Source organism: Pelophylax lessonae (assembly GCF_965119305.1).
Source record: "Pelophylax lessonae genome assembly, chromosome: 5".
In the NCBI taxonomy this organism is placed as follows: domain Eukaryota; kingdom Metazoa; phylum Chordata; class Amphibia; order Anura; family Ranidae; genus Pelophylax; species Pelophylax lessonae.
The window spans coordinates 20559050-20847407 of NC_138772.1; the positions used below are offsets into that span (position 1 = coordinate 20559050).

Consider the following 288358-nt stretch of genomic DNA (forward strand, 5'->3'; position numbering starts at 1 on the left):
GTTCTCATCCTCAGGGGGGTCTGGAACTTAGCCGCAAGGGAAGCCCTCTCTCTCCATTGGCCTCTAGCACCAGGTACGTGATAGTAATACGTTTTAATTATCTGATTTCTATCAATTTATACATGTTTCATATCCTCATATAAGCTTTAAGGTGAGGTTGATATGATTCAGTATCCATCCATCCATCCATATATGACAATCCTTGTGTTCCCTCTGTGGCCAGGTTGGAGAACATAGAGGGTGACTTGTGGTTTGGAGCCCTTTGGGAGATGCTGCACAACTCCGTGTGCCCATCTCGTTCTTCAGCTTGTTCTGGTCTTCAGCGTCACTTCCGGTTGGGGGTGACACGACGTCCGGAAGTGACGCAAACTCCGGATGTGCGGCTCCTGGAATGCAGCAAGCCATCCGGAGGGGACACACATGACAGCGTGCGTTCCATTAATCCAGAGGGCGCCTCCCCCGCCCTCCCCCCCTCTTTTCCCTTTGGATCATCCACAATTTGGCCCTTTTCCTATTGCCTACATGAGCCAGGTCACGGATGACCGTGGATGCAACCATCCCAGCACCCTCTCTTGTCAATATCAGATAAGTGCCATGGAAAAAAAATTTTTTTTACAGTGCATTGAGACATTTTTTTTTTTCATCATATATGCATGTAATTCTGGTCTTGTCGAGCACTTATATAACACACTTATATATACTGTATATATATATATATAACACACTATCTTTTGGATATGTATACGTGTATATATTTCATATATATATATATATATATATATATATATATATATATATCAATTTGTGTCTTTGCATTCTTGTATTGGGATTAATCAATTAACTTATTAGTCGAACAATCATGTGATGTTTATGAATTGATCCGCTCAAATAGGGTGGACCTTATCCCATAGACCTTGTGACCTACCATTATCATTATGTGTATATAAAAGCTAGTCAATTCTACCTTAAATTAGCTCTGAGGAAGGGGTTACGCCCCTGAAACGCGTATGCTGCATTTATAGGTTTTACATCTCAACACGGTCTGTATCAGCGCACTACGTCCCGTGAACCTTCTCAGTGGACTTATTATCATATTTTGTGCCTATTTTCCATCTATTTTTGTGAGTATGATGTACATATGTTTTTAAACAATAAACAGTTTTTAAGGTAATGCGCTAGGTTGGTGCGCCCTCTGTAGTTTTTCTTTTCAACGACCATTTTGAGCCAGCAGCCATTTTGGAGTGGTAATTATGCAATGTTGATAACTGTGATTCTTTTATGCTATAAATCGTATGCTCAGGATATATAGAGTACCTTCCCAAGTGTAACAACCATTGTAGATTTTTTTCTAAACATTATTTTGTTTTTTTTTATAGATTTTTCCATATTTGGTTTAGCGCTATATTAGCGAATTAGTCTCTCGTTTTACAGCCTATTCTAACTCCAACTGCAGCAGAGTGACTGTTAACTACGCAATTCACAGACAATTTTTGACTGATATATAGAACTCTTGATATATGGTTTTTACTCCTTCTGGGAAAAAGTAATCCTGTCTTTTGACTTATATTGCTGAGCCAAACAGATTCAATTAGCATTTATCATTAAGTTTGTATTTTATGTGAAATTATATTTTTGTGTCACCCATATCTAACTATATATTGTGAATACATGTCTTGTGAATAAATATATATACCGTATTTTTCGCTCCATAAGACTCACCTGACCATAAGATGCACCTAGGTTTTAGAGGAGGAAAACAAGAAAAAAAATATTCTGAACCAAATGGTGTACTAAAATATTTATTAAAATATAACAGAATAATATTTCGACCATGTAAAATGAACAGCAGTCAACAAGAACCATCATCACTGTAATTTAACAAACATTAACAAATGAGGAGAGACTTTAAAGTTCAAGTACTCTTCTAGTTTTCTGGGAACCCCAAGAACTCATCATCGCTAGTGTCAGAATTTACGAAGCTCAGTTCCTCATAATCACTGACATCACTTTCTTCTCTATCTTCATACACTATGCTATCTTCAGTTCCATCTAAAGCATTGCTAATGCCACATTTTTTGAATAACTGTATAACAATTTTCTCCTTCACTGAGTGGCATGATTTTTTTACCCATTCACAAACTTGAGTGATAGTGGGCCTCTTTATTCGTCCAGTAGGTGTTTTAGATCATGATTACCAGCAGCCATCCATTTGTTCCACTCTTCTTGCATAAGGACTTTAAATGGTTTGTTGATGGAAACGTCGAGAGGTTGCAACTGGCTGGTAAGACCCCCAGGAATTACAGCTAGATGAGGCTTCACTTCTTTAAAGCACTTTTTTGTAGTTTCGATAATATCTAAACTGGTCAAGCACTAATAAGGCAGGTTTTTTCAGAAGCCCTCCAGGACGTTTGGACCACACTTTTTCAACCCATACTCTCATTCCATTTTCGTCCATCCATCCTTTCTCATGTTCAACAACTCCTTGTGGAATCACTTTTTTTGGAAATGTTTTCCTTTTAAAAATGAACATGGGCGGCAATTTGGTGCCGTCTGCACAGCAGTACAACACAATGTAATGGGTTTTCTCATGTCCTGAGGTTTTCACTGTTATGGTTTTGGCACCTTTCAGATCAACAGTCCTATTAGATGGTACATCAAAGGTTAGCGGGACTTCATCCATATTCCCAATCTGGCCAATTTCAAATCCATTTTTCTTCCTGGCAACAATTCCAAATTTATGAAATTACAGAATCTTAGATTCATATTCTTTTGGCATTTTTTTGTGCAATTCTAGTTGTGGTGCGCATAACAAGGCCACATTGCTTCATAAATCTGTAGCACCACGACGGTGATCCAGTAAAATCCTAAATGCCTTTCGCTACAGCAATGCGTTTGGCTTCATATATTATCATTTTTGTAGAGACTGAGAAGCCATTATTCCGGTGACCTACGATCCATTCTTTCATGTCCACGTCTAACTGTGGCCACTTTGCAGCATGCCCACGAAAAATGTGCTTACTTTTATCTGCTTTTTTGCAGCTGATCCTCCGGTTTCCTCCACTCTCTTATAATTTTTTTCAGTTGGAGGTGGACCAAAATGTCTTTCCGCTGCTCTGTTTCCATGATTTTTAGCATATTTTACTACCTCCAGTCTAAAAGGAATGTAGAATGAGGTGGTGGTATTTTAATGCTGGCGGGTACTGCTGGCAGATACTGGTGGCAGGTATTGCTGGCTGGTACTGCTGGCAGTTATTGCTGGCTGGTACTGCTGGCAGGTATTGCTGGTAGGTAATGCTGGCTAGTACTGCTGGCAGGTAATGCTGGCAGGTACTGCTGGTGTGTACTGCTGGCAGGTAATGCTGGCTGGTATTGCTGGCGGGTACTGCTGGCTGGTACTGCTGGTGGGTATTGCTGGCAGGTAATTTTGGCTGGTACTGCTGGCGGGTATTGCTGGCTGGTACTGCTGGCGGATATTGCTGGCTGCTACTGCCGGTGGGTACTGCTGGCTTGTACTGCTGGCTGGTTGTAACAATCCTACAGGCTCACCTGAGTCAGAGGCCTGCTGGCCGGAGGTAGGAGTGGAGCCCAGTGGCAAGGACCGCAGGCAGGTAGTAGGTGCAGGAAGTCTGTCAGAGGCGTGGTCAGACAATTGGGGTTGGCTACGGTGGTAGCAGTGCTGGATACCGTTTTGACACCAGGTAGTACTCTGATGGGGACATGGGTTCACCTGAGGTGCGGAAACTAAGTGCTAGCTGGTTTTCACTAGAGCCCCTGATGGTGGGGATAGACTGCGCTGCAAGCTAACACCAGGTCGCAGTCCTCAGGATCACCCAGCCAGGCAGACTGCAGGTTCGGTCCAGAGGCAGAGGAGCAGACAAGGGATAACCAGAGAGAAGTCAGACGAGCCAAAGGTCGGGGCGGGCAGCAGTAAGCGTGGTCAGACAATCCGGATCGGCAACAGAGGTAGCAGTTCAGTAGGTAGGGACAAGGCAGAAGAGTAGTCGGTAGTCAATTCCTGGTCAGCAGTGGATTTGTGGTAGTAGACAAGAGCAGCAGGTGAGTGAAGCTTAATCAAGGCTCAAGAGCTCAATAATCAGCAAGCTTGAGTGCAAGGGGCTGGACTTATATAGGGAAGTACCAGGTGTGGGGAATCAAGGGTGATGAGCAAGGCTTTGCAAGACTAAGGTTGAAATAATAGACTTCAGGGAGGAATGTCCAGAGAGGACGGTAGCCTAGTAAGCAGGGCTACCGCCTGGGATGTAGCTGGTCACAGGTTCGAATCCCCCCTTCCAAGGTGACCTCCGGGCACCGCAGGGGCAGGCTTACCAGGGTGCCGTTGGTGGAACTCTTTTACCAGTCTGGGGGCGTGGACATTTTCTTCTGGTTCCCAGTAGTTATCCTCGGGAGGGTAGCCTTCCCACCCAATTAGGTATTGTAGTCTTCCCTGGTGGATCCTGGAGTCAAGGATCTTTGCGACAGAGTATCCTTCTTCACCCTGTACCCTCACGGGTGGTGGAGGGGGCGAGTGGCGGCCTGTGAAGGTGTTCTCCACGTATGGCTTGAGGAGGGAGCAATGGAAGACAGGGTACACCCTAATGGAGTCCGGAAGATCGAGCCGGAACGTGACCTCGTTAATTTGAGCGGAGATCCGGAACGGACCCATGTATTTTTGGGCCAACTTTTTGGAGGGGACCTTCAATCTGAGGTTCCTGGTGGACAGCCACACCTTGTCTCCTACATGGAAGCCCGGGGTGGGTTTGCGGCGTCTGTCTGCTCCCTGTTTAAAGCGCCTCTGGGCGAGCTGGAGGTTGTTTATAATGTTCTTTTGTGCCTCCTGAAGGGTTGTTAGGCGTTCGGCCACTGCTGGGAGAGTGGAGGCGATGGGTAGGTGGGGAATGAACACCGGGTGCGAGCCTGTGTTAGCAAAGAAGGGGCTGTGCTTGGTTGAGTTGTGCTCCACATTGTTGTAGGCGATGGTCAAGCCAGTCATTCTGCCGGTGGGAGCTGAAACAGCGTAGGTGTAATGTTCTGGTACCTTTGGTACCCTAATTCCACTTTCCTTAGTGTATGCGCCCCACCATTCTCTTTTGGTAAGGTGCGCATACACCTTTAAGACCAATGCTGTCATCATTGAGCGCCGCAGGAGCGGCTATTTCAACCGCCGCGGTCTCACTAACATTGTTCGTTCAACGCCGCATAACCTGCCTTGAAGCTCACATGCTTGCAAGCATACCTCGCTGTCGGAACCTCGCTGCTGATCCCTGTATCCCGCTACCGGATCACCCGCTCATACCGAACCTCTCTACTACTGCTTGCTACTAGTGATAAGTACCCCGCAGGGGAATCCTCCATAAACCTTCATACTAAAGCTTACACTATCTAGCTCTGCATACTAAGGACTGTTACTATCATCTGCACTATCTAGATTGCTAGCTCTTGAGCCTACTAACATCTATCCTTGCACTGGGTTAGTCTCTCCTGTATGTCATCTGCTATCCTATCATCTACTACCATACATGATTGCTAACCTATCTGCATCCTTCCTGTTACCATCTCATTCTCAAGAACATTCCTCTCAAGTGTCTGTCAACTATTGTCTCTACTTAAACCTGTTTCTTCAGCCTATCACCACTATACTACTATATACATAGATCACTCCAGGAACATCTTATTGAGTGTGTATATTTGTATGCTGAATCAGAGACTATCCACAGTGATGAGTCTTGGGAGTTGGGATTGGTATCTCAGCGTTTCTCTACATGACTACTGAGTGGAGTATTTCTGCAGCTGCAAATCCACATTGTTCAGAAAACGCAGGAGCGTTACAGATTGAACAAACCTTAAAATGGATTCAGCAGAATTAACCACTCAGGTGACACAATTAAAACAACAAGTAACTGCGTTAATACACGCACTTACTGAATTAAAAGAAGACAATCAGGCTCTGACGCAGCAGGTAACCAGGCTGTCACAACTTGCCGCTGCTCAGCACCCTGAACCCAAAATAAATCCTCCTTTAGTATTTACAGGCGATCGCAAAAAATGTAGTGAATTCAAAAACGCATGTGAGTTACTTTTCTTGCTAAAACCTCGTACCTACCTTACTGATCATATCAAGGTTTGCACTATTATTTCTTACATAACAGGCGATCCACGGGCCTGGGCAGACTCTCTCTTTGAGAAAAACGATCAGCTTCTCAACTCCTACGCTTTATTTCTAGCGGAACTTGCTAGTCTATATGATGACCCCAATAGGCAGAGTACTGCCGATCTTCAATTGAGGTCCTTAAAACAAGGTAGGAGACCTGTGGAAGACTTTGTGGCGGAGTTCAAGAGATGGACCCTTGATTCAGGGTGGAATGATGCATCTCTGAGAACTCAATTTAGACTTGGCCTATCAGAGGCCGTTAAAGACGAGCTCGCCCGAGCGGATTTGCCGAAAACCCTGGATGCTTTGATACAACTCAGTATCACCATAGATAGAAGGCTACGAGAAAGAAAGGCTGAAAAAATGGGAATGCCATTATCCAGTTCTTCTCGGATTTCGGCCATTGGCCCTACTCCTATGGAGGTAGGAACCATACGCCCACCTCTATCAACTACTGAAAGAGCCAGGAGACGATCTAGTAATCTCTGCTTGTACTGTGCATCCCCGGATCACATGATAAACGTCTGTCCCCTTGTCTACAAAAAAAAGGGTGAGTGTTCATATGTCCTCCTAGGGGGATTGACAACTTCAATTACTAACCCTTACCTTTTTGTTCGCTTGACATTGCAGTGGGACCAGACCAGGATTACTACTAAGGCCATGATCGACACAGGATCTTGTGGAAATTATATCGACATACGTTTTGCTTTTTTAAATAAAGTCCCTATTATTTCTAAACCTAAACCTGTCTCAGTGAGTCTTATTAACGGTATTCCTTTATCTTCTGGCCCGATCACTGATCAGACACAGGCACTCCTAGTCACCACTAACGAGTCTCATATGGAGACCACCACCTTCGACCTAATACCTTCACCCCACTTTCCCATTGTTTTGGGACTTCCCTGGTTACACACACATCAACCAACCATAGATTGGAAGAAACGGACCCTGGCCTTCCTCTCTTGCTATTGCGAGGGTACGTGTAACCTCCCGTCTTATGGAAAGATCCTGTCTGTGGTGTCAGATGAAATTGCACCACTATGCTATCAGGATCTGTCCGAGGTTTTTCTTGAGAAAAATGCTCAAGTACTGCCTCCCCATAGGGATTATGATTGTACTATTGATCTATTCCCAAATAGCAAATTGCCGTTTGGTCATGTTTATCCTCTTTCGCAGGATGAACTTTCCCATCTCAAGGAATACTTGGATGAGAATTTGACAAAAGGTTTTATTAGACCTTCCACTTCTTCCACAGCAGCAGGACTCTTTTTTGTCCGCAATAAGGACTCAAGTCTCAGGCCTATTATCGACTATAGGCAATTGAACGCCATTACAATAAAAGATCGCTATCCTCTACCGCTTATCCCTGAGCTCATTGAGCAAGTGCGTGGAGCTACCTATTTTTCAAAATTGGACCTGAAAGGGGCATACAATCTAATCCGAATCCGTGATGGAGATGAGTGGAAGACAGCATTCAGAACCAGATACGGATTGTTCGAATATCTTGTAATGCCATTCGGGCTATGTAACGCTCCCGCAGCCTTCCAACGATTTATAAACGATATCTTTAGAGACTTACTTGATGTCTGTGTTGTGGTATATCTGGACGATATACTTATTTATTCACGATCCTTGTCTGAACATATAAAACATGTAAGGCTTGTGTTATCCAGATTGCTTGCACACAACCTATACGTGAAACTAAAAAAATGCTTATTTCATAAAGAAGAAGTACTATTCCTAGGATACATCATATCCAAAACAGGAATCAAGATGGATATGAGTAAGATATCCTGTATTCAGGATTGGCCTATACCAACCACCCGCAAAGCACTACAGCGATTCCTTGGATTTTCAAACTTCTATAGGAAGTTCATCAAGAACTTCTCTGCCATTGTGAGACCCCTCACACAACTCACGAGTATTAAGAGACCATTCAAATGGTCAGATGAGGCAAATGAAGCTTTTCACTTGTTAAAGGCAAGTTTTACCTCTGCTCCCATACTACGCCATCCAGACCCATCCCTCCAATACATTCTGGAAGTAGATGCGTCAAACATGGCAGTAGGAGCAATACTCTCCCAACGACCAACTAATACGTCACCACTCCATCCAGTCGCCTTCTTCTCTAAATCTTTAAGCAGTCCAGAGGTAAATTACCCAGTGGGTGAAAAGGAACTGCTTGCTATAAAACTGGCTCTGGAGAAATGGCGACATCTACTTGAAGGCACCCGATTACCAATACTCATATATACAGATCATAAAAATCTTCAATATCTTCAGACTAACAAAACCCTCTCCCACCGGCAGGTACGATGGTCACTATTCTTCCTAAGGTTTAACTTTCTAGTGACCTATACACCTGCAGACAAGAATAAAAAAGCGGATGCGCTATCACGACTAACTGAAGATAATTACTTCGAAATCCCTTCTGTTCCTATAATACCCTACAATCGTATTATTGGGGTTGTCCGTTCCTTGAAGGAAGAGGTTCTGCACAGTATAAGTTTGGATTCACCCCCACCACAACTAAGTACTGATGCAGAAGGCTTCCTCTACTACAACGACAAACTTTACATACCCCCTACCATGCGCACCAAGATCTTGGAATTGTCGCATGATGTGCCTATGGCAGGACATATGTGTATGACAAAGACTCTTAATTTGCTTACCAGGCAGTTCTGGTGGCCTGACATGAAGACATCTATACAGAAATTCGTCTCTTCATGCAACGTCTGTGCCAGGTCCAAAATAGACACTACAAAACCATCCGGTCTACTATGCAGTCTACCAATACCCCAGACTCCATGGGAAGTTGTGTCCTTGGACTTTATAGTAGAACTACCTCCTTCCAAAGTATTTAATACCATCTTGGTGTCAGTGGACCATCTGACAAAAATGGCACATTTCGTTGCTATTCGCAGACTACCTTCGTCCAAACAAACAGCGGAACTACTGATGAAACATGTCTTTAAGTTACATGGTATTCCGAAAACTCTTTTGTCTGACCGTGGATCGCAATTCATCTCCAAGTTCTGGCAAGAACTATGTCACATACTACGAATTGAGCGGAAGCTCACTTCTCCTTACCATCCGCAGACCAACGGACAGACTGAAAGAGTCAACCAGTGCATCGAGCAATATTTACGTTGTTACACATCATACCAACAGGATGATTGGGTGGATCTCCTCCCTCTGGCAGAATTTGCCTACAACAACGCAACCCACAGTACGACCAAACAGAGTCCGTTCTACTTGAACTATGGGTTTCATCCCACTATTCTTCCACCACGCATCCTTCCTTCAAATAACCCAGTAGCCTCAGACTATCTTACCCAAATAAAGGACTCTCTGGGTTTACTTAATACTACCATCTCACACGCTCATAGTCAACAAAAGAAGTACTATGATCTTCGTAGAAGACCTTCTCCTCAGTATGCTATTGGGGACCTCGTTTGGCTCTCAACAAAAAACTTAAGATTAAAGATCCCTAGCAAAAAACTTGGGCCGCTGTTCTTGGGACCTTTCCCAATCAGGAAACTTATTGGAAAAGCTTCAGTACAGCTCACATTACCAACAGACCTCAAAATACATCCCATCTTCCATGTGTCGCTACTGAAGCCCCATGTTCCTGACCAAGGAATAAGGCCTACTATCCCACCTCCACCTCCTGTACAAGTTGAAGGTGGAGAAGAATATGAGATAAAAGAGATTCTGGATTCTCGTATCCACAGAAAAAGACTCCAATATCTAGTCCGATGGAAGAACTATGGGCCCCAAGACGACACCTCGCTAAATACCTCTGACATACATGCCCCTAGACTAATTCGCAATTTTCACGCAAAATACCCGGAAAAACCAGCTCCAGAGGCCTTCAGGAGCCGGCCTTAAGGGGGGGGTACTGTAATGTTCTGGTACCTTTGGTACCCTAATTCCACTTTCCTTAGTGTATGCGCCCCACCATTCTCTTTTGGTAAGGTGCGCATACACCTTTAAGACCGATGCTGTCATCATTGAGCGCCGCAGGAGCGGCTATTTCAACCGCCGGCGGTCTCACTAACATTGTTCGTTCAACGCCGCATAACCTGCCTTGAAGCTCACATGCTTGCAAGCATACCTCGCTGTCGGAACCTCGCTGCTGATCCCTGTATCCCGCTACCGGATCACCCGCTCATACCGAACCTCTCTACTACTGCTTGCTACTAGTGATAAGTACCCCGCAGGGGAATCCTCCATAAACCTTCATACTAAAGCTTACACTATCTAGCTCTGCATACTAAGGACTGTTACTATCATCTGCACTATCTAGATTGCTAGCTCTTGAGCCTACTAACATCTATCCTTGCACTGGGTTAGTCTTTCCTGTATGTCATCTGCTATCCTATCATCTACTACCATACATGATTGCTAACCTATCTGCATCCTTCCTGTTACCATCTCATTCTCAAGAACATTCCTCTCAAGTGTCTGTCAACTATTGTCTCTACTTAAACCTGTCTCTTCAGCCTATCACCACTATACTACTATATACATAGATCACTCCAGGAACATCTTATTGAGTGTGTATATTTGTATGCTGAATCAGAGACTATCCACAGTGATGAGTCTTGGGAGTTGGGATTGGTATCTCAGCGTTTCTCTACATGACTACTGAGTGGAGTATTTCTGCAGCTGCAAATCCACATTGTTCAGAAAACGCAGGAGCGTTACAGTAGGTACTGCTCTAGGGTCTGATTAGTTCTCTCTGTCTGCCCGTTTGACTGAGGGTGGAAGGCGGAGGACAGGTTCACTTTAACCCCGAGCGCCAGGCAAAAGTTCTTCCAGAACTTAGAGGCAAATTGTACGCCTTGGTCGGAGTCCACGTCGTCTGGGATCCCATGTAGCCTGAAGACCTCTCTGAGAATAAGATCGGCCGTCTGTTTGGCGGTGGGTAGGCCTTTGTAGGGATGAAATGGGCCATCTTGGTGAGGCGGTCGACTACGACCGGATGCTGTTCACCCCTTTTGAAGGAGAAAGGTCTACCACAAAGTCCATGGAGATCGAGCCCCAGGGGCGGGAGGGAATCGGGAGAGGTTGTAACAGACCCACGGGAGAGGAACGAGGAGTCTTATTGCGGGCACAGACCGTGCACGAGGAGATGTACCTCTTGATGTCCTCCTTGTATGTTGGCCACCACAAGGAGCGGGAGAGAAGCTCCTGGGTCTTTCTTGTGCCTAGATGGCCAGTCAGCTTGAAGTCATGGTTGAGTCTGAGTACTTCGAGCCGTGCGATTTCTGGTACATATAACTGTAGGTCCTGATGAAACCAATGACCATTCTTAAACGTAAGGCTGACATTCCTTGTGGGGTGGGCGAGGAAGGGGTCATTTTCGTATCCTTCTTTGATTGTGCCCAGGAGTTCTTTAGAGTAGGTGGCCCCTACGACCCTTCTCTCGGGTAGTATGTTGTTTTGGCCCTTGTTACTCTGCGAGGGCTCAGAAAACATTCTGGAGAGGGCGTCAGCCTTACCGTTCTTTGATCCGGGGCGATAGGTGATGAGGAAGTTGAAGCGGGAAAAGAATAGGCTCCATCTGGCCTGTCTGGCTGAGAGTCTCTTAGCGCTGCGGATGAACTCGAGGTTCTTGTGGTCAGTTAGTACGATTATGGGGTTGGTGGCTCCCTCCAGCAGGTGTCTCCACTCAGGGAAGGCATCCTTGATCATTAGTAGTTCCTTGTTCCCGATGTCATAATTCTTCTCAGAGGGGGACATCTGACGGGAGAAATATACGCACGGGTGTAGTAGCATCTTCTCCCCTGACCGTTGTGAAAGAACAGCCCCCCACCGCGGAGTCAGATGCATCCACTTCGACTGTAAATGGCAGCTTGGGGTTCGGGTGGATTAGAATTGGAGCAGAAGTGAAGAGGAGTTTCAACTTGGTGAAGGCCTCGGGTGTCCAGGAGAAGGGGACTGCTTTCTTGGTGAGTTGGGTGATTGGTGCTATGACCTTGGAGAAGTTCCGGATAAACTTCCGATAGAAGTTGGCAAAGCCAATGAATCTTTTTATCTCCTTCTCGTTTCTCGGAATGGGCCAGTTCATCACGGCTTGGACCTTCCCCGGGTCCATACTTAGGCCCTCTGGGGAGATGATGTATCCGAGGAACTGAGTGGTGGTTCGCTCAAACTCACATTTCTCTAGCTTGATATAGAGAGAGTTCTGTCGGAGTCTCTGCAGTACCCTGCGTACGTGTTTGCGGTGCTGCTCGAGGTCTTCAGAGAAGATCAAGATGCCGTCCAGATAAACAACTACAAACAGATCAAGCATGTCCCTGAGGACGTCATTAATAAAGTGCTGGAAGGTGGCGGGAGCATTGCAGAGTCCGAAAGGCATGACTAGGTACTCGAAGTGACCATAACGTGTCCGAAAGGCGGTCTTTCATTCATCCCCAGGGCGGATTCGGACAAGGTTGTAGGCCCCTCGAAGGTCGAGTTTAGTGAAAATCTTCGCTGCCCGGAGTCTCTCAAGGAGTTCTGAAATCAGTGGCAGTGGGTACCAGTTCTTTACGGTTTTGTCGTTAAGCTTCCTGTAGTCAATGCAGGGACACAGGGAGGAGTCTTTTTTCTCTACGAAGAAAAAGGGGGCTCCTGCGGGGGAGGTAGAGGGCCGGATGAACCCCTTTCTTAGGTCCTCGTCCAGGTACTCTTTCAAGGCCTTGAGTTCAGGCTCCGAGAGGGGGTAGATACTGCCAAAGGGTATTTCGGCCCCTGGCAACAGTTCTATAGGGCAGTCGGTGTGGTGGCAGCTTGTCTGCGTTTTTCTTGTCACAGACATCCTGAAACTCGCAGTATTGAGGGGGTAGCAGATCCTTGAAGGATACTTTAGAGATGGTGGTGTCTTTGGGTGGAAGGACGGGTTTGTGGGAGCAATTTAGCGAGCAGAACTCGGACGGGAATCATATGCAGCAGGTTTCCCAGTCCACCGAGGGGTTGTTGGTGGCCAACCATGGGATGCCCAAGATCACCGGGAACTTTGGGGAGGCGATCAGCAAGAAGTGGATATTCTCATGGTGATCGGGTTCTATAAGGAGTTGAGGAGAGTGGGGATCTGTCGACGGTTTCCAGGTCAACGGGGGCTGCCTTGATGGTCAGTGGAATGTTCTTTTCGCGAGCGAAGGTTAGGTCCATGAAGATGCCTCCCACCCCGAGTCTAACATCGCAGAACAGGGGAGTTGTCGCCCCTCGGTGTCGATGAGGATGGGGAGGATGAAGTGGGATCCATCAGCCGCCGTGTTGTTATCTTCAGGGGCTGCTGGCGGGGTTGGAGTCTGTGATTGCTCCTTTAGCTCCGTGACGGCAATAGTTCTTCGAATCTTATTGGGACATTTGATGGCAAAATGACCCGGCTCTCCACAGTAGAGGCAGAGGTTTTCGGCCAGCTGTCTCTCCTTCTCAGCTGTGGATAGAGACCTATGTAGTGCATCGACCTGCATAGGTTCAGTTGCTGACTGGGGGTCGCGCTGGGCGGTAGAGGAGGAGTAAGTGGGTCTGTGGTCTGAGGACCAGAGTCCTTCCTTCTTCCTTTCGGGGAGTCTTTGATCTATCCGGATGCATAACTGAATGAAATCATCCAGATCATCCGGGGCCTCAACTTTGGCAAGTTCGTCTTTTATTGATTCGGACAGGCCTCGCCGGAATTGGCTCCTCCGTGCTGCTGGGTTCCAGATGGTGTCCGTGACCCAACGGCGAAATTCGGCGGTATATTCGGCGACGGAGCGTCTCCCTTGCTGCAGACTATGTAGTCGCGCCTCGGCTGTCGAACAGCGGTTGGGGTCATTGAAGACTTGGCTCATGGCGGTGATGAAGTTGTCTAGGTTGTCCAGGAGCTGATTGTTAGACTCCACGTATGGCGACGCCCATGCTAATGCTTCATCCGTCAAGAGATTGATCATGAATAGCACCTTCTTTTTCTCGGTGGTGAAGGGGGCCGGGTTCATCTGAAAATAGATCCGGCATTGGTTCAGAAACCCCCGATACTGGCGTCTGTCGCCGCCAAATTTTGATGGGAGTGGCATGCGAGTGTCTGAGGCCACGCCACGAACGTCTAGGAGTTGCCTTTGTAGTTCAATAATCTCCCTCTGTTGGCTTTGGACTACGTCTTGGAGCTGGGCAAATTTCTCCTGATATGCAGTACCAAATTCTTGAAGTTCAGTGACTTGTTTACACAGAGTGGCCATTGCGGACTCCATAGTTATGGCTGATTATTCTGTAACAATCCTACAGGCTCACCTGAGTCAGAGGACTGCTGGACGGAGGTAGGAGTGGAGCTCAGTGGCAAGGACCGCAGGCAGGTAGTAGGTGCAGGAAGTCTGTCAGAGGCGTGGTCAGACAATTCGGGTTGGCTACGGTGGTAGCAGTGCTGGATACCGGATGAACACCAGGTAGTACTCTGATGAGGACATGGGTTCACTTGAGGTGCGGAAACTAAGTGCTTGAAGCTTAATCAAGGCTCAAGAGCTCAATAATCAGCAAGCTTGATTGCAAGGGGCTGGACTTATATAGGGAAGTACCAGGTGTGGGGAATCAAGGGTGATGAGCAAGGCTTGGCAAGACTAAGGTTGAAATAATAGGCTTCAGGGAGGAATGTCCAGAGAGGAATGTCCAGAGAGGACGGTAGCCTAGTAAGCAGGGCTACCGCCTGGGATGTGGCTGGTCACGGATTTGAATCCCGACACTGGTACTGCTGGCAGGTAATGCTGGCCGGTAATGCTAGCTGACTGTTACTTCTAGTGGGTATTGCTGGCGGGTATTACTGGCTGATACTGTTGGTTGGTATTGCTGTGTAACGCTCCTGCGTTTTTGTATATAGGCTGGATTTGCAGCTGCAAAATCTCCACTCAGTAGTCATGCAGAGATATGTTGAATACCAGATCCAACTCTCCAGGACTCATCACCGTGGGCCTGTCAGCTTCAACATACAGATATATACACACTCAATGAGATGTTCCTGGAGTGATAGGATGTTTATGATAGTATGAAGGTGATGTGCTGAAGGGACAGGTGTGAACAGTGACAAGGATGGTAAGCACTTGATAGGTTTGTACAGGAGAGTTCAAGATGGTATTTAGGAATGCAGATAGGTTAGTATCGAGTATGTTAGTAGGTGGTGAGGACAGCAGATGACAAATACAGGATAGACTAACCCAGTGCAAGGATAGATAGTAGTAGACAGGAGAGCTAGCAATCTGTGCAGCAGTGCAGATGATAGATGGTAATAGTCTCAAGAGCTAGCAATCTATATGATAGTGCAGATGATAGGATAGTATGGATAGGTAGTAACAGTCCTTAATGCAAATAGTAGTAGTGTAAGTTATGGAGGTTTCCCCTGCGGGGTACTTATCACTATAGTATAGCAGTAGAAGGTCCGGTGATGAGGAAGTGATCCGGTAGCGAGATACAGGGATCAGTAGCGAGGTTCGGTTCTGAGGAAGTGATCCTGGTAGCGAGATACAGGGATCGTAGCGAGGTTCCACAGCGAGACACGCTTATAAGCATATGAGCTTCAAGGCAGGAAGAAGAGTGAAGGGTGAAAGCAGCATGCCGGGAGTGATCGGGTGGCGAGACACAGGATCAGAGAACAAGTTCAGGTAGCGAGATACAGGAACGAGTAATATCTGGTATGCTGACTTCAGACAGGGACGCTCCAACCATGACGGTTGAACGAACATGTGAGTGAGAACGCCGGCGGTTGAAATAGCCGCTCTGCGGCGCTCAGTGATGACAGCATCGGTCTTAAAGGTGTATGCGCACCTACCAAAAGAGAATGGTGGGACGCATACATGAATGGAAAGTGAAATAAAGGGTACCAGAGGTACCAGAACATTACATGCTGGCTGGTACTGCTGGCAGGTAATGCTGCTAGGTTTTGCTGGGTAGTACTGCTGGCGGGTATTGCTGGCGGGTACTGCTGGTGAGTAATCCTGACTGGTACTGCTGGTGGGTAATGCTTCTGAGTTATGCTACCGGGTACTGCTGGCGGGTAATCCGGACTGGTACTGTTGGCGAGGACTGCTGGCAGGAGCAGCTGGTGGGTAATCCTGACTGGCACTGCTATGTACTGCTGGCAGCCAGGTAATACAGGCGGGTATAATGCTGTGTGGGTTTTTTTTAGTACACTTACAATTTTCTTTCTAGGTCTGTGGTGTGCTGAGCCCGGGAAGCATGCAGCTGCAGTATACAGCAAAGCCGCTGCTTTCTGTATATGGCTCCTCCTGTCACAGGCGGAGTGCATCTGATATCACTCCGCCTGTGAGCCGGGCCTATACAGGAAGTGGCGGCTCCGTTCTACACTGACAGCTGAGCCGGGACACCACACCGCACCAGAGAGACTGGGAGGCTTGGGGACACCGGACCAGGAAGACTGGGAGACTTGGGGACACCAGACCGCACTGCACCAGGGAGACTCGGGGACACCGCACCGCATCAGGGAGACTTGGGGACACCGGGACACTGCACCGCACCAGGGAGACTCGGGGACACCGGGATACCGCGGAGAGCCTCGGGGATACTGCCCGGTACAAAACATGAAGGGAGATTTAATCAGAATTCGCTCCATAAGACCCACACACATTTCCCCCCACATTTTTTGGGGGAAAAAAGTGTGTCTTATGGAGCGAAACATACGGTATATTCCCTATTTTAGTCTGTATTCACTATGATTGGTATATGCTGTTAAAAAGAAATGAATTGATTAAAAACAACTCGTTATACTTCGTTCAGAATAAGATTCTCGAACGTGTAACTCACAACATGTGCGATATCACCGCAAATGTCAGTGAGAGCAATAATTCTAGCACCAGGCTTCCTCTGTAACTCTAAACTGGAAGCCTGTAAAGGTTTTTCAAAGCGTCGCCATGCCACGAGTGTGCAGCTTTAAAGCGTGACACGTTAGATATCTATTTACTCGGCGTAACTTTATCTTTTATAGTTTACCAAAAAAATGGGTATGCTATTGTGTTTGTGTGCATTAAAATTCATCAAAGTGTAATTTTTCTAAACAGAATTTTGTTAAAAAAAAAAACCTTTGTGCAAATACTGCGTGACATAAAAAAAATTGCAAAACTCATCTTTTTCTTCTCTAGAGCCTCAGCCCGAAATGTTTGGGGTTTACCAGTAAAAATCTGTATTTTTTCCCTAGAAAATTACTTGGAAACAAAAATTGTCAGAAAAGTGCCTACTCTTCAAGTTATAGAGAGATACATTACATGCGACTAATTTTGACCTCTGGTATTAGGCTCCATTTATAAAATCAGTGCTTCCACATCTGTGCTCAATACATACTCCCTAAAAATGACTTGTCCAACATTTATTATTAAAATAGAAAAAATGTGCAGCGCTAATCATGAAAATGTATAAACAAATAATACATGAGAGTCCAAACATAAAAGTCCATCAAAAAAATCCAGAGTGGATGATTATGATGATATAAATCCAAAAAAGAAGAATATAGTGATCTTAATGTGTAGCAAATCCCAACACCAGTGAAGATAAAGTGAATTGCGCTCACCAGATGGATGGGACCCAGATACCATATAGCATAAGGGTCAAACAGGCTAAGGGGGATGTTTGAAGAATGTCCCAGCTGGATTCACCGACCTCCAAGATTTCCATATGGATCAGCAACGAGTATGGACACTCCAGAGCTCAACTCCAACACGGTTGTAGATAAAACCAGAAAAAAGGGACAGACATAGTGTAATACTGCTGGGTTCAATTTTATTAAAAATAAAGCCGATACACTTACAAACATCCATAAGAAGTATGCATGTCAGGTATACATAGCAGGGCTGACTGTAGTCCTCTTTCCTACACTATCCATAAAAAAGGGGTGAATCCAGCCTCTCTAACCCTTGGAGACAACACTCCTTGCTGGGATAGATGTGCTAATGCACTACAAGGGACTCCTCCTATATCTACTTGATAGTGGACACCGATAGAGTACAGGTGTGTGTGGGGGGTGGGGTGCTCAACCCCAGAAGTCTGGTCAGACCGAATACATAATAAACAAGCAAAAAATTGGGGGAGCAAACCCTGAACATGTATATCTATATCAGTAATAATGGGGTACTTTGACGCAGTGGTGGGCTTGAGCACGATATGGCCATATGGTGGGACTAAATCCCCATTTTTATTTATGGATTGTCTCCATATTTGATAGTCATTCCCTTTTGCATGTGTGCACTATTCTTTTTTAATATACATGTTGCTTGGTCCATAGCTGCACCGGCTTTAGATATACATGTTCAGGGTTTGCTCCCCCAATTTTTTGCTTTTTTATTATGTATTTGGTCTGACCAGACTTCTGGGGTTGAGCACCCCACCCCCCACACACACCTGTACTCTTTCGGTGTCCACTATCAAGTAGATATAGGAGGAGTCCCTTGTAGTGCATTAGCACATCTCTCCCAGCAAGGAGTGTTGTCTCCAAGGGTTAGAGAGGCTGGATTCACCCCTTTTTATGGATAGTGTAGGAAAGAGGACTACAGTCAGCCCTGCTATATATACCTGACATGCATACTTCTTATGGATGTTTGTAAGTGTATCGGCTTTATTTGTAATAAAATTTAACCCAGCAGTATTACACTATGTCTGTCCCTTTTTTCTGGTTTTATCTACAACCGTGTTGGAGTTGAGCTCTGGAGTGTCCATACTCGTTGCTGATCTATATGGAAATATTGGAGGTCGGTAAATCCAGCTGGGAAATTCTTCAAACATCCCCCTTAGCCTGTTTGACCCTTATGCTATATGGTATCTGGGTCTCATCCATCTGGTGAGCGCAATTCACTTTATCTTCACTGGTGTTGGGATTTGCTACACATTAAGATCACTATATTCTTCTTTTTTGGATTTATATCATCATAATCATCCACTCGGGATTTTTTTGATGGACTTTTATGTTTGGACTCTCATGTATTATTTGTTTATACATTTTCATGATTAGCGCTGCACATTTTTTCTATTTTGTTGGTTTATTGGTCACTATTTTTGTCTAGTGATTGGTGTCAGCTGCTCTTTTCACTCATTAGTTAGCGCAGTAATTTTTTTGTTTCAACATTTATTATTTCAAGATAAGTACAAGATCCATTATAAAAGACCAGAAGAAAAAAAAAATACATAAAAAGAAAACAGGGATGGACAGCACAAACTATATAAGATAGCGTGAAAGAAACTTTATTGGCTTGAGTAGGCACTTAGGTAAGGAAAACACAGGATACTGTCTACTGGGGACACAAGGACCACACAATACCTACCAAAGGGCCAAGTGGAGACCTCAGTTCACAGGTTGGACACCAAGAAAAGTTTAAAGAATCACCTATATTTATATTCTGATGACAAATTACATTTTGTATTTTCTCATCACTTTCTGATTGTAGTCACCAGGACAAATATAGAAAGCAAATCTCCCCAGCAAGGACACAGATGACAGTGGTTCCAACTCCTCTACTCTCCATCAACAACTAGATGACACTTTAAGGGATCTATTCATAATGGTTTTCCCACAAGAATCATACAACTTTCACCCACAATTCACACATTTTTTTTAATTGGATCCTACTGGAAAAATAGGTGACTCCTGGGTATGAGTTGGTTGACTATTTGGTGAAAACATTTAAAAAAAGACTTACATTATTTTTATGTAAAATTTTAATAAAATTCTTGAGAGATGTTTGTAAAGAGTTTCTTAAATCAGGATTACAAGGTGTAGAGTGGAAAATAGTCCTCCTCCAGCCAAGTAGATGAGGCAGTTTTTCTGGACATGAAATTTGATGATGAACTTTAGTATTCCTGCTGTCATGGTCCTCTGAGGTTTACCAGCAGACCTTATTCTCCTGAATCACGGGGTCACCGTAGACCTCCACCTCGCACAGATGCAGGTATTCCCTGCGCCCTGGGATCACCACACTGACGTATTGACCCTCCATTCCATTACAGCAGAACGTTGTTGTAGAATCAGAAATGTTAGACATCTTACCACACCTGTGGAGGACAAACAAGGACCAACACAGTGATACAGAAAATACAACTTATTCACTTGGGGGAGGTTTACAAAAGGGGTCCTAAATATTCATTAAATTTATTGTCATACCTGTAGGCCATTTGGGTTTCTCCAGAAGCCTGACAAATACATTCCTGCACCCTGCAGTGACATTAGGACATAAAAACCATTGGTTTACCCTCCTGTAATGCTGGAGGTGAGTTTCCAATGGTTTTCATGTTCTAGCTACAAGATGCAATGATGGCGAACCTTGGCACCCCAGATGTTTGTAAACTACATTTCCCATGATGCTTAACTACAATGCAGATTGCATGAGCATCATGGGAAATGTAGTTCTAAAACATCTGGGGTGCCAAGGTTCGCCATCACTGAGATAGGGTATGGTGGCTGCTAACTGGGACTTGTTTGGCTAGGCTTCTGGGGGAACCCAAATGGCCTACAGGTATGACAATAAAATTATTGAACATTTTACAAAGCTGCACACCTTTTATATCTTCTTGGGCCCATAGAGTGCATAGGTTGTTATCTGGAGAAGGTGAAGTTAGCAATAATAAAGCACAAAAAGTGTACAATAACTTGGCAATAGAGATTAGCAGACTGGTTTCTGAGAAACTGAATTAGTATTACTGTTAATCCAAACCTAGTAGCCACTTGATTATCCTGCTATTTTTTTCCTAATTTCCCTTAGGTTCCAGAGCCAACCAGAGATTCCTTCACTTTAGAAGGATTTCCTCCCACTTCCTGTTTTGGTTATGGAACAGGAAGTAAAAGGAATTCTCCCCAGATGGAAAAAAACTGACAGGCGTTATACTTTAATTCTCCCTTACTCTATCCAAAATGAAAAAAAAAAAAAAAATGTGCCTTCAGTTTTACTTTAAGATAAGGCTAAATTGGGTTGATGAGAGCTCAAAATAGCACGACGTTAGGATTTTCACAGGTTTGCAAAAATATGAAATCTCATCGTCGTTCAATGATGTGGACATTTGTTGCATGCACAGTGAATGCATATGTCATTTAGATCCCTTCCACTAGAATATACTATATACATATATATATATATATATATATATATATATATATATATATATATATATATATATATATATATACACATACAGTATATATACACACACTATATGATACGTACCTTAAAGTCCTCTACTCCTTCCACCACAAACCTACAACCCCTCCCACCTCCCAAATCCCCTTCCCAGCATATTTCCTCCCCCCTTTTAGCGCAAATTATCCCCCCTCCAAGTACCCTCTTCTAGCACAAATCCCCCTCCTCCTTTCAAACTTATCTCCTCCTTCTAGCACAAATCATTTCCCCTCCCAGGTGATTTCCCCGCAGCACAAATCCCCTTACTAACCCCCCCCCCCCCCACCTGTATAAATCCACTCCCAGCACAAATCTTGCTTCACTGCATCCCTCTGCCGCCCCACCTCTTCCAGGTCTTATGGCCCCCAGTGCAATTTTCCCTCCTAAACCCCTGACACAGACCTCAGATTTGCATGGCTCAATACAGGGAGATTGAGCTGTCAGATCCTCCTCCTCCTCTTGTGCAAAATACATATCAGAGCCTAGGAGGAGTCTAGCTTCCCCCAGAGCCTAGGAGGAGTCTAGCTTCCCCAGAGCCTAGGAGGAGTCTAGCTTCCCCCAGAGCCTAGGAGGAGTCTAGCTTCCCCCAGAGCCTAGGAGGAGTCTAGCTTCCCCCAGAGCCTAGGAGGAGTCTAGCTTCCCCCAGAGCCTAGGAGGAGTCTAGCTTCCCCAGAGCCTAGGAGGAGTCTAGCTTCCCCCAGAGCCTAGGAGGAGTCTAGCTTCCCCCAGAGCCTAGGAGGAGTCTAGATTCCCCCAGAGCCTAGGAGGAGTCTAGCTTCCCCAGAGCCTAGGATGAATCTAGCTTCCCCCAGAGCCTAGGAGGAGTCTAGCTTCCCCCAGAGCCTAGGAGGAGTGTAGCTTCCCCCAGAGCCTAGGAGGAGTGTAGCTTCCCCCAGAGCCTAGGATGAGTCTAGCTTCCCACAGAGCCTAGGAGGAGTCTAGCTTCCCACAGAGCCTAGGAGGAGTCTAGCTTTCCCCAGAGCCTAGGATGAGTCTAGCTTCCCCCAGAGCCTAGGATGAGTCTAGCTTCCACAAAGCCTAGGAGAAGTCTAGCTGCCCCAGAGCCTAGGATGAGTCCAGCTTCCCCCAGAGCCTAGGATGAGTCTAGCTTCCCCCAGAGCCTAGGAGGAGTCTAGCTGCCCCTGTCATTCCCCTGGCAAAAAAGGGAAATGGACCATCTCGGTACCCAGGAAATTACAATTATTTTTATAAAAAATATAACATATATATCTTTATATATACCTTTATATCTTGTAAGGGCCCCAACACAGCTGAGACATCCTAACTATGGGGTTATGAACAGTGTGATATCATTTAACTATAAAAAATATTCTAGATACCCACTGGGATTGGTGGGTTTTTTTCAGGGACTATGATCCAAGCCTCCTAGCCTCCCCCCAGGTCATTGTATTTGTGATCTTGGAGTAAGTTAGGTTAGTTCTTTTCATTACACTTGTATTTCCTTGTAACCTTTCTTATTCTCTCTTCCTTGTTTTCTTTTTTCTTTCTCCATCCCCCCCCTTTTTATTTTCCCTTTCCCTCCTCCCCCCCCCTTCCTCTTCCCTTTTCTGTTTTCCTCATACACACTTATCTTGCTTCTTCTTTAATCCCCCTCTTTTTATACCTTTCCCTTCCTTTTTCTTTCCCAACTCCTAGTTTCCTCTTCCCTTCCCCCTTTTATTTCTTTATTCCTTCTGATTTTTCCCTGGTTTCCCTTGTCTTTCCCATCTTAACTTGTATTATCCTTCCCTTTTACCTCTACGCCTCCCCCCTTTTTCTCTCCTTTCGTCTGTTTCTTCTTGTTTTTCTCTCCAACTTTTTATCCCCATAGTACTATGTGGAATTAGATTACGATTTATCTTGCATGATTTATATAGATCTGTGCGCTTGTGACTGCCCCCCGTGTCGGCCGTGGGGGGGAGTACCCCTGCTGTTGCTGTCACTAAGGGTTGCTGCTGGTAATCCTTGGTGAGCAATATAATGACCAAAAAAATCCCCTGTTTCTGTTCTCTTTATGTATTTTTCATCAAATGTTTAATCCTACATAAGATTATTACCACGACTCCTTGTTTTTTAGATAATAGTAATTAATTCCTCCTGAAGAAGCGGCCCTTACCGCGAAACATGTAGAGGAACATACATCAAGATTAACTACATCTTGTGGCCCCAATATCCCTTGGGTACACCATATCACCATCAACATTCAGAAAAAATGCATTTCTGTAACTATTGTTTTATTCATATATATGGATATGTATCCTGCTTTTTTATGAATTTTCTATAAATAAAATGTTATAATTTTATAAAAATAATTGTCATTTGCTGGGTACCGAGATATTCCATTTACCCTTTTTTGCCAAAGGCAAGACAGGGGCATCCCTGGGCTCCCTTTAAACATTACTAGCTTGAGAATGACGGTACCCCTACATATTTAATATTATACCCTTTTGAGGTACGCACTTTATCTACAGATCTGACATGTATTATTGTTTAGGGCAGCCAGCTTGGAGAAACGCCGGCTGCTGCAGAGGGGGGAGATTGCAGTGCTAGAGATCAGAAGCCAGTCCCAAGACTCAAACGGCCGCTTCCTGGAATCAAGGTGCCTGATGACTTTACTAGCCTTAGCTCTGCCCTATTCGTTTCGTCACATCTGACGTCATCCGGGGCAAGGAGCTTTTGTCGGTTAAGTGCTTGCACATTTTAACATTGTGAGTAGTTTAATGTATTTTAAATAAACTTTTAGTTGCGGATTCACACTTTGTGGCTCTTCTGGCTCTCTCCTTGATTTTATGTTGAGTATTACTCGGTGAAAGATGAGGCTTCCATGGGAGTATAATCAGACCCAGAAGAGATACACATTATCCCAAATGGGGACCATATGGATACAAAAGCGAAGTGTGACTCTTTTCTCTGGTAGAAATATTCAATTCGCTTTGGTAAGCGTATTTTATTGAATATAAGATGGCGGATCACTGTGTTACTATTTATGAAGAACTATCTGATGAAGTGTTGAAGATTTAATTCATCACCTTGGGACTATCACTTGTTTCTGCAGTTATCTATTTGGACGTATGCATATCAAGATTTGTGCAAACTGTTGACCATTATTGGATTAGCGCTGCACTTTTTTATTTATTTTTGCTGTACAATTTATATTGATTGATGTGCCAGCTGCTTCACTTACTTTCGCTGAGCTTGATTTGGTGCACCTCACAGGGGATGTTCGGTAAGTGCCCTGTCTTATTCCGACATTGGGTTCAGTCCTGCAGATGGTGGGATTTTGTTGAAATCCCGGGGCAGTCTCGCGAAATCCAGGACAGTTGGGAGGTATGATTTTGCTCCCCTAAGAATTTTGCACTTAGGGCAACCACCCCTGTGGCCCCTCCTATACTAAGCCACTTGGCCCAAGCAGGGCTGCTGATAGCAATCACAGGGCCCCATACAGCCTACCTGACAGGGACCCCCCCCCCGGCCAAAAGTGACTGAGGACATAGATTTATTTCTAGGGCATCTGTAATGTACAGATGCAATGCACAGATGAATGAACAGGAATTTCTACGAAGCTTCCTGCTCATTCACAAACTGAGGCATACTTTACTATGCTTCAGTGAACAATGGATAATGGAGTGATTGGTACCGATTGCTCATTGTGTTTATTCAAGAAAGGAAAGGGTCAGATAATTACATCCTCCGGTGTGCTCGCAGCAGCTGTTCTGGGAGAGAAGGGAAGGCGGCACTGCTGAGGGGGAAAGGGGCACACAGGGGGACCCGGACAACAGGTGGAAGGGGCGCAAGTGCTAGAACCAATACCCTTGCTGTTCAGGAAGGAGGGAGAGGAGGAGAAGCTGGCATTGCTGCAGTGGGAGACAGAAGAGGATAAGTGCAATAAGACAGTACAGCCTCTTGCTTAGCAGGTGTCTAAGCCCCACTTTTGAACTGATGGGGCCTGGGCCCAGCAAAGGAGGGCTGGCTGTACTGGCTTATCAGCAGCCCTGGGCCAAAGTACCCAAGTCTAACACTATATTTAACCACTTTACCACCGGAGGATTTTGCTGTCTTCCGTCCAGGCCACTTTTTGCGATTCGGCGCTGTGCGACTTCAACTGACAATTGCGCGGTCGTGCGACGCCGTACCCAAACGAAATTTACGTCCTTTTTTTCCCACAAACAGAGCTTTCTTTTGGTGGTATTTGATCACCTGTGCGATTTTTACTTTTTGCGCTATAAACAAAAAAAGAGCGTTTATTTTGAAAAAATAACAATATTTTTAACATTTTTTTATATGAAATTCCCCCCAAAAAAGATGTAAAAACCAATTTTTTAAAAAATTTTTGGCCAATTTGTTTTATGCTACATATGTTTGGTAAAAAAAATCGCAATAAGCGTATTTTGATTGGTTTGCGCAAAAGTTATTGCGTTTACTAACAAAGGGAAAGATTTCTGTCATTTTTGGTGTTTTTTTTTTTAACGCGTAATGGCGGCGATCTGCGATTTTTTTTGCGGAACTGCGACATTGCGGCGGACAGACCGGACCCCTGACTGACATTTTTGACACTTTTGGGGGTACCAGTGACATTACTGCAGTAATCAGTGCTATAAATATGCACTGTTACTGTAAAAATGACACTGGCAGGGAAGGGGTTAATTTTTTTGGAGAGGGAGGGGTTAATGTATGCCTGGTGCTTACTGACGTGTAGGGGGGGAGGTGACTGTGTGAGACATGGACAGATCGGATGTCCAGCTATGCTGAACAGTCCGATCTGTCACTCCCTGTCACTATGGAGATCCGCCCGCTGTGTTTACACACAGCGGGCGGATCTCCAGACTCGATCCCCGACGATCGGGTAAGAGCAGCGGCGATCGCCGCTGCTCCTCCCCTGGCCCGACTCCCGCTGTGAATGAAAACAGCGGGAGCGAGCCTCCGGCGGCGCGCAAGCGCCGCCCAGAAGGGGGAGTGTCCAATCACGTTAATACTACGTGGCTGGACGATAACGAACCACTCTGCCGCAGTAGTATTACTGTGAGCGGTCGTAGAGTGGTTAAAAATGTGCTTGATTTTAAAGTTTGCCCTGTGAATAATCCAGTAATGCAATAATGTCTCTAATTTGGGTTTAGGGTGGTGCTAAGAGCCTATTCCATTTGGGGCTGGTGTCATCGAGCTTTTCTTCACATCAGACAGGTTTTATATTACTGTACAAATCTATGAGAATTTAAAATTCACTTGAAGCAGGTCACATGCGGATAAGAAGAAGGTCAACTGCAGTGAAATGTACCCATCAATGAAATCTGATCTCAGAAGTGTCTCAAGTCATCTATGACACAAACCAAGAGACCATCAACATGGATCCCTACAGTGTCCTGGCCCCGTGGTACTCACACTGGGTTGCTATTGTATGGAGAATTTCCAATTCGGACCTCAAGATCTATCATCCGTTCCATACAGCAGTCCGACCGGCCAGTGACTACAACGGTATTTACTTTGTACTTCTGTTTCATGTCTAGCCTCCACCAGGGTGACGGGTCTAGATCTGTGTGGGAACAGAAGCCATGATACATGTTCGTATCTTTCACACCATCAATGGCCTTGTCAGCAAGAGGTATAGGTGTATGGATCTCGTAAATAGAACTCTGCAAGGCTTCCCCGCTTAGGGCGATATTTGTGGCTGTAGAGAGAAAAACAAAGCACACTCAATAACTATACATCTTATACAATGTTTTTCCATTGTTGTAAAGTGGCTTTCGCCAAGACAATAACTGGTGTCAATATTTTGACTGGCACATTGTATAATGCAATTATGTGCTTTTGTCATTCTGCAATGTTGTTAATATAACCAATAATAATATTAACAATAATAATAAAATTATAGCCTAAAGTTTTATTATACCTCCATTTAATCTGCTCTATCCTGGTTCTCCTACTATCTATAACAGCACTCCTTCAGTATTACCTATAACTCTGCCTCCTCCTCTACACTTTCTCTCTCTGTAGGTGTTTCCCAGGGCTCTCTTCTTGGACCCCTTCTCTTCTCTATCTACACCTCCTCCCTTAGTCACTTGATAAGCTCCCATGGCTTCCAATACCATCTCTACGCCAATGACACTCAAATCTATCTCTCTACTCCTCACCTCACTCCTTCAGTCTCCTCTTGCATTACTAACTGGCATACACTATATTATCAAAAGTATTGGGACGCCCGGCTTTACACACACATATGAACTTTAATGACGTCCCAGTCTTAGTCAAAATTGAGTTGGCCCACCCTTTGCAGCTTTAACAGCTTCAACTCTTCTGGGAAGGCTGTCCACAAAGTTTAGGAGTGTGTCTATGGGAATGTCTGACCATTCTTCCAGAAGACCATTTGTGAGGTCAGGCACTGTTGTTGGACGAGAAGGCTTGGCTCGCAGTCTCCGCTCTAATTCATCCCAAAGGTGTTCTATCGGGATAAGGTTAGGACTCTGTGCAGGACAGTCAAGTTCCTCCACCCCAAACTCACTCATCCATGTCTTTATGGACCTGGTTAATGACAGCCCACTCCCTCCCTCCTCCTCCATGCCTACTAACCAGCTAAACACAATGGGGGTGGAATATTACATGAACAGTAGAATAATGGAGGCTTCACCTCCCTGTTATTCTAAGACACAGGCCAAAGGCGTGTGACAGCCTATGACTGGAAGATATCCACCCACACCATGTTATTGCCAAAAAAAAAAAATGATTTCAAATATATATTTATATGACAATTTAAAACAGTTTATTGATATTTATTATTTCCTTTTACTCTGTATTCCAAAGGCGTTATTTTTATTTTGAACATGTGACCAGCAGCAGAGGACTAGAAGCTCCTCCTGCTTATGTTTCCCTATAGACAGGCTGGGAGAGATCTGGGGTCATGTGACAGCTCTATATCGATTAGGAAAAGTACTTTCTTATTTTATTTTGTTAACTTTTTGCTGACCGCAGATATACTGCGGCAGGCTGGCCCGGCTGTGTGAACCGCTGTACCTGTACGGCGGTTCGCGGGACCGCGTGCCTAAGAAGGCACATTTGCGCCCCCATAAGCCAGTGGGGAAGCGGACTCATGGGGCTGGTGGTCGCGATTGCTGCTGGGCACCCGCGATCACTCCCCGTGGAGAGAGAATGCCAGTGTCATTATTACAGTAACAGTGCATATTTTTAGCACTGATTACTGTAGTAATGTCACTGGTCCCCCCCAAAAATGTCAGTTAGGGGTCTGATTTGTCAGCTGCAATGTCGCAGTCCCGCTAAAAATCACTGATCACCGCCATTACTAGTAAAAAATTAAAAATAAATAAAAATGACATAAATCTTTCCCCTAGTTTGTAGATGCGATAACTTTTGCGCAAACCAATCAAAATACGGTTACTGGGATTTTTACGCTTACTGGGATTTTTGTCCCAAAAATATGTAGCAGAATACAAATTGGCCTAAAATGATGAAAAAATTAGATTTAAAAAATTTTTTTTATTAGGAATGTTATATAGCAGAATGTGAAAAATATTGTTTTTTTTTTTTTTTTTTCAGAATTGTCGTTCTTTTTTTGTATATAGCGTAAAAAATTAAAAATGCACAGGTGATCAAATACCACCAAAAGAAAGCTCTATTTGTGGGAAAAAAAAGGACATCAATTTTATTTGAGTACAGCATCGGGCGACCGCGCAATTGTCAGTTAAAATAACGCAGTGCCGAATCCACATACAGAAAAAGAAGGGACAATGGAAATTTAACAGGGTGTCTTTAGTATCACTTTTTTATTTATTTTTTATTGAGATTTTCAGTTTAGAAATTTACAAGGAAAATAAAATAATAAAATCAAAGGTAGATGAATCTACATACTGTATGTACTTTAGGAAAATAACAATCACAAAGTAATATTTGTCTCACTATTAACATTTTAACCAACCGTGGTGATATTGCATTTCTCAAATAACAAGCTGCCATTATATTCAGAAAACACTTTCTATTGTCAAGAATATTCACACACGTAAATGGTTAAAATCAATATGTATCACCTATAATGGAAGCAAGGATAAGTAGGTAACTTTATCCACTAGTACAGTATATTTATATATTTTTTTCTTTTAGTATGATTTTTACTAAAGAGGCCTTTTCTGCCATGACGTCCACCCTCTTATACGGCGTGGCACAGATGATCAGACCCAGACTCATGCTCGTCCTGGTAGACACTCAACTGTTACAACTTTTTAGCTGTGTTATATATAGAACTTGTATGAATTTTGAATATTGATAATGCGATTGGAATTGGTCTAGTTTTTAGGTTAACTTTTATTGGATATTTTTTTAAAGTTTTTTTTTTTTTTTTTTTTATCAACTAGCTGCTGCCATTAGAGTGTACTCAGATCCTCCTCCTCATCTAGTGCACTTTTTTTTACTTGTTTTACCTTTATATTATTCTCACCTCCAGGTTTAGGGTTGCAGCACCAAGCCAGACCCAATGACCCCAGCAAAAGCAAAGCCACCAGAGTCTTCATTCTGGAGGAGACATCAGAACACAGAGAGTGAGTTACCATAATATGTTACAAAAAGGTGATTCTGCATCTACTCCTCAATATCATCTCTTCTCTGTCTGGTCATTGGTAATACATATTACTAGTAATAAAATAAAAATTTTGATCATATCTGTATTTTGTATTATTTTATATATATATATGACACAATTAAATATAAAGCATATACAAAAACTGAACGTTATTTTTTTTTTAGTTTAGTTTGTGACAAACTGGCTGGAGCTCAGAGGAGACACTATCTTTGGGTTATAAAGGGTACTATGAGTAGACTTTGGGCATTTAATACACACATGCAATATACACTATCAGGGGCGGGCTGGGGTAAGGTGGAAATTCCCCCCCAGGCTGCCCTAACTTATATTCAAAAGGGCCAATGGCCGCTGCCCACTACCATGAGTCTGGGCTTCCTCGGAGGGGAAGGAGTCGGGGGGCGAGCGCCGCTGTTCGACACAGAGCGATGGATCACCCTCTTACCCGGCGGCCTCTGTCATATGAAGTCCTGGCTCCTGGACGGGCTCCTATGATAGACAGCACACTGGTGACATCTATCATAGGAGCCGGTCCAGGAGGTGGGACTTCGTATAACAGTGGCCACACTGGCTAAGCGGGAGATCCCCTGCTCTGTGTAGACCAGTGGCTCTCCTCTCTCTGCATTGCAGGCCGCATTGGATGGACACTGGTAAAACTGAATTGGATGGGCACTAATCAGGCTACATTGGATGGGCGCTGGTGAGGCTGCATTGGATGGACACTAATTAGGTTGCATTGAATGGGCACTGGTGAGGCTGCATTGGATGGGCTCTGATCAGGCTGCAATGATGGGCACTAATCAGGCTGCATTGATGGGCACTAGTGACACTGCATTGATTGGGCACTGATCAGGCTGCACTGATGGGCACTGAAGAGGCTAAGCTGATGGGAACTGGTGAGGTTGCATTGATGGGCACTGGTGAGGCTGCATTGATGGGCACTGGTAAGGCTGCATTGATGAGCACTGATGAGGCTGAGCTGATGGGCACTAATGAGGCTGCATTAATGGGCACTGGTAAGGCTGCATTGATGGGAACTTATCAGGCTGCATTGTTGGGCACTGGTGAGGCTGCATTGATGGGCACTCGTGAGGCTGCATTGATGGGCACTCATGAGGCTGCATTGGATGGGCACTGGTGAGCCTGCATTGATGGGCACTGATCAGGCTGCATACATGGGCACTGATCAGGCGTCATTAATGGGCACTAGTGAGGCTGCATTGATGGGCACTGATCAGGTTGCATTGATGGACATTGATGAGACTGCATTGATGGGCACTGATGAGGCTGAGCTGATAGGCACTGATAAATCTGCATTGATGTGCACTTATCAGGCTGCATTGACGAGCACTGGCGAGGCTGCATTGACGAGCATTGGTTAGGCTGCATTGATGGGCATTGATCAGGCTGCACTGATGGGCACTGATAAGGCTGTACTGATGGGGCTGAGCTAATGGGCACTGGTGAGGCTGCATTGATGGGCTCTGATGAGGCTGCATTGATAGGCACTATTGAAGTTGCATTAATGGGCACTGATCATGTTGCATTGATGGGCACTAGTGAGGCTGCATTGATGGGCACTGTTGAGGCTGCATTGATAGGCACTCATCTGCATTGATAGGCACTGATGAGACTGCATTGATAGGCACTGATGAGGCTGCCTTGATAGGCACTGGGGAGGCTTCATTGATGGGCACTGATCAGGCTGCATTGATGGGCACTGATCAGGCTGCACTGATGGCCACTGGTGAGTCGGCATTGATGCATTATTTTTGTTAAACCTCCTTTGTTGCTATTAACATTAAATTATGTTACCACGTTGTATCATATTTGTCTTGCTTCATAACATCAATATCCATTATAAAACCAGGTGGGCATAGATGGTGAGCTGATTCGGTGGATTAATGGACTTGCCCCCAGGCCCAAGGCTGCCAGTACCCTGTACACTATATTGTCAAAAGTATTGGGATGCCTGCTTTCACACACACACATGAACTTTAATGGCATCCCAGTCTTAGTCTATAGGGTTCAATATTTAGTTGGCCCACCCTTTGTAGCTATAACAGCTTCAACTCTTCTGGGAAGGCTTTCCAAAAGGTTTAGGAGTGTGTCTATGGGAATGTTTGACCATACTTCCAGAAGCGCATTTGTGAGGTCAAGCACTGATGTTGGAGAGAAGGCCTGGCTCACAGTCTCCACTCTAGTTCATCCCAAAGGTGTTTTCTTGGGTTGAGGTCAGTCAAGTTCCTCCACCCCAAACTCTCTCATCCATGTCTTTATGAATCTTGCTTTGTGCACTGGTGAGCAGTCATGTTGGAACAGGAAGTGGTCATCCCCAAACTGTTCCCACAAAGTTGGGAGCATGGAATTGTCCAAAATATCTTGGTATGCTGATGCTTTAAGGGTTCCCTTCACTGGACTAAGGGGCCAAGCCCAACCCCTGAAAAATAACCCCACACCATAATCCCCCTCCACCAAATGAGTTGGACCATTGCACAAAGCAAGGACCTTAAGAGTCTCGACCTCAACCTGATAGAACACCTTTGGGATGATTTAGAGCGAAGACTGCGAGCCAGGCCTTCTCGTCCAACATCAGTGCCTGACCTCACAAATGCGCTTCTGAAAGAATGGTCAAACATTCCCATAGACACAGATAGACATAGATAGAGATGAAGCTGTTATAGCTGCAAAGGGTGGGCCAACTCAATATTGAACCCTACAAACTAAGACTAAGATGGCATTAAAGTTCATGTGTGTGTAAAGGCAGGTGTCCCAATACTTTTGACAATATAGTGTATACAGTATATATGGCCCACAGTCATATATAAGTTGTGACCTTTATTATATCAACTTTCCGACTGCATAACATAGTTACAGTATATATCGGCAGAATGGCTCTCCTGTGCCGAATCACGTACCTAGTACATAATCTGGTAGCTCCAGGTAGGGGGCGCGCGCCGCTGGTGTGCCGACTGTGCTGTGATTAGACACAGCACAAGCTGATCAGGGGGTGCTGGCCAATGCATGACCCCCGGCACCAGCTGACTGGCGAGGAGGAACACAGGATAGAGCTCTGTCCTGTCAGTGGGGATGTGGCAGTTTTTGTTTCCCTGCAAAGCACATCCCTTAGTAAAAGCAGCACACAGTGCACACATAAACACTGGCTAGGCACACATTTAACCCTTTAACCACTTGCCGACCGCTCACTGAGCTGGTACTGCGGCAAAGTGGCTCGTTATCGTCCAGCGACGTAGACCTACGCCCCCTGTATTCAGACACAGCTGGAGTCAGGCCAGGGGAGGAGAGGCGGTGATCACCGCCGCTCTTCCCCGATCGTCGGGGATCGAGTGAGGAAATCCGCCCGCTTGTGTAAACAAAGCGGGCGGATCTCCTCTGTGACAGACAGTCACAGATTACAGGATTCAGCATAGCTGAACCTGCGATCTGTGTCTGTGTCACACAATCCCCTCCCCCCACACGCGTCAGTAAGCATGAGGCACACATTAACCCCTTGATCACCAATAAAGTTAACCCCTCCCCTGCCAGTGTCATTATTACAATAACAGTGCATATTTTTAGCACTGATTACTGTAGTAATGTCACTGGTAACCCCAAAAGTGTCAAAAATGTCAGTTAGGGGTCCGATCTGTCCACCGCAATATCGCAGTCCCGCAAAAAAAAAAAAATCGCAGATCGCCGTCCATTACTAGTAAAAAAAATAAACAATAAAAATGACAAATCTTTCCCGTAGTTCGTAAACGTGAACTTTTGCACAAAGCAATCAAAATACACTTATTGTGATTTTTTTTTACCAAAAATATGTAGCAGAAAACAAATTGGCCTAAAAATGTTAAAAAATTTTGATTTTTAAATTTTTTTTTTGGGGAATGTTATATATCAGAATGTGAAAAATATTGTTTTTTTTTTTTCAAAATTGTCGCTCTTTTTTTCAAAAAGTAAAAATCGCACAGGTTATCAAATACCACCAAAAGAAAGCTCTATTTGTGGGGAAAAAAAGGACATAAATTGAATTCGGGTACACCGTTGCATGACCGCACAATTGTCCGTTAAATTAACGCAGTGCCGAATCGCAAAATATGGCCTGGTCAGGAATGGGGTAAAATCTTCCGGTCTTAAAGCGGTTAAAAATTCACTCATTGAGGATTTTTTTGTCAAAGACATGTAGCTAAATACAGTTTGGCCTAAATATATGACAAAAATTTAATATATTGGATATTTTTTAACCGTCAAAGTAGAAAATGTCAATTTTTTCGCGAACTTTTCGCTCTTTTTTTATTAATATCGCAAAAAATGAAAAGTGCAGAGGTGATCAAATACCACCAAAAGGAAGCTCTGTTTGTGGGGAAAAAAGGACGCAAATTTCGTTTTGGGTACAGTGTTGCATGACCGCACAATTGTCAGTTAACCACTTTACCACCGGAGGATTTTGCTGTCTTCCGTCCAGGCCACTTTTTGCGATTCGGCGCTGTGCGACTTTAACTGACAATTGCGCGGTCGTGCGACGCCGTACCCAAACGAAATTTACGTCCTTTTTTTCCCACAAACAGAGCTTTCTTTTGGTGGTATTTGATCACCTGTGCGATTTTTACTTTTTGCGCTATAAACAAAAAAAGAGCGTTTATTTTGAAAAAATAACAATATTTTTCACATTTTTTATATGAAATTCCCCCCCAAAAAAATGTAAAAATCAAATTTTTTTTTAAATTTTTGGCAAATTTGTTTTCTGCTACCTATGTTTAGTAAAAAAAAATCGCAATAAGCGTATTTTGATTGGTTTGCGCAAAAGTTATTGCGTTTACTAACTAAGGGAAAGATTTCTGTCATTTTTGGTGTTTTTTTTTTTAACGCGTAATGGCGGTGATCTGCGATTTTTTTTGCGGGACTGCGACATTGCGGTGGACAGATCGGACCCTTGACTGACATTTTTGACACTTTTGGGGGTACCAGTGACATTTCTACAGTAATCAGTGCTATAAATATGCACTGTTACTGTAAAAATGACACTGGCAGGGAAGGGGTTAATTTTATTGGAGAGGGAGGGGTTAATGTATGCCTGGTGCTTACTGACGTGTAGGGGGGGAGGTGACTGTGTGACACAAGGACAGATCGGATGTCCAGCTATGCTGAACACTCCGATCTGTCAGTTCCTGTCACTATGGAGATCCGCCCGCTGTGTTTACACACAGCGGGCGGATCTCCAGACTCGATCCCCGACAATCGCCGCTGCTCCTCCCCTGGCCCGACTCCCGCTGTGAATGAACACAGCGGGAGCGAGCCTCCGGCGGCGCGCGAGCGCCGCCCACAAGGGGCGGAGTCCAGCGACGTAGGTCTACGTCGCTGGATGGGATCGCGGCACTTTGCCGCAGTAGCCTCAATGTGAGCGGGGCTAAAGTGGTTAAAATCACACAGTGCCAAGTTGCAAAAAGTGGCCTGGACGTAAAGCAGGAAAATCCTCCGGTGGTAAAGTGGTTAATCGCCCTAGATCAGTGATGGTGAACCTTGGCACCCCAGATGTTTTGGAACTACATTTCCCATCATGCACTCTGCATTGTAGTTGAACGTCATGGGAAATGTAGTTTCAAAACATCTGGGGTGCCAAGGTTCGCCATCACCGCCCTAGATGTTGACCCCTTCTCAGCCAGTATCATTAGTACAGTGACAGTGCAAAATTTTAGCATTTGTGTCACTGGTTCCCACAAAAGTGTCAGTTAGCGTCTGACTGTCTGCCGCAATATCGCAGTCCTGCTATAAGTCACTGATCGCTGCCATTACTAGCATACCAAAAAAAAAAAGAAAATGATAAATAACAGTATACATCCAATAGTTTGTAGACACTATAACATTTGTGCAAACCAATCAATATACGCATATTGGGATTTTTTTTAAATATGTAGCAGAATACATTTTGGCCTAAATTAATGAAGAAATTATATTTTATAACATTTTGTTATTGGCTGTGGTTTATAGCAGAAAGTAAAAAATATTGTTTTTTCTTTTCACAATTGTCGGCCTTTTTTTTTTGTTTGTAGCGCAAAGAAAACGCAGAAGTGATCAAATACCACCAAAAGAAAGCTTTATTTGTGGGGATAAAAAAATGATATAAAGTTTGTTTGTGTATATTGTTCTGTGACCGCGCAAAATATCAGTTAACTGCCCCCACGCTCGCTTATTGCCAAATGACAGGCGGGCGGTGGCTCTCTAATTCTGGGACAACGTCATATGATGTCTTCCCAGACATGGCGATCGGTGGTGCGGTGCGTCCCTGGGACACGGCGCATCACCAATCCCTGTAAAGAGCCGATGACGAGGCTCTTTACCTATGTGATTAGCTGTGTCCAATCACATGTAAACTAGGGAATGCCAGTTATCAGCATTCCTCTACTCATGCTGACAGTGTGTAAAGAGAGGAGAGCCAATCAGCGGCATTTGCTCACGGGGGAGATCTGCACAGATAATCAGTGCACTAATGATCAGTGCAGCCCCAACAGTGCCCAGCAGTAATGTCAATCAGTGCCCAACGGTGATGCCAATCTGTGCCCATCAGTGACCCCAGTTAATGCTGCTTTTCTGTGCCCATCAGTGCCACCCATCCGTGCCCATCAGTGCTGCATATCAGTGCCGCTTACCAGTGCCCATCAGTGCCGCGTATTAGTGTCTTCTCATCAGTGCTGCATATCAGTGCCGCCTATCAGTGTCCATCAGTGCTGCATATCAGTGCCGCCTACCAGTGCCCATCAGTGCCGCGTATTAATGTCTTCTCATCAGTGCTGCATATCAGTGCCGCCTACCAGTGTCCATCAGTGCTGCATATCAGTGCCGCCTATCAGTGTCCATCAGTGCTGCATATTAGTGCCTTCTCATCAGTGCCACCTCATCAGTACCCTTCAGTGCCACCTCATCATTGCCCATCAGTTCCACCTTATTAGTGCCCATCAGTGCAGCCTATCAGTGCCCATCAGTGTCGCCTTATCAGCGCACATCAGTGAAGGAGAAAAATTCCTGATTTACAAAACGTTATAACAGAAAAGAAGAGAGACTTTTTTTTGTCAATTTTTTTTTTAGCAAAAAATAATAAAAACTCAGTGGTGATTAAATACCACCAAAAGAAAGCTCTATCTGTCTCAAATAAATGATAAACCATTTGTTTGGGTACAGTATTGCATGACCGTGCGATTGTCATTCAAAGTGTGACAGCGCTGAAAATTAACCTGGGCAGGAAGGGGGTAAAAGTGGCCAGTAGGAAAGTGGTTAAAGTAACATAGTGCCAAAACAAAAAAAAAAAAATGAATAAATAAATGGCGTGGTCATGAAGGGGGGGGGGGGGGGTAAAATCTTCTGGAGGTCAAGTATGGAGCTGTGTACCTAGTGCAGTGATGGCAAAGATTGGCACCCCAGATGTTTTGGAACTACATTTCCCATGATGCTCAACTACACTGCAGAGGGCATGAACATCATGGGTAATGTAGTTCCAAAACATCTGGGGTGCCAAGGTTCACCATCACTGACCTAGGGCAGTGTTTCTCAAATCCGGTCCTCAGGGCACACTAATGCCTCGTACACACGCAACGATTGTTGGCCGTGAATTTTCGGCCAACGTCCGATCGGCCGATTTTCGGCTTGTTAGTATGATGCTTTCGACAACCGACTCCGACTTTTCTGCCGAATAAAATCTTGTGTGCAGGCTATAAAATTTTTGTTGGCCGTCAACACAACGGCCGATTTTCCGTCAGTCAGTACAGATTTTGGCAGACAAAAATCTGATGAGCAAGACTGGGCATGCTCAGAGAAGAAAAAACACATATGATATCAATGTACAAATACTGTACTGGTGACCCGAGCATAAGGAACAAACTATTCAGAGAAAAGAGATACAATAAGACACGTGGCCACTCACTAAAACTTGAGGAAAGGTGGTTTAACCTTAAAGTGCGTAAGGGGTTCTTCACTGTAAGAGCGGTAAGGATGTGGAATTCTCTTCCACAAGCAGTTGTATCAGCAGGGAGCATCGATAGTTTCAAAAAACTATTAGATGGGCACCTTAGAGACCACAACACACAGGGGTACACAATGTACAACATACAGGGGTATACAATGTACAACATACAGGGGTATACAATGTACAACATACAGGGGTATACAATGTACAACATACAGGGGTATACAATGTACGGTTAAAAGCAAACACACACACACACATCATAGGTTGAACTGGATGGACTGATGTCTTTTTTCAACCTCACTAACTATGTAACTATGTAACTATGTAACACACGGAAAGTAAACCAGAACATGACATCACTTCTGCAGTCGGCTGTTGTTGGCCGACAAAATTCGTGTGCAGTCTTTAGCACTTTTCAACCGACAGGACAGCACTGGACAAAAGACGGCCGATCGTTCGGCCGACAATCGCTACGTGTGTACGGGGCTTTAGTGTCAGATTTGTCCGCCGCAATGTCCCAGTCCCGCTAAAAATCGCTGATCGCCGCCATTACTAATAAAAACAAAAATATAAATAAAAAGTCCAAAAATTTGTCCCATAGTTTGTAAACGCTATAACTTTTGCGCAAACCAATTAACATACGCTTTTTGATTATGGCAGAGATAGCAAAAAAAAAGTAGCTTTAACTATTCCTTTCTAGATCCTTATTTAAAAAACAAAAACAGTTTTATTATTGGATACACTTTAATTCCATTTATGAATTTAAGCCCTGTGTGCTTTGCACCCTAAGCAGCTGCCATTATCCCCCACCCCCCACAGGTATTATTATATAAGAAGGTACTTACCTGTACTGAGTCCGGCAGTTTTTGAAACTTCCCCAGTCTCCAATGTGTATTTATACAGCTGATTGCTATTTACACGTTAAGGGTTGGGAACCAGGAAAGAAATAGAGATACTGATCAGCTATCATGGTGGGGGGAGGGAATTATTACGAAAAGCTTTTTCTTAGGAAACAGAAATCCATCCTGTCAAGTTACATACCAAGCACTGCCATCAAGATAAGGAAAATGTAACATTAGATTTACGAAATTAGATGATACTACAGTTTTGTTCCTAATTGACCCAAGTGTACAAATGTACAGAGTTTAGGACTTCCAGTTCCGGCGCTCATGGGGGAGGAGTGAGCGATCTAGGTTCCTGTAGCGCCCGTGCGTGAGCCTGCATGTAAAGCCGATCCGTGTGCGGAGCCATCCTGAGTTGGAGGCATAGCGGGGATAAAGCTGTTGGATACCACCGAGTCTATCTGCCTGCCTGTGAGGTGTGAGTGTGCCGGTAAAGTGGAGCGTAATTGCCGCTTACCCTGCCTACAACTGCCTTAACCGACTGCCTCCACCGATCACACTATACCACCGTGCCTGTGTCTGTATAGCCAGTCCGGTGGAGAGAGCAGAGAAGGAGCGGGGCGGGGGCGGAGCAGAGGAAAGACCGGCCCGACAGGGCAGCCATCAGAAATTTTGGGGCCCCTTACACAGTTTTAGGCCTGAGCCCCTCCCATGGATCCAACCGCCAACATTCCCTAAGGCCAACCTACTATGACATCATCCTCCTCCAGTCGCATGTCCTCCTTCATCCCATGTCCTCATCCTCCCCCAGTCCCATCTTCTCCATCCCAGGAAAATAAATGGTTCTTGTAAATGCCACCCCTCCTGTTCAAGAGTGAACAGCTGGAGAACAGAGGAGGGCGGGGCCTACAGCTGTATGTGAGGGCTAGTGAGTGGCAGAACCCCCCACATAGTGCCAGCCTGCAAGGGAACGGTGGAGCTTACAATTGAATGGTATTGCGAGGACAGGTTGCAACCCAACCCTGTTTGGGGCCCCTCAGGATGCCTGGGCCCCCTACATGTGTATGGGCTGTACCCCCCTGATGGCGGCCCTGCCGGCCGATACTAGAGCTGCTTAGAGCTGTATTGTAGACTGGAAATCTGCACAGAACCTGATATACAGTCCCTAGACTCCCATAGAGCTCCAGCCTATACCGAACTAAAACTAACTGCATTAACGGCACTGATTGCACTGCACCATACTACTGTGCTTGTGCTTACACTGCTACCCGCTGTGATAATTGGAGCAAGGGTGAGAGCGGAGACATTCTGCCATATTGCTGTATTGCTACTGTGCTTATATTGAATAGCATCATATTTGAGTTTACATTGAACTGCACTTTACTTGTATTGGAGCGAACTGCACCTTATTTGTGCCTATATTGAACTGCACCTTATCTGAGATTATACTGATTATCAGAGTTGTATAAAGTACTCGAAACCCATACTTGAGTAGAAGTGGAAGTGCTCAATCAAAAAGTGACTTGAGTAGAAGTACTAAAGTATTCAACATTTTTTGTACTCAAGTATTGCAAGTAGTTTTTTTTTTAAAATGTTGCTACTCAAGTACTGAAAGTAAAAGTACCAGTAGTTTTGAAAAAAAATTGCTACTCAAGTACTGAAAGTAAAAGTACAAGTACTGTGTTATGTAGTTATTAAAGAAAGAAGTCAAAAGTTTGAACATCATATTGTTTTTTATTATTTCATATGCAGCTTTTATTTATACATACAGTAGCATTTATTTTCGTATGCGCTGATAATACACATGTTTTGAGCTTCATGAAACCTGCCATCTACTGTTCTGGCAGTGGTAATTTTTATAATTGTAACTATGCAGCACAAAAAAAAAAAATATTGGAGTAGAAGTATTGAAATCATCGAAAAAATGTAGTGAAGTAAAAGTGGGAGTAGGAGAAAAAAATTATACTCTAGGAAAGTACAGATACCGCCTTTCGGTACTTAAGTACAGTAGTGAAGTAGTTCTACTTAGTTACTATACATCTCTGCTGATTATACTGAACTGCACCTTACTTGAGCCTAAAATTGAATTGCATCTTATCTGAGTTTATATCGAATTGCACCCCACCTGTGCTCATATTGAGCTGCACCTTACTTTAGCTTATATTCATTGCACATTATTTGTGCCTATATGGAACTGCACCTTACCTGAGCTTATAGCGAATTGCACCTTATTTGTGCTCATATTGAACTTCACCTTATCCGAGCTTATATTGAATTGTACCTTATCTGTGCTTATACTGAATTGCACCATTACCTGAGCTTACATTGAATTGTACCTCACCCAGGGCCGCTGATAGGGGGGGGGACCACCAGCCCTCTTGTAGGGGGCCCGAGCACACAGGGGGGCCCACACAAAGAGGGGGATTAGTAATGGACTACAATTACAGAAATCTTCCTCCAGCACCTGAATCTGATCTGTCCCTCTCCCTGCTATCAGCTTTTATCTGTTGAGAAAGAGACAGTCGTCCCTCACTAATCCCCCTCCCTTCTGTGGGCCCCCTCCCAGCACTTATCTCTGCTCAGGAGTTTATTTGTAACTTTGTTTCTCTCTCTCTCTGTCTCTCTGATCCCGGAGCTCCAACTGCCCAGCCTGTATATTTTTCTCATCTCATTTTCTTTTTTATTTAACATCGTTTTTTTTTTTTAGATTTAGCAGGAATTTTGTGAGTTATGTTATATTTGTGTCTGATAATAGTGATTTTGTTGTCATTTTAGCTAAATATATCTTTAATATTTTCTTGGGGGGGCCCTGCCAGGTAGTCTGTACGGGGCCCCGCGATTTCTACCAGCAGCCCTGACCTCACCTGTGCCTATACTGAGATGCACCTCACTTGAGCTTACATTGAATTGCACTTTACCGCTCTGCTGTGTCTGTGTCTGTACCTGTCCCCATACCAAGGGGGTTGATACCGGCTGGTACCGGTTGATACCAGCTGACATCGGAGCTTCCGGACTTGCTAGAGCAGAGGCTGCTGGAGACTGTACAGTAGTAGCAGATGGACCAATTTGTGGAGCGGGGTCGCCCCCAGAGTAACATCACCTCAGAGGTATCCCACACAAGCAAGTTACCTGATGGAGCTATTAATCTGCCTGCCACTTCAGCTTTACCTTCTATGAATGCTACCGCATCTATATCCACTGTATCCACCGCATCTGCTACCCGCCCGATGGGGGTCCCTAAAATGGTCATTTCTACATCTACAACCTATTCCGCGGAGGAGGAGTCTAAGATAGCAGATGGGATTCAATCTATTACCAAGGCACAGGAGGAGGAGAGAGAACATGTGAAAAGGAGTACTCATACTCAGTCTAACATCCTTGAAACCCCCTTATGGCACTTTTCCACTGCAAGTACCGGCTCGGCTCTACTCGGCCCTGCTTGTCCCAGTTTGCTTTTCCACTGCTGGTACCGCATGGTACAGTGTTGGAACGGTTCGGTACGGTACGGTATGGTTTGCTTTTCCACTAAAGTAGTACTAAAGTTAAGTGGGTGGGATAACAACGGGGTGGGTGGGATTCTCTGACCAATCAGTGGCTAGTAGTGACTGCATGCAAAGGATTGTGGGATATGGTACCAGTTATGGTACCTGTTGGAACCACAATCGAGTAGGTACTGTTTTTTCAGAGCCGTACCGTTCGGTTCCATGCAGTGGAAAAGCGCCGCCGTACCGTACCGTACCGAACCGTTCCGACACTATACCATGCGGTACCAGCAGTGGAAAAGCACAAAATCGAGCCGAACCGTTCGGTTCCATGCAGTGGAAAAGCGCCATTAGAGGACCCATCCTGTGGTCGGCTAGCAGAGGCAGTAGCGGCACTGCTGGTACCCACAATCAAACATACAGTGGAAACAGCAATAATGCAGGAGCTTAAACAGATACAAAAAGAGCTGCAAACGCATAAACAGCAAATACAGGAAGCCGAATTTCCTCACTGGAGGATGAAATTGTAGATAACAGCAGAGACTTCTCGCTTCTCGGCCTTTTGGCTAAGATCAAGTGTAGTATCTGTTCTTATCAGTGTTGGAATGGAACCTGAAGGTTAGTATCGGTGGTGGCCGAAGTTAACCGGGGCGCTCTGGGCGTAACTGGAGGACCGGAGTAGGCCAAACCAGAGAAAGCCGGAGGGTTCCAATGCCTTCCTGATTTGAATGGGTCCGCCCCTACCAGTTTGAAGGGAGCGAGAAAACTGGATTGGTTCCGTGGCCAGTTAGTACTGCTCCTGGATGTGATTGGTAAGGAACGGCGGTGGCGGTGGGGGAGCCTTTCCTCCTGGGTTGAATCTGGCCTTGCAAAAGGCTTGTCCCCAGTTGAAGGTAGGTTCTCCCTAAGCTGTCCAATGTTCTGATGCCTCCTGGTAGGATAGGGCTACACTTGGTCTGGCCTTTGGGCCGGGGTAGAGAAAGCCCGTAGTGTATGTGCCCCTGGGGTGGCAGCCCAGGGGTGCCTTAATTCTCACTGGTGAGGGGCAGCTCGCCTTGAGTTTTTCGGCATCATGGTCACTGCACCTACGCACACTTTTTTAAGCACCTGCCTCTTGGGCAAGGCCTTTTGGCTTCGACCAGAGGAATTTTTATTCCGGCCGGAAGGCCTGCCCTTGTATTTTCACAAGGGCACTAATTCACCTCTCCACTTCCCCTCCCCCACCTTTTTGTTTGTGTGTGCCTTTTCTTTGTAGTTTGTCACTTTCTATCACCTTTTTTTCACTTGCACGACTTGTAGGGTGTGGGTCCTCGGGCCCTACCTTGAGTCTTGGGAGGGGGTGGATATGGCCTTTTGGCTTGGTCTGCCCTCTCTCATGGGGTCTCCCTTCGGGGGAGCCCCACTTAGTACTCGGTGGGGGCTGTTTCGGCAGTCCCCCTGAAGAACGGGGTCAGTCTGGTTTCGGCCAGACAGACCATGAGTACCTTAAATCCCTGTCAGGAGTCTTGCGCCCCGGGGGATCGAGGTTCGGGTCCTACCTCTTCGGAGGGAAGACCATTTGTTTGCACACCCTGTGCACTTTTTGTGTTCCTCACGTTTGTGTGTGTGCACTTTTTTATGCACCGGGTGAAGTCTTTTGAGTGTGTTTCACACGCTACGGGCTTTAAAAAAAAAAAAAAAATAACAGCAGAGACATCTCTGCCCATGTCAACGCTCTGCAATTATTGCAAGAAAAAATAGAGGACCTAGAAAATTGTTCTAGACGAAATAACCTCCGTATTTTTGGGGTCCCAGAAAATTTTCAACCTGAGACGCTTATTCACCTCTGCTCCGTTACAATACCAAAAGCATTAGGAATAACAACTACGTGTGTAGTGGAACGAGCACACAGGATCGGCAGCTTCAAGGAAGGCAAAAACAACTTTAGGCCAGTTATAGCAAGATACCTGAACTATGCAGATAAAAATCTTATCTTCCAGCAATTTAAACAACAGCACAAACTACAGATTGAAAGCCACTCTATTTTAATCTTTGCAGATTACTCAGCAGAGGTATCAAGGAAACGTAAAGCATTTTCCATAATATGTACAACTTTATACCATCACAAGATAAAATTTACATTGTCTTACCCGGCAATACTATATCTCAATACGGCAAAAGGGTGAACGTATATCGTTCAAAAATCCCGCAGATGCGGAAAAGTATCTTATTTCTATAAATATACCTGTGGAAGAGAGTTCGCTCTCAATTAGAAAGGCAGCTTTATCCAGGAAAGCACGAATTGATCTTTCTAGAGATACTAAAAGAAGGCCAAAACAGGTGTAATAGTGTAGGCCGACAAGCATGGAGGACATAATAATCTATATATCCGGTAACGGACATACCGTATGTACTCGAGTATAAGCCGACCCGAGTATAAGCTGAGGCCCCTACTTTTACCACAAAAAGATGGGAAAATTATTGACTCTAGTATAAGCCTAGGGTGAGAATGCAGGGCGGCGGGCATGGTACAGGAGAATGCAGGGTGACTGGCATGGTGCAGGAGAATGCAGGGTATTGGCATGGTACAGGAGAATGCAATGTACTGGCATGGTACAGGAGAATGCAAGGTACTGGCATGGTGCAGGAGAATGCAGGGTACTGGCATGGTGCAGGAGAATGCAGGGTACTGGCATGGTGCAGGAGAATGCAGGGTACTGGCATGGTACAGGAGAATGCAGGGTACTGGCATGGTACAGGAGAATGCAAAGTACTGGCATGGTACAGGAGAATGCAGGGTACTGGCATGGTGCAGGAGAATGCAGGGTGACTGGCATGGTGCAGGAGAATGCAGGGTGACTGGCATGGTGCAGGAGAATGCAGGGTACTGGCATGGTACAGGAGAATGCAGGGTACTGGCATGGTACAGGAGAATGCAGGGTGACTGGCATGGTACAGGAGAATGCAGGGTACTGGCATGGTGCAGGAGAATGCAGGGTACTGGCATGGTGCAGGAGAATGCAGGGTACTGGCATGGTACAGGAGAATGCAGGGTACTGGCATGGTACAGGAGAATGCAGGGTAGTGGCATGGTGCAGGAAAATGCAGGGTACTGGCATGGTACAGGAGAATGCAGGGTACTGGCATGGTACAGGAGAATGCAGGGTACTGGCATGGTGCAGAAGAATGCAGGGTACTGGCATGGTACAAGAGGATCCGGGGGTTGTGGGCATACTACAGGAGATGCAGTGCTGTGGGCATGGTGCAGGTGGACCATGCCCGCAGCACTGCATCCCTTGTAGTATGCCCGCAGCCCTGCATAATGGCAGGTAGTGCAGCTGTTTCACTTACCTGTTCCAGAGGCGCCTTCATTTTAAAAATGGCGCTGCCCGGCGCCGACACGTCATTGTGCACGTGCCGCCGCCGCTCGTATACTTTCGGCTATTCCTGGCCTCTCCCGAGCGGCGGCGGCGCATCCGCGGTGACATGTATGTGCCGGGCGGCGCCATTTTTAAAGCTTAAGCACGTCGGAGCGGCCAGGGACTTTTTTTTTTTTTTCTTGAATCGAGTATAAGCCGAGGGGGACGTTTTCAGCACAAAAAAATGTGTGGAAAAACCCGGCTTATACTCGAGCATATACGGTAGCTAATAGGAGCGCTTGTGCTGAATATATGAAATGGAAAATGGATTTGGATTGATAGATGGTTGACCTTAAATTAATCTAATCTAATCCAACTTTATATAAGTATATTAATTAATCTGTATCCTATAGATAACTCTTTTTTTCTTTTTTTGGGTACAGTGGGTATTTTTCCTTGGCCTAAAAAACTATATAATGGATAAAAAGTAATGACTGCATGTAACTTATGATCTTTCCTTAACCACTTGCCTACAGTGCACTTTCACCCCCTTCCTGCCCAGACCGATTTTCAGCTTTCAGCGCTCTCACACTTTGACTGAGAATTACTCAGTCATGCAACACTGTACCCATACAAAAATTGTGTCCTTTTTTTCACACAAATAGAGCTTTCTTTTGATGGTATTTGATCAATACTGGGTTTTTTATTTTTTGTGCTATAAATAAAAAAAGACTGAAAATATCGTGAAAAAAACGCATTTTTATTTGTTTCTGTCATAAAATTTTGCAAATTAGTCATTTTTCTTCACAAATTTTGGCAAAAATTTATACTGCTACTTATCTTTGGTAAAAATAACCCAAGTAAGTGTATATTATTTGGTCTTTGTGAAAGTTATAGAGTCCACAAGTTATGGTGCGAATCATTGAAAATTGATCACACTTGATCACACCTGATGTACTGAAGGCCTATCTCATTTCTTGAGACACTAAAAAGTCAGGAAAGTACAAATACCCCCCAAATGACCCCTTTTTGGAAAGTAGACATTCCAAGGTATTTAATAAGGGGCATGGTGAGTTTTTTGAAGTTGTAATTTTTTCCCACAATGCTTTGCAAAATGAAGATTTTTTTTTTTTGTTTTTTTTTTTTTACAAATTGCCATATTAACAGGTTATTTCTCTCACACAGCACATGTATACTTGCAACTACACCCCAAAACACATTCTACTACTCCTCCTGAGTATGGCGATACCACATGTGTGAGACTTTTTCACAGCCTGGCCACATACAGAGGCCTAACATTCAAGTAGCAGCGTCCGGCATTCTAGGAGCATAAATTACACATATAATTTCCTGACAACCTATCGCACTTTTGAAGGCCCTGGAGCACCAGGACAATGGAAACCCCCATAAAATGACCCCATTTTGGAAAGCAAACAGCCCAACGTATAATTTTTGGGGCATAATGAGTCTTTTGAACATGTCATTTTTTTCCACAAGTTTTTGGAAAATGTGGAAAGAAAATGAAAACACATTTTTTTTACACAAAGCTGTCCATTTATGCAATATTTCTAACACATAGCATGTACATAGCAAAAATTGCACCCCAAAATACATTCTGCTATTCCTCCTGAGTATGGCGATACCACATGTGTAACACTTTTACACAGCCTAGCCACATACAGATGCCTAACATCCAAGTAGCACTTTTCACAAAGTTGTCCATTTATCCACTTTAAGACTGGGCCTATTTTTGACACTTGGTGTTTACAAGCTAAAATCATTTTTTTTGCTAGAAAACTACTTAGAACCCCCAAACATTATATATTTTTTTTTTAGCAGAGACCCTAGAGAATAAAATGGAGATGGTTGCAATATTTTTTATCACACCATATTTGCGCAGCAGTCTTCCAAATGCGATTTTTTTGAAAAAAAATTCACTTTTTTTAACTAAAAAATAAGAAAACAGTAAATTTAGCCCAATTTTTTTTCCATAATGTGAAAGATAATGTTACGCCGAGTAATTAGATACCCAACATGTCATGCTTAAAAATTGCGCATGCTCACAGAATGGCACCAAACATTGGTACTTAAAAATCCCCATAGGCAACATTTTAAAAAATTCTGCAGGTTACTAGCTTAGAGTTACAGAGGAGGTCTAGGGCTCAAATTATTGCTCTCACTCTAACGATCGCGGAGATACCTCACATGTATGGTTTGAACACCGTTTACATATGTGGGCGGGACTTGAGTATGCGTTTGCTTCTGCGCGCGAGCTAACGGGGACAGGGCGCTTCAATTATTTTTTTTTTTTCCTATTTATTTTATTTATTATTTTTTTATTTTTACACAGTTTAAAAAAAAAAAATGTTTTGATCATTTTTATTTCTATTAAAAGGAATGTAAACATCCCTTGTAATAGAAATAGGCATGACAGGACCTCTTTATTGTGAGATCTGGGGTCAAAAAGACCTCACACCTCATAACTACACTAAAAAAAGAAAAAAAAAAAAATTGTTGAAAAAGGAAAAAAAAAAAGCGGCCCTTTAAACCAGTTGCTAGGCAACGTCTTTTGACGTAGCTCCGGTCCTCCAAGACCATAGAGTCGAGTGAGGGCCATCTTGCCCTCACTCGACTTCCTGTCTCTGAGGATCCGGGACCGGATAGTTTTCCCCGCTGCCGGCGGGTCCGGTAAGCTGGAAAAACGTCTGGGACGCGGCAGGAGGGGGCACCTCTTCCCCTGCACCGCAAGGGTAATTCCGCAGCGAATCCGCCACTGGGACCACCCTTATCTGAAAGCCGTCCGCCCGCCGTTTCAAAAAATACCAGGGTTATGGGGGCTATCTGCTGCCATAACTCCAGTATTTAGCTTTTAATGGCTGATGCATATAGTCGTTAGGCGGTCAGTAAGTGATTGCATGTATATGGCAAACAGGTGACTGATGGGGTGACAGGTGACGATGACTGATAGGGTGACAGGTGACGATGACTGATGGGGTGACAGGTGACGATGATTGATGAGGTGACAGGTGACAATGATTGATGAGGTGACAAGTGACGATGATTGATGGGGTGACAGATGACAATCACTGACGGGGTGACAAGTGACGATGATTGATGGGGTGACAAGTGACGATGATTGATAGGGTGACAGATGACGATGACTGATGGGGTGACAGGTGACGGTGATTGATGGGGTGACAGGTGACGGGCGATGGTCACTGATGGGTGACAGGTGACGGGCGATGGTGCACTGCGGTACTGATGGCAGTCTCTGGTGACCGGTGAACTTTAGGCTATGTCCACATGTGAGCGTAGCGATCATGGGCAAAATCACTGCAATTCTGCCCGCGATCCAGAAATAATTGCAAATGGCGAGACGCCTGTGCGTTGCCCGTGATTTGCAATAGCACCCCAAGCGCTGTGCGATGTTGCTGCGATTTCCGCCTGCCGAATCGAGGTAACATCACGCAAACAACGCATGACGCCCCAAAGAAGCTCTTGTACCTTTTTTGGGCATCATGCGATGTTTGTGCGCGATGTTACCGCTATTCGGCAGGTGGAAATCGCAGCAACATCGCACAGCGTTTGGGGTGCTATTGCAAATCACGGGCAACGCACAGGCGTCCCGCAATTTGCAATGATTTCCAGATTGTGGGCAGAATCGCGGTGAGTCTGCCTGTGATCGCTATGCTCAAATGTGAACGTAGCCTTATGGGTGTCAATTTCTGGGCACTGATGAGGTGACTGTTGGGTGACAGGTGCAATTGGGGGGGGGGGGGGTGAGGACTGTGTGGGGACCTTTATTTTTGTGATTTTTACTTTTGCAGGTACACAGAGCAGTAACTCACTGTTTCTAGCTCTGCTCTCCTCACACTGGAAACTGTGTGAGGGGAGAAGAGCTAGAACAAGGGGGTTACTGCTCTTTGTTTACATTTTGTGATCGGCTGTGAATGGATTCACAGCCGATCACTTAGTAAACAGTCACTGTCAGTGACTATTTACTACTGCCGGTGACAGCTGTGTTCCTACGGAACACAGCGCCACCGACATGACCGCGCTGCGCGCTCCCGATCGCGCATGCGCGGTCATCTTCCGGGCTCCTCCATTGTGATCGGCTGTGTCATTGGAACATTGGCTGTTTCCCCCTGCCGGTGACGGGGGGTGTCCCGGGGACACCCCGACACCGGCAGTGCAGGGCGGCGCGCACACGATCGCGCGCCTGCCCTGCTATCCTGGGATCACGTCATATGACGTCTTCCCAGAATAATGGTCGCACCGCTCCGCCATCAATTGACGGCGGGTGGGCGGCAAGTGGTTAATCTACACCTTTGGGTAAAAACAATTAAATTGCGGGATAGTCTGTGTCGGTACGTGTGAGATACACCTTTCCAATTTTTGGGGCGCATCTCATACTGCCGAGGATTTGAGGGTGCTTCAGTCTGCCTCCTGCCTGTTCCGAACTCCTCCTACTCCTCAACCTGCCTTTGGGGGTACAAAAAATAGTAATCGGGGCCTAGTCTGGTTCTGTACGTGTGAGATACATACACCTTTTTTTTGATAATATTTTCTATTCCGCTATTTAATCTACACCTTTGGAGTAAAAACAATTAAATTGCGGGATAGTCTGTGTCGGTACGTGTGAGATACATACACCTTTTGATATCATATTTTCTATTCCGCTATTCAATCTACACCTTTGGGTAAAAACAATTAAATTGCGGGATAGTCTGTGTTGGTATGTGTGAGATACACCTTTCCAATTTTTGGGGCGCATCTCATACTGCCGAGGATTTGAGGGTGCTTCAGTCTGCCTCCTGCCTGTTCCGAACTCCTCCTACTCCTCATCCTGCCTTTGGGGGTACAAAAAATAGTAATCGGGGCCTAGCCTGGGTTTGTACGTGTGAGATACACCACCGTTTTGTAAAATTTTTCCTATTCCGCTATTCAATATACACCCTGTTTGAGTGTAAAAAATTAAATTATGGCATAGTCTATATCGGTACATGTGAGATACACCTTTTTAAATTTGTTTGGCGCATCTCCTTCCACCGCCGAGGATTGCAGGGCGCCTCAGTTTGCCTCCTGTTCCTAACTCCTCCTACTCCGCTTCCTCATCCTCTACCGCCTCCTCATCCGGTCAGCGTAACACCTTCACCACCAACTTCAGCACAGCCAGGGGTAAACGACAGCAGGCAGTTTTAAAACTTGCCTGTTTGGGGGAAAAACCACACACCGCGCAGGAGTTGTGGAGGAGCATGGAACAGCAGACAAATGAGTGGTTGCTGCCAGCGAGCCTCAAGCCCGGCCTGGTGGTGTGCGATAACGGGCGAAATCTCATAGCAGCTCTGGGCCTAGCCGGTTTGACGCACACCCCTTGCCTGGCGCATGTGCTGAATTTGGTGGTGCAGAGGTTCCTTAAAAATTATCCCGATATGTCAGAGCTGCTGCAGAAAGTGCGGGCCGTCTGTGCGCACTTTCGGCGTTCTCACCCTGCTGCTGCTCGCCTGTCAGCGCTGCAGCGTAACTTCGGCCTTCCCGCTCACCGCCTCATATGTGACGTGCCCACAAGGTGGAACTCCACCTTGCACATGCTGGAAAGACTGTGCGAGCAGCAGCAGGCCATAGTGGAGTTTCAGCTGCAGCACGCACGCGTGAGTCGCTCTGCGGAACAGCACCACTTCACCACCAATAACTGGGCCTCCATGCGAGACCTGTGTGCCTTGTTGCACTGTTTTGAGTACTCCACCAACATGGCCAGTGCCGATGACGCCGTTGTCAGCTTAACTATCCCACTTCTATGCCTCCTTAAAAAAACAATTCGGGCGATGATGGAAGAGGATGTGGCACAGGAAGAGGAGGAGGAGGAGGAGGAGGAGGAGGAGGAGGATGAAGAGGTAACATTTCCAAGGCTTTCAGGGCAGTTATTCGCAAGGGGCTCCGAGGGTGGGTTCCTGCACACACAAACGCCAGGGACACAATTGTCCAGCAGGGGCACAGTTCTGGAGGATGAGGAGGCTGAGGAGGAGGAGATGGAGGAGGAGATGGAACCATGTTCACAGCAGGGTGGCACCCAGGCCAGCTCATGGCCATCACTGGTGCGTGGCTGGGGGGATACAGAGGACACAGGCGATACACCTCCCACAGAGGACAGCCTTTCGTTGCCTCTGGGCAGCCTGGCAAACATGAGAGATTACATGCTTCAGTGTCTCCACAACGACCGCCGAGTTGCCCACATTCTAACTTGTGCTGATTACTGGGTGGCCACGCTGCTGGATCCCCGTTACAAGGACAACATACCGTCCTTAATTCACTCACTGGAGCGCGATCGCAAGATGCGCGAGTACAAGCGCACGCTGGTAGACGCGATGCTGCTGGCATTCCCACCTGACAGCGGGGCCACAGTGGAAGCACAAGGCAGAGGAGGAGGAGGAGGAGGAGGAAGAGGTCGCCAACGCAACCAGGGCACCGCCAGCACCTCAGAAGGCAGGGATAGCATGGCCGAAATGTGGAAAAGCTTTGTCAGCACGCCACAACAAACAGCAGCACCAGCAGCTCAGATGGAACGTCTTAGCAGGAGGCAGCATTTCACCAACATGGTGGAGCAGTATGTGTGCACACGCCTACATGTAGTGAATGACGGGTCTGCCCCCTTCAACTTCTGGGTCTCCAAATTGGGCACATGGCCTGAGCTTGCCCTTTACGCCTTGGAGGTGCTGGCGTGCCCTGCAGCCAGTGTATTATCTGAACGGGTATTTAGCACGGCTGGGGGCGTTATCACAGACAAGCGCAGCCTCCTGTCCAGAGACAATGTGGACAAGCTCACGTTCATTAAAATGAACCAGGCATGGATCCCACAGGACTTTTCCGTACCTTGTGCAGAATAGCGATGGATACCGATCTTACCCAGCCATTGTTCTATTTTTGATCTTTCTCACTCTTTTGGGGTGTACCCTCATTTAAAATGACTGAAAAAAAGGAGTGTTGGATACCTCGTCCTCCTCCACCGCTGCTTCCACCTACACCACCCATAGGTGTGCGCAGCCTATTGCATTAGGGTGTGCACCCCAAAGTTTAACTACACATGCATGTGTTTGCCTACATGTACATGGCCCCGATACATTACTCTCCCTGCTGGCAAAGTGAAATAGAGCAGAGCAGGTCCGAGGGAGATCTTTCCCATCTCCTCACTGGCAAACAGAGCGATAATGCTAATGTGCCCTAGGTGATTAGGGTGTGCCCAGGTACACCCGGCACACCCTGTGCGCACGCCTATGACACCGCCACATCCAACACCACCTCAACCTCCCTCCTACTCCATATGGGCCTCGTCCTTCAGAGATGAAGAACATTGTTTTATTTTTCTGTTTTTTTTTTTTGTTGTTTTAAGTTATTTCCCTATCCACATTTGTTTGCAGAGCACTTTCCATGCTCTTAATTACGTTTTGCTGCCATTTGCAGCACTCTAGCCCTTTCCATTGGTGTTTCAGAGCCATTTTAGTGCCTGAAAGTTCGGGTCCCCATTGACTTCAATGGGGTTCGGTGTCCGGGTAAAGTTCGGAAAAAGTCCGGGACACGGACCCGGACTTTTTTTTCAAGTTCGGCCGAACCCGCCGAACACGGACATCCAGGTGTCCGCTCAACTCTATTCAGGATTAGTAAGTGCAGCAATCCACCTTTTTAACCACTTTAATACCGGGCACTTTCCTCCCTTCCTGCCCAGGTCAATTTTCCCCTTTTAGCGCTGTTGCATTTTGAATGACAATTGCGCGGTCATGCAACACTGTACCTACACCAAATTTATTTAATTTTCCCCCCACAAATAGAGCTTTCTTTTGGTGGTATTTGATCACCTGTGAGTTTTTCACTTTTTACTAAACAAAAAAAAAAAAGACTGAAAAGTTTGAAAAAAAAAAAAGTTTTTTGTTTATGTTATACAATTTTGTAAATAAATAAGTTTTTTCCTGCACTGATGAGCACTGATGAGGAGGCACTGATGGGGTGGCACTGTGATAGGCGGCACTGATAGGCAGCATTGATATGCGGCACTGATAGGCACTGATATGTGGCACTGATAGGTAGCACAGATATGCAGCATTGGTGGGCACTGATAGGCGGCACTGCTGGGCACTGATAGACGGCATTGATGGGCACTGATAGGTGGCACTGACGGGCACTGATAGGTGGCACTGACGGGCACTAATGGGCACTGATAGGGGACACTGGTGGGCACTGATGGGCGGCACTGACGGGCAGCACTGATGGGCACTAATGGGCACTGATAGGCGGCACTGGTGGGCAATAATGGGCACTGGTGGGTGACACTAAAAGATGGCAATGATGGGCACTTGTGGGCAGCACTGATAGGGAGGGCACTGGCGGGCAGCACTGATGGGGAGGGCAATGGGGGGCTCCCTGAGCCCTGATTGCCATCCCTGGTGGCCATAGTGGGCATCCCTGGGGTCATAGTGGGCATCACTGGGGTCATAGTGGGCATCCCTGGTGGTTCTAGTGGCATCCCCCCCCCCCCGAGGGTCTGCACTGGTAATCAATGATCTGATTACCAGTGCCGACCCCCCCCCCCCCTGTCAGGGGAGCCGCCGATCGGCGCTCCTTTACTCGTGCCGGTCAGGCACGAACTAAGGAAAGCCGATCAACGGCTGTTCCTGTTTACTATGTGACCAGCCGTGATTGGACACGGCTGATCACATGGTAAAGAGCTACGTCAGTAGTTTCTTTACCGAGATCGGAGATGCAGGGTGTCAGGCTGACACCTTGCATCACCGATCGCCGCTCTGCCCGCCCCCGGGGGGCGCCCAGAGCTGTATTATCCTGCCGCCGTCATATGACGTCCAGTCAGGATAATACAACCACATTCCCGCCGTCAATTGCCTATAGGGCGGGCGGGAAGTGGTTAACCACTTGCCGAGCGCCCCACGCAGATTTACTGCGGCAGGGCAGCTCAGCTGCGTATAATCACGTATATGTACGTGATCATGTGCACACGGTCTCGGCAGAACGCGTGCGCTGCCGGAACCACGCGCGCGCCACCGGAGGCATGCTCCCGCTGTGATTAGACAGGAACCAGACTGCGGGATGAGCAGGCGCGACCGCCGCCGGCCTCACGCGATCTTCAGAGAAACTGACAGGAGAGCCGCCTGCCTATGTAAACAAAGCAGGTGGCTCTCCTGTCAGACAGGCGCAATGAGATTGTGTGTCTCAGCTAAGCTGAAACACAGATCTCTGTGTGCCTGTCACAGAACCCCCCCCCCCCCCCCACACGGTGAGTAAGCACATTTAGGCTTACATTTAACCCCTTGATCACCCCCAGTATTAACCCCTTCTATGCCAGTGTTATTTATACAGTAACAGTGCATATTATTTAGCACTGATCATTGTATTAATGTCACTGGTCCCCAAAAAGTGTCACGGTTAGTGTCAGATGTGTCCACCGCAATGTCGCAGTCCCGCAAAAAATCGCTGATCGCCGCCATTACTAATAAAAACAAACAAAAAAAAAGTCCAAAAATTTGTCCCATAGTTTGTAAACGCTATAACTTTGCGCAAACCAATTAACATACGCTTTTTGATTATGGCAGATTATGGCACAGATAGCAAAAAAAAAAATAGCTTTAACTATTCCTTTCTAGATCCTTATTTAAAAAACAAAACAAACAAAAACAGTTTTATTATTGGATACACTTTAATTTCATAGATGAATTTAAGCCCTGTGTGCTTTGCACCCTAAGCAGTTGCCATAATCCCCCCACCTTATATACCCCAATAGGTATTATTATATAAGAAGGTACTTACCTGTACTGAGTCCTGCAGTTTTTGAAACTTCACCAGTCTCCAATGTGTATTTATACAGCTGATTGCTATTTAAGCATTAAGGGTTGGGAACCAGGAAAGAAATAGAGATACTGATCAGCTATCATGGTGGTGGGGGGGGGGGGGGGGGGGTGGGGCCATTATTACGAAAAACTTTTTCTTAGGAAACAGAAATCCATCCTGTCCAGTTACATACCAAGCACTGCCATCAAGATAAGGAAAATGTAACATTAGATATACGAAATTGGATGATATTACAGATTTGTTCCTAATTGATCCAAGTGTACAAATGCGCAGAGTTTAGGACCTGAAAAGGTTTGCAGACCTGAATTGGTGCTAGTGAATCTCTGTAGGCTTCAGGGTTGCCAACTGTCTGTAAATATCGGGCGATTTACAAGCTGTCCATAAATGTCTGTTATAGGCAACAGCCACCCGTAAAAATGATGGCCGTGGCACGGCTTCGGAACTGTGCAGTTCCGAACCAACCCGGGCTCAGCCGGGGGGCAGGCATGGTGACGCATGCACAGTTACGAGCCAGCCGGGCTCGGGTGGTGGGAAAGTGCTGGTGCTTCTTGTCGCCTTTTACAAATTACAGCATCGTCAGCCGGGGGAGCCAGGAGGAACCCAGGTGCAGGAGTGACACTGGGAGCCCAGGACTGGAGAAATGTCTTGTCTGGTGGTGCAGAGGAGAAGCCTTGCAGCCTGGAGCCAGAGCTGTACTTGACCTGAGGCTGAGTAAGCAAGCATTCAGAAGGTCAGTATGACATTTCATTACTGCAGCCACCAGCCAGGCCACACAGTCTCGTTGGGGGTCACTGATGTAAGGGAGACTCAGGGACTGAATACTCTTGGGTAAGGGGGAAACTGATATAAAGATGTCCCCTTATATCAGTAATCTCCTCCTTACCTTAGTGTATTCACTCTGCAGAAGGTGGTCTCCCATCACCAGAGTCCCCCCCCTCCCATCCCGGTATCTCCCCTTAACAAAAAACAGTTTACTTAACTGGGTTGCTCTGCAAATCTTGTCTGAAGTCTCAGTCTACCAAGGGCGTCCGGGGAAGGCATCCTGGCATACTGATCCTTACAAAGAGAGATCATTAAGCACCTGAACATAGGAGGCCTGCAACTGTTTTTTAAATCTGGAAATGTGTTCCGTAAGTTTAAGATGGGCATGTATTTTAAAAGTGTCCCATACCATTAGGATACCAGGAGGTACCGTCGTTGATCCTAAAGAACAACTCCCACTCCTCAACCAATTTATCAGTGTCCGGAAGTATAGACAACCAGAACGGGTTCAGCCGCCAATTAAAGGTAGGGGTTCTTGAGAGAGCGTTGATAGTAAGCCACTATGGGGCATGATCCGATAGCCTAGGGCAAAAGTCTGCAGATTAGGGGAAAGTTGGCGTGAGACAAAAATATAGTCTATCCGAGACATGGTGGCATGTGAGGCAGAGAAACAAGAATAGGCTCTCCTATCAGGCTAGAGATATCTCCAGGAATCTACAAGTGAGACGGCCATAAGGCGACCAAACCAAACAACCCGTTGGCTGTACAGAGGCATCCCGCGTAAGTCTATCCAAGGTGGGATTTGTGACCATATTAAAATCCCCCATCCATATAGCCAGGACAGATGGATGCTTAGCCATGAAGGCAAAACCACTGCTTAGGATATTGGGGTTGTGGGGAGGTGGTATGTAGTAGGCTAGTAATAAGATAGGGCTGCCAGACAGGGGGGCCAAAGGAACACATACCTGCCCTGGGGATCCGTCTCCACTGAGCAAATTTCAAAGGGGTGCATCTTGGCAATCAGTATAGACACACCACACGAGTAATTAGCATGCGTGGCATGATAGGACCAACCCACCCAAGGTTTTTTAAGCGTGCAGACAAGGTACCCCATGGCATGAGTCTCAACCAGGAAGATTATGTCCACGGATTGGGCTTTTAAAATGGAAAGACTGCTGTGCATTTTATTTTGTCACGAATGCCACGGATATTCCAAATTAAAAGTTTTAAGGGGCCATAGCGAAAAGTAGAGAGATATGGATAGCCAGCAGAGACAGAAAAAGCATACATAATGGAACAGGCATGGAGTTTAAAGCAATACGAGGGATCACAAAAGAACATAAGGTAAGCATGACTACATTCATAATAGTGTTGCATAGAAAGATATGATGCTAAAACCAGAAACAAAACCCTAATCCACCCGGCTCTACACAGACCCCAACATGTGTGACCACGAAACCCAAAAAAAACCAACATTGCAGATTGTTCGCCAGCCTGCTGTCCGGGTCAAGGAAACGCACCCTGACAACGGCTGGGGCACCATACGTAGAGGAAGTGCACTACTATCAACAGTACTCCACGGATGTGGCACACTAGGGGGGCAAACATCCTCTGAAGAACAGGGGAGCATGAGGGACACGGCTATCCTCCGGCACCTGCTGTAAAGGGCATCCAGGAGCCAAGCAGGAAGTCCAGGGCAACTCTGGGCATATCAGCAACATGCCAGTGGTAAGTAACATCCAGTAGGGAAAGTTCAGCGCTGGTAGTTCAGTGACACAGGAGAGACAAAACGGGGGCCAGTGTTCAGTTTTAGGGATAGAACAAAAAACAATGCAACAACGTTCCCGTGAAGAGTGCCAGGCAGAAGAGGTGAGTAAGACTAGGAGCAGCAGAGTGTGGATGGTGAAGAAGTGGCAATGGAGCCATAGGGTGCTCACGGCTTAAGTTGGGTCAAACTGATCCAGCCACTCCAGGGCAGCCTCCGGCTCCTCAAAAAAATGCACCCGGTCTTCATCCACAACATGAAGACGAGCTGGAAATAACATGGCGTACTTTAGATGGCAAATTCTCAGCCGCCGCTTGATGTCAGTGAACTGGCTGTGCTGGCACTGAACCTCCACCGAGAAATCGGGGAAAGCCAGGACATGTGTTTTGTGGTAGGGTATGTTGCCCTTCTCACGGGAGAGACGGAGAATCGTAGTTAAGGAACTTAGCTATAAAAACACGTGCTGGCGCACCCGAAGGTAGCGGCTTGGTCGGCACACGATGAGCACGTTCCACCACAAAGGATTGGGAGAAGGATTCCTGGCCGTAGGTAAGTATGTCCTCCAGAAACTTTGCAGGGTCAGTCCCCTCGGCTCCCTCAGACAGGCCAACAAAGCGCAAATTGTTCCTTCACATGCCATTCTCTAAGTCATCCTGTTTATGTTGGAGTTGAGCAATGTGCCATGTAGCCTGCTCCATGAAGGCCTGGAGCAGGGAAACAGCATCCTCCACGTGGCTCAGGCGGTGTTCGGCCTCAGAGCTTATGAATATCCTGCCGGATGAATGAGATATCGACTCTGACCTCCTAAATTTTAGTCGTTAAAGTCGCCTGGCAGGTGGATATGGCTTCCAGGACCTTTGCGGTGTCTGGAGCGGGAGGCTCAACATCCGCCGAGGAGGGACCGCCATCTTCGGCTTGTAAGTCCTTCTCTTTGTGATGGTACCGATCCAGCTTAGCAACTGTATCAGCGGTTTTGCGAGGAGGGGACATACCTCCGCCGAGTGTACAGTCCGTAGATGCAGCTGTAGAGAAGTTACTGGCTCAGGATATAAGTCAGGATAGTCTGTTTAGTAAGGCCGCCGCCGGAGCTCAGAAAAAACGCGTCCTACTCCATGTAGCTTCAGGCCACGCCCCCGGTATCTCCCCTAAATCAGTTTCCTCAGAGTTCACCTTTACATCAGAGTGTGCAGGATTCTCCTTACATTGCAAGGGGGGACTCTGCGGACCATGATGTAAAGGGGAATGCTGCAGACTCTGATGTAAGGGGGGTTCTGGTGAACAGAGACCACCTTACATCAGAGTTCCCTTTTACACAGCATTCTCCCTTACATCATGGTTTGCAAAGTTCCCCTTTACATCAGAGTCCACAGAGTTCCCCCTTGTACCGTAAAGAGGAATCGTGTAGGCTTTGATGTAAGTGGGAACTCTGTGGACCTGTTGTAAGGAAGAGTGGGCTCTGGTGACCAGAGACCCCCTAACAGAGTTCCTCTTTACATCATGAATGGTCTGAAGCATTCCTCTTTACATTAGGGTCTGCAGAGTTCCATGCACTGTAAGGGGGGAACCTTGTGGACTCTGATGTGAAGGGGAACTCTGTGGACTCTGATGTAAGGGAGAACTTTGTGGACTCTGATGTAAAGGGAAACACTGTGGAGTTTGATGTTAGGGGAGCTCTGTGAACTCTTATGTATAGGGGAACTCTGCTGGGTTATTTTAACCTGACCTTCATTTAAATGGAGAAATATGTTTTATATCAAAGTTTCCCTTTACACCAGAGTCTGCAGCATTCCCCCTTACATCAGAGTCCTCAGAGTTCTCCTTTACATCAGGGTCCACACAGTTTTCTTTTACATTAGGGTCTGCAGAGTTCTCCCTTGCACTGTTAGGGGAACCCTGTAGACTCTGATGTTAAGGGGGAACTCTGCTGGGTTATATTAACCTGACCTTCATGTAAATGGAGAAATATGTTTTTTGCCTTTTGTTATACTGTAAACACTTTGCTGATAACACTAGCTATATGTTGTGACGGTGGCGGGTATCAGATCTCTACCCTTCTCACTAACTCGTGACCGAGGACCAAGCAATCTCACACCCTGCCGTCACTTGCATACCAATGCCACTCTCAGCTTCACCAGATTTTCCCAGCTTGCGGGACCACAATCTAGATGCCAGCAGGCTGAGAGCGATTGTCACCGGGCTAATTAAGCAATTAACCCTTTCTCTGCCACCACCACTTCGTTTGAAGAAAAGAAGAAAGATCCGCGCTTAGGATAAACTATCTATAAAATAGTGCGTAAAATTTCTATAAATAAAACACTAATGGCTGCTGCCCACTCCAAAAGATGCACCCCCAATGGGGGAGCGTCAGGTGTAAATGTCAAAAAGGGGAGTGATTGGCGCTGCCAGGAAAGTAGGTTAATGGGAAATCTGGGTTAGGCTCCTATAGTTCAAGACCAAGTTCAACACATGCAAATGCACATAGAATGTATGTGGGAATGAGAACTATATAAGTAATAGGATATAAAAACACAATGGGTGTGTAATATGTGTGTAATCAATAAATAAATAAATGTGTTCAATACCTAAACGGCTTATTGAGACTCAACATAAATATGCAAATATGCAAATATATGTAAATGTAGGTATAAAAATATAAAAGCATTTAAAGATAGTATTAATAAATTATGGTGATATAAAGAGTTAGTGTGCAAAGGTGCTAAAAAATAAATATAGTGCACTAATCAAACTAAATAAGGTGCATTCCGAATAGTCATAACCATCTATTCAATAAAGTGCAACTGCATACTCATAAGCAATGAAAATAAATAAGTGGGTGAACTATGTGCATCCCACACTGGTGACAATATAAACACTAGTAAATAAATAAGTGCAGCCGTGCAAATAACTATATAAATTATGAAAGTGAGAACCATATAAATTCAAAGGCTCAAAAAGCAGGTTCTGTGTATTTTAAAATTGTCCAAAAATAGTGCAATCAGAGTTGGTACAGAAATCATAAAGTTCTATAGTCCATATAAGGATGGAATAAGGTGCTCTTTTTTTCTATGAAGCCTGGAGTGCAGTGAGTGATTGGAAGATAGGGTGCTCCCCCTCTCCTGGGGTCCTGTGCTTACCGGATGTCCGTACCCCTACAGGGGTAAATGGCGGGTCGATAACAGGGATCGCTCCCATACACCGGCAATCTGGTTCCGTCCTATCCTTCCTATTACCACTCGTATCCACTCCTTGCTCCGGTACACATAGGGGTTAAAGCATCAGGGAGAGAGCTCCAGTACAATTCCCGGGTATATGATTTCTGTACCAACTCTGATTGCACTATTTTTGGACAATTTTAAAATACACAGAACCTGCTTTTTGAGCCTTTGAATTTATATGGTTCTCACTTTCATAATTTATATAGTTATTTGCACGGCTGCACTTATTTATTTACTAGTGTTTATATTGTCACCAGTGTGGGATGCACATAGTTCACCCACTTATTTATTTTCATTGCTTATGAGTATGCAGTTGCACTTTATTGAATAGATGGTTATGACTATTCGGAATGCACCTTATTTAGTTTGATTAGTGCACTATATTTATTTTTTAGCACCTTTGCACACTAACTCTCTATATCACCACAATTTATTAATACTATCTTTATATGCTTTTATATTTTTATACCTACATTTACATATATTTGCATATTTATGTTGAGTCTCAATAAGCCGTTTAGGTATTGAACACATTTATTTATTTATTGATTTGGTATCAGCACATAGTGTTAATTTTACACACATATTACACACTACTTCGTTTGAGCCCAGCGGACGCTCGTAATCTTAGAATTACCAATTATGACTTTAGAATAAGCGTCTGTAACACGCTCTGTCACCCCAGACAGGAGTGTTCAGAGGATTTATTCTATACAGTAGCGAACTTCAAGAGACTGGTTCGTTATTAGTTTGCATTAAGAGCTTAGGGACAAGATTAACACTTTTCAAAATAATGTTTAATAATAAGAATGTTAAAATTGGTGCAAATAAAAATATTTACAGAAAAACGAGTTTCAAAGAAATAGAGACACAATTCAGTAATTTAGAAAATACAATAAAGAATTAGAAATTAAAGTACTTGCATTCAATGTCCTGAGTAGTATCAGAGTTTAACCACTTTACCACCGGAGGATTTTCCTGCTGTACGTCCAGGCCACATTTTGCGATTCGGCACTGTGCGACTTTAACTGACAATTGCGCGGTCATGCTACGCCGTACAGGAGAACTGATCTGCTTCTCTCCTTTTTCTCTGAGACCGCAGGGGGTGTCACCAGAGGTCCTTGACCAATAAACACAGTGGCCATGGGCGGCCCTAAGGCTCAGACAACCGCCCGTTTAGACAGATTTATAACATAATTCATATCTTCCAATGTCTAGTAGTCGCCTTCTTGAAACTGATATATTCTTGTGCAGTATTGAATTCTATTTTCATAGACACCAAACACAGGTTATCTCCTAATAACCTCTGACCCGTAAGGCATCTGAAAGCTAGCTTGTCTTCCATAGGAGCGAACATGATCATGTATGATCTTAATTAGATCGGTATTTTATTTCTCATCCAAATATATAGCTTTTGTTTCTGTCGGCATTTATGAATTGGGTATAAATTGTGAGAGGTAGTGGTACATCTGAAATTAACAATTTGACTGTGGAATTTATGAGGCGGCTCTGGCCAGCCTCAGTGGACATCTGCTAAGATTATGACCTGGCCTGTACATCTGCCAGGGTTTGTTGAGATAAGGTTCTTAGATAAGGTTCTTCGAAGTAACCCCTCTTTTGAAGTCGGCTTGTTTGAAGCCCAAACTTCCTGCATTCCTACATTAATTAACACTGAGGAGGGGGCTGGGGGGAAGTGAGAGTGAGGGGCCTTTTGTTTTAAAAATTGTCATAGCTGAACTCTTCAAACAAAATGGTTGCTTGCGACAGCTTTTAGGATATCCAGTGCGGATATCATTACACATGTTTATAGCTTATATATTGATATTTTCACTGTTTTGCTCTGAAAACAGTCATTTTATGTACTTTTTTGAAGTGTCAGTAAAAAATGTGGCTCTGTCAGTAAATTTCATGAGTTTTGCCTGTAAAAAGTTGGTGCTGTCAGTAAATTGTTGGTGTCTTGTCAGTAAACTTCACTTCGGGAGGTTGGCAACACTGATAGGCTTGTTGCTTTAGATAAGAGTAATTTAACTACACCTCAGAAACCCTCAAAAGAATCCTTCAGACCTAGTGGCTACAATACAGGGGTGAGGTCATCGCATATTGGGGGGTCATCACATTTTTCTTAGATCAGAGGAATGTTTTTAATCTCTAATAAAATCCAAAATTGTAGTCAAATGGCGCTTTTCCACTGCATGGAACCGAATGGTTCGGCTCGCTTTTGCGCTTTTCCACTGCATGGTACCACATGGTACGGTGTTGGAACGGTTCGGTACGGTACAGCAGCGCTTTTCCACTACATGGAACCGAACGGTACGGCTCGCTTAAACAGTACCACCTCGGTTGTGGTTCCAAGAGGGCCATACCGGTACTATATCCCACAATCCTTTGCATGCAGCCTTGACTGTTTGTCACTACTAGCCACTGATTGGTCAGAGAATCGTTGTTATCCCACCCACTTACTATTTTAGTGGAAAAGCAAACCGTACCGAACCGTTTCAACACCGTACCATGCGGTACCATGCAGTGGAAAACCAAACCGAGCCAAGCAGGGCGGTGTGGAGCCGAGCCGGTACTTGCAGTGGAAAAGTGCCAAAAGGGAGCCAAAAATTCTCCTCCTGATAGTATGCATTATGAGCTGCATGTAGATGTAAAATGATATGTCCTGAGCTCAAAGAATCACCTAGGGGCTGACAAAACATTTAAATGGACCTTTCACGTGGCAGTCATGTGTTTTTTTAGTCTTGCTTTGATCAGGTTGATGTGCTGCTGTCAGATATTCTAACCTTGATCCATCAGAACCATCAGGGTGTGATAATCTTTCCCTGATCCAGTAAACAGAACCAGCTGGTCCATATAAAAATAGTATTGGACCTGTAAGATTATCTTATTGGTATTGCTATCTTATCTTTAGGCATTGATGTTGATCGTAGGGATGTCCAAACTACGGCCCTCCAGCTGTTGCGGAACTACATGTCCCATGAGGCATTGCAAATCTCTGACATTCACAGACATAACTAGGCATAATGGGAATTGTAGTTCCTGAACAGCTGGAGGGTCATAGTTTGGACACCACTTCCCGGGCAAGGAGCTTCTACACCCCGTAGGATTCCTTGTCTTCTACTGTGATGTAACAAAAATGTGAACTGAGGCACCACACCACTGCTAAATGGTTTAGTTACACCTTTATTTGAAAAACAGTCACGGAGAAAATATGTTTGGCTATCAAACCAGATGTTGAGACCTGTGCTAGCAATCACGCCTTCGAGAACTACCATTAACCACTTGCCGACCGCCCGTCGCATATATACTGCGGCAGGCTGGCTCGGCTGCGCGAATCGCCGTACCTGTACGGTGGTTGACAGGTGCGCTCCTGGGGGCGAGCACGCCCGCCCCCACTAGGCAACGGGGATGCCGATCTACGGGGCTGGCGGCCACGATTGCTGCCGGGCACCCGCGATTGCTCCCTGTTGTTCCCATTGAAATGAACAAAGAGCGCCTGTGATCCTCCTGAGGCCCCCCACAGTTAGAAAACACTCCCCTAGGCTCACACTTAACCCGTTAACTTAACCCCAGGGTTAACCCCTTCCCTGCCAGTGTCATTATTACATCGGGGATCGAGTGAGGAAATCCATCCACTTGTGTAAACAAAGCAGGAGGATCTCCTCTGTGACAGACAGTGACAGATCACAGGATTCAGCATAGCTGAACCTGCGATCTGTGTCTGTGTCACACAATCCCCTCCCCCCACACACGTCAGTAAGCATGAGGCATACATTTAACCCCTTGATCACCAATAAAGTTAACCCCTTCCCTGCCAGCGTCATTATTACAGTAACAGTACATATTTATAGCACTGATTACGGTAGTAATGTCACTGGTACCCCCAAAAGTGTCAAAAATGTCAGTCAGGGGTCCGAGCTGTCCGCCGCAATGTGGCAGTCCTGCTACAAATCGCAGATCAACACCATTACTAGTAAAAAAAATAAAAATGACATAAATCTTTCCCATAGTTTGTAGACATGATAACTTTTGCGCAAACCAATCAAAATACGCTTATTGGGATTTTTTTACCCAAAATGTGTAGCAGAATACAAATTGGCCTAAAAGGATGAAATAATTTGATTTTGAATTTTTTTTTGGGAATGTTATATAGCAGAAAGTAAAAAATATAGGTTTTTGTTTTCAGAATTGTCGCTCTTTTTTTGTTTATAGCGCAATAAATAAAAATTGCACAGGTGATCAAATACCACCAAAAGAAAGCTCTGTTTGTGGGAAAAAAAAGGACATCAATTTTATTTAGGGACATTGTTGCATTACCGCGCAATTTTCAGTTAAAGTAACGCAGTGTCGAATCACAAAAAATAGCCTGGTCATTAACCACTTGCCGACTGCCGCAAGTACATATACGGCGGCAGTCAGCCCCTCCTGGGCAAAGTGACGTACCGGTACTTCACTCGCCCGCGAGCCAATATGGGGCGAGCGCGCGCTGCCGGAAGCGCGCTCCCGCCCCCGCTCGTTCACTGGGATCCCCGCGCGAGTGACCAGCGGCTCCGATGTCCGCCGGTCACTCGCGATCTTCCGTTGGAGAGGGAGAAAGGCAGGCGGCTGATGTAAACAAAGCCGTCTGTCATTCTCCCTGGTGTAACTGCAGAGATCATATGATCCTGCTATGTAGGATCGTATGTCTCTGTGGTTACATCAAAAGTCACGCCCCTTGACAGTTAGAATTACGCCCCTAGGGACACACTTTATCCTTTGATCACTAATAAAGTTAACCCCTTCCCTGCCAGTGTTATTTTTACAGTAACAGTGCATATGTACAGCACTTGTTACTGTAGTAATGTCACTGGTACCCCCAAAAGTGTCAAAAATGTCAGTCAAGGGTCCGATCTTTTCGCCGCAATGTCGCAGTCCCGCAAAAAAAAATCGCAGATCGCCGCCATTACTAGTTAAAAAAAAAACAAAACATTAAAAATGACATAAATCTTTCCCTTAGTTCGAAAACGCAATAACTTTTGCGCAAACCAATCAAAATACGCTTATTGCGATTTTTTTTTTACCAAAAATATGTAGCTGAAAACAAATTGGCCTAAAATGTTAAAACATTTTGATTTTTACATTTTTGGGGGGGGAATTTCATATAAAAAATTTGAAAAATATTGGTATTTTTTCAAAATTGACGCTCTTTTTTTGTTTATAGCGCAAAAAATAAAAATCGCACAGGTGATCAAATACCACCAAATGAAAGCTCTGTTTGTAGGAAAAAAAGGACGTCAATTTAATTTGGGTACAGCGTTGCACGACTGCGCAATTGTCCGTTAAAGTCACGGAGTGCCGAATCTCAAAATAGGCCCTGGTCTTTGAGCAGCCAAATCCTTCGGGGCTTAAGTGGTTAAGGGGGTAAAACCTTCCGGTCCAGAAGTGGTTTAAGATCCAGTTCACTTTCAGTCCATTTTCATTGTTTTCAATCTCAAGCCTTGATTAAACGGGTGGTTTTGGACCCCCACAATGCATTGAACACTCTTTTAATTGTCCGCCTGATCTTCAATGGAATAAAAAAAAGGATAAAAAGGTCCGGTACTGCCAGTGGTGCACCTCCATCCCTAATATAAATATACAAACAGGAGAAAAATGCCCTGGGACTTTAATTGAGGTGAACACAAGGGGCCACTAGATATATCCTGAAAATAGTAGAATTGTTAGAAATAGATAAATCGTCATATATGACCACTAAATAGAAGGATCACAGGCGCTCTGTGATCATTTCAGAGAGAAAAAATGATCTGCTGTGTTTACAACAGCAGACTGTCCTTTTCTCTCAGTGGGGAGCGATCGCAGGTGCCGGGTGGCAATCGCGGTCGCCGTCCCCGTTGATCGACATCCCAGCTGCCCCCAGCACCGCTTCCGCGAACCAACGTGAACGTACCCATACGTCAATTTGCGCAGGCTTATTTGTGGCGGGCGATCGGCAAGTGGTTAAAACAGCTGCAGTGTCACTTTGGATTTTAAGTGTTAAGGTTTTTTTTTGTATTTTATTTCATTTATGAAACTTTCCTACTAGGGTGAAGTGAGTTTTTATTATACACATAACTTGTATGCAGAAAAATCAGTTGCATTGTGATGAACAAACGGCTGTGTACACAAAATTATTGGTTAAAGCGGAGTTCCGGCCTATTTTGCAACTTTAGTGATTCCTGGAGTGCTTGCTATGCTGATCAACAATTGGGAGTTTTCAATTTTTTTTGGGGGGTCCCTTACCTTATTTTCAGGGCATTTTTGATCGTACTTCTCCTACTCCTTCTCCCCCCTCTGTGGCCACAGTCACCAACATCACTTCCGCTTTTGCATTGCATCCTGGGAGCTGTTTGTCATCACTCCCAGGAGGCTGGAATCAGGAAGAACTCCCAGAACACTCCCTGGAATCAGGAAGAACTCCCAGAACACTCCCTGGAATCAGGAAGAAGGACACAGCAGATTACACTGCAGCTTCAGATGCCCACATCCAAGATGGCCGCGCCCAGCGTTTTTAAAAGTAAGATTTTGACTAAAATCCAATACTGTATACGTTGTAAGTATGAGAATAGCGTTTCTGTAAAGGGCGATGGATTAGTATTATAGGGGTATTTTTAGTTAGAAAAGGCCGGAACTCCGCTTTAAGGGTATTTTAGGACACTGCATTCCTTGCTTGCAGCCAGTTGTTTTTTGTTGTACAGTTTATATAGGGCTGTCATTCCATTATCATCATTATTTTTTTACATGGAAATAATTGTACAATTACAACATTTACAGATGATGGGGTAGGACAATATTCAAACCATGCTTCTGTGTACAGGAAAGATATGTGTCATTGTGTAATGTGTGTCATTGTTTGATTATAGGGATGCCAAAATACACATAATAAATTTGTATTGTACATACTACTGAAAATTGCTGCAACTTTCCAGCTGCACAGATACAATATGTGATCCAAAGTATGTGGACACCCCTCCCAATGATTGAGATCAGGTGTTTCCAGTGAAGGGTAGTGTTAATACTACATCATACAAAGACATTGTAGACAATTGCTCTTTTCCATCCTTGTGGTAACAGTTTGGTGAAGACCCTTATCTGTTCCAGCATGATTGTGCCCCCGTTTACAAAGCCATCTCCATATAGACATGGTGTGGCCAGTTTGGTGTGGAGGAACTTGAGTGTCCTGCACAGAACTCTGACCTCAACCCTACTGAACACCTTTGAGATGAACTGGAACACCAATATAGGGCCAGGACTTCTAAAACAACATTAGTACCTGACCTCAACCCTACTGAACACCTTTAGGATGAATAGGAACACCGATTGTGAACCATGACTTTTCATCCAACATCAGTACCTGACCTCAACCCTACTGGACACCTTTGCGATGAATGGGAAGACTGATCGTGAGTAGGGATGAGCTTCGAGTTCGAGTCGAGGCTAAGTTCGACTTGAACACCGCTCGTTCGATTGTTCATCGAATGGCGAACAAATGTTCTTCTTCACGGGAAATTCGAGTTTCCCATAATGCACTGCAGGTGCGCCGTGCGTGCAGCGCGTTATGTGACTGGCCAAAGCATGCACCCTGACCTCATGCTTTGGCCAATCAAATGATCTCTGCCATGATTGGACTAAAGGCAGGCTGCCTTTAGCCAACCATGGCTTAGGAGCCAAGTACACGCCCCACACTACATAAAGGCTGCTCGCGCAGCCGCAGCATGTAGTGTCATTGTGCAGGTGATCAGACAGGGACAGGCACGCGATTCAGGCAGGGACAGAGTCGTTTTTTTTTTTGGAGTCAGACAGTGCAGAGAGACATTCCTAGCAGTGTAGGGAGGGCCAGGTTCCTGTGTGAGGTAGGGACAGATTTATTTATTTAAATCAGATACCAGTCAGAGTATTGTTCATTGATCAGTTGTGGAACATTCTATAATTATCACAGACCTATAGGGTTATAGATCACTTCAGATATCAGTCAGAGTGGTCAGCTGTGGAACATTCTATAATATTCAGAGACCTATTTGTTTATAGATCACTTCAGATATCAGAGTATTCATTGTTCAGTTGTGGAACATTCTATAAGCATCACAGATCATCCATCTATAGGATTATAGATTACATCAGATATCAGTGAGAGTATTATTAACCACTTAAGCCCCGGAAAAGATTTTACCCCCTTTGTGATCAGGGGGTATTTTGCGATTCAGCACTGCGTGACTCTAACGGACAATCGAGCGGTCGTGCGACGCTGTACCCAAACGAATTTGACGTCCTTTTTTTCCCACAAATAGAGCTTTCTTTTGGTGGTATTTGATCACCTGTACGATCTTTTGATCATGCGCTATAATCAAAAAAAGAGCGACAATTTTGCAAAAATAACAATATTTTTCACATTTTTTTATATGAAATTCCCCAAAAAAAATGTAAAAATCAAAATTTTTTTAAATTTTTGGCCAATTTGTTTTCTGCTATGTATGTTTGGAAAAAAAAAATATCACAATAAGCGTATTTTGATTGGTTTGCACAAAAGTTATTGCGTTTACTAACTAAGGGAAAGATTTTTGTCATTTTTGTTGTTAACTTTATTGAGAGGGAGGGGTTAAGTGTGTCCCTAGGGGCGTGACTCTAACTGTGCAGGGATGTGGCTGTGTGTGTAACAGCACAGATCAACGGTCCTACATAGCAGGACCGTTAGAGCAGTGCTTTTACACAGGGGAGAATGACAGGCGGCTTTGTTTACATTAGCCGCCTGCCTTTCTCCCTTCACTGCGGACGATCGCGAGTGACCGGTGGACATCGGGTCCGCCGGTCACACGCACGGAGGTGTCCGTGAATGAGCCGGGGCGGGAGCGTGTTTCCGGCGGCGCGCACTCGCCCGCTATTGGCTCCCAGGCTAGTGACGTACCGGTACGTCAATTTGCCTGGCCGGGGCTGACTACCGCAGTATATGTACTTGCGGCGGTCGGCAACCAGTTAATCGGTCACTTGCATACTTCTATAACCACCGCAGCTCATCTATAGGGCTATCAATTGCATCATATCAGGTCATTGAGTATCTCTTGGTCAGTTGTGTATACCCTATAATGATCTGAATCAACATCATGTCCAAAAGGCCGACAAGGAGAGGCCGACGCTCACAGGCCACGAAAAGAGGGCAAGCAGCCTCTGTGTCCATTGTGAAAAGTGGTGGTCACAGTCGACATAGTGCATCCTCTGCAGGCGGGGCACGCCCGTCCTTTATTTCCAGTGCTGCCCATGCTATTCAGCCACAACATGTGGAAGAGTTGGGGGAGTGGATCAATAAGCCGTCCTCATCCTCCTCTTCCTCTGACACCCATGCTCCCAGTAGTTTGCTTTCCACCTCAGCTGCCAAAGCGGCCCGTTCCACGGGCTCCTTCTCCACAGCTACTCCTTCAGTCGCCCCATCATCATGCACACAGGAGTCACCTGAACTATTCGATCATAGTGTCAGTGACATGCTCCTGGAGGATGCGCAGCAATTTGAAAGCTGTGATGTTGTTTCCCAGGTTGATGAAGGGAATAACGTGAGCCTAGAGACAGGGGGGTGACAATGACGGTGACAACTCCAATGAGGCAGGATGTGCTCCAGGGGCCGCTATAGCAGTAGCCAACCTATTACATTCACAGCACAGAACTCCACAGGTGCAGGGTGCTGCAAAATTCCTGCGGACTCCAAAAAGTTCATTAGTGTGGGCTTTTTTCAGCACCTGTGCAGCGTTGCTGTTTGCAGCATCTGTCTAAAGCGGATCAAGCGCGCCCAGAACAACAGCCACTTGGGAACCACATGCTTGACAAGGCATATGACGACCTGCCATGCAGTCCATTGGCAACAGCACCTGAAAGAGGCACCAGATCAAAACAAGTATACATCACCTTGCTCCTCATCTGCAATTTCTAACCCTACTATACCTCATTCCTTCTCAAATACCAGCATTGAGAGGGATGTTGGTATAGCAATGAGTGGCACAGAGACTTGCACCCAATCTGCTAGCAGTACACCACCGCTTGATTTGAGCAGCAGGCACATTTCACTACCCCAGTTGCTGAACTGCAGAAAGATGTCCCAGCCATCCACTTGCTCAGCGTCTTAATGCTAGCTTGGCCAAATTGCTAGAATTACAGTTGCTGCCTTTTCAGCTGGTAGACTCGGCTCCCTTTCGCAAATTTGTGGAATGTGCTGCACCACAGTGGCAGGTCCCAAAAAGGCATTACTTTTTGCGTAAGGCCATTGCGGCTCTCTACCGCCATGTGGAAGGTAGTGTTTTGGCCTCGTTGGACAAAGCAGTCAGCAGGAAGGTGCACATTACTTCTGACTCTTGGTCCAGCAGGCATGGACAGGAACGTTAAATTTCTTTCACGGCGCACTGGGTAACTCTGCTGGCATCTGGGAAGGATGCAGGACAGGGTTTGGTGCTGGAGCTTGTTTTGCCACCACGCCTCCAAAAAGCTGGTGCTGGTTCTGCCACATCTGGCTACTCCACCACCTCCTCCTCCTCCTCCTCCTCCTCCTCCTCCTCTTCCTCCATGTCCTTTTCTGCGCAATTCTCCTCTGCAGCAGTAGTGCTCCCTAAGCATTCAAGGGGCTACGCAAACAGTCAGGCTAAAAGATGCCATGCTGTGCTTCAGTTGGTCTGTCTAGGGGATAGGAGTCACACCGGTGTAGAGATTCTGTCAGCTCTGCAAGGGCAGGCTCAGAGATGTTTGACGCCACAACAGCTTGAGCCAGGAATGGTTGTATGCGATAATGGCACCAACCTTCTCTCTGCCCTCCGACAGGGACTCTTGACACATGTTCCATGCTTGGCACATGTTCTGAATCTATCTGGTGGTGCAGCGTTTCTTGAGCAGATACCCAGGCTTCCAAGATGTCCTGAGGCAGGCCAGGAAAGTCTGTGGCCATTTCCGCCGTTCGTTCAATGCTAGTACTCGCTTATCTGACATTCAACGAGAATTCAACCTGCCCACCAACCGCCTCATTTGTGACATGCCCACCAGGTGGAACTCTAAGTTGGCAATGCTGCAGCGGCTGCACACGCAGCAGAGAGCCATCAATCAGTACCTGTGTGAGTATGGCACAAGGACAGGGTCAGGGGAGCTTGGCTTTTTTTCGCCACGCCAGTGGCTTTTGATTAAGGATACATGCATCGTCCTGTCACCATTTGAGGAGGCCACTTGGATGGTGAGCCGGGATGATGCATGCATCGGTGACACTATCCCGCTAGTCTACCTACTGGAGTACACACAGCGAGGAATCATGGACAGGGCACTTGAGGCAGAACAGCGGCAGGAAGAGGAGGACTTCCTTTCCTCACATGGCCCCCTTTATGCAGATATCATTCCTGCAGGGCCACAAAACACACAGGAGGAAGAGGAGGATGAGGATTTCGGCAGCATGGATGTAGAGGAAGAGGATAGCATACAGCAGTCTTCAAGGGATGGTTTTTATTCCCCAAAAACCACAGGAGTTGTACGTGGTTGGGAAGAGGTTGCTCCTGCTGACAATGTCATCCTTAGTGACCCAGAGGACTCAGAAGCTCATGCCTCCTCCAACTTACGTTGCATGGGCTCCCTGATTCTGCAAAGCCTGCAAAAGGACCCGAGGATTCATGCTATCAAGGAGAGGGATAATTACTGGTTGGCAACCCTTCTTGATCCACGTTACAAGGGTAAAGTTGCAGAGCTCATCCTGCCTTCGAAGAGGGAGCAGAGGATGAAACATCTTGAGGAGGCCTTGAAAAAAAGGGAGGTCAACATTTTCCGGACATGTTTCTGAGGCATTGTTCAGCCAAAGGAGGAGCGGTGGAGAAGGCGGCCAGCTGACCGATGCCTTTAAACAGTTCTTTTGTCCTCAGCAGCACCCAGGGCTGTTAGGTTTAAGCAACCTTCACCAGTGTTTCCATCATATGGCGCATGATTATCGAGGTGCGAGAGCAGACTTGGAGACCTTTCCACCTGCGCATCCACTGGCTTACTGGGTCTTGAGGATGGACCACTGGCCAGAACTTTCTCAATATGCAATGGAACTACAGGCCTGTCCTGCTTCCAGCGTGCTTTCTGAACGGACGTTCAGTGCTGCTGGAGGTTTTGTGACGGACAAAAGAGTGTGTCTGTCCACAGATTCTGTTAACCAGCTGACTTTTATCAAAATGAACCAGTCCTGGATCAACAAGCGCTATCAGACCCCTGATGCTGATGTAACAGATTGAATTTGCTAGGGGTCTGCCATCCCTTGAAGACTGCATATGCTGCCTATCATATTCCTCTACCTTGATTCTGCTAGCTTCCAACAATGTTTTTGGTTTAGGTCACTACCAACCCCCAAGGCCTAATGACAGGTGCATACAATTGAAATGTTGTATGTCATTTTTAACTGCAGGCCCTGTCCCTGTGCCCTGCTAACTGTGAGGGGTTACAGTGTTCAGGCACCACCAACTCCAAAGGCCCAATTTTATCACCTGTGTAGCACATGCGATTTCAAATTTGCATGGAATTCTTACCAGCAGGTCCCGTTCCTGTATCCTGCAAGCCTAACTGCGAGGCCTTGGTTATGGTCTTCAGGCACCACCTACCGCAAAGGCCCAATTTTTTGGCACTTGTATAGCACATGCAATTTCAAATTTGCATGGAATTCTTACCAGCAGGTCCCGTTCCTGCACCTAGCAAGAGTAACTGCAAGGCCTTGGTTACGGTGTTCAGGCCCCTCCTTCCGCAAAGGCCCAATTTTTGGCACTTGTACAGCACATGCAATTTCAAATTTGCATGGAATTCTTACCAGCAGGTCCCATTCCTGCACCCATCAAGAGTAACTGCGAGGCCTTGGTTACGGTGTTTAGGCACCAGCAACACCAAAGACACAATTTTTGGCACCTGTATGACAAGTACATGCGATTTCAAATTTGTATGGATTTTTTTGAGACAGGGCCCGTTCCTGCACCCAGCAAGAGTAACTGTGAGGGGTTACGATGTTCAGGCACCATCAACAACCAAGGCCCAATTTTTCTGCACCCGTGTGACAAGTACATTTGATTTGAAATTTGTATGTATATTTGTATATGCCATTTTTTGCTTTAGAAATGTAAGTATAGCTGCAGCAGGCTACATACATGGTACAGATGCACGAGTTTACAGGCACATTCAGGGGAACCCCCAGGCACAACATTTGAAGGAATTTTTCATTTTTAGCCTCATTAAAATCAGTAAATCGGTGCTCCTTCAAAAACAGTTGTTTTTAAAAACGTTTTTTTTTTATTGCTACATGTTCCCCAGGTCAAGACCCAGACCCCCATACACTTTTTTGGGGCAATAACTTGCATTTAAGCCTTCAAAATGAGGCAATTTGATTTTAGAGGTTCGAGTCCCATAGACTTCAAAGGGGTTCGTTTGTTCAAAAGAACTTTTCCTCTGTTCGCGGTGTTCTTGGGTGAACCGAACCAGGGGGTGTTCAGCTCTCACTAATTGTGAGCCAGATCTTCTCATGCAAAACCAGTACCTGATCCCAAACCTAATTATCACCCTTGGGATGAATTGGAACACCAATTATGGGCCAGGTCTTCTAAACCAATATAAGTACCTGACCTCAATCCCATTGAAAACCTTTGGGATGAATGGGAACACCAATTGTGAGCCAGGTCTTCTCATTCAACATCAGTAACTGATCTCAACCCTACTGGACACCTTTGGGATGCATTGTGAAATTATGGGCCAGGTCTTCAAAACCAACATCAGTACCTGATCTCAAACCTACTGAACACCTTTGGGATTAATAGGAACACCGATTGAGAACCAGGCCTTTTCATCTAATATCAGTACCTGACCTTAACCCTACTGAACACCTTTGCGATGAATGGGAACACCGATAGTGAGCCAAGTCTTCTCATCTAAAATCAGTACCTGATCCCAAACCTACTTATCACCCTTGGGATGAATTGGAACACAAATTATGGGCCAGGTCTTCTTAACCAATATCAGTACCTGACCTCAATCCTACTGAAAACCTTTGGGATGAATGGGAACACCAATTGTGAGCCAGGTCTTCTCATTCAACATCAGTAACTGATCTCAACCCTACTGAACACCTTTGCGATGAATTGGGAAATTATGGGCCAGGTCTTCAAAGCCAACATCGGTACCTGATCTCAAACCTACTGAACACCTTTGGGATTAATATGAACACCGATTGAGAACCAGGCCTTTTCATCTAACATCAGTACCTGGCCTTAACCCTACTGAACACCTTTGCGATGAATGGGAACACCGATTGTGAGCCAAGTCTTCTCATCCAAAATCAGTACCTGATCCCAAACCTACTTATCACCCTTGGGATGAATTGGAACACAAATTATGGGCCAGGTCTTCTTAACCAATATCAGTACCTGAACTCAATCCTACTGAAAACCTTTGGGATGAATAGGAACACCAATTCTGAGCAAGGCCTTTTCATCTAACATCAGTACCTTTTCTCAACCCTACTGAACACCTTTGCAATGAATTGGAATGCCAATTATGGCCCAGATCTTCTAAACCAACATCAATACCTGATCTCAACCCTACTGAAAACCTCTGGGATGAATGGAAACACCAATTGTGAGCACAAATTCTCAGATACTCCAGAATGCTGTGGAAAGTCTTCCCAGAAGAGTGCCAGCTATTAAGTCTAGTTGACACTTAATACCTCCAACCACTCCCTCGCTCTCAAACTGCAAACACAGCTGTATGAGAGTGTACACATGGTGTGGAAACAATACTTTGGGTGCCACAGAATGTGACATATTCAAGTATTCATGAGGCTGCGGCACAATCAGTAGTTGTAGGCCAGTAGTTGTAGGCTAGTGGTCGCAACATGGGATTCCCATTCAAACAGCCAGTTGATCTGTCAAAAAAAAAAAGATTCAGGAGTCAGTGATATCATCTCGTGAAATGCCCAGCCATGCCTCCACCGCTATGTAAAAAAAGCAATCCAGCGTGGATTACTCTTCACAGAACAATGCACGTATACATGAGTCCTACAGCCACTAAGGAGTCAACTCCATATTTATGCTCATAGACTTTGAATTGGATGTCCAATAAGCTCATACAGTATAGGTGTGATGGGTTCCACAAACCTTTAAGCTATATAGTGCATCTTCTTTTATTGATGGTGGTCAGCTGCGAAGGCTGCTTTAGGGCTTGTTTACATGGGGGGGCTTTACTGCGGACCCCGTGCAGGACCGTGTTTCCCCAACACCTGTGCATCCCTGTGCCGGTGTCCTATTTGTTTCTATTGGGACATGTTAGTGAGTGTGGGTGTAGGTCCTTACAGGCACCCTGTATGCGTTCAAGAACCTGCACCCACACTCACCCGCATGTATGAATTTTCCTTAGACAATCAGTTTGGAAACCGTGCTTACAATACTAAGATTTATAACCATTTCTGGACCGGAAGGATTTGCCCCCTTAATGACCAGGCTATTTTTTGCGATTCGGCACTGCGTTACTTTAATTGAAAATTGCGTGGTTTGTGCGACACTGTAACGAAATAAAGTTAATGTCCTTTTTTTCCCACAAATAGAGATTTCTTTTGGTGGTGTTTGATCACCTGTGCGATTTTTTATTTTTTGCGCTATAAACAAAATAATAGTGACAATTCTGAAAAAAAAAAAAAAACAATATTTTTCACATTTTGCTATATAACATTCCCAAAATAAAATTAAAAATCAAAATTTTTCATCCTTTCAGGCCAATTTGTATTCTGCTATATATTTTTGGTTAAAAAAAAAAAAAAAAATAAGCATATTTTGATTGGTCTGCGCAAAAGTTATCTCGCCTACAAACTAGGGGAAAGACTTATATCATTTTTTATTTATTTTTTCATTTTACTTGTAATGTGATCTGCGATTTTTATCGGGACTGCGACATTACGGCGGAAAGATCGGACCCCTAACTGACATTTTTGACACTTTTGGGGGGTACCAGTGACATTACTACAGTAATCAGGGCTACAAATATGCACTGTTACTGTAATAATGAGATTGGCAGGGAAGGGGTTAACCTAGGGGTGATCAAAGGGTTAATTGTCAGCCTAGGGGAGTGTTTTCTAACTGTGGGGGGAGGGACTTGTGAAACGATCATGGAGATATGTGATTCTATATAGTAGGATCACAGGTGCTCTGCAGGGCTGGCCCTACCATGGGTCCCGCTGGGTCCATTGGACCCAGGCAGCACTTTGAGAGGGGCAGCAATATGATGCCTAAGATTTTTTTACAGCAGATTTGTGTGCGATAACTGCCCCCTGGGCCGCTCCACTGCCCTGTAAAAGGGCCGCCCTGCTGCCCTCAACACACAAACTCATAGTCCCTGGGCGCGAGGGTGCTCCCACCAGCTGTTAAACACCCGAGGACACATGAAGAGCTCAGGTGTGTGTACTGCTGGGATGGGGTACCCACGGGAGACCAAGAGCAAAGATCCCTTTCTCCCTTTCCCACCGGCTCCGCCAACAGCTGATGTTCGGGCACAGCTTGCATTTCTCATTGGGTGGAAATGAAGGAGTAGATGCTGCTGGCCTCGTGCCCGGCTTGTCTTCTTCTGCTCATGCCCTTTGATGGGCGTACATTTTTTATTTTTTTTGGGGGGGGGGGGCAGCATTTCATTCTTGGACCCAGGCAGCACAATGTCTTGGGCCAGCCCTGGTGCTCTGTGATCATTTCAGAGAGAAGAATGGTCAGCTGTGATTACAACAGCTGCCCGCCCTTCTCTCTCAGCGGGGAACGATCGCAGGTGCCCAGTGGCAATCGAGGCCGCCGGCCCCATGGATCGACATCCCCGCTAAAGGCAAAAAAGAACAAAAAAGGGCGCACCGACCTAGCGCATTATCCTCAATAAAAGGCTTTATTTAAATAACATAAAAAATGGCTACTCACAGACGTAGATAAAGGTATAGCATATCAAGCTGAATTGCTCAAAAGTCCGTGTTTAGTCCATATAAACGTCCATGATGAGATGACTGACGCGTTTCGAGGACCAGCCTCTTCCTCAGAGTCACTCGCTGCCTAGTTGGGGCGAGAGCTGCTACGTTGGTTCGTGCAGGAGAGCCAGTCTGCTACAGTAAATGTATGTTGGGCAGTCGGGAAGGTGTTAAAGTCCAAAACCAACAGAGTGAGAATCATACATTTAGCATCCTCATAAGTTATGTCTGAGATAAAATACTAGTAAAAAATGCTAGCAAATCCCACTTTGGATTTATGTCTATATGTGATCTTTGTTAATGTGATAATCAGTGTTGGGGTAGTTACTCAAAAAATATAACTAGTTATTAGTTACTTCTGTAAATTGTAACAAGATTACTTTACTAGTTACTGCATTTGAAAAGTAACTTCACTACTTATTACTTTACTTTCCTCTTTCTTAATTGACCGTGTAGAACAGGGGTGGGGAACCTAAGGCCTGGGGGCCGTATGCGGCCCTCGAAGTCATTTGGTCCGGCCCCCCATGCAGCTGAGTCTCTCAGCTGATCTGTCAGAATGGAGCCGATGCTTCCTGTATACAGTAGTTCCAGCTCTGTTCTGACAGTCTGAGTGAGGCACAGCGGAGTGACATCAAATGAACTTTGCCTGTGACCAATACAGGAAACATCGCCTCTTCTTCCAGCGCAGCGCCGCTGCTAGCCAGCATTTCCCGCCAGCAGCACACACAGCAGTACCAGCCAGAGCCAGCAGTACCAGCCAGAGCCAGCAGTACTCACAGCAGTACCAGCCAGAACCAGCAGTACCAGCCAGAGCCAGCAGTACCAGCCAGAACCAGCAGTACTCACAGCAGTACCAGCCAGAACCAGCAGTACCAGCCAGAGCCAGCCGTATTCACAGCAGTACCAGCCAGAGCCAGCAGTACCCACAACAGTACCAGCCAGCAGTACCCACAGCAGTACCTACAGCACAGTACCAGCCTGAGCCAGCAGTACCCACAGCAATACCAGCCAGCAGTACCAGCCTGAGCCAGCAGTACCCACATCACAGTACCAGCCTAAGCCAGCAGTACCCACAGCACAGTACCAGCCTGTGTCAGAAGTACCCACAGCACAGTACAAGCCTGAGCCTGCAGTACCCACAGCAGTACCAGCCTGAGCCAGCAGTACCAGCCAGCAGTACCCACAGCACAGTAAAAGCCAGCCGTACCAGCCTGAGCCAGCTGTACCCACCAGCAGTACCAGCCAGCTGTACCCACCAGCAGTACCAGCCAGCTGTACCCACCAGCAGTTCTTTTCAAAACTTACCACCACAAAGAGTCGAGTGCACTCCAGACTGACCGACGCAAACATGGAAAACCAGTTGCGAGTAGCATCATCATCAATACCAGCTAACATCACACACACCTCACCAAAGAGAAGCAGTTGCAGCCATCACATTAGGGGTGAGTTAATTAAATGTTTGACCAAATATAACAGGCACATTTTTAAGTTGATAATTTTATACGGCCCCCGAATGATTTTAAAAATACCCAAATGGCCCTTAGCAGAAAAAAGGTTCCTCACCCCTGGTGTAGAAGATAAATTTCACTCTTTCTGCATAGAGTTTATTGTATAAACACAGGCTTTGGGAAACATGAGAACAAAACCTGAAAAAAACAGAATAAAACATAAAGTGCAACAAAAAGTCATAAACTTCATCCCTCTCTATTCTTCGAAATAACTATTGTATCGCACGGCTTGGGTAACACAGGAAAGCGCGTTCCTATAGCCTAGTAAAGTAGTGTAGTTACTTCTTATAGCCTAGTAAAGTAGTGTAGTTACCTCCTATAGCCTAGTAAAGTAGTGTAGTTACCTCCTATAGCCTAGTAAAGTAGTGTAGTTACCTCCTATAGTCTAGTAAAGTAGTGTAGTTACCTCCTATAGCCTAGTAAAGTAGTGTAGTTACCTCCTATAGCCTAGTAAAGTAGTGTAGTTACCAATATTAGTATTGTAACTAGTTACATTACATTTGTTACCAAAAAAAGTAATGTAGTTACTGTAATCCGTTACTTTGTAACTAGTTACCCCCAACACTGGTGATAATATAGGCTGTAAATAAAAAAACACTGTCCCCCTGCAATTCAATGGGTGTGTAGTATGCAGTGTTGGTCATCTTACTTTAAAAAAATAATTAGTTACAGTTACAAATTACTTCTCCCAAAAAGTAATTGAGTTACTGACTCAGTTACCACATTGAAAAAGTAATTAGTTACTCAGCAAAGTAACTGTGACTTTTTTTTTAATATTCTATAATGCAATTACGTTCTATAACATCTTTAATTGTAAAGATGTTTATATTAACTGATTGAAGAATAAAAACACTATATACAGTATTTTAGAACATTTGGTATTTATTTGAACCGAACTCAATAGATTGCAGCCTGCCATAGATATGAATGATATGCCTAGAAACATATAAAAACTAAATATTGAAATTAAAATCCAAGTGCAAAATTAAGACACACAAATGTAAACTTGTGTAAAAAGAAACAAAGGAAAATCTGGCCTTTATTTAGTGCAATTATCTGTATCTGTATAATGGTGTAAAAAGAAACAAAGGAAAACCTGGCCATTAGTGCAAATCTCTGTAACTGACTGTATAGGCTAAGGCTGGTGGTGGTGTGGCACACTGGTGGGGGTCTGAGTCCTGTGGTAAGTAACCGTATCTTTTTTTTGGTACCTGCTTTCTGGAGTGGCTGGCTGGTGGTGGTGGTGGTGGCGTGGCACACTGGTGGGGGTCTGAGTCCTCCTGACTTAAGTAACCGTATTTTTTTTTTTTTGGTACCTGCTGCCTGGAGTGGCTGGCTGGTGGTGGTGGCGTGGCACACTGGTGGGGGTCTGAGTCCTCCTGACTTAAGTAACCATATTTTTTTTTTTTGGTACCTGCTGCCTGGAGTGGCTGGCTGGTGGTGGTGGTGGCGTGGCACACTGTTGGGGGTCTGAGTCCTGAGTCCTCCTGACTTAAGTAACCGTATTTTTTTTTTTTTTGGTACCTGCTGCCTGGAGTGGATGGCTGGTGGTGGTGTGGCGTGGCGCACTGTGGGGGTCTGAATCCTGACTGAGTCCTCCTGACTGTGTGAGTAACCGTATTTTGTTTTTTTTTTTGTTACCAGCTGCTGCCTGGAGTGGCAGGCTGGTGGTGTGGCGTGTGGTACACTGGTGGTGGGGGTCTGAGTCCTGACTGAGTCCTCCTGTCTTGACTGTCTGTGACTGATTTTTGTTTTATTTTTTGTTTTTTGGTACCTGTTGTGCTGCTGCTGCAGTGCTGCCTGGCTGACTGGTGGTGGTGTGGTGTGTGGCCTGCCCAGGCACACTGGGGTCCGTCTTGCTCCATCCTCCTCCTCCAGGCCTGTGCTGCTGCCTCTCTCTTCTGGCTGGCTGGCTGCCTGTGTCGAGTCTGTGGCGGTGGTGGACCGGTGGTGTACTGCCTGCAGTGCTGCCTATATATTAATTTTTTAGATATCAAATTAATGGCTGCCCTGAGTGCCCTCTACATGGCCTGCCTGGGCCGCCTGGCGCGCTGTACTTCGCTCCACACTGCCTCTCTCTCATCGACTGAGGCCAGTACCTCAGTCATAGAGGAGAGGAGGAATTACACTAGTGCCATCTAGTGGCAGTAGATGTAATTGCGGTAACACGGCCCATGTAATGTGAACGGCATTACCTGGAGGGGAAGAGTAATCAGTTAGATTACTCGTTACCCTCTAAAGTAACTGCGTTAAGTAACGCCGTTTACTTAAACGCAGTTACTTCCATCACTGGTAGTATGCACCGCATACTAGTACATTATGAAAGACTTACCTTTAAAAGGAAGCCCTTCTTTGGCGTGTTGTCACTGCAGACATGGCTTCCTTCTGGGTTTGCAGGCTCCAGCGATTGGAATAGCCGAGCCACTATGATGTCACTCCCGTGCATGCATAAGGGAGCCAAGATTGCGGCACAGTGCTCTGGGGAGCCATATTAATGTTGCTTCCTATATAGAACCACATTAAACTCTGAAAAATAGCAAAGTGTTTGAGCTGCAAAATCCGAGAATTTGGAAATTGATTGAGCATATGCAGTGGAACCCCAGAACTCAGAATTCATCAACCCCACAAAAATAACTAAAAATATACATCTATTTATATATATATAGATTTTTTTTTTCTGAAACATTTCTGGGTTCAGCTGCTCATGCTCAAACCATTTGCTATTTTGCACAGTTTTCTGTTCCAAAAATACTACATCAAGTCAACCCACATAAGAAATGCTTTCAATAATCTCATGAACACAAAGTGGATTTTTCATTTTGACAAACACTTTCATTCATTAGTGAACTGGTGATTTTGCTTTAGGAACCAACAGACACAATTAATTACTTTGCTGGGTGTTTCCTATACTGGCTAGGTGTAGTTTAACCAATGTTACAGTGCCTTGCCAAAGTATTCGGCCCCCTTGAACTTTGCGAACTTTTGCCACATTTCAGGCTTCAAACATAAAGATGTAAAACTGTAATTTTTTGTGAAGAATCAACAACAAGTGGGACACAATCATGAAGTGGAACGAAATTTAATGGATATTTCAAACTTTGTTAACAAATAAAAAATGAAAAAATTGGGCGTGCAAAATTATTCAGCCCCTTTACTTTCAGTGCAGCAAACTCTCTTCAGTGTGGATCTCTGAATGATCCAATGTTGACCTAAATGACTAATGATGATAAATAAAAACCACCTGTGTGTAATCAAGTCTCCGTATAAATGCACCTGCACTGTGATAGTCTCAGAGGTCCGTTTAAAGCGCAGAGAGCATCATGAAGAACAAGGAACACACCAGGCAGGTCCGAGATACTGTTGTGGAGAAGTTTAAAGCCGGATTTGGATACAAAAAGATTTCCCAAGATTTAAACATCCCAAGGAGCACTGTGCAAGCAATAATATTGAAATGGAAGGAGTATCAGACCACTGCAAATCTACGAAGACCTGGCCGTCCCTCTAAACTTTCAGCTCATACAAGGAGAAGACTGATCAGAGATGCAGCCAAGAGGCCCATGATCACTCTGGATGAACTGCAGAGATCTACAGCTGAGGTGGGAGACTCTGTCCATAGGACAACAATCAGTCGTATACTGCACAAATCTGGCCTTTATGGAAGAGTGGCAAGAAGAAAGCCATTTCTTAAAGATATCCATAAAAAGTGTTGTTTAAAGTTTGCCACAAGCCACCTGGGAGACACACCAAACATGTGGAAGAAGGTGCTCTGGTCAGATGAAACCAAAATCAAACTTTTTGGCAACAATGCAAAACTTTATGTTTGGCGTAAAAGCAACACAGCTCATCACCCTGAACACACCATCTCCACTGTCAAACATGGTGGTGGCAGCATCATGGTTTGGGCCTGCTTTTCTTCAGCAGGGACAGGGAAGATGGTTAAAATTGATGGGAAGATGGATGGAGCCAAATACAGGACCATTCTGGAAGAAAACCTGATGGAGTCTGCAAAAGACCTGAGACTGGGACGGAGATTTGTCTTCCAACAAGACAATGATCCAAAACATAAAGCAAAATCTACAATGGAATGGTTCACAAATAAACATATCAAGGTGTTAGAATGGCCAAGTCAAAGTCCAGACCTGAATCCCATCGAGAATTTGTGGAAAGAACTGAAAACTGCTGTTCACAAACGCTCTCCATCCAACCACACTGAGCTTGAGCTGTTTTCTAAGGAGGAATGGGCAAAAATTTCAGTCTCTCGATGTGCAAAACTGATAGAGACATACCCAAGCGACTTACAGCTGTAATCGCAGCAAAAGGTGGCGCTACAAAGTATTAACTTAAGGGGGCTGAATAATTTTGCACGCCCAATTTTTCAGTTTTTTATTTGTTAAAAAAGTTTGAAATATCCAATAAATTTCGTTCCACTTCATGATTGTGTCCCACTTATTTTTGATTCTTCACAAAAAATTACAGTTTTATATATTTATGTTTGAAGCCTGAAATGTGGCAAAAGGTTGCAAAGTTCAAGGGGGCCAAATACTTTTACAAGGCACTGTATATTAAGACATGTTCAAGAGCAGATCATTTGGCCTCTGGCAGGGCCACATGTCTTTATGTCTGAATTTGCTTTTGGTTTTGGGGGTGGGGGGTTTGCTGGCATGCCTAAGGACACATATTGCAGTAAGTGTATTTTGTTGGATGAATACTTTTCATGCTCTAAATTTTTGGTATCGTTTTTGCAAAGTGTATTTTTCTGCACTCTATACATGTGTTTTTTTATTTTCATGCCTCTGTGTAGCTGTATCTTCTAGTGATTTGATGGTAGTTTAAATAGAAAAGTAGGATCATGCAAACAATAACCATAAAAGTATGTTAGGTATGTTTTATGCTTAATACTAAGGTGTCTACAACTTATTTTGCTTGACTGTTGGATATTGTAAGCTCTATCTATTCATCATATGCTGTATCTTTGCACTGTAATTTGAATAAAGAATACTTGATTTGGATTTTTTTTTTTTTTTTTGGGGGGGGGGGGGGACATTTAACCTGCCTGCTTGAGTGATTACTGATGTTTTATACATGTTCAATAAAGCTTATTCATTTTTACACAGCTCCTGGTTTTTTGTTTTCTTTTCTTCATATTTGTCTAGATGTAATTCAGATATCTTTTGTGTCTTTTGAATATAATCCATTTATTGTATTTTTGGTGTGTGTGCAATGCCAGTACAGTATGAACAGGTGTATGGCTCTGTCCCTGGAAAGTGGCAGGGGTATGGTTTCTCCCTGTACTCCAGCGAAGTGTGTATGGGGGTGTGTATGGGGGGGGGGGGGGTGGGTGTATGGGTGTGTGTATGGGTGGGGGTGTGTGCGTGTATGGGTGGGGGTGTGCGTGTATGGGTGGGGGGTGTGCGTGTATGGGTAGGAGGTGGGGCCAAATTGTAAGAAATAATTAAAAAATAGTGTGTATGTATAGATTTAGCTAAAAATATATATAAATTAAGGAATAATACAAAATTTCCATTCAGCCTCTGTGGATGAATGTAACCAAAAATTGTAATAAAAAATCACTAAAAATGATTACTAAATAAGATTGCTACAGCGCTGTATTCATGCATGACTGACTCACCTTTTTAGTTGGCCTAGGTCAGTGATAGTGAACCTTGGCAACACAGGTGTTTTGTAACAACATTTCCCATGATGCTCACCTACACTGCAGAGTACATGAGCATTATGGGAAATGTAGGGCAAAAACATCTAGGGGGGGGGTTAAGGATTACCATCACTGGCCTAGGTAAAACATTTCCAATACATTTTAGTTGTCTGTGTGCACATTTGTAAAATAAAGCAAAATCCCTTTCAAATAAATTGTAAATGGCACATAGGCGTTCGCCCTGGACCAGAAATGACACCAAATTGGGTTGCACACATTCCAGGAAGTGGTCACAATCAACTGGCTAATCATGGTGAGGGCCACTTTCAGCCGTTAAGAAATGGCATTCATATGCAAAGTAAGTGTGGGGGGCAGTAGCGGAGCCAGAGGGCTAGCTGGGGTGGCAATTGCCACCCCAGACGAAGTCCTTGCCACCCCGATGAAAACATTACACTGTTTGATTTTTACGAACACAATCGGGCTATCGGGGCCCGGCGCTACGTAGGTGGGGGGAGGAGTGTAGTAGCCCGGAGGCCAGTGGTACGTAGGTGGGAGGAGGGGAGGACCCCGGCGGTCGGCGCTACGTAGGTGGGAGGAGGGGCACGGCGCTGGGTTACCAATTACCATGATGTCTGTGCGTGTGTGGGCGTATAAATGTGACGTCGACGTGCACCTCTGACACAGGTAAGTAATGCAGTTGAGATGGTCTCCGTCTATAATAATGAAGTTGAGATGTTCTAATGTTACAGCCTGTGCACAACAACCCTCTATGGAAGTAAAGCCAGTCCTATGGGGAGTATGCAATCCTATGGGCAGTCACTGTACAATCCTATGGGCAGCAGTGTACATTCCTATAGGCAGTCAGTGTACAATCCTATGGGCAGTGTTATTGTACACTGCTTCCCATAGGAATGTACACTGCCCATAGGAATGTACACTGCTGCCCATAGGATTGTACACTGCCCATAGGATTGTACACTGCCCATAGGAATGTACACTGCTGCCCATAGGATTGTACACTGCCTATAGGACTGAAGCACCTTCTATGGCTTGGTCGTACACTACAAGGACCAGCCTGGTGGTCCAGGTCTAAGAGCTGTATCTCCACGTGTACACTGACAGTATATCTGTTTTTATTGTGTTGATATTGTGACCTTTTTGGATCACTTTTTTATTGGATATAAAAAAAGTTTTGTATTATTTATCTCATTGCACATATGTATTACTTCATGTTCTGCCATTAATGTCCCAATGGGGTTTGCTGTCCAAATATTCTGTCTCCATTGAGGATAATTAGCTTCTTCCCCAGCCAAAGCTGCCAAGGAAAATGACAGCTGGACCTGCACATGATGTTTTAAGTTTTGCTTCTGGGTCCTTACTAAGCAGGGATGGACATTAGCTGGGCACCTTCCTCTCTATCCAGCAGCACCTGCCATGCTAGGTAGAGAGGAGGGAGGGAGCCCAGCAAATGTCCATCTCTTCCTAGTAAGGACCCAGAAGCATCACGAAAAACATCATGTCCGGGTGTAATTTTCCCAGAAGCACCCGCTTATGGGTCCACCGATGCGAACACGGAGCCTAGGAAAAATGACTTGAGAAGTAGTTCCTAGGGCTTCTGCTGATGTATGACATAAACAACTTTAATTGAATCTATATACATTTTGTGGAAAACAAACTTATTTTTAGTGTAATTGAACACTTTGTATATTGACCCCCAAAATAATACTTTGCCACCCCTGTTTTAAAGGCTATCTCCGCCACTGGTGGGGGGGGGGGGGGTCTGTGCTTGTAATCAGAGAATTGATTACCAGTGCAGACCCTTGGGGGATGCCACTAGAGCCACCAGGGATTGCTGACCCATGGCCACCAGGGATGCCCACCCATGCCACCATTGATGCAAATCAGTGCTCAGGGAGCCTGTTAGTGCCCTCCTCATCAGTGCTGCCCATCATTACCATCTATCAGTGCTGCGCACCAGTGCCAATCATTGCCCATCAGTGCCACCTATCAATGCCCATCAGTGCCGCCTATCAGTGTCCATCAGTGCTGCATATTATTGTCTCATCAGTGCCTGCCAGTGCAGCCTCATCAATGCTCGTCAGTGCAACAAAAAACATATTGATTTACCAAATTTTATTACATAAACAAAAACACATTTTATTAGGGGTCAAACATTTAGGTCTTCTTTTAGCCAATAAAAAAAAAAAAAAAAAAACCTTGTAGTGACCACCAAAAGAAAGCACTATTTGTGTGAAAAAAATGTCATAAATTTGTGTTAGATACAGGGTTGCATGACCGCGCAATTGTCATTCAAAATGTAACAGCAGAAAAAGCTGAAAATTGGCTTGGGCAGGAAGGGGGTGTAACTGCCCAGTAAGGAAGTGGTTAACGATCGAAACATGGGACTAAATATTCATGCTCAGCTCAATGGTTTAGTGGTTAGTGCTCCTATCTATAAACACTGAGTGCATGAGTTCAAATCCCAAGTATGCCATCACCTCCTTACATTTTAGACAGCTGTAAATAAATACTGAAACTTGGCAATGCATAATTGCACCCTGCACATATGCATGTCTGTTTCTTGAATATACATGGCCATCGACATGCAATTCTAGGTGATGTAGTCAATGTATTACTATGTGGCAAAAAAATAATGACACACAACTGTGAACACACAGGGTGTTGGCATGGTTGGGCCTTGAACTCATGACCTAGCAATCTTTGTCTATGAGCATAGACCACTACACCAAAGTGCTGAATACAATCAGACAGTCCCTCCACCAGAGGGACTTGCAGTTCTCAATTCACGACCTGACCAGGTTTACACTGGTCCTCCACTTCGGCGGCCAGTAGGTGGTGCTGTGGAGCAGAGAGCAGAGCGCGGGATCAGAGGCTGTCAGGGAGAGCAGGAGAGAGGAGTGTGTGTGGAGTGTGTGCGTGACCGACCGCGTGTGAGTAACCCCCCCCCCCCCCCCCCCAGGAGAGCAGCGGCGGGGAGCGGCGCTCGAACCCCGACCCCCCCCCCCCCAGAAGCGAGCGGCGAGCGGGTCGGTAACCCCCCCCCCCTCTCTTGTTGCGGGTGGCGAGCGGAACAGTAACCCCCCCCCCTTTTTGCGGCGGGCGGCGAGTGGTGCGGACCCCCCCCCCCCCGACAGAGAGGGACCAGAGGAGACTAGCGAGCAAAGGCTGACCGGGAAGTGACAGAGGGAGGCGGGTGCAGAGCGGAGACTGACCGTCTGAGGGAAAGAAAAAAAAAAAACAGCCAGGAACTGCTAGAGACAGACTTAAAGGGACATACACTAGGTAAGTAAGACTGGTGACTGAGATTGTACACTGACTGAGGGTGTAGTACCTGAGTATCTGGGAGTACCTGTGAGTATCTGGGAGTACCTGTGAGTATCTGTGAGTACCTGTGAGTATCTGTGAGCACCTGAGTACCTGTGAGTACCTGAGTATCTGGGAGTATCTGTGAGCACCTGAGTACCTGTGAGTACCTGAGTATCTGGGAGTATCTGTGAGCACCTGAGTATCTGGGAGTGCCTGAGTATCTGGGAGTATCTGTTGCTACCTGAGTGTCTGGGAGTACCTATCACTACCTGAGTGTTGTGCGTCTGACCGGGCTGTGCGACTCGGTGTTGTGCGTCTGACCGGGCTGTACGACTCAGTGTTGTGCGTCTGACCGGGCTGTGCGACTCAGTGTTGTGCGTCTGACCGGACTGTGCGACTGAGTGTTGTGCGTCTGACCGGGCTGTGCGACTCGGTGTTGTGCGCCTGACCGGGCTGTGCGACTCGGCGTTGTGCGTCTGACCGGGCTGTGCGACTCGGTGTTGTGCGTCTGACCGGGCTGTGCGACTCGGTGTTGTGCTTCTGACCGGGCTGTGCGACTGAGTGTTGTGCGTCTGACCGGGCTGTGCGACTGGGTGTTGTGCGTCTGACCGGGCTGTGCGACTCGGTGTTGTGCGTCTGACCGGGCTGTGCGACTCGGTGTTGTGCGTCTGACCGGGCTGTGCGACTCGGTGTTGTGCTTCTGACCGGGCTGTGCGACTGAGTGTTGTGCTTCTGACCGGGCTGTGCGACTGAGTGTTGTGCGTCTGACCGGGCTGTGCGACTGAGTGTTGTGCGTCTGACCGGGCTGTGCGACTGAGTGTTGTGCGTCTGACCGGGCTGTGCGACTCGGTGTTGTGCGTCTGACCGGGCTGTGCGACTCGGTGTTGTGCGTCTGACCGGGCTGTGCGACTCAGTGTTGTGCGTCTGACCGGGCTGTGCGACTCAGTGTTGTGAGTCTGACCGGGCTGTGCGACTCAGTGTTGTGAGTCTGACCGGGCTGTGCGACTGAGTGTTGAGCGTCTGACCGGGCTGTGCGACTGAGTGTTGTGCGTCTGACCGGGCTGTGCGACTCGGTGTTGTGCGTCTGACCGGGCTGTGCGACTCGGTGTTGTGCGTCTGACCGGGCTGTGCGACTCGGTGTTGTGCGTCTGACCGGGCTGTGCGACTCGGTGTTGTGCGTCTGACCGGGCTGTGCGACTGAATGTTGTGCGTCTGACCGGGCTGTGCGACTTAGTGTTGTGCGTCTGACCGGGCTGTGCGACTTAGTGTTGTGCGTCTGACCGGGCTGTGCGACTCAGCGTTGTGCGTCTGACCGGGCTGTGCGACTCAGTGTTGTGCGTCTGACCGGGCTGTGAGATTGTGAGTGTTGGGTGACTGACCGGTGTCAAGTGAGTGGAGCGGAATACCAGAGGGTGAAAAGGTAGCGTTAGGAAGCCAGGAAATAGCCACATAGGATAGACTTAAATCGCTGAATCCCCATTAGATTAGATAGTAGGTACAATGCCCGGCGGGTGTGGAGATGCGACTCGGTGTACATCTTGTGATATGTATGCGTTCCTCGGTCATGCGATCGAGGGCGAATACAAATGCGCAAAATGTGAGCACGTTGCTTCCCTGGAAGCTCAGGTCCTGAATCTAGGGAAGCAGCTGGCAACACTGAGACGAATGTCCATACCGGAGGAGAGCCAGGATTGTACCAATCAGGTGCAGACAGGGGCCTGCACAGAGGTGGGCGGAGTATCGGAGGTGCAGGCAACAGAGCAGAGTAGAGGGGTGACAGTTAGGAGGGGTAGAAGGGGACAAGTCAAGGAGGCTGATCCTGGGCTGGAGCACCCCAATAGATACGCCCCGTTGTGTGATGTTGGGGAAACCAGTCAGGGACCAGCATTGCTAGAGCAGAGCGACACCCCTAGCTGCCAGGGGAAGAACTCCTCCAGTGAGGCCGGGAGAAAGGGAAAGGAAAGACAGGTGCTGGTGGTAGGGGACTCAATTATTAGAAGGGCAGATAGTGTAATCTGTGACAAAGACCGTGTGCGCCGAACAGTCTGTTGTTTGCCGGGCGCTCGGGTTCGGCACATCGCGGATCGGGTGAACAGATTATTGGGTGGGGCTGGGGAAGACCCAGCTGTCATGGTACACGTGGGTACCAATGACATAGGCAGAGGAAGACGGAGAGTCCTAAACGATTTCAGGGACTTAGGCGCTAAGTTGAGGACTAGGACCTCCAAGGTAGTATTTTCCGAAATACTACCTGTACCTCGAGCCACACCAGAGAGGCAGCGGGAGATTAGGGAAGTTAATGAGTGGCTGAGGAGCTGGTGTAGTAAGGAGGGTTTCGGGTTCCTGGAGAACTGGGCCGTCTTCTCAGTCGGTCACCGGCTCTTTGGTAGGGACGGATTGCACCTAAATGGGGTGGGTGCAGCCGTACTGGGTGCGAGGATGGCCAAAAAGTTAGAGGGGCTTTTAAACTAGGGAATGGGGGGGAGGGTACAGATGTAGAATTAGCCAGTGGAAAGCAAGATTCAGAGGGCAGAAATGGGGGCATTAGCGGTAGGGTGTTCGGAGCTCCTATACCCAGGGTGGGTACGGGGAAAAATCAAGAGAGCAGCCTAAAAACATCAAAATTACGAGGCTTGTATACCAATGCCAGAAGCCTGGCCAACAAGATGGGAGAGCTGGAGCTGCTGATGTTTGAGGAGGACTTAGATTTTGTGGGGATAACTGAGACTTGGTTTGACAGCTCTCATGACTGGATGGCGACCATTCAGGGGTATTCCCTTTATCGCAGAGATAGAGAGGGTAAAAAAGGGGGAGGGGTATGTTTGTATATTAAGAACAGTATACAGGTAAATATTAATATTAATATTAATATTATTAATAATGATATTAATAATGGAGCTATGGACGAAGCAGAATCCCTATGGGTAGAGCTTCAAAGGGAAGGCACGGTGGGGAAGGTAATATTGGGCGTATGCTATAGGCCCCCCAACCAGAGGGAGGAGGGGGAGGTGGACCTCATGTTACAGATAGGATTGGCAGCAAGGATGGGAAATGTCATTATAATGGGGGACTTTAATTATCCAGATATAGACTGGGCAGAAGGAACCGCGCATTCAGCCAAGGCTAGGCAGTTCCTAAATGTTTTGCAGGACAATTTCATGGGTCAGATGGTGAATGCACCGACAAGAAACAATGCGGTACTTGACCTACTGATTACCAACAATACAGACCTGCTCACGGATATAGAAATACGGGACAACTTAGGGAACAGTGACCATAGGTCAATTGGTTTCAGTATTAATTACAGTAATAGGAAACACAAGGGTAATATAAGGACACTGAATTTCAAAAGAGCCAATTTCCCTAAACTGCGCTCGCTGCTAGAAAATATCAAATGGGATAGAACCCTGGGAACAAAGAACACGGAGGAAAAATGGGAGTGCTTCAAGAGCATACTTAACAAGGGGGTGGGCCAGTGCATTCCACAGGGAAATAAATTTAAAAGAGCAAAACTAAACCCTGGGTGGCTAAACTCCAACATAAAAATGTATATTAGAGCTAAAGAAAAGGCCTTCAAAAAATACAAGACTGAGGGGTCATTGGCAGCATTTAAGCACTACAAAGAGTGTAATAAGAAATGTAAAGATGAAATCAGGGTGGCTAAAATAGAACACGAGAGACATATAGCGGAGGAGAGTAAAAAGAACCCCAAGAAGTTCTTTAAGTATATAAACAGTAAGAAAGCGAGGCCAGAACACATTGGCCCCATAAAAGATGATAAAGGAAAAATGGCCACAGAGGACAGAGAAAAGGCGGAAGTGTTAAATAATTTCTTTTCTTCAGTCTTCACAAAGGAATCGGGGGGCTACACGAACCTTGCTTGTGAGGCCGAACTAAATAATACACCTCAGGAAGTGCCGCCATGGCTAACAGAGGATAGACTTAGAGCTAAACTAGAGAAACTTAACATAAATAAATCCCCGGGACCGGATGGCTTGCACCCAAGGGTTCTTAATGAGCTCAGCCAGGTGATTGCCAGACCATTATTCTTGATCTTTAAGGATAGTTTACAGACAGGTATGGTGCCAGCTGATTGGAAAAAAGCCAACGTGGTACCAATATTTAAAAAGGGGCCGAGATATATCCCGGGTAACTATAGGCCGGTCAGCCTAACATCAGTAGTCTGCAAAATTTTGGAGGGGATGATAAGGGACCACATACAAGACTTTAGTAATGAAAACGGTATTATAAGTAGTAATCAGCATGGATTCATGAAAAATCGTTCATGCCAAACCAATCTATTAACCTTCTACGATGAAGTGAGCTGCCACTTAGATAAAGGTAAGCCTGTGGATGTGGTGTATCTGGACTTTGCAAAGGCCTTTGACACCGTTCCCCACAAACGCTTACTGTACAAACTAAGGAAGGTAGGTATGGACCATAAGGTGAGTACCTGGATAGAGAACTGGCTCCAGGGGAGAGTCCAGAGGGTGGTGATTAATGGGGAGTACTCTGAGTGGGCGGGTGTGGAAAGTGGGGTCCCCCAGGGTTCTGTCCTGGGACCAATCCTGTTTAATTTATTCATAAATGATCTAGAGGAGGGGATATCTAGTACAATCACAGTATTTGCAGATGATACTAAATTAGGCATGCCAATATCTTCTATGCAGGATGTGGAAATCTTGCAAGCAGACCTGAACAAAATAACGGGGTGGGCAACTACATGGCAGATGAGGTTTAATGTAGAAAAATGTAAAGTAATGCACTTGGGGGCCAGTAACCAGAAAGCAAGCTACTCACTAGGGGGGGAACCTCTGGGTGAGTCTAGGATGGAAAGGGACCTGGGGGTACTGGTAGACAACAGGCTTGGAAGTGGCATGCAATGCCAAGCCGCTGCAAGCAAAGCCAACAGAATACTGGGTTGTATAAAAAAGGGGATTCACTCCAGAAATAAAGAGATTATTCTTCCACTCTACAAAACTCTGGTCCGGCCACATCTGGAGTATGCTGTCCAGTTCTGGGCACCGGTCCTCAGGAAGGATGTGCTGGAACTGGAGAAAGTCCAGAGAAGGGCAACAAAAATAATTAGGGGAATGGAGGACATCAGCTATGAGGAAAGACTACAAGCACTGAACTTATTCTCTCTGGAGAAGAGACGATTGAGGGGGGATATGATATCAATGTACAAATACTGTACTGGCGACCCTAGCATAAGGAACAAACTATTCAGAGTAAGGGAATACAATAAGACACGTGGCCACTCACTAAAACTTGAGGAAAGGCGGTTTAACCTTAAAGTGCGTAAGGGGTTCTTCACTGTAAGAGTAGTAAGGATGTGGAATTCTCTTCCGCAAGCAGTCGTATCAGCGGGGAGCCTTGATAGTTTCAAAAAACTATTGGATGGACACCTTAAAGACCACAACATACAGGGGTATACAATGTACGGTTAGCAAACACACACACACATCATAGGTTGAACTGGATGGACTTGTGTCTTTTTTCAGCCTCACTAACTATGTAACTATGCCTGGAAGTTTCAGATGAATAAAGATTGAAGATTGATAATTAGACAGCTGTGTAGTCTACTTTTAGTAAATCTAAAGGTTCAAACACATAAGATACATAACTATACCTAAAAAATAAAATAAACCATAATAGATTACATTGTTGTGTTATAAGGATTCAGAATAGACACATTTCCTTTTATGAAAAACACAAACGGAATTTGGTTAACTCCAAACCCGAATTCACTATTTGGTTAACTCCAAACCCAAATTCACTATAGCACCTAGTTGAAGGTTTAACTCCAGCAGCTTCACCTCATTAAAATGCTAATGAGTTTAGGTTGGAGTTAGTTTTGGAGAAGTGAGCAGCTCTACTCCAAACTCTTAGTGAATTAGGCCCCCCGTGACACTTTATGGGAACCAGTGACATTATTACAGTGATCAGTGCTAAAAAAATATGCACTGTCACTGTACTAATGACACTGGCAGGGAAGGGGTTAACAGGGGCAATCAAAGGGTTAAATGTGTGCATAGGGAGTGCTTGCTAACTGTGTGGGAAGGGAGGTATTTTTACTGTGGGAAGGCAGAGATCTGTGTTCCTGATTTGTAGGAACACAGGATCACAGCCTTCCCTTGTCACGGATCGCCGTTCTGCCTGTCTCCCTAACGATCGCCGGGTGCTGGCTGACATTGAGTCTGCCGGACCGGCTGATTGGCTCCTGCTGTGTCCAATCACAGCAGGAGCGGGACGGGGTGGTGTGCGTGTGCATCCCAGTCTCGGAAGTTTAGAATCATGTACAGGTACGTGATTCTGTGCAGAGGAGCCACCACCCCGCTGTAAATGTACATGGGGTGGTCGGCAACAGGTTAAAGTGGAAGAAAAGCCTTAGTCTAACTATTCTTAAAAATGTCCCCTTACCCCATCTGTCTTGCCTAACCTGTATAAAAATAGGTTTGTACTTACCTATTTTTAATACACTCCAGTCCGGTTACACGATCCTGCAGTTTCAGCTCTATAGTGGCTAAGAATTCTAACAGTAGTGATATTGCCAATAGGCTTTCATAGCCCAGACGTTGTCAGCACTCCTTCCTCTCCCCTGCAGCAGTCACTCACTGATACAGGAGAGCAGGAGCTGTGGGATCATGTAGCGGGATCGAAGCAAATTAAAAATAGGTAAGTACACATGCCCTTTTTATACAGGTAAGGCAGGATAGGTAGGAAGAGGGGATGGGGACATTTTTTAAAAAAAAAAGTTAGGATTTGTTCCATTTTAATAACAGACCCCTTAACAATGACTTAATCTAATAGATGTCTTAACAAGATCAAATACAATAGACCTGAAAAGAAAAAATACATAAAAAAAGAACAGAGATGGAGGACACTGAAGAAAATAAGATAGCGTGAAAGAAACTTTATTGGCTTGAGTAAGCTCCTAGGTAAGGAAACACAGGCTACAGAATAATGCCCAAAGGGCCAAATATGACCCTAAGGCCCCAGTTTGGACATTAGGGTCTTAGACAATCATTAGCAGAACAAGTTTGAAGAATCTCCTCTATTTCTGTTTCCGATGACTTCTTACATTTGAGGTTTCTTATCTCTTTCTGATTATAGTCACCAGGAAAATATACAGAATAAGGCAAATTTCCCCAATAAGCACACAGACAGAAGTGGTTCCAACCTTCTACACTCTATCCAAATCTAGATGACTTTAGCTAAATGCTTTTCCACAAAAATCACACAACCTTTACCCAAGATTCACACATTTTTCTAATTGGATTCTACTGGAAAAATGGGTGAATCCTGGGTTAACGTTGGGTGACACTTTGGTGAAAACATTTATAAACCGCCCCCCCCTACGTGTAATACACATTTTTTGAAAATCAGATTCTTGGGAGATATTTGTGAAGAGTTTCTTAAAACGGGATTACAAGGTTGTAGAGCAGAAAGCGTCCTCCTCAAGCTAGATAGGAAAACAGAAGTGTCTTCAAGATGGACATGAAATTTGATGATGAAATTTAGGACTCCTTCTGTCTTGGTCCTCGGAGGTTTACCAGCAGACACCCTTCTCCTTCTCCTGAGCTACAGGGTCACCATAGACCCCCACCTCACACAGGTGCAGGAATTCATTGCGCCCCGGGATCACCACGCTGACGTATTGACCCTCCATCCCATTACAGCAGAAAGTTATGGTGGGATCGGTAACTTGGGTGACACTACCGCACCTGTGGATAACAAAGAGGAACCAATACAATGATACAGAAATTACACTTGGAGGAGGTTTACTAATGGGGTCCAAAATGTTCATTATTTGTATTGTCACACCTATAGGTCATTTAGGTTTCCCCAGAAGCAGGGGAAATAAAACAATTCCCAGATAGCAACCTCTACATCCAGCATTACAGGGGTGAAAAACAATGATTTTCACATCCTAGCAATAATGCAAGAAGTGGGGAGTGAAAGTCCAATGGTTTTCGCATCCTTGCAACAAAATAGTACATGGGTTTTTTTTAGGTTTTAGGGGGGATCTAAATGGCCTACAGGTATGACTATAATGATAATGAATGTTTTACAAAGCTGAAGACTTTTGAACAACTACTAAAGTCCATCGGTTGCATAGGTTATTCTCTGGAAAAAGTGAAAAAGCACAAAATCATACAATAACTAGGCAATACAGAGTGGTTTTTGGGGGACTGACTTTCTATCTTGATTAAACCAAATCTTTTTAACCACTTACCCCGTCTTTTTATCCTGATTCCCCTTGAGCCTCAAAACCTTCCGTCTTTTTTATTGATGTCTCGGTTCTTCATGTTATATCGTGTTGGATTTATAGCCTACCCTAATTTTTAGGGGACAGATAGGGCTTTATTTGGTATTAAATCTGAATACCTTTTTTATTACCTTGATTTTATTTTTTTTGTTTTACAAACAATTTTTATTGACATATGAGAAAACAATACAAATGATCCAAAGGGTCAGCATCTTACAAAAAACGCAAAAACAAAAGTAAGAAGCTTCCAAGAGAAACAATCGAATCCGAAAATGTAAACAGCCATATGGCTATATCTTCACAGAATAAGGAATTGATTTTTATTGGGAAAAATAATTGAACTACTTCCGGACTGCCCACTGTGTATTTACGTTGGTACTTTGTCGTTACACAGCTGGCGATCTAGAATCTGATAAAAGTGGTCCCGGCGGCAGCTTCGCCACAGGATCACTTATATGGGCAGCGGGAGAGGTAACCCCCCCCCCCCCTCCACTGCTTTCCTTACGTTTTCCCTGCTTACCAGAGTAGTCGGTAGCGGCAAAACCTATTTGATTCTGTGCACTGATGGGCAGGACATTGAGTCAGGACCATCTTACCGCATGGGCACGCTGGGCAGTTGCCTGGGGGCCCCACTTATCCAGGGGGCCCCACCTGCCCAGGGACCCAGCCCCAACCAAGCATTAGTTACGACAGCCGTGTCCCACCTGAGGGGTGACACCCAGAGCCGGCTGCTGGACTGCCTCCGCCACTCACTAACACAGGAGAGTGGAGCAGGAGGCACTGTGGCAAAATGGGAGAGAGAGAAACCGCAGCGCTGAATAGACAGCGGGAGCTGCCGGTGTTTTCTTTCTAAGTAAACGAGCATGTGATTGGTTGCTAGGACCCCCTAACAACCAATCACCTGCTGTTAACTTGGAAAGATAACTCCAGCAGCTCGTGCAGTCTCATCAGGGCTGCTGTTTCATTCTTCCTTAGTGCCTCCTGCTCCCTGCTCCGCTCTCCTGTGTCTCCCGCTCTGCATGCCCTTATAACTAAGGTAGGAAGGGGGAGAGCTGAGCTGGGAGGAGCTGTGTAATGTGAAGGGGTCCATAGGTAGGTGGGGGGGGCTGTGTAATGTAAAGGGGTCCATGGGGGACTGTGTATTGTAAAGGGGTCCATGGGGGCTGTGCAAGGTAAAGAGGTCAATGGGGGGGGGGGGGCTGTGTAATGACCACCTGCTGTTAACTTGAAAAGATAACTCCAGCAGCTCGTGCTGTCTCATCAGGGCTACTGTTTCATTCTTCCTTAGTGCCTCCTGCTCCGCTCTCCTGTGTCTCCCGCTCTGCATGCCCTTATAACTAAGGTAGGAAGGGGGAGAGCTGGGAGGAGCTGTGTAATGTAAAGGGGTCCATAGGTAGGTGGGGGGGCTGTGTAATGTAAAGGGGTCCATGGGGGACTGTGTATTGTAAAGGGGTCCATGGGGGGCTGTGCAAGGTAAAGAGGTCAATGGGGGGGGGGGGGCTGTGTAATGTAAAGGAGTCTATGGGGGGGCTGTGTAATGTAAAGTGATTCATGGGGGGCTGTGTAATGTAAAGGGATTCATGGGGTGCTATGTAAAGTAAAGGGGTCCATGGGGGGGCTGTGTAATGTAAAGGGGTCCATGGGGGGGCTGTGTAATGTAAAGAGGTCCATAGGGGGGCTGTGTAATGTAAAGGAGTCCATGGGGAGCTGTGTAATGTAAAGGGGTCCGTTGGGGGCTGTGTAATGTAAAGGGGTCCATGGGGGGCTGTGTAATGTAAAGGGGTCCAAGGGGGGCTGTGTAATAAAAAATGAGCTTCGCAGCACAATGGGGCAGCAGCGTTTGAACTGGCTTTCACTCATGTTTATAGAAAATGACATCCTGAAGACCAGTGACTTCAAGCCAATTATAAAAGAATTCTCTACACAGAAGTATGGAAAATGTAATACATAATTCATAGTGCTTTCCTACTTCTGCCATTTTAGTCTGTCATTTCTTGTTTTTCAAGCTTGTGTTATATTGTCCGAGCGTTGTGTTAATGTTTAAACACTGATTTTTTTGGAGGTACCAATAAATATCGTCTTATCGACAATTTGCATTTTTATTCTCGTGGGTGATTGTGTAGGTGGGGCCCCAGTGAACTGCATTACCCAGGGGCCTATAATGCCCTTAAGAATTGCCCTCACTCGACTCTATGACCCTGGAGGAGTGGATGTCAAATGTCACTTCCACCCAACAGCCTTAAAGGGACAATTTATTTTTTTTATTAGCAAAAGTAAAATGACTTTTTTTTTGTAAATGAGAGATCTGAGGTCTTTTTGACCTCAGATCCCTCATTAAAGAGGAACTGTCATGCTTATTTCTATTACAAGGGATGCTTACATTCCTTGTAATAGGAAAGGTGATCACATTTTTTTTTTTAAAGGAACAGTGTAAAAATAAAAGGAAAATAAATAAGAAATAAAAAAAATATAAGCGCCCCCTCCTTCCGAGCTCGCACACAGAAGCGAACGCGCACCCAAGTCACACCCACGTACAGTGCCTTGCGAAAGTATTCGGCCCCCTTGAACTTTTCGACCTTTTGCCACATTTCAGGCTTCAAACATAAAGATATAAAACTGTAATTTTTTGTGAAGAATCAACAACAAGTGGGACACAATCAGGAAGTGGAACGAAATTTATTGGATATTTCAAACTTTTTTAACAAATAAAAAACTGAAAAATTGGGTGTGCAAAATTATTCAGCCCCCTTAAGTTAATACTTTGTAGTGCCACCTTTTGCTGCGATTACAGCTGTAAGTCGCTTGGGGTATGTCTCTATCAGTTTTGCACATCGAGAGACTGAAATTTTTCACCATTCCTCCTTGCAAAACAGCTCGAGCTCAGTGAGGTTGGATGGAGAGCGTTTGTGAACAGCAGTTTTCAGTTCTTTCCACAGATTCTCGATTGGATTTAGTTCTGGACTTTGACTTGGCCATTCTAACACCTGGATATGTTTATTTGTGAACCATTCCATTGTAGATTTTGCTTTATGTTTTGGATCATTGTCTTGTTGGAAGACAAATCTCCGTCCCAGTCTCAGGTCTTTTGCAGACTCCATCAGGTTTTCTTCCAGAATGGTCCTGTATTTGGCTCCATCCATCTTCCTATCAATTTTAACCATCTTCCCTGTCCCTGCTGAAGAAAAGCAGGCCCAAACCATGATGCTGCCACCACCATGTTTGACAGTGGGGATGGTGTGTTCAGGGTGATGAGCTGTGTTGCTTTTATGCCAAACACAACGTTTTGCATTGTTGCCAAAAAGTTGGATTTTGGTTTCATCTGACCAGAGCACCTTCTTCCACATGTTTGGTGTCTCCCAGGTGGCTTGTGGCAAACTTTAAACGACACTTTTTATGGATATCTTTAAGAAATGGCTTTCTTCTTGCCACTCTTCCATAAAGGCCAGATTTGTGCAGTATACGACTGACTGTTACTCCTTCCATTTCAATATTATCGCTTGCACAGTGCTCCTTGGGATGTTTAAAGCTTGGGAAATCTTTTTGTATCCAAATACGGCTTTAAACTTCTCCACAACAGTATCTCGGACCTGCCTGGTGTGTTCCTTGTTCTTCATGATGCTCTCTGCGCTTTAAACGGACCTCTGAGACTATCACAGTGCAGGTGCATTTATACAGAGACTTGATTACACACAGGGGGATTCTATTTATCATCATTAGTCATTTAGGTCAACATTGGATCATTCAGAGATCCTCACTGAACTTCTGGAGAGAGTAATTTTGCACGCCCAATTTTTCAGTTTTTTATTTGTTAAAAAAGTTTGAAATATCCAATAAATTTCGTTCCACTTCATGATTGTGTCCCACTTGTTGTTGATTCTTCACAAAAAATTACAGTTTTATATCTTTATGTTTGAAGCCTGAAATGTGGCAAAAGGTCAAAAAGTTCAAGGGGGCCAAATACTTTCGCAAGGCACTGTATGTAAGCGGTATTTAACCACTTCAGCCCCAGAAGGTTTTACCCCCTTAATGACCAGGAAGAAGAAGAAATGACACTTCGCTACAATGTAAAGTAGTGAGTGTACAGCTCGTATAACAGTGTAAATTTGCTAAATATCTCAACACACAGGAAGGGGGGGCAAAAGAGTGAAAATACAAGAGTCCAATTGCCCCCCGAAACAATGCCAGAACAGGTCAGAAGCACAGAGGTTAAGAAATGATAAGCTCAGAGTCCTGTCTACAAATGCTCGCAGTTTAGGTAAAAAAATCAATGAACTTGGGTCAATAATGGCATCTGAGAATGTAGATTTAGTGGCTGTTACGGAGACATGGTTTAATGAAAGAAATGACTGGGACATAACCATACCAGGGTACTCTTTATACAGAAGAGACAGAGAAGGCAAGAAAGGAGGAGGAGTGGCCCTGTATGTGAAAGATAGCATTAAATCTAACTTAATACAAGTTGGTGAGGCCAACATAGAGTCAGTTTGGGTTACATTGCAGTTTGCTAATCATGCAGTAACTCGTGTAGGTGTGATATATAGACCACCTGATCAAGTTAAAGAACTAGATGATCTACTAGTTGAAGAAATAGCTAAAATGACAATGAAAGGAGAAGTTATCATTATGGGAGATTTCAATCTTCCAGATATAAACTGGAAAACCAAAATAGCAAATTCTACCAGGAGTACAGATATTCTAAATTCCCTACTGGGGTTGTCTCTGCAACAAGTGGTTGAGGAGCCAACCCGGAGGGAGGCCATTTTGGATTTGGTATTCACAAATGGGGATTCGGTATATGATGTCATTGTAGGCGAAACCTTGGGATCTAGTGATCACCAGTCAGTGTGGTTTAATATAAGAACTGTGAAAGAGTCACACCACACAAAAACAAAAGTTTTAGATTTTAGAAAAACAGACTTTTCAAAAATGAAATTAGTGATAAATGAGTCCTTATCAGACTGGAACGGATTACATGGAGTCCAGGAGAAATGGGACTACTTAAAAGGTGCATTATTGAAGGCAACAGAAAATTGCATTAGACTTGTCAGTAAAAGCAAAAAAAGGAAGAGGCCACTGTGGTACTCAGCAGAAGTGGCCCAAATCATTAAAAATAAAAAGCTAGCATTTTGTAATTATAAAAAAATCCAGAGCAATGAAGATAAGGAAATCTACAAGATTAGGCAGAAAGAGGCCAAGCAAGTTATAAGAACTTCTAAAGCGCAGGCAGAAGAAAAACTAGCTCAGTCTATGAAAAAGGGGGATAAGACATTCTTCAGATATATAAATGAAAAAAGGAAATTAAAACAAGGAATAACTAAATTAAAAACAAAGGACGGAAGGTATGTAGAAGAGAATAAAGGGCTAGCCGACTGCCTTAATGAATACTTCTGTTCAGTTTTTACAGAAGAAAAAGAAGGAAAAGGACCTCCACTTGAAAGGATGACTAATGAATCGTTTGATGCATGTGTCTTTACAGAGGAAGACGTTCTAAGATTGCTGTCTAAAGTGAAGACAAATAAGTCACAGGGTCCTGATGAGATACACCCAAAATTATTAAAAGAGCTTAGTGGTGAGCTGGCAAAACCATTAACAGATTTATTTAACCAATCATTAGTAACAGGAGTCGTCCCGGAAGATTGGAAATTGGCAAATGTCGTGCCCATTCACAAGAAAGGTAGTAGGGAGGAAACGAGCAACTATAGACCAGTGAGTCTGACATCAATAGTAGGCAAATTAATGGAAACCCTATTAAAGGATAGAATTGTGGAACATCTTAAATCCCATGGATTGCAAGATGAAAAACAACATGGGTTTACTTCAGGGAGATTATGTCAAACAAATCTTATAGCTTTTTTTGACTGGGTGACTAAAATAATAGACGGTGGAGGTGCAGTAGACATTGCATATCTAGATTTTAGTAAGGCTTTTGACACTGTCCCACATAGAAGACTTATCAATAAACTGCAGTCATTGAGCATGGACTCCCATATTGTTGAGTGGATTAGGCAGTGGCTGAGTGACAGACAACAGAGGGTTGTAGTCAATGGAGAACATTCAGAACAAGGTCATGTTACCAGTGGGGTACCTCAGGGATCTGTACTGGGACCAATTTTGTTTAATATCTTCATAAGTGATATTACAAAAGGCCTCGATGGTAAGGTTTGTCTTTTTGCTGATGACACAAAGATATGTAACAGGGTTGATGTTCCTGGAGGGAAACACCAAATGGAAAAGGATTTAGGAAAACTAGAAGAATGGTCAGAACTCTGGCAACTGAAATTTAATGTGGATAAGTGCAAGATAATGCACCTGGGGCGTAAAAACCCAAGGGCAGAATATAGAATATTTGACACAGTCCTGACCTCAGTATCTGAGGAAAGGGATTTAGGAGTAATTATTTCAGAAGACTTAAAGGTGCGAGGACAATGTAATAGAGCAGCACGAAATGCCAGCAGAATGCTTGGATGTATAGGGAGAGGTATAAGCAGTAGAAAGAGAGAAGTGCTTATGCCGCTGTACAGGGCACTGGTGAGACCTCACTTGGAGTATTGTACGCAGTACTGGAGGCCATATCTCCAGAAGGATATAGATACTCTAGAGAGAGTTCAGAGAAGAGCTACTAAACTAGTACATGGATTGCAGGAAAAAACTTACCAGGAAAGGTTAAAGGACCATAACATGTATAGCTTGGAAGAAAGAAGAGACAGAGGGGATATGATAGAAACTTTTAAATACATAAAGGGAATCAACTCGGTAAAGGAGGAGAGCATATTTAAAAGAAGAAAAACTACCACAAGAGGACACCATTTTAAAATGGAGGGGCAAAGGTTTAAAAGTAATATGAGGAAGTATTACTTTACTGAGAGAGTAGTGGATGCATGGAATAACCTTCCTGCAGAAGTGGTAGCTGCAAATACAGTGAAGGAGTTTAAGCATGCATGGGATAGGCATAAGGCTATCCTTCATATAAGATAGGGCCAGGGACTATTCATAGGATTCAGATATATTGGGCAGACTAGATGGGCCAAATGGTTCTTATCTGCCGACACATTCTATGTTTCTATAATGTTTAACTGCTTTCTGACCGTCCAAAGGTCGAAAGACGGCTGCAGTGTGGTTGTCTAGTTCTGGGAGGGCGTACATGGACGTCCTCCCAGAATAGCGCTCCCCTGGGGCGCGCACACGGGAGTGTCTGTGATCGCCGGGTCCCGGGGACCCGACGCATCACGGATCACGGTAAAGGGCCAATGAGAGCGGTCCTTTACCACGTGATCACTCCGTCCAATGACGGAGTGATCACTTCACAACAAACCGGCGCATGCCCGGTTCATTTCTCTCCTCTCCTTGCACGCTGTACACAGCAATCGGTACAGCGTGCGAGGAGAGGAGAGAAACTGCAGCTGCAAGCCTCCTCTGCCTCAACCATGCCCCATCCATGTCTAATCTGTGCCCAATTAGTGCCTAATCCGTGCCCCATCCATGCCTAAACCTTGCCCCATCCATGCCTAATCTGTGCCCCATCCATGCCCACCCATGCCACCTCAGTGCTCATCAATGCCACATCCTTGCTCATCCGTGACACATCCGTGCTCATCCGTGCCTCATCTGTGCCCGCCCATGCAATCTCAGTGCTCATCCATGCTCATCCATCCCACATCTGTGCCCGTCCATACCACCTCAGTGCTCATCCATGCCACATCCATGCTCATCCATCCCACATCTGTGCTCATCCACGCCACGTCAGTGCTCATCCGTGCCACATCCATGCCACATCAGTGCTCATCCGTGCTACTTCAGTGCTCATCCGTGCCACGTCAGTGGTCATCCATGCCACGTCAGTGCTCATCCGTGCCACATCAATGCCACGTCAGTGCTCATCCATGCCATATCAGTGCTCATCCATGCCACATCAGTGCTCATCCGTGCCACATCAATGCCACGTCAGTGCTCATATGTGCCACATCCATGCCATGTCAGTGCTCATCCATGCCACATCCATGCCTCATCAGTGCTACATCCGTGCCACATCAGTGCTCATCTGTTCCACATCCATGCCACATCAGTGCTCATCTGTGCCACACCCATGCCACTTCAGTGCTCATCCGTGCCACGTCAGTGGTCATCCGTGCCACATCAATGCCATGTCAGTGCTCATCCATGCCACATCCATGCCATGTCAGTGCTCATCCATGCCACATCAATGCCACATCCATGCCATGTCAGTGCTCATCTGTGCCACATCCATGCCACGTCAGGGTGCTCATCTGTGCCTCACCCATGCCACGTCAGTGCTCATCCATGCCACATCCATGCCACGTCACAGCTAATCCATGCCACATCAGTGCTCATCAGTGCCACATCCATCCCACATCAGTGCTCATCAGTGCCACATCCATGCCACGTCAGTGCTCATCCGTGCCACATCTAAGCTCATCAGTGCCACGTCAGTGCCGCATCCATGCCACATCAGTGCTCATCAGTGCCACATCCATGCCATGTCAGTGCTCATCCATGCCACATCAGTGCCACTACAATGCTTATCAGTGCCCTACAGTGTCTCAGAAAATTGTAATGGGAAGTCAGGAAATTAAAGTGCTCCCTGCATGTTGGGCCTCTGTATGTGGTCAGGCTGTGGAAAAGTGTCACATATGTGGTATCACCAAAATCAGGAGGAGTAGCAAAATGTATTTTGGGGTGTCATTTTTTGCTATGTACATGCTATGTGTTAGAAATGTCTTATAAATGAAAATTGGTCTGGTTAGGAGGGGGGTTTAAGTGCCCAGTGGGTTAGTGGTTAAACTGCTGGCAACAATGTGTTAAATTTGGTGTTATCGCTCTCACTCTCTCATACTGGTCACTGGAAGTTCAACATGGCACCTCATGGCAAAGAACTCTCTGAGGATCTGAAAAAAAGAATTGTTGCTCTACATCAGGGGTGGAGAACGGGGCCGTACAGAATAATCAACTTAAAAATTTGTAGTCGCCATTTATATGATGTCACACCACTTTTTATACTTGTAATAACTAACTATCCAGTGTGTGCTAACACTTTCACCTCCCTGACACTGACTATCCTCTGAGTTGGTCCTGACTGGGAAAGCAAAGCAGTCCTGAAAAAAAAAATGCATGCCAGCTATGTAAGTTTTTGTGTCATGGTAGATGCAAAAACACAAGCTCACTGACACACACATTGCTCACTACAGACAAGCTCATTGGCACACATATGCTCATTACACAGTCTGCAACTGCCCTCAACACAATCTACAATCCCCACAATGCAATCTGCGATCCCCCAATCCCCAAAACACAATCTGCAGTCCCTCACCCCCCAAAAAGCACAATGCAATCAATCACCCCCCAAAAAACACAATCTACAATCCCCCAACCTCCCAAAACATAATCTGTAATCTCCCCTTAAAAAATCTGCAATCTGTATTCTCCCTCAATCCCCCAAAACACAATCTGTGATCACCCAGCCCACACAACACAATCTCCAATCCTCCAATCTCCACAATATAATCAGACCGATCATGTGAAAGGGGCCTAATGCTGCTTTCACACAGATGCACTGCAGTTTACTTGCTGGCAGGTACTGTTGGCTGGTACTGTCAGGGGTTACTGCTGGCGGGTACTGCGTGCTGGTTCTGTTGGTGGGTACAGCTGGCTGGTACTGCCGGTGGGTACTGCTGGCTCAGGCTGGTACACTGCTGGCTGGAACTGCTGTGGGTATGGCTGTGGGTACTGCTGACTGGTACTGTGCTGTGGGTACTACTGGCTGGTACTGCTGTGGGCACTGCTGGCTGGTACTGATGTGGGTACTGCTGGCTCAGGCTGGTACACTGCTGGCTGGTACTGCTGGCTGGTACTGCTGTGGGTAGTGCTGGCTTGGGCTAGTGCTGCTTGCTGATACTCTGCTGTGGGTACTGTTGGCTGGTACTGCTATGGGTACTGCTGGCTCAGGCTGGTACTGCTGGATGATACTGCTGTGGGTACTGCTGGCTCAGACTGGTACTGTTATGGGTACTGCTGGCTCAGGCTGGTACTGCTGGATGGTACTGCTATGGGTACTGCTGGCTCAGGTTGGTTATGCTGTGGGTACTTCTGTGGGTACTGCTGGCTCAGGCTGGTACTGCTGGATGGTATTGCTGTGGGTACTGCTGGCTCAGGCTGGTACTGCTGTGGGTACTGCTGGCTCAGGCATGTACTGCTGGGGGGTAATGCCATGGGTACTGCTGGCTCAGGCTGGTACTGCTGGGTGGTAATGCTGTGGGTACTGCTGGCTCAGGCTGGTATTGCTGGGTGGTAATGCCCTGAGTACTGCTGGCTCAGGCTTGTACTGCTGGGTGGTAATGCTCTGGGTACTGCTGGCTCAGGCTGGTAATGCTGGGTGGTAATGCTCTGGGTACTGCTGGCTCAGGCTGGTACTGCTGGGTGGTAATGTTCTGGGCACTGCTGACTCAGGCTGGTACTGCTGGGTGGTAATGCTCTGGGTACTGCTGGCTGGTACTGCTGTGGGTACTTCTGGCTCAGGCTGGTACTGCTTGCTGGTACTGTGCTGTGGGTACTACTGGCTGGTACTGCTATGGGTACTGCTGGCTCAGGCTGGTACTGCTGGATGGTACTGCTGTGGGTACTGCTGGCTCAGGCTTGTACTGCTGTGGGTACTGCTGGCTCAGACTGGTTCTGCTGGATGTTACTGCTATGGGTACTGCTGGCTCAGGCTGGTACTGCTGTGGGTACTTATGTGGGTACTGCTACTCAGGCTGGTACTTCTGGATGGTACTGCTGGCTCAGGCTGGTACTGCTGTGGGTACTGCTATGGGTACTGCTGGCTCAGGCTGGTACTGCTTGGTGGTAATGCCGTGGGTACTGCTAGCTCAGGCAGGTACTGCTGGGTGGTAATGCCATGGGTAGTGCTGGCTCAGGTTGGTACTGCTGGGTGGTAATGCCCTGAGAACTGCTTGCTCAGGCTGGTACTGTTGGGTGGTAATGCTCTGGATACTGCTGGCTCAGGCTGGTACTGCTGGGTGGTAATGCTCTGGGTACTGCTGGCTCAGGCTGGTACTGCTGGGTGGTAATGCTCTGGGTACTGCTGGGTGGTAATGCTCTGGGTACTGCTGGCTCAGGCTTTTACTGCTGTGTGGTAATGCTCTATGGTACTGCTTTGGTTTGTGGCCATCATTATTTTCCAGCACCGCCTTAACCCTCTTGGGCATGGAGATCACCAGAGCTTCTTCCACTCCTCCATGATGACATCACGAAGCTGGTGGATCTTAGAGACCTTGCACTCCTCCACCTTCCATTTGAGGATGCCCCGCAGATACTCAATAGGGTTTAGGTCTGGAGCAGTGGCGGCTGGTGCGTTGGGGGCGTCCGGCCCCCTAATCTATATGCGGGGCGCCGGACGCATGGAGTTCAATGGGGTTTTTTTTTTTTAATCACCTGATTAGAGCCAGAGGCTCTAATAGGCTTCAGAAAAGGGTGGACCCAAGGTGCACAGCAGTGCGCCCCGAGCCCACCCATTGTGTGACAATAGCGAATGAAAATTCGCTATTGTCACACGGATCCTCCTCCTGGCCAATCAGGAAGCGGGTCCGAGACCCTCTTCCTGATTGGCCGAAAGGCAAACGCATGCCATTGGCCGAGGAGGAGACGGGAGGACTCGAGGAGACGCCGGGGGACTGAGGAGAAGACGCCGCTGCAGGTAAGTCTCTCTGCATTGAAGGGGACACAGCACGCTGGTCACTGCATTGATGGGGGCACGCTGGTCACTGCATTGATGGGGGGCACGCTGGTCACTGCATTGATGGGGGGCACGCTGGTCACTGCATTGATGGGGGGGCACGCTGGTCACTGCATTGATGGGGGGCATGCTGGTCACTGCATTGATGGGGGGCATGCTGGTAACTGCATTGATGGGGGGCCCGCTGGTCACTGCATTGATGGGGGCACGCTGGTCACTGCATTGATGGGGGGCATGCTTGTCACTGCATTGATGGGGGGCACGCTGGTCACTGCATTGAAGGGGGGCATGCTGGTCACTGCATTGATTGGGGGGCATGCTGGTCACTGAATTGATGGGGGGGCATGCTGGTCACTGCATTGAATGGGGGCATGCTGTGGTAACTCTGCATTGAATGTGGGCATGCTGTAGTAACTCTGCATTGAATGGGGGCATGCTGTAGTAACTGCATTGAATGGGGGCACGCTGTAGTAACTCTGCATTGAATGGGGGCACGCTGTAGTAACTCTGCATTGAATGGGGGCACGCTGTAGTAACTCTGCATTGAATGGGGGCACGCTGTGGTAACTCTGCATTGAAAGGGGGCACACAATACTTTGATTACTGAAGGCCCCTTTCACACTTTTGTGACCTCAAAGTCATGCAATTTTTTGCTGCAAAGCAATGCCTATTCGATTTTTTCTGTTTGTGCCCCTCCAAAAATTTTAAGCACCAGCCGCCACTGGTCTGGAGATATGCTTGGCCAGTCCATCACCTTTACACTCTGCTTCTTTAGCAAGGCAGTGATTGTCTTGGAGGTGTGTTGGGGGTCGTTATCATTATAATACTGCCCTGCGGCTCAGTCTCTGAAGGGAGGGGATCATGCTCTGCTTCAGTATGTCACAGTACATGTTGGCATTCATGGTTCCCTCAATGAACCGTAGCTCCCCAGTGCCAGCAGCATTCATGCAGCCCCAGACCATGACACTCCCACCACCATGCTTGACTGTAGGCAAGACACACTTGTCTTTGTACTCCTCACCTGGTTGCCGCCACACACGCTTGACACCATCTGAACCAAAAAGGTTTATCTTGGTCTCATCAGACCACAGGACATGGTTCCAGTTACTCACATCCTTACTCTGCTTGTCTTCAGCTAACTGTTTGCAGGCTTTCTTGTGCATCATCTTTAGAAGAGGCTACCTTCTGGGACAACAGCCATGCAGACCAATTTGATCCAGTGTGCGGCATATGGTCTGAGAACTGACAGGCTGACCCCCCCCACACACACACCCCTTCAACCTCTGCAGCAATGCTGGCAGCACTCATACATCTATTTCCCAAAGACAACCTCTGGATATGAAGCTGAGCATGTGCACTCAACTTCTTTTGTCGACCATGGCGAGGCCTGTTCTGAGTGGAACCTGTCCTGTTAAACCGCTGTATGGTCTTGGCCACCGTGCTGCAGCTCAGTTTCAGGGTCTTGGCAATAATCGTATAGCCTAGGCCATCTTTATGTAGAGCAACAATTCTTTATTTCAGATCCTCAGAGAGTTCTTTGCCATGAGGTGCCATGTTGAACTTCCAGTGACCAGTATGAGAGAGTGAGAGCGATAACACCAAATTTAACACATCTGCTCCCCATTCACACCTGAGACCTTGTAACACTAACGAGTCACATGACACTGGGAGGGTAAATGGCTAATTGAGCCCAATTTGGACATTTTCACTTAGGGGTGTACTCACTTTTTTTGCCAGAGGTATAAACCTTAACGGCTGTGTGTTGAGTTATTTTGAGGGGACAGCAAAAGTATACTGTTATACAAGCTGTACACTCACTACTTTACATTGTAGCAAAGCGTAATTTCTTCAGTGTTCTCACATGAAAAGATATAATAAAATATTTACAAAAATGTGGTGAGGGGTGTACTCACTTTTATGAGATACTGTGTGTGTGTGTGTGTGTGTATATATATATATATATATATATATATATATAGGTCCTGGATGGGTGCTATATAGCCCCGATATTTGGGTTATGGTCTTTTTAAGGGAAGTGTGGCAGTACTCAGGGGGTCACCCAGGACGGGTGAGGAATTCCCGGGAATAGCCTAAAACAGGAGAGGACTGACTCACAGTTCTCTCTGGGTTAATAGAGAAATATTTGGGACCTGGGATTTTGGAGACCCTGAAGTGATATTTGGGTGGGAAGGGGTCTCCACCTCTGACTACGAGGATTCCAGCACACACAGGGTTAAGAACCTCCAGGAAGCAGCTCTTAAAGCGGTAGTATACCGCTTTTTTACACTTTTACCTACAAGTAAGCCTATAATAAGGCTTACCTGCAGGTACAATTAATATCTCCTAAACCGGCACGGTTTAGGAGATATTTGCAGTGCATGCAGCTGCTCACGCGAGCGGCGCTCTGAAGGTCCTGCGTTCCGGGAGCTTGCCGGAAAATCACTCCCGCACGCTCCTCATCGCGGCTCCGGCGAATCACAGCGCCGGACCCGCTGAACCCGGAAGAGACGGAGGGACCGAGGGATCATGGCAGCGCCCGCAGCGATGTCCGGGGGTCCATGTCGCAGCCATGTCCGGGGGTCCGTGTCGGGGCTTCGTTCAAAGGTAAGTAATAGCTCACTATGCCTTTGTCTTGCAGGTTTTTTTTTTTTTGTTTGTTTGTGTTTTTAGGTGTACAACCGCTTTAAAAGACAGGAAGTAGTGATAGGTGTGGTGGTGAGGAGGAGTTGGTGTATGCACCTGTTTGGGGAAGCTGTGAGTTTTGGCTGGAGGCTGCAGAAAACAGGACTTAATAAGGACTGTTAAACCTTGGGGCGAAGATTCATCTACAAACCGCATGTGCTTTACTTTTCCTTCGTGCTGAAGATAAGCGGACTTTATTTTTTGTATTTTTGTGCTGGTGTGCTGCTGGAAGCCTTATTTTGTTTTATGTGCTGAATAAAAGCCTTTTTGTTTAAGTTTAACGGTTTTGCACCCAGTCCTGTGGAGCTACAGTCCCCCCAAACATTACAATATATATAGACACAATCTAGTCATGCAATAATGTCTCTTATTTTGGGTTCAGGGTGGTGCTTAGGGCCTGTGTCATCAGTATTTTGTCTCCTACAAGTCTTTGAGAATGCAAACCTCTCTTGAAGCAGGTTATTGCAGATCAGCAGAAGGTAAAATTCTGAATGATCTCAGAAGCCTTTCAAACTGATGCAATCGACACAAGCCCAAAGCCCATTGACACAATCCCTTACAGTGTCCCTGTGGTACTTACACTGGGTTGTTATTGTCTGGAGAATTTCCAATTCGGACCTCAAGACCTCTCATCCGCTCCAAACAGCAATCGGACCGGCCAGAGACTACAACGACATTCACTTTGTATTTCTGTTTCAGGTCTAACTTCCACCAGGGTGATGGTTCTAAATTAGTGTGGGTACAGAAGCCTTTATACCAGTCGGTTTCGTTCACACCATCAATGGCCTTACTAGCGTAACCAATAGGCTGGAACTGGAAATCAGAACTCTGCGAGGCTTCCCCGCTTCTGGCGATATTTGTGGCTGAAGAAAGAAAAACAAAACACACTCAGTGATTATACATCTTGTACAAAGTATTTCCATTGTTCTAAAGGGGCCTTCACCAAGAAAATAACGGTAAGGTCAAATATTTGCTGAGACAGTTGGGTTGATTTACTAAAGGCAAATATACTGTGCACTGCAACTACATTTACTCTAAATCTGAGGGGAAGCTCTGATGATTTCTATCATCCAGCAATGTGCAAGCAAAAATGCTGTATTTTCCTTGCATGTGATTGGGTCCTCTTTGCAAAGTGAAGCTTTACCTCCAGGGCTTTTTTCTCAGAGAATAGTTGCAGGAACTCCTCCCTTCTGAGTCATCCCTTGACTCCGCACCCTACCCACCTCCAAGCACTGTCCCTTGGTTCCACCTCTTACCCACCTCCCAGTACTGTCCCTTGGTTCCACCTCTTACCCACCTCCAAGCACTGTCCCTTGGTTCCACCTCTTACCCACCTCCCAGTACTGTCCCTTGGTTCCACCTCTTACCCACCTCCAAGCACTGTCCCTTGGTTCCACCTCTTACCCACCTCCCAGTACTGTCCCTTGGTTCCACCTCTTACCCACCTCCAAGCACTGTCCCTTGGTTCTACCTCTTACCCACCTCCAAGCACTGTCCCTTGGTTCCACCTCTTACCCACCTCCAAGCACTGTCCCTTGGTTCCACCTCTTACCCACCTCCAAGCACTGTCCCTTGGTTCCACCTCTTACCCACCTCCAAGCACTGTCCCTTGGTTCCACCTCTTACCCACCTCCAAGCACTGTCCCTTGGTTCCACCTCTTACCCACCTCCAAGCACTGTCCCTTGGTTCCACCTCTTACCCACCTCCAAGCACTGTCCCTTGGTTCCACCTTTTACCCACCTCCAAGCACTGTCCTTTGATTCCACCTCTTACCCACCTCCAAGCACTGTCCCTTGGTTCCACCTCTTACCCACCTCCAAGCACTGTCGCTTGGTTCCACCTCTTACCCACCTCCAAGCACTGTCCCTTGGTTCCACCTCTTACCCACCTCCAAGCACTGTCCTTTGATTCCACCTCTTACCCACCTCCAAGCACTGTTCCTTGGTTCCACCTCTTACCCACCTCCAAGCACTGTCCCTTGGTTCCACCTCTTACCCACCTCCAAGCACTGTCGCTTGGTTCCACCTCTTACCCACCTCCAAGCACTGTCGCTTGGTTCCACCTCTTACCCACCTCCCAGTACTGCCCCTTTTAGAGAATACAGAACCAAGTATCATTTTGTGGTGTATTTTGTATAGAATTTGTTCATAACAAGAAAGGCAATAAAATAGATCTAGCCACAATGGACACCAGTGGTGGCCGCTCATGAGGGGTACAGGGGCACCGCCCCCCTAATCCATGCGCCTGGCCCCTAATCTCCATGCAGGGTGCCAAATGCATGGATTTCAATGTTTTTTTTTTTTCAAGCACATGATTAAAGCCTGAGGATCTAATTAGCTTCAAAAAGGGTAGGCTCTGGGCGAAGAGGACTGCGCTCCAAGCCCACCCAATTGTGTGACATTAGTGAATTGATATTTGCTAATGTCTTTCTGCTTCTCCTCCTGGCCAGTCAGGAAGTGGATTCTGAGACCCGATTGGCCGAGGGGAAAAGCAGCCGCTGGGACTCAGGAGGAGATGCTGGGGCCGAAGCCATGACCTGAATGGGATACGTTCAGGGCTCGTGGAAGGCATGGTGGGTGACAGGCGAATGAAGCGGCAATCGAGTGAGTGATCAATCAATGGGGGGGGGGGGGTGGGGGAAGTAAGGGGACCAGGTTTGTTTGCGGCCGCTCAAACAAAAATTGAGCACCAGCCACCACTAATGGATACCCCAGAGACAATAGATCCACCCAAGCAACAATGGATTCAGCCAGCATCAATAGACCCTCCAGCAGCCAGCAACAATAGGCCCCTCCCTCAACAGTAGATCCCTCCCAGCAACGATTAACCTCCTGCAACATGGGACCCACCCCAGCAACAATAGACCCCCCTATTTTCTCATTCCTTGGATTTATCGGTTTCGTTTTTTTCTTCCTTTCCACTTCCACTCTCCACCTTTTGCAGTTATGCAGCTTTTGGTGGGACAGGAGCCTTGTCGCCACCCCTGTTCCGCCGTCTATGACTTAAATGGTGCGATGTACGAGTGTTTACACATGTACATCCTACCGGAAGTGAAGTAAAGGGGCGGTCCTATGCTCCGGTCCTGCCATCTCCGGATGTGCGCGGCTCTCTTTGGGAGACATATCCGCCCACGCCTCTGGCCAAAATGATGTGGCACGGAGGTCGTGGGGGTGGAGCTCTCAATGGGTGGCCATTTCTCTCCCCCATATATACATAAGGGAGAGATGGAGTGAGTCCTAGGGGACACCTCCACCATCTCCCCGCCGGATAGGCTGTAATTGCTGTGATCAGATCAGCATCCCCAGGAGCTGGAACTCTATGACAGGAAGGTTAGTTACCAATTTGAATATTGGAACACCCCCCGTTTTGTTTGGTTTGAATACTCATGTTTTTCTCCTGCTGTTTACATTTTTAAGGAAACATATGCAATGCTAGTTCTGGTTGGAACAACTCCATTGTTTTTTGCTATTCTGCAAGCCCCCTCTCAGGAGACTCTGTGGTGCCCTTTATCCTTGCTTTTTTAACCACAGTGCACTTTCACCCCCTTCCTATCCAGGCCAATTTTCAGCTTTCAGTGCTGTCACGCTTTGAATGACAATTGCGCGGTCATGCTACACTGTGCCCATATGAAATTTTTATTATTTTTTTCACACAAATAGAGCTTTCTTTCGGTGGCATTTAATCACCTCTGGGTTTTTTATTTTTTACAAGAAAAAAGACAAAAAATTTTGAAAAAAAAAAAAGTTTTTTTATTTTCTGTGAGTAAATTTTGAAAATAAATAAAATTTTCTCCTTCACTGACGGGCACTGACGGGCAGCACTGATGGGCACTGACAGGCGGCACTGATGGACACTGATGGGTGGCACTGATGGACACTGATGGGTGGCACTGATGGACACTGATGGATGGCACTATCAGTTCCCTACACTCAGTGCCCATACTGCTGCCAGTCAGTGCCCATTAGTGCCTAGATGAGCAGGCACTGATGGGCACTAACTGGCAGCACTATAAGCACTGATGGTGGGCACTGATGGCGGGCACTGTGGGCACTAATGGTGGGCAGTTATGGCACTTTATTTCACTCTTGTGTAATCAGGGCACTGGTGATCAGTGCCCTGATTACATTTCCCTGTGTCCCCTATGAGAAGGAGCCGCTGATCGGCTCTCCTCGCCTCACAACGCTGACAGTGTGAGCCGAATAATGGCACTTCCTCATTTACATGTGACCGGCTGTGATTGGACACAGCCGATCACATGGGTAAAGAGTCATGTATGTATGTATGTATGTATGTATGTGTATATATATATATATATATATATATATATATATATATATACAGTATATATACATAAAAAGTACAGAAAAGATGCAGGAAAGGGCACTGGGGGCAAACTAATGTGAGTTTTTATTTTATTTTGAGTAGTATCAGTGTGTTTGGTGTGTTTTACATTTTGAATTTGCCGCCGGTTCCACCCCCCTGCGAACGTCACGTCGCAGGAGACGGAAGCCGGGGCATGGAGACGATCGGGAGGAAGAACCGCTGGGACACATCGCTGGATCCCGGTGACAAGGTAAGTAACCCTGCTTACAGGATCCAGCGATGCTTCTGGCGGTACCCCGAGTGTGGCTCGGGAGTTACCGCTTTTGGCTCTGACATTTATTCCCGAGCCACGCTCGGGAATACCGCTAAGAAGGTTAAATATTCAATGTGTACAATTTCTGTTAAAATATTTTTATACTTGATTGTGCTATGAATTTTGTCTTTTGATGAATATCCTTGTATACTTATTATGCTATGTCTCCTAGCTCCAACGGAATCCCCTGAAGAAGCTGAATAGCGAAACATGTAGCGATTCCTTGGGTATGTTTGCACATTAGAACCTGTTGATCCAGGCACAGGAGATTGACCATATTTTTGGTCCCTAGACCCTGTGAATTGTCAGACCACATATGGGTTCTTTTTGTTTAGGAGTATGTTTTTTCACTGTTGTGCTTATTCTTCTTTTGTGATGTTTTTTATGTAATTTTATACTAATAAATTTTTTTATACATTTACACTACCTAAGATTGTGTGTTTTAGTGAGATTAATCAGTGGTTGCCTATAAAGTCCTACTATCCTTGGGGGTTATTGTTCCTTTCCCCCCCTTATTTTTGTTCATTTGTTTTATGGGATGTGGCACCAATACATTTTGGATCACGTCTCAATTTTTGCATATACCTCCCTAGCAACAACAGACCTTCTTCCTTCCGCAAAAAAAGATCCCCTCCAGGAACAATAGATTCCCCAGCAGCCAGCATCAATAGACCCTCCAGCAGCCAGCAACATTAGAATCCTCCCTCAACAGTAGGCGGTTCCCCATCCGGAGAGGACGATCGTGGATACCTGTTTGGAGCTTACACAAAGCACCTACTCTATGGGTCTATATGGGAGACTCTTAGTCAGAGCTCTCTACCAGTACTGGCTCTGCTGATGACAACCAGGCACATACTATTCCTTGGCTGCTACATTTCCAAGGCTTTTCTACCTACCAACTCTATCAGGCTCCGACAAACCCACGACATCCTCTCCATTACTTACAAATATTGTTGAGACAGTTGTCTCGTTCTATAAAACTGTACAGAGTATTTCATTAATATGCTCCAGATGAAGCTTTGAAAAAGGCGAAACATGTTGAGCAATTGAACATATGCATAAGATCTATTGAATACGGCATCAGCTGGTCTGGCTGGACGGCTATTGTTCCCTCTGCAATCCGTCGGCAAGACTTCCCTGGTGTCAAGTATCCTCATCCTTTAAGGATTTGTATGAATTTTCTCTACCTCTGTATAGAATTGATACTCTAATAACTGCTACATAGTTGTATAAAGTTTCGGGCTTGTTTTCAAGTCATATTTTTATATTCAATACCTCTCTTTTCCTGTTTTTATATGAATTTAAATAAAAAGTTATTTTTTAACCTGAATTGCCAACAAAATCCTTGTCTCCCAATCCTCCATGCTCCCTCAACAGTAGATCCCTCTCAGCAACGATTGATCCCCTGCAACATAAAACCTACCCCAGCAACAATAAATCCCCCCACCAGCAACAATAGACCTCCCCAGTAAAAATAGGCCCCTCCCTCAACAGATCCCTCCCCGTGACAATTAGACCCCTGAAACATAGGACCCACCCCAGCAACAATAGGCCCCCCTGCAAAAATAGATTCCCCCCTGCAACAACAGATTGCCCAGTAGCCAGCATCAATAGACCCTTCAGCAGCCAGCAACAAAGACCCCACCCTCAACAGTAAATCCTTCCTAGAACCAACTGACCCCCCAGCAACTTGAGACTTGCCCCAGCAACAATAGATCCTCCATGAGCAACAGAAGACCTCCCCAGCAACAATAGACCCCCTTCCTCTGCAAAGAAAATCCCATACAACAACAATAGATTCCCCAGCAGCCAGCATCAATAGACCCTTCAGCACATCCCAGCACTTCTTGCCATTACATACATTCAGTTCTGGAGGTGCCGGAACTGCTCTCCCCCCACAATCCCCGCTGAAAAAAAGCCATGTTTGCCTTATTTACTAAGCTCTGGAGCAACTGCACTTGCAATGCACAGTATTTTTGCCTTTAGTAAATCAACCCCATTGTGTAATGTAATCTATTAATTGCCTATAATTGTTATTCTGCAATGTTGATAATATATTAATTAACAATAATAATACAATTATTATTAATACTACTACTACTAATAATAATAATTACATAAAGCTTTATTAAATCTCTATTTAAAAATGACATAGTATAGATCTGCATTTACTCTAATGTTTGCCTTCTGCTTTCTTCCTGTCACCTCCAGTGGCGGCTGGTGCTCAAAATTTTTGGGGGGGGCGCAAACAGAAAAATTTAATAGGCATTGCTTTGCGGCAAAAAACGCTGGAAAAAATTGCGTGACTTTGAGGTCACAAAAGTGTGAAAGGGGCCTTCAGTAATCAAGGTATAGTGTGCCCCCTTCAATGCAGAGTGACCAGCGTGCCCCCTTTCAATACAGAGTGACCACCGTGCCCCCTTTCAATGCAGAGTGACCACCGTGCCCCCTTTCAATGCAGAGTGACCAGTGTGCCCCTTTTAATGCAGAGTGACCAGTGTGCCCCTTTCAATGCAGAGTGACCAGCGTGCCCCCTTTCAATGCAGAGGGACCAGTGTGCCCCCTTTCAATGCAGAGTGACCAGCGTGCCCCCTTTCAATGCAGAGTGACCAGCATGCCCCCTTTCAATGCAGAGTGACCTGCGTGCCCCCTTTCAATGCAGAGTGACCAGCGTGCCCCCTTTCAATGCAGAGTGACCAGCGTGCCCCCTTCAATGCAGAGTGACCAGCGTGCCATGCCCCCTTTCAATGCAGAGTGACCAGCGTGCCCCTTTCAATGCAGAGTGACCAGCATGCCCCTTTCAATGCAGAGTGACCAGCGTGCCCCTCCTAATGCAGAGTGACCAGCATGCCCCTTCTAATGCAGAGTGACCAGCATGCCCCTTCTAATGCAGAGTGACCAGCGTTCCCCTTTCTAAGCAGAGTGACCAGCGTGCCCCCTTTCAATGCAGAGTGACCAGCGTGCCCCTTTCAATGCAGATTGACCAGCATGCCCCTTTCAATGCAGAGTGACCAGCGTGCACCTCCTAATGCAGAGTGACCAGCATGCCCCTTCTAATGCAGAGTGACCAGGGTTCCCATTTCTAAGCAGAGTGACCAGCGTGTCCCCTTTCAATGCAGAGTGACCAGCGTGCCCCCTTTCAATGCAGAGTGACCAGCGTGCCCCCTTTCAATGCAGAGTGACCAGCGTGCCCACTTTCAATGCAGAGTGGCCAGCGTGCCCCCTTTCAATGCAGAGTGACCAGCGTGCCCCCTTTCAATGCAGAGTGACCAGCGTGCCCCCTTTCAATGCGGAGTGACCAGTGTGTCCCCTTTCAATGCAGAGTGACCAGCAAGCCCCCTTTCAATGCAGAGTGACCAGCAAGCCCCCTTTCAATGCAGAGTGACCAGCGTGCCCCCTTCAATGCAGAGTGACCAGCGTGCCCCCTTCAATGCAGAGTGACCAGCGTGCCCCCTTCAATGCAGAGTGACCAGCGTGCCCCCTTTCAATGCAGAAAGACCAGCGTGCCGTGCTCCCTTTAATGCACAGAGACCAGTGCACTTACCTGCAACAGCGGCTTCTCCTCAGTCCCCCACGTCTCCTCGAGTCCTCCTGCCTCCTCCTTGGCCAATGGCATGGGTTCACTTTTCGCCCAATCAGAAAGCGGGTCTTGGACGCGGTTCCTGATTGGCCAGGAGGAGGATCCGTGTGACAATAGCGAATTTTCATTCACTTTTGTCACACAAATCGGTGGGCTAGGGCGCAGTGCTCTGCGCCCCGGGTCCACCCTTTTCTGAAGCCTATTAGAGTCTCTGGCTCTAATCAGGTGATTCAGAAAAAAAAAAACCCCACTGAACTCCATGCGTCTGGCGCTCCGCATGTAGATTAGGCGGCCGGACACATGGAAAGGGGGGGGGGGGCGGCGCCCCTGCGCCCCCAATGCACCAGCCGCCACTGGTCATCTTGCTTTAGTGCGATATTAAATCGATGTTTTTTTTTAAAACATGTTATACTTACCTGCTCTGTTGCAGTGGTTTTGCACAGAGTAGCCCTGATCCTCCTCTTCTCGGGTCCCATGCTGGCGCTCCTGGCTCCTCCCTCCTCCTGGGTGCCCCCAGAGCAGGCACCAAGCAGGTACACTCCTGAACCCCCTCTGTGTGTCCATTCACACATGGAGCCACGGCTCAGCCCCGCCCCCTCTGTCTGCTGATTTTCTCACTGGCTGTGATCGACAACAGCTGGAGTCAATGGTTCCCACTGCTGCCAAAAGCCAATGAGGAGCGCGAGTCCTCGGAGAGGCATGGCTCTCGTGGACATTGCTGGATCAAGAAGGGGCTCAGGTAAGTATTTGGGGGGGCAGCTGATAAGTTGAATATTATATATGAAGATCATATTGTTTGAAAAATATTATAATGTATACTATACTACTACTACCGTGTTTCCCCGAAAATTAGACCGGGTCTTATATTGATTTTGGCTACACACTAGGGCTTATTTTCAGGGGATGTCTTATTTATTTACGGTATGTACAATGATGATCTTAAAGTGATTGTAACCCTAAAATATATAAATAAATATCCTGATCCTTTAAGCATGATAGACAGCACAGTGCTTGTGTTGTGTCATTTAGCCCTCTCTATGTTCTGAAAAAAAAACCTGGAATAAAACAATAAAATGTTAAAAAAAAGTTCTTGTGTCCCCTGCCTTCTCTCCCACTGTCAGCTCAGGAGTCAGCATTGTGACATTCTGTAATGCCAAAAATAAACCTTGGATAAAGTCATTGTAAAATTATGTAATTGATTTTGTAAAAAGATTATGTAATGTGTGATGTGTATCTCCTTTTGTAACTTTATTGTGGAAAATATCTTCTTAACAGCACCGCTGGGCGCTCACGTGACCCTCCGGAGCTCTACTTTCCCTCTCCGAATACTGCAGAGGGAGGGGCTACGATCCCCGCTGATGTCAGCCCCGCTCCAAGCACTGCAGAGGGAGGGACCACTGATGTCAGCTGGGAGGAGAGGAGAAGACCTCCGGCGGGTCACGTGAGCATCCAGCAGCGCTGTAAAACGGAATTTTTGTAAAATCTTACCTGTAAAATTCCTTTCTCTGAGTCCTCCGACAGTCGCCGCCATCTTCATATTCGTCACAATGGGGTATTAGACTTTGCTCCGAAGGAGTAGCTAGGCAACAGAATATGTTAACATTAAAGCTTTTAACATATCCCACCCCCAGGGGGTGGTCCCCTCAGTCAATACCCTCCTCCTTCCTGCATCCATATCTCAGTTTCAGTGGAATAGCAGTAGAGTATACAACCAAACCCCAAAAGAGGGGCGGGGGCGGCGACTGTCGGAGGACTCAGAGAAAGGAATTTTACAGGTAAGATTTTACAAAAATTCCGTTTTCTCTTATGTCCTCCGACAGTCGCCGCCATCTTCATATTCGTCACAATGGGGACGTCCTAAAGCAGTGCAAACATGAGGGGTGGGAAACGCAGCCGCGCCGTAAGGCAACGCAGTCTCCACATCAAAGAAAGGAACCTTACCAAAGGAAGGAAACCAGCTGGGCAACATGAAAAAAACTTGCTCAACAGGAGCAACAACCCAGGAAAAGCAAATAACCCAGGGATAAAACACGTATCCCAAAACAGCCAGGAGTCCAAAACAAGGGACCCTAAGGAACTGCCGCACTAAGAACCTTGCGGCCAAAGGAAGCATCCGCCGATGCCTGAACATCTACTTTATAGAATTTTGTGAAAGTGTGCACGGTCGACCAGGTCGCCGCCTTACACACCTGGGCCACAGAAGCCCCATGACGACAGGCCCAAGATGTACTCAGAGATCTAGTAGAGTGCGCCTTCACAGGCATAGGGGAACTTTTCCCTGCAAAGCATATGCCTGTTCAATGGTCTGTCTGATCCATTTGGCGATGGTAGAAGCCGACGCCGCCATGCCCTTCCGAGGACCTTCCGGAAGAACAAACAAAGAGTCCGTCTTGCGAAAAGACTCAGTCGATTTAAGGTAAACCCTGATCGCCCGAACAACATCCAAGGAGTGCAACCTCACCTCCTTCGGATGCTTAGGCTTTGCGCAAAGCGAAGGCAAAACAATATCCTCATTGAGATGAAATTCCGAAACTCGCTTCGGAAGAAAAGAAGGGTTAGGTCGCAAGACCACCTTATCCAAATGAATAACCAGATACGGAGACTTGCAGAACAAAGCCGCCAGCTCCGACACTCTACGAGCCGAAGTGATCGCCACCAAAAAGGCGACCTTTTTGGACAACATAGACAACGAGATCTCCCTGATCTGTTCAAAAGGAGCACGTTGTAACACGGAGAGAACGAGATTCAAATCCCAAGGAGGCAGAGGTTCCCTCCTAGGAGGGACCAGATGTCGCACCCCCTGAACAAAAGTGCCAACCAAGGGGTTAGAAGCCACAGGACGTTGAAAAAGAACGGCCAGCGCAGACACCTGACCCTTGACCGTAGCCAGCGCCAAACGCTGGTCGACACCCGTTTGAAGGAAGGACAACACTCGAGAAACCGAGTACGTGCGAGGTGAAAACCCCCTGGACTCACACCAGGCAAAATAGGCCTTCCAAGTACGGTAATAGACCTTCCCCGAGGAAGGCTTCCTCGCGTTGATCAAAGTGTGAATGACCTCAGGGGAGAGACCCCTATCCTTCAGGACCTCGGTCTCAACAGCCACGCCGTCAAAGCCAGCGACTGTAAAGCAGGATGGAATATCGGCACTTGAGACAGGAGATCGTCTCGAAGAAGCAGACGCCAGATTCACGAGGTCCGCGTACCAGGACCGGCGAGGCCAGTCCGGTGCCACAAGAATCACCGTGCTGCGTTCCGAGTGCAACCTGCGAAGGAACCTGGACAGCAATTGAATCGGTGGAAACGCATACATCAGTCGGTACTGATGCCATGGGGCCACCAACGCGTCTGACGCGTCTGCCCGAGGGTCGCGCGTCCTTGCCACAAACTTTTTCACCTTGTTGTTCAGACGAGACGCGAACAGGTCCACATCTGGAAGACCCCACTTCGCGCACAACATCTGGAAGACAGCCGGATGGAGAGACCATTCCCCCTGATCCAGGGTCTGGCGACTCAGATAGTCCGCCTGCCAGTTCTCCACCCCCGGAATGTGAACTGCCGTTATCGCCGGGACGTAAGTCTCGGCCCAAGATAGAATGTCGGCTACTTCCCGAGCCGCTCGGGCACTCCTGGTGCCCCCTTGGTGGTTGATGTAGGCCACCGCCGTGGCATAGTCCGTCTGCACCCGAACCGGACAGCCCTGCAGCCGGTCCGTCCAACGACGAAGGCAGAGATTTATCGCCCGCAATTCCAGAATGTTGATCGGAAGGGAGGACTCCCCCTCCGACCAAGTTCCCTGGGCGGACAGAACGCCCAGAACACCACCCCAGCCCGACAGGCTGGCATCCGTGGTGATCACTGTCCACGAGATAGGACGAAAGGACTTGCCCCCTGACACCATCGGGGACTGGAACCACCACAGAAGATCCCTTCTGGTGCGATGGCTCAACGAGATCTGAAGATCCAGAGATTGCGGTCGCCCGTCCCACCTGGACAGGATCTCCGCTTGGAGACCCCGCGTGTGGAACTGGGCAAAGGGGATCGCCTCAAAGGCCGAGACCATCAACCCCAGACATCTCATGCACGTCCGCAGTGACGAGTGTGGAACGTCCCTGAGGGACCTGACTTCCTCCTGAAGAGTCTTGAGTTTGTCGTCCGGCAGGAAGACCTTCGCCTGGACCGAGTCCAGGATCATTCCCAGGTAGTGAAGACGAACCGACGGACCCAGTGTCGATTTTGGAAAATTTATCGTCCAACCAAACTCCTGTAGAGTTTGCATCGTGACGGACAGGTCCTTCTCCAGACCCTGGCTGGTCGCAGACCGAACCAGAATATCGTCCAGATACCCCAGGACAGAGATGCCCTGGGCTCTCAACAAAGCCAGAACCGGTGCAAGCACCTTGGTGAAAACCCGCGGAGCCGAGGCGAGACCAAAAGGTAACGCCACGAATTGGTAATGATCCTCCGCAATGGCGAATCGCAGGTACCTCTGGTGACCCTCGAAAATCGGGATGTGAAGGTACGCATCCTTCAAATCGATGGAGGCCATGAATTCCCCCGGAACCAGGGCAGCCACCACCGACCGCAGGGATTCCATGCAGAACTTGCGAACCCGCACAAAGCGGTTCAGAGCCTTCAAGTCCAGAATTGGACGAACCTTGCCCTCCTTCCTGGGCACGGTGAACAGATTTGAATAAAACCCCCGAAATCTGTCCCGATGAGGCACCGGAACCACCACTCCCTGAGCCCTCAGGTCCCGCACCGCTAGGTGCAGATCCCGCAAACGCTCTGGAGACAGTTGAAGATTTGAGGGAAAGAATCTGCTCTCCGGCCGAGAGAGAAACTCGATCTTGTAGCCAGATCGAACGATCTCCTGAACCCACCGGTCCCGAACGTGGGCCAGCCAGGGTTGAAGAAAAACGAGCAAGCGTCCCCCCACCCCAGAACTGGGTGAGGGCGTCCCTTCAGGCCGCATTGTTATGGGCAGCGGGTCCGGACTGACAGGACTTCTGCTTACCAGACCACGGCTTCTTTTGGGAGCCGTGACCCTTGAACGGTTTGCCCTTGTAGTGCGACCGAAAGGCACGAAAGGACCCCTGAGAAGGCCGAAAATTAGTATGCTTCTTACCAGGAGCCCCCTTAGCCTTGGGGAAATGGGGTAAGAGTGTGCTCTTACCGCCCGTGATCCCCTTTATCAACGTATCCAAGGATTCCCCAAAAAGGCGAGATCCATCATAAGGCAGATTGGCTAGGGTCTTGCACGAAGATTGGTCCACAGACCAACACTTTAACCAAACCAGGCGGCGAGACAACACCGCCACGCTGTGTACACGTGCAGCCAACGGCACTAAATCCAAGTCCGCATCACACAAATACATGACACCTTGATGGATTTGATCCACCATATCCAATGTCGCCGGTGAGGCCGAATCAGCCACTAGAACGCGCCTAAACACCTGCGTCCAACTCGCGACAGCCTGGGCTGCCATAAGAGAGGCAAACAGAGCTTTAAGCATCGAACCCGTAACAGAATAAGTATGATGGGCAAGAGACTCCAGTCTCCTATCCGTGGCATCTCGGAACACCGGAGTATCTTCTGCAGGAATCGCAGTGGATTTATTCAAAACTGCGATCGCGTGATCCACCGGGGGTGGCACACACCACCGTTCATCAGTGGTAGGCGTGAAAGGATAACGCAGCCTGAACCTACTTGGCACAGCAAAAGGTTTGCGTAAATTGCGCCATTGTTCCTTAACAGCGCGCTGAAAATCATCAGTGCAGGGAAAGACCTGCGATGTCTTGCGTCTTTTCTGTGTCCCATAAGCCGCCAGGGCAGCAGGAGGACACGGTTCATCCTGCAAACGCAGCGTTTGTTTAATAGAAGCAACCAATTCATCCATGATTGCAAGCTCTTCAGGCGAGCCAGGGGGAGAATTATCAACCCCTTCAACCTCAGCCTCCACCTCGGACCCTACGAGATCCAGGGAGGAACGGGACCCCGATAAGGAGATGCCAGCCATAGCAGCCCCATCACCATCACCCTCTGAATCAGAGGACATTGAAACTCTGGGTCTTTTAGTGGATTGAGCAGCCACAAGCATCTGCACCTGAGCAGGAAGGTTAGCCACCACCTCAGCCAAATCCCCCCCTGGGGGGGAAACAGCAGTCCCCTGGCTACCCACCAAGGTGGCAGGAAATTTGCCTTCCTGAGAATCCATTGCCCCAAAAAAATATGCTGGAGAATAAAGGGTTAACTGCCCCTTTAACAAGCGCGGTGAGCGCAGCCCACCGCACACACACACACTAGCACAAGCAGACCCCCACAGGGATAAAACTGAAAAAACTAAAAAAGAGAGGATTAAACCTGAAGAGACCACTGCTGCTGCTGCCGCCTCGATCGGTGCACCCAGGAAAGAGGAAGTGATGAATCAGGGTGCTCTATTAAAGCCTATGGAAGGCTACAAGAAAATGGCCACCCGCAGTGCAAACATGCGGCCGGGACGAGCGCAGCCAAAATGGCGCCGTTTGGCGCCGAAACCGCCGCTCCCCTACTACTGTGAGGACCGCAGTATACACTACAGCATGTAAAAAACATGGCGGACCGCCGCAGCGATCGCTGTATTGTGCCCAAACATGACAAAACATGCCCCACAGCACACAGCCTGTCACACATCCCACAGTCTGACACAGATAGTGCAGCACAGCCCCCCCCTTGCAGCCCACAGCATGCAGCCAGAGCGATAGGGAACTTAACAGTGTGAACAGAGGCAGGTTACACAGTCCCAGACTGACACCCCCCCAACAGACAGGTCCCCACACAGATACACTTACCTAAATGGTGTGGGGAACCCGCACAGGCGAACAAGCCACTGCACATGTGGCAGGGAGAGTCGCATTCAGGACGCAGAAAAATCGGGGTTAAGAAACCGCACAGCGTCCAGTGAGGTAGCCACCTCACCAAGCATCCCTGCACCGAACAGGGATGGGTCGTTCACTGTGCCAGGAGCGTTACCTGGCTGATCGCTCGATGGCAGGCTGGGAAGCCACTGACCCACAACCTGAGACCAGGGGAATCAGCCCGAGACCCAGCCCGCACAAATCCTCTTCATCAGAAGAACTAACTAATGCTGACAAAAATAACAGCTAAGTAAAGAGAGAGAAAAAACTCAAACAAAAAATCAAAAAAGAAGATAAAGGCTGAGGCAAAATGCCCCAGCATAGAGAAATCCAGCTACTCCTGACAAGCTAGACATTGAAACTGAGATATGGATGCAGGAAGTAGGAGGGTATTGACTGAGGGGACCACCCCCTGTGGGTGGGATATGTTAAAAGCTTTAATGTTAACATATTCTGTTGCCTAGCTACTCCTTCGGAGCAAAGTCTAATACCCCATTGTGACGAATATGAAGATGGCGGCGACTGTCGGAGGACATAAGAGAAATAAGGTATTTTCCACAATAAAGTTACAAAAGGAGACACACTGCACATTATATAATCTTTATACAAAACAAATTACATGTTTTTACAAGGATTTTACTAGGGCTTACTTTCGGGGTAGGGCTTATATTGCAGCCATCCCTGAAAATCATGCTAGGTCTTATTTTCGGGGTAGGGCTTAATTTCAGGGAAACAGGGTACTAATACTGTGTTCAGGATTTCTTCTGTATGCATAAAGGGACATTGTAAACTTATTATAGTAACTTTATTACATAACTTGTAATGCATGTATTTGTCAGATTCCTTGGAATAAGGTAGATGAACTAAAGTAACTTGTGTTCTGGATTTCCTTGTATTAAGGCAGCTGGACTAAAAGTATGGAGGTTTTTGGACTTTAAAAGTTAGTTCTGAGAAATTTCTTAGTGTGGTATAATGTCTAGTTTGACATAGAAAGAACTATTCCCGGAATCTTTGATTAATTAAGGGATTTTTTTGATCAAATTTCATGTCAAATTTGATTAAAACTGTCCATTTGTCCTTATAATTATTTATATTTATGGGTTCTGTGTAACCTTAAAGACTTGGCTCAAACAATGAGTGATGAGGACATGTTGACATCTGTGCATGATCATGATCATTGTTAAAGGTCAGTTAGGAAATGTCCACTGTCCCTGATATGTGGCCATAGTTTAGATAGCCAAAAATATGTGTATAAAAATTGCTGTTACCAAACATGAGATTACCACACTGCATCTTGTTTGTGGTCCGATGACATTGTATATTCTGAATAAACCATATAAAAATAAAGAAAGCTGAACTGGCGTTGAAGTCCTTCATTGAAAGACTAAACTTAAAGCGGAGTTCCGGCCACAAAATCGACATAATCGATTTTGGGCCATCCGCTTGCTTTTGGTCACCTGAAAAACAAATGGATAGTTACAAATTTTACCTTACCTTACCTTGTTATTGAAGAAAAATATACTCACCTTTCTTCCACTTCCTCCCTCTGCGGCCGCGGCCCGCGCCGTCACTTCCTCTTTGCATTGATTCCTGGGAGCTGAACGTCATCGCTCCCAGGAATCAATGCGCCTGCACCGGCCCCGCTTGTCACTTCCGGTGCGGGCGCCTCATTCCCTGCTAAACAGCTTCTGGGCATGCCCAGAAGCTGTGGAAGGATGATGCGCCCGCACCAGAAGTGATGAGTGGGGCCAGTGCAGGTGCATTCTGGGAGAAGAGGACACGGAAGAGGACACAGAAGAGGACGCGCTGGCTTCAGCTGCCCACATCCGAGATGGCAGCACTGGAGAAGAAATTTTCAAGCTAAGTATTTCTTCTAAAAGGTAAGTGCGACCCGGGACAGTACAGAGGCTATCATTGTGGAATGTACTAGCCCTGACTGTCTCGGGGGTATTTTTAGCTAAATTTCACCCCCGCGGCCGGAACTCTGCTTTAACACTGCTGCACACAGAAGGCTTTTGACCTTCATGCATAGAAAGCATGAAAGTAAAAACCTTGTGCCTTTTCAACCACTTTAACATCCATATACAATTTCCCTATCCTCCACTACCACCTTTAGGTTGGCTCAGTTCCCCTCCAGGGTCCTTGGAGCCACCCTTATGAGTATGTTCCAACCAAAGGAATTCCACCTAGACGTGCCGCTGTTCTATCAGATGTAAAATTCAAGGCTTGCGTGGGTGTAAGAAGATGTCTGCTTCTGCTTTGTGTTCTGTCACATTAGGAAACCTAAGTTGTTCTAGTCCGTACGTCACTTCCGGTTGCAAAATCTTATAGGTAGCAGTATTCTGATAGAACACCGCTACTTCACACACAGGCAACTCGAAGCTCCAAGAAGGAAAAAAGCCCTGTCTGAAAGTATGTGAGAGACTGAAAGGTATCCAGGAAAGAAGACATGGACACGATTCCTTGCACAGAGAAGAGATATAAACTGCATGAAGGCATGGGTGAATTTCCAATAAATTTAGCTTAGAATACCACATCTTCTACCAGATTATACACAGCAAGATGCCTCATCAATAGCAATACAGTCAGTGCTGTATTTTGGCCTAGGCCAACAAGGCCCAGGCCTAGGGCGGCACTTTGCAGGGGGGCAGCAAAAAAGTCACCCCCCTCCACCTGAGACACTATTGGCCACTGGTTGCTAGAGCCACCTCTCTCACCCCCTCTCTCTCTCACTCACCCCCTCTCACCCACCCCTCTCTCTCTCCCTCTCTTTCACATCCCTCTCTCTCTCTCATCCCCCCTTTCTCTCTCTCCCCCTCTCTCACCCCTCCTCTCTCTCTTCCTTTCTCTCATTCCCCCTCTCTCATCTCTCCTCTCTCTCATGCCCCCTCTCTCACACCCCTCTCTCTCATCCCCCTCTCTCACACTCGCTCTCATCCTCCCTCTCTCTCTCTCTCATCCTCCCTCTCTCTCACCCCCTCTCTCTCTCTCTCTCTCTCTCACCCCCCTCTCTCTTTCACCCCCTCTCTCTCTCACCCCCCCTCTCTCTTTCATCCCCCCTCTCACCCACCCCCTCTCTCTCCCTCACCCACCCCCCTCTCTCTCCCTCACCCACCCCCTCTCTCTCCCTCACCCACCCCCTCTCTCTCCCTCTCACCCCCCCCCCCCTCTCGTGAGATCTCAGGGGTTCATGCTGGGACTTGTAGTCCTTCAATTTTGGCGGGAGTCACATCTGTTGAAAAAGGAGTGGGGCAAATTTACATAGAAGGGGGGCGCCCAAATTTAGTCTTGCCTAGGGCAGCACAAAACCAAAATACACCACTGAATACAGTGGCTCAAAAGTGAGAAAAAGGAGGATGGGGAGGTTGAGAGGGAAGTGGATACAGAAGAAAGAAGAGCCCCGAAGCAGCAAAGTATCCTCAAGCTATTACATTTCTACCACCAAACCATTAAAAGCAAAAACAACACCAGACCTGATATACAGTCAGGTCCATAAATATTGGGACATCAACACAATTCTAATCTTTTTGGCTCTATACACCACCACAATGGATTTGAAATGAAACAAACAAGATGTGCTTTAACTGCAGACTTTCAGCTTTAATTTGAGGGTATTTGCATCCAAATCAGGTGAACGGTGTAGGAATTACAACAGTTTGTATATGTGCCTCCCACTTTTTAAGGGACCAAAAGTAATGGGACAATTGGCTGCTCAGCTGTTCCATGGCCAGGTTTGTGTTATTCGCTGATTATCCAATTTAAAAGGAGCAGATAAAAGGTCCAGAGTTAATTTCAAGTGTGCTATTTGCATTTGGAATCTGTTGCTGTCAACTCTCAATATGAGATCCAAAGAGCTGTCACTATCAGTGAAGCAAGCCATCATTAGGCTGAAAAAACAAAACAAACCCATCAGAGAGATAGCAAAAATATTAGATGTGGCCAAATCAACTGTTTGGAACATCCTTAAAAAGAAAGAACGCACCGGTGAGCTCAGCAACACTAAAAGCCCCGGAAGACCACAGAAAACAACTGTGGTGGATGACCGAGGAATTCTTTCCCTGGTGAAGAAAACACCCTTCACAACAGTTGGCCAGATCAAGAACACTCTCCAGGAGGTAGGTGTATGTGTGTCAAAGTCAACAATCAAGAGAAGACTTCACCAGAGTGAATACAGAGGGTTCACCACAAGATGTAAACCATTGGTGAGCCTCAAAAACAGGAAGGCCAGATTAGAGTTTGCCAAACAACATCTAAAAAAGCCTTTGCAGTTCTGGAACAACATCCTATGGACAGATGAGACCAAGATCAACTTGTACCAGAGTGATGGGAAGAGAAGAGTAAGGAGAAGGAAAGGAACTGCTCATGATCCAAAGCATACCACCTCATCAGTGAAGCATGGTGGTGGTAGTGTCAAGGTGTGGGCATGTATGGCTGCCAATGGAACTGGTTCTCTTGTATGTATTAATGATGTGACTGCTGACAAAAGCAGCAGGATGAATTCTGAAGTGCTTCGGGCAATATTATCTGCTCATATTCAGCCAAATGCTTCAGAACTCATTGGATGGCGCTTCACAGTGCAGATGGACAATGACCCGAAGCATACTGCGAAAGCAACCAAAGAGTTTTTTAAGGGAAAGAAGTGGAATGTTATGCAATGGTCAAGTCAGTCACCTGACCTGAATCCGATTGAGCATGCATTTCACTTGCTGAAGACAAAACTGAAGGGAAAATGCCCCAAGAACAAGCAGGAACTGAAGACAGTTGCAGTAGAGGCCTGGCAGAGCATCACCAGGGATGAAACCCAGCGTCTGGTGATGTCTATGCGTTCCAGACTTCAGTGTTATCGTCTGCAAAGGATTTGCAACCAAGTATTAAAAAGTGAAAGTTTGATTTATGATTGTTAATCTGTCCCATTACTTTTGGTCCCTTAAAAAGTGTGAGGCACATATACAAACTGTTGTATTCCTACAACTTTCACCTGATTTGGATGTAAATACCCTCAAATTAAAGTTGAAAGTCTGCAGTTAAAGCGTATCTTGGTTTCATTTCAAATCCATTGTGGTGGTGTATAGAGCCAAAAAGATTAGAATTGAGTCGATGTCCCAATATTTATGGACCTGACTGTATCTGTGATATAAATACGGTTTTACAGCATACTTCTTAATGGGGTTCCAATCATTGCCACCCAATTCTAATTTCATGGATTTAAAATGGTGGCAAAGGGAGGGTATACTTGTTTTCATCGTAGGAAAAATATGGACCATGAAAATGAATATACCTTGTCGTTTTTTTATATGTTGGTTTTTTTGCAGCATATCTTTTTCTGTAGGAGCTTATAGGCAGGTGCAGTCTATTTGCTCTACTGTAGGTGGAGCTAATCCACAGCGGCAATGCAAGTGGAGGAGGAAGTTCAGAGGAACCTAGTTCCTCTATGGTCTCCTCAGTCACAGAGAGGCAGCATCCATATGGATGCTGGTGTCCCATGTGACATTTGCGGACATCTTGGGTCAGTAAGAGTGAAATCAAGATCATGACTCCATGGGTTGGCGCGCATTTTGCATGTGGCTAGAGTAGGGACAGGTCACCCATCTGTCAGGGACAGTGATTCACATCAGGAAGAGGTTCCAGACGACTAGGGAAAGTGCAGGGACACGCCATCCTTTCTGGAAGCCTCCCCACCTGGGTACGGACCAGCCAGGCCACATTCCGCCCCTCGAGACAGGTTCTGTTGGCAGACCTTCTGCTACTATCTTTCGTTGTTTCACCCTGTAAGTGGTCCCATTTTGGTTTCCTTCTCACTGGACGTGTGTATTTGTCAGAGAATGAATCCCAGTAAGAACACTAGTTTGCGCAGAAATGCACACAGATGTCGTGTGCGGGTGCTTGAGCAAATGCACATGCGCCCCCCCGTGTTCCTGTGCTCTTGTGTATGCTATTATTAAATTCCCTGTTACCAACCTGGCTTGCCTTTTGACCTGTCCTGTCTCCATCACTGGTTCTGACCCCTGGCTTGTTCTACTGACTCTGCTGCTGCCTGATCACCTGAGTTTGACCCCGGCTTGTCCCTGATTCCACTTCTGCTTCTGGGTTGCCCTGTGCATGACTACTGGCCTGGCTCCTGACCTTGCTTCCTGTCTCACCCTGCGGTCAATTATATCCTGTCCTGCAGTTCATCCTGCTCATCTGGTCTTCATCTGGTGAACATCATCTCAGCTCTTCAGGCAATCCCAGCTGGCAACTCGTGCTTCTTTGGGCATAGCATCTCCTGTCATCACCTTCAGGGGTTCTCTGCACTCCACAAGGGGAGCCCTCTCAGCACTCCGACTTCCAACCAGGTACATGACAGTATTGCTGAACATCAATTTCAATACAGTTCTATTTTCTGCATCTAGAATCTAAGTGTTTGCTGATTTTACATTTTTGTATGGCTGTTTTTTACTAAGAATGAGAGACCGGAAGAGGCTGTATAAAACTTTGAAATTGGTCTAGTTTTTAGGCGAGTGTTGTTGATACCTTTATTGCATATCTCTTCAAAATACCTGGAGGAGTTCTTTTGATTACCTAACTGCTGCCATTAGAGTGTATTCCAACCCTCCTCCTCATCTAGTCTACCAAAATAATTTTTATTTTCTTTTTTACCTTTATATTTTTCTTACCTCCAGGTGGACCGCTGCAGCAACAAGCCAGACCCAACAACCCGAGCAAAACCAAAGCCACCAGAGTCTTCATTCTGGAGGAGACATCAGAACAAAGTCAGTTATAATATGTTATAAGATGCTTCTCTTCCTCAATATCTCTTCTCTCTCTGGTACTTAGAAATACCTTGACTAGTATTAAAATAAATCCTCTTTTGATCATATCTGCAATTTCATATAAATGATACAACTGAAAGTAAAGTATTAAAAAAAATATATATATATTTTAGTTTGTGACAAAGTGGCTGAAGCTCAGAGGAGACCCCATCTTTGGGTCATAGAGGTTACAAGTGGTTATGAGAAGACTTTGGTAATTTAATACACACTTAATGCAGTCCCTGTCAGTGACAGCTTGTCAATAGGGGGCGCAGGGGCGCCGCCCCCCAAGGCTAGTCATCCGTACACCAAAAAAAAAATGTTCCTTTAAGTGCACGCGGGGCGCCGGACCAGTGTTAATTTCGTCGACTAAAACCGACTAAAACGTTTTCGTCGACTAACACAATTCAGATGACTAAAATACGACTAAAACTAAAATGGCATTTTAGTCTTAAGACTAAAATACGACTAAAACTATAATGGCATTTTAGTCAAAAGACTATAACTAAAACTAAATCGAAATTTGCTGCCAAAAATTAACACTGGTGCATGCTCAAAGCATAAATAATAACATATTAGATTTTTCACTCCAGGACCAGCAGTAGTATATAATGAGTTTGGGAATTGTAGAGAAATGCTTAAATAATGCATTACAAATTACAAATTGAACTACACCCATTCAATTATAGATGACTAAAATGAGTTTTAGTCGACTAAAATGTAGGGCGTTTTAGTCGACTAAAATATACTGGAGTTTTAGTCGACTAAATACGACTAAAACTAAAACACTTGCAGAAGACTAAAATAGGACTAAAACTAAAATGCCATTTTAGTCCTAAGACTAAGACTAAAACTAAATTGAAATTTGCTGCCAAAATTAACACTGCGCCGGACACACTGCTGTCTATGGAGAGGGGTGGGGGTTTTGGCATCATGTGCTTTTTTATGGGAAGCTGATTGGCATCCTTTAGAATGTCCTTGGGGCGCAGAGCGATGCGCCCCGAACACTCCCACTGTATCATTGCCGTCCTGTGATTGGTCCAACGTCATAGGGCGGTGCTTGGGCATCACTGTCTTCTTCCTTTGTCTGCCTGACCCTCCATGCGGACGGATGTTCTCTTGCTGCTCTGCTACTGCTGCTGCACAGGACTACAGACAGCGCTACAATAAGCCAGCAGGAGCCAGGAGGACAGCTTTGAGAGTGACTGATAGCGGGAGGGAGCCCAGTGACTTCAACTACTCTGCTGCTGCTGCCTGAACACAAAAGGTGAGTGGAAGCAACCCCCCATCACCACAGTGGCGGATCCAGAGAGGGTGGGGCATTGGAACAATTGAATCTGAAGGTTCTTTTTTAATGTTAGAGGGGGGGGGCTCTGTGGGGACCCTGATGTAAGGGGGGGCTCTGTAGGGACTCTGATGTGAGGGAGGAGGGGATGCTGTGGGGACCCTGATGTGAGGGAGGAGGGGGGCTCTGTGGGGACCCTGATGTGAGGGAGGAGGGGGACTTTGTGGGGACCCTGATGTGAGGGAGGAGGGCTCTGGGGACCCTGACATTTTTTTTTACTGTGTTTTTTGCCGCAAAGCAATGCCTACATTTTTTCTGTTTGCGCCCCCCCCCAAAAAAATTTTGAGCACCAGCCGCCACTGGTCCCTGTTGCAATATATGTAAACAATGATAGATATACATAAATTGTGACCTTTATTGTTTGGAACTGTATACCTAGGGTTTTTTTTTTTTTTTACAGCCTATACCTTTGCACTGTATCTAGCACTTTCATTATTCACGTGTCCTCTTGAAGATTAACCCCTCCTTCATGACCAGGGCATTTTCTGCTATATGGCGCTGTGTTATTTTAACTGGTTTAAGTGCCCAGTATGCAAGTGGTTAACGTCAAAGTACCAACCTAAATACACGGTGGGTGGTCCGTAAGTGGTTAAACCATACGCTTTCCCCGCAGTTCCCACACCCACAATCGCGCTGTGTGCTGAGATGCGTGGGGTGGCATTCGCAATGAATGGCAGCCCCGCGCGTCTCACAATAGCAGATTCCCGCACGCGCAACCGGAACGCACGGTCCGTGCTAGTGTGAACCGAGCTTAGTAAGTGGCATGGCAAGTTTTTTTAAAAATTTTAATTTTTTTAAACAACATTTTGGAAAAGGAAGAAATTAAAATCCGTTTTTTTTACAACATTTTTTTTTTACATACTGTCACCAGTGCCGTACAGCGTCATCATATATGACTGGTGTGCTGGCAATCAGGGATACTGACTGGTGACAGTATGTTAAAAAAAAAAAGTTATAACATTTTTATTCAATTTTTTAAAACATTTTTTAATAATATTTCTTTTTTTTTTTTTTTTTACTATTTTACATAATTTCATCACAGTAGTTCAGTGTCACCATAGTGACACTGTACTGCTCTGAGATTGGGGGATCAGGATTTTTTTTTTTTTGCACTTTGATTGCTGTTACAATGATGATAACTGTAACAGCAATGTTTTGAACGGTCATGAATAGGTTACACTAATAACAGCTGTAATTACTACTGATCTGTGGTTGGCTACAGCTAATCACATGGAAAAACGTGCTGTGATTGGCTCAGGTACCATGAGATAGCTGTGGGCCAATCACAGCATCACCATACTTGGCACAACTGTTCACATTCATAACAGTTATATTGGTCTTACCAGTTACATTGGTTAACTGGACAATGTAGCTATGTATAAAATAGTCATGTCTGAAATAATTTTTAACCACTTCAGCTACGGAAGGTTTACTCCCCTTCATGACCAAGCCATTTTTTTCCATACTGCACTGCGTTATTTTAACTGACAATTGTGCGGTCGTGAGACGATGTACACAAATAAAATTGATGTCCTTTTTCCCCACAAATAGAGCTTTCTTTTGGTGATATTTTATCACCTCTGCGTTTTTTATTTTTTTGCTCTATAAACAAAAAAAAAAGGCCAACAGTTTGAAAAAAACAAAAATTTTTTTTACTTTCTGCTATAAAACATTCCCAATAAAAGAAAATAAAAAAAAAATCTAATTTTTTCATCAATTTAGGCCAAGATTTATTCTGCTACAAGTTTTTGGTAAAAAAAAAAAAAAAAAATCCCAAAAAAGCATATTTCTCTGTCGTTCTTTGACAGACGCAGCTCAATATAATTCTTGACAATTGGGTTATGCTGCCCCCTACAGGAGTAGAACACTAGGCTGGAAAAAGCTTTACCACGCCTATGGGGCCGTCCCTGTAGGCATACACCCACACACTCTGCTATAGCCTTCAGTTTTGTTTCTGCCTAGTTTAGGAGTAGGACCTAGTTCCCTGTTGAGACTTCAGTCTTAGCGTTTTTTTTGGAAACCTTTTTGTAAGACTTTACTTTTTAGTTAGTTTTGTTCCTGAGAGAAATACAAGCAACAGCTGTCTGGGTTTCAGACTGGATATGCTAGATCCTTAGGCCCCGTTCACATTGCAGCGACGCTACTTCCCGGGGCGACCTCCGAGGTCGCGGCGCGCTGCTCGCCCTGCGACCTTGGAGTGGCCGGCACGGACTTCATAACATTGAAGTCTATGCAGGTCGCTCCGGGTCGCCCCAAAGAAGCTCCAGACCCTTTTTCTAAGTCGGAGCAACTTGTGTCGCTCCTATTAGAACGGGTCCGCAGCTTCTCTATGGAAGGCGACCTACGGCGACCTGTCAGGCGACCAGGTCGCCTCAGTGTGAACGGGGGCTTAAGGTCTCCTAGCCCGGCCAGCGAGCGTGCGTAGGTTATGATTCAGCACTAGGCATCGCCACGACAGAGCCCCAATGGAAACACCTCGCCGGGACGCATACGACCTGGGTCGCCCTGAATCGCAGCATACCCCCTGGCCGTCAGCACCCCCACCCTGGGTGGAGAGGTAGTCTGTTCAGAGTGGTGCTCACCTGATGCCATTGGTATGGTGAGTAAGTGTCCCCCCATTTCTCTAGCAGTCTCGGGGTGGACGAGGGCCCCTTCCTGGGAAAGTCAGACCCTCGGGTATCCCTTTGTTCCCCTGGCCTCTGGGTGTTATCAGGCCCCCTTTAGGCTCCCCCCCCCCACAAGCAGGTTTCCTACCTCAGGGGGTGGATGTATTGCAGCCACTGCAGCGATTCTGCTAGGGGGAGGTTTATCAAACCTGTTCACTGTGCCAGGATGGGCGGCAAAGTGCATCCTATCCTGGATCTCAAAGCTCTGAACCACTTTGTGCGGGTACAGAAGTTTTGAATGGACTCTATTCGCACGGTGGGGGCATCCCTACATCAGGGAGACCTGTTGGCCTCTATCAATATCAAGGACGCATATCTACACATCCCTAGCTACGCTGGACACCAGCGTTTTCTTCGCTTTGCTGTGAGAGAGGAGCACTTTCAATTTGTAGCGTTACCCTTTGGTCTCGCCTCTGCTCCCAGAGTCTTCACAAAGTGTTGGCTCCGATATTGACACTTCTACGTCAGAGGGGGATTGCGGTCCTGGGGTACCTGGATGATCTTCTGTTAAGAGCAGATTCTCATTCAGCTCTGTTAGAGGATTTGGTAATCACTGTAAGGACTCTGCAAGGGTTCAGTTGGACTATCAATTTCACACAATCAGCCCTGGTACCTTCCTCAAGTCTGGTCTACCTGTGTCTGACTCTGGACTCTGCGTCGGCTTTTCTTCTCCTGGACAAGCTGCAGAAGTTGCAGGGGGCGATTAGTTTGTTGCTGTCCAACGATCTGTCTTCTCTGCGGACTTGCATGAGAGCCCTAGGCCTGATGGTGTCGACCTTCGAGGCAGTCCCATTTGCTCAGTGTGCATCAGCTAATTGCACATGCGACCTCCTTAAAGCGGAGTTCCGGGCACAGAAATGATTTTTCAATAAACATACCCCAGGGACAGTCAGGGCTAGTACATTCCACAATGGCTAGCCTCTGATCTGTCCCTGTTCGCACTTACCTTTTAGAAGAAATACTTACTTATAAAATTTCTTCCACAGCGTTTCCATCTCTCTTGTGGGCAGCTGAAGCCGGCGCGGTCCTCTTCGGCGTCTTCTTCCACGTCTTCTTCTCCCAGAATGCGCCTACACCGGCCCCTCTCGTCACTTCCGGTGCGGCGCCGCATTCCTCCACAGCTTCTGGGCATGCCCAGAAGCTGTTTAGCAGGGGAATGCGGCCTCGCCCGGAAGTGACGAGCGGGGCCGGTGCCGTCGCATTGATTCCTGGGAGCGATGACGTTCAGCTCCCAGGAATCAGTGCAAGCCAGGAAGTGACGGCGGAGCCGCGGCGCTGAGGGAGGAAGTGAAGACTAGGTGAGTATATTCGATCTTCAATTACAAGGTGAGTTTTTAAAAAAAAAAAAACCTAACTATCCAATTCCTTTTCAGGTGAAGGGGAACAAGCGGACAAAAAATATCGATTTTGTGCCCGGAACTCCGCTTTAAGTCGAGACAAGTCGAAAAGGTTGGGTTCATCAATACTGGACACTATATTTCCACTGGAGACTCTCAAATTATCTCAAATTTACCGCCCCATCCAATCATCCCTACTGTCTGCTTCAATGGCATCTCTACACACCTCTTGGGACAAGGCTCTGTCTTGTACTGGATCCAAACCATACCTATTAAAGGGCTTCAACTCGACCAACATTTTTATATGTAATGATTTTTGGAGGGAACAGCAACTCAAGATTCTCCATCACACATACTCACCTTTCTCTTCCTCACCATCTCACACCCCGTTCCAGAGCTGTTCTTGGTGTCCGGCACACTGCCCCACTCTCCTCCATAGACTGTGGACTTGCAATCAGATTTCGTCTTTCTGGGATCGAGTGGAACTCCTGGTCTCTACAGTCACGGGGCTCCAGCCTACAAAACATCCTTTCCCCCTAATCTTTGGCCTTCTGGATGACCATCCCCCACCTCATGGCATAACTCGCAACAAACTGCAAACTTCCATCTTAACGCGCCACAAGGCATGGATTGCAACATGCTACATGATCGCTAGGAGGATTATCCTCAGGAAATGGACTTTCTCTTCCCCACCAACCATAAGTGAACTCAGATTGGACATGGACACACTGCTTCGTAAGGAACACCTGGACCTAACTGTTTTCCAGTCCAGTCCTCATCGCTTCCGGATGAACTGGAAGTCATATGTTAACAAGTTTCACCATAATTTACATGAGGACCATCACCTTGGCTGGAACACTTTTGTGATCTAGAGACCCCCCCCCCTTGCTCAACATCCCCCCCTTACTATTCTGCCTCAATAGGCACCGGTTACCATCCATAAGTTTTCAATTGTCTTTCATGACTGGAGGTTCGCTCGGACTTCGCCCAGGTTGCAACCTTTGCTTCCCCTTTGCTTTCCCTTTTCCCTGCTCCTCTCCTGGTCTTTAACCACTTTAGCTCTTTGTGGTCGGGATCAGTAGTTCGATATCAGTTTTTGCAGATGACACAAAATTGGCCAGAGCAATAACTGCACAGCATGAAGCAGATATCCTACAGAATGACCTGGACAAAATTACAGAGTGGGCAACGACATGGCAAATGAGGTTTAACGTGGAGAAGTGTAAGGTTTTGCACTTGGGGACTAAAAACATAAAAGCACAATACACGTTAGGAGGGGAACCCTTGGGGGAATCAAAAATGGAGAAAGATCTGGGAGTCTTGGTTGATGATAGATTAGGCAACAGCATGCAATGTCAAGCGGCAGCTGCCAAAGCCAGCAGAATATTAGCATTCATAAAGAAAGGGATGTATTCCAGAGATAAGTCTATAATCCTTCCACTTTATAAAACTCTGGTCCGACCGCATCTGGAGTATTCTGTCCAGTTCTGGTCGCCAGTCCTCAGGAGGGATGTGTTGGAGCTGGAGAGAGTCCAGAGAAGGGCAACTAAACTAATTAGGGGATTGGAGGACCTTGACTATGAAGAGCGTCTACAATCGCTCGATTTATTCTCCCTGGAGAAGAGACGTCTGAGGGGGGACATGATAGCAATTTATAAATATCTTAATGGGGATCCCAGCTTAGAAAAAAAGCTGTTCATTCGAAGGGATTGCATGAGGACTCGAGGGCATACAATGCGATTAGAGGAGAAGCGTTTTAACCTCAGGCAACGTGGGGGGTTCTTTACTGTTAGGGCTACAAGATTGTGGAATTCTCTACCACAAGAGGTGGTTTCTGTGGGAAGTATGGTGGCTTTCAAAAGACTCTTAGACTTACATCTCAAGGATCAGAACATTCAGGGGTATGTGAGATGATTACAGCCACACACACCTACACAGGTTGAACTGGATGGACTATTGTCTTTATTCAACCTCACCTACTATGTAACTATGTAACTATGTAGCTCCACTCACATTGCTGCTACTGCAGCAATGTGGCTCGTTATCGTCCAGCGACGTAGACCTACGTCGCTGGACTCCGCTCTTCCGCGGCTCTTCCCCGATCGTCAGGGAATCTAGTGTGGAGATCCGCCCGCTTGTGTAAACAGAGCGGGCGGATCTCCTAAGTGACAGGCAGGGACAGATAGCAGGGTTCAGCATAGTTGAACATGCGATCTGTCCCTGACTCACTCAGTCACCCCCCCCCCCACACGTTAGTAAGCACCAGGCATACATTAACCCCTCCCTCTGCAATAAAATTAACCCCTTACCTGCCAGTGTCATTTTTACAGTAACAGTATATATATATAGCACTGATTACTGTAGTAATGTCACTGGTACCCCCAAAAGTGTCAAAAATGTCAGTCAAGGGTCCGATCTGTCCGCCGCAATGTCGCAGTCCCGAAAAAAAAATCGCAGATCGCCGCCATTACGCGTTAAAAAAAAAACACCAAAAATGACAGAAATCTTTCCCTTAGTTAGTAAACGCAATAACTTTTGCGCAAACCAATCAAAATACGCTTATTGTGATTTTTTTTACCAAACATAGGTAGCAGAAAACAAATTGGCCAAAAATGTAAAAAAATTTAGATTTTTACATTTTTTGGGGGGGGAATTTCATATAAAAAAATGTGAAAAATATTGTTATTTTTTTTCAAAATAAACGCTATTTTTTTGTTTATAGCGCAAAAAGTAAAAATCGCACAGGTGATCAAATACCACCAAAAGAAAGCTCTGTTTGTGGGAAAAAAAGGACGTAAATTTTGTTTGGGTACGGCGTCGCACGACCGCGCAATTGTCAGTTAAAGTCGCACAGCGCCGAATCGCAACAAGTGGCCTGGACGTAAGACAGCAAAATCCTCCGGTGGTAAAGTGGTTAGGTTAGGCTCACTTGCTGTTTGAGTTATTTTGCTTGCCTCACCTCTTTGGGCCGCCCTGACCATTTTACAGTTGTACTTATATGTTATTTGATTATTTATTTTGTTGTATTCTGGTATTACTGTATGTTTACCTAAAAACACAATAAAGTTTCATTAAAAAAAAAAAAAGACCAATCCCCCTGCAGCGCGGCTGGAGGGAAGAAAGAGGAGTAGAAGCTGGAAGTCCTGCAGGGGGATTGGTGTCAGTAATAAGACAGTACAGCCGGACCTCCTGCTCAGCAGGGGCCTGGGCCCCCCTTTTGAACTGATTGGGCCTGGGCCCAGTAGAGAAGGGCTGGCTGTACTACCTTATCAGCAGTCCTGACTGACAGGAATGTATTGGAAATCTTCCAGTTGGGATACTCTGATTCTGGTGACATCTGACAGGGGACTGCCCCTATTTTGGAAAAATATCATCTCCCCTGTTTCATCTACAGGTAAAAAGTGAAAGGAAATCTTCTGAATGGGCACAGATAGCAAAAAAAAAAAATGAAAAAGTGAACGGAGCTTTATTTATTCCCTACTTTATCCTTATTGAGAAAAAAGGTTGGTATTGGATACACTTTAATTTCTCTAATGAATTTTTGCCCTGTGTGTTTTGCACCCTAAGCAGTTGCTACTATAATGCCTCGTTTCCACTGAGTGGTACGGTACGGTTCGGTTCAGTACGGTACGGTTCGGTACGGTACACATTGCGTTTCCACTGCCAATAGTACCCTTTCATGATAGGCGTGGTGTAGCAGGAAAGCTGTGATAGAGAATTCTCTGTCAACCAATCAAAGTTCTGCAGAGTGTAGCTCCACCCAGTTGGTACGGTACTAATGTGCTTGGTACCCCAACGAAAGGGTACCAAAAAAGTGGTACAGTACGGTTCGGAATTAGGGTACCATTCATAATGGAAACTGAATAAATAGCGTACTGTACCGAACCGTACCAGAAAGCTCAGTGGAAACGAGCCATTAGAGTCCTGCAGCTTTGGAAGATTTATCAATCTCTTATGTGTATTTATACAGCTATTTGCTTTTCATTTTACCTCCCATACCACATTCCCATCACACCACAGGATGGGAACCTGGCAAGAATTCTTGTTATGAAGTTTCCCATTGCCGGATTATCTTGGGGAGAGGTGAGGTGGGGGGTATTTTGAAATTCTTTCTTGGGAAACAGATAAGGAAACTGTAACATTAGATAACAAATTGGATATTACAGATCTGTTCCTAATTGATCCAGGTGGACAAATTCTAAGAACCTGTATAGGTAGGGAGATCTGAATTAACACCTACACTATATTGTGAAAAGTATTGGGATGCCTGCCTTTACACGCACATGAAATTTAATGGCATCCCAGTCTTAGTCTGTAGGGTTCAATATTGAGTTGGTCCACCCTTTGCAGCTATAACAGTTTCAACTCTTCTGGGATGGCTGTCCCCAAGGTTTAGGAGTGTGTCTATGGGAATGTTTGACCATTCTTCCAGAAGCGCATTTGTGAGGTCAGGCACTGATGTTGGAGAAGAAGGCCTAGCTAGCAGTCTCTGCTCTCATTCATCCCAATCTGTTATATCTGGTTGAGGCCAGGACTCTGTGCAGGCCAGTCAAGTTCCTCCACCCCAAACTCACTCATCCAGGTCTTTATGGACCTTGCTTTGTGCAGTGATGAGCAGTCATGTTGGATCAGGAAGGGGACATCTCCAAACTGTTCCCACAAAGTTGGAAGCATGAAATTGTCCACAATGTCTTGGTATGCTGACGCCTTATGAGTTCCCTTCACTAGAACTAAGGGGCAAAGCCCAACCCCTGAAAAACAACCCCACACCATAACCTCCCCTCCACCAAATTATTTTGACTAGTGGTGCACAAAGGCAAAAGGTCCCCGCTCCCCCCCCCCCCCCACCTACACTATAATGCTCCCACGCTGCCCACCCAGCTCTGCTCATCCTCTGTATTAATGGCACTTTTCCACTGCAAGTACCGGCTCGTACCGGCTCATACCGGCTCGGCTCTACTCGGCCCTGCTTGGCCCGGTTTGCTTTTCCACTGCTGGTACCGCATGGTATAGTGTCGGAACGGTTCGGGAAGGTACGGTATAGGTTTGCTTTTCCACTAAAGTAGTACTAAGTTAAGTGGGTGGGATAACAACGGGGTGGGTGGGATTCTCTGACCAATCAGTGGCTAGTAGTGACTGCATGCAAAGGATTGTGGGATATGGTACCAGTTTGGTACCTGTTGGAACCACAATCGAGTAGGTACTGTTTTTTCAGAGCCATACCGTACCGTACCGTTCGGTTCCATGCAGTGGAAAAGCAAACCTATACCGTACCGTACCGAACCGTTCCGACCCTATACCATGCGGTACCAGCAGTGGAAAAGCACAAAAGCGTGCCGAACCGGTACGGTTCCATGCAGTGGAAAAGCGCCTTTAGTCCTCTCTGTGTGGTCCCTGCTCACCTTCTGCTATAGCACTCCTATGTTGCATACCATGGGTGCCATCTGCTAGTTGCTCCGGTCTGGACCCTGCTCACCTTCCTGCTGCTCCACGCTGCACATTGGATGTGACGTCTGCACCAGACACTTCCAGAATATATACACTTGAACTGGAAGGGACTGTTGGTGACGTTATTCCAGTTTGCTTGTTGGTTTCCCAGTGCATCCTGGAATAACTCATACCTGTATTACCTCCAAAACAAAGCAAAACTAAAGCTGAATAAAAGACTCTCAAAAGCTGCTGGTGCTGTAGGTGAGCTTTGTCATAGACTTCTATGGAGGCTTTGGAGATGCGTTGAAGAACCAAGAAGGTGACACGGGGTATAATTTTTTAAGTGAAGCGAAACAAAGCAAACACAACATGTGAACAGGGCTGTAAGCAACCCATATTTAGTGACAGGAGCTTTGATTAGTATCCAGAGGGCTTAAAAAAAGTGTGTCCAATGCCACATTTTAAAGCAAGTGTAAACAAGTTCTTAGAGTGCAAAGATGAGAGCACGCAAACTCATATGTACGCATGTACCACAGTGCACACATGGACATGCAGGAGCATCCCCAATACAGATTCTGGTGCCAAATTGCCTATTTAAATCTGATACCTGCGTAATATCATTACTGGATGGTCTTCAGTTTATACTCTTATATCCAGGTTCTTGATAGCTTGCTTGATCCTCTTACTGACCCAGCTACATCTGACTCCTCTCTGGCAGACATGGGAGTAAGTCACACATGTGCAAGTCACAAGCAAGTCTCAAGTCTTAACCTTCAAGTCTCAAGAAAGTCCCAAGTTACTGTGGTGAAAAGCAAGTCAAGTCAAGTCCCTGCTAGAAGTCAAGTCAAGTCAAGTCATTTATTTTGGTCAAGTCACAAATCAAGTCAAAATACTGATCTACCCCAATTTTCACCTTTAAATCAGTTAAAAGTCAGTGGTCAGGAAGGGTTTTGTTTTATTTTCAACATTAACAAAGCTGCTTAGTGCTTTTTTTCTTGGTATATTAAAGAAACACTTTGAATGCCCAAACAGCTCAAAATCCTTCGTCCGGTCATGTTTCAACACCACAGTCACTAAAAGACATGTTAATGTGGAGTTCCACCCATTTTAATATGTTTAGATGTACGAAATCCCCTTTAAAAATGCTTTTACCAATGGAAACAATTTTTTTTTTATTGCAAGGAAATACCTTTTTTTCTTCTTTATTCATCTGCACTTCCCGGTCTAGGTGATTACGTCACTAACGATTCGCAAGGGCTGCCCTTGCGTATCGCCTAGTGACAAAATCTCTCATTATTACACCGGCACCAGCTGTACCCAGAGATGTATTGCTTGGAGTCTGCGCTCCGCCCCGCCTCCTCTCAGTGAGCTCTACGGGATGTATTGCTTTGAGTCTCCTCTCAGTGAGCGCGGACTGAAAGCAATACATTCTGTAGAGCTCACTGAGAGGAGGTGGGGCGGAGCGCAGACTCCAAGCAATACATCTCCGAGTACAGCTGGTGCCAGTGTGATAATGTGAAATTTCGTCACTAGGCGATTACATCCCAGCAGCCCTTGCGAATCGCCTAGTGAAATAATCGCTTATAGGCGGCCGGACCCGGAAATGCTGATGAATAAAGAAGAAAAAAAGGTATTTCCTTGCAAAAAAAAATATTTTACATTGGTAAAAGCATTTTTAAAGGGGATTACGTACATCTAAACTTATTAAAATGGGTGGAACTCCGCTTTAAGCATTTGTATTGTTAAGCAGCCAGTGTCCTAAAAATCAGAACACACTGAGGTGTTTTAAGTGACTGTGGTGTCAGAAACATAACAGGCACATTCATTTTGCTTTAACACATCTTGAGAAAATGCAAATATTTAATAACTTAAAAAAGTAAAGTAATTTTGAGTCATATGTCTCAAGTCAAAGTCAAGTCGAGTCTTTTATTAACTTTAGTCAAGCAAGTCTTAAGTCCTAAAACTGGTGACTTAAGTCTGACTTAAGTCAAGTCATGTGACTCAAGTCCCCCACCTCTGCTCTCTGATTCCCCTTGACTTCTCATGTCTGCTGCTCACCCATGTTACTGACTTCAGCGTGGATTTTTGAATAAGATTCTCTCTTCTGATTTTGTACTTCACTGCCGACACATTACCAACCCTTGTCTGTCTCTGATCTGGACACTGTGATTCTGTACCTATCTGCCTAGCTGTTACTGAACTCAGCTTGTAAATTGTCTCCTTGCATCTGCTCCTCACAGGCCTCAGAACTTCCAAGCACAAGTTCACTAATACAAATTCCTGGCACCTGCACCCTTCTACTGCCCTAGCAGTCCCTGTCTACACTACTGTGGGGTTTGTACGGGAATTGTGCAAGAGGCCTCCCTCATCTCAAACATCTCTGATAGGTATGTGACAAGACAGTCATGTGTAGCATTTGGACTTGCTGTGATCGGGATAATGCACTGGTGTCAGATATCCTAACCCCAATCCAACCACCAGAACCAGCTGGTCCATATAAAAAAAAGCATCAGGCCTGCAAGGTTATCCTATTTGTATAGTTGTCTTAAGGCACTGATGTTGATGTAAGTGTGGGCAGGGCTTTTTTTCAGTGGGAACGCGGGGGAACTCAGTTCCGGCACCTCCAGAACTGACTGTATGTAATAGTAAGGGGTGCTGGGGTGTGCTGCAGGGTCTATTGATGCTTGCTGTGAGGGGATCTACTCTAACTGGAGGGGATATATTTTAGCAAGGGAGTCTATTGTTGCTGGTGGGGGATCTGTTGTTGCTAGGGATGGGTTCTATGTTGCTGGGGGGTCAGTTTTTGCTGGGAGAGATCTACTGTTGAGGGAGGGGTCGATTGATGCTAGCTGTAGGGAGATCTGTTGTTGCTGCCGGAGTATATTGTTCCTGGGGGGGGGGGGGGGTTGTGGTCCATTGTTAGGAGGATCTATTGTTGGTGGCTGCAGGGGATCTATTTTACTACGTTTCTTGTTATCACTCCCAAATTATATACAAATTACTTAGCACCACAAAATGATATTTGGTTCTGTATTGTCTAAAAGGGCAGTATTGGGAGGTGGGTAGGGGATGGAACCAAGGAATTGTGGTAGGGGGTGGAACCAAGGAATGGTGCTCGGAGGTGGGTAGGGGGTGGAACCAAGGAATGGTGTTCGGAGGTGGGACCAAGGAATGGTGCTCGGAGCGGGTAGGGCCAGAGAAAAGGAGTACCTCTGAAAGAGGGGAGTTTCTGCACTTATTGTCAGAGAAAAAAAGCCCTGGGTGTGGGTAATCTGGTTCCTAGGCAGGGAGCTTCTAAACCTCAGAGGATCTCCACAGTTTCCTTGTTTTGTAGTGTAACATAACAAAAATGTACACCGCTGAAAGGTCCAGATACAATAAAAGAAAGGGAAAAAATCAGTTTGGCTGCCAAATCCATTTCCATTTATTGTGTTTTCAACTCAAGCCCTGTTAAGGGAGGTGGTTTTGGACCCCCAAAACAAATGGGATATTCTTTTCAATGTCCCCCTGACCTTCACTGGAATCGAGTCATGTACAGACTTTTTAGTAGCAGTATGACACCTTGATTTACATTTTTGTTACATTACATATAACCTACAGGTCACTTAACCACTTGCCATCTGAGTACCGTAGTACTACTGCTGCAAAGTGGCTCATTATCGTCTGATGACGTAGTACTACGTCGTCAGACACACCCCTTTCTCGGCGGCGCGCACGCGCCGCCGGAGGCTCGCTCCCACTGTATTCAGTCACAGTGGGAGTCGGGCCAGGGGAGGAGCAGCGGCGATCGCCGCTGCTCTTCCCCGATCGTCGGGGGTCTAGTGTGGAGATCCGCCTGCTTGTGTAAACACAAGCGGGCGAATCTCCCAAGTGACAGGCAGGGTCTGATTGCAGGGTTCAGCATAGCTGAACCCTGGATCTGTCCTTGTGTCACATAGTCACCTCCCCCCACACACGTCAGTAAGCACCAGGCATACATTAACCCCTCCCTCTCCAATAAAATTAACCCCTTCCCTGCCAGTGTCATTTTTACAGTAACAGTGCATATTTATAGCACTGATTACTGTAGTAATGTCACTGGTACCCCCAAAAGTGTCAAAAATGTCAGTCAAGGGTCCGATCTGTCCGCCGCAATGTCGCAGTCCCGCAAAAAAAATCGCAGATCGCCGTCATTACGCGTTAAAAAAAAACACCAAAAATGACAGAAATCTTTCCCTTTGTTAGTAAACGCAATAACTTTTGCGCAAACCAATCAAAATACGCTTATTGTGAATTTTTTTACCAAACATAGGTAGCAGAAAACAAATTGGCCAAAAATTAAAAAAAATTTTTTTGGGGGGAATTTCATATAAAAAAATGTGAAAATATTGTTTTTTCAAAATTTACGCATTTTTTTGTTTATAGCGCAAAAAGTAAAAATCGCACAGGTGATCAAATACCACCAAAAGAAAGCTCTGTTGGTGGGGAAAAAAGGACGTAAATTTAGTTTGGGTATGGTGTTGCACGACCGCGCAATTGTCAGTTAAAGTCGCACAGCGCCGAATTGCAAAAAGTGGCCCAGACGTAAGACAGCAAAATCCTCCGGTAGTAAAGTGGTTAAGAGACAAGAACCCTTCTCACAGCAGGTGAGGTGATATAACACCTCCAAAAGGTGAATGGCCAAGGGTTAGAGCAAGGGTGTTGTCAAACAAAATTTTATTGCGGCCGCATCGGCATTATAATTTCCCTCAAAGGGCCTGTTGTATCTGTAAGACTATATCAATGTATCTACTCTCTACCCCCACCATCAGAAGTCAGAGTCCACCACCACCCCTTACATTACAGAGAACCCCTCTTACCTTGTGCAGCTGCCAGAAAGAAACTAGGGGTGGAGCTGGGAACCAGAAAGGTCTGGAAGAGGGCCAGAGGAGGTCCGGAGTCAGTTGCCAGAATCTTGCTGAATGCTGGAACCAGGGAGGTGGAGACGAAGGGGGTGCTGTGGCTGCACAGAGAGGTACAGGATCTGAGGATCTGGCAGAGTTCTGTCCTCTCTGCTGTCGAATGCTGAGAAAAGGTGGGATAGAGACTAGGGTGGTGTCACAACTGCAGGAGAGGTGTGAGGGCCACATGAAATGGCCTGGAGGGCAGGATTCGGCCCATGGGCCTTGTTTGATACATCAGGGTTAGAATTCCACATCCATACCTCTATAAATTGAGTAGCATAAAAAATTACCATTGTAATTTGTCATGAGAGATATGGATTTTTGGTGTACTCCCCACCAACAGAACCAGTACAGCTCAACCCAGTACAGTACTCCCACAATACAGATCCCCCCTTCACCATTACAGCTTCCCCAGAACAGATCACTACCCTCACCAGTACAGCTTCCCAAGTACAGATCCCCCAACCAGTATAGATACTAGGGATCGACCGATTATCGGCAAAGCCGATATATCGAGGGCCGATATGCACTTTCCCTGATATATCGGAATCTGCCTTTTGATTTACCGATATTGCTGATATTTCGGGTAAGTGCATGTACCGGGGTGATGCCTGCAGCTAGAGGCATCAGCCCCGTACCAGTGTCCAAATCCGATGGTCAGCTGTCTTGTAATGACAACTGATGCGGCTGAGAAGCCGCTCGGCTGTCATTCCAAGGAGTGGGAGTGGACGTTCCCCCCCCCCTCCCGCCACCTTCTGCGGCTCTCCCGGGTCTCCTGTCCCTCCAGGAGACTCGGGCATCCTACCTTCACCACCGCCGTCTGACCGGGTCTCCATCTGCACCGCCGCCGTCTGACTGAGTCTCCATTTCTTTATATTCGGCGCCGCCGAGTACCCAGAAGTGATGTCATGTCATGACATCACTTCCGGGTACTGGTGGCGCCGAATTAAAAATCTTACAGCATTCAAAACAGCCAAACGTGGCGTTTTTGAATGCTTTAAGTGCAGAGGAGGGGTCCACCACAGTACCTGTGGACATTTAAAAAAAAATTTTAATGTCTGAAAATATTGGCAGATATCGGCCGATACCGATATACGATGACCAAAATATCGGTATCGGTATTAGCGGTAAAAAAACGATATCGGTCGATCACTGATACCCCCAAACATATTTCCCCACCTCACTGGCACAGTTCCCCCATACAGATCCCTCCACCAGTACACATTTTTCCCCCAGGAGTAATTCCTATATTACCTGGATCAACTACTCTTGGTGTTCTTATGCTTTAATTCCCTTTTGCATTTTGCACTTGTGTTTTGTGTATATTTTTAGTTACTCTAAATGGTTCTACAGCTGTCTCTGTATCAAAAGTCAATGAAAGTAAGTCTAAGGCCCAGAACATAAGACCGAATCCCCAACTGTGCCTTCAGATTAAGAAGAACTAACACTTTAATTAGCCCTCAGTATTGTCATACTTAGTCATTAATATTACCTGCTCCTTTGAGTCCAGATATAAACCTTTTAACCACTTGACATTCTTACTTAAATTCTTGGATTGGCAAAATGTCACACCTTCCTAAAATGCTCTATTACTTTAGAGCAGTGGCCTGGCCCTGGGGCCGCATGCGGCCCACTGCTTGCCCTTATTTAGCTCTTGAGGGATTATTCCTGCCACTTAAACCAACAATGGGTCATAATTCCTTCCACTAACACCAATGATGGGGCATAATTTATTCCACTGACAACAAAAATGGGCACTATTCCTCCAGATGACACCATATATTTCTACCCCTAATACCAAGGCCATGCATTGTTTACTCCCACTGAACATATTCCGGCCCCCCTAAAGTCTGAAGGACAGTAAACCCCCTGTCATCTGGGGGGGGGGGGGTGTATGGTGATGGAGGGGTGTGTGAAGCTGGGGGGGGTGTATGGTGATGGGGGGTAGTATTTCATCTTCCTACCACCCCACCCCACCACCTGACATCTTCATCCCACCCCCTGTCATCTTTCCACCATCCCACCCCCTGTCATCTTCATCCTCCATCAGCTTCCCCCCATTCCACCCCCTGTCATCTTCCTACCACCCTTTGCCAGTACCTATCCATGGCCACATTCTCTGGATTGAACAAATAAAGATCCTAAAATCTACAATATCTCACAAAAGTAAGTACACCCCTCACATTTTTGTGAATATTTTATTCTATCTTTTCATGTGACAACACTGAAGAAATGACACTTTGCTACAATGTAAAGTAGTGAGTGTACAGCTTGTATAACAGTGTAAATTTGCTGTCCCCTCAAAATAACTCAACACACAGCCATTAATGTCTAAACCGCTGGCAACAAAAGTGAGTACACCCCTAAGTGAAAATGTCCCAATTGGGCCCAAAGTGTCAATATTTTGTGTGACCCCCATTATTTTCCAGCACTGCCTTAACCCTCTTGTCCAAAATTGGGCCCAATTAGCCATTTTCCCTCCCCGGTGTCATGTGACTTGTTAGTGGTACACGATCTCCTGTGTGAATGGGGAGCAGGTGTGTTAAATTTGGTGTTATCGCTCTCACTCTCTCATACTGGTCACTGGAAGTTGAACATGGCACCTCATGGCGAAGAACTCTCTAAGGATCTGAAAAAAAGAATTGTTGCTCTACATGAAAATGGCCTAGGCTATAAGAAGATTGCCAAGACCCTGAAACTGAGCTGCAGCATGGTGGCCAAGACCATACAGCGATTTAACAGGACAGGTTCCACTCAGAACAGGTTTTGCCATGGTTGACCAAAGAAGTTGAGTGCACATGCTCAACCATGTCCTGTGGTCTGATGAGACCAAGATAAACTTATTTGGTTCAGATGGTGTCAAGCGTTTGTGGAGGCAACCAGATGAGGAGTACAAAGACAAGTGTGTCTTGCCTTCAGTCAAGCATGGTGGCGGAAGTTTCATAGTCTGTGGCTTCATGAGTGCTGCCAACAGTGGGGAGCTACAGTTCATTGAAGAAACCATGAATGCCAACATGTACTGTGACATTCTGAAGCAGAGCATGATCCCCTCCCTTCGGAGACTGGGCCGCAGGACAGTATTCTAACATGATAACGACCCCAAACACACCTCCAAGACGACCACTGCCTTGCTAAAGAAGCTGAGGGTAAAGGTAATGGATGGCCAAGCATGTCTCCAGACCTAAACCCTATTGAGCATCTGTGGTGCATCCTCAAACGGAAGGTGGAGGAGCGCAAGGTCTCTGCTGTTGTAAACACAGCAGACCATTGTTCTCACTGTAATGAACACAGAGCGCCTGTGATCTTCCTATATAGGATCACAGGTCCCTGTGTTCATTTCACCATACAGTTAGAAAACACCCCCCTAGGCTCACACTTAACCCTTTGACCGCCCCTGGGTTTACCCCTTCCCTGCCAGTGTCATTAATACAGTAACAGTGGATATTTTTAGCACTAATTACTGTAGTAATGTCACTGGTCCCCCCAAAAGTGTCAAAAATGTCAGTTAGGGGTCCGATCTGTCCGCTGCAATGTTGCTGTCCCGCTAAAAATTGCAGATTGCTGCCATTACTTGTAAAAAAATAAAAATGACATAAATATTTCCCCAAGTTTGTAGACGCAATAACTTTTGCGCAAACCAATCAAAATACGCTTATTTTTTTTTTTTTTTACCAAAAATATGTAGCAGAATACAAATTAGCCTAAAAGGATTTAAAAAATGTATTTTTAATTTTTTTTTTTTTTTTGGGAATGTTATATAGCAGGAAGTGAAAAATAGTGTTTCCTTTTTTTTTTCAAAATTGTCGCTCTTTTTTTGTTTATTACGCAAAAAAAAAGAAATCGCAGAGGTGATCAAATACCATCAAAAGAAATCTCTATTTGTGGGGAAAAAAAGGACATCAATTTTATTTAGGTACAGGGTGTGCAATTCTCCGTTAAAGTAATGCAGTGCCATATTGGAAAAAATGGTTTGGTCATTAAGGGGGCAAATCTTTCAGCTCCAGAAGTGGTAATTTCTCTGTGCTTTGCACCCTAAGCAGTCCCCCCTCCCAATGTACATATGAAGGGTCTTACCTGTATAGAGTCCTGAAGAGTCTGAAATTTTCACAGCCTTCCCTCTGTATTTATATGGCTGCTTCATAATTCCTCCCAGACCACATTCCCTCCTCACCGAGGGTGGGGAACCTGGTAATAGTTGTCACTACAATGTCACCCAATGCCTAATTGCCCCAGGGGGAGGGGGGGGGCTGTAAAAAATCTGAGGAATTTTACTTATTTTAGGGTATTTAAAGTTCACATTGTAAACCAGTTTAACTGATATTTCAGTAAATTATAGCAAAGGTCTTATACGTGTGCACAGTGCCGGGACAAGGTCATCTGATGCCTAGGACGAAGATGGCAAACTGCGGGTATAAAGAAAGAGTCAGAGTCATTTCAAAACAAGATCATACTTAACCAACAATACAAATTCAATTAGGTTTAATTCAATAGAAACAGCGTTCACTCACACATTTTAAATATATGTATTTTATTAGAGGTACTTGAAGTGCTTTGAAGTAACAATGGAGCTTTGCTTCTCCACTGACAGGACAGAGCTCTGCCTTGTTTACATCGTCAGAGGTCTGTCCTGCGTGTCTTCCCAATGATCAGTGGGTGCCGGTGGTCATCCATTGGCACGCTGATTGGCATCTGCTGTGTATTAGCACAGCCGGGTCGCCCGTGGTGCGCACGTGTGTCCCCTACATGGGAGTGCTGGATTACGTACCTAGTATGTGATCCAGTGCAGCTGAGTCGCCGTAAATGTGATACGGTTGGCAAGCAGATAATAATGACCACAAGCATCAGTCCCAGTTTCTGCAAATATATCCCCCCCAGGGTGGATGCCAGTTTAGAAAATAACAACTCTCAGCAGAAATGGAAGCCTCCATAATAATTAAACATATTGGACTAGGTGGGACTTTAAATGAGACCCAAGCTGGTGTTGCCCGGCGTCTCCATCCCTATAACAAAACAAGGGGATGGAGGTGTAATGCTTTTCAGCTGGTCTTTTCCAGTTTGCACCATGGTTATAACCTAATTATTTGAGTCTTTGAGACAACAGCCAGTCGTGGATGAGGCTGGGTTGGGGGAGGTTGGGCTGTCTCCCTCCCACCTGTTCCCCCATCCACCCATTAGCGGCCATGTGCCTCCAGTGTGAGGACACTAAATTAAGAGTGTAGGACTGCAGATTTAACAGGGTGCAGTGAAGTGGCTCTGCAGCTTTCACATGCGTTTGCAAATGTGTGTCAACTAAGCCCCTGTTCTTTGTACCAAGAGACAGGTTTTATTTGGTTGGTGACAGACTGGAGGGTGAGTACATCAGACTGGGGGCTGGCTGACTTTCATGCACCTCTTACAATCCTTCAACCTCATTTTGCCTCCATAATAATAACCGCCAACATCAGTGCCAATTTAGGAAATAACTATCCACAGCATTTGTGTCTGCAGCAGAAATTTTAACCCCCAGCATCAGTTCCAGTTTCTACTATTTCATCCCCAGCATTGGTGCCAGTTTCTAATATTTGATCCCCAGCATTGGTGCCAGTTTAAGAAACAGCAGCCAATTTACAAAATAATAACCCACAGCATTTGCATCAGTTTCTGCAACAATAACCCCATAACCCCATAGTGCTATCTTAGGTAATAACACCCAGCATTGATGGCAGTGTATGTGATCCCAATGTGAACTGGCTGCAGTGGTTAACTGTTTGGGGGGGGGGGGGGGGATGAAAAAACCAAATGTTTGTTCATCATGTGAACACAGCAAATAGGGAGTTCACATGATGAATAAACATTTGGTTAGGCTGTACTAAACTGCACTAAGATGGCCGCCGTGTCTGACTCTCAGTGGGTGTACAAAAATGGCAGCAGCCCAGCCTATAAAAGGACCGAGAGTAGCGCTAGATGGCACGTTCCAGATGACGTCGTATGACGAAACGCGTAGGACGTGGTTTTGTTACGTCAATACGTCACTTCCGGTAACGGTGGTTTGAGCCGTTGGAACCTGGAAGCATCGCGGCGAACACCTTATACTGATAGTGAACTCCCTAAATGTGAGTGGATGCTACTTGCTCTAAACACAACTACCATATACTACGCAATGGAGGCTTCTTTTATGTTCTAGTGACCAGGGAACGGCTGAGTCATCTGCCTTACGTGTGCGGTAAGCAGCGGTGCTATCTGTGGAGATCCACAAGCGCCACATCCATTATCTAAAAAGCATATTATCACTCCAGTGGTTTATTGCTATATTGGCAGTCAGCACTTTATATACATATGTGATATATGATATGGTACACTAAACACAGCCCATGCATTGTTTATTGAAGTTTTTAACCAGCACATAGCACTTTGTATTTAAAGGGGCACATGCACTGTATGCACCATATGCACTTTACCAAATACGGATGTTTTTATGCAGATTATCTTTTTACTAATGCGCACAAAATACACTTTTTTTATTGAATATTTTAAGTGATAGCGCCATTCCCAACATTGTGCACTTTTTTCTGGAAGATTTTACCCCCTTCAAGTGAGGCCTGCAGGAGAGAATAGACGAAAGGGCTGCATGACTAAGGGAGGCACAGGGGAACAGGGTCAAGAAAGAGTCAGCTGGATCAGTGTAGTGAGAAGGGGAGTAGACATTACCTGATTAGAGGCAGAGGCTGTATGGACAGGGTCCAGATGTGAAGGGGTCTGTGGAGGCAGGTCCATCCAGTCAATCCACGGAAGTTCAGGAGAAGAGGTGACTTAGGGTGCTTCTCCCCGCAGGTAGAGAAAGACAGGATGAGCGATATGGAGGCCCTGTTAGATCAGTTCAAGGCCGCAGCAGAAGCTCGGGGCCCTCAATGGCTGCAGCAGCAGCTTTCAGACATTCTGGAGGGGTCTGCTTCAAAACAGGCTAGGAGGGTTTGCCCTCCTGACCGCCTGAGCCCTTCGTCTGCCCCCCAGGTCCAGCATCCACGTGGGAGCCCCATCAGGGACCCCCCAGGGTCGGCTGCGGGACTGACTGCCGCTAGCCATAGCAGGGCCCTTGGGAGGAATCCTCTTCACCGATGGGACCCATGGGGGGGAGGGAATCATTCTATTACTCCCCCTCCTCCCCCTCTCTGCATCTCCCAAAGCATGCGGCTGTCCCCCCTGCTAAAGTGCCAAGCAGGGGGTTCACTCGGCATGGGAACCGTACAGGAGCAGATAGGGGAGTGTTACCTGGCCCCGCCGTTTCCTCCAAAATGCCTTCCGCAGTGGATCCCTGCCATCCAGGGAGAGAACCGCTCATCACCCCCTCCCGCAGCGAGGATCCAGAGCCAACAGCTCTCTCTGTGGCTTTGGTGCAGAGAGAAGCTTGGCAGGGGGGACCAGAAGGGATGCGAGCAGCAGGAGGGATCCGCCATCCTCTGCTGGTTCTCCAGCTCCGCTGCCGTGTTCTGCCAGAGGACATCGGCTGGTACAACAGGCTGGTGGCTCCGCCCCTTAAAGGGACAGCGTACCTCCGCTGCAGATGGGGATTCTAAGGGGTCCCGCAGCTCCTCCTCATCACACGCCACGGTGAGTGCTGAAGAGACGGCTTCTGGGAGCCCTGGGCCAGAGTCACCGGAACATTGGGCACAAGAGGCGACGATGCAACAGGAATCTTCCGGCGAATCGGGGGAAGTCTTCAGTGAAGAGGATGATGGCCAGTCGTTGGGGAGGCGCCCTGCCTTGTGGAGCCAGCTGGGGCCTGGACGTGTGGCTGGTCATGGTTCAATGTGGCTGCAGCCTGTTAAGTCACGTTCTCTACCTATTTTTGACTTTCTGGCTGCCGGGGTTAGTTTAGAGAAAGGGGGTCCCTTTTTGGGGTGTTAGGAAAGCGGGATGGTTGGGTGCCTTTAGGCCAACAGGTCCTGTTGGGCTATGTCGGGGGAACCCCGGGTAGTGCGCCGGCGTTGGCTGAATTTTTTGCAGGTTTTCGAGAGTAAATGGCCCGTTGTGATCCGGTCTTCTTCCCTAGTTAAGAGACGGACTGGTGCGTGGGCCCCTGCTGCTTCCACAGTAGATGAGGGGGGGGCTTAGTGGTTTCTTCTCCGCCAGCCTTCAGCGATGCTGATTATTACGGGGAGGAGGGCCACGGTAGAGCCAAGTGCGGAGGGGTGCAGGGAGGCAGCCATTGGGACTACCACGGATGCATCCACGGTTAACAGCGCTGAGTCTGCATTGCAGACAGAGGCAGCTGGGGGTTTGGAAACCCGCAAGGCGAGAGAGTCCGAGGAGGATAGGGTGCGGTTAGCGGATGCGGCCAAGTGTGAAATTTATGTGTGCTTTGAGTGCCTATTGGGGGTCCATCTTAAGCAGGAGGTTAAGGAAAAAATTTGGAAGGGGGAATATGTTGAAATATTTTCCTTATTGCCCCTGGAAAAATGTAATACAGAGAAGGGGAAGGCGGACGAGAGCAAAAAAGAGGAAGAGGAGAAGCGTCGTTGGCGGCTTATACCACACACTTTTTATAATTGGCTCCAGGCTTTTGCTATCCTGGCAAGCGTCATTGGCGAAAAGGCACCGGAGAATTGTTCTCCTCTTTTCTGCTATCTGGACACTATTTGGGAAGCGTATAGAGTTTATGGGGGTACTGCTTGGCTTCACTATAATGAGCAGTTCCGCCAACACAAGGCCTTGCGCCCGGGTTAGCACTGGGTTCATAAGGACACTGAGCTTTGGATAAAGCTCATGGCGCAATTGAGGGCTTCGGGCCAGCCCTTTCTTGGAGGGGCCGGCAGTTCAGGGTCTGTTGGACAGTTGGTCGCCCATAAAAAAGGACTATGCTGGCAGTTTAACGAGGGGACATGCCGTTTTGGCACAACCTGTCACTGTGCTCTGGTTGCAGGGATCTCACAGTTATGCCAAATGTTTCAGGAGGGGGAAGTCCCAGCCCGGTGAGTCTACTTCAAAAAGGGAGGACACCGGATAAGCCTTCCTTCGATGTTGCCGTATCTAGGTAGATATCCACGGAGGGAGGCAGCAGTTTTCTTGGCTGATGGTTTTGCCCAGGGCTTTCGTATTTCCTGCTCTTTGCTGGTGACTCAATCTGCCTAGGAATTTGAAATCGACACTTCAGTATCCTCACATTGTTTTTGCAAAATTTGCTAAGGAGGTAGAACTTGGGAGAATGGCTGGACCATTTTTCCATCCTCCCATTCAGTTTTTGCATGTGTCTCTTGGGGGTGGTACCCAAAAAATGTGGGCTGTGCACCATTTGTCGTATCTGAAGGGAGCTACGGTAAATGATGCCATTTCACCTGACCACTGTGTCTTATACCTCCTTCGATGCAGTGGTTAGTTGGGTGCAGCGCTATGGGTGGGGATCCCTGTTGGCGAAGACAGATGTTGAATCTGCCTTTCGTTTACTGCTGGTCCATCCGGAGAGCCAACATTTGCTGGGTTGTTTTTTGGGGGGGTAGTTTTTTCTGGATCAATGTCTCCCGATGGGATGTTCCATTTCCTGCATGTATTTTGAGGTCTTTAGCACATTCGTAGAATGGGTGGTGCGGAAGGAAACACAGTTCCGATCGGTGATTCATTATCTAGATGATTTTCTTTGTATTGCCCCCTCAGATTCCTCAGTTTGTTCTATGTTGCTACACACTTTGGAATCTATTGCAAAGCAGTTTGGGATCCCTCTGGCACTAGAAAAAATGGAGGGTCCTGCCACGGCCATAAAATTCCTGGGTATTGTGATTGACACGCAAATGATGGAATTTCGATTGCCACTTGACAAATTGGAGGATTTGCGTCAGATGGTGGGGCAGGCAGATCGGCAAAAAAGGTTAGGCTTAAACAATTGCAGTCTTTATTGGGTAAGCTTAAATTTTGCCTGCCGCATTATGCCTATGGGGCGTATTTTCTGTCATCGCCTCAGTGCCGCTACCTCAGGGCAACACTGCTGCATCACCGATCTGGGGGTTTGGGATGAGTTTCTTGCCACCTATAATGGCAGATCTTTATGGACGGCTTCGGTTGTGTCCCCTTCTGACGTGGCTCCTTACACTGATCCTGTGGGCAGTTCTGGGTTTGGGCCTTTTTGCCAGGGGGCATGGTGCGCAGCTGCATGGCCCAAAGAATGGCGTGTGGCAGGGTTCTTGGTGTTATTGGAACTGTTTCCGATTTTGGTAGCCGTGAAAATCTGGAACTTCAGGTTTCGCGATAGGCAGATTTGTTTTCATTACCAGCAGAGGGTGGCGGATCCCTCCTGCTGCTCGCATCCCTTCTGATAACCTGGGGGTGGTGAAAGTTGTATCCAGTCCGTCTGCCTCTTCACCGCCGGTGGTGTACTTATTGCTTCACCTTGTTTTGCGTTGTTTAAGTTTGAATTGTTTTGTGCAAACTGTTCATGTTCCCAGGTGTGTTGAATTCCATCGCCGATTCTTTGTCTCGTTTTCAGTGGGACAGGTTCCAAAGGCTGGCACCGGATGCGGAGCAGCACGGGTATCCTTGTCCCGAACAGCTGTGGAAACTGGCCTTGGAGTAGCTAGAGAGCTCTGTGAGTGAGGTTACATAGGCAGCATATTTTTTGGTTTGGGGTAAGTGGTCCGCATTGGTAGGTTCAGTTGGGGGATGTTTTTCCACTCAGGATTGATTGTACTTGTGTTTAAATATTAGGCAAACCTCCTGTTGTTAATTCAATTAGCTACATGGCCAGCCAGGCCATCTCTTTTCATTCTAACATGGCTCATTGCCCCAGGCTTTGCACATCAATGTTCCTAGTAGTCAAGTCTTTGTGTCTATTTCAAACCTGTTTCCTGTTTGGTGTCACCGTGCAACTGTACCAGCTCTTATAAATTTCTGTTTGCATGGGTACTCACTTCGAGCTGTTTTGTGTGTCTTTGTGTATCCATCTATACAAGACAGCTTGAATTTTACTCCCTACTGTTTAGTGTTTAGCCATGTAAGGGATTCTCATGTGTCTATTGGCCTTTAGTTTTAGGTAGCTGCCTGCTTGGGTGAGTAAGAGGGGTGCAATCTGGGAACTGGCTGCAAGTTAACCTATCTCCACCTTTGGAGAAGACAAGGCAGTTCCTTAGACTTTGCACCTCAGCCCTTCCAAGTGCCCTCACAATTGTTGCATGTGTGGATATGCTGTGTTCTCCCCAGATAGTGCCATTAGGTAACCTTCCTGTCTTAAAATGACCTGCCTTCCTGTGAGCCCTAAACCCCAGTGCTGCAAGTGGTTCTTCTTACTAACATTTATTTTGCTGCCTGCCTGGAAGACCAGAAACCCAGTGCTGCACTATACTCCTGCCATTCTTGTAAATCCTGTATTCTGTGCTCTCCAAGTTTCTTGTCTCTGTACCTACATGTTCCTGGTCTACTGTAAGGTTGTTGATCCCAGCCATATGTGATAGGCCCCATTTGAGACAGCCTACTGTTCATGATAAATGTTTCATTTAATTCAGGATAATGTACACAGTTTAGTGTGGATGGTGGTTGAATAACACATTATATGAAATGAGAATGATTTCTCCTTGTATTAAGAACGTTTTTGTTTTCTTTTCTTCTAGGTCTTATTACCTCTATAATAAAGATTTACTTCAGCAGAAAAAAAAAAAAAAACTCAATGGCTTTATGGGCTTTTTTGTTAATGATCGAATGTTGGACTGACGCCATCTTCAAAAAAATATCCTCCTTCATTCCTGCGCTTTATGATATCACCACAAAAGGCTTTTTAATATCTGAAGAACTTTGATACCTATCATGCCAGCTGTCTAGAAAAGTTAAAGCTCAGTTTGCTATGATTGCAAAAAGATCTGCACACCTACCGGAAATTTCTTGTCATGTGGACTGCGATGGCCCTGAAGAGAAGAATATTATGTATGAACATTGTATGAGTTCTTAGGTGTTGCAGTGAAGTTCTTATGGAGGACTAGCTGTCAAAGGAGGAGTCAACAAAGGACTTCGCGTTCATACACTGTTAGACCAACAAATAATTTTTTTTAGACCTTTTTGATTTTTAGGTTTGTTTTGTCACATTTGTTTGTTTTTTTTATATTTTGTATATTTTATCCTTGACAAAGCAAAATGAGATTTTTCTACAGAAGTACATGGGATACATAACTCAGGAGAAATATGAACTAAAAAAATAAATATTTAAACTAAGATTAGGCAGTTGGAGAGATATGTCAGGGAATTTAGAAGGAATTGAGAGGAATTGTAATTTTATCTGCCTTTTTTCAAAATACATTTTATGTTAGGTTTTGTATGTGTTATGAGACCTAGTTTGTTCATTCTTCCTCATATCAGCACCTCCAGGATCCACATCTGGGTAAGCCATACGTGGCTTTAACAGTTACCAAAAGTAACTGTGATGTGAGATCACCACACAGGGACAGCAAAGCGGAAACCGCTACACTGTCAATGATCACCGGCCCAACTGTTCACTACAACTAGTGTGTGGATTGCTTGAGATAGCAGTGATATGCTTCCAGAACTCCAATGTAGGAAGGGACAGTTTTGTTTGTGGGAATATATTGCCAACAGGAGGAATATTGATGAGGAAAAGGGAAGCAGCAATTTTATTTATCAAACATTTATTTATGATTATCAAACATGGATTTATAATTAAGCAGATATATTGGATGTATATGTTGTGAGAAGTCATATTGTATAACAGATGTTGTATTCAAAAGCCATTTATGGGACTTCCGGTTCCGGCGCCAGATGTGAGGGAGCAGGAAGTAGCGGCTCCGGACACATCGTTATAAAAAACCTGCTAATCCGCCCGATCGGTGAGTCTGCGGCACCCCCCGCAGCCACTACCAATTAGGGGAACACCTCATGGACAAGTATCTGGTCCACGGACCTCCCGCAGCTCCTCCGCCCGACTGCACGGACTGTTCATCTGCCGCCTCACAGACAGGCAAGATGGCGGAGGGCGCGGCCTTACATCCCAGCAAGCATCCACCCAGACCTAGCTATGCCGCACTTGTAGCCACCCCCGCAGCTACTAGCGCGGTGTCACCTGAACATTACAGTGGCATTGCTCAAGCTGTCGCAGCCCTGCTATCCCCAACGATCACAGAAGCTGTTGATAAAGCTATGGCTGCAGGCATTGCTCAGATCAGGAAGGATCTGAGTGAACATGCATTCCGCCTCACTGAGCTTGATAGTAGTGTGACTGACATAGAGGAAGAAACACAGGCATCTTTCCATTCTGAGAAACAATTCAAACAGACGCAACAATATCTCTTGGACAAAGTGGATGATCTAGAAAATCGTTCACGCAGAAATAACCTGCGCATAATAGGTCTCCCGGAATCATTTGGTGCGGATTCCCTGATGGAACTGTGTTCTCAGCGAGTACCTCAGGCCTTGGGACTCACAGCCCCCTGCATTGCTGAACGGGCACACCGAGTGGGACCCCCCTCTAATGAAAGGCGCCCTCCACGCCCAGTGATAGTGAAATACCTGAAGTTTGCTGACAGGAATAATTTGATAAAATCCTATCGCAATTCCAAAGCTCTGCAAATTGACGGCCATAAATTACTGCTGTTCGCGGATTACTCACAGGAGGTCTCCCGCCGCCGTAAGGCCCTACAACCAATCTGTAACGCCCTCTATCAGCAGGGTATAAAGTTCACTCTGGCTTATCCTGCGACTTTGCGATTCACAGATTCGACAGGCCTCTCCAAGTCTTTCACCCACACGGATGACGCCTGGAATTACCTTAATTCCCACCTGAGACTGCCGATGGACACCTCCGCACCACCTGCACAGTCTTCTGCCAGGTACCAACAACCCAGAGATCAACTGCGACTCACTGATCTTTCCGGGAAATATAATCCTGTGTGACCTACGTTAAAGTTGGCGAACCCCATCTCTGTTCCTTGGTTCGTTTTCTGTTTTACTTTGCTCCATCAACGTGCTAAGGATTGTCAATGGGAGCCCCTGAAGCCACTGCTTAGTTGCATTTTCACCCACCTGTAACATTCTTAGCGGTTTTACTACCCCTCTACCTATCTACAGGTGGGGTCGAACATCCTAGATGGCATGCCCATGTCTCGTTCTCACCCCCTACCTTACATTGATGGATTGGTTCGTATATCTAGGCTCTTGTTAGATTAAATGAAATGTTTTGCCTGACTATTTTCTTTTACCCACCTCCTCACAGGGTGCTACCGCGGATAGTCTGCTCCTTTACAGCTGGTTGTGGTCACTCTGCTGTTGTTGGAGATGTCTGGGCTGGACCTCATCTACACTCTCATCTACCTGTGGATGGGGCTGCGGACTCGCCGCTTGGGCCAGATCGTCGACCTTCCCCGGTAGCGCTGCTGTAGGCGATAGTCACATGTGGGAAGAAGCGAAGTTCAGGCTTCCATGGACACGTAAGTGTCTTTTCACTTCTCTGTATTGTTTGATTTCTGTTGTACAAGCTCTGCCAATTTTCCATCCACCTATCCCTACTCCCTTACACCATCGCTCAATTTTTTTATGCACCTTTCCAAATACAATGCTCTGCAGTTTTACTCACTCCACAGTACGCAACTTTAACTCTACAACATCCGCATCATTTTACTTGTTTAACACACACCTATGGTTAGGATAATTTCATGGAATGTTAAGGGCCTACGATCCCCCCATAAGCGAATGGCGATCCTTCGCCATCTGAAACGACTTCGTGCAGAAATTGCAGTCCTTCAAGAGACTCATCTCTCTGAACAGTACTTTAAACGTATGCAGAAACTCTGGGTAGGCCAGGTTTGGGGTTCGCAGTTAAGGGGAAGGCAGGTGTTCTTGTCCTCATCCACAAGCGCTTCACCGGCACTGTCCTTTCCTCTCACACAGATACGGAGGGTAGATTCATTGCTATCACTTTGTACTCTGGTTCGAAGGAATGGGTTCTGGCAACTACGTATACCCCCAATTCCCCATCAAAACAATACTTTCAAGGCATTGCCTCCCAATTGGCACGTTCCCTTCATGTCCCTTTAATCCTCGCAGGTGATATGAACACAGTCATGGATGAAAGGGAAGACAGGGCACGTCCGACATCTCACCGCCCGTTGGATAGAACTCCCCACCCCAGCCACCTGGCCGCTTTTGCAGAACATGTCCAACTTACGGATATATGGCGCCTCCTGCACCCTACAGGACGTGACTTCACTTTCACTCTAAATGCCCCAATTTCTTTGGAGGAAATGAAATCCACCATAGCAAAATTGCCATCAGGTAAAGCGCCCGGCCCCGGCGGCTTCACCTCTGACTTTTACAAAGCGTCGATAGACACCATAGCGCCGACCCTTCAATCACTGTATCAACATGTTCTGGAGGGCCATCCCTATTTCCCTACGGGCCTCCAGGCACACGTCAAATTAATACCTAAACCCGGTAAGGATCCAACCGAACCAGGATCCTATCGGCCCATCTCACTTCTAAATCTAGACAGTAAAATACTATCCAAAATCATAGCCAATAGGCTTGCCCCTATCATGCCCACCTTGATCCATCCTGCCCAAGCCGGCTTCACCTCTGGCAGGTCAGCAACAGCCAATATCAGAAAGGTTCTAGCAGCCCTGGAAGCGTCCCAAGCTCACCCCTTGTCCGACATGGCCATTATCTCTCTAGACGCTGAGAAGGCCTTTGATAGGGTGGACATTGATTGGCTCCATTTGGTCATACAACGTTTCGGGTTCCGGGGTCCCTTTGTCCACCTTATCAAAGCCATGTACACAAACCCATCTGTGTTGTGGCCAACGGTCATGTTTCTGCACCGTTCTCCCTACGCCGGGGAACCAGACAGGGATGCCCACTGTCCCCACTGTTGTTCAACTTGGCTCTAGAACCCCTTGCCAGCTACATTCTTCACCATCCTGATCTCCATGGTATCCGTATAGGCGACTCTGATTTACGCATAGCCCTATTTGCTGATGACATACTCATATTTACATCTGACCCTGTCAGGGACTCCAAATTAGTCTATGAAATATTTAATGACTTCCGCCTCTGTTCCGGTCTAAAGATAAACTTTTCCAAAAGCGAACTCCTCCCTCTCCGTCACGCCACACATAATCCCTGGCCTTCCACACCTCTCTTTTCTATAGCTAAGTCCTCTATCACGTACTTGGGCATCAAAATTGGCCGCACCCCTTCATCTATATACCACCTGAATATCCCACCTACTATTTCTAAAATAATATCTTCGTTAGACACATGGATGGGCCTCCCCCTCTCCCTCTTCGGCAGATGTCATCTGTATAAGATGGTGGGCTTCCCCAAATTGCTGTATCCTCTCCAGACGATTCCTCTTCTGGTGAGGCATGTGGATATGTAAAAGTTAACTAGAGCTGTATCCAACTTCATATGGCAAGGCAAAAGGCCCCGCATTGCCCTCCAGAAACTGTATCTGCCGAGGAGGGAGGGTGGCACTCCCCAATGCTCGAGTACAACCTCGCATGTGTGTTCAGAGTAGGGCTGGATTGGATTGGCAAAGCTTCCAGATATTCTAATCTCCTACTAGAATCCCACCAGTCCTCACCTTATGACCTGGCTGCCATATTACATTGTAAACACAGTGCCCTACCACCCGCACTGAAGAACAATGTCCTAATTAGCCAAAGACTTCCCTAATCCTGACGCCCACTCACTTATTTTGTCAGGCTACCTGGCCACTCACAAAGCCATCACCAATGAATTTTGGAGGGAGCAACAGTTCAAGATTATGCACCGCAGCTATGTCCCATTCTCCAGAAACTCCCATCCTACTCATTCGACTGGTTGTCCACTCTGCAATGCCAACAAACCTACTCTCGCGCACAGACTCTGGTCATGCCCACGTATCCCCGCCTATTGGACCTCAGTGGAAGCCTATGTTACTACCAAAACGGGTCTGACACCCCTGAAAGATCCTTACGCACTCCTCTTTGGACATCTGGACTCTTCTATCATCAACCTGCCTAAGAGCCAAGGCTCCATCATCAAAACGCATAAAACATGGCTCTTAACCTGCTATATGATAGCCAGAAGAACTATCCTGGCCAAATGGATACGTGACTTGCCTCCAACCCTAACCGAAGTGATCTCGGGCCTGCAACAACTACAAGCCAAGGAAGCCCTCGAGCTTACAACTACCTCGTCTCCCAATCTTGTCAAGTTCAATCGCAAGTGGAATTCTTTCTTGCGCATATTGCCGCCTGCATGTTCATCATAGATGACCAGTAGCTCCCACGTATGCCAAAGATCCTCTACGGTTTGAATTACCGCTTGCTTGAATACTTCAATACTCTGGTCACCATCTCTTTTAATGTTTATATCTACACCGCCGCATTTGGCACTTGCTGATATATCCATCTTCTAATCAGCTGGTATCCCTATTACCTTGCGCTTCTCCAGATTGGGACTCCCCATCCACATGAGTTGTCTCGAGAGGTCTAGGCAATAGTTTGGGTCCTTTCTCCTAACCATTTGTCCGATTTTATGTACCTAGTATGCTGCGTTATAATTTACTGCTGGTTAATGCGTTGACTTGCTATCATGAGATGGTGTTCCTCTCTTCTCTTCTCCTCTCTTCTCATCCTCTCTCTGCTCTTCTTTCCTTCCCCTCTCTGCCTCCACCTCCCACCTCTCTTCTCCCACTCAGCCCCCCCCCTCTTTACCTGCACACTCTATCCCCCCCCCCCCACCCCTACTATTTCACTGCTAGATGCAATGCATATTTATAGTCTGTTGCCTCCCATCAGGTCCACATATCGAGGCTACAAGCCCAAATCTATTGGCACTTTTCCACTGCAAGTACCGGCTCGTACCGGCTCGGCTCTACTCGGCCCTGCTTGGCCCAGTTTGCTTTTTCACTGCTGGTACCGCATGGTACGGTGTTGGAACGGTTCGGTACGGTACGGTATAGGTTTGCTTTTCCACTAAAGTAGTACTAAAGTTAAGTGGGTGGGATAACAAAGGGGTGGGTGGGATTCTCTGACCAATCAGTGGCTAGTAGTGACTGCATGCAAAGGATTGTGGGATATGGTACCAGTTTGGTACCTGTTGGAACCACAATCGAGTAGGTACTGACTTTTTCAGAGCCGTACCATACCGTACCGTTCGGTTCCATGCAGTGGAAAAGCAAACCTATACCGTACCGTACCGAACCGTTCCGACACTATACCATGCGGTACCAGCAGTGGAAAAGCACAAGAGCGTGCCGAACCGTTACGTTCCATGCAGTGGAAAAGCGCCATAAGAGACCTGTACGGGACGCCTACTTGGTTTATTACTTTGGATTATTACTTGATTTTTGATTTATATGATACTGTTTATTGTATATTCTGCATTGCATTGTTTGTGTAAATTCTGTTCATTTCTTGAAAAAACCTCAATAAAATATGTTTTAAAAAAAAAAAAAAGCCATTTATAGCTCAAGTTGTTAAGATTGCTATCTCGACCTTTGAAGACCTGTTTAGCCAACAAGCTTTTGAAGTGACACGTCTGTTAAATGTCCTTCTGCATATCAAAGAACGTCATCAAAGACTCAGATGTGACTTTAAAGAAACTAGATAGCTAGGTTCCGTTCCACCTACTTTAGAATGTTTAAATTGTATTAAGGGCCCTAGCCAGTTAGAGCAAATGATTTCATACTTAAGAATGTAATGTGATTGACTTGCTCTCCAAACATGTCTTTCTACCTACATGTTTGTCTAAATAAATATCATTTTCAATCTGGCTTCAACAATCAAAATGTTACTGAAACCCATGAGTTCTTTAGTTTCCCATGAGTTCTGGGGTTTCCCCTACAGTAGTATTAAGGACCCAGGTTGACAAATCCTTTAGTCATGAGTCCAATCCATTTTAGAACTGCTCTACTGGTAATTGCGCGGTCATGCAATGCTGTACACAAATAAATGTATGTATATATTTTTTTACTACACAAATAGAGTTTTTTTTAAATGGTTGTTGCAAAACACTGCATTTTTATTGTGTATTACAGTATCTCACAAAAGTGAGTACAACCCTCACATTTTTGTAAATATTTTATTATCTTTTCATGTGACAACACTGAAGAAATTACACTTTGCTACAATGTAAAGTAGTGAGTGTACAGCTTGTATAACAGTGTAAATTTGCTGTCCCCTCCAAATAACTCAACACACAGCCATTAATGTCTAAACCGCTGGCAACAAAAGTGAGTACCCCCCTAAGTGAAAATGTCCAAATTGGGCCAAATTGGCCATTTTCCCTCCCCGGTGTCATGTGACTCGTTAGTGTTAGAAGGTCTCAGGTGTGAATGGGGAGCAGGTGTGTTAAATTTGGTGTTATCGTTCTCACTCTCTCATACTGGTCACTGGAAGTTCAACATGGCACCTCATGGCAAAGAACTCTCTGAGGAAGGATTTGAAAAAAAGAATTGTTGTTCTACATAAAGATGGCCTAGGGCAGGGGTGTCAAACTCAATTTAATCGCGGGCCTCATCAGAAATATGGTTGCCCTCAAAGGGCTGCTTGTATCTGGGTCACGATACATACAGAGTGCAAGGTTCAGGAGTGTGTTAACTACAGAGTGCAGAGTTCATGGGTGTACTATGTATAGAGTTCAGGGGTGCCCGCTATGTACAGAATGCAGAGTTTAGGGATGCCCTAAGTACACAGTGCAGGGTTCAGGGGTGTGCTACGTACATAAAGATGGCCTAGGGCAGGGGTGTCAAACTCAATTTAATCGCGGGCCTCATCAGAAATATGGTTGCCCTCAAAGGGCCGCTTGTATCTGGGTCAGGATACATACAGAGTGCAAGGTTCGGGAGTGTGTTACCTATAGAGTGCAGAGTTCATGGGTGTACTATGTATAGAGTTCAGGGGTGCCCGCTATGTACAGAATGCAGAGTTAAGGGGTGCCCTATGTACAGAGTGCAGAGTTCAGGAGTGGGCAACATCTCTCCCTCCAACCTCCTCCCATCCCTAAACCGCTGCACACATCTGCCACCAACACCCCCCCCCCCCCCCAATCTTTCTCACATCTATACTTGTTAGCATACAAGGTTTGTATTTAATCAGCAACAACCACTGTATGTCATTGCTGTGTGCCTATTACATTGTATGACCACTAGATGGCAGTGTTACATTTATGAGTTCATGTTTTGTCTATGCCTCAAAAGAGTAATAAAAAGTATAGTTTCTGCTCCGAAAGAAAAGCAGTGTTCAGTGAAACAACAGACTGTCTGCCTGTACTTTGTTTAGCTCCAAAAGGTTATATCTAACAGGTTACGGGCCCAGGACATGTTACAGAAGCCCAGGATATAATACAGATTACCCCTGGATATAGCCAGATACAGTGAGCTAAAGCAAGTGAGTACAGGAGACAGCAACAGAAAGACAAACAGCAGAAATGGCTGCTGCCATCCCCTCAGCAAAGTTCTCCATTGCAAATCTGACAAATCAGAACTACCAATCTTGGAAATTCAAGATGAAAATGCTGCTTATAAGAGAAGGTACGTGGAAATGTATAAATGAATCAAGACCTGCACAGCCCACAGAGGAGTGGTTAGACAGAGATCAGAAAGCACAGAGCACAATCTCCCTGTGCATAGATGATGATCAAATCATACATATATGTAACTGTCAGACTGCTAAAGACATGTGGGAAGAGTTACAGAAAGCACATGAAAGAGTTAATCTCAGCAATAAACTGTATTTAATCAGAAAGCTCTATGAAACTAAGCTACAGAAAGACCAGGACATGCAGGACTATATAAGACAGACCTTAGAGATGGTGGAGAGACTGAGAGGGATTGGAGAAGAGATAAAAGATTTCCATGTTGCAGCGCTGTTATTAAGTGGACTTCCTGAAAGTTATGAGACACTTGTCACAGCACTAGATGCACGTCCAGATGATGATCTGACACTGGAATATGTTAAAGGCAAGCTTGTGGATGAATACAAGCGCAAAACTGAAAGCATGAGTAATGTGAGTGTGTGTTCAGAGACAGCTTTAAAGACAAAATTCAAAAATAAACACAGTAACGTGCAGCTAGAAAAGCGGGAATGCTTTGTGTGCAAGAAACCAGGACACCTAAAAGCAGATTGTAGAATCTGGAAAGCTAGAATGCAAAAACAAAGTGCATTGCAACAAGCTAAGAATGTCATAGAAACAAAGGAGTATGCATTCGGATCCAAAAATGGTGTCACCTCTGTGCAAGCATGGTGTTTGGACTCAGGTGCTACAAGTCACATGACAAATGACCGAAGTTTCTTCACTCAGCTTGATGAAAGCAAAACAGAAGGGATAACTACAGCTAATGGACAATTTATGAAATCAGTGGGAATAGGAGATGGCTTTCTATACTGTCCTATCTCTCCAGATATCACTAAAAAGATCCATATGAGGAATGTTCTGTATGTGCCAGATCTTGAAAGCAACCTTTTGTCAGTAAAGAAACTCACTAACCAAGGCAATGTAGTCACATTTCAGGGTGACAGTTGTATCATAACAAAAGGGGATTGCTTGCTTGCAAAGGCTAAAATCATAGATGAACTGTATCAGCTGAACTGCAGTGAAATGGTTAAAATAGCCAAAGAGGATAAACATTCAAACTGCATCCACACTTGGCACAGACGATTGGGGCACAGAAATTCTGATACAATAAAGAAAATAGTTGAGAATAACTATGCAAGTGGTATTAAGATTAATCCATGTGATCACATAATGATTTGTACCAGCTGTATTAAAGAAAAAATGGCAAGGACACCTTTTCCCAAGCAGACCAACAGCAAATCCCAAAAACCTCTGGACTTAATACATTCAGATCTTTGTGGTCCAATGAAAACTATGACTCCAGGAAAGAAAAAATACTTCCTGACCTTCATTGATGATTACTCCAGGTATACCACAGTATTTCTACTTCACAATAAAGATGAAGTGCCAGAGAAATTAGAAGAGTATCTCGCTCAAGTAAATAATATTTTTGGCGGAATGCCCAGAGTACTACGAACAGATAATGGCTCAGAATATACAAGTGGTAAAACACAAGCCATTCTCAGGAAGCATGGAATTATGTTCCAGACAACAGTTCCATATAACCCAGAGCAAAATGGAGTTGCAGAGAGAATGAACCGCACACTGTGTGAAAGTGGGAGGAGCATGCTATTTGATGCTGATATGCCAACTACATACTGGGGAGAAGCTATCACAACTGCATGTTATCTTCAAAATCGTTTGCCGGGAAAAGCAACAACAAAAACTCCATATGAACTGTGGAACAAAAGGAAACCAGATTTAAGACACATCAGAATTTTTGGAAGTAAAGCCTATGTACACATTCCAAAAGAAAAACGTACAAAATGGGATGCATGTGCAAAAGAAGGTGTGCTTGTGGGGTACAGTGAATCTCAAAAAGGATACAGGATTTTACATCAAGACACGAACAAAGTAACAGTCAGCAGAAGTGTGATTATTGATGAAAGTTCTGTGTGCTCAAAGTTTGAACAACAGACTCAAACTTTTCAAACTGAGAAAGAATCAACATCAGTCACTCAAGAAAATAAGGAAAGTGATACAGAAATAGAAATAACTGCAGAAGAATCAAAACCTGAAACTGAACCAGAAATACCTTCAGTCAGAAAATCAACCAGAATCAATAAAGGTGTTCCAGCTGAACGTTTATCTTACATAGCTCGCAGAGCTGTTCAAACTGAACCAGGTTCATGGAAAGAGATGCAGAAACTGCCAATGCATGAGAAACAAGTATGGTATAAAGCCGCTGATGAAGAAATGACATCACTCAAAGATCTCCAGACATGGACACTTTCAGAGCTACCTCAAGGTAAACATGCCATAGGATGTAAATGGGTTTTTAAAACCAAATGTAACTCTGAAGGGAAAGTCTGTCGGTACAAGGCAAGGCTGGTTGCTAAAGGTTACTCACAGAAGTTCGGTGAGGACTATGATGCTACTTTTGCTCCAGTTGCTAAACAAAGTACTTTCAGAACACTAATGACAGTGGCTGCCATGCGTACAATGATTGTGAAACATCACGATATTAAGACAGCTTTTCTTAATGGTGATATTGAAGAAGAAATTTACATGTCACAGCCAGAAGGATATTTGAAAAAGGGACAAGAGCATCTTGTCTGCAAGTTGAATAAATCTCTTTATGGCCTTAAACAATCAGCTTGAGCATGGAACCTGAAGATTAATCAAGTTCTACTAAATGAAGGATTTACAAGAAGCAAAGCTGATCCGTGCCTATATGCTAAACAAGTAGACACTGAGTGGATATATCTGCTAATTTATGTAGATGACCTGATCATTGCTCACAAAAACGACAATGAAATTGCAAAGTTAACAGGAGTACTCAACAAGCACTTTGAAACTAAAGACCTAGGTGAAGTGACATATTATCTTGGAATTGACATCCAGCGTGAGAAAGATGGAAGTTTCCTGTTGAATCAGAGTGCAAAAATTGAATCTATTCTTCAGCAATTCAACATGACAGAGGCGAAAGGAGCAAGTACACCTATGGATACAGTCTATCCAAAGTTAGAAGGAGAAGATGATCTTCTCACATCCAATGAACAATACAGACAAGCAGTGGGGGCACTTCTCTACATTGCAACCACTACACGTCCAGACATTGCAGCCAGCATGTCTCTTCTTTGCAGGCGAGTTGATAAACCTCGTCAAAGAGACTGGAATGCGATCAAAAGAGTTATGAGATATCTGAAACAGACAAAAGACTTAAATTTGAAACTATCAGCAAGTGGTGGTTTAAACCTCGTGGGATATGTGGACTCCGATTGGGCAGGTGATCACAGCACACGCAAATCCACAAGTGGTTACTTATTAAAATTGGGAGACAGTCCTATATCATGGTCCAGCAAGAAACAGATGTCAGTGGCATTGTCCTCTACAGAAGCTGAATACATATCTGCAGCTTATGCCAGTCAAGAAGTTGTGTGGTTACAGCAATTACTCAAGGATCTTGGAGAAGCAACATCAGAACCTACCGTCTTATTTGAGGACAATCAGGCTTGCATTAAGCTTGCAACAAGTGAGAAAATTAATGGAAGAACCAAGCACATCGATGTCAGACATCATTACATTCATGACTTAGTTGATCAGAAAGTGATTGTACTTGTGTATTGTGAGTCGGAAAAAATGATTGCTGATGCTTTGACAAAGCCACTAGCTAGAACCAGATTTGTGGATCTTAGATCAGAAATGGGATTGACATAGATAGTAGTTGTTGAGTGGGGGTGTTAGCATACAAGGTTTGTATTTAATCAGCAACAACCACTGTATGTCATTGCTGTGTGCCTATTACATTGTATGACCACTAGATGGCAGTGTTACATTTATGAGTTCATGTTTTGTCTATGCCTCAAAAGAGTAATAAAAAGTATAGTTCCTGCTCCGAAAGAAAGCAGCGTTCAGTGAATCAACAGACTGTCTGCCTGTACTTTGTTTAGCTCCAAAAGGTTATATCTAACAATACTCTATCCCACCTTCCTACTAAGCCCAGCCTCGGTACCTCCCCGTTTAGGCGGCTCCCTCCCTGCATATTGGGCTATAGTTAGTACCACCCTATGTAGGCAGATCTGTGTGGTTCAGCTCCAGTGCCAGTATTCAGTTTTGCCCTATATGTGTTATTTCGCTATCAAAATCATCAGCTCAACAGTAACCGCACTTAAATTTAGGACGTACAAGGCTTTTACAACACTCCCTCTCTTTATTGCCACTATTGGATAAAGCAATTTCCCAAAAGTCTGGCCTCAGGATGCAGCGCACTGGATGGAAAAGAAACACAGCCACCAGAGCTGTTAGGAACCTCCTCCACTGACAGCTCTGCCGGACTGGCCGAACATGCGCTAAGGTCACAAAGGTGGCACCGCTGAAGGGACTGAGAAGGAGAGAGAGCAGGAAATGTTTACCTTTGTTTTATAGGAGACTGACTAGCCACGCATGCACTCAGCTCACACAAAGCTGGCGCCGCATGCGGGACTGAAGGGAATAGAGCCGAAAATGTTTACTCTTGTTGCCTTGGTGACCTGGCGTGATAGCAGAAAGAACAGTGATGGAAACACTAGATGGTGGCCGGTGGCCGCTGCATGGGCCACATGACAAGGCCTGGCAGGCCAGGTTTGGTCCGAGAGCCTTGTGTTTGACACCTGTGGCCTAGGGTATAAGAAGATTGCCAAGACCCTGAAACTGAGCTGCAGCACGGTGGCCAAGACCATACAGCAGTTTAACAGGACAGGTTCCACTCAGAACAGGCCTCTAAATGGTCGACCAAAGAAGCTGTGTGCACATGCTCAGCATCATATCTAGAGGTTGTCTATGGAAAATAGACGTATGAGTGCTGCCAGCATTGCTGCAGAGGTTAAAGGGGTGGGGGGGTGGGGTCAGCCTGTCAGTGCTCAGACCATACGCTGCACACTGCATCAAATTGGTCTGCATGGCTGTTGTCCCAGAAGGAAGCCTCTTCTAAAGATGATGCAGAAGAAAGCCTGCAAACAGTTTGCTGAAGACAAGCAGACTAGGGACATGGATTACTGGAACCATGTCCTGTGGTCTGATGAGACCAAGATAAACTTTTTTGGTTCAGATGGTGTCAAGCAGGTGTGGCGGCAACCAGGTGAGGAGTACAAAGACAAGTGTGTCTTGCCTACAGTCAAGCATGGTGGTGGGAGTGTCATGATCTGGGGCTGCATGAGTGCTGCCGGCACTGGGGAGCTACAGTTCATTGAGGGAACCATGAATGCCAACATGTACTGTGACATACTGAAGCAGCGCATGACCCCCTCCCTTTGGAGACTGGGCCACAGGGCAGTATTCCAACATGATAACGACCCCAAACACACCTGCAAGACGCGCCCACTGCCTTGCTAAACAAGTTGAGGGTAAAGGTGATGGACTGGCCAAGCATGTCTCCAGACCTAAACCCTATTGAGCATCTGTGGGGCATCTTCAAACAGAAGGTGGAGGAGCGCAAGGTCTCTAACATCCACCAGCTCCGTGATGTCATCATGGAGGAGTGGAAGAGGACTCCAGTGGCAACCTGTGAAGCTCTGGTGAACTCCATGCCCAAGAGGGTTGAGGCAGTGCTGGAAAATAAGCCCCCGTTCACACTGGGGGGCTTATTGGTCGCCTGACAGGTCGCCGTAGGTCGCCTTCCATAGAGAAGCTATGGCCCCGTTCTAATAGGAGCGACACAAGTCGCTCCGACTTAGAAAAAGGGTCCGGAGCTTCTTTGGGGCGACCCGGAGCGACCTGCATAGACTTTAATGTTATGAAGTCCGTGCCGGCCGCTCCGAGGTCGCGGTGCGAGCAGCGCGCCGCGACCTATGAGGTCGCCCCGGCAAGTAGCGTCGCCCCAGTGTGAACGGGGCCTAATGGTGGCCACACAAAATATTGACACTTTGGGCCCAATTTGGACATTTTCACTTAGGGGTGTACTCACTTTTGTTGCCAGCGGTTTAGACATTAATGGCTGTGTGTTGAGTTATTTTGAGGGGACAACAAATTTACACTGTTATACAAGCTGTACACTCACTACTTTACATTGTAGCAAAGTGTAATTTCTTTAGTGTTGTCACATGAAAAGATAGAATAAAATATTTACAAAAATGTGAGGGGTGTACTCACTTTTGTGAGATACTGTATATAAACAAAAAAAGACTAAGCATTTAAAAAAAAAAAAGATATTTTTTAAAAACATATCCAATAAAAAAAAATAAATAAAATTTCTTCATAAATTTAGGCCAAAATGTATTCTGCTACATGTCTTTGTTAAAAAAAAAAAAAAAATGAATGTATGCAGCACTACTCCATGGGAGCTGCTAGTTACGGGTTCCCCTGGGTTACCCATAGCAACAACTTGACAATTGACATTTTCAAAGTGCTTGGCACAGTCAGAAAACAATCTAGGGGTTTTGTTTTTTGTGGATTTATTTGAGAACGTGGATAGGAGAAGGGATGAGTGGGATACTCCAACTGAATAAACAATGCACAATTGCTGGGACTGCTGAATATAACTGAGTGCGGCAAGGCCGCTGCTTCACCTTGACAATGCAGTGAACTGAAGAAGTTTTAGATGAGCTGTACTGTATTACAGATCACTCTTCAGGGCCCTACTTGGTACCCCCTATTCTTCAGGGTTCTCTAATCCGGCACCCCCTTTACTGTAGCACTCTGTGTGGGCTGACCCCTTGATCCTCTGACCTCACTGGAGTGGTCCCCCTTCCTGGGCAGACCCTTTGGCAAGTCCCCTGGTACTTACGGACACTGTTTTTCCCAAAAGACTCTGCCAGCAGCTTCAGTGGATTCTCTGCAGCTCAGCTCCACACCTGGTTCACTAGACCGACTGCCTATGACCACTTTCCTCCTACAACAGGAGGAGAGACAGCCGTCAGCCTCCTCCTGGGACTCTGCATCCCGCCAAAGATGCCCTGTCACATGTCCCCCCAGCTTTTTTGAGCAATCCCAGGATGCAAAGAGAGATACCCGTGTTGGATGCTTCAACAGGTGCCACATCCCAAGTATACACTAAAGAGAAAAATTCCCCTATTGGTGGGACTTTGAAGGCACTCAAATATGGATATACACAATGTTTTAAAATATTATAAATGTTATTTATAATATTTTAAAACATTGTGTATATCCATATTTGAGTGCCTTCAAAGTCCCACCAATCGGGGAATTTTTCTCTTTAATCCCAGGATGCATTGCAAGAATGCCCTCCCACAAAAGCCAATGTGTCACTAGCTGGGTTTCCTCCACTGTCCAACAAACTCCCTCATTGAATGCAGTGGGGACACTCCCTCAGACCCAGTAAATCACACCTGGAAACATGCAACAGGCAACCTAATAGATCAGGCTCCCCTGATAAGCAGAAGGAGCATAAAATGCTTTTTCCTAGCACCCACCTAGGAGGGTGCTACATGTATATTAAGTAGTTTGTGTGAAAGCTATAGTGTCTACTAAACAATGGAAAATATACTGAATTTTTTTATATACTGGGGTGGGGTTTGATCAGCAACTCATAGTGGGACTGTGATAGTGAAACTGACTGCCACTGACAACACCAGTGACACTAACACAGTGATCAGTGCTAATAATATCACTGTACTAATGGCACTGGTTGTGAAGGGGTTAACGCGTAATGGCGGCAATCTGCGATTTTTTTTGTGGGACTGCGACATTGCGGCGGACAGATCGGACCCCTGACTGCCATTTTTGACACTTTTGGGGGTACCAGTGACATTTCTACAGTAATCAGTGCTATAAATATGCACTGTTACTGTAAAATTACACTGGCAGTGAAGGGGTTAACTTTTTTTGAGAGGGAGGGGTTATGTGTGTCCCTAGGGGCGTGATTCTAACTGTGATTGGCTGTGGTTTGGGCTGTAGGAACACTGATCAACGGTCCTACATAGTAGCACCGTATGATCACTGTTTCTACACAGGGGAGAATGACAGGCGGCTTGTTTACACAAGCCGCCTGCCTTTCTCCCTCTGCAGCGGCGATCGCAGAGTGACCGGCGGACATCAGGTCTGCCGGTCACACTCGCGGGGGGGGGGGGGGGGTCCGTGACCACGCGGGAGCGGGAGCGCGCCTCCGGGGGCGCGCGCTCGCTCCCTAGACCCTCACAGGCTAGCGACGTCGCTTTGCCTGTGAGGGGCTGACTGCCGACGAAATAGTCATTAGGCAGTCGGCAAGTGGTTAATGGTTACTAAAATGAGGCCCCTTTCACGTAGGGAGTCCGTCGCCGGACTTAATTTTTCTCAGCGGGGGATCAATCCGCCAATCCCCCGCTGAGCAGGCGGAGGGCAGCTCTGTCTCCGCGCTGTGTACAGAGACGGAGCTGTCAGGTCCCGCTGATCTCTATGGGGGAATCGGATGAGAACGGACTTCCGCTACCCTCACTTGGTACCCATGTGTACCATGACAGCTGGGTCTTCCCCAGCCCCACCCAATAATCTGTCCACCCGATCCGCGATGTGCCGAACCCGAGCGCCCGGCAAACAACAGACTATTCGGCGCACACGGTCTTTGCGACAGATTACACTGTCTGTCCTTCTAATAATTGAGTCCCCTACCACCAGCACCTGTCTTTCCTTTCCCTTAATCCCGGCCTGACTGGAGGAGTTCTTCCCCTGGCAGCTAGGGGCGTCGCTCTGCTCCAGCAATGCTGGTCCCTGACTGGTTTCCCCAACATCACACAAGGGGGCGTATCTATTGGGGTGCTCCAGCCCAGGATCAGCCTCCTTGCCTTGTCCCCTTCTACCCCTCCTAACTGTCACCCCTCTACTCTGCTCTGATGCCTGCACCTCCAATACTCTGTGCAGACCCCTGCTTGCACCTGGCTGGTACGATCCTGGCTCTCCTCCGGTATGGACAGTGTTGCCAGCTGCTTCCCTAGATTCAAGACCTGAGCTTCCAGGGAAGCAACTTGCTTACATTTTGCGCATTTGTATTCGCCCTCGATCGCATGACCGAGGAACGCATACATATCACAAGATGTACACCGAGTCGCATCTCCACACCCGCCGGGCATTGTACCTACTAATCTAATCTAATGGGGATTCAGCGATTTAAGTCTATCCTATGTGGCTATTTCCTGGCTTCCTAACTCTACCTTCTCACCGTCTGGTACTCCGCTACCCTCACTTGACACTCAGTTACACAACACTCACAATCTCACAGCCCAGTCAGTCGCACAACACTCCCAGGCGCACCACCCGGTCAGTCGCACAACACTCACAGTCGCACAGCCCGGTCAGTCGCACCACACTCACAGTCGCACAGCCCAGTCAGACGCACAACACTCACAGTCGCACAGCCCGGTCAGTCGCACAACACTCTCAGTTGCCCAACACTCTCACTCGCACAGCCCGGTCAGTCGCACAACACTCTCAGTCGCACAGCCCGGTCAGTCGCACAACACTCACAGTCACACAACACTCACAGATACACAGCCCGGTCAGTCGCACAACACTCACAGACACACAGCCCGGTCAGTCGCACAGGTAGTAATAGGTACTCCCAGACACTCAGGTAGTAATAGGTACTCCCAGACACTCAGGTAGTAATAGGTACTCCCAACACTCAGGTAGTAATAGGTACTCCCAACACTCAGGTAGTAATAGGCACTCCCAGAGTAATTACACTGGCAGGGAAGGGAGTTAATCCAGGGGCGATCAAAGGGTGAAATGTGAGCCTAGGGGGTGTTTTCTAACTGTGTGGGGGGAGGGACCTGTGACATCAACACAGAGACCTGTGTTCCTAAATAGAAGGATCACAGGCGCTCTGTATTGATTCCTGAGAGAACAACTGTCTGCTTTGTTTACATCGGCCGTCTGTCTTTCTCCCTCTCCAGCGGGAGATCGTGAGTGACCGGCGGCTATCGGAGCCATCGGTCACTCGCGCTAGCTTCCCAGGGAAAGAGCGGGGGTGGGAGCGTGCCGATGGCGATGTGTGCTCGCCCCCCACAGGCGGCTGAGCGAGTGACGTACCCCTACGTCACTTCGCCCAGCACCGGCTGCCTGCCGCAGTATATCTGCAGTGGGCGGTTGTTATGTGGTTAAAATAAATTAAAAAAAAAGAATCTTTACAATCAGTTTAATGCAGAAAATGCAATACTGAAAACCATCCTTCAAGTGATACTAAAGTCTCAGTTTTTTTTTTCTTTAAAAATTCCACTGCACTGGAATTCCCAAACTAAGCCCTCAACAAAGGAGTGGTTCGACAAAGTCAAATTATTTTATGAAATGGAAGAGATTGTGGCAATTAAGAAAGAAAACGACTCCGCCTTCCATAAAACTTGGACACCCTGGACAGAATTTGTCCTGTCTGATGCGTTCACCAATCTCATTACTCACTAATTTTGGGTTAGATAATGCTACTTAGCTGTACCATCTAGCGACATCGACATGCCTAATGATTCATAAATGTCTCACAATCCTACATCTCCCCAACTCCTCTCCCTCTCTACCCTTATCCATTTCTTCCTCAACTCTTCCCTCCTTTCTATTTCTTCATTGTGTGTCTACTAGCCATAGGTGTGGGCCTTGGCCTGCCCTACCCCTGTTCATGTACTCAATATTACTTCATACGTGCGGGTTTCGTATTACAGTCACTACATACTACTTTGTTTGGATCCTTGATGAAACCGATGTACGCCATGACATTTTCATACCTTGCTCTTAATATGTTATGATATGTTTTACACTGTTGCTAATGTTTGCATGATTAATATCAATAAAGCTTCTTATTGAAAAAAAAAAAAAAAAATACCAAACATGTTATACTGGTTTGCTCTGTGTAAATGGTTTTGCACAGAGCAGCCCTGATCCTTCTCTTTCTCGGGTCCCTCTTTGGTGCTCCTGGCCCCTCCATCCTCCTAAGTGCCCCCACAGCAAGGAGGGGGGCACCCAAGTTGAGTCACAGCTCCTTGTATCCATTCAGGCACGGACCTGCAGTTCTGCCCCACCCCCTCTCTCTCCTCATTGGCTCACTGACTTTGAATGACAGCAGTGGGAGCCAATTTCGCCGCGCTGCCATCCCAGCCAATGAGGAGGGGCGTCCCGGGCGGCCCAGACTGTTCTGCAACATCTCTGGATCTTAAGCCTCGTACACACGCAAAGATTATCGGCCGACCGATCGGCCGACTTTTGTCCAGTGTTGTTGTGCTGGTTGAAATGTTCTCTAGACTGCACACGAATTTTCTAGGCCAACAAAAATCTACTTCAGAAGTGATGTCATGTGATGGTTTACTTTCCGTGTGTTTTTTCTTCTCTGAGCATGCCCAGTCTTGCTCATCAGATTTTTGTCTGCCGAAATCTGTACTGACTGACGGAAAATCGGCCGTTGTGTTGACGACCAACAAAAAATTTATAGCCTGCACATCAGATTTTTTTCGGCCGAAAAGTCGGAGTCGGTTGTCGAAAGCATCATACTAACAAGCCAAAAATCGACCGATCGGACGTTGGCCGAAAATTCACGGCCAACTATCGATGCGTGTGTACGGGGGCATAAATGGGGCTCAGGTAAGTATTAGGGGGGCTGCTGCACACAGAGGGCTTTTTATCCTAATGCATAGAATGCACCTTCTGCCTTTACCATCACTGTAAAGTATTTTGGCATCGATGATATTGTATGTACCTGGATGTAACACGGGTGGAAGGAGCATGCCCAGAGGATGGTAATTATCGGCATTTTTCTTATTCGTCTGAAATTGTGAGTGGAGCGCCCCAGGGCTGCATCCTGGAACCAATTCTGTATAACTTGTTTGGCTTGTTCATAAATGATATACTGTAGAGGTTGGAATAAATAGAATTTTAAAAGAATCGCAGTATTTGCTGATGACGCAAAGCTAAATAGGGCCACTTCACAACAGGATACAGCAACATTAAAAGAAGACCTAGTTCACCACTTGCCTGCTGGGCACTTTCACCCCCTTCCTGCCCAGACCAATTTTCAGCCTATGGCGCTGTCGCACTTTGAATGACAATTAACACGGTCATGCTACACTGTACCCAAATGACATTTTTATCATATTTGTCACACAAATAGAGCTTTCTTTTGGTGGTATTTAATAACCAATGGGTTTTTTTATGTTTTGCTAAACCAATCAAACAGACCGAAAATATGGAGGGAAAAAAAATATTTTTCTTTGTTTCTGCTATAAAATTTTGCAAATATGTAATTTTTCTTCGTTGATGTGCGCTGACGAAGCTTCACTAATGGCCACTGATGAGGCTGCACTGGTGGGCACTGGTGAGGCTTCACTGATGAGGCTGCACTGATAAGGTGCACTAAAGGGCACTGATCAGGAGGCACTGATGGGCACCGATAAGGTGCACTAATGGGCACTGATGAGGCAGCACGGATGGGCACTGATGAGGTGCACTAATGGGCACTGATGTGGAGGCACTGATGAACACCGATATGATGCACTAATGAGGTAGCAATGATAAGCACTGATAAGCTGCACTGATGGGCACTGATGAGGAGGCACTAATAAGGCAGCATTGATGGGCACTGATAAGGCAGCATTGATGGGCACTGATAGGCGGCACTGATATAATGCACTGATTGGCACTGATAGGACTGCACTGATAATGCTGTCACAGGATAGCCAGCTATCGGCTTTCCTTTCCTGATAACCAGCATTTGTTTGCATGGGATCAGCTGTGATTGGACGCAGCTGATCACATAGTAAAGGGCTGCTCTGATTGTGATCTCTGTGTAATTTGGATCACAGAGTGTGCCCAATGTGGCACGCAGGGTGATGGGTTCTGGGAGAACGTCAATAGGCATCTCCATAAAGCTGGTCAGCAGAGAAAAGCATGGAGAGCTCTGGAATTTCCTGCTAGAGGGCTGCGCTGACTTTGGAATTGATCAGTGGTGGCCCATCTATTGGGGGAGCAGGGATGCCACCCCCCCAAACCATGTGTCCGGCCCCCTAATCTACATGCAGGGCGCCAGACGCATGGATTCCAATGGGGGATTTATTTTAAGCATGTGATTAGAGCCAGAGGCTCTAATAGGCTTCAAAAAAGGGTGGGCTTGGGGCGCAGAGCACTGCACCCTGAGCCCACCCAGTTGTGTGACCATAGCGGATGAATATTCACTATTGCCGCACTGATTCTCCTCCCTGTCAATCAAGTAGCGGGTCCTGAGACCTGTTTCCCGATTGGCCAAAAGTAGAAGGTATCCCATTGGCCGAGAAGGAGAGAGGAGATGGCCACCGAGAGGGAACATGGAGACTGAGGGGGAAGCCGCTGCCAAACCCGCTGCCTGTCAGTCCCGCGGAGCAAGGTAAGTAAACTGGCACGGGGGGATATGGTGGTGCGGGCTGGAGTGATTGGGAGGGTCCGTCTGCCAGGGTCCATTCTAGAGAACTTCATGCTTCCCTCTGCTGATCAGCTTTATGGAGATGCTGATTTCATATTCCAGCAGGACTTGGCACCGCCCACACTGCAGATGAGCTGAAGGCCGCTATCAAAGCAACCTGGGCTTCCATAACACCTCAGCAGTGCCACAGGCTGATCGCCTCAATGCCATGCCACATAGATGCAGTAATTCATGCAAAAGGAGCCCCGACCAAGTATTGAGTGCATTCTATACTGTACATGGACAGACTTTTAACTAAGCCAACATTTCTGTATTAAAAATCCTTTTTTATTATTGGTCTTATGAAATATTCCAATTTTCGGAGATACTGAATTTTGGGGTGTCACTCGCTGTAAGCCATAATCATCAAAATTAAAAGAAAGAAATCCTTGAAATATATCACTCTGCGTGTAACACATCTATATAAAATATATGAGCTTCACTTTTTTGAATTGAACTACTGAAATAAAATACTTTTTGATGGTATTCTAATTGTATGAGATGCACCTGTATATATGTATATATATTATAACATGACTATATTATTATATTATACATTCTAAAAATCATTCAATTTAAAAAAAACAAAAAAAAAATATTCTTACGCAACATATTTTATAGGCTACTTACTATTGATGATAATACCAGACCCCCAATAAATGATGTAACATAACAAGTTCCCTAGAAATAATCAGGGCTCGAGTCCTGCAGGAACGCATGGGAACGGCGTTCCTGTACTTTTTCAACAGCAGAAGCGCCGTTCCTGTTAGCAGCCATGTCCTGCTGCTCCCCAACAGAATCCCGGCGCCACTTTCTGCACTGGGATGGCGAGTCAGCAAGCCCAGATTCCCGGGTTCCCGACCCGCCATCCCCGAGCACAGTGTAAGGGAACTGAACTGGCACTAGAGGAAGCGGAGCCGATGCTTCCTGTATAGCGCCGGCTCCATTCACAGGTGGAGTGATCGACAAAAGAAAGAATGGTGGCACACTGCAACAGGTTCCAATGATGAAGACTTCTTTATTGGTCAGTGCCAGACAAAAATAACAGGAACAGTTGACGCGTTTCACACAAACAATTTGTGCTTAATCAATCCGTTATGATTAAGCACAAATTGTTTGTGTGAAACACGTCAACTGTTCCTGTTATTTTTGTCTGGCACTGACCAATAAAGAAGTCTTCATCATTGGAACCTGTTGCAGTGTGCCACCATTCTTTCTTTTGTCGGTTAGATCTCTGGTGGCTAACTAGTGATGTCGTGAACCTAAAATTCGCCGTTCGCGAACGGCGAACGCGAACATCGGCAAATGTTCGCGAACCGGCGAACCGGGCGAACCGCCATAGACTTCAATAGGCAGGCGAATTTTAAAACACACAGGGACTCTTTCTGGCCACAATAGTGATGGAAAAGTTGTTTCAAGGGGACTAACACCTGGACTGTGGCATGCCGGAGAGGGATCACGCAAAAAAAAGTTCTTAAAAATTATAATTTTTTGATAGAGAGCCAATTATTGGAAAAATTAAAAAAAAATAAAAATAAAAAATTTCTTTGGATTTAGCATCTGGGGGGTCTAAAAAGTGTACCTGTGAAGTTTCAGCTCTGTAGCATGTCCAGAACCCCTAAAAAACAGCATTTGTCTTATATTTTCAGGAATATGGCTTCTCTGCGGCTGGCTTTTTCTCTTGCAGGCATTTATCGGGCATTTTTTTAGGCAGGCATGTCATTTTTTGTATTTAGTGTCTGGGGGGTCTAAAAAGTGTACCTGTCAAGTTTCAGCTCTGTAGCATGTCCAGAACCCCTAAAAAACAGCATTTTTCTTATATTTTCAGGAATACGGCTTCTCTGCGGCTGGCTTTTTCTCTTGCAGGCATTTAGCGGGCATTTTTTTAGGCAGGCATGTCATTTTTTGTATTTAGTGTCTGGGGGGTCTAAAAAGTGTACCTGTCAAGTTTCAGCTCTGTAGCATGTCCAGAACCCCTAAAAAACAGCATTTTTCTTATATTTTCAGGAATACGGCTTCTCTGCGGCTGGCTTTTTTTCTTGCAGGCATTTAGCGGGCATTTTTTTAGGCAGGCATGTCATTTTTTGTATTTAGTGTCTGGGGGGTCTAAAAAGTGTACCTGTCAAGTTTCAGCTCTGTAGCATGTCCAGAACCCCTAAAAAACAGCATTTTTCTTATATTTTCAGGAATACGGCTTCTCTGCGGCTGGCTTTTTTTCTTGCAGGCATTTAGCGGGCATTTTTTTAGGCAAGCATGTCATTTTTTGTATTCAGTGTCTGGGGGGTCTAAAAAGTGTACCTGTGAAGTTTCAGCTCTGTAGCATGTCCAGAACCCCTAAAAAACAGCATTTTTCTTATATTTTCAGGAATACGGCTTCTCTGCGGCTGGCTTTTTCTCTTGCAGGCATTTAGCGGGCATTTTTTTAGGCAGGCATGTCATTTTTTGTATTTAGTGTCTGGGGGGTCTAAAAAGTGTACCTGTCAAGTTTCAGCTCTGTAGCATGTCCAGAACCCCTAAAAAACAGCATTTTTCTTATATTTTCAGGAATACGGCTTCTCTGCGGCTGGCTTTTTCTCTTGCAGGCATATATATCAGTGGTGGGTGGGCAGTGGCACAGTACACTCTCTGTGGACCTGACAGCAGTCACTGGCACCCAGGCAACTGCAATCTAAAAAATATATATATATTTTTTTTACTTTGCAAGCTGCTGTGCCACTTTATATATCAGTGGTGGGTGGGCAGTGGCACAGTACACTCTCTGTGGACCTGACAGCAGTCACTGGCACCCAGGCAACTGCAATCTAAAAAATATATATATATTTTTTTTACTTTGCAAGCTGCTGTGCCACTTTATATATCAGTGGTGGGTGGGCAGTGGCACAGTACACTCTCTGTGGACCTGACAGCAGTCACTGGCACCCAGGCAACTGCAATTTAAAAAATATATATATATTTTTTTACTTTGCAAGCTGCTGTGCCACTTTATATATCAGTGGTGGGTGGGCAGTGGCACAGTACACTCTCTGTGGACCTGACAGCAGTCACTGGCACCCAGGCAACTGCAATTTTAAAAAAATATATTTTATTTTACTTTGCAAGCTGCTGTGCCACCTTATATATCAGTGGTGGGTGGGCAGTGGCACAGTACACTCTCTGTGGACCTGACAGCAGTCACTGGCACCCAGGCAACTGCAATTAAAAAATATATATATTTTTTTTTACTTTGCAAGCTGCTGTGCCACCTTATATATCAGTGGTGGGTGGGCACACAGTGGCACTGCAGTGGGCACAGTACACTCTGTGGACCTGACAGTAACTGGCAGCCCAGGCAACTGCAATAATAAAAAATATTTTTTTTTTTCAATTTATTGCAACAAGATGCTGTGCCACCTTATATATATCAGTGGTGGGCAGTGCACTGCAGTGGGTACAGTGCACTCTGTGGACCTGACACAGCACTCACTGCAATTATGACAGAGGAAAAAAAAATATTTTTTAAAATGCAAGGTACTGTGCCTGTGCCACCCGAAATGAGTGTGGTGTGCACACAGTACAGTCTGTGGTAGGTCTGTGGCCTCTCACACACAGCGGGCAGGCAACTGCAGTGTACAATAGATATATATAGATATATATATATAAAGAAAAAACTCTATTACCTTACCAGCCCTTAAAAGGGCTTTTGGGGACACTATATATATATATATATATATATATGTATATATATAAATAAAAAAAATCCTCAATTACCAGCCCTTAAAAGGGCTTTTGGGGACACTAGATAGATATAGATATATATATATATGAAGAAACAACTCAATTACCAGCCCTTAAAAGGGCTTTTGGGGACACTAGATAGATATAGATATATATATATATATATAAGAAGAAACAACTCAATTACCAGCCCTTAAAAGGGCTTTTGGGGACGCTAGGTATATATATATATATATATATATAAAAAAAAAAAAAACCACAAATACCAGCCCTTAGAAGGGCTTTTTGGGGTGCTGATATTACAGCAGTAGTGGACCAAGAACACTGCAAGACCAGGAACACTGACTAACTGTCCCTAGCTTAACAGCAGCAGCAGCAGCAGCAGCTCTCTCCCTACTCTCACTAACACACTGCTTCAGAATGATCTAAGATGGATGCTGCCCTTGCTTATTTATAGGAGGTGGGAGGGTGTGGGAGGGAGGTATGCTGATTGGCTGGAAATGTGTCTGCTGACTGTAAAGTTCAGGGTCAAAGTTTGCCTCAATGATGTCTTATGGGGGGCGGACCGAACATCGCATATGTTCGCCGGCAGCGGCGAACGCGAACATGCTAAGTTCGCCGGGAACTGTTCGCCGGCGAACAGTTCTATACATCTCTATGGCTAACCTAGGTGTGCACCTGCGGAGGTTAATCAACTACTAATTGCCTGAGCGGTATATCGTTTTTGTCCCTTTTATCCAATCGATCTGATCGGGTCCGCCTGTTTTTCAGATGGACGTATTTTGACTCTCCATTCACCTCTATAGAGTAGCAGATGTAAACGGACTTGTGTCAGTTTACAACTGCCTATCTCCAATCCGATCCACTTAAAAAAACAGAATGGGATCTGTCCCCTCCTGTCTGGGCTGATCGGATCAGAGGGCCCATAAAGTAGAGCAGGCTGTGTCCGCATCTGCTCTGCATATGCTGAGTGAACACGGACCTGTTATCTGCCCGCCCTGCTCATTGTGGCCTGCGACCAGTGGCGGCCGGCCAATAGGGGGCGCAGGGGCGCCGCCTCCCCCCCAAAAAGAAAAAGAAAAAAAAAAGATTTAAAAAAAAAATAATAATTTTTTGCCCACTAGGGGCGCCCGCCTCATTGGTGCCTATGGGGGGGGTTTCCACCCGCAGAGGCACCGATTGGCGGCCTTCTGGGGCGTAACTGTGGCGCAGAGCACTGCGCTACACCACCCCCCTTTTGTGATGTCTTGGATCATGATTGGTCCAGACTCCAGCCTGGACCAATCATGATTCAGGACATCCATGCTGACCTCGTTGGGGGCGGTGCCGGTGCGTGCATTAGTCACTCACCGTCACCGCCCGGTCACCTTCCCGCCGCCGCAGAAGAGGAGTCGTGAGGAGGGCAGAAGCCGCCGCCGGGAGCCGAGCAGAAGAGGACGGATGTCGGAGTCGCGAGGAGGGGAGAAGCCACTGCCGGGAGCCGAGCCGCCGCCAGGAAAGTGTCTCAGGGGAAGTGCTGACTCGTTATCCGTGGTAGATTGTGCTGTCGGCAGTGGCTAGCCTGTGATTAGCAAGAGATTGGGAGGAAATATGCCGCCTCCCGCATGAATGTTTGTAAAGGATTTTTACACTAAAATCCCTCTTCTCTGCACCCCAACTGTGTCTATTGGACACAATTGGATCGTGGTTAAGGCAAGGCTCTATTTACTTCCCGGGGCATGGTGGCACATGATATCCCCTGTGAACCACAACATGGCAGTGTGTTTGGGGCTGTCCTGCAGCCATTGCCAAGTTTTGACCAGTGGCTGAGACAAGCTAAAAATTTGCTCCAACCCCCTGTTTTTTGCATCAGTGCCCATGTGAAAGGGACCTCATAGGAAGAAGAGTGGTCTAATAATTGTATTTAATGATTTTAGAAGATGTTTTTCAAGCAATCTTATTGTTAATTAGACCAGACTTGTCCTTTAAATAAAATGCATTTTCATGAATATTTCTAAAACATTACTGAAGATTATTCTGTGTATGTAGAAAAAAAAAAAGGAAACTAGTCTATGTTTTTTGTATTTAGGCCATCTAGTGGTGAAAATGGAGAATGCAGACAAACCATTTTTGTATTTGCTGTAATACATTGACAACATTTCCTCAGGCTGTTCTTCCTTCATTCTTCTTTATAATGTAAGCTGCCAATAAATAACAGAGCACCACTAAATGTGGAAAACGTGATCCGATTGTCTTCATATGTCATTTGACATATCCTGGCCTCTGCTTACCCCAGAAGAAACATTAGCTATTAAGCAATTATTTGTTATTATTTTCTCCTTAGGTCTTTCAGACAGTGTAGTCTGAAGGACAGCCGTAAACATATGGTGATCTCTGTTTTTGGCCAGATTGGGCAGCCCCATCAGTATACAAGCAGTTATAGTGGCAGTTGCAAGGTATAGTTAAGGAAACGTTTCACTGAGCACGTGAAGTACAGAAAAAACAGGATACCGCTCAGGTGTAGTATGTAATGGTTTACTCACAGGTGCTGGCCCCGGCTCGCTACTGCAGTGACATAGAAATGAGAAGAAACTGGTTGCTCCCCGCTGTTGTAATCCAATAAAACGTCCTTTATTCTTCAAACATAGGACAATAGCGCAGGATAGGTTACAGTTGACATGTTTCACACATTGGAGTGCTTAGTCGTAAGTTGAAGGGGGCATGTAGGCTGGTCACTGCATTTATTCCACTCCTATCCTTCTTTTATTGATTAAGTATTTTTATTCTTATGCGATTTTACATCATTTTACAATATTAGTTACATCCCTATATCGGACTCCCTTCTATTCTATTACCAGATTGGCAGCGCATAGATCCCCCCTTTATTTTTCCAATATATAAACAAGTTCCCTCCTCCTGGTGATGAAATCTCGCTGGGGCTTCATCGGATCATTGGCTTTTACCATGAATTTGGGTGAGAGTGGCCGGTTTCCACTCCCCTGGCAGCAGTCATTTGTGGAAACAGTTTGGCGTGGCAGGTTATCCAAGTCTATCTATAGACACGTTTATCAAGTTTATCTATCACCATGTAGATGAGCCTGTATATTTTTATTTACATGTGAGGGGTTAATATGGATTCTTTAATAAATGTCTTATCCATACTGCACTTAGAGGCAATTTTCCTTTTTCTTATCTCCCTGACCAATAATGTTTTGGTTGGGGGGGGGGGGGGGGTTCAGCCAGCCACTTAACATCAATTTTGTGGGTGGTAATACAGCTATCCACTGACCACTAATGTTTAGGGGGTTCACACAGCCAGGTATTGACCACTAATGTTGGGAGGTTCACACAACCAGTCACTGACCACCAATGTTGAGGGCTTCATACAGCCAGCCAATGACCGCTAATGTTGAGGAGTTCACACAGCAAGCCAGTAACCACTAATGTTGGGGGTTCCCACAGCCAGCCACTGACCCCTAATGTTGGGGATTCATACAGCCAGTCACTGACCACTAATGTTGGGGATTCATACAGCCAGCCACTGACCACTAATGTTGGGGGGTTTGCACAGCCAGCCACTAACCACACATTTTGGGGGGTTCACACAGCTAGCCACTGACCACTAATGTTGGGGGGTTCACACAGCCAGCCACTGACCACTAATGTTGGGGATTCATACAGCCAGCCACTGACCACTAATGTTGGGGGGTTTGCACAGCCAGCCACTAACCACACATTTTGGGGGGTTCACACAGCTAGCCACTGACCACTAATGTTGGGGGGTTCACACAGCTAGCCACTGATCATTAATGTTGGGGGGGTCACACAGCCAGCTACTAACCACTAATGTTTGGGGGGTTCATACAGCCAGCCACTAACCACTATTATTGGGGGGTTCATACAGCCAGCCACTTACCACTAATGTTGGGGGGTTCACACAGCTAGCCACTGACCACTAATGTTGGGGGGGGGGTCATACAGCCAGTCACTAACCACTAATGTTGGGGGGTTCATACAACCAACCACTGACCACAATTCTGGGGGTTTGGCAGAGCCAGCTACTGACCACTAATGTTGGGGGTTCATATGGTAAGCCAGTAACTACTAATGTTGGGGGGTTCACACAACCAGCCATTGACCACTAATGTTGGGGGGGGGGACTGATTAGACTTTATTGGTACAGAAGACTCCATGCTTACAATTAAAATTCATACAATGTTCACAGATATGGAAAACAGAAACAGTGGTCACACACTCAGGTTGAACTGGATGGACTGGTGTCTTTATTCAACCTTATAACTATGTAGCTGTGTATACTTTGATCTCTTTGACACTTGGCTTGGTCCAGCTCAAGATGATCATGGAAAGATTGTTACGGTGACTTGCTGGCACCAAAACATGCTGACGTGTTCACTTGCTGGCACAGTCACTAACTTGCACGTCACTTGCTGGCAACAAAACTTGGTCACTGGCTGCCACCAACTCTTGCTGGCACTGACACTTTGCTGACACAAAAAACTTTGCCACTGGCTGCTCCTGCCTGGCACTGTCACTACTGTTGGCTGGCTTTATGCTTTTGCAGATGATGAAGCGAATAGTGTTACCACCCGCATAGCTCCCAACTGTCCCTGATTTCCAGGGACTGTCCCGGATTTGAAACAAAGTCCCTCTGTCCCTCTTTCCTCCTCATTTGTTCCTCATTTTGGTCTGATCTATATAGTTGTATAAAAATATATTAAATAATATTTTTATCTTTTAAAAATTGTTTCCCAGTGCTAAACCTTTCATCCAATTTCTAAATTGCTGAATTTGTAAATTTCAAAAACCAATATATAGGAATAGTAGTGGTTAAAAAAAACACTTGTGGGTTTAACTAATCATTTATTTTTTCTTGTTTAATTCTCCTTTAACTTTAGGTTCACATCTATGCGGTTGCTGCAGTTTTCAGATACGTTTAGCGGTGCATTTTGGGTTTTTAAACCTGCTTTTTTTTATGCTCTTTTGTATGTAGTTTTCATGCATTTTGTATTTTTTGTGTTTTTTTTTTCCTCTTTAACCACTTGCCGACTGCCTAAAGACGATTTACGTCGGCAGTCAGCCCCTCACAGGCAAAGTGATGTAGATCTACGTTGCTAGCCTGTGAGGGTCTAGGGAGCGAGCGCGCGCACCCGGAGGCGCGCTCGCGCGTGGTCACAGACCCCCGATGTCCGCAGAGTGACCCGATGTCCGCCGATCGCCGCTGCAGAGGGAGAAAGTCAGGCGGCTAATGTAAACAAGCCGCCTGTCATTCTCCCCTGTGTAGAAACAATGATCACACGGTTCTACTATGTAGGACCGTTGATCATTGTTCCTACAGCCCAAGCCACAGCCAATCACAGTTAGAATCATGCCCCTAGGGACACACACAGCCCCTCCCTCTCAAAAAAAAGTTAACCCCTTCACTGCCAGTGTCATTTTACAGTAACAGTGCATATGTATAGCACTGATTACTGTAGAAATGTCACTGGTAACCCCAAAAGTGTCAAAAATGTCAGTCAAGGGTCCGATCTGTCCGCCGCAATGTCGCAGTACCGTAAAAAAAATCGCAGATCACCGCCATTACGCGTTAAAAAAAAACAACAAAAATGACAAAAATCTTTCTCTTTGTTAGTAAACGCGATAACTTTTGGGCAAACCAATCAAAATACGCTTTTTGTGATTTTTTTTACCAAACATATGTAGCAGAAAACAAATTGACCGAAAATGTTAAAACATTTTGATTTTTACATTTTTTTTGGGGGGAATTTCATATTAAAAAATGTGAAAAATATTGCTATTTTTGCAAAATTGACACTCTTTTTTTGTTTATACCGCATGATCAAAAAATCGCACAGGTGATCAAATACCACCAAAAGAAAGCTCTGTTTGTGGGAAAAAAAGGACGTCAAATTAGTTTAGGTACAGCGTTGCACGACCGCGCAATTGTCCGTTAAAGTCATGCAGTGCCGAATCGCAAAATACCCCCTGGTCAGGAAGGGGGTAAAATCTTCCGGGGCTTAAGTGGTTAACTAATCATTTATTTTTTCTTGTTTAATTCTCCTTTAAGTTTAGGTTCACATCTATGCGGGTGCTGCAGTTTTCAGACACATTTAGCGGTGTGTTTTGGGTTTTTAAACCTGCTTATTTTATGCTTTTTTGTATGTAGTTTTCATGCATTTTGCATTTTTTGTGTTTTTTTTTTCCTCTTTAAAAACACTGTATATAGCCTGTTGCTAAAGAATGGGCTGGGAAGTCAGCCGCCACATCCTTAACAACTGATGAGTCATCAGCTGTCAGCGGGCTTCCCCACTGACAGCTGAATGTAAAAAAAAGAATTGCCAGTGTAGTGATGTGATAATTTCTTTGCCCATCTTTCAAGTGTGTATTCCTGTTATGCAGTGTTTGTTTTGCCCTTTGTCAATATGGCTGCTGTGCTTTCTTTGTCTCCCTGCAAGAAGAATGAGGTCATCAAAAAGTGCAGAGCAAGGATTGCTGGGTAAGACTGGAGATAAGAGAGACATGAGGACACACAGGAATTTCATGCTTAGAGAACAGAGACTGTAAGTGCTGTAACATCCCCTCACTGAGACACACAGAGACACTGCTAATGATTTAATGTTCCTGAGGAGAATATCTTATGTTGTATGGTTCTCTGAATGTTATTTCTTCAATACATGGACATTTAAACACTCTGCTGTGTGGATTACTGTCTATATGGATATGTTTTCTCAATTGGGATTTCACTTGCTAATCACAAGCCCTGATTGAGTGGAGGCACTGGCGCTTACTATAAATCCTGTCCTGATCACACAGATTATATATACTCTGCTCCTAAATACTACACAGGTGGCGTCATCATACCCCAGTAGCCGCCAAGAGTGATCAAAATAGCGCTACATTTGGAGGCACTGCTGAGATAGAAATCTTGGATCAGGACATTAAGGAACGACCATGTCATTGTTATCTACAGAAGCTGTGAGGCAGTGGGCCCTGGAAGAGGGACTGCCACCTAAAAGGACATTTGCTATTTCATATGTACCTATCCGTGTGAGCGTCCACAAACTGCAGGAGGCGCTAAAAGCAAATGAAACCTTGCGGTATGCCGCTCCTGTGGATAAAAGAGAGGAAGATGAGAGTTATGAACTGTATACCCATTATCTCTGTCTCAGTGAGGTGGATTTAAATCCAGTTAAAGGGCCCTTTTGTATATATCCGAAAGGGGCTGAAGAAATTGGTTGTGCTGTAGTATTTCCAGTAAGTTCACCTCCAGTAAGGCGGAAGTTACCAGCACTGCCTGATAAGTGTGAACCATTGAATACAACTGCTTCATCAGGAGAAACTGTAATGTTGTCTGCTGCAGCTGTTAAGCAGGAAACAGATATTGAGCATCTGCTGCTAAAAGTCACTGAAGTCATTGCCCAGAATTTACATGCTGATTCTTATCGCAAATTAACCACTTGCCGACCGCCGCAAGTAGATATACTGCGGTGGTCAGCCCCGGCCAGGCAGAGTGACGTATATATACGTCACTAGCCTGTGACCGGCTTGTGAGCCAATAGCGGGCGAGCGCGCGCCCGCCCCAGCTCGTTCACTGAGGAGTCCGCGCGTGTGACCGGCGGACCTGATGTCCGCCGGTCACACTGCGATCTTCGGTAGAGAGGGAGAAAGGCAGACGGCTGATGTAAACAAGCCGCCTGTCATTCTCCCCTGTGTAAAAATGGAGATCAGACGGTTCTACTATGTAGGACCGTTGATCTCTGTTTTTACACTAGTAGCCACAGCCAATCACAGTTAGAAACACTTAACCCCTCCCTCTCCAATACAGTTAATCCCTTCCCTGCCAGTGTCATTTTTACAGTAACAGTGCATATGTATAGCACTGATTACTGCAGTAATGTCACTGGTAACCCCAAAAGTGTCAAAAATGTCAGTCAAGGGTCCGATCTGTCCGCCGCAATGTCGCAGTACCGCAAAAAAAATCGCAGATCGCCGCAATTACTCGTTAAAAAAAAAAAACACCAAAAATGACAAAAATCTTTCCCTTTGTTAGGAAACGCGATAACTTTTGCGCAAACCAATCAAAATACGCTTTTTGCGATTTTTTTTACCAAACATATGTAGCATAAAACAAATTGGCCGAAAATGTTAAAAAATTTTGATTTTTACATTTTTTTTTTGGGGAATTTCATATAAAAAAATGTGAAAAATATTATTTTTACAAAATTGACGCTCTTTTTTTGTTTATAGCGCATGATCAAAAAATCGCACAGGTGATCAAATACCACCAAAAGAAAGCTCTGTTTGTGGGGAAAAAAAGGATGCCAAATTCGTTTAGGTACAGCGTCGCACGACCGCGCAATTGTCGGTTAAAGTCACGCAGTAAAAAATAGCAAAAAAAACCCTGGTCAGGAAGGGGGTAAAATCTTCCGGGGCTTAAGTGGTTAAAGGCTTTTTCAGGAGTGCTACCTGTCCCTGTTGGTGAAGAAAGCTTTGAGGTGTGGAGAGATTTTGCACAGCAAGTGATAGAGGAATGGACCTGCTCAGAGGAAAAGAAAAAACAGCGCATCATGGAAAGTTTAAGACCGCCAGCATCCATTATCATCAGAGTTTACAAGGAGACTCATGTGAGTACCAGTGCTCAAGAATATATTGATATTTTGACAGATGCTTATGGACGGCACCGTGACCCTGATCAGATGCTTGCTGATTTTAAACAGACAAAGCATAAAGAGGGAGAGGATGTTTCTGTGTTTGTGAGGAGGCTAGAAGTACTACTGGGGAGATTGCTCACTGACAAGGTCATCTCTCCTACAGCTGTTGACAGATTAAGGACTGCTCAAATAATAAAGGGGCTACTGCCATACCACCCAATATCACCGGTTCTAAGAGTTGTTTTGAGAGAGAGGAACTTTACTTTCACTGAAACTATGACTGAAGTAAAGAGACAGGAGTCTGATATTCTTTTTAGTACCCCTTCCAAGAGCAAAGTTAAACAGAATGCTGGGGTGGAGCCCACAAAGGAGACTATTGCTAAGAACAAAGAAGTGGGTAGACTCCCACAGCCTAGAGCTCTATCTGCTGATAAAACCTCCAGTGATAAGCCTCTCTTCCACATTAAATGTTTCCGCTGTGGACAAGCAGGCCACACAGTTCGTCAGTGTCCACTGCTTGCTGACAGTTCTGAAATTCACAGTAAAGCTGGACATATGTACCAAAGAAAACAGGGAAGATCAAGAAAACAAACGTTTACCAAGCTACCTGGGGTAGGCCGCAGATGTACTTTCAATTTGTTTGTTAATGATATACCCACTACTGCCCTGTTTGATACTGGTTCTCAGCTGACGATCATATACAGGCCCTTCTATCAGCAACACTTAAACCACCTCCCTTTGCAACCTGCGGACACTTTGCCTGTTTATGTTGAGCTTCGCATTCCTGGCGTGATAGCTATAGAGGATCCCCCACTTAAATGTATTGCTTATGTGAGCCCTCCACCTGGGGGTATTGAGTATGCTCCTATGATTGTGGGTTCCAATGTTGAAGCTGTGGAGGCTGCTTTCATACGGTTTCTTCAGCCTCAACGGGGAACTCCCCTACCTTCACTGCCTGTTGCTCCAGAACTTCAAAATATCTGCCAAACTTTTGCTCCCGTCCTGATCTTCCTGGAGGGTGTGTGGGAAATCCATGGCATCATATAGAGCTTCCAGCAGGGGGAGTGAGAGTGTTGCGGGTTTATGTGGAAATTTCACCAAGTGCAAATGGTAGTTTCTTTTTGCTAGAGACTGATACAAAAGAGGCTATAAAGAATGGCTGGGAGATAGGAAAGACTATCGTGTAAAATGTAGAAGAATGGATGTTGTTACTGTCCGGAACATTACCACACACCCAGTTATAATACCAGCCTGGAAAGAGGTAGCCTATTGTTACCCAGTGGAAACCATTAGCTCCTACACTGCCAAAGTCAAGGAGATAGAAATCAAATTAGACTTTCACTTGAATGATGCTGATAGTCCTGCAGAGCACCAACAGGCACTAGGAGAGCAGCTAATGGAATACAATGATGTTTTCTCTACAGATGACATGGATGTTGGGTGTGCAAAAAGTATTCAGCACAGTATTCGCCTAACAGATAGCACCCCATTTAGAGAAAGATCCAGGCGCATACCTCTTCAAGATCTGGATGATGTTCGAGAGTGCTTGCACAAAATGAAAGATGAAAACATCATTGCTGAGTCTAAAAGCCCGTATGCATCCCCATCCCTAGTGGTAGTCAGAAAGAAAAATGGTGGAGTGCGAATATGTGTCGACTACAGGACTCTAAATCGGCGAACAGTCCCTGATCAATACACGCTACCTCGCATTGAGGAAGCTCTTGATGCCCTGCAAGGCAGTAAATGGTTCACAGTAATGGACTTAAGATCTGGTTATTACCAGGTCCCAATGAGTGAGATCAAGAAAAGACGGCTTTTATTTGCCCCCTGGGGTTTTTCCAGTTTGTTCGCATGCCTCAGGGCATTAGTGGTGCACCTGCAACCTTTCAACATCTAATGGATCGGACCCTGGGAGACCTTTGTCCCACTCAATGTATCGTCTACCTTGATGACATAATTGTCTTTGGCTCCACTCTGGAGGAGCATGACCAGAGACTTTTTAGAGTGCTAGATCGTTTGAGGAAGGAAGGTCTGAAACTTTCACTGGACAAATGTAAGTTTGCTCGTTCTTCAGTAAACTTTGTGGGTCACATCGTATCTGCAGAAGGGGTAGCAACAGACCCTGCTAAGGTGGAGGCTGTGGTAACCTGGCCCCGTCCCACAAATCTGACAGAACTGAGGTCCTTCTTGGGATTTTGTGGCTATTATCGTCGATTCATTAGAGGCTATTCCAAGACTGCTCGGCCTCTTAATGACTTGCTTAAAGAAACCCCTGGCATGGACACAAACCACAAAACTCATTTCAGTGAGAGATGGACTTCTGCTTGTGAGGAAGCTTTTCTACAGCTTAAAGCGGTTGTATCCCGCTTTTTGACACTTTTACCTACAGGTAAGCCTATAATAAGGCTTACCTGTAGGTACAAATAATATCTCCTAAACCGGCACGGTTGTCCATCTGCACTGTGAAGCGCCGTCCAATGAGTTCTCAAGCATTTGGCTGAATATGAGCAGATAATATTGCCCGAAACACTTCAGAATTCATCCTGCTGCTTTTGTCAGCAGTCACATCATCAATAAATACAAGAGAACCAGTTCCATTGGCAGCCATACATGCCCACACCATGACACTACCACCACCATGCTTCACTGATGGGGTGGTATGCTTTGGGTCATGAGCAGTTCCTTTCCTTCTCCATACTCTTCTCTTCCCATCACTCCGGTACAAGTTGATCTTGGTCTCATCTGTCCATAGGATGTTGTTCCAGAACTGTGAAGGCTTTTTTAGATGTTGCTTGGCAAACTCTAATCTGGCCTTCCTGTTTTTGAGGCTCACCAATGGTTTACATCTTGTGGTGAACCCTCTGTATTCACTCTGGTGAAGTCTTCTCTTGATTGTTGACTTTGACACACATACACCTACCTCCTGGAGAGTGTTCTTGATCTGGCCAACTGTTGTGAAGGGTGTTTTCTTCACCAGGGAAATAATTATTTGGTCATCCACCACAATTGTTTTCCGTGGTCTTCCGGGTCTTTTGGTGTTGCTGAGCTCACCGGTGCGTTCTTTCTTTTTAAGGATGTCCCAAACAGTTGATTTGCCCACACCTAATGTTTTTGCTATCTCTCTAATGGGTTTGTTTTGTTTTTTCAGCCTAATGATGGCTTGCTTCACTGATAAGGATGATCGAACTTTTGAAAAGTTCGGTTCGGCCAGAACATCCGAACTTCCCGAAAGTTCGGCCCGGATTTCAGAACCCCATTGAAATCAATGGGACCCGAACTTCGGTAATCAAAAAACACCATTTTGAAGCCCCAAAACCCAATAAATGCCCCTAAAAAGTGCCTAGGGTTCTGGGTCATGCCCCATTAACTATTAATCACACAAAAAAAAGTTCTTAAAAATTGTAATTTTTGATAAAAAAGCCAATTATTGAAAAAATTAAAAAAAAAAAAGAGAGATTTTTTGATTTTGACTTTGGATTTAGTATCTGGGGGGTCTAAAAGGTGTACACGTGAAGTTTCAGCTCTGTAGCATGTCCAGAACCATGAAAAAAAAAAAAAGATAATTTTTCAGTAGAACAGGGATGTGGGTCGGGACCCTCCTTTAACTTTAACACCTATATGATCTTTTTTTCTGGTTCTGGACATGCTACAGAGCTGAAACTTCACAGGTACACCTTTTAGACCCCCCAGACACAAAATCACACAAAAAAAGTTCTTAAAAATTGTAATTTTTGATAAAAAAGACAATTATTGAAAAAATTAAAAAAAAAAAAAGAGATTTTTTGATTTTTACTTTGGATTTCAGATCTGGGGGGGTCTAAAAAGTGTACATGTGAAGTTTCAGCTCTGTAGCATGTCCAGAACCAGAAAAAAAAAGATTTTTTTTTAGACATATATAGGTGTGATAGTAGCAGAAATATATTACTGTAAATTATTTCATTAGCGCAAGCATTTATTTCAGCTACTATCACACCTATATATGTCTAGGGGTATATATTCAGACATATATGTCTATATATACCCCCTATACACATGTTCAGATGTCATGTCTGACATCAAACATGTCCTCAAAAAAGCACTGGCAGTGGCAGCCCCTGCAGCATAAAAAATGCTTGGCTGGTGAGAAGCCACATACCTGTCCCGAAGCTATTCAGAGAAATGATCATTTCTCTATAGCGGTCACCCTGCTATGGAAGGGTTTTGTCACCCTGCCATAGCAGTCACTGCCAGTTAACCCTACACTACACTACGGTCCCCTGACACTTAACACTTTCCCTACAGAAACTAAATTTTTGAAGCTAACTAAAGTGTAAAGGAGCACTCTAACTACACTAGATATCCCTTTCTTCACACTAATAAATAGCTAAATTACACTTTTCAAGTAAAATTAACAGAACTGCTTCCACTCTCTTCCATGTCCAGTATAACAATGCTAGGAATATGGTGGGGGCGATCTTATATACTGGGGGGCGTATTCACTAATGATTGGTCTAGGGACCCCCTAGTCACTCCAATCACATTCCTAGCATTCTCCTGTCCCCTCAATCGGCTTTTGCTAATGGTTCTGGTCCAATCACGGGCTTTTAAAGCCCATTTCCTGAAGCATTACATTTTGGGCGGTTCTGGTTGCCGAATTCCGAACTTTTTGGGCAAAAAGTTCTAAATTCGGCCGAACCTCGAACACCCAATGTTCGGGCCGAACCGATGGTGGACCCGAACCGTTCGATCATCCCTATTCACTGATAGTGACAGCTCTTTGGATCTCATATTGAGAGTTGACAGCAACAGATTCCAGATGCAAATAGCACACTTGAAATGAACCCTGGACCTTTTATCTGCTCCTTGTAAATGGGATAATGAGGGAATAACACACACCTGGCCATGGAACAGCTGAGCAGCCAATTGTCCCATTACTTTTGGTCCGTCTGGCTGGTCAGGCTGTAATTGACTGCAAAGGATCAACCGAGTATTAAAAAGTGAAAGTTTGATTTATGATTGTTAATCTGTCCCATTACTTTTGGTCCCTTAAAAAGTGGGAGGCACATATACAAACTGTTGTAATTCCTACACCGTTCACCTGATTTGGATGTAAATACCCTCAAATTAAAGCTGAAAGTCTGCAGTTAAAGCACATCTTGCTTGTTTCATTTCATATCCATTGTGGTGGTGTATAGAGCCAAAAAGATTAGAATTGTGTCGATGTCCCAATATTTATGGACCTGACTGTACTTTTGAACTGTTTAGTATCCTTTGGACTTTTTTTCTTTGAGCGCTGTAATACTTGTATGTTTTGAATGCAAAAGAATTTATTGGGAAGTTATTGAAGACTGGGAAAATGCTTCAGAGGACAGTCACAGAGACACATTACATGAGACTGTTAGGCCCCTTTCACACACTCCGTCCGTCGGACGGAGTCCATTTTTCTCAGCGGGAGATCGATTTGCCGATTCCCCGCTGAGCAGGAGGATGACAGCTGTGTCTCCGTGCTGTGTGCGGAGACACAGCTGTCAGTTCCCCATGCATCTCTATGGGGGAAATCGGATGGGAACGGACCGTCGTACGATGCTGTACCCAAATGAAATGTGTGTCCTTTTTTTCCCCACAAATAGAGCTTTCTTTTGGTGGTATTTGATCACCTCTTTTTGCGCTATAAAAAAAAAATATATATATATATATATATTTTTTACTTTCTGCTATAAAACATTTCCAATGAAATGTAAAAAAATCAAATCTATCATCAATTTAGGCCAATATGTATTCTGCTACTTGTTTTTGGTAAAAAAAAATCACAATAAGCGTATATTGATTGTGCAAAAGTTATCGCTTCTACAAACTATGCGATTTATGGAATGTTTATTTTTTTAATGTTTTTACTAATAATGGCAGCGATCAGTGACTTATAGCAGGAATGCGACATTGCGGTGGACAAATTGGACACCCCGTGACACTTTTTGGGAACCAGTGACATTATTACAGTGATCAGTGTTACTGTACTAATGACACTGGCAGGGAAGGGGTTAACAGGGGCGATCAAAGGGTTAAATGTGTGCCTAGGGAGTGCTTGCTAACTGTGGGGTGGGGGGAGGTACTTTTACTGTGGGAAGGCAGAGATCTGTGTTCCTGCTTTGTAGGAACACAGGATCACAGCCTTCCCTTGTCACAGATCGCCATTCTGCCTGTCTCCCTAATGATCGCCGGGTGCTGGCTGACATTGAGTATGCCGGACCCGCTGATTGGCTCCTGCTGTGTCCAATCACAGCAGGAGCGGGACGGGGTGGCGTGCGTGTGCATCCCAGACTCGGAAATTTAGAATCATGTAGAGGTACGCGATTCCGTGCAGAGGAGCCGCCACCCCGCTGTAAATGTACATGGGGCGGTCGGCAACAGGTTAAAGTGGAAGAAAAGCCTTAGTCTAAATATTCTTAAAAATGTCCCCTTACCCCATCTGTCTTGCCTAACCTGTATAAAAATAGGTTTGTACTTACCTATTTTTAATACACTCCGGTCCGGTCACATGATCCTGCAGTTTCAGCTCTATAGTGGCTAGGAATTCTAAGAGTAGTGACATTACCAATAGGCTTTCATAGCCCAGACGTTGTCAGCACTCCTTCCTCTCCCCTGCAGCAGTCACTCACTGATACAGGAGAGCAGGAGCTGTGGGATCATGTGGCGGGATCGAAGCAAATTAACCACTTGCCGACTGCTCACAGTATATTTACTGCGGCAGTCAGCCCCTCACAGGCAGAGTGACGTAGGTCTACGTCGCTAGCCTGTGAGGCTCTGGGGAGCGAGCACACACCGCCGGAGGCACGCTCCCACTCGGTCACGGACCCCCCCGCGCGTGTGACCGGCGGACCCGATGTCCGCCGGTCACTCGGCGATCGTCAGGGAGAGGGAGAAAGTCAGGCGGCTAGTGTAAACAAGCCGCCTGTCATTCTCCCCGGTGTAGAAACGATGATCACACGGTTCTACTATGTAGGACCGTTGATCATTGTTCCTACACCTCAAGCCACAGCCAATCACAGTTAGAATCACGCCCCTAGGGACACACACAGCCCCTCCCTCTCAAATAAAGTTAACCCCTTCACTACCAGTGTATTTTTACAGTAACAATGCATATGTATAGCACTGATTACTGTAGAAATGTCACTGGTAACCCCAAAAGTGTCAAAAATGTCAGTCAAGGGTCCGATCTGTCCGCCGCAATGTCGCAGTACCGCAAAAAAATCGCAGATCGCCGCCATTACGCGTTAAAAAAAAACAACAAAAATGACAGAAATCTTTCCCTTTGTTAGTAAACGCAATAAATTTTGCGCAAACCAATCAAAATACGCTTTTTGCGATTTTTTTTACCAACATAGGTAGCATAAAAAAAATTGGTCGAAAATGTTAAAAAATTTTGATTTTTACATTTTTTTTGGGGGGGGGGAATTTCTTATAAAAAAATGTGAAAAATATTGTTATTTTTGCAAAATTGTCGCTCTTTTTTTGTTTATAGCGCATGATCAAAAAATCGCACAGGTGATCAAATACCACCAAAAGAAAGCTCTGTTTGTGGGAAAAAAAGGACGTCAAATTCGTTTAGGTACAGCATCGTACGACCGCGCAATGGTCCATTAAAGTCACACAGTGCCGAATCGCGAAATACCATCTGGCCAGGAAGGGGGTAAAATCTTCCGGGGGCTTAAGTGGTTAAAAATAGTTAAGTACACACATCTTTTTTATACAGGTAAGGCAGAATCGGTAGGAAGAGGGGACGGCATATTTTTTAAAAAAATTGTTAGAATTAAGTCATTGTTAAGGCATCTGTTATTAAAGAGGAGGAAATCCTAAGTCTAATATATCCTCTTAACAAGATCAAATACAATAGACCTAAAGAAAAAAAATACATAAAAAAAAAAAAAAAAGAACAGAGATGGAGGACACTGAAAAAAATAAGATTGTGTGAAAGAAACTTTATTGGCTTGAGTAAGCTCCTAAGTAAGGAAACACAGGCTACAGAATAATGCCCAAAAGGCCAAATGTGGCCCTCAGACCCCAGTTCGGACATTAGGGTCTTAGACAATCATTAGCAGAACAAGATTGAAGAATCCCCTCTATTTCTGTTCCGATGACTTCTTACATTTGAGGTTTCTTATCTCTTTCTGCTTATAGTCACCAGGAAAATATACAGAATAAGGCAAATTTCCCCAATAAGGACACAGACAGAAGTGGTTCCAATCTTCTACACTCTATCCAAATCTATATGACTTTAACTAAATGCTTTTCAACACGAATCACACAACCTTTACCCAAGATTCACACATTTTTCTAATTGGATTCTACTGGAAAAAAATGGGTGAATCCTGGGTGAAAGTTGGGTGACACTTTGGTGAAAACATTTATAAACCGCCCCCCCTACGTGTAATACACATTATTTGAAAATCAGATTCTTGGGAGATATTTGTGAAGAGTTTCTTAAAACAGGATTACAAGGTTGTAGAGCAGAAAGCGTCCTCCTCTAGCTAGATAGGAAAACAGAAGCGTCTTCAAGATGGACATGAAATTTGATGATGAACTTTAGGACTCCTTCTGTCTTGGTCCTCTGAGGTTTACCAGCAGACACCCTTCTCCTTCTCCTGAGCTACAGGGTCACCATAGACCTCCACCTCACACATGTGCAGGAATTCAGTACGTCCCGGGATCACCACGCTGACGTATTGACCCTCCATCCCATCACAGCAGAAAATTGTCGTGGGATCGGCAATTTGGGTGACACTACCGCACCTGTGGATTACAAACAAGGACCAACACAATGATACAGAAATTACACTTGGAGGAGGATTACTAAAGGGGTCCAAAATCTTCATTAATTTTATTGTCACACCTATAGGCCATTTAGGTTTCACCAGAAGCAAAAAATGCCCTTAATAGCAGCCTCTACATCTTGCATTATTGCTAGGATGTGAAAATCACTGTTTTTCACTTCTGTAATGCAGGAAGTGGGGAGTGAAAGTCCAATGGTTTCCACATCCTTGCAACAAGATAGTACATGGGTTTTTTTAGGTTTTTTTTTTTTTTTTTGGGGGGGGGGGGGGTCTAAATGGCCTACAGGTACACTTTTACACTTTAACAACTACTAAAGCCCATCGGCTGCATAGGTTATTCTCTGGAAAAAGTGAACTTAGCCATTAAAAAAAGCACACAATCATACAATAACTAGGCAATAGAGTTGAACAGATCGGTTTCTGGGGGACTGACTTAACCACTTGCCGACCGCCGCAAGTACATATACTGCAGCGGTCAGTCCCTCACAGGCAAAGTGATGTACCGGTACGTCACTAGCCTGTGAGGCTCTGGGGAACGAGCGCGTGCTCCCGCGCGGTCACGGACTCCCCCGCGCGTGTGACCGGCGGACCCGATGTCCACCGGTCACTCGTGATCGTCGGGTGGAGAGGGAGAAAGGCAGGCGGCTAATGTAAACAATCCGCCTGTCATTCTCCCCTGTGTAGAAATAGTGATCATACGGTTCTACTATGTAGGACCATTGATCACTGTTCCTACAGCTCAAGCCACAGCCAATCACAGTTAGAATCACGCCCCTAGGGACACACACAGCCCCTCCCTCTCAAAAAAAAGTTAACCCCTTCACTACCAGTGTCATTTTACAGTAACAGTGCATATGTATAGCACTGATTACTGTAGTAATGTCACTGGCAACCCCAAAAGTGTCAAAAATGTCAGTCAAGGGTCCGATCTGTCCGCTGCAATGTCGCAGTACCGCGAAAAAAAATCGCAGATCGCCGCCATTACGCGTTAAAAGAAACAAAAAAATGACAAAAATCTTTCCCTTTGTTAGTAAACGCGATAACTTTTGCGCAAACCAATCAAAATACGCTTTTTGCGATTTTTTTTTTACCAAACATATATAGCATAAAACAAATTGGCTGAAAATGTTAAAAAATTTTGATTTTTACTTTTTTTTTTGGGCAATTTCATATAAAAAAATGTGAAAAATATTGTTATTTTTGCAAAATTGACGCTCTTTTTTTGTTTATAGCGCATGATCAAAAAATCGCACAGGTGATCAAATACCACCAAAAGAAAGCTCTGTTTGTGGGAAAAAAAAGGACGCCAAATTTGTTTAGATACAGCGTCGCACGACTGCGCAATTTTCCGTTAAAATCACGCAGTGCCGAATCGCAAAATACCCCCTGGTCAGGAAGGGGTTAAAATCTTCCGTGGCTTAAGTGGTTAATATCCCTGTTAAACCAAATCTTTTTAACCACTTGCCCCGGTCTTTTTTTATCCTGAATCCCCTTGAGCCCCAAAACCTTTTCCTCCTTTTTTATTGATGTCTCGGTTCTTCATATTATAATGTGTTGGATTTATAACCTACCCTAATTTTTTCGGGACAGATAGGGCTTTATTTGGTATCAAATCTGAATACCTTTTTTATTACCTCGATTTTTTATTTATTTTTTTTGGTTTTACAAACAACTTTTATTGACATATGAGAAAACATTACAAATGACTCAGGCCCCGTTCACACTGTGCCGATCCGACTTCCCGGGGCAACCTCACAGGTCGCGGCGCGCTGCTCGCACCGCGACCTCGGAGCGGCCGGCATGGACTTCATAACATTGAAGTCAATGCAGGTCGCTCCGGGTCGCCCCAATGAAACTCCGGACCCTTTTTCTAAGTCGGAGCGATTTGTGTCGCTCCTATTAGAACAGGTCCACAGCTTCTCTATGCCAGGCGACCTACGGCGACCTGTCAGGCGACCAGTGTGAACGGGGGCTCAAAGGGTCAGCATCTTACAAAAAAATGCAAAAACAAAAATAAGAAGCTTCCAATAGAAACAATTGACTAGAAAAAAAAAAGCCATGTGGCTATATCTTCACAGAATAAGGAAGGAATACATATTACCTTGATTTTTATAGGGAAAAAATAATTTTACTACTTCCGGACCCCCCCACTGTGCATTTACGTTGGTACTTTGACATTACATAACTGGCGATCTGGAATCTGATAAAAGTGGTCCCAACGGCGGATTGACCACGGGATCACTTATACGGGCAGCGGGAGACGTGCCCCTCCCACCGCTTCCCTGAGGTTTTCCCCGCTCACCATAGTAGTCGGTAGCGGTGAAAACCAATTGATTCTGTGCACTGATGGGCAGGAAGACGAGTCAGGGCCGTCTTACTGCATGGGCACGCTGGGCAGTTTACCCCCGGGGCCCCACCTGTCCAGCGACCCAGCCCCAGCCAAGCATTAGTCCCAACGACCGTGTCCTGTCTGAGGGGTGAGGATGGGGAGCTGTGTAATGTAAAGGGGTCCATGGGGGAGGGGAGTTGTGTAATAAAAAAAATGAGCTTCGCAGCACAATGGGGCAGCAGCGTTTGAACTGGCTTTCACTCGTGTATAGACACATCCTGATGACCATTCACTTCAAGCCAATTATAAAATAATTCTATACAAAGAAGTATTGCAAATGTAATACATAATTCATAGTGCTTTCCTACTTCTACCATTTCACTTTGTAATTTCTTGTTTTCCAAGCTCGTGTTTTATTGTCCAAACGTTGTGTTAATGTTTAAACCCTGATTTTTTTAGGGGTACCAATAAATATCGCCTTATTGATAATTAGCATTTTTATTCTCGTGGGTGATTGTGTAGGCGAGGCCCCAGTGCACTCCATTGTCTGGGGGCCCATAATGCTCTTAAGATGGCCCCAACACGACTCCATGTCCCTGGAGGAGCAGAGCGACGTCAAACGTCACTTCCACCCGACAGCCTTAAAGGGGCAATTTTTTTATTAGCAAAAGTAAAATTACTTTTTTTTTTCTTTTAACCACTTAAGCCCCGGAAGATTTTACCCCCTCCCTGACCAGGGGGTTTTTTGCGATTTTTTACTGCGTGACTTTAACGGACAATTGCGCGGCCGTGCGACGCTGTACCTAAACGAATTTGACGTCCCTTTTTCCCCACAAACAGAGCTTTCTTTTGGTGGTATTTGATCACCTGTGTGATTTTTACTTTTTGCGCTATAAACAAAAAAAGAGCGTAAATTTTTCAAAAACAACAATATTTTTCACATTTTCTTATATGAAATTCCCCCCAAAAAAATGTAAAAATCAAAATTTTTTAACATTTTTGGCCAATTTGTTTTCTGCTACATATGTTTGGTAAAAAAAAAATCACAAAAAGCGTATTTTGATTGGTTTGCGCAAAAGGGCGTAATGGCGGCGATCTGCGATTTTTTTTGCTGTACTGCGACATTGCAGCGGACAGATCGGACCTTTGACTGACATTTTTGACACTTTTGGGGTTACCAGTGACATTACTGCAGTAATCAGTGCAGTACATATGCACTGTTACTGCAAAATGACACTGGTAGTGAAGGGGTTAACTTTATTTGTGAGGGAGGGGTGGTGTGTGTCCCTAGGGGCATGATTCTTACTGTGATTGGCTGTGGCTTGAAGTGTAGGAACAATGATCAACGGTCCTACATAGTAGAACCGTATGATCACTGTTTCTACACAGGGGAGAATGACAGGCGGCTTGTTTACATCAGCCGCCTGACTTTCTCCCTCTGCACCGACGATCGCAGAGTGACCGGCGGACATCGGGTCCGCCGGTCACACGCACGGACTTGCTGGGGAATGAGCCGGGGCGGGAGTGCGCCTCCGCGGGCGCGCGCTCGCCGCTATTGGCTCCCAAGCAAGTGACAGGCTAGTGACGTATATATACGTCACTTTGCCTGGCCGGGGCTGACTGCCGACATATATCGTCGTGCAGCGGTCGGCAACCGGTTAAGTGTAAATGAAAGATCTGAGGTCTTTTTGATTCCAGATCTCTCATTAAAGAGGACCTGTCCTGCTTATTTCTATTACAAAGGATGTTTACATTCATTGTAATAGGAATAAAAGTGATCCTCTTAAAAAAAAAAAATTTGTTTGAACAGTGTAAAAATAAAAAGGAAAATAAATACGAAATAAAAAAATTTAAAGTGTGCCGTCTCTCCGAGCTTGCGTGCAGAGGCAAACGCCCTCTGAAACTCTAAACAGGTGACCTGTAAATAATTTTAAAGCATCGCCTATGGAGATTTTTAGGTAACGTAGTTTGTCGTCATTCCATGAGTGTGTGAAATTTTAAAGCATGACATGTTAGGTATCAATTTACTTTAACATAATCTTTCACATTATACAGAAAAATTGGGCTAACTTTACTGTTTTCCTATTTTTACTTAAAAAAGTTGTGTTTGTAAGACCACTGCACAAATATGGTGTTGCAATGATCTCCATTTTATTTCCTAGGGTCTCTACTAAAAAAAAAAAAAAAAAAACCTGTTCTGAGTGGAACATGTCCTGTTATGGTCTTGGCCACCATGCTGCAGCTCAGTTTCAGGGTCTTGGCAATTTTCCTATAGCCTAGGCTATCTTTATGTAGAGCAACAATTATTTTTTTCAGTTCTTTGCCATGAGGTGTCGTGTTGAACTTCCAGTGACCAGTATGAGAGAGTGAGAGCGATAACACCAAATTTAACACACCTGCTCTCCATTCACACCTGAGACCTTGTAACACTAACGAGTCACATGACACCGGGGAGGGAAAATGGCTAATTGGGCCCAATTTGGATATTTTCACTTAGGAGTGTACTCACTTTTGTTGCCAGCGGTTTAGACATTAACGGCGGATTACAAATAGGTTTGAGTAAAACCCCTTGAACCTTTCATCTTCTGGAACTTTGGTTATCACCTTTAGAGCCCTCAGCTGGTCCAATGCCTGAAAGAGCTTTCTTTTAGGGGATCTGTTGGTATACTTGACCTCACAAACCGAGGATGCGGGAACACCCGGAATTCCAGCTTGTATCCCTGTGAAATGGTGGAGACAAGCCAGTTGTCTTGAATCAACTCCACCCATGCCCCTGAGAACCGCAGGAGTCTTCCCCCCACCCAGGTGGGGGGGGGGAAGACTCAGTGAAGTGGGGGCGCCCTTTCACTGAGAGGGCTTAGAGGAAGACTTGGCTGGTCTCTGGGCCCAGGGATTTTTCTGACCTTGCCCCGAGGGCTTGGGTCTGGACGTAGACGGTTGAGGCCGTCGCCACTGCCTGGAACTGGAAGCACTGGTATTTTGTGTGCTGGGGATCTTAAAGGAAGGATGCCTGCTCTTCCTCCTTACAGGTAGCAACATACTCTCCATACCTCCCCCCCCCCCCACAAGATCTTTGGGATATAGTTATCCAGGTCATCACTAAAAAGGCATTCTCCCTTAAAGGGGAAACTAGCCAGTCATTTTTTACATGGTAATTCCGCAGACAAGCTCTTTGACCATCGGATTCTGCGCATATGCGCTGTCATCAGCGCAAACAGTGACATTTGCCTTATGGAGTCCGTAAGAGCATCTACTGCGAAACATAAAGTGTGAGGTAGATCTGACAGATCTTCCACAGACTCTCCTTGAGAAGGAACTGTCTTGGATACTCGCTTTAGGCAGTCTTTCAAAGACTGACATACTCCTATGGCTGCTACTGCTGCTTGTACTGCAGAACCTGCAACCGCAAAGAAGGCTTTCAATAAAGATTCCAAATTTTTATCCGCTGGATCTTTAAAAACCTGAGCATTATCCACAGGACAGGTTAAATTCTTGTTAACCGAAGAAATGGCTACATCCACAGTGGGAATTTTCCATCTCTTAGAAAACGTATCCTCCATAGGATAGAACAATGAAAACCTTTTTTAGGAGGAACAAACATCCTATCTGCATGATCTCAGTCATTATATACTTGTTCCAAGAGTGGATGCATGGGAAATGACCGAGGACTCTTAGGAGTGCGCAGTGAGCCAAGGGAGGAAAACGTTTTCAGTTGACTCAAGGGGCGGGAGTTTAAACTCAGCCCGGACCATCTCAGCAAGAGACTGAATAAACAATCTCTGGGATTGAGAGACTGATAGAGATTCCTCTGACTCCCCGGCAGCAGAAGTTTCAGCTTTCAATAGGGTCATCTTCAGCTACATCTCCCACAATCTCTGCCCAATCCTGAACTGATTCAGGGGGCGGCTCAGGAGAGGGGATCTAACCCGCTTCTTTTCCTCCATGTGGTGGCTGCAATCATGTCAGCAATCCTACCCTCTAGGCTGGCTAATGCCGATGCTAAATCGTCCTTGGTAACATAGGCTGTGCCAGAAGTACACAGAGTAGCTACTATGCCTGACTACCGTAATGGCTCAGATTGGCTATTTGCCTCCGGCTTATCATGAGGAGTAGACACTAAGGATGATCGAACTTTTGAAAAGTTCGGTTCGGCCAGAACATCCGAACTTCCCGAAAGTTCGGCCCGGATTTCAGAACCCCATTGAAATCAATGGGACCCGAACTTCGTTAATCAAAAAACACAATTTTTAAGCCCTAAAACCCAATAAATGCCCCTAAAAAGTGCCTAGGGTTCTGGGTCATACCCCATTAACTATTAATCACACAAAAAAAAAGTTCTAAAAATTGTCATTTTTGATAAAAAAGCCAATTATTGAAAAAAAAAAAAAAAAAAAAAAGAGATTTTTTGATTTTGAATTTGGATTTAGTATCTGGGGGGTCTAAAAGGTGTGCATGTGAAGTTTCAGCTCTGTAGCATGTCCAGAACCATAAAAAAAAAAAGATAATTTTTCAGTAGAACAGGGATGTGGGACCCTCCTTTAACACCTATATGATCTTTTTTTCTGGTTCTGGACATGCTACAGAGCTGAAACTTCACAGGTACACCTTTTAGACCCCCCAGACACAAAATCACACAAAAAAAAAAAGTTCTAAAAATTGGCATTTTTGATAAAATAGCCAATTATTGAAAAATTAAAAAAAAAAAAAAAAGAGATTTTTTGATTTTTAGGATTTCAGATCTGGGGGGTCTAAAAAGTGTACATGTGAAGTTTCAGCTCTGTAGCATGTCCAGAACCAGAAAAAAAAGATCGTTTGTATTAGAAAACTTTCAGCTCAGGGGGTTGGCTTCGCTGCTGTAACACCTTGTCGGTTTAATAGAAGGCATTTTTTTGGGTTCTTTGCAGTCAGGAAAAACATCTGAACTTGTGTATAGTGGTACTGTGCAAAAGTTCTGATGTTTTGCCTGCCTCCAAAAACCCCCAAAAAATGCCAGCAAAAACACACCTGGCATTTTTTTTTGACGCTAGCGTTTTTTTTGGCATTTTTTGGGGTTCTTTTGAGGCAGGCAAAACATCAGAACTTGTGTATAGTGGTATATATACACACATACATATATTTATATACACACCTAGACATATATAGGTGTGATAGTAGCAGAAATAAATGCTTGCGCTAATGAAATCATTTACAGTAATATATTTCTGCTACTATCACACCTACATATGTCTAGGTGTCTATATATATATAATTATGTGTGTATATATACCACTATACACAAGTTTTGCCTGCCTCAAAAGAACCCCAAAAAATGCCAAAAAAAACGATAGTGTCAAAAAAAAATGCCCAGGTGTGTTTTTGCTGGCATTTTTTGGGAGTTTTTGGAGGCAGGCAAAACATCAAAACTTGTGCACAGTACCACTGTACACAATTTCAGATGTTTTTCCTGACTACAAAGAACCCAAAAAAATGCCTGCTTTGAAACCTGCAAGGTGTGAAAACCGAGGAGAGAAGCTAACCCCCTGAGCTGAAAGTTTTCTAATACATACAATCCTTTATTTTTATGGTTCTGGACATGCTACAGAGCCGAAACTTCACAGGTACACCTTTTAGACCCCCCAGACACAAAATCACACAAAAAGAAGTTCTTAAAAATTGTAATTTTTGATAAAAAAAAAGCCAATTATTGAAAAAAATAAAAAAAAAAAAAAAAAACAAGAGATTTTTTGATTTTTACTTTGGATGATTTCAGATCTGGGGGGTCTAAAAAGTGTACATGTGAAGTTTCAGCTCTGTAGCATGTCCAGAACCATACAAAAAAAAGATTTTTGGGGGTTTTTGCTAATGGTTCTGGTCCAATCACGGGCCCATTCAGGGCCTGACAGTGGCATCACAGTGCCTTTTCCAACTGTGCTCCCTCCAGCCCTTTTTCGGGCAGACATTGCTTTATAGCAAGACAAACTTGAGGTACTACCTTTAAAGTGTACTCAAGGTCTGTGCTAAGCTTATACAGGCTAATGCACACAACACTGGTTTACCAAAGATACAGGACCTATTAGTGCCAGTAACATACACCCACAGTGACTCACACAAGCCAGCTGCTGCTGCACTGTATCCCCTTTCAGCCTGGCAGAGGCTAGTGAGTTGGAAACAGTTCCTTGCAGAACGTGCCCCTTTATGCATGGTCTTTAAGACCTTCAAGGACAGGGTCCCCTATATAAGAGGGGCCACGGGCTTGGACCTGTAGAGCACCCTGCACAGAGAACCTTTGGGGTTTGGTATTCCAAGGGTCCGGATCCCAGGGTCCAGTGCCTAAAAAGGACAGTGTTACAGGCAAAACCTTGTATCTGCTTCCCGAGGCTCAGGTACCATCTTTTTAGTTCATTGACTGTTTTAGATTGATCCGATAGCTAACCCCTTCAATTCAATGATCTTTGATTGTGTTATGATAGCATAATCCTTCTTCTTTGAAACAGAGGTACTTCCTATGTGGGAGGGGTTATATGGGGGGGGGGGTCATAAATTCTGATTGGTTGCCAGTGTCCTTCACCTATAGGTGGCCTATATAACCCATATGTTATGACTTATGGCTCTGTGTCCCATGATGTACGGAAAAAAAATGTTATATATATATATATATATGTATATATATATATATATATATATATATATATATACATACATACATACACACACACACACACACACACAGTATCTCACAAAAGTGAGTACACCAATAAGTGAAATTGTCCAAATTGGACCCAAAGTGTCAATATTTTGTGTGGCCTCCATTATTTTCCAGCACTGCCTTAACCCTCTTCGGCATGAAGTTCACCAGAGCATTGGGGTGTACTTACTTTTGTGAAATACAGAGATTATATATATATATACACAGTCAGGTCCATAAATATTGGGACATCGACACAATTCTAATCTTTTTGGCTCTATACATCACCACAATGGATTTGAAATGAAACAAACAAGATATGCTTTAGCTGCAGACTTTCAGCTTTAATTTGAGGGTATTTACATTCCAAATCAGGTGAACGGTGTAGGATTTACAACAGTTTGTATATGTGCCTCCCACTTTTTAAGGGACCAAAAGTAATGGGACAGATTAACAATCATAAATCAAACTTTCACTCTTTAATACTTGGTTGCAAATCCTTTGCAGTCAGTTACAGCCTGAAGTCTGGAACGCATAGACATCACCAGACGCTGGGTTTCATCCCTGGTGATGCTCTGCCAGGCCTCCACTGCAACTGTCTTCAGTTCCTGCTTGTTCTTGGGGCATTTTCCCTCCAGTTTTGTCTTCAGCAAGTGAAATGCATGCTCAATCGGATTCAGGTCAGGTGATTGACTTGGCCATTGCATAACATTCCACTTCTTTCCCTTAAAAAAACTCTTTGGTTGCTTTGGCAGTATGCTTCGGGTCATTGTCAATCTGCACTGTGAAGCGCCATCCAATGAGTTCTGAAGTATTTGGCTGAATATGAACAGATAATATTGACCGAAACACTTCAGAATTCATCCTGCTGCTTTTGTCAGCAGTCACATCATCAATAAATACAAGAGCACCAGTTCCATTGGCAGCCATACATGCCCACGCCATGACACTACCACCACCATGCTTCACTGATGAGGTGGTATGCTATGGATCAGAGCAGTTCCTTTCCTTCTCCATACTCTTCTCTTCCCATCACTCTGGTACAAGTTGATCTTGGTCTCATCTGTCCATAGGATGTTGTTCCAGAACTGTGAAGGCTTCTTTAGATGTTGTTAGGCAAACTCTAATCTGGCCTTCCTGTTTTTGAGGCTCACCAATGGTTTATGTCTTGTGGTGAACCCTCTGTATTCACTCTGGTGAAGTCTTCTCTTGATTGTTGACTTTGACACACATACACCTACCTCCTGGAGATCTTGATCTTCTTGATCTGGCCAACTGTTGTGAAGGGTGTATTCTTCACCAGTGAAAGAATTCTTCGGTCATTCACCACAGTTGTTTTTCATGGTCTTCCGGGTCTTTTGGTGTTGCTGAGCTCACCGGTGCGTTCTTTCTTTAGGATGTTCCAAACAGTTGATTTGGCCACACCTAATGTTTTTGCTATCTCTCTGATGGGGTTGTTTTGTTTTCAGCCTAATTATGGCTTGCTTCACTGATAGTGACAGCTCTTTGGATCTCATATTGAGAGTTGACAATGGCAGATTCCAAATGCAAATAGCACACTTGAAATTAACTCTGGACCTTTTATCTGCTCCTTGTAAATGGGATAATGAGGGAATAACACACACCTGGCCATGGAACAGCTGAGCAGCCAATTGTCCCATTACTTTTGGTCCCTTAAAAAGTGGGAGGCACATATACAAACTGTTGTAATTCCTACACCTTTCACCTGATTTGGATGTAAATACCCTCAAATTTAAGGTGAAAGTCTGCAGTTAAAGCACATCTTGTTTGTTTCATTTCAAATCAATTGTGGCGATGTATAGAGCCAAAAAGATTAGAATTGTGTTGATGTCCCAATATTTATGGACCTGTATATATATATATATATATATATATATATATATATATATACATACATATATATATATATATATATATATATATATATATATACATATACATATACACATATATATAAAATCCAGTTATGCAATAATGTCTCCTATTTTGGGTTCAGGGTGGTGCTTAGGGCCTGTGCCATCAGGCTTTTGCATCATACAAGTCTGTGAGAATGCCAAATTCTCTTGAAGCAGGTTATTGCAGATCAGCAAAAGGTACAATTCTGAATGATCTCAGAAGTTTCTCAAACTGATGCAATCGACACAAGTCCAAAGCCCATTGACACAATCCCTTACAGTGTCCCTGTGGTACTTACACTGGGTTGTTATTGTCTGGAGAATTTCCAATTCGGACCTCAGCGCCCATCATCCGCCTGTTATTGCTGTCGGACCGGCCAGTAACTACAATGACATTCACTGCGTATTTCTGTTTCAGATCTACCTTCCACCAGGGTGATAGCTCTTCATTTGTGTGGGAACAGAAGCCTTTATAGAAATTGTTATCGTTTACACCATCAATGGCCTTCCTAGCGTAACCAATAGGCTCGACCAGATAATCAGAACTCTGCGAGGCTTCCCCGCTTCTGGCGATATTTGTGGCTGAAGAAAGAAAAACAAAACACACTCAGTGATTATACATCGTGTACAAAGTATTTCCATTGTTCTAAAGTAAGAACTTAACTCTAACTTAATACGTATATGGTCTATTAACACCTTGAATCCTTTTGTGAAATGTATCCAATTTTTTTTTCTGTTTGTCTGTACTTCCCCTCACTTGTATTGTGATTGATTTTATACTTGTATTTAACCACTTTACCACCGGAGGATTTTGCTGTCTTACGTCCAGGCCACTTTTTGCGATTCGGCACTGTGCGACTTTAACTGACAATTGCGCGGTCCTGCGATGCTGTACCCAAACAAAATTTACGTCCTTTTTTTCCCACAAACAGAGCTTTCTTTTGGTGGTATTTGATCACCTGTGCGTTTTTTACTTTTTGCGCTATAAACAAAAAAAAAGCGTAAATTTTGAAAAAATAAAAATATTTTTCACATTTTTGTATATGAAATTCCCCCCCAAAAAAATGTAAAAATCAAATTTTTTTAAAATTTTTGGCCAATTTGTTTTCCGCTACATATTTTTGGTAAAATAAATCACAATAAGCGTATTTTGATTGGTTTGCGCAAACGTTATTGCGTTTACTAACTAAGGGAAAGATTTCTGTCATTTTTGGTGTGTTTTTGTTTAACGAGTAATGGCGGCGATCTGCGTTTTTTTTTTTGCGGGACTGCGACATTGCGGCGGACAGATCGGACCCTTGACTGACATTTTTGACACTTTTGGGGGTACCAGTGACATTTCTACAGTAATCAGTGCTATAAATATGCACTGTTACTGTAATAATGACACTGGCAGGGAAGGGGTTAATTTTATTGGAGAGGGAGGGGTTAATATATGCCTGGTGCTTACTGACGTGTGTGGGGGGAGGTGACTGAGTGACACAGGGACAGATCGCATGTTCAGCTATGCTGAACCCTGCAATCTGTCACTGTTTGTCACTTAGAAGATCCGCCCGCTTTGTTTACACAAGCGGGCGGATCTCCAAACTCGATTCCCTGACGATCGGGGAAGAGCGGCGGTGATCACCACCACTCCTCCCCTGGCCCGACTCACGCTGTGACTGAAAACAGTGGGAGCGAGCCTCCGGCGGACGCTATTTGACTCAAATAGCGTCCTCATTACCATAACAATACGATTAATTGGATAATTGTAGGGCGGAGTGATGAGCGGTATCTTCTGTATAAATACTAGCCAGTGCGCAGTGCCTTCCTACCTTTTGAAAACGTCACAGGAAGTGACGAAACACGTCAAGGTTGTGGAACGCACATCAGCACTCTACTCACCACGTGAAATGCAAGCCGGAACACTCCGCTCGCCACTCTGCTAGGAGGTGTTTGTAAGCGGTTTCTTTGCCTGCAAACTTGGAGTTTGAGTCTTTCTTTGCTCCGATTTTTATGAATATTTGATGAATAAACTTTTAAAACGATAATGCACTATCTGGAGCCTTTCTTTTAACCCCATATCCTGGGGATCGAGATCAGCCATTTTAATTCTACCACAAGCCACAGGAAAAGAGGAATCCAAGTCACAAAAGTCACAAACTTTTATTTATTAAGCACGAAGCACTTTGCACCTGATCACCACTTGAAAAGACTTTATTTATTGCATTTTACATTTATTTTATTCACATATATTGATCACCACCGGAAAATACTTATTTATCTATTTATCAATTTCTTTGAACTCTTCATGAATTTTCATGTGCTTAATTGATTTGTATTTTCACTTATAAATATAAGTTTTCAACATTGTTCACATACATTAAGAGTCCATTCACACTAGCGCGACTTGTGAGGCGACTTGTGTGCCCTCAAGTCGCCCCCAGTCGCTTGACATAACAAAAGCAATGTTAATCAATCAGTGCGGTCTTAATTGGCACTACTGAAGTCGCTCCGACTTCAGAAAAGGGTCCTGTACTACTTTGAGGCGACTTGTATCTGACTTGTCCCAATAGACTTCAATGGGAGTCGCCTCCTTATCTTAATCAAAGCGACTTGTTATCAGACTTTCCAGGAAGAAGAAAGAGATTAGCCAGGCATTCCCCACATTGCAGCCATGCCTATATGGTATATATATATATATATATATATCTATATATATATATATATATATATATATATATATATATATATATATATATATATATACATATATACTGTATATATATATATATATATATATATATATATATATATATATATTCCATTATCTCTGCTTGGTCTTTGGTCTGTGTGAGTGGCAATGGTGGACACAGATAAGTGGCACTGGTGGACACTGATTCGTGGCACTGATACATGGCACTGGTGTACACTCAGTCGTGGCACTGATACGTGGCACTGGTTGCACTGATTCGTGGCACTGATACGTGGCACTGATACGTGGCACTGATACGTGGCACTGGTGGACACTGATTATCGGCACTGATACATGGCACTGATACGTGGCACTGGTGGACACTGATTATCGGCACTGATACATGGCACTGATACGTGGCACTGGTGGACACTGATTCATGGCACTGATACGTGGCACTAATACGTGGCACTGGTGGACACTGATTCGTGGCACTCATATGTGGCACTGGTGGACACTGATTCGTGGCACTGGTGGGCAGTGGCACTGGTGGACACATACATGGCACTGATACGTGGCACTGGTGGACACTGATTCATGGCACTGATACATGGCACTGATACGTGGCACTGGTGGACACTGATACGTGGCACTGATATGTGGCACTAGTGGACACTGATTTGTGGCACTGATACGGGGCACTGATACGTGGCACTGGTGGACACTGATTCGTGGCACCGATATGTGGCACTGGTGGACACTGATTCGTGGCACTGGTGGGCAGTGGCACTGGTGGACACATACGTGGCACTGGTGGGCAGTGGCACTGGTGGACACTGATACGTGGCACTGGTGGGCAGTGGCACTGGTGGACACATACGTGGCACTGGTGGGCAATGAGGAAATGAGTAAAAAAAAAACAGAAAAGGGGAATTAGGTCACAACACATCATATTCTGATTGGCCAAATACAAAGTCGTCTGTCATATAAGTCGCGCAAAATAATTCACAAGTCGCGCTGAAGTCGCAGTAAAGTCGAGGTAAAGTTGCGGTAAAATTGCGGTAAAAGTTAATTGTTTTCTTTTGCGGCAAGCGCTGTATATAGCCTAGGCTATTTTTCTGTCATCTATTTTTAATCTACAGCTGCTGCCACACAATATATAATTTATATTTATATCTCACAAATTATACACACAATTTTATATATTTTTATATTTTTATCCTTTATCTATTTAAAACCTTTTCCGAGGCGCGGGGAGATACACTAGCATAGTGTTATCTTTTTTCCAAGTATAACGTGTGTGTTTTTTTTTTTTTTTAAAAACATGGATTTAATCCTCCTCTTCTCGGGTCCCACGCTGGCGCTCCTGGCTCCTCCCTCCTGCTGGGTGCCCCCAGACCAAGGACCAAGCAGGTGCACTCCTGAGCCCCCTCTGTGTGTCCATTCACACATGGAGCCACAGCTCAGCCCCACCCCCTCTGTCTCCCGATTTGCTCACTTGCTGTGATTAACAGCGGGAGTCAATGGCTCCCACTGCTGCCAAAAGCCAATCAGGTGTGCGAGTCCCGGAAAGGCAAGGCTCTCGTGGACATCGCTGGATTGAGACAGGCCTCAGGTAAGTATTAAGGGGTCTGCTGATAAATGTATTAAATATGAAGATCATATTGTTTGAAAAATATGATAATGTATACTATATTACTGCTAATACTGTATTCAGGATTTCTTCTGTATGCAAAAAGGAACATTGTAAACTTATCATTGTAACTTTAATACATGTATTGGTCAGATTCCTTGGAATAAGGTAGATGAACTAAAAGTAACTTCTGTTCTAGATTTCCTTTTAATAAGGCAGCTGGACTAAAAGTATGGAGGTTTTTGGGCTTTAAAAGTTAGTTCTGAGAAATGTCCTAGTTTGGCATAATGTCTAGTTTGGCGTAGAATGATCTATTCCCGCAATCTTTAATTAAGGGATTGTTTTAACCACTTCCCTACAGTGCAGTTACACCCCCTTCCTGCCCAGACCAATTTTCAGCTTTCAGTGCTCTCACACTTTGAATGATAATTACTCAGTCATAGAGACATAAAGGAGGGTTGGGACTTTAAATGAGGAGCAATGCAAAAAATGGGCCAAAAGTGATGAGTATAATAAAAATGGAAAGTTTATTGCGGCTGCCACAGCATGTGATGCCTACAGTACACATTGTCAATAGAATAACATAATGGAAAAAACATAACATCACCAGCAGAGTCATAGACCCAACAACATGAAGTACGATGATACAAATAAATACATTGCAATACTGATGTTTGGAAGAGTAGGTAAATCATGGGAACTAAATGTAGTACAAAAAATGAGGTAGATATATTCAGCACAGTAATGGCATCATATTGCTCGACGCGTTTCGTAGACCAAGCTACTTCCTCAAGAGCGGATGCACAAAAGGGTGTCTAGAATAGATATACATCATAAGAAAAGTAATAAACAGAAAGTGTAAATAAACTTAATCTGTATATCAAATGATAAAGCCGGAGGGGGGAAGGAAATGTCCCCACCAACGGTGAAATGGTCTTCTCTGATAATTTACCTTAAAGATGGCATGTGAAGGCATATGATAGCTGGCGGACAGGGACTGTCAAAACTTCCAAAAATGTCCATGGTGGGAACTGAGGAAGTTAAACCCAAGGCACAAGTGTATGCAGGAACCACATTTGATGAGAATAATAAGGATAAGTAGGACGGCAGGATGGACAGGACAACAAGGATTCTGGGGGTGAGACAACAGAGTAGAAAAGTATATATATATATATATATATATATATATATATATATATATATGTATATGTGTAAACATGTCCACATATGAAGATGTCAGAGGGCGTATAGTGGGTGACTGATGAGTATAGGGAAACAAAGATGCCATACCACATTTAAAGACACAGGAAAAGCAGGTTTCATGACCATGCAATTGTCAGTTAAAATAACGCAATGCCATATTGCAGAAAATGGCCTGGTCATGAAGTTGGGGGTAAATCTTCCAGAGATCAAGTGAATAATGATAGTGCTACATATGCTGCAAATGTTTAGGCTGTATAAAAGAAAAAAAAAAAAAAAAAAAAAACGAACACCCTAGGCCAACCTCTCTCAACCGTTTCAACACAGAGAACCCCTTGAAATAATTTTCATGTTTCAGGGAACCCCTGCTAAAAATGACTATATCTACAACTCATGATACATTAGCGTGATGGTCAGTGGGATGAAAATTTGATTGGGTACAGCGTTGTATGACTGAGTAATTAAAAAAGGGGGGGTTTGGGACTTTGAGTGAGACATGTAAATTGTCTCCATCCCTGGTTCAATGAGACATAAAGGTGGTATGTTTATCTTGTTTAACCATCTGTAAACTGTTCTCTTTGCAATGCTTATCTCTTACCTTTAATTTATAGCCTTCTAGGAGGCATGGGCTGCAGATAGGTACTCTGATGGACAGGTACTCAAGTATACTGATCAGCTTCAGAAAGGTACTTAGGTGGGCTGCAGACAGGTACCCGGGTTCTCTGGTGGGCAGGAGACAGATACTCAGGTACCCTGATGGGCAGGAGACAGGTACTCTGATGGGCTGGAGACAGGTACTCTGATGGGCTGGAGACAGGTACTCAGGTACCCTGATGGGCTGGAGACAGGTACTCAGGTACCCTGATGGGCTGGAGACAGGTACTCAGGTACCCTGATGGGCTGGAGACAGGTACTCAGGTACCCTGATGGGCTGGAGACAGGTACTCAGGTACCCTGATGGGCTGGAGACAGGTACTCTGATGGGCTGGAGACAGGTACTCAGGTACTCTGATGGGCTGGAGACAGGTACTCAGGTACCCTGATGGGCTGGAGACAGGTACTCAGGTACCCTGATGGGCTGGAGACAGGTACTCAGGTACCCTGATGGGCTGGAGACAGGTACTCTGATGGGCTGGAGACAGGTACTCTGATGGGCTGGAGACAGGTACTCAGGTACCCTGATGGGCTGGAGACAGGTACTCAGGTACCCTGATGGGCTGGAGACAGGTACTCAGGTACCCTGATGGGCTGGAGACAGGTACTCTGATGGGCTGGAGACAGGTACTCTGATGGGCTGGAGACAGGTACTCTGATGGGCTGGAGACAGGTACTCGGGTACTCTGATGGGCTGGAGACAGGTACTTGGGTACGCTGATGACATGTTCTTGGGTACTCTGATGGGCTGCAGAGAGGTAATTGGGTTCTTGGGGTGTAGACAGGTACTCCAATGACGGGTACTCGGGTACTCCGATGACAGGTACTCAGAGAACCTGAGTATCTGATGGGCTGGTGACAGGTACTTTGATGGGCTAGTGAGAGGTACTCTTTATTGGGGGGGCAATCAGTGTGTTTTAGGGTGCACTGTAATCGGTAACTAGCTGTTACCGCAATCTCCTCCTCACAGGATCAATATGTGAGGAGGAGAACACGGTAACAGCTAGTTACCGTGTTCTGTTGACATTCTGTGACCGGCTGTGATTGGACACAGCCGGTCACGTGGTAAAGAGCCAATTTCATTGGCTCTTTATCCTGATCAGGGATGGACTGTGTCAGAGTGACACTCTGTATCCCCCATCGCCGCTCTGCGCACCCCTGGGTGCACTCAGGAGCGGCGTGCACAAGGAAAGTGCATGTGGCCGGCTGTGATTGGGCACAACCGGTCACATGGTAAAGAGACATTTTTTAATGGCTCTTTACACCGATCGGGGATGGGCTGTGTCCCGATGGACACGCCGTATCCCCAATCGCCGCGCTGCACACCGGGGGGTGGGAGAGCAGCTGAAACGGGCGGACGTCATATGACAGCCGCCCGGATCAAGGAGATGTTCCTGCCGGCATCATATTACTATGGCCGGGTATGGAACTTGTTAATGTCATGTCAAATTTGATTAAAACTGTCCAATTGTTCGTATAATTATTTAGATTTATGGGGTCTGTGTAACCTTTAAGACTTTAAAAACTTGGCTCAAACAATAAGTGATGAGGACATGTTGACATCTGTGCATGATCATAATAATTGTTAAAGGTCAGTTAGGAAATTTCCAATGTCACTGATATGTGGCCATAGTTTAGATATGTGTATAAAGATTGCTGTTACCAAACATGAGATCACCACACTGCATCTTGCTTGTGGTCCGATGACAAAGTATATTCTGAATAAACCATATCCATGAAGAAAGCTGAATTGGCGTTGAAGTCCTTCATTGAAAGACTAAACTTAAAGCAGAGTTCCACCCTGGGACATTTTTTTTAAATAAAAATACCCCCGGGACAGTCAGGGTTAGTACATTCCACAATGGATAGCCTCTGATCTGTCCTGGGTCGCACTTACCTGCAAGAAGAAATACTTACCTTGAAAATGTCTTGTCCAGCGCTGCCATCTCAGGTGTGGGCAGCTTGAAGCCAGCGCGATCCTCATCTGCGTCCTCTTCCGTCTTCTTTGGTCCCATGATGCACTGCACCCGCTCCGCCGTCACTTCCGGAGCCGCAGCGTCATCCCTGCACAGCTTCTGGGCATGCCCAGAAGCTGTTTAGCAAGGTATGACGGCGCCTGCACCGGAACTGACGTCGGGGTCGGTGCAGGCGCATTGATTCCTGGGAGCGATGACGTTCAGCTCCCAGGAATCATTGCAAAGCCAGGAAGTGACGAATTGCCGTGGCCGCCGAGGGGAGGAAGAGGAAGTAAGGTAAGTATATTTTCTTCTAAACCAGGTAAGTAAAAAAAAAAAAAATTGCGATTATTATATTTGTTTTTCAGGTGACCCAGAGCGAGAAGATGGAGGTAAGTATAATTTTAGGGTGGAACTCCGCTTTAACACTGCTGCACACAGAAGGCTTTTTACCTTCATGCATAGAAAGCATGAAGGTAAAACCACTTTACTGTCCATAGACAATTTTCCTAGCCTCTGATGCCACTTTTAGGTTGGCTCAGTTCCCTTCCGGGGTCCTTGCCGCTACTTCACACACAGGCAGCTCAAAGCTCCAAGAAGAAAAAAAGCCCCGTCTGAAAGTATGTGAGAGACTGAAAGGTATCCAGGAAAGAAGACATGGACACGATTCCTTGCACTGAGAAGAGATATAAACTGCATGAAGGCATGGGTGAGTTACCACATCTTCTTTAACAAAATTTACCAGATTATACACAGCAAGATGCCTCATCAATCATCAATAGCAATATAGTGGCAATCCTGCTCAAAAGTGAGAAAAAGGATGGTGGGAGGTTAAGTGGGAAATGGATAAAGAAGAAAGAAGGGTGGAGGGGGGGGGGGCTGGTAAGGTCTGTTTCTGCTTTTGGAGTCATTCCTTGGTGAATTAGCTATTGGGCTTCAGATCGTTAACCTGTAATTCTTGGTTCAGTTTTATTTTTTAAACACTTGCCGACCGCTCACTGGAGCTCTACTGCGGCAAAGTGGTTAGTTCCCGTCTAGCGACGTAGACCTATGTCGCTGGACTCCTCCCCTTGTGGGCGGCGCACGCGCGCCGCCGGAGGCTCGCTCCCGCTGTATTCAGTCACAGCGGGAGTCGGGCCAGGGGAGGAGCGGCCGTGATCACCGCCGCTCTTCCCCGATCGTCGGGGAATCGAGTTTGGAGATCCGCCCGCTTTGTTTACACACCTCCTAAGTGACAGACAGTGACAGATTGCAGGATTCAGCATAGCTGAACCTGCGATCTGTCCCTGTGTCACATAGTCCCCTCCCCCCACACACGTTAGTAAGCACCAGGCATACATTAACCCCTCCCTCTCCAATAAAATTAACCCCTTCCCTGCCAGTGTCATTATTAGAGTAACAGTGCATATTTATAGCACTGATTACTGTAGTAATGTCACTGGTACCCCCAAAAGTGTAAAAAATGTCAGTCAAGGGTCTGATCTGTCCGCCGCAATGTTGCAGTCCCGCAAAAAAAATCGCAGATCGCCGCCATTACTTGTTAAAAAAAAAAACACCAAAAATGACAGAAATCTTTCCCTTAGTTAGTAAACGCAATAACTTTTGCGCAAACCAATCAAAATACGCTTGTTGTGATTTTTTTTACCAAACCTAGGTAGCAGAAAACAAATTTGCCAAAAATTAAAAAAAAAATTGATTTTTACATTTTTTTGGGGGGGAATTTCATATAAAAAAATGTGAAAAATATTGTTATTTTTTCAAAATTTACGCTTGTTTATAGCGCAAAAAGTAAAAATCGCACAGGTGATCAAATACCACCAAATGAAAGCTCTGTTTGTGGGAAAAAAAGGACGTAAATTTCGTTTGGGTAGGGCATCGCTCGACCGCGCAATTGTCAGTTAAATTCGCACAGTGCCGAATCACAAAAAGTGGCCTGGACGTAAGACAGCAAAATCCTCCGCTGGTAAAGTGGTTAATTGCCTCACATTCTTTTCAAGCACACTTTGTCATAATGTAGAATGTTTAGTTGACTTGAAAACTACAAGCTGCCCAAGCCCTGAAGCAGCAAAGTATCCTCAAGCTATTACATTTTCCACCACCAAACCATTAATAGCAAAGAGAACACCAAACCCGATATATCTGAGCTATAGATAAGGTTCCAAATGATAATTCTTAATGGGGTTTTAATCCTTGCCACCCAATTTGGAACACCCAATTCTAATTTCATGGATTTGAAATGGTGACAAATGTAGGGGTATACTTGTTTTAACCATATGAAAAATATGGACCATGAAAATGAATACACCTAGTCGTTTTTATATGTTGGTTTTTTGCAGCATATCTTTTTCTGTAGGAGCTCATAGACAGGTGCAATCTATTTTCTCTACTGTAGGTGGAGCTCATCCACAGTGGCAATGCAAGTGGAGGAGGAAGTTGAGAGGAACCTATTTCCTTTATGGTCTCCTTGGTCACAGAGAGGCAGCATCCGATTAGATGCTGGTGTTCCATGTGATATTTGTGGCCATCTTGGGTCAGTAAGAGTCTATTCAAGATCAGGACTCCTTGGGTTGGCGAGCATTTTGCATGTGGCTAGAGTAGGGACAGGTCACCCACCTGTCAGGGACAGTGCTTGGCTTCAGGGAGAGGTTCCAGATCAGTAGGGAAAGTGCAGGGACATGCCATCCCTCCTGGAAGGCTCCCCACTTAGATACGGATCGGCCAGGCCACATTCCACCCCTCGAGACAGGTGCTGTTGGCACACTGAAGACCTTCTGCTGCTACTACTCTTCGTTGTTTCATCCTGTGAGTGCTCCCAGTTGGGTTTCCTTTTCCCTGGACTCGTGTATTTGTCAAAAAATGAATCCCAGAAGAACATACACATCTGGCAATACTCAGCATGGCAGCACTAATTTATGCAGAAATGCACACAGATGTTGCGTGCCGGTGCTTGAGTGCGCGGTCGTGCAAATGCACGTGCGCACGCACAGCTGTAGGCTGTGGCACGCAATGGCGCACACCTGTGCACCATGGTGCAAGCAAAGCGTGACAGATCCTGGTGCCCAGTGGCCTATTTAAAGCCAGCAGTCTCGTCCACAAGTTGCTGGATAATCGTCAGCCCCCAATGTTCCTGTGCGCTTGTGTATGCTATTAAATTCCTTGTTACCAACCTGGCTTGCCTTTTGACCTGTCAGGTCTCCCTCCCTGGTTCTGACCCCTGGCTTGTTCTACTGACTCTGCTGCTGCCTGATCACCGGAGTATGACCCGGGCTTGTTCCTAATTCCACTTCTGCTTCTGGGTTGCCCTGTGCATGACTACTGACCTGGCTCCTGAGCTTGCTTCCTGTCTCACCCTGCTTGTCAAGCATATGCTGATACTTCTGAGAGACACCTGTCCCCCAGTTCATCCTGCTCATCTGGTCTTCACCTGGTGAACATCATCGCAGCTCTTCAGGTAATCACAGCTGGCAACTCATGCTTCTTTGGGTATAGCATCTCCTGTGTTTAGGAGGTCTCTGCACTCAGCCACAAGGGGAGCCCTCTCAGCACTCCGACTTCCGACCAGGTACGTGACAGTATTGCTGAACTTCAATTTCAATACAGTTCTATTTTCAGAGATGTATAGTAACTAAGTAGAACTACTTCACTATTGTACTTAAAGCGGAGTTCCACCCTGGTTATACATTTTTTAATAAAAATACCTCCGGGACAGTCAGGGCTAGCACATTCCACAATGGCTAGCCTCTGATCTGTCCCGGGTTGCACTTATCTTTTGGGAGAAATACTTACCTTGAAAATGTCTTATCCAGCGCTGCCATCTCAGGTGTGGGCAGCTTGAAGCCAGCGCGATCCTCTTCCGCGTCCTCTTCCGTCCTCTTCCTTCTTCTTCGGTCCCACGATGCACTGCACCGGCCCCGAAGTCACTTCCGGTGCGCGCGCGTCATCCCTGCACAGCTTCTGGGCATGCCCAGAAGCTGTTTAGAAGGGAATGACGCGCGCACCCCGGAACTGACGTCGGGGCCGGTGCAGGCGCAATGATTCCTGGGAGCGATGACGTTCAGCTCCCAGGAATCATTGCAAAAGCCAGGAAGTGACGAATCGCCGCGGCCGCCGAGGGGGGGGGGGGGGAGAAGGAAGTAAGGTGAGTATATTTTCTCTACAAGGTAAGTAAAAAAAAATAAAAAATTGCGATTATCCATTTGTTTTTCAGGTGACCCGGAGCGAGAAGATGGAGGTAAGTATAAATTTAGGGTGGAACTCCACTTTAAGTACCGAAAGGTGGTATCTGTACTTTCCTAGAGTAGAATTTTTTTCTCCTACTTCCATTTTTACTTCACTACATTTTTGCAATGATTTCAATACTTCTACTCCGATATTTTTTTTTTGTGCTGCATAGTTACTCGTTACAATTATAAAAATTACCACTGCCAGAACAGTAGATGGAAGTTTCATGAAGCTCAAAACATGTGTATTATCAGCGCATACGAAAATAAATGCTACTGTATGTATAAATAAAAGCTGCATTTAAATAATAAAAAACAATATGATGTTCAAACTTTTGACTTCTTTCTTTAATAACTACATAACACAGTACTAGTACTTTTACTTTCAGTACTTGAGTAGCAATTTTTTTCCAAACTACTAGTACTTTTACTTTCAGTACTTGAGTAGCAAAATTTTTTAAAAAACTACTTGCAATACTTAAGTACAAAAAATGTTGAATACTTTAGTACTTCTACTCAAGTCACTTTTTGATCGAGCACTTCCACTTCTACTCAAATCACTTTTTGATCGAGTACTTGTACTTTTACTCAAGTATGGGTTTCGAGTACTTTATACAACTCTGTCTATTTTCTGCATCTGAGTGTTTGCAGATTTTAAATTTTTATATGGCTGTATTTTACTAAGAATGAGAGACAGGAATACGCTGTATAAAAACTGTGCAATTGGTCTAGTTTTTAGGTGAGTGTTGTTAATACCTTTATTGCATATCTCTATAAAATACCTGGAGGAGATCTTTTAATTACCTATCTGCTGCCATTAGAGTGTATGCCAACCCTCCTCCTCATCTAGTGCTCCAAAATCATTTTTATTTTCTTTTTTACCTTTATATTATTCTTACCTCCTGGTGGACGGCTGCAGCACCAAGCCAGACCCAACAACCCCAGCAAAACCAAAGCCACCAGAGTCTTCATTCTGGAGGAGACATCAGAACACAGAGAGTCAGTTACCATAATGTGTTACAAGAAAAGGCGATTCTATATCTCTTCCTCAATATCATCTCTTCACTCTCTGGTACTTAGAAATACCTTGACTAGTACTAATATAAATCCTCTTGATCAGATCTGAAATTTCATATCAATGATACAACTGTGTAAAGCATATAAAAAAACTAAATAAAAACATTTATTTTTTAGCTTATGACAAAGTGGCTGGTGCTCAGAGGAGACCCCCATCTTTGGGTCATAGAGGTGATAAGTGGTTATGAGAAGACTTTGGTCATTTTTACATAGTTACATAGTAGGTGAGGTTGAATAAAGACAATAGTCCATCCAGTTCAACCTGTGTAGGTGTGTGTGGCTGTAATCATCTCTCATACCCCTGAATGTTCTGATCCTTGAGATGTAAGTCTAAGAGTCTTTTGAAAGCCACCATACTTCCCGCAGAAACCACCTCTTGTGGTAGAGAATTCCACAATCTTGTAGCCCTAACCGTAAAGAACCCCCCACGTTGCCTGAGGTTAAAACGCTTCTCCTCTAATCGCATTGTATGCCCCCGAGTCCTCATGCAATCCCTTCGACTGAACAGTTTTTTCTAAGCTGAGATCCCCATTGAGATATTTAAAAATTGCTATCATGTCCCCCCTCAGGCGTCTCTTCTCCAGGGAGAATAAATCAAGCGATTGCAGACGCTCTTCATTTATTAAGGTCCTCCAATCCCCTAATCAGTTTAGTTGCCCTTCTCTGGACTCTCTCCAGCTCCAACACATCCCTCCTGAGGACTGGCGACCAGAACTGGACAGAATACTCCAGATGCAGCCGGACCAGAGTTTTATAAAGTGGAAGGATTATAGTTTTATCTCTGGAATACATCCCTTTCTTTATGCATGCTAATATTCTGCTGGCTTTGGCAGCTGCCGCTTGACATTGCATGCTGTTGCCTAATCTATCATCAACCAAGACTCCCAGATCCTTCTCCATTTTTGATTCCCCCAAGGGTTCCCCTCCTAACGTGTATCGTGATTTTATGTTTTTAGTCCCCAAGTGCAAAACCTTACACTTCTCCACATTAAACCTCATTTAATACACACTTAATGCAGTCCCTGTTGCAATATATGTAAATAATGACAGAAATACAGTACTATATATATATATATATATATATATATATATATATATATATATAACCAGGGTTCCGAGAAACCCTAAGGTTCCTCCAGAGGTTGCTAGGGGTTCCTTGAGCAATGAGCAATTTCTGCCTCTCAGATAAGTTCCCACTGACATCATTGATCTTTTTAGCTATCTTGAAGAAGGTCATTCTTCCCAATGTCCACAACTGAAAGGAGCATTCATCCCACTGACCATCACACTAATGTATCATGAGTTGTAAATAGTCATTTTTAGCAGGGGTTCCCTGAAACCTGAAAATTATTTCAAGGGGTTCACTGTGTTGAAAAGGTTGAGAGAGGCTGGCCTAGGGTGTTTTTTTTTTTTTTACAGCCTATACATTTGCAGTGTGTTTAGCACTTTCATTATTCACTTGACCTCTGGAAGATTTACCCCCTCCTTCATGACCTGGCCATTTTCTGCAATATGGCACTGCGTTATTTTAACTGACAATTGCATGGTCATGCAATGCTGTACATAGATGAAACGCTGCTGCAATTATGAAACCTGCTTTTCCTGTGTCTTTAAATGTGGTATTTTTATCTTGTTTTTCCATCTGTAGACTGTTTTCTTTGCAATGCTTATCTCTTACCTTTAATTTATAGCCTTTTTATAGCCTTCAGTGCCGGTTCACACTTGTGCGATGCGGGAAGGCTGCGAATTTGCAGCCTGTTCCCGCATCGCAAACGCACACCTGGCAGTTCACACTACCATATGCGATATGCAGGGGGTGTCAATTAAATGTTAATGACACCCCCAGTTTGATCGCATATCGCAGTGCGATCTGACAGTTCGCACGGGATCGGATCGCACAAGTGTGAACCACTGTGCGATCCGATCCTGATGCGGCTAGAAAAAAGGGTCCTGTGCGTCTTTTGTGCGGGTGCAGTGCAAATTTCAGCCATACAAAGTGTATGGCTGAATTCGCATCCGCACATCCGATCGCATGTAATGAAGGAGCAGTGCGCTCCGAATTACATACGACCGCCGTACTCGCAAGAGTGTAAACCAGCCCTTAGAGTTATCTCGAATTAGCTGTCCCCTTATCAATCTGTTTCTGAAGTAAAAATCCTGCTCTTTTTATCCAGCCTTCAGCCCCATACACACGTAGCGATTGTCGGCCGTAAATATTCGGCCGCCGAACGATCGGCCGATTGTCGGCTTGTTAGTATGATGCTTCCGACAACCGACAGCGAATTTTCGGCCAAACAGAATCTGGCGTGCAGACTTTAAAATTTTTGTTGGCCGTCACCAGAACGGCCGATTGTTCGCCAGTCAGTACAGATTTCGGCCGACAAACAGCAGATTAGCAAGACTGGGCATGCTCAGAGAAGAAAAAACACACGGAAAGTTAACCATCACATGACATCACTTCTGCAGTCGGCTGTTGTTGGCCGACAAAATTTGTGTGCAGTCTTTAGCACTTTTCAGCCGACAGGACAGCACCGGACAAAAGACGGCCGATCGTTCGGCCGACATTCGGTACGTGTGTACAGGGCTTTACTTTCTTAATTCCTGCCTGATTAGTTAATTGGAAAGCACCCACCCCATCTCTAACAGTATATAAGAAAGCATCTCTTGGGGAAGGCAAGTTTGCAAGGGGGGCACGTTTGCTGTTGGGGCTATATCTATAAGCGGGAGCACTTCTGACTCTGCACTTCAGCGAATGAACAAAGGAAAGGCTGAGATAAACACCACACAGACTACAGGTGACCTTATTTACCCCTTCAGCTCTTTCTCCTTGTAACATGCACTCTCTACCACTTCTTCTTACAGCCGTGTCCTCTATCCTTAAACTCTCTCTCCTTCACCCCTCTTCTCCACCGCACAGCTTATACATATATATGTGTGGATGTGTGTTACACATATCGATCCGGAATGGGTTAATACCGCCATGAATTTTGAGGGGTGTGTGCAAAGGTATCCTCCTTTTTTGGGATAGGATGCACATTGATATGGTGGCCCCGTAGCCTGCAAAGGTAGATTGTGGCTGTCACTCTGCGGCGGACTTCCGGGGTCATTGTTGTGATTGACACTGTGTCTCCGCCCATTGGAGGAGTATATTTACGAGGTGGCCGGGCTGCATGCTCACGCCCTCAGTTGAAGTCCGTGATGATGAAACACATCAGAGCGTGAGCACGCGGCAACCAAGGCAACCCTGCTGGCATCTTACGTCATGCCGTCCATATGATCTGAACCCGGAAGTCCGTGGCGGAGGTGTCTGGTCCTCCGTACAACAGCGGTACAGTGAATGAGCGGTTCGGGCGGGGAGATCAGCGGGCATTCCTGGTACACATATCTACTTGCTATTGTTCTTTTATTTGAATGTGAGTGTATTTCTTTTGGCTAACAATAAATGAGGATTGGTAGTTACATATTACGCTATGGGTCCCCTGTTTCATTACATGTGATCTGGGATATGAGGATTAAGGCAAACTGGTGATCCCATTGACCAGCCTGTTCCAGGACCGGGATGTGAGTTGGCAGGCATGAAGTGGAGATTTATCTTGTGTCTACAAGCGTTTGACCTTGTAATAAGGGTACGGTCCCTTTACCTAGGGGATGCACAGTGGTGTGTTGAAGGTTCCTTTTTTTGCTGCTTCTGGGCATTTGAAGAGGACTTTTGTGGACACTACTTACTCATTTTTTAGCAAAAGAGACTTACTAATAACCATATGAATGTTATGTAACAATTCTATTACCATATTCATGTTATATGTATTGTGATTGTTTTACGTATCTGAAACCTTTTCAATAGGAGTGTACTAGCGCAGCTAGTGTATGTATGAGACTTGGTTATATATATGCACCTGTATTTTATTTTGTCTGTGGTATAGCAGCAGCTTGTACTGAGATTTGGACTCACCGGTTCTTGGGTGGTTGGTTGGCCACTCATCAAGGATCGCATATACCATCAGCGCTGAGTGGGTGGGACAGGACCGAGGTCCTTAGTTTGCTCTTTTCTTTGGGAATTATACATATATATATCACCCTCACTTCTGTCCTCTCCTTATTACTGCACTCACCATCTCCTGTTATTTCTAAATCCACACACATACAAAACCTCCAGGACACTGGAGCATGTCCCTTCATATAAATCACATTACCATATTACCACCCTCACCTTTCTGCTTCTCCTATCCTCTGGAGACATATCCCCAAACCCTGGGCCTGCATCATTTAACTGTACTCAACACACCCATTACCCTGCACCCTCTGGCTGCAACCGTAATCAGCACAATTTAGTTCCCATCTCTCTTCTTCCCAAGACCAGACTCCCTTTCTCTTGCGCCCTCTGGAATGCTCGCTCTGTCTGTAATAAACTCACCTCTCTCCATGACCTTTTTATCACAACTCATGTAATCTACTCGCCATTACTGAAACCTGGCTTCATGAATCTGACACTGCGTCTCCTGCTGCCCTATCCCAAGGTGGTCTTCCCTGGACTCACTCCTCCAGACCCAGTGGATGCAAGGGAGGGGGTGTTGGGATCCTCCTAGCCCCACATAGCACCTATCAGGTACTCCATACACCTCCCTCTCTGTCACTCTCTTCATTTGAGGTACATTGTCTTTTCTCCCCTGTTTCTCTAAGGTTAGCTGTGATCTACCGCCCCCCTGGACCAGTAGAGACCTTTGACGACTTCTCTGCCTGGCTACCCTACTTTCTCTCTTCTGAAATCCCCGCAATCATTCTCGGCGACTTCAACATCCCTATTAATACTAATGCCTCGTACACACGCAACAATTGTTGGCCGACCGATCGGCCGTCTTTTGTCCAGTGTTGTTGTGTTGGTTGAAATGTGCTCTAGACTTGCACTGGACTTTTGTTGGCCAACAAAAACCAACTTCAGAAGTGATGTCATGTGATGGTTTACTTTCCGTGTGTTTTTTCTTCTCTGAGCATGCCCAGTCTTGCTCATCAGATTTTTGTCTGCCGAAATCTGTACTGACTGAGGAAAAATCGGCCGTTGTGGTGACGGCCAACAAAAATTTTATAGCATGCACACCAGATTTTGTTCGGCCGAAAAGTCGCAGTCGGTTGTCGGAAGCATCATACTAACAAGCCGAAAATCGGCCGATCGGACGTTGGCCGAAAATTCATGGCCAACAATCGTTGCGTGTGTACGAGGCATTACATTCCTACCACTTCCAAACTTCTCCATCTAACCTCCTCCTTTGACCTGAAGCAATGGATACATGCTTCTACTCACTCTGAAGGCAATATCCTTGACCTTGTTTTCTCCCACCTATGCACTCCGCACAACCTTTCAAACTATCCTTTCCCTCTCTCTGATCACTACCTTATTAGATTCACTCTCTCCCTCTCCTCCACCTCCTCTCCCTCCAATTGCCTTACAGTTACCTGTAGAAACCTACGCCATCTCAACCCTTCTCTTTTCTGCTACTGACCACCTCTATGAAAAATCGCACCCCTTTCATGCACCAACCTAGCCACTTCTGTCTACAACATCGAATCAGACCCCCGATCCCTTCAACATTGGTAAACAGATAACACTAGAAGTCTGAAAAAGCATAGCCGTGCTCTTGAGCGCCTAGGCCTCAGAAAGATTTCAACCAATATAAATCTGCCCTCCAAAAATACAATTCCAGTCTCCACACTGCCAAGCAGACCTACTTTATCACTCTCATTAACAACTTGTCATCCCGCCCCCGGCAACTCTTCGCTACCTTTAACGCTCTACTCCATCCTCCTCTTCCTCCACCCACTAACTTACTCAATTCCCAGGAGATTGCCAACCACTTCTAATAGAAGATTGATACAATTCGTGAGGAGATCACTGCTATTCAGATACCCTCCACTAGAGATCAAACGATTATCGGCAACACCGATATATCTGGGGCCAATATGCACTTTCCCCAATATATTGGAATCGGCCTTTTGATTTACCGATATTGCCGATATTTATGTGACGTCATTCTGTACGCGCACACGTTCTGCCTTCTAACACCACTTCCCAGGTCTGCGCGGCCCGTATGTGACGCCAATTTACCGCGAGCACTGCACTTAAGACCGCCTCCCACAGCCTCATGTTACAGCCAGCTGCAGTCCGGTCCGGTCACGCTGCCAGCCATCCATCCACCCACAGGCCCTGGCCTCAGCCACCCACCACAACAGGGTGCCAGCTAAAGCTAGCAAACAACCAGCCACACAGATGACACCAAGCCAGCCATCCACCTCCGTGACCAGTGTTCCAGCAAGCCAGCAGCTACCCGCCACAACAGGCCAGGGTGAGTGAGTGACACCAAGCCAGCCACCCACACAACAGGGTGTTCCTGCAAGCCAGCCCCCCACCAGAGTGTTCCTGCAAGCCAGCCCCCCACCACAGTGTTCCAGCAAGCCAGCCCCCCACCACAGTGTTCCAGCAAGCCAGCCACCCACCCACCAGAGTGTTCCTGCAAGCCAGCCCCCCACCAGAGTGTTCCTGCAAGCCAGCCACCCACCACAGTGTTCCTGCAAGCCAGCCACCCACCACAGTGTTCCTGCAAGCCAGCCACCCACCACAGTGTTCTAGCAAGCCAGCCACCCACACACCCACCCACCCACCCACCAGAGTGTTCCTGCAATCCAGCCCCCCACCACAGTGTTCCTGCAAGCCAGCCACCCACCACAGTGTTCCAGCAAGCCAGCCACCCACCCACCAGAGTGTTCCTGCAAGCCAGCCACCCACCCACCAGAGTGTTCCTGCAAGCCAGCCACCCACCAGAGTGTTCCTGCAAGCCAGCCACCCACCACAGTGTTCCAGCAAGCCAGCCAAGAGAGTGTTCCTGCAAGCCAGCCACCCACCACAGTGTTCCAGCAAGCCAGCCACCCACCCACCAGAGTATTCCTGCAAGCCAGCCCCCCACCAGAGTGTTCCTGCAAGCCAGCCACCCACCACAGTGTTCCAGCAAGCCAGCCACCCACCAGAGTGTTCCTGCAAGCCAGCCACCCACCACAGTGTTCCTGCAATCCAGCCACCCACCCACCCACCCACCCACCAGAGTGTTCCTGCAAGCCAGCCCCCCACCAGAGTGTTCCTGCAAGCCAGCCACCCACCACAGTGTTCCTGCAAGCCAGCCACCCACCACAGTGTTCCTGCAAGCCAGCCACCCACCACAGTGTTCCTGCAAGCCAGCCACCCACCACAGTGTTCCTGCAAGCCAGCCACCCACCACAGTGTTCCTGCAAGCCAGCCACCTACCACAGTGTTCCAGCAAGCCAGCCGCCCACCCACCAGAGTGTTCCTGCAAGCCAGCCACCCACCACACTGTTCCAGCAAGTCAGCCACCCACCCACCAGAGTGTTCCAGCAAGCCAGCCACCCACCCACCCACCAGAGTGTTCCTGCAAGCCAGCCACCCACCACAGTGTTCCAGCAAGCCAGCCACCCACCCACCAAAGTGTTCCTGCAAGCCAGCCCCCCACCACAGTGTTCCTGCAAGCCAGCCACCCACCACAGTGTTCCTGCAAGCCAGCCACCCACCACAATGTTCCTGCAAGCCAGCCACCCACCACAGTGTTCCAGCAAGCCAGCCACCCACCACAGTGTTCCAGCAAGCCAGCCACCCACCCACCCACCCACCAGAGTGTTCCTGCAAGCCAGCCACCCACCACAGTGTTCCAGCAAGTCAGCCACCCACCCACCCACCACAGTGTTCCAGCAAGCCAGCCACCCACCCGCCCACCACAGTGTTCCTGCAAGCCAGCCACCCATAACAGGGTGACACCAAGCAAGCCAACCAGGCACCACAGAAACTGTTCCTGAAAGCCAGCCACCTATAACAGGGTGACACAGTGTGATAAAGTGATCAGTGCTGGATCATAAATAAAAGAAATCCTGTCATTAATATACAAGAGTTCTTTAAAAAGTTTCTGCACTTTTTTTTTTATATCAGTTTCGCAGCCATCCATACCACAGCGTGACAGCTCTTCTACTAAACTGCAAGGTCGGCCGGTTCGCCGGTCACATGACACTCGCAGACAGGACCAAAGAACTTTTCTTTTCTTTGGGGGGGGGGGGGGGGTTGCTACTCTTTTGCCACCTGTCATTCTTTTTCAAACTTTTACGGCCGTGATTTTCTTTTTACATATTCTGTTATATTCTTTGTAATTTTTAAATGATGATAGTGTTCCTTCATTTTTTAATTTTTTTTTAAATACTAACTTTTTCTTTCTATTCCTCAATTATGGTACCGCACACCCTGCCCACCCCCCCCCCCTCCCCCAGACACTTTTTGGCAATATAATGCACCTTGGGCAAATTTACTCCACATATTTTGGTCTTGCCCCAGTCTAGATAACTAGATAACATTTGGACCCAAGTACATACATATACCCAAAATTTTGCCAGCCTTACACAACAGTTCTTATCACATGGAATTATTTTGTAGCGCAACATATTTTAGAAAGTAACATGCATGTATGCTTTACTTTACCGGTATTAAAAATCCCAGAGAAGCAAATAAAAAAGTTTAAGAAAGAAAAATGAAAATTGCCATTATATACACTTTATTCTCCCTGTTACCTATGGCTTTGTGTCACCGTGCTTTGCAGCCTATGCAAATGCCCCTCCCCCTCCCAATGTACATATGAAGGGTCTTACCTGTACAGAGTTCTGCAGCTTCTGAAATGTTCACAGCCTTCCCTCTGTATTTATATGGCTGCTTCATAATTCCTCCAAGACCACATTCCCTCCTCACCGAGGGTGGGGGACCTGGTAATAGATGTCACTACAATGTCACCCAATGCCTAATTACCCCGGGGGGGGGGGGCTGTAAAAAGTCTGAGAAAATTTACTTATTTTAGGGTATTCAAATTTCTCATTGTAAACCAGTTCATCAAACATTTTAGTAAAATATAGCAAAGATCTTATATGTGTGCACGCAACATATACAATGTTACACATGTACAGACAATATATACAATGTTATACATGTACACACAATATATACAATGTTATACATGTACAGACAATATATACAATGTTATACATGTGCAGACAATATATACAATGTTATACATGTGCACACAATATATACAATGTTATACATGTACAGACAATATATACAATGTTAGACATGTGCAGACAATATATACAATGTTATACATGTACAGACAATATATACAATGTTAGACATGTGCAGACAATATATACAATGTTATACATGTGCATATAATATATACAATGTTATACATGTACACACAATATATACAATGCTATACATGTGCACACAATATATACAATGTTATACATGTACAGACAATATATACAATGTTAGACATGTGCAGACAATATATACAATGTTATATATGTGCACACAATATATACAATGCTATACGTGTGCAGACAATATATACAATGTTATACATGTGCAGACAATATATACAATGTTATACGTGTGCACACAATATATACAATGTTATACATGTGCACACAATATATACAATGTTATACATGTACAGACAATATATACAATGTTATACATGTGCACACAATATATACAATGTTATACATGTACAGACAATATATACAATGTTAGACATGTGCAGACAATATATACAATGTTATATATGTGCACACAATATATACAATGCTATACATGTGCAGACAATATATACAATGTTATACATGTGCACACAATATATACAATGTTATACATGTACAGACAATATATACAATGTTATACATGTGCAGACAATATATACAATGCTATACATGTGCAGACAATATATACAATGTTATACATGTGCAGACAATATATACAATGTTATACATGTGCAGACAATATATACAATGTTATACATGTACAGACAATATATACAATGTTATACGTGTGCAGACAATATATACAATGTTATACATGTGCACACAATATATACAATGTTATACATGTACAGACAATATATACAATGTTATACGTGTGCAGACAATATATACAATGTTATACATGTGCACACAATATATACAATGTTATACATGTGCACAGACAATACAGTTTCCCACAAAAGTGAGTTCAGTCAGTCCTCGGGTTGCAAACAAGATCGGGACTGTAGGTTTGTTCTTAAGTCAAATTTGTTTGTAAGTCGGAACAGGTACATTTTTTAAGTTTAGCTCCAGCCAAAATAATAATTTTAAGTTTTTTGGATAGCATAGGGAAGAATTGACACCCCTGTAACATTTGTTTTGCTGTCTGTACCCCTGTTAGGAATATTTCACCTCACTTTCTGTCCCTGTGACAATTGGATTTTGAAAATTTTGGGTTGTTGTGGAAACAAGGATTGGTGATGAAGCTTCAGTGGAGACACCTTTTTCCCATGAGAACTCTTCCAGGAGTGAATTTCCCTTCCTAGGGGGAGATTTCTCCTCACTTCCTGTTGTCTTTCTCCGTTTGTAAGTAGGAGTCATTTGTAACCTGGGGACCGCCTGCACCCCTCACATTTCTGTAAATATTTTATTCTATCTTTTCATGTGACAACACTGAAGAAATGACACTTTGTTACAATGTAAAGTAGTGAGTGTACAGCTTGTATAACAGTGTAAATTTGCTGTCCCCTCAAAATAACTCAACACACAGCCATTAATGTCTAAACCGCTGGCAACAAAAGTGAGTACACCCCTAAGGGAAAATGTCCAAATTGGGCCCAAAGTGACAATATTTTGTGTGGCCACCATTATTTTCCAGCACTGCCTTAACCCTCTTGGGCATGGAGTTCACCAGAGCTTCACAGGTTGCCACTGGAGTCCTCTTCTACTCCTCCATGATGACATCACAGATTTGGTGGATGTTAGAGACCTTGCGCTCCTCCATCTTCTGTTTGAGGATGCCCCATAGATGCTCAGTAGGGTTTAGGTCTGGAGACATGCTTGGCCAGTCCATCACTTTTACCCTCAGCTTCTTTAGCAAGGCAGTGGTCATCCTGGAGGTGTGTTTGGGGGTCGTTATCATGTTGGAATACTGCCCTGCAGCCCAGTCTCCGAAGGGAGGGGCTCATGCTCTGCTTCAGTATGTCACAGTACATGTTGGCATTCATGGTTCCCTCAATGAACTGTAGCTCCCCAGTGCCAGCAGCACTCATGCAGCCCCAGACCATGACACTCCCACCACCATGCTTGACTGTAGGCAAGACACACTTGTCTTTGTACTCCCCACCTGGTTGCTGCCACACACCCTTGACACCATCTGAACCAAATAAGTTTATCTTGGTCTCATCAGACCACAGGAGATGGTTCCAGTAATCCATGTCCTTAGGCTGCTAGTCTTCAGCAAACTGTTTGCTGGTTTTCTTATGCATCATCTTTAGAAGAGGCTTCCTTCTAGTGGAGGTTTTGCTTGGAGTTTTTCTGAGCACGACCTTCTCTATCTGGCCGGCTTTGGCACTTTTGAACTTGGGAATAGATCTGATCCCTCTGAAGTACCAGACTATAGTACTCCACATCCAGTGTTGGGGGTAACTAGTTACAAAGTAACTAATTACAGTAACTACATTACTTTTTTTGGTAACTAAGTAAAGTAACTAGTTACAATACTAATATTGGTAACTACACTACTTTACTAGGCTATAGGGGGTAACTACACTACTTTACTAGGCTATAGGAGGTAACTACACTACTTTACTAAGCTATAGGAGGTAACTACACTACTTTACTATGCTATAGGAGGTAACTACACTACTTTACTATGCTATAGGAGGTAACTACACTACTTTACTAAGCTATAGGAGGTAACTACACTACTTTACTAGGCTATAGGAGGTAACTACACTACTTTACTAGGCTATAGGAAGTAACTACACTACTTTACTATGCTATAGGAGGTAACTACACTACTTTACTAGGCTATAGGAGGTAACTACACTACTTTACTAGGCTATAGGAGGTAACTACACTACTTTACTAGGCTATAGGAAGTAACTACACTACTTTACTAGGCTATAGGAAGTAACTACACTACTTTACTAGGCTATAGGAGGTAACTACACTACTTTACTAGGCTATAGGGGGTAACTACACTACTTTACTAGGCTATAGGAGGTAACTACACTACTTTACTAAGCTATAGGAGGTAACTACACTACTTTACTATGCTATAGGAGGTAACTACACTACTTTACTAGGCTATAGGAAGTAACTACACTACTTTACTATGCTATAGGAGGTAACTACACTACTTTACTAGGCTATAGGAGGTAACTACACTACTTTACTAGGCTATAGGAAGTAACTACACTACTTTACTAGGCTATAGGAGGTAACTACGCTACTTTACTAGGCTATAGGAGGTAACTACACTACTTTACTAGGCTATAGGAACGCGCTTTCCTGCGTTACCCAAGCCGTGCAATACAATTGTTATTTTGAAGAATAGAGAGGGATGAAGTTTATGACTTTTTGTTGCACTTTATGTTTTATTCTGTTTTTTCAGGTTTTGTTCTCATGTTTCCCAAAGCCTGTGTTTATACAATAAACTCTATGCAGAAAGAGTGTCATGTATCTTCTTCTACACGGTCAATTAAGAAAGAGGAGAGTAAAGTAATAAGTAGTGAAGTTACTTTTCAAATGCAGTAACTAGTAAAGTAATCTCATTACAATTTACAGAAGTAACTAGTTACATTTTTTGAGTAACTACCCCAACACTGTCCACATCTTGTTTGCTGCTAGATTGACCATCACTCACCATTGGAAATCACCAAAGTCACCATTGGAGTCACCAAAAATTCATGAACTTACTTCACGGGTAAACACACAATGTCATTTTGAGAAGTTATTAGCTGTTAAAGATCATAGAATGCCTACCTTTAGCAAACGATGGATTCACTGGTTAAAGCATCCTAATGCCTCCTGGTCTCAAGCCCTATTAGCCTGCTTTGATTTACCACCAAAGAGTATTCCCTTTACTTTACCTTTCATGTATTCTCTTTTAGTGTCCCAAATAACACCTTGTAGAACTATGTACATGTCAGTCTACTATATGGTGGTCCGCGGATGTTTAGCTGTCGGAGGGTCTACCCCCTCCCCCCCAACTGGACACAGTGTGTACCCATTTGGGGTGTTCAGGGGGGTTGGGGTGGCCCTATTAGAGAATGGCCATCAGCGACCCCATCTTAAAAGTATTAATGCTATTCGTATATTTGGATTGCTTAATGCTGTAATGGCTTATCTACATGGGCATGAAGTTAGATTACATAACTGCACCTATCTGCTACTGGCCATAATATCAATGTTTTATGAGTTTGCTTTCCTCTGTTATTATTATGATTTCCTTCCCCTGTTTGTTACTATTTGAAATAATCTTAATAAAAACTATTTAACAAGAAGAGGCTTCCTTCTGGGACGACAGCCATGCAGACCAATTTGATGCAGTGTGCGGCGTATGGTCTGAGCACTGACAGGCTGACCCCCCACCCCTTCAACCTCTGCAGCAATGTTGGCAGCACTCATACATCTATTTCCCAAAGACAACCTCTGGGTATGACGCTGAGCACGTGCACTCAACTACTTTAGTCGACCATGGCGAGGCCCTTTCTGAGTGGAACCTGTCCTGTTAAACCGCTGTATGGTCTTGGCCACCGTGCTTCAGCTCAGTTTCAGGGTCTTGGCAATCTTCTTATAGCCTAGGCCATCTTAGGTAGAGCAACAATTCTTTTTTTCAGATCCTCAGAGAGTTCTTTGCCATGAGGTGCCATGTTGAACTTCCAGTGACCAGTATGAGAGAGTGAGAGCGATAACACCAAATTTAACACACCTGCTCCCCATTCACACCTGAGACCTTGTAACACTAATGAGTCACAAGACACCGGAGAGGGAAAATGGCTAACTGGGCCTAATTTGGGCATTTTCACTTAGGGGTGTACTCACTTTTGTTGCCAGTGGTTTAGACATTAATGGCTGTACGTTGAGTTATTTTGAGGGGACAGCAAATTTACACTGTTATACAAGCTGTACACTCACTACTTTACATTGTAGCAAAGTGTCATTTCTTCAGTGTTGTCACATGAAAAGATAGAATAAAATATTTACAAAAATGTGAGGGGTGTACTCATATTTGTGAGATATTGTATATACCAGTGGCGGCTGGTGCTCAAAATTTTTGGGGGGGCGCAAAAAGAAAAATGTAATAGGTATTGCTTCGCGCCAAAAAACGCAGTAAAAAAATTGCGTGACTTTGAAGCTGTGCCCCCTTCAATGCAATGAACACTGTGCTGTGCCCCCTTCAATGCAATGAACACTGTGCTGTGCCCCCTTCAATGCAATGAACACTGTGCTGTGTGCTGTGGCGCTCTGTGCAATTCAGAGCGCCACAGCATTGTCCCCAATCACTGCAGAGCGCCACAGCATTGTCCCCAATGATTGCAGAGTGCCCACAGCATTGTACCCCAATAAATGCAGAGTGCCCACAGCATTGTACCCCAATGATTGCAGAGTGCCCACAGCATTGTATCCCAATGATTGCAGAGTGCCACAGAATTGTACCCCAATGATAACAGAGTGCCACAGAATTGTACCCCAATGATTGCAGAGTGCCACAGCATTGTACCCCAATGATTGCAGAGTGCCACAGCATTGTACCCCAATGATTGCAGAGTGCCCACAGCATTGTACCCCAATGATTGCAGAGTGCCCACAGCATTGTACCCCAATAAATGCAGAGTGCCCACAGCATTGTACCCCAATAAATGCAGAGCACCACAGCATTGTACCCCAATAAATACAGAGCGCCTCAGCATTGTACCCCAATAAATGCAGAGCGCCACAGAATTGTACCCCAATGATTGCAGAGTGCCACAGAATTGTACCCCAATGATTGCAGAGTGCCACAGCATTGTACCCCAATGATTGCAGAGCGCCACAGCATTGTGCCCCAATAAATGCAGAGTGCCACAGCATTGTCCCCAATGATTGCAGAGTGCCACAGCATTGTACCCCAATGATTGCAGAGTGCCACAGCATTGTACCCCAATGATTGCAGAGTGCCACAGAATTGTACCCCAATGATTGCAGAGTGCCCACAGCATTGTACCCCAATAAATGCAGAGTGCCCACAGCATTGTACCCCAATGATTGCAGAGTGCCCACAGCATTGTACCCCAATGATTGCAGAGTGCCACAGAATTGTACCCCAATGATTGCAGAGTGCCACAGCATTGTACCCCAATGATTGCAGAGTGCCCACAGCATTGTACCCCAATAAATGCAGAGTGCCCACAGCATTGTACCCCAATAAATGCAGAGCGCCACAGCATTGTACCCCAATAAATACAGAGCACCTCAGCATTGTACCCCAATAAATGCAGAGCGCCACAGCATTGTACCCCAATAAATACAGAGCACCTCAGCATTGTACCCCAATAAATGCAGAGCGCCACAGAACTGTACCCCAATGATTGCAGAGTGCCACAGAATTGTACCCCAATGATTGCAGAGTGCCACAGAATTGTACCCCAATGATTGCAGAGTGCCACAGCATTGTACCCCAATGATTGCAGAGCGCCACAGCATTGTACCCCAATAAATGCAGAGTGCCCACAGCATTGTACCCCAATGATTGCAGAGTGCCACAGCATTGTATCCCAATAAATGCAGAGCGCCACAGCATTGTACCCCAATAAATGCAGAGTGCCCACAGCATTGTCCCCCAATAAATGCAGAGTGCCCACAGCATTGTCCCCCAATAAATGCAGAGTGCCCACAGCATTGTCCCCCAATCAATGCAGAGTGCCCACATCATTGTACCCCAATAAATGCAGAGTGCCCACAGCATTGTCCCCCAATAAATGCAGAGTGCCCACAGCATTGTCCCCCAATCAATGCAGAGTGCCCACAGCATTGTACCCCAATAAATGCAGAGTGCCACAGCAATGTACCCCAATAAATGCAGAGTGCCCACAGCATTGTCCCCCAATCAATGCAGAGTGCAGCGTGCGTGCTCCCTTCAATTTAATGCACTTACCTGGCGGCGGCGGCGGCGGGTTCTTCCCTCCTCGATCCAGTCCGTCCTCTCTGCGGCGGCGGCGGGAAGGAGAGCGGCTTCTCCCTCGTCCTCCGAGCGGCGGTGGCGGTGAGTGACTGACTCACGCACCGACACCGCCCCCATTGTGACGTCAGGGATCGGATGTCCTGGATGATGATTGGTCCAGGCTGGAGACTGGACCAATCACAGCCAGGATATCCGAAAGTGGGGGTGTCCAATCGCAAGGACTTGCGATCGGGTTACGCCCCCAGAAGGCTGCCGATCGGCGCCTCTTCTGGGACGTAACCCCCCCCCCCCAGCCACCACTTCCATTACAAAGGCCGGTGAACCCAATTTTTTTTTTTGTAAAACTTTATTTGTCATTTTTTTTTCTTTTTTTCAGGGGTAGGGGGGCGGCGCCCTGGCGCCCGCTATGCACGGGCCGCCACTGGTATATACAATGTTATACAATAAAGAGGAAAGGGTAGAACCATTTTTTGTATATAGCAATGATTTTGTTTTATAGAAAAGAACAGAACTATTTTAAATACAGCAACCCTCTGTAATATAACTATCATGCCCGGAGGAAGACGACCTCTTACACAGACAGATCTGACCAAACGAGCAGAGCATGACATTCCGGACATAAGAAGAGAACTACCAGCAGATGGTGATCCTAAACAATGTCATGGCCTTACCAGTTAGTCCAGTTCTCATTCCTATTTAGTTCCCATCCCTATTTGGTGACCTCACTGCCCCCTTGTAAAGCCATAGGCCCAGAATGCCCCTGGCCAACAGAGATGACAGGAGACTTCAATGTGGACTGAGCTTTTTTTTTTCTTTCCTCGAGTTGGGGGGCGGGTGTCATAAATGATGATGGATCTACACCGGAGGACATTTTTTTTTTATTTAATATTGAATGAGTAGAGGTACTATGTACCTCATACTCATTCACATAGGGGGGGGGGGCGAAATCTAGGGCCCGTTGTTAAGGGGGGTTTCCAGATTCTGATAAGTTCTTCCACCCACAGACCCCCACAACCACCGACCAGGGTTGTGGGGAAGAGGCCCTTGCCCCCTTCAATATGTGGACAAGGTGCTTTGGGGGTACAGAGCCCCCCTGCCCCAAAGCACCTCCCCCAATTTGAGGACATGTGGCCTGGTATGGTTCAGGTGGGGGGGGCTCGCTCGTTCCCTCCCTTTTATGACCTGCCAGACTGCATGCTCAGATAAGGGAGTGGTATGGACCCGAAGGGCCTAGTATGGATTTGGGGGATGGACCCCACACTGTTTTTTCCCCATTTTTTAAATTGCCAGCAATTTTATTTAACTTTCAGCTGTCAGCTGATGACTCATCGGCTGCCAGCGCCTACCAGTTCCTTAAATATCACATGCCAGGACCACTATGTATTTATCACATGCAATTTTTTTGGTTTTGGGGTGGAAATTGACTGTCACTCCTGTTTTATAAAAAGGAAAAATAGTCCTACTATTTAGGACTATCTACAGCGCTTGCTAAAACAGTATAAATATATGCAATATTCTTACGAATATAAGTGCAAAAGTGCAAATACTGTGCCAAAATTTGTCAATTTATAAATATATCAATAAAGGTCAAAAGTGCAAAATCATAAAAGTCATAAAAATCAGAAAACCAATGTTCAATGTTTGTTCCTTTTCCTGGGAACTGTGCAAGTGCTCACAAAATTCAATGAGTGACAAATAAAGTGCAGGTGCTGGGTGCCTTCTTCCCGTGCAGCAATTTATAAATTGGGTGACTCACCGAATATAGTGGGCCTCATATACCTTATAGTATTGCGGCCAATCTCACTTGTTGGTAAGTTCCCTTTAAGATCCTCCTGTGCCGATGGTTGTTTTCTTCCTTATCATTCCATAAGGCAGCTCATGATGTAGGATTTAAAAGGATAAAAAGCTATAGATAGTGTATTATTTTTTATAAAGTGATTTACTCAAGTAGCAAGTAAAAAGTATGTCAGCCACCAGTTTAAGCGGATCCCGCAAGAATCCCGCTATGATAGTATCCGTGACAGTCAAACAGTACCATGCAGAGTGGCGAGCGGAGGTAATTCCGGCTTGCGTTCCAAATGGGTGTCACGTATCACGTTGTGCGGTCCACGTTCTGACGCGTTTCGTCACATCTGATTAATTTTGTGAGCACTTGCACAGTTCCCAGGAAAAGGAACAAACACTGAACATTGTTTTTTTGATTTTTATGACTTTTATGATTTTGCACGTTTGACCTTTATTGATATATTTATAAATTGACAAATTTTGGATTAACTAATTGGCACAGTATTTGCACTTTTGCACTGATATTCGTAAGAATATTGCATATATTTATACTGTTTTAGCAAGCGCTGTAGATAGTCCTAAATAGTAGGACTATTTTTCCTTTTTATGTTTTTTTCACACTACTGCTGCTGCTGTATTTATTTATTTATTTAATTTTATGATTTATCACTAAATTATTTACACATTTAATGTACACTAAATCCTAGGCGCGGGGAGTACGCTTCTTTTAAGTGGTACTATTTTTACAAAACTCCTGTTTTATGCACTTATTTTCCAAGCATTTTTATTATTTGCGGCAAATACCACATAAAGCAGTAGTGAAATGACATTTTTAGGATCGCATTTTGGGAAAACACCTAAATACCGCATGCGATCTGGTTCTGTGAATGGAGCTCTGTGTCTTGCAAAAATGTTTTTTTTTTTCTTTGCGGTCCTTACACAATAAAATGTAACAAAATTAAACATTCTTTTTCTTTTTTGACCAGTGTTTGTTTAAAAATAAATAGGGGTAGATTTATTAAAACTGGAGAGTACAAAATCTGGTGCAGCTCTGCAAAAATAACCAATCAACTTCCAGGTTTTATTGTCAAATTAAACAAGCTGAAGTTAGAAGCTGATTGGCCACCATGCACAGCTGGACCAGATTCTGAGCGCTCCAGTTTTATTCAATCTCCCCCATAGTGTTACTGTAGATAAAAAGTGGACATTTTATTTCATAATTTATCCTGTTTAACCACTTGCCGACTGCTCACTGAGCTGGTACTGCGGCAAAGTGGCTCGTTATCGTCAAGCAACGTAGACCTACGTCAATGGACTCCTCCCCTTTTTGGCGGCGCGCGCACACCGCCGGAGGCTCGCTCCCGCTGTATTCAGACACAGCGGGAGTCGGGCCAGGGGAGGAGAGGAGGTGATCACCACCGCTCTTCCCCCGATCGTCGGGGATCGAGTGAGGAAATCCACCCGCTTGTGTAAACAAAGCGGGCGGATCTCCTAAGTGACAGACAGGGAGAGATCACAGGATTCAGCATAGCTGAACATGCGATCTGTCCCTGTGTCACACAACCCCCTCCCCCCACACATTCAGTCAGTAAGCATGAGGCATACTTTTAACCCCTTGATCACCAATAAAGTTTACCCCTTCCCTGCCAGTGTCATTATTACAGTAACAGTGCATATGTATAGCACTGATTACTGTAGTAATGTCACTGGTACCCCCAAAAGTGTCAAAATGTCAGTTAGGGTCCGATCTGTCCACCGCAATGTCACAGTCCTGCAAAAAAAAAAAAAAAAAAACGCAGATTGCCGCCTTTACTAGTTAAAAAAAAAAAAAAACAATAAAAAAAAAGCCATAAAAAAAATGACATAAATCTTTCCCGTAGTTAGTAGCTACGATAACTTTTGCGCAAACCAATCAAAATACGCTTATTGCAATTTTTTTTTACCAAACATATGTAGCAGAAAACAAATTGGCTTAAAATGTTAAAAAATTTAGATTTTTACATTTTTTTTGGGGGGGGGGGGGGGTTCATATAAAAATGTGAAAAATATTGTTATTTTTTCAAAATTGTCGCTCTTTTTTTGTTTATAGCGCAAAAAGTAAAAATCGCACAGGTGATCAGATACCACCAAAAGAAAGCTCTGTTTGTGGGGGAAAAAGGGAAATAATTTTAATTAGGGTACAGCATCGCACGTCCGCGCAATTGTCCATTAAAATAACACAGTGCCGAATCGCAAGATATGGCCTGGTCAGGAATGGGGTAAAATCTTCCGGTCTTAAAGCAGTTAAAAATACCTTCATTGAGAATTTTTTTGTCAAAGACATGTAGCTAAATACATTTTGGTCTAAATATATGACAAAAATTGAATATATTGGATATTTTTTAACTGTCAAAGTAGAAAATGTCAATTTTTTTCGCAAATTTTTCGCTCTTTTTTTATTAATATCGCAAAAAATGAAAAATGCAGAGGTGATCAAATACCACTTAGAAGAAAGCTCTGTTTGTGGGGAAAAAAGGACGTAAATTTAGTTTGGGTACAGCGTTGCATGACCGCGCAATTGTCAGTTAAAGTCGCACAGTGCCAAGGTGCAAAAAGTGGCCTGGACGTAAAGCAGGAAAATCCTCTGGTGGTAAAGTGGTTAAAATGGCACTAAAATGATGATTCTTGTACAAAGTGTTTCAAAGTTATTTGCAAATTAAGAAAATTTTTTCTTTTTTCAATTTTTTTTTTAAGTGCCACTAAAAAAATATAATTATAAAAATTATTGATAAATATATTAAATAATAAAATAAAATATTTACCACTTTCACATATATTATCACTGTAGTTAGCAATGATAGGGAACTACAGTGGTAGTAACTACAGTGGTAACACTGTACTGCTCTGGTGACAGTATGTAAAAAAAAATAAAAAAAAAATAAAAAAAGTTAAAAAATATATACATTTTTACAATGAATTTATGTATTTATTTTTACATATTTTCACCAGTCAATGTCACTAATCACTGCTGCACCGGTCACAGTGTCCCTGCCCACTGCCACACCAGTCATATTGTCCCTAATCACCATCACACCAGTCCTATCGTCCCTAATCAACACCACACCAGTTACAGTATCCCTGATCACCACCAAAGCAGTTACAGTGTCCCTGTTGACACCAGTCTTATTGTCCTTAATTGCTGCCACATCAGTTACAGTGTCCTTGATCACCTCCACACACCGCCATACCAGTTACAGTGTCCCTGATCACTGCCACACCAGTCCTCATGCCCCCCAGTACTGCGACACCAGTTACAGTGTCCCTGGTCACGTCACCATCACACCAGTTACAGTGTTCCTGGTCACCTCCACACACTGCCACACTAGTTACAGTGTCCTTGATCACCTCCACACACCCCCATACCAGTTACAGTGTCCCTGATCACTGCCACACCACTTCTAGTGTCCCTAAGTACTGCCACACCACCACCACCACTACCATTCTGATCACTACCACACCAGTTACAGTTTCCCTGATCACCGCTACACCAGTTACAGTGTCCCTGATCATGCCACACCAGTCATATTGTTCCTCATCACCACTACACCAATTATAATGTCCATGATCACCGCCACACCAGTTACAGTGTCCCTGAGTACGACCACACCAGTTAAAGTGTCCCTGATCATTAGCAGATGCAACATTTATGGCCTTAGCCTGAAGGTGCTCCTTGGATTTTGACACTCCTGTGTGAATAGATTGTGAAAAAGTCTCACACTTGTAGTGTCTCCATACTCAGGAGGAGTAGGAGAATGTGTTTTGGGGTATAATTGGTAAGTAAGTATTCCTATGATGTGTGTTAAAGTGATCTAAATAATTAATTACAAGAACAATTTGTGTAAAAAAAAAAAAATTTAATTTTCTTTCCTGCATTTTTCAAAAACTTTTGTTGACATGACATTTTCAAAGGACTCACTATGCCTTTCTGAAAATATCTTGGAGTGTTTGCTTTGCAAAATAGGGTCATTTTGTGGGTGTTTCTACTGGACTGGTGCTCCAGGGCCTCCACAATTGTGAATGGTAGTCAGGAAATTAGAATCATAATTTATGCCCCTAGAATGGCTGAAGGTGCACCTTAGATTTTGGGCTCCCCTATGGGGCAATCTGTAAAGAAGTTTTAAACACGCCAGTCTTGGGAGGTGCAATAGAATGTAATTGTAAGTATGCCTATGCTGTATATAAGAAATAACTTGTTAAACTGAAACTTTGTGAAAAAATATTCTTATTTTCCACAAAATTGTAACAAAAAATTACAACTTCAAAAGATTCGCCATGCATCTTATTAAATACCTTGAACTGCCTACTTTCCAAAAAGGGGTCATTTGGGGGTATTTGTACTGTCCTGCATTTTAGGACCTTGATAAATTAGATAGTACATCAGGATTGATCGATTCTCAAATATATATCCCATAGTTTATGGACTCTCACACAAACAAAATAATAAACACTGCTTTGGATTATTTTTAACACAGAAATGTAGCAGAATACATTTTGGTCTAAATGTATGAAAAAAAAAAAAATATTTTTTAACAACGTTTTATTATGGAAATAAAGAAAAAGTGTTTTTTTTTTCAAAATGTCTATTTTTTTTTTAAAGAAATTTTATTGAAAAAAAGTTTTGTACAACCCTTCAGTTGGAGAGACATTCACACTTATCCCCAGCGGTTGTATGTTCTGCGAGAGAGGCAGAGGTTGGCTGGGTGAGTAACGCTGTTTTCTGGACAATTTATATTGCAACACCAACTAATCTTAACCACTTGCCGCCCGCTGCACGACTATTTACTGCGGCAGTCAGCCCCTCACAGGCAGAGTGACGTAGGTCTACGTCGCTAGCCTGTGAGGGTCTAGGGAGCGAGCGCGCGCCCCCAGAGGCGCGCTCCCGCTCCTGAGTGGTCACGGACCCCCCCGCGCGTGTGTCTGGCGGACCCGATCGTCCGCCGGTCACTCGCGATCGCCGCTGCAGAGGGAGAAAGTCAGGCGGCTAGTGTAAACAAGCCGCCTGTCATTCTCCCCGATGTATGAATGATGATCATACGGTTCTACTATGTAGAACCGTTGATCACTGTTCATACATCTCAAGCCACAGCCAATCACAGTTAGAATCACGCCCCTAGGGACACACACAGCCCCTCCCTCTCAAAAAAAGTTAACCCCTTCACTGCCAGTGTAATTTTACAGTAACAATGCATATATATATAGCACTGATTACTGTATAAATGTCACTGGTAACCCCAAAAGTGTCAAAAATGTCAGTCAAGGGTCCGATCTGTCCGCCGCAATGTCGCAGTACCGCAAAAAAATCGCAGATCGCCGCCATTACGCGTTAAAAAAAAAACAACAAAAATGACAAAAATCTTTCCCTTTGTTAGTAAACGCCATAACTTTTGCGCAAACCAATCAAAATACGCTTTTTGCATTTTTTTTTACCAAACATATGTAGCATAAAACAAATTGGCGGAAAATGTTAAAAATTGATTTTTACATTTTTTTGGGGGAATTTTATATAAAAAAATTTGAAAAATATTGTTATTTTTGCAAAATTGTCGCATCACATTATGGTCATATAAACATATAGTATAACTTTTAAATACAATGGCCCATATGCAAGTAATTGCACACAGGAGAGTGTAATGTGGAGGAAACAGTCTATCACAAAAGTGTCATCACAAAGCAGAGTCCATATCTGGATCAACTCCAAATTCAAGGTGAGGGAGAAAAAGTCCAAAAGTCCCACTTGTGCAGTTCTATAAAAAGGGAACACCTTCTAAGCCTCCACCAGAGTGCTGGTCACCTCAAGGGAACTGGACACTCACCAGAGATATCTGCCCCCCCCCCCCCCACTCTCATGGACAGGGCTTGCTCACTTAAAATGGCTCTTTATTCCAGGTCAGATAAATCCTCTGCATTCAAATTACGTCCTTCCCAACAGGATACACATCCTCTTTCTCCTCAGTACCACACAGTCATCCACAGGGGCATATGTAAATAGAACAAAAACCCCACTAGTGTGATACCGTTTATAAATAAAATCAGTCTTTATTTAGATTTTACAAAGTGTGCACTCACAAAGCACATGCTTGATTAAAGCCCATCAATTCAAGTACATCAATCACATCAGGCTGGATGACTCCTGCAACCATCCCGGGTACTCACGACCTCTCCACGCTGAAGGAGTAAACCGCAGGGATGTCCGTTCGTCACCACAATGTACTTCCGGTTGCCATATGGTCACGCCCTGACATGTTTCGTCATTTCCGACTTTCTGAGACTTTCCTTTGAGAAAGTCGGAAATGACTAAACATGTGAGTAGGATTGATCGAACCCAGACTGTATTGTTCGGGATCGTACCGGACTTTTGGGTATTCGGTACCGGGACAAGGACCCGAACATTTCACTGTATGTTCGGGATACTGTCCGTTGTTCGGTAATGTTATTTGATGTTTTGGCGCGGTTTTAATGGCGCGGATTCAACAGGTGCAAGGCAGCCAATCAGCAAGCGTTTAACTAGTGTGCCCTTAGAAGCCATGACAGCCATGCCTACTAATGGCATGGCTGTGATTGGCCAGTGCAGCATGTGACCCAGACTCTATATAAGCTGGAGTCACATAGCGCCGCATGTCACTCTGCTATAACTATACTAGGGAGAGGTTCCTGATGCTGCTGCTGAGGAAGAGATAGGAGATTACTGTAGGGTCAGGCTGGAGATTGCTTTGAGGGAAAGAATAGGAAGAATCTTCTTTAATCAGACAGCGATCTACATTGATTGTATTGTGTGGGGGTGCAGTGCACGATCTTTATGCCCTGACCTGAGCCCAGTGAGGAGGAGGAGGGAGAAAAAAAAAACTTTTATCAGTCTGTTAGGTGGGCGGCGTGCGGTGTGTAGCGGCCATTTAATGCAAGCTCAGTGCATTTGTGTCTGCTTAATCTGCATTTATGAAAGAAAAAAACTTTTTTCTTTCATATTTTACTTTGGCATACATTGTTTAGACAGACACTGCTTTTTCTAATCTGCTCTTCAAAAAGCACCAATGTAAGGGAAAAATTATTATTTTTCAGTATTTAGGGGAAAAAAAAATATTTTTCAGTTTTTCATTCATACTTCACTGTGACACTGTCATACAGCGTTTAGACACTGCTGTTCAAATCTGCTCTTCAAAAATCACCAATTAAAGGGAAAAATAGAAAATTTTCATTCATACGTTATAGTGAGCTACACCCATTGGATACTGTTGTATTCCGCTTATCAATAAAAACCCATTTAGGGGAAAAAAAAAAAAAATTGCTGCCTAGTCTGCATATGTTACAGTGAAATACACCCATTGGATACTATTGTTCTATTCCGCTATTCAATAAACACCTATTTAGGGAAAAAATATTAAATTGTGGCCTAGTCTGTATCTGTACGTGTGGGATACACCCTTTAGATACTGTTGTTCTATTCAGCTATTCAATAAACACCCATTTAGGGGAAAAAAAATTAATTGCGGCCTAGTCTGCATATGTTACACTGAGCTACACCCATTGGATACTGTTGTTGTATTCCGCTTATCAATAAAAACCCATTTAAGGGAAAAAAATAAATTGCGGCCTAGTCTGCATATGTTACAGTGCAACAAGGCACACAGGTCTCGCATGGAGGCCCAGGTATTGGTGGTGAAGTGGTGCTGTTCCGCAGAGCGACTCACGCGTGCGTCCTGCAGCTGAAACTCCACTATGGCCTGCTGCTGCTCGCACAGTCTTTGCAGCATGTGCAAGGTGGAGTTCCACCCTGTGGGCAGGTCACATGTGAATGGGAAGGCCGAAGTTACGCTGCAGCGCTGACAGGCGAGCAGCAGCAGGGTGAGAACGCCGAAAGTGCGCACAGATGAGCCGCACTTTCTGCAGCAGCTCTGAGATATCGGGGTAATTTCTAAGGAACCTCTGCACCACCAAATTAGCACATGCGCCAAGCAAGGGATGTGTGTCAAACCGGCTAGGCGGAGAGCTGCTACGAGATTTCGCCCATTATTGCACACCACCAGGCCGGGCTTGGGGCTCACTGGCACCAACCACTCATCAGTCTGCTGTTGAATGCCCCTCCACAACTCCTGCGTGGTGTGTGGTTTTTTCCCCCAAACATGCAAGTTTTAAAACTGCCTGCTGTCGTTTACCCCTGGCTGTGCTGAAGTTGGTGGTGAAGGTGTTACGCTGACCGGGTGAGGAGGCGGTAGAGGATGAGGAAGCGGAGTAGGAGGAGTTAGGAACAGGAGGCAAACTGAAGCTCACTGCATCCTCGGTGGTGGAAGGACATGCGCCAAACTGCTATCCTCCTCAGGCTCAGCCGCCACTGCATTTACCCAGTGTGCTGTTAGGGAGATATAACGTCCCTGACCGTGCTTACTGGTCCACGTATCCGTAGTTAGGTGGACCTTGCCACAGATGGCATTGCGCAGTTCACATCTGATTTTGTCACTCACTTGGTTGTGCAGGGAAGGGATGGCTTGCCTGGAAAAGTAGTGGCAGCTGGGCACGACGTACTGTGGGACAGCCACCGACATAAGGCTTTTAAAACTCTGCGCCTCCACCAGACGGAATGACAGCATTTCAAAGGCCAGGAATTTTGATATACTGGCATTCAGGGCCAGGGATCGCGGGTGGGTAGAGGGGGTACTTCCTCTTCCGCTCCAGTGTTTGGGAGATAGAAAGCTGAACGCTTCCACGGGACATTGTGGAGATGGTTGGTGACCCAGGTGGTGGTGTTGCTGACAGATCCTCTGTTTGCGGGGTGGTAGGTGCCGGTATCAATACAGAGGTGGATGAAGAGGCCGAGACTGCAGCAGAAGAGGAAGCAGGAGGAGCCAGAGACCTTTCTTGGTTTTTGAGGTGTCTACTCCACTGCAGCTCATGCTTTGCACTTAGATGCCTGGTCATGCAGGTTGTGCTCAGGTTGAGAAGGTTTATGCCTCGCTTCAGGCTCTGATTGCACAGCGTGCAAACCACTCGTGTCCTGTCATCATCACATTGTCTGAAGAACTGCCACACTAGGGAACTCCTTTGAGCTGGCTTTGGTGTGCTCGGTCCCTTGCTGAATTGGGCAGTAGCAGGCGTAGTGTCTAGGGCACGGCCGCTCCGCTTCTGCACCCTGCTCCCTCTTCTGCTGTGCTCGTGGCTCTGTGCGACCACCGCCTCTTCCTCCAAACTAATCAGGTTACCTGCATGACCTTCATTCCATGTGGGGTCGAGGACCTCATCGTCCTTGTTACGAACCTCAGCGTAAAAAGGAATGAAACCGCCGTTTAGTGGATGTACCACCTTTGCAGCATGTACGAATTACCCCTGTAGCACACCAGCATACGAATAATCATCCAAAGAGAGCCCCAAACAATCGAACGGCTTTCTGTATAATAAATCCCCCTCCAAAAACGAGACAAAGCTCCGAGTTGAGGATAAAACAGGAACTGTTTATTACATTCCAAGACATACAGTTACACACAGCTAAGGGGCACTCCCCTTAGCCTTGCTGGGGGGGGGGGGGGATGAGACAAGGACCAACCAATGACAACTGAACATTTGTACATTTGAAACAGGCAGTCTTAATACACACCCCCTGCAGAGAGATGTCTAAAGCCCAGCTCAGGCTATTGTCTGTATCATGAATCCACACACTTAGACAACCTCCTACTCCATATGGGCCTCGTCCTCCTCCTCCACCGCCGCCGCCGCTTCCACCTACACCGCCATATCCACCGCCACCTCAGCCACCTACTCCATGTGGGCCTCGTCCTCCTACATCATTCAAGATTATTATTTTTTATTTTTCTGTTTTTCTGTTATTTTAAATTATTTCCCAATCCACATTTGTTTGCAGAGCACTTGCCATGTTCTTAAGATGATTTTGCTGCCATTTGCAGCTCTCTAGCCCTTTCCATGTTTGTTTTAGAGCCATTTTAGTGCTCAAAAGTTTGGATCACCATTGACTTCAATGGGGTTCGGGATCGCAGTAAAGTTTGGGTTAAGACCGGGTCACGAACCCGGACTTTTTTTTCAAGTTCGGCCGGACCCGCCGAACCCGGACATCCAGGTGTTCGATCAACTCTAGTCGTGAATACCCGGGATGGTTGCGGGAGTCATCCAGCCTGATGTGATTGATATACTTGATTTGATGGGCTTTAATCAAGCATGTGTTTTGTTAGTGCACACTTTATAAATAAAATCAGTCTTTATTTAGATTTTACAAACGGTATCACACTAGTGGGGTTGTTATTCTATTTACATATTCCCATGCGGATGACTGTGTGGTACTGAGGAGAAGGAGGATGTGTATCCTGTTGGGAAGGACATAATTTGAATGCAGAGGATTTATCTGACCTGGAATAAAGAGCCATTTTAATAAGCGAGCAAGCCCTGTCAATGAGAGTGGGGGGCAGATATCTCTGGTGAGTGTTCAATTCCCTTGTGGTGACCAGCACTCTGGTGGAGGCTTAGAAGGTGTTCCCTTTTTATAGAACTGCACAAGTGGGACTTTTGGACTTTTTCTCCCTCACCTTGAATTTGGAGTTGATCCAGATATGGACTCTGCTTTGTGATGACACTTTTGTGATAGACTGTTTCCCCCACATTACACTCTCCTGTGTGCAATTACTTGCTTATGGGCCATTGTATTTAAGTTATACTATATGTTTATATGACCATAATGTGATTGCGCTACTGATGCCAGTTTTTTTTTTTAGTTAGTGAGGTTGAAAAAAGACATCAGTCCATCCAGTTCAACCTATGATGCGTGTGTGTGTTTGCTTTTAACCGTACATTGTATACCCCTGTATGTTGTACATTGTATACCCCTGTATGTTGTACATTGTATACCCCTGTATGTTGTGGTCTTTAAGGTGTCCATCTAATAGTTTTTTGAAACTATCAATGCTCCCTGCTGATACAACTGCTTGTGGAAGAGAATTCCACATCCTTACTGCTCTTAAAGTGAAGAACCCCTTACGCACTTTAAGGTTAAACCGCCTTTCCTCAAGTTTTAGTGAGTGGCCACGTGTCTTATTGTATCTCCTTTCTCTGAATAGTTTGTTCCTTATGCTCGGGTCGCCAGTACAGTATTTGTACATTGATATCATATCCCCCCTCAATCGTCTCTTCTCCAGAGAGAATAGGTTCAGTGCTTGTAGTCTTTCCTCATAGCTGATGTCCTCCATTCCCCTAATTATTTTTGTTGCCCTTCTCTGGACTTTCTCCAGTTCCAGCACATCCTTCCTGAGGACCGGTGCCCAGAACTGGACAGAATACTCCAGATGTGGCCGGACCAGAGTCTTGTAGATCGGGAGAATAATCTCTTTATTTCTGGAGTGAATCCCCTTTTTTATACATCCCAGTATTCTGTTGGCTTTGCTTGCGGCGGCTTGGCATTGCATGCCACTGCCAAGCTTGTTGTCTACCAGTACCCCCAAGTCCTTTTCCATCCTAGACTCACCCAGAGGTTCCCCCCCTAGTGAGTAGCTTGCTTTCTGGTTTCTGGCCCCCAAGTGCATTACTTTACATTTTTCAACATTAAATCTCATCTGCCATGTAATTGCCCACCCCGTTATTTTGTTCAGGTCCGCTTGCAAGGTTTCCACATCCTGCACAGTTTCACTATTAAGATTAGTTGGTGTTGCAATATTATTCGTTTTACTTCAAGTAGCAGCAATCCACCTTAAATTGGGAATTCAAGTGTGGATATCCCAGATAGGTGGTCCGATTTCTCTTTTGAGCGCAGGGGACCATTACAATAAAATTTATGTCTGGTATTTTACATTTTCTGGACAATTTGTTTGGGGCACTGGGTGGATGCAGACAGTGTTGTATCTTGGCCTAGGCCAACAAGGCCCAGGCCTAGGGCAGCACTTTGTAGGGGGGGCAGCAAAAAATTTGGACTTGTGTTTGCTTCCACTGATTATTTCACTTATTTGTATAATGTCTCTGGACTTCCTATTTATTATACAAATAAGTGACATAATCCTATGATTACAATCAGTGGCAGCAAACGCAAGTCCAAATATCTTTAAAGAACTGATGGGGCTGCACTGATATGGCAGCACTGATATGCTGCACTGATGGGCACTGATATGCTCTGATATGCTGCACTGATGAGTTGCCAATGGTGGGTACTGATAAACTGCACTGATGGGCACTAATGAGGCTGCATTGATAAGGCAGCACTGATATTCTGCACTGATGGGCACTGGGGAGGCTGCACTGATGGGCACAAGGCGGCACTGATAAGCTTCACTGATGGGGCTGCACTGATATGGTGCCCTGATGGGCACTGATATGTTGCACCGTTGGGCACTAATAGGTTGCACTGATGGCCACTGATAAGCTGTACTGATGGGCACTGATAGGCTGCACTTGAGGCCACTGATGGGGCTGTACTAATGGCCACTGATGAGGCTGTACTGATAAGCTGCACTGATGAGGCTGCACTGATGGGCACTAATGAGGCTGCACTGATGGGCACTGATAAGGCGGCACTGATGGGCTCTGATAGACTGTGGTTGTGGTCTGTGGTTTACAGATGAAAGGGCAGGTCATAAACAGGAAGTGTGGCCTTTACAGGATGGGGTGGGTCATATTTCAATTAGGGGGTGGACAAGTTTAGTCAGGCCTAGGGCAGCACAAAACCTAAATACACCACTGGGTGCAGACATTGGGAGGGCCCGTGGAACACAGCCTCTCTCAGCCTACTAGGCTCCTCTTATGTCTAATGGTGCTTTTCCACTGCATGGAACCGAACGGTTCGGCTCGCTTTTGTGCTTTTCCACTGCATGGTACCGCATGGTACGGTGTAGGAACGGTTCGGTACGGTACTGTACAGCGGTGCTTTTCCACTACATGGAACTGAACGGTACGGCTCTCTAAACAGTACCATAAACAGTACAACCTCAGTTGTGGTTCCAAGAGGGCCGTACCGGTACCATATCCCACATTCCTTGGCATGCAGCCTTGACTGTTTGTCACTACTAGCCACTGATTGGTCAGAAAATCGTTGTTATCCCACCCACTTACTTTAGTACTACTTTAGTGGAAAAGCAAACCGTACCAAAGTGTTCCAACACCGTACCATGCGGTACCATGCAGAAGAAAACCAAACCGGGCCAAGCAGGGCCAAGTGGAGCCGAGCTGGTACTTGCAGTGGAAAAGTGCCATAAGTCACCCTGTGTCTCTTAGGGACACAGAGTGCTCAAGAAGCACAGTCTGGCCTGCCCAAACCAGACTTTCACAGACTGATCGGCTATGAGAGCTCCATGCACCTTACCAGGACAAACTTACAAACTATGTGGAACTTTGTCAAGGAAGCTGCCATGATGGATTGACTCTTTGGGACTTGTTACCGACTAACTCAGGCAAAGACCAATTGGAGGTCTGGTACCTGGTTCGTCTACCTTTGGGGGGGAGGAAATATGTGACAGTATTCACCGTCACTGGAAGTTAAAAACAGATAATTAATGGTTTGAATTGCTTCAGATGGGACAGTCATATTTGTCAGCAATATCTCCATATAGTAATATGAAGATTTATTCCCATTGCCATGAAATCTGTAATTCCTAAATAATGTGTGTATTACATATTCCTCAATGTCAGACAGGTTTTCCCTATTGTTTGTGTATTGGGGGGGAATGTGGATTGCCCTGTCTCATTGTTAACTGTTAATGACCTCACATTGTTCTGTCTGTCTGTCTGTCTTAAGAGAAGCTTATTATGGGATGAATATATGTATGTGAATTGGGAGGGGGGATTGTCCCACATTGTATATTTTTGTGTACACTGTATGGAAGTGTAAAACCCTGTTTCTATTGGATTGTGAATGTCACGTCCAGTCCTCAACAGGGTCCAGCTGGGCGGTAACCTTGTGGGGGAAAACTGTATACAAGTCTGTTTCTTGTTCAATAAAGTTGAGTTAGTTCACCCTCAATCTAGAGTCCTTTCTCTTATTGGGGGAATATGCTACAGGGATTGCTATGGTCTTCCATACTCCCTTGGATAATTACTAAGCTCTTGTAAGAGCTTGTGTAGAGCTTGTTCCTGCTGCCCTCTCTGGGGAATTGAGGTTCATGCACAGGAACCTGGAGCCTTGTCGTAGGTCCAGGGTGGGTAGGAGACGGCGAGACCCTAACCAAGCTGCGGCGGTTCGTGGGGTCTGAAGTGGTTACGGTGTCTGGTGGAGTGCTTGGAGCCCTCGGGAAGCACTAGGAGCATCTGTCAACGGAGGTACCCGGTCGGGGTGCAGGTTGATCCGTTACACACAGGCCCCAGGGAATAGAATGGTGGCTGATGACATTTTTTTTAGTTGCATCAAGGAAAATAGATAACAAACATGTCAAGATTTAAACTTGCACACACCTGTGGAATGGTGACAAACTGCGGTACCTAAAATTGTCCCTAGGTGGCCCTTTGAAGGCCTTTACTGGTTGTCATTTTTGAGTTAATCATGTATTATGGCCCTAGAACTACTGTTCTCAATCCAATGTTTGCGGTGATACAGTTTGATGCATCACCATTTATATACTGTATTCACGATGGTCCTATGCATTTGTATTTGCATTTGCGAATTAACATGGGGGAAAATTTAAGGTGATTTTAATTTATTTTTTTTCATTTACACTTTTTATTTATTTTATTTTTTCATTTAATTTTATTGTTATGACAATGAAGTTAACAAGCCCCCTTCTGATAGCTTTGGGCAGAGACAGGTACTCTTTATGGAGACATCAAGGGTCTATTAGATCCCTGATGACTTCCCTACCCTCAAAGGCTGCTAATCAAGGACAGATCATGTTTGACAGTAGGGAAACCAGAAGTGACTAAATACTTGTGTCCCTGTGCGGAGATTGGGGAAAGGACGTTCTCCTCTGTGGGCAGCTGTCCTGACTTCTTACTGCGGTCCTGGACTCTCCCGTTCCCGTATGTGGATATGTAACAAATGAAAGATGGTGGAATTTAAGATACAGGCTGACATTCCAGTGGTAATTTAAACCTAGAGACACTCTAGCATAGCCTGGAAATCCTCCCTGTCGAGTATCCTCAATGTGCAGTCATGTTGGAACAGGAAGGGGCAATTCCCCAAACTGTTCCCACAAAGTTGGGAGCCCGAAATTGTCCAAAACCTCTTGATTAGACATGTGCAGGTCGATTTGCTCCGAATAAATATTCTGACAAATTTTTAGTTATTCAGTGATTCGGATATTTCCAAACCCCCGAATGGCATTATAAACAAAGTTTACCAAATTCTCCAAATAGCAAAACGAAATTTGTCCGAATTTCAGAAATTCAAATTGAAATTCGAATCGAATTTTACATCAAAGTCCAGTCGAATTGGAACTTTAAACATATTTCTGAAATCAAAGAGTGTGTGTGTTATTAGAGTACCATTTAGAAATAATGCTGTTTTTGTGAAGCCAAAGATGATTTGAGGAGTTGTAATCATTTGATGAAGATTTTTCTTTTGTTTATTCACTTTGCCGCATTTGAAAAAAAAAATTAGAAAATTTTAAGTTTTTGATTCGACCGATTCAAAATGTATCGATCCAAATGTTTCGAATTGAAAAAAAATCGGTAAATTCGAAAGAAAATTCGAAAAAGACGAATTCCAAATACGAATTCCGAATAGGAATTGAACTAACCAACCAAATTTAGCTAAACAAAATAACTAGATTAACAAATCCAAACGAAACAAAAGTAATTTTTTCGTCATGCACATGTCTAGTCTTGGTATGCTGATGCCTTAAGAGTTCCCTTCACTGGAACTAAGGGGCCAAACCCAACTCCTGAAATATAACCCCACACCATAATCCTCCCTCCACTAAATGATTTGGACCAGTGCACAAAGCAGGATCCATAAAGACAAGCATGAGAGACAAGGATGAGCAGGTTTGGAGTGGAGACACTTGACTGACCCAACCTGATACAACACATTTAGGATGAATTAGAGCTGAGACTGCGAGCCAGGCCTTCTCCTCCAACATCAGTGCCTGACCTCACAAATGCACGTCTGGAAGAATGGTCAAAAATTCCCATAGACACACTCCTAAACCTTGTGGACAGCCTTCCCAGAAGAGTTGAAGCTGTTATAGCTGCAAAGGGTGGGCCAACTCAATATTGAACCCTACAGACTAAGACTGGGATGTCATTAAAGTTCATGTGTGTGTAAAGGCAGGTGTCCCAATACTTTTGGCAATATAGTATGGGTCTGTGACAGAGGGGAGTGGCTAATTCATATAGAGGAAACTTGAGGGTAGGTGCAGCATGATAGTTGTGGGTAGGTGCAGCGTGATACTTGGGGGTAGGGGCAGTGTGATAGTTGTGGGTAGGTGCAGCGTGATACTTGTGGGTAGGTGCCTAGTGATACTTGTGAGTAGGTGCAGCGTGATACTTGTGGGTAGGTGCAGCGTGATAGTTGTGGGTAGAGACACCATGATAGTTGTGGGTAGGTGCAGGGTAATCGTTGTGGGTAGGTTCAGCGTGATACTTGTGGGTAGGTGCAGCCTGATTGTTGTGGGTAAGTGCAGAGTAATAGTTGTGGGTAGGTGCAGCATGATACTTGTGGGTAAAAGCAGTGTGATAGTTGTGGGTAAAAGCAGCGTGATAGTTGTGGGTAGAATCAGCGTGATAATTGTGGGTAGGTGCAGCGTGATATTTATGGGTAGAATCAGCGTGATAGTTGTGGGTAGGTGCAGCGTGATATTTGTGGGTAGGTGCAGCGTGATATTTGTGGGTAGGTGCAGCGTGATAATTGTGGGTAAGTGCAGCAAAATACTTGTGGGTAGGTGCAGCGTGATAATTGTGGGTAGGTGCAGCGTGATAGTTGTGGGTAGGTGCAGTGTGATAGTTGTGGGTAGGTGCAGTGTGATACTTGTGGGTAGGTGCAGCGTGATAGTTATGGGTAGGAGCAGCATGATAGTTGTGGGTAGAAGCAGCGTGATAGTTGTGGGTAGGTGCAGCGTGATAGTTGTGGGTAGGTGCAGCATTAAACTTGTGGGTAGAAGCAGCATGATACTTGTGGGTAGGTGCAGCGTGATACTTGTGGGTAGGTGCAGTGTGATAGTTGTGGGTAGGTGCAGTGTGATACTTGTGGGTAGGTGCAGCGTGATAGTTATGGGTAGGAGCAGCATGATAGTTGTGGGTAGAAGCAGCATTAAACTTGTGGGTAGGTGCAGCGTGATACTTGTGGGTAGGTGCAGTGTGAAAGTTGTGGGTAGGTGCAGTGTTAAAATTGTGGTTAGGTGCAGTGTGATAGTTGTGGGTAGGTGCAGCACGTTACTTGTGGGTAGGTACAGCGTTATAGTTGTGGGTAGGTGCAATGTTATAGTTGTGGGTAGAAGCAACGTGACAGTTGTGGGTAGGTGCAGCGTGATACTTGTGGGTAGGTGCAGTTTGATACTTGTGGGTAGAAGCAGCATTAAACTTGTGGGTAGAAGCAGCGTGATACTTGTGGGTAGGTGCAGCATGATACTTGTGGGTAGGTGCAGCATGATAATTGTGGGTAGGTGCAGCATGATACTTGTGGGTAGGTGCAGCGTGATACTTGTGGGTAGGTGCAGCGTGATACTTGTGGGTAGGTGCAGCGTGATACTTGTGGGTAGGTGCCTAGTGATACTTGTGGGTAGGTGCAGTGTGATAGTTGTGGGTAGGTGCAGCGTGATACTTGTGGGTAGGTGCAGCATGATACTTGTGGGTAGGTGCAGCGTGATACTTGTGGGTAGGTGCCTAGTGATACTTGTGAGTAGGTGCAGCGTGATACTTGTGGGTAGGTGCAGCGTGATAGTTGTGGGTAGGTGCAGCGTGATGCAGTTGGCAGAAATCACACAGAGTGTAGTAACAGGAATATATATTAACAACATTTCTGCAGTGCACAAAACAAACTAAAGGGAGGCAACTCATCCAGGAGCACTTACAAAGTGAAACAGTGATGGGACAGCAGACCGGAGACCCGGAGATTCAAACAGCATCTGTCACAAGGAGGGGAATGCACCCTGGCCAGTCCATACCCAAAGGGGAGAATTTTCAGAGGGCTAGCAAGGTCCCTGCACTTCCGTACTCCGTATTCAGATGGGTGACTTGTCCCCACACCAACGACTCGCAAAAAATTTGCACCAAATGCGGGAGCCAGGATCCTCCATAGACTCTGACTGACCCAAGATGGCTACCAAAGTCAGATGGGATGCTGGAATCCAATTGGATAGCTGCCTCCCTGTGACCGAGGAAACCATAGAGGCACAAGGTACCTCTCGACTTCCACCTCCATCTGCATTGCTACTGGGGACGAGTGCCACCTGCAGTGGGAAAAAAATAGACTGCATCTGCCTACAAACTTACTGACTGGTATGGTACCAGCTGATTGGCAAAAAGCAAACATAGTACCAGTTTTCAAAAAGGACCAAAATATATACCTGGGAAATACAAACCAGTCAGCCTAGCATCAATAGTATATAAACTATTGGAAGAAATTATAAGGGAGCATATCCATGAATTTTGGTATAAACATAGCATTTTTAGTGGTAACCAACATGATTTTATGAAAAAAAAAGTTCTTGCCAGCAGTGGCGGCCGGCCGATAAGGGGCGCAGGGGCCGCCCCCCCCAAAAAAAAAAGATAAAAAAAAAAAAAGTCAAATGTTCACCCACTAGGGGTGCCGGACTTTGTCCTGGGTATGGGGGGGGGTGGGGTTTTTGACCCCACCCTCGGCCAGCAGGGGCGCCGATTGGCGCTCTTCTGGGGGTGTGTCGGGGGGCAGAGCAATGCGCCCCCCGATGCCCCCCACTTTTCTGATATCCGGGCTGTGATTGGTCCAGACTCCAGCCTGGACCAATCACAGTAGGACATCATCTGGTGACGTGACGCGTGGGGCGGTGCACCGCCCCGGCGTCACAATCACCGCTTCCGCCTTCTTCCTTCCCGCCCGAGGAGTGTGTGTGCGCAGCAGCATTGGAGCTACCATTCGGCATCCGCAGCTCCGCACTGGGCATACGGCGACGAGTCACTCACCAGGAGGAGTCGGAGGACCAGTCCACCAGGAGCTGCAGGGAGGACTCGAGAGGTGACGGTGACCGTGACGGAGATCCCCCCCGGACTCGGCGAGTCGGATTGGGAGGTGGCGGCCTGGCGGGCCTTCTTCGTGGAGTCGTGGTGGTAGACTGGACGGGACGGACGAGTCACGGGACGGCGGCGGCGGCGCAGTGCGGGCAGAGCCAGAGAGACGGAGAGTCGGAGACCGCATCCATCCATCTGGATCCAGACCAGCCTAGGCCGCAGCCGCGCAGCAGAAATTCCAGGCCGCGCAGCGTCTCGAGGAGCGGAGCGGAGGTCATCGATCTGGAACAAGTTACCAGTCGGAGTCGGTCGTCACGGTAAGTGAGTCCTCAGTCCTCCTGTCCTGTCAGTCCTCCTCTCCTCCAGTCCACTCCTCAGGCCTCCGTGAGTCCGTGGCGTGACCGTCCCCAAAAAAAATGCTAAGCAGCACTGTGGGCACTGGCAGCCATTGCCGCTGTCAGTCCTCCTCTCCTCCAGTCCACTCCTCAGGCCTCCGTGAGTCCGTGACCGTCCCCAAAAAAAATGCTGGGCCTGGGCAGCACTGTGGGCACTGGCAGCCATGCCAAATTCGATTGCCATGCCATTGTCAATTTGCCATCACCATGCCATCCATGCCTGTACCTACCTGCTCTGCCATGGGCTGGGTCCATCCATCCATCATGGATGGATGGATGGACACAGGCCAGGCCAGAACAGGTAGGTACAGACAGGTCACGGTGCAAGATTTATCAAGTTGAAGTTACCCAGGCTGGGCCCAAACCAGAGTGCAGATATCCTTATATATATATATATCATCATGGATGGATGGATCATCCATCCATCCATGGATTGATATATATATATATAATCATATCTGCACACTGTGGTCTGGGCCCGGCCTGGGTAACTTGATGTTATTCTTGCACCGTGACCTCACATGCCTGTACCTACCTGTTTTCCCCTGGCCTGGGTCCATCCATCCATCCATGATGATAAGGATATCTGCACTCTGGTCTGGGCCCGGCCTGGTTAACTTGATAAATGTTGCACCGTGACCTGCCTGTACTACCTACCTGTTCTGGCCTGGCCTGGGTCCATCCATCCATCATGGATTGATGGACCCAGGCCAGGCCAGAACAGGTAGGTACAGGCAGGTCACAGTGCAAGATTTATCAAGTTACCCAGGCCGGGCCCAAACCAGAGTGAAGATATCCTTATATATATATATATATATCATCATGGATGGATGGATCATCCATCCATCCATGGATTGATATATATATATATATAATAATCATATCTGCACACTGTGGTCTGGGCCCGGCCTGGGTAAATTGATGTTATTCTTGCACCGTGACCTCACATGCCTGTACCTACCTGTTTTTCCCTACTGGTCACTGCATTGGAAGCACGCACGCTGGTCACTGCATTGGGGACATGCACGCTGGTCACTGCATTGGGGACATGTATGCTGGTCACTGCATTGGAGGCACGCACGCTTATCTCTGCATTGGTGACATGTACGCTGGTCACTGCATTGGGGACATGTACGCTGGTCACTGCATTGGGGACATGTATGCTGGTCACTGCATTGGGGACATGTACGCTGGTCACTGCATTGAAAGGGGGCATGTATACTGGTCACAATGGAGGGGGGCAAAGTGGGACTTTAACGGTGCAAAATGATGGAGAAAAATCTGAATTCTCAAAAATTGTACATTTTATTACACATAGGAGGTGAGGACAAAACAGTACATCAATATAAAATGATAAAATCAAGAAAATGCACTCGAAAATATCAACTCCGCCATCTTCATAATAGCTTCTTCAGGAGTTTTCATAGACATTTCTCGAGAGTGAACATTTCTAGGTAACAAAAAGGAAAAAACATAAAAGACATAGCATGTGTATATACATAGGGCTTATCTCAATGGTCCTAAAGTTGAGTGCCCAATAGATTTACATATTAGAAAGACAATGATACCAATAAAAGTACCTTAAGATGACCTGAACCCTTTCTTATGCCGAAGGTGGAGGCAATAAAGGTGACGCCACCCAAGCGAGCACAGAGGGGGAGGGGAACCATGACATCCAACCTCTTAAAGTTGACCCATAGAGAGGGTGACAGCCAAGCTAGGAATGATGGGTAGAGATAATGAGACCAGAGCATGGAAATACACTTCAACCCAAAATTGCTATAACTCCAGTTGTATAGGACTAAATATCAGGTTGAAAAATTGCCAAAGTATTCACCTGATTATAATGAATGTGCAGTTGATTCACTAGGTACCCCAATGTAAAAAAGCAGGGAGGGAAAACAAAGTTTCCTTAGTATCCCCAAATGGGAGGTATCCCTTAAAGAGAAAAATGGAGTTAATTAATGACAATGACAAACGCAATGCGGGTCTGTCAAGTTTTGAGGGTATGCATACTTACCCAAAATTGGCAAAATTGGGCACATGGATTATCATGCAGTATTCAAAAGTTCACCGCCATTGTAATTGGACAAATTTTCCAATAGTACGCTCAAAATGAAAGAGACTGCACGGGAGGAGAAAGAAGAGAGAGGCATGGAAGGACATAGTCAGCATCTAATATACAAAAGATGTAAGGAGAGAAGCAGGGTTTTAGAAGATTTCATTTACCGCAAATGGTCTCGAAGCTCATATGTTGTTCCCCGGTGGTCTAGTGTAATACTGACCGTATTGCGCCGGCATTTATACACCCTCTCCACTCCCTTGGCGTCTGACGTCACCGAGTGAGTGAGAGCGAGATACGCCCAGTGGTCCAATGCAGTGGCGTAGCGTGGGTTGTCAGCACCCGGGGCAAGGCAAGTAATTTGCGCCCCCTAACCCGCGAGATTTTAGCACTCGAGTCTCTTCCACTAGATTAGTTAAAGAAGCCCTTACCCCCCTAAGCACATATTTTGTTTGTTATGAAAATACTGATGTAATTAAAGTAAAATGCATCTAAATACAAGTTTGAATGACCAGCATGCCCCTTTCAATGCAGAGAGACCAGCTTGCCCCCTTTCAATGCAGAATGACCGGCATGCTCCCTTTCAATGCAGAGAGACCAGCGTGCCCCCATTCAATGCAGAGAGACCAGCGTGCCCCCTTTCAATGCAGAATGACCAGCGTGCCCCCTTTTAATGCAGAATGACCAGCGTGCCCCCATTCAATGCAGAATGACCAGCGTGCCCCCTTTCAATGCAGAATGACCAGGGCGCCCCCTTTCAATGCAGAGAGACCAGTGTGCCCCCTTTCAATGCAGAGAGACCAGTGTGCCCACTTTCAATGCAGAATGACCAGCGTGCCCCCTTTCAATGCAGAATGACCAGCATGCCCCCTTTCAATGCAGAGAGACCAGCATGTCCCCTTTCAATACAGAAAGACCAGCGTGCCCCCTTCAATGCAGAGAGACTTACCTGCAGCGGCGGCTTCTCCTCAGTCCCCCACGTCTCCTCGAGTCCTCCCGCCTCCTCCTCGGCCAATGGCATGCGTTCCCCTTTTGGCCAATCAGGAAGCGGGTCTCAGACCCACTTCCTGATTGGCCAGGAGGAGGATCCATGTGACAATAGCGAATTTTCATTCGCTATTGTCACACAATGGGTGGGCTCGGGGTGCACTGCTCTGCGCCCCGGGTCCACCCTTTTTTGAAGCCTGTTAGAGCCTCTGGCTCTAATCAGGTGATTAAAAAAAAAAAACACTTTGTGACAGCGCCAGGCTGCTGACTCACTCGTTGCTAAACTGACTGAGCAATGAGGAGAGGCGGCATAGGCGGGGCTTGGCTTGCAACGCCACCCCACCCTACACCAATGAACAGGTGAGGCACAGTCCAGCCCCGCCCTGACCCGCCATTTTCAGCCATAGGGCAGCCGCACTGGACATCTCCCAGCCTAGAGATGGAGGCAGCCGCAGACAGTGTGTGAACTGTGTATGTCAGAGCCAGACAGACAGAGTGACACTGCGGATGCGCCCCCCCAGATGTTGCGCCCGGTGCGGCCAGCCCCCCCTGCACCCCCCACGCTACGCCACTGGTCCAATGGAGACCGAAGAGGAAGTGCGTCATCAAGACGCGACCGCATCACATTGTTCCACCGGAACCGGAAGGTCGGGGATGGCAACATCCGGTCCGGACATAATGTATGCAGAGGAGGTAACAGATCGCCAGAGACAATCTGAAATGTATACTGGTCACTACATTGAAAGGGGGCATATATACTGGTCACTACATTGAAGGGGGCATGTACTGTGGGGTTTATGCTAGGGGGTCTCTACTGTGGGATTAGTGCTAGGGGGTATGTACTGTGGGGTTTGTGCTAGGGGGTCTGTACTGTGGGTTTAGTGCTAGGGGGTCTGTACTGTGGGATTAGTGCTAGGGGGTCTGTACTGTGGGATTAGTGCTAGGGGGTCTGTACTGTGGGGTTTGTGCTAGGGGGTCTGTACTGTGGGGTTTGTGCTAGGTGGCCTGTACTGTGGGGTTTGTGCTAGGTGGCCTGTACTGTGGGGTTTGTGCTAGGGGGGTCTGTACTGTGGGGTTTGTGCTAGGTGGCCTGTACTGTGGGGTTTGTGCTAGGGGGTCTGTACTGTGGGGTTTGTGCTAGGTGGCCTGTACTGTGGGGTTTGTGCTAGGGGGTCTGTACTGTGGGGTTTGTGCTAGGGGGGTCTGTACTGTGGGGTTTGTGCTAGGGGGGTCTGTACTGTGGGGTTTGTGCTAGGGGGTCTGTACTGTGGGGTTTGTGCTAGGGGGTCTGTACTGTGGGGTTTGTGCTAGGGGGCCTGTACTGTGGAGTTTGTGCTAGGGGGCCTGTACTGTGGGGTTTGTGCTTGAGGGGTTTGTGTGGGGTTTGTGCTGGGGGGGTCTGTACTGTGGGGTTTGTGCCACTCTCAGTCCATGTATCCCATAATAGGATGTCTCTCACAGTATATCCCATAATAGGGCCCCTGCTCCCTATTATGGGATATACTAGTACTGATTGACCCCTTAATATGTGATATATTGGGAGAATTTGTTCACGCAAGCAAAATACAGGGGACAAAATGGGTGGGGTCTATAAGGGGTGGAGCTTCTGAGAAATGGGGGGGATCAAAATGGAAGGGCGGGGTCTTGCACCCCCCATCTTAAAACTTCACCAGCCGCCACTGTTTGCCAGATCAACCTTTTAACATTCCATGAGGAGGTGAGCTGTAATTTGGAGAGAGGAAGGACTGTGGATGTAGCATATCGAGGTTTTGCTAAAGCATTTGATACAGTACCCCACAAACAAATAATTTACAAATTAAAGTGATTGTAATTTTTTTTTTTTTAACCACTTAAGCCCCGGAGGATTTTCCTGCTAAAAGACCAGGGGGTATTTTGCGATTCGGCACTGCGTGACTTTAACGGACAATTGCGCGGTCGTGCGACACTGTACCTAAACGAATTTGACGTCCTTTTTTTCTCACAAACAGAGCTTTCTTTTGGTGGTATTTTATCACCTGTGCGATTTTTACTTTTTGCGCTATAAACAAAAAAAGAGCGTAAATTTTGCAAAAATAATATTTTTCACATTTTTTTTATATGAAGTTCCCCAAAAAAAAATGTAAAAATCAAAATTTTTTAACATTTTCGGCCAATTTGTTTTATCCTACCTATGTTTGGTAAAAAAAAAAATCGCAAAAAGCGTATTTTTATTGGTTTGCGCAAAAGTTATCGCGTTTACTAACTAAGGGAAAGATTTTTGTCATTTTTGTTGTTTTTTTTTTAACGCGTAATGGCGGCGATCTGCGATTTTTTTTGCGGTACTGTGACATTGCGGCGGACAGATCGGACCCTTGACTGACATTTTTGACACTTTTGGGGTTACCAGTGACATTTCTACAGTAATCAGTGCTATATACAGTATATGCACTGTTACTGTAAAAATACACTGGTAGTGAAGGGGTTAACTTTATTTGGGAGGGAGGGGCTGTGTGTGTCCCTAGGGGCGTGCTTTCTACTGTGATTGGCTGTGGCTTGAGCTGTAAGGACACTGATCAACGGATCTACATAGTAGATCCGTGTGATCAGTGTCTTTACACCGAGGAGAATGACAGGTGGCTTGTTTACACAAGCCACCTGACTTTCTCCCTCTCCCCCACCGATCGCCGAGTGACCGGCGGACATCCGCGGGCGCGCGCTCGCTCCCCAGACCCTCCCAGGCTAGTGACGTTAATTAACGTCACTCTGCCTGGCAGGGGCTGACCGCCGCAGTAAATCTACTTGCGACAGTCGGCAAGCGGTTAAATAACACGTTACACTTACCTGCTCTATGTAATAGTTTTGCACAGAGAGACTCCAGTCCTCCTCTTCTTGGGTCCAACACCGACACTCCTGGCTCCTCCCTACCGAGTGCCCACTATAGCAAGCCGCTTGCTATAGGGGCACTTGTGTGGGCTCACTCCCAAGCCAGCTCTTTATTGCTCCATTGACATACATAGCATGATTTGGGCCCTCCCTGCCCCCGTTTCCTCCCCACTGGCTGTGACTGACAGCAGAAGAAAACAATGGCTCCCACTGCTGTCTCTGTGCCTATGAGGAGAGAGCAGAGAGAGCTGCTGCTCTCATACATGTTGGATGGGGCTCAGGTGAGTATAAGACGGGCTGGAGAGTGGAGAGGGGAGAGGAGTTGCACTCAGAAGGTTTCTAACGTTAATAAGTGAATGCAATAAAGGTAAAAATTCCTTCAGCCTTTAGAACCACTTTAAGGTATATTGATGGGTATTGTATGTACCTGCATAGAAAACAAGTTGAAGGAGCATGCCCAGAGGGTGGGGATTAATGGCATATTTTCTAAATGGTCTGAAGTTGTGAGCGGAGAGCCCCAGGGCTTTGTCCTGGGACCAGTTCTGTATAACTTGTTTAGCCTGTTCAAAAATGATAAGGAGGTTGGAATAAATAGTTCAATCACAGTATTGGCTGATAATACAAAGCCAAGCAGGGCGATAACTTAACAACAGGATACAGCAACTTTACAAAAAGACCTACTTAAAATAGTAGGCTGGGCAACTATAGGATGGCAGATGATTCTCAATGTAGGGAGATGTAAAGAAATGCACTTGCAAGTAAAAAACATGCAAGCAAGTTACATTCTAGGGGTGGAACCTCTGGGGGAATCGAATGATAAAAGATGTGAGGATCCTAGTAGATGACAGACACAGCAATAGCAGGCAATGCCAAGCTGCAGCAAGCAAGACCAGCAGACTATTAGCGTGCATTAAAAAAAGTATTTACTCCAGAGATAAAATTATAATTCCGCCACTATAAAAAAACTCTGGTTCTGCCACATCTTTATTATGCCGTCCAGTTTTGGACACAGAAATATACTGCATTAAACATGCAGAAATGCACTGAAATATACTGCGTTAAATGTGCACTAAAGCACAGAAATATACTGCGCTAAACATGCAGTAATGCACAGCAATATACTGCGTTAAGCATGCACTAACACACTGAAATATACTGCGTTAAATGTGCACTAACGTACAGAAATATACTGCGTTAAACATGCACTAATGCACAGAAATATACTACGTTAAGCGTGCACTAACGCACTGAAATATACTGCGTTAAACGTGCACTATGGTACAGAAATATACTGTGTTTAATGTGCACTAACGCACTAAAATATACTATGTTAAATGTGCAGTAATGCACAGAAATATACTGCGTCAAACAAGCACTAACGAACTGAACTATTATGCAGTAAACCTGCCCTGACAATACAAACTGACAGAGAAAAGAGAAATTTGTCTATGATTTGCCACACGTATTGTCTAGTTTCCTCCATCCCTATATGTATATATATAAAAAAGAACAAGAACAGGAGTGTGGGACTTTGAGTGAGGTCAACTAGACATAATGAATTTATTGAATAAATAACTGTACACATAAAAATATTTGATAGCATGAACACATACAGAGATATAGTATACAATAAATTGCATAGTACATATTGAATCAACAAAAAATACACATACATAATTTCTAGGATCAAACCAGGATCTCTCAAGAAAAAAATGGATACAATAAGACATCATAATCTCTGTGTGTTCACAAATTAAGTATGTCACATAACAATGGTATATTTGAGTAATTTGTAGGCTCTACGTGTTTCGTGGACAGAGGTACCATGTGACTGCTGTAACCAATCACAGTAGGTCACATGATACTTGTAAACAATGGATAGTTTCCTTTCAAGCCATCCATTGTATACAATCATGTTGCTAGCTGTGATTGGTCACAGTGATCACATGATACAGACTGGGTCAATCATGGCCCATCTGTACCATGTGATCAGCTGTGGCCAATCACAGCTAATCACAACAAAACAAACTGAATGAAATGATTTCATTTAGTAAAATGCTTGCATATAGCAATGAAGCTCATTGCTAGATGCAATCACAATTCACATAAAAAAAAAAAAAGAAATACTAATCACTCCCCAGAGTAGTACAATGTTACTATGGTAACATTATATTGCTCTGGTCAAAGTGTGTTAAAAAAAATCATAAATAAAAGAAAACAAATATAATAAAAAAATTGAAAATAGAATTATTATTAATATATTTTTTTTTTCCTAGTTTCACCAGTCAGTGTCCCTGATCACTGCAACACCCATTATATGATGATGCTGTACTGCACCGGTGACAGTATGCAAAAAAAAAATGTTTTTTCATTTCTTTTTTCCGAAAAAATGATGACAAAAAATTACAACTTCAAAAAACCCACCATGCCTCTTACTAAATACCCTGGACTGTCTACTTTTCAAAAAGGGGTAATTTGGGGGATATTTGTACTGTCCTGCCATTTTTTTGGACTCAAGAAATGAGGATTGATCAAATTTCAGATATACACCATAGTTTGTGGACTCTATTACTTTCCTACAGACTAAATAATATACACTGATTTGGGTTATTCTCACCAAAGAAAAGTAGCAGAATAAATTTTGGCCTAAAGCTCCATTCACATCTGAGCGTATCGTTTTCAGGCTTTTTTCAGTCATTTTTTTCTGGCTTTTTTCAAGCGTTTTTTTGCAGGTGTTTGGAGGCAAGCATTGACAGCTAACAAAAACGCTTGTAATCTGCCAAAAAAGAAGCTCATGTAATTTTTTGAGCTTCAGGCGTTTTGCTTCAGGTGACAAAACGCTGGGTGAACAGGGGCCATTGAATTTAATAGGATTTTGCTTGTTGGGCGTTTTGAGACTTCAGAGATTAGCGTTTTATGAGCTGAAATATGCTCAGGTGTGAACAGGGCCTGGACCTATGAATAAAGATTATTTATTTGCAAAATTCTATAACCGAAGCAAAGAAAAACTTTTTTTTTTTTCAAATTGTTTTTTTTTTTTAATTTATTTAGCAAAAAATAAAAAACCCAGTGGTGATTAAATACCACCAAAAGAAAGCTCTATTTGTGTGAACAAAATTATAAAAATTGAGTTTGGGTACAGTATTGCACGACCACGCAATTTTCATTCAAAGTGCGACAGCGCTGAAAGCTGAAAGTTGGCCTGGGCAGGAAGAGGGTGAAAGTGCCCGGTATTGAGGTGGTGATTCTTACTTTTTTTTACCCTACATTCTGACACAAACAGAAGGCCAGAAGGCCAGCAGAGCAGGTTCTTCTTAACTGTACGAAGCCTACAGCAGGTATTGATCTTCTAGTGTGTATGAGGACAGCTTGAGGCTAAGAATGTTGAATTACCACTGCAGAAATTTCCAAAAAGTAGCTCCTGCTCTGTCCTAGTGACACTGTCTGGTTCTGGTACATGGAAGGACTTTACTTTGGAGTAGAAACCAGGCCAAAAAAATGCTCCCCTCAGTTACAGTGCAGAGCTGCTTCATTTAGCTACTTAGGCATAGAAAACTTAAAGTGGTACCAAACTCTCAGATTTTTATTTGTTAAAAATAACAAACATGTTATACTTACCTGCTCTGCAGTTGGTTTTGCACAGTGCCAATCCTCCTCTTCTCGGGTCCCTCTTAGGACCTCTTAGTAGTTTTTTTGGAGTTTGTCAGACAGTGCAGAGACATTGCTAGCAGTGTAGGGAGGGCCAGGTATCTGTGTGAGGTAGGGAAAGATTTCTTTCCTTACATCATATCAGACAGTGCAGTGTCAGTGAGTGAGTAGCAGTTTAGGGAGGGCCAGGTACCTGTTTGAGGTAGGGAGAGATTTCTTTCTTTACATCAGATACCAGCCAGAGTATTCATTGCTCAGTTGTGGAATTATATAATCATCACAGACCTATAGGAATAGAGATCACTTCAGATATCAGCCAGAGTATTCATCGGTCACTTGCGTACATCTATAACCACCACAGCTCATCTATAGGGCTATCAATTACATCATATCAGATCATTGAGTATCTATTGGTCAGTTGCTTATACCCTATATTGATCTGTATCAACATCATGTCCAAAAGGCGGACAAGGAGAGGCCGACGCTCACAGGCCATGAAAAGAGGGCAAGCAGCCTCTGTGTCCATTGTGAAAAGTGGTGGTCACAGTCGACATAGTGCATCCTCTGCAGGCGGGGCACGCCCGTCCTTTATTTCCGGTGCTGCCCGTGCTATTCAGCCACAACATGTGGAAGAGTTGGTGGAGTGGATCAATAAGCCGTCATCATCCTCCTCTTCCTCTGACACCCATGCTCCCAGTAGCTTGCTTTCCACTGCAGCTGCCAAAGCGGCCTGTTCCACAGGCTCCTTCTCCACAGCTACTCCTTCAGTCGCCCCACCATAATGCATGGAGGAGTCACCTGAACTATTCAATCACAGTGTCAGTGACATGCTCCTGGAGGATGCGCAGCAATTTGAAAACTGTGATGTTGTTTCACATTTGGGTGAAGGGAAAAACGTGAGCCTAGAGAGAGGGGGTGGCAATGAGACAAGCAGACCAGCAGTCATGTTGCCACAGCTGAAGCATATTGCAAAGTTTGCTCCAGTGACGAGGAGGGAGGGGATGATGAGGTCACTGACTGTACTTGAGTGCCTGATAGGATAGAGGAGGAGGAGAAGGAGGAGGGGGAGGATGAGGAGGATGCACAACTCCAATGAGGCAGGATGTGCTCCAGGGGCCGCCATAGCAGTAGCCAACCTATTACGTCACAGCACAGAGCTCCACATGTGCAGGGTGATGCAAACTCCCTGCGGACTCCAAAAAGATCATTAGTGTGGGCATTTTTCAGCACCTGTGCAGTAGACCGCAGCATTGCTGTTTGCAACATCTGTCTAAAGCGGATCAAGCGTGGCCAGAACACCAGCCGCTTGGGCACAACATGCTTGACAAGGCATATGACGACCTGCCATGCAGTCCATTGGCAACAGCACCTGAAAGAGGCACCAGATCAAAACAAGCATACATCACCTTGCTCCTCATCTGCGATCTCTAACCCTACTATACCTCATGCCTTCTCAAATACCAGCATTGAGAGGGATGATGGTAAAGCAATGAGTGGCACAGAGACTTGCACCCAATCTTCCAGCAGTACACCACCGCTTGATTTGAGCAGCAGGCAAATTTCTCTACCACAGTTGCTGAACCATACAAAGAAATACTGTCCCAGCCATCCACATGCTCAGTGTCTTAATGCTAGCTTGGCCAAATTGCTAGCATTACAGTTGCTGCCTTTTCATCTGGTAGACTCAGCTCCCTTTCGCAAATTTGTGGAATGTGCTGCACCACAGAGGCAGGTCCCAAAAAACGCATTTCTTTTTGTGTAAGGCCATTCCGGCTCTCTAGCGTCATGTGGAAGGTAGTGTTTTGGCCTCGTTGGACAAAGCGGTTAGCAGGAAGGTGCACATTACTGTTGACTCTTGGTCCAGCAGGTATGGACAGGGACGTTACATTTATTTCATGGCACACTGGGTAATTCTGCTGGCAGCTGGGAAGGATGCAGGACAGGGATTCCTACTGGAGCTTGTTTTGCCACCATGCCTCCAAAAAGCTGGTGCTGGTTCTGCCACATCTGGCTACTCCACCACCTCCCCCTCCTTCTCCTCTTCCTGCATGTCCTCTTCTGCGCAATTCTCCTCTGCAGCAGCAGTGCTCCCTAAGCGTTCAAGGGGCTACGCAAGCAGTCAGGCTAAAAGATGCCATGCTGTGCTTCAGTTGTTCTGTCTAGGGGATAGGAGTCACACTGGTGCAGAGATTCTGTCAGCTCTGCAGGGGCAGGCTCAGAGATGGTTGAAGCCATGACAGATTGAGCCAGGAATGGTTGTATGCAATAATGGCACCAACTTTCTCTCCGCCCTCCGGCAAGGACACTTGACACATGTTCCGTGCTTGGCACATGTTCTGAATCTGGTGTTGCAGCGTTTCTTGAGCAGATACCTGGGCTTCCAAGATCTCCTGAGGCAGGCCAGGAAAGTCTGTGGCCATTTCCGCCGTTCGTTCAATGCCAGTGCTCGCTTATCTGACATTCAACGGGAATTCAACCTGCCCACCAACCACCTAATTTGTGACATGCCCACCAGGTGGAACTCAACGTTGACAATGCTGTAGCGGCTGCACATGCAGCAGAGGGCCATCAATGAGTACCTGTGTGAGTATGGCACAAGGGCAGGGTCAGGGGAGCTTCACTTTTTTTCTCCACGGCCGTGGCTTTTGATTAAGGATGCATGCATCGTCCTGTCACCATTTGAGGAGGCCACAAGGATCGTGAGCCGGGACGATACATGCATCAGTGACACTATCCCGCTAATCTACCTGCTGGAGCACACGCTGCATGGAATCATGGACAGGGCACTTGAGGCAGAATAGCGGGAGGAAGAGGAGGACTTCCTTTCCTCACAAGGCCCCCTTTATAGATATCATTCCTGCAGGGCCACAAAACACACAGGAAGAAGAGGAGGAGGAGGATTTTGGCAGCATGGATGTAGAGGAAGAGGATAGCATACAGCAGTCTTGAAGGGATGGTTTTGATTCCCCAGAAACCCCAGGACTTGTATGTGGTTGGGGAGAGGTTGCTCCTGCTGACAATGTCATCCTTAGTGACCCAGAGGACTGAGAAGCTCATGCCTCCTCCAACTTACGTTGCATGGGCTCCCTGATTCTGCAAAGCCTGCGAAAGGACACGAGGATTCGGGCTATCAAGGAGAGGGATAATTACTGGTTGGCAACCCTTCTTGATCCACGATATAAGGGTAAAGTTGCAGAGCTCATCCTGCCTTTGCAGAGGGAGCAGAGGATGAAACATCTTGAGGAGGCCTTGAAAAAAAAATTGTGTACCACCTTTCCAGACACTGGGAGGTCAACATTCTCCGGACGTGTTTCTGAGGCATCTTTCAGCCAAAGGAGAAGCGGTGGAGAAGGCGGTCGGCTGACCGATGCCTTTAAACAGTTGTTTTGTCCTCAGCAGCACCCAGGGCTGTTAGGTTTAAGCAACCATCAGCAGCCTCTCCATCATATGGTGCATGATTATCTAGGTGCAAGAGCAGACTTGGAGACCTTTCCAGCTGCGCATCCACTGGCTTACTGGTTCTTGAGGATGGACCACTGGCCAGAACTTGCTCAATATGCAATGGAGCTACTGGCCTGTCCTGCTTCCAGTGTGCTTTCCGAACGGACGTTCAGTGCTGCTGGAGGTTTTGTGACGGACAAAAGGGTGCGTCTGTCCACAGATTCTGTTGACCAGCTAACTTTTATCAAAATGAACCAGTCCTGGATCAACAAGAGCTATCAGGCCCCTGATGCTGATATAACTGAATTTGCTAGGGGTCTGCCATCCCTTGAAGACTGCATATGCTGCCTATCCTATTCCTCTACCTTGATTCTGCTAGCTTCCAACAATGTTTTTGGTTTAGGTCACTACCAACCCCCAAGGCCTATTTTTTCTGCACTTGTATGACAGGTGCATACAATTGAAATGTTGTATGTCATTTTTAACAGCGGGCCCTGTCCCTGTGCCCTTCTAACTGTGAGGGGTTACGGTGTTCAGGCACCACCAACACCAAAGGCCCAATTTTTGGTACCTGTATAGCACATGCAATTTCAAAATTGCATGGAATTCTTACCAGCAGGTCCCGTTCCTGCACCCAGTAAGAGTCACTGTGAGGCCTTGGTTACGGTGTTCAGGCACCACCTACGGCAAAGGTCCAATTTTTGGCACTTGTATAGCACATGCAATTACAAATATGCATGGAATTCTTACCAGCAGGTCCCATTCCTGCACCCAGCCAGAGTAAATGCAAGGCCTTGGTTACGGTGTTCAGGCACCACCTACGGCAAAGGCCCAATTTTTGGCACTTGTATAGCACATGCAATTTCAAATTTGTATGGAATTCTTACCAGCAGGTCTCGTTCCTGTACCCAGCAAAAGTAACTGCGCGGCCTTTGTGTTCGTTAGTGTTCAGGCACCACCAACAGAAAAGGCCCAATTTTTGGCACCTGTATGACAAGTACATGCGATTTGAAATTTGTATGGGTTTTTTAGCATCAGGGCCCGTTCCTGCACCTAGCAAGAGTAGCTTCGAGTGGTTACGGTGTTCAGGCACCATCAGCAAACAAGGCTCAATTTTTTTGCACCCGTATGACAAGTACATGCAATCTGAAATTTGTATGTATATTTTTGACATTTTTTGCTTTTGAAATGTCAGTATTGGTGCAGCAGGCTACATACATCGTAGAGATGCACTACTTTACAGGCACATTCAGGGGACCCCCCCAGGCACGATATTTGAAGGAATTTTCATTTTTATAGTTTCACTTTAAGCCTCATTAAAATCTGTATATCAGTGCTCCTTTAAAAACGATCGTTTTGAAAAACTTTTTTTCATTGCTACATGTTCCCCAGGTCAGTACTATGACACCCATACACTTTTTTTGGGAAATAACTTGCATTTAAGTCTTCAAAATTAGGCCGTTTGATTTTCGAGGTTCGAGTCCCAAAGACTTCAATGGGGTTCATTTGTTTGAACTTTTCCTCTGTTTGCGGTGTTCTGGTGCGAACCGAACCGGGGGGGGGGGGGGGTGTTCAGGTCAGCTCATCACTAATCTCAATACTTTTGACAATATAGTGTATGTCACTCCACCGTGTACTATATCTAGTGGAGGTAGAACCTCCATTCAAGAACATAAAGCAACAGCCAAGCATGGCTAAGGAAGCTTTAACCAGTTTCTCCCTGCCCACAATATATGTATTGTGGGCGGGCGCAGCGATAAGGCTGGATCAAATACATGTGAATCACCCAGCCAGTATACCAGGTTAGGGATGTGCGCATATGCATGCTAATCCTCGCTGTCATTGGCTACAATGGGATTTTTTCAGCAGGTCCCAGTCAGTGATTTATGACTGAGACCTGTGTTTCAGGGCTCTGTACAAAGATCAGTGATCTTAAGCAATGCATATTAAACACATTCAAAGGGGTGCACACAGGGTGTCTGAGGTGCCTGGGCACACCCTAATCACCCCATGCACATTAGCATTATCGCTCTGAGTGCCGGCAGGAAAATGGGAAAGATTTCCCTCTTACAGGCTCTTCCATAAGAGAAGTGTTTCACTTTTCCGACAGGGAGATCAATGTGCTGGGGCCTTATATATATACTGTATGTATATATACTGTAACTCACAAAAGTGAGTACACCCCTCACATTTTTGTAAATATTTTATTATATCTTTTCATGTGAAAACACTGAAGAAATGACACTTTGCTACAATGTAAAGTAGTGAGTGTACAGCTTGTATAACAGTGTAAATTTGCTGTCCGCTCAAAATAACTCAACACACAGCCATTAATGTCTAAACCGCTGGCAGCAAAAGTGAGAACACCCCTAAGTCAAAATGTCCAAATTGGGCCCAATTAGCCATTTTCCCTCCCCAGTGTCATGTGACTCATTAGTGTTACAAGGTCTCAGGTGTGAATAGGTGTGTTAAATTTGGTGTTATCGCTCTCACTCCCTCATACTGATCACTGGAAGTTCAGTATGGCACCTCATGGAAAGAACTCTGAGGATCTTAAAAAAAGAATTGTTGCTCTACATAAAGATGGCCTAGACTATAAGACGATTGCCAAGACCCTAAAACTTAAATGCAGCGCGTTGGCAAGACCATACAGCCGTTTAACAGGACAGGTTCCACTCAGAACAGGTTTCGCCATGGTCGATCAAAGAAGTTGAGTGCACGTGCTCAGCATCATATCCAGAGGTTGTCTTTGGGAAATAGACGTATGAGTGCTGCCAGCATTGCTGCAGAGGTTGAAGGGGTGGGGGAGGTCAGCCTGTCAGTGCTCAGACCATACGCCGCACACAGCATCAAATTAGTCTGCATGGCTGTCGTCCCAGAAAGAAGCCTCTTCTAAAGATGATGCACAAGAAAGTCTGCAAACAGTTTGCTGAAGACAAGCAGACTAATGACATGGATTACTGGAACCATGTCCTGTGGTCTGATGAGACCAAGATAAACCTATTTGGTTCAGATGGTGTCAAGCATGTGTAGCGGCAACCAGGTGAGGAGTACAAAGACAAGTGTGTCTTGCCTACAGTCAAGCATGGTGGTGGGTGTGTCATGGTCTGGGGCTGCATGAGTGCTGCCGGTAATGGGGAGCTTGAGTTCATTGAGAAAATCATGAATGCCAACATGTACTGTGACATACTGAAGCAGAGCATGATCCCCTCCCTTCGGAGACTGGGCCGCAGGGCAGTATTCCAACATGATAACGACCCCAAACACACCTTCAAGATGACCACTGCCTTGCTAAAGAAGCTGAGGGTAAACATGATGGACTGGCCAAGCATGTTTCCAGACCAAAACCCTATTGAGCATCTGTGGGGCATCCTTAAACGGAAGGTGGAGGAGTGCAAGGTCTCTAACATCCACCAGCTCCTTAATGTTGTCATGGAGGAGTGGAAGAGGACTCCAGTGGAAACCTGTGAAGCTCTGGTGAACTCCATGCCCAAGAGGGTTAAGGCAGTACTGGAATATAATGGTGGTCACACAAAATATTGACACTTTAGGCCCAATTTGGACATTTTGACTTAGGGGTGTACTCACTCTTGCCAGCGGTTTAGACATTAATGGTTGTGTGTTGAGTTGTTTTGAGGGGAGAGCAAATTTACACTGTTATACAAGCTGTACACTCACTACTTTACATTGTAACAAGGTTTAATTTCTTCAGTGTTGTCACATGAAGTGTTGTCACATGAAAAGATATAATTAAATATTTACAAAAATGTGAGGGGTGTACTCACTTTAGTGAGATACTGTGTGTATGTATATATATATATATATATATATATATATATATATATATATGAAACCCATGTGTGTTTAAGCTTTAGGGAGCACCCACTTATGCAATAGGCACACTTATCACACTTGTTAGGCACACAGTTAACGCCTTAATTGCCCCTTGAAGTTAACCTATTCCTAGCCAGTGTCATTAATGCAGTGTAAAGTATATATCTGATCACTGTATTAGCGTAACTATTGATGTCAGCATCAGTTAGTCACTTAGTGTACCTCCTAATAAAGGTCTGTTAGCACCAGATTTCTCACCACACTATCACAGTTCCACTATAAGTGGCTGATCACTGTCATTACCAGCATAGTGTCATAGCTACATAAATACAAAAATTCCAGTATATATACCATCAATTGTAGATGCTATAACTTTCACGCAAACCAATTATTATACACTTCTTTTTTTCTTTTTAATCAAATAAATGTAGCAGAATATATTTTGGCCTAAATTTATGAAGATTTTATGTTCTTTTTATTGGATATGTTTTATATCAGAAAAAAAAATGTATATATATTGTGACCGGAAGTCAGGTAAATCTGTGGGTGTTGTCACAGACGGGAGATACATTTCTGCCTTGTTTAGACAATTCACCAATTACTATCAGGTGTCGGCTGCAGACGTAGTCAGAAAAGGTTTAAGGACGTTGGAAAGCTTCAGCTATTCAGAATGAGGCAATTAAGGCCTCTAAGTTATCCAGAGGATGACTACTGATTGCTGCATCCTGAGGCTTTGTGCGTTAAGGCGAGCAGTTAGCTGAGAGACTTCTGTGTTGACTTTTTCTGTGTGAAAAGAAAACAAATAGACTATTGGTTTTCTGCTGTATGACCAGCAGTGTCTGCCCAGCAGTAGGTTGGGACAGACACCATAGGTAGGTTCCTGTGTTGTGAAGGTAGACGCCCCAAGTGGCCACGGTTTATTTTATGTTTGTTTGATTTATGCTGTTTGGATGCTTGCACTTGTTTCCAGCAAATTGGAAGAATAAACCATAGACCGTTGTTTTCAACCACTCCTCGGCTGTCTCTCTGTGTAACGAACCCACCCAAGGGGTCACCCACACCCGCTACCGAGCCAACCCCTTACAATATATATATAAATGCTCTATCTTTTTATATTTATATAATATAAATAGTGTTGAGCGAACACGGACTGTATTATTCGTGTTCGTACCGAATAATTGGATTTTTTTTACCCGAACACGGACACGGACACTTTACTGTATGTTCGGGTAAAAATCCGTGTTCGGTCGTTTTATTTCCGGGTTTTGCATGCTTTGGCGCTCTTTTCATGGCGGGCTTTCAACAGCCAATCAACAATCGTTTAACTGGTGTGCCTTAAGCCATCCCAGCCATGCCTGCAAATGTCTTAGTAGCTGTGATTGGCCGTCTGAAGCATGTGACCAAGTCTTTATAAGTTCGAGGCAGCCGCCGCAGCAGCGTCATTCTGCTGCTTAGCTAAGGGACAGAGCACACATCAATGTGCTGGCTGCTGATTAGGGAAAGATAGGCAGGAAAAAACCATTTGTGTCCGGATAGAATTGAGGGACAGGTCGGAGTGTTTAGGCAGGGCGAGTTGTAGGCATTTTAGGGATAGAGTCTGCTGAATTATAGGGTCAGTGTCTTCTACAAACTACAATCGATATTGCTGTGTGGGGGGTGGGGTGAATCTGCACTCAATCCTGATCTACGATCTCTTCTCAATCCTGTTAGGGACAGAGTCTGCTGAATTTTAGGGAAACTGTGTTCTACAAACTACAATCGATATTGCTGTGTGGTGTGGGATTGGAGATAGGCAGGTGTCAGTGATCCACATCCATTTTTCTGTGTGTGAGCTGCAGTGAACACAATCTTTTTGGGCTGCAGTGAACACAATCTTTTTGGGCTGCAGTGAACACAATCTTTTTGGGGTGCAGTGAACAAAATCTTTTTGGGGTGCAGTGAACACAATCCTTTTTGGTGTGCAGTGAACACAATCTTTGTGGGGTGCAGTGAACAAAATCCTTTGTGGGGTGCAGTGAACACAATCTTTTTGGGGTGCAGTGAACAAAATCCTTTTTGGGGTGCAGTGAACAACATCCTTTTTGGGGTGCAGTGAACACAATCTTTTTGGGGTGCAGTGAACAAAATCCTTTGTGGGGTGCAGTGAACACAATCTTTTTGGGGTGCAGTGAACACAATCTTTTTGGGGTGGAGTGAACAACATCCTTTTTGGGGTGCAGTGAACAAAATCCTTTTTGGGGTGCAGTGAACAAAATCATTTTTGGGGTGCAGTGAACACAATCTTTTTGGGGTGCAGTGAACACAATCTTTGTGGGGTGCAGTGAACACAATCTTTTTGGGGTGGAGTGAACAACATCCTTTTTGGGGTGCAGTGAACAACATCCTTTTTGGGGTGCAGTGAACACAATCTTTTTGGGGTGCAGTGAACACAATCTTTGTGGGGTACAGTGAACAGAATCTTTGTGGGGTGCAGTGAACACAATCTTTGGGGGGTACAGTGAACACAATCTTTTTGGGGTGCAGTGAACACAATCTTTGTGGGGTGCAGTGAACACAATCTTTTTGGGGTGGAGTGAACAAAATCATTTTTGGGGTGCAGTGAACAACATCCTTTTTGGGGTGCAGTGATCAAAATCCTTTTTGGGGTGCAGTGAACACAATCTTTTTGGGGTGCAGTGAACAAAATCCTTTGTGGGGTGCAGTGAACAGAATCTTTGTGGGGTGCAGTGAACACAATCTTTGGGGGGGTACAGTGAACACAATCTTTTTGGGGTGCAGTGAACACAATCTTTGTGGGGTACAGTGAACAGAATCTTTGTGGGGTGCAGTGAACACAATCTTTGGGGGGTACAGTGAACACAATCTTTTTGGGGTGCAGTGAACACAATCTTTGGGGGGTACAGTGAACACAATCTTTTTGGGGTGCAGTGAACACAATCTTTGTGGGGTGCAGTGAACACAATCTTTGGGGGGGTACAGTGAACACAATCTTTTTGGGGTGCAGTGAACAACATCCTTTTAGGGTGCAGTGAACACAATCTTTGTGGGGTGCAGTGAACAACATCCTTTTAGGGTGCAGTGAACACAATCTTTGTGGGGTACAGTGAACAGAATCTTTGTGGGGTGCAGTGAACACAATCTTTGGGGGGTACAGTGAACACAATCTTTGTGAGGTGCAGTGAACACAATCTTTGTGGGGTGCAGTGAACACAATCATTGTGGGGTGCAGTGAACTCAATCTTTGTGGGGTACAGTGAACACAATCTCATACTTCTGAAGATTTGAGGGTGCTGCCTGTTCCATACTCCCCCTACTCCTCATCTAGCCTTTTAGGGGTACAAACAATAGTAATTGGGGCCTAGTGTGGTTGTGTACGTGTGATATACATACACTTTTTTTGGATCATATTTTCTATTCCGCTATTTAATCAAAAACCTTTGGGGATCAGTTAAATTGGGGGATAGTCTGTGTTGGTACGTGTGAGAGAGATCCACCTTTCCAAGTTGTTGGGGTTCATCTCATACTTCTGAAGGTTTGAGGGTGCTGCCTGTTCCATACCCCCCCTACTCCTCATCTAGCCTTTTAGGGGTACAAACAATAGTAATTGGGGCCCAGTGTGGTTGTGTACGTGTGATATACATACACTTTTTTTGGATCATATTTTCTATTCCGCTATTTAATCAAAAACCTTTGGGGATCAGTTAAATTGGGGGATAGTCTGTGTTGGTACGTGTGAGAGAGATCCACCTTTCCAAGTTGTTGGGGTTCATCTCATACTTCTGAAGGTTTGAGGGTGCTGCCTGTTCCATACTCCCCCTACTCCTCATCTAGCCTTTTAGGGGTACAAACAATAGTAATTGGGGCCTAGTGTGGTTGTGTACGTGTGATATACATACACTTTCTTTGGATCATATTTTCTATTCCGCTATTTAATCAAAAACCTTTGGGGATCAGTTAAATTGGGGGATAGTCTGTGTTGGTACGTGTGAGAGAGATCCACCTTTCCAAGTTGTTGGGGTTCATCTCATACTTCTGAAGGTTTGAGGGTGCTGCCTGTTCCATACTCCCCCTACTCCTCATCTAGCCTTTTAGGGGTACAAACAATAGTAATTGGGGCCCAGTGTGGTTGTGTACGTGTGATATACATACACTTTTTTTGGATCATATTTTCTATTCCGCTATTTAATCAAAAACCTTTGGGGATCAGTTAAATTGGGGGATAGTCTGTGTTGGTACGTGTGAGAGAGATCCACCTTTCCAAGTTGTTGGGGTTCATCTCATACTTCTGAAGGTTTGAGGGTGCTGCCTGTTCCATACCCCCCCTACTCCTCATCTAGCCTTTTAGGGGTACAAACAATAGTAATTGGGGCCTAGTGTGGTTGTGTACGTGTGATATACATACACTTTTTTTGGATCATATTTTCTATTCCGCTATTTAATCAAAAACCTTTGGGGATCAGTTAAATTGGGGGATAGTCTGTGTTGGTACGTGTGAGAGAGATCCACCTTTCCAAGTTGTTGGGGTTCATCTCATACTTCTGAAGGTTTGAGGGTGCTGCCTGTTCCATACTCCCCCTACTCCTCATCTAGCCTTTTAGGGGTACAAACAATAGTAATTGGGGCCCAGTGTGGTTGTGTACGTGTGATATACATACACTTTTTTTGGATCATATTTTCTATTCCGCTATTTAATCAAAAACCTTTGGGGATCAGTTAAATTGGGGGATAGTCTGTGTTGGTACGTGTGAGAGAGATCCACCTTTCCAAGTTGTTGGGGTTCATCTCATACTTCTGAAGGTTTGAGGGTGCTGCCTGTTCCATACCCCCCCTACTCCTCATCTAGCCTTTTAGGGGTACAAACAATAGTAATTGGGGCCTAGTGTGGTTGTGTACGTGTGATATACATACACTTTTTTTGGATCATATTTTCTATTCCGCTATTTAATCAAAAACCTTTGGGGATCAGTTAAATTGGGGGATAGTCTGTGTTGGTACGTGTGAGAGAGATCCACCTTTCCAAGTTTTTGGGGTTCATCTCATACTTCTGAAGATTTGAGGGTGCTGCCTGTTCCATACCCCCCCTACTCCTCATCTAGCCTTTTAGGGGTACAAACAATAGTAATTGGGGCCTAGTGTGGTTGTGTACGTGTGATATACATACACTTTTTTTGGATCATATTTTCTATTCCGCTATTTAATCAAAAACCTTTGGGGATCAGTTAAATTGGGGGATAGTCTGTGTTGGTACGTGTGAGAGAGATCCACCTTTCCAAGTTGTTGGGGTTCATCTCATACTTCTGAAGGTTTGAGGGTGCTGCCTGTTCCATACTCCCCCTACTCCTAGCCTTTTAGGGGTACAAACAATAGTAATTGGGGCCTAGTGTGGTTGTGTACGTGTGATATACATACACTTTTTTTGGATCATATTTTCTATTCCGCTATTTAATCAAAAACCTTTGGGGATCAGTTAAATTGGGGGATAGTCTGTGTTGGTACGTGTGAGAGAGATCCACCTTTCCAAGTTGTTGGGGTTCATCTCATACTTCTGAAGGTTTGAGGGTGCTGCCTGTTCCATACCCCCCCTACTCCTCATCTAGCCTTTTAGGGGTACAAACAATAGTAATTGGGGCCTAGTGTGGTTGTGTACGTGTGATATACATACACTTTTTTTGGATCATATTTTCTATTCCGCTATTTAATCAAAAACCTTTGGGGATCAGTTAAATTGGGGGATAGTCTGTGTTGGTACGTGTGAGAGAGATCCACCTTTCCAAGTTGTTGGGGTTCATCTCATACTTCTGAAGGTTTGAGGGTGCTGCCTGTTCCATACTCCCCCTACTCCTCATCTAGCCTTTTAGGGGTACAAACAATAGTAATTGGGGCCCAGTGTGGTTGTGTACGTGTGATATACATACACTTTTTTTGGATCATATTTTCTATTCCGCTATTTAATTTAACTGGGCCTCCATGCGAGACCTGTGTGCCTTGTTGC

At 45.4% G+C, this 288358-nt stretch overlaps 1 protein-coding gene and 1 pseudogene across 2 annotated transcripts; one reads left to right on the forward strand and one right to left on the reverse strand.

The window, feature by feature from the left end:
• Positions 1-19823: 19823 nt before the first annotated feature.
• Positions 19824-228095, reverse strand: LOC309556413 (uncharacterized protein; the record flags this gene model as incomplete). Its single annotated transcript, XM_082258879.1, has 9 exons — positions 19824-20158; positions 96084-96254; positions 111805-112087; positions 132995-133068; positions 142468-142610; positions 180976-181125; positions 203675-203837; positions 215087-215369; positions 228023-228095. 9 exons carry the CDS (start codon positions 228093-228095, stop codon positions 19990-19992), a joined length of 1509 nt encoding a protein of 502 aa, XP_082115005.1. The 3' UTR covers positions 19824-19989.
• On the forward strand, positions 172302-172926 carry LOC309555858 (annotated as a pseudogene). Its single transcript has one exon. The product of its transcript is annotated as an uncharacterized misc_RNA (transcript).
• Positions 228096-288358: the final 60263 nt, after the last annotated feature.